Below are 288358 nucleotides of genomic sequence, written 5' to 3'. Positions count from 1 at the left end.
CTCATTGCTTTTGCTTCATCACTTTTTCCTGGAGTTGTTTCCTGCTCTCAGCACAAAAAAAAAACCAAACCAAAAAAACGCGCCTTCTGTTGTCTTGCTGCGGTGTGTATTTGGCAGGATGCAGGGTAAGTCAATGGCACAAATACACGGGACTGTCACCGTCATAGTTTATAACGCGTAAGCAAGCAATCTCCTGTCAGAATGAGCCAAAGCGAATTCAGAGAAGCTATTTAGCTTGATTCCTCATATGAGAATTGCATGACAAATGTCCGCGGTCGAGCACATTGGGTCATTAAATTCAGATTTATAAGATTGATATCAATACTTATCAAAACACTAACGCCCCCTTACGCCATCAAAGGCCCCAGGCACCTATTCTCCACTCATGAGGGGAGAGAGGGAGATGGATAGACTCAGGGAATGGACAAGAGCGCGAGAAACCCAAAGGAAAGAGAGAGAGAGAAATTTCCTCCGTTCTGCAGCAGCAGTGTGGTTCACCATCAGAGCGTCAGCTGACATCTCCTGATAACAATAGTAAGGGATTAATCAGTATTCTGTGCATACCTTAGGGCTGCACTAGTCCTTTATCACAGCAGCAACTGTGGCCTTCCTCTAAAGGTAAGGTTAAAATGGAGATTACGCTTTGTTCCTGCGCACCTTCTCTAATGAACCTTATCTCCCCTCACTCCCCATCTCTTCCTCCTGCCTCACTCACACAGAATAACACACCTCCTGCCCTCTTTTCCGCTCCCTGGAGAAAAACAGAGAGAGCCTCTCTGCTTTCTGTGTCTCTTTTCGAGTGCAATGGGGCACTCACCCTGTTGTCTCCTTCATTTCCGCTTTGAGTCATTCACGCCGCGGTGTTTATACTTCTCGATTGTTTCGAGACAGCCCCCGCTCGCTGTCAAAACACTGAGCGAAAATCCCCGACCGTGAGCACATTTCTCGGGAAGGCTTTTTTAAAAAAATGTATACTTTGAGATTCGACACACATCTGCACGGGTAAAAGGCACCTGAGCTAATTAGTAAACATTACCTGGGCTCCGTTACCCAAGTCGAATTAACTACTTGTTCTTGAAAAGGTGCATGTGATAACGGTATGATAAATGAAGGAAGGACCAATTCATGAAAACAAACAAGACTGTCTGGCTCATAATGCTTCATAAGTGTCAAGCTGAGATCATCAGGAGGATTTGGAAAAGTTTTGTTTTCAGGTTGGTTTTTTTTTTCCAGTTGTGTGGGGATCCAGTGCAAATGTCCCTTTTTGAAGCAGTAACATTTTCATGTGGATGTAGTTTGAGTTTTCCCATCTCAAGGTAACAACTGTAGACCGTCACTGACATATATCAGACTTCCTGTTTGACTCTGAATAAAGTTATCAGATTTAAGGTTCATATGCACCAGGGATTTATCCTGAATCAGTATTTTACTCGTGGCTGTGGCATGCTGGTGACGCTGTCAGGTGGGAAAGCACAATGACTTGTGGGACGCCATTAGAGACGGAGCAAACAGTACTATCCTAGGTGCTTTCTTTCTTTTTTTTTTGAGCAGTGGGAAAGGTACGGACTAGGTGGAACTAGTGGATAGGGTAGTGCGACCCCACAGATGTCAACTGCCGTTGAACCCAAGTGAAGAAGAACAAGGAGGGGAAACCGTCATCAGGGTTGAAAAAGCTGCTGTTAAAAGAGAGGGAAACGATAATCAGGGATGTAGATGAATAGAACCAGCAGATGGCGGTAATGCAACTTTTTCCAAGAAGATGCCATTGGACTTTTCTTTGGGCTAATTGTGGGTTTACCTGAAGTATTTGTGTTTCTGTTATTTGGTCTCAAAATCTCAGCCGTCCATTATTTTGCACGCCTTGCCGGTGCTACAGCACACCGAGCAATCCCATAATGCTCCTGTGCAATTGTGCGTTGTCTCCTGCATCAAACACTTCTGCTTCGCAACTCAGAAATATGGTCTTAAAACAGTATATGAAGTCTTATACGGTGAGTGAACTCCGATCAGACAATTAAGGTAACACCACTTCCTCAGATACAACCATAATTTCCATCAGCAGCGTTTACGTGTCATGATTTGAATCAGACTGTTCAACTGGATTACTTATGGTCTATATAACCGCAGCTAATGACTCCATTTGATCATATTAAGCAATATATAGCATGATAATATATTAAAATACTACTTCTGGGGAAAAAAAAACCCCACTTTATTTGTGACTTGGTGTACTTTACCACCCATCAAAACTTTTATCTATTAAAAAGACACAGAAGTTAAATCTCACCCTCTTATTCTTGATCGCAGCTCCCATCAGGACTCACATAACGTAACGGTCCACAGCTCCAGCATGTGTGAGATATTCATTTATTCATACAATGGTATCAGGAAAAAAGTAAATGCAATGCAAATATTTTAACATGGGAATCCCTCCACATACAAGCAAACTTGATGTAGGAATTATTGATATTTTGGTATCAAGCTGCACATCATTAAGTTTCTGATCTCGTCTAATTCTGAACAAAACAAAACAACAAAATTCAACAAAATAGAAAATATGGGCGTCAAATATCCGATATTTCTTCATCGGAGGTACCATAAAAATGTATTTTCTTAAATTCTTTGTTAAATATCAACTCTAGTTTAATAGTAAGTAATATTGTAAAGTAGTAATCTTGCTTTTTTTTTGCACAGAAACAACAGGAAATACTGCATTAGTCGGCATTTAAAGGTCATTACACTATCTGGTGGTTGTCAGTTTGCTGGTTAGGCCAAGTTCCAGTGAAACTTGGCTCCTCAACCTAATGCTTATTTAAACCTTCACTCCTCACTATGCAGATGTTGACACACAAAAAAACACTTGCGTTCACAGCCACTTGACAGTTTAAAAATCAACCAAAAATGAGTTGGAATTCAGGCCGAAATGCCAGGCATTGCTTGAGTCTTTCAGATATTGTAATCTCCTGCGAGCATTGGTGGTGAGACGACGGCTCTTCGTCGAGGTAAATACTGATAAACATGCTGTTTTCTGCTATAATTTAAATATGACCCTGGGACATTAATTACATTTAATGTTGTCACACAATGTCAGTCAAAGCTTCAAAAAGGACATTCTGTGACACCTCTCTTGTTATCCCACTGTTCTTGTCTTGTTCTCCACTCGATATATGTGCGGAAACCTTAAAGTGACACAATCGAACGACTGAGTTTGTCAAATGGAATTTAACTCGGGCAACTTTTTCAAAAAAATGACACACGAAACTGCCTGATGTCGGACCACACGCTGAGGGTAAAGAAATTATAAGTCGTGACGCCAATGTGCTCACTTCCAGTTCACTATTGAAAAACGCCCTGGAGTTACACCCGCATTCATTCTGCTTGTGTTTGTATCTTCAAACTGGTTATCTTGATGAAGAATCAAACTGGCATCATCACATGAAATAAAGCATCCAACAATATTACAGAACATAGTGATTTCTCCAAATATATATCATTGAGCGCCCCACTACAAACATATTTCCTCACCTTTGTGAAGCCTTGTGCAACCTTCTTATTTCTTCAAATGAGAGTACCAGCGCTGCCACTTACGTTCAGATGTGGTACTTTTGGTCAAATTTGAGCCTTTTCCCCATTTACTCTTAAAAAGCTGTGATTTCCTTTTACGAGAAGAGTTCCACGTGAGTGCACTCATTGTTTCTCTTTTCAGGAATCCTCTTTATCAGTCTCTTAAAGCGTATGTTCTTACCCGGCGCAGGCCGGTCGGATTTTAGGGAACAACTGCAGAGCCATGCATCATGGGCGACAATATCAGGTGTGATGTGAATAATAAGAGAAAAGGGCAGTGGAAGAAAAGAGAAACGGCAGCCCCCCACCCCCCATCTTTTTTTTTTCAATTCACGGAACAACTTCTGCACCGATACTCTTGCAGCTATTTAGAATTGTACAGAAAAGAACAAAAAGCACTAAAACATTTAAAGAAACATAGTGGTCATGTGCCAACATTCAGAAATACTGTAGTCCTCCAACCGTGTCTTTGTGTCCATGTGTGTTTTCAGCCATTTCATTTTGTTCTACTCCTCGTCTTGAATAAACGCTTTCAATTTGATGTTGGTCAAAGCTCCCTGAAATCTACTCTAATCTATTATATCAATGAAAGTAATTATTAGTAAGGTGCAGGTCACCGATTGAGAGTAGAATATATTGTAATGTTGGACTGAGTTACATTTTGGACATTGTAGTTCACAGAATTGTAACCACAATGAAGGCAACTAAAAAAAAACCAACACTTTTTGATATAATTCAAACTAAATCACAAGTCCTTATGTGTCCCTGATAAATAAATATATATAGACAATTTTTTCGACGCCATATTTCTCCCCACCAAAATAACGTCCACTATCGTCTTTTGTGTGTTTTTGGCCTCCAACTCCTGACGTGAATATTTCTCTTTCTCACTGCGATACGTTCATCTGTGTTGAGCGGCATATAGTGGGGGCTTTCTGAATGTTATCACAGGAAGCAGCTCTCCTCTCTGGGTGTAAATCATGTCGACTGAGCCAAAACACAAAGATCGCTCGTCATAAAAGAGAAAACAGGAAGGTGAAAGATGTTAAATCAGGCCGCATCAACTGTGGCTGGAAAATTGAGCCAATATGGAAGTACTCTAAAGTGCAGCACCACCGAGAGTCGGTAAGTGCAAGCTTCATAAAATCTCCCGCACAAACACTCTTTGTTCAAGCAGCACCAACCTCTCCCAGGAAAAAGCCAATACATGGTCTGATCTCGTAATCATTACATTGGCCCGACGTGCTGGCGAGTTTGAGTTCCTCAAGTTACAACCAAAAACCGAGGGTGAGGTGATGGAGCATTTTCAAAAACTTCCACCTTCTGAGCCACTTTCAAAAGCTTGCATTTTAAGTGGCTCCGAGCATCATTGTCGTGTAAAAAGACATCCGAAACACAACAAAATGTTCCATTTTATGGATACAAACATGAGCCCCAGCAGTGTCGCAAAGATCAGATCCTCACAGATTATCAGCAAAATCGCAAAAAGAGCAAGAAGTGACGTTTTTTTGTGAACAGCTTCTGTGCTGGTATTTGTAGTTGTCCAAAGTGGTGCCCAGAGACCATTTCCTGGTGCTTCTCATGGAAAATGACATTTTCAGCCATGATTTCAAATCATTCGCGCCACATGGAGTGAAACCGTTTCCTGTTATTTGAGGACTCACTCATACTTTTTTGATACAGAAAGACCACAGTTACTGTTTTATCTGGGGACTGATTTATGTCATTTTTAGCATTTTACGCAGATTGTTTTGCTCCACATTAGCAGCTGGTGGTGTTTTGTCAATTTGGTCATTAAAAAAATAAGAAAAGTGGAACTCTGTAGTGGCGGTGAAAGATTTTTTTCCTAAAAGTTCCTCTGATCTGTTGTCATAGTCGCCTCTTATCCACGCCACACTCGTCTCCCATAAAAAAAAAAAAAGGCTGAAATGTGGATACCAGCATTCAATTTCCATTAAAAAAAATGGTGAAAAGAAATGTTACTTCGGGTTCAGGGAACATATCTGTCGTACATTCACTATTGTTCACATCAAATCTGTGCAAAAACGCTCGAGTCATTTCTCCGCATGAACGCCCTTTTTAAACCAACAGGCTTTTTATGAATTTTAAAGCACTCCATGTGCTCCGCTCTTCACTTTCCCTCTCCAACCACTCAGATACAGAGCTGGCATGATGAATCTGTATGCACATCTGCCAAACCATCCCTGCCTCCTCTTCACCTCTCTCGCCGCGTCCCCATTCTGACTGAACCTCCCCCTGCCTCCCCGCCCTCGCCCCATCTCCCAGTCCCAGACTCATTTGATTTGGGGCGTAATCGCGGGTGCAGATCTGTGGAAGGGTGTGGAGAGGAGCAATTGCCGTGCTCCACTGAGTACTGAGGATGAGATCGAAGAGAAGAGAGCCCAGGAGAGACGCCACGCTGCTATAGATGGTTACCTAGACTCGTACCTGGCTCCGAGCGCACCGCAGAGCCAGAGGGAAGCTGAAGTTTGCTTTGTCAGGTTAAGTCGCTCTGTTTTTGCTTTCTTTGCTCCTGATCTCTGTCTCTTGTCACGCTTGATTTTCTCTCCGTGGTAGCTTCTTATCCCCCCCCACCCCCCATATTTGACAACCGCCAGTAAATATGCTACACACTGTTATATCTTTCCACAACTGCTTCCTGTATGATTTCCCCACAAAATGACACATTTTGAATAATAATCATTTAAAAGGCTGAACATAATGTGAAACTACCAATGGACAACATCGGATTTTTCTCAGTGTCTTTGGCTTCCACACACACACAAGCCACAGGCGCGCATTTTCAATTTTGGGTGGACTTTGTTCCCCCAGATTTATCCTTGCCGGAGCCCGAGTTACCAATTACCCCGCCAGGTGCCTTCACATTTTCAATTTCACATTCACTTGGCCAGAAAATCAAGCCCAAATATTTGTGAATGCAGACACCAGACAAACGCCCGGATCGTTCTTTTTTCCCCCAAGTATTGCCGTGTCGAGCCTCCGCGTTCCGCACGGGAAGCCGGTCGATCCTGCGAGAACGTGCAGAAGTTCACAGGTTCACTCGACGACGCTTCGCTGGTTTTGGAGCGGCCAGCGGTGTGGCTTGTTCACGCTACGCAAGCTGGATTATTTACAATCAACGGCTTGTGTGCAGTGTGTGAAATTATATTTGTTTTTACTGCAATCGCCACTGTGAAAGCCAGTAATCAAGCCCCTTAAGCTGCACAATTACACCAATGGCCAACTGTTAAAACCCATTAGTCTCCTGTGGTTCCGTGCCAACATATTAGCCACAGGTATGGCCGGTAATTAGGAGACACACGGAGTATAAAGTACCAGTGGACACAGGAAAACACATCCTAACATGCTACAGCAAATAGCAATCGGACAGAAGGGTTTTGACATGCAAAGCTTCCCTTAAATTGGCTCCCTTAAGAAATTAAGAAGAGCCCCGTGTGATAAATATTCTGAGCGAGTCTATTTTTGGTCAGGTGAATACACAGACTCAGCTCCCTGGTCTCTGTTGTGGCCTTGAGATCGACGGCGGAGAGATTCAAGAGGGAGAAGATTTGGAGTGTGGGAGCAGTTGCTCCGCAGGACACTCTAGGCCTTCAACAGGAAATGATTTATTCAGGAAGTAAGTGTAGCAGCGGACCACGGGGGCCTCCCCTGCCATCATTTAGGTGCATGGGCCTGCTTCATTTATCCTCCCCTTTTTATTGATTAATTCATGGCCCTGATTAAAGTTTCACCAGCTGCCAATTGTCCTTCACAACGTCTGACTCCCCTGTCGATCCGGAGCCAGTGGGGACGGCTGCCCTCCTGGTAATGGGAGACAGAGACGCCACCGCTTTGGAACGTTTACTCCCTCATCACAGATGGAGCTGGTCCAAGAGATCCCTTCTCTGAATATTTTACAAATTGCAGACCATTATAATCTTTCTTTTTTTGGTTACCCAGTGAGAGATTACTTAAATATTGATGATATGGTAATTCATCAATAATTGCGGGCTGCTGGGATAACGGCCCACATATGGGCAGAGGAGAGTATCAATTAAGCAGTCAATCATTTCTCACTTAGAGTGTGCAGCGGCTCTGCATTACTCAAAGGGATTTCGTCATAAGCTGGGCATCGAAACAAAGTGCTCGATAGCAAAAAAAAAGACAGAAAAAGTCCTTCTCTCCATACTACCGAGACTCATTTCATTATTCATAAGGCCTTGAAGAAACCCAGGCATGAAATATAATCTAAAGGTAGATGCAAATGACAGGATTTCTTCAGCTAATTGTGCTGCTGGCAGCTGGATTGTACTGCAGCAATCTTACAGTGCAGAAACCCCTGATTTAAGATGTAAATTATAGCTGCATGGCAGTGTGGGTTGCTATTAACGGCCACGTTCAGGACAGAAATATCAAATGTTGGATGTAAATGTGTCGCGAAGGAAAACTCGGCATTGTAAGATAAAAGCATTTCCCCCACAGTCACAAGTCAATCACAAGATTTAGCTGCGAAAACAAGAACATCTATGAGCAATCGGCGAACATTCTTTGTACTAATAGATCGAAAACATGAAGAATGAGAGCTGTTCGCATGATACGGTGCTCGAACCAAGACGTTCGCGTGTCAGTTTTGTTGACACTAGTGTGTTTGTGTGCACTGAATCACAAAAACAGTGAAGCATCAACAGGAATTACAGGATCTCATAGCTCATCGATCTCAGAGCTCATCCCGAGTTACTTATTGTCCTGATGCGAAGCAGTTTCCGCTCTGACAACCGAGACCACAGACCAGCACAGGGCTCCCGCGTCCGCCGGACAGAAGTCAAGAGACGTCCAAGTGGACCGTCAGCAGGCTGCCACAACGGATTTGTTAAAGTGATAGCAGCGATTTGAAATGGCACCATCTCTTAATGCCAAAAAAAAGAAGCACTGCTGACTGTATACTGTGGCTCTTCTGGAGGAAAACATCGAGTTTATTCTACTAAACTTTACAAGGGGGTTATGTAGGAACTTCTACCACAAACAGCATCATTGACGGAGAATTGGTGGCTCACTATGGAAAGCAAGGTAATTGATTTTACCGAGTGGACTACTGTAGGTCTGAGCTATAACGAGTACTCATTTGTGCCTGTAACAACCAATATTGTAATAATGGCCAATGATGTAATACCGTTGCCCATTTTAAATGTCCTAAAACCAGTAAAGTAATAACTTGCTAATAGTTTAATAGGATATTTCAGCCATTATTGCAGCACTACCATTTTTCAAATAATCTAATAAGTCGTCATATGAATGAGTAGCAGTTAAAGTCTAATTGGAATATTACATACATAGGAATGTATTTCATGGAAATAGAAGCTTTTTGGCAGGTTTTCTGCAGTTTGCTCATAAAATATATGCATAGTGGTTGGAATCATCATCATCATATTCCTTTATTGAGGAAACATCCTCTGCAACACCGTCTATCCATCATCATTGTAAAAAATATTTAGCTATTTTATTAGATCATTGGCAAGTTATTACACTGTTGGCATAATTGGATTAAAAATGGAAAAAATTATTACATTACAGGTAGTTATGTCATTTTCCATTATTGAATTAATGCTGCAGTGCTTAATATGATGAAAATGATAAGGTACTGTTTCTTTCAGTGTTTTCGCTGATAGCTTTCAAGGCAGCAAATACAAATACTGTCACAGACACAACCATAAACTACCCACACTATAAAACTGAGGCGATAACCGACATAAAGGAAAGCTGTTGTACTGCATGCATCATGTACCCTCATTTTCATTCAATTCGTAATTTCTCATTGTCCTCATGACAGCCAAGGGATGTGGCAGGTGAGCCGTATACCCAGGTCTAATTTAAAGATTATTGATTAGGAGGCTCTTGTAAAAAACAAAACAAAAGAAACTAAAAGAAAGAAAGAAAACCACCTTTCATTACGTGAATAAATGGGCAAAACAAGAGGACAAATTAGCTCATAAATGAATTGAGGAAACCTTTTAGCGATATCGCAATTGAAGGAATGTTATACAATGAGAAAAGGACCAAATGTGTTCCAAAATAAAAATAACAGAGAAATCTCTCTTCTAAAAAGGTTTAGATCATTTTGTATTCAACTCTATGAGTCTACTCTCTCCAGAGTGGAAAGATGGGTTACTTTAAGGCCATCAATCTTGAATACTACTTTCAATTCTCTTATAGCTATATTTAATCCTTTGTAACAAAATTCAGTAAAGACCCCCCCCCCCCCCCCCCCCCCACAAATTCTATACCACTTTATCTCATACAGGATTTCCGTGCGCTGGAGCTGAACTCAGATGTCAATGACCAAAGGCCGGATACATGACGGACCAACAGAGAGAGACAGACAGTCTCACACATATTATCAACAACATGGACGATTTTAAAGACAGCAATGACTCACAAATGCATGTTTTTAGAATATATAACACTCTTGCAGAAATGACACCAAGTCCGGAATCAAACTATAACTTTTTCATCGCGAGGCCACAGTACCAACCACTACACCGACCTACAGCGGATTGTATTAAAGTTCTTTTTCTCGCTCCTGCAGAAGAATAAATCATAAACTTGCAGCATCCATATCAAAGGATTTTTTGTCACAAACTGTCTCAAGTATGTTAAACAGCTTTTCTCCCGTTCAAACGAGGTGCAGCGTTCAAGCTGTCGGATAGATATTTAATATCTGAAGTGTTATCCAAACCGCAACCCTAAAATTAGTCACTACGTTCAGTTGCCATGGAGAGTATCAGACAGGGCTTTGTCTGTATGTCAGGGAGAAGCATAAATCCCACAGCACAGCGATAAAAGCTGCGAGATTAGCGACACGGGAATGTGGAGGATGCATCTCTTCTGTCTCCATCTCTTCTTTATTCTCTGCTCACTTTGTTGTTATGTCCTTTCTCCCTCCTCTCATTCCAATTTCCTTCTCCTTACTACCTGCCTGAAGGGAAAATGGACTCTTCTCTGCTTTCCCCCGTGTCATGGTGTCCTCCACAATGAACACTATGTCCATGCACTTGTCTTCTTCTCTCTCCATCTCTCATTTTCTCCATTACATTGGCACTTTGTCCCCCCCCCACCTCTCCTCGCTGCTTTTTCTCCGCCCCACCTCCAGTCGCTCTCAGACTAAAAAGGTTGAACGACTCTGCCCCTCGTGAAGGCGCCATCCCACTGTAAACGAATGAGTCTGTCACACCGCAAACAATCTGCATTCATCATGTCTTATCTGCCCGGGCCTCCGTGGCTGCAGGCATGATACCGGGGCAGAGCCGGTGAGTTTGGGCCCGTGGCACGCAGGGTCAAGGTCTGCGGCTCAGGGAAATAGCGCACGGGCTCAAGGCTTATTTGGCGAGCTGGTGTTGGATTTAAGCATCAGCCTGTGGAGGGAGGGAACAGGCGGCTTGACTTATCCTTGATCCAGGATAACATTCTTCCTCCGTCTTCTTTCCTTATTTGTCTGTGGATGGTTTGCTGACCGTGCATGCTCCTTTCCAGCCAACGACAGGCTTCAGATGGATACTGCTGCAGCACACATTAACATCTGACAAGACAAGATAATAGGATAACCAGAGTCTTAAACCTAAACATAAACAGGTTTAAGTGCCTGTTTGAGGGCTTATCATAATTAATTGTTGAAACGAGCAAGGAGAGAGAGCGAGAGAGGGAGCATCCGCTTAATCACTTTACCCACCTTGAATTTTTCCATTGAGGATTTCCTCTAAAGCCTTTCCTTTTCTCTTCTTTCTTGGCCGTTAATGCCGGCGATAGACAGGTCGGAGTTTGTGCCACAGGTATGGACTCATCTTCGTAAACAATATGTGAAATAAACTTACAGTTCCAATAGATATGTAAGCTATTTTATTTAAACTAAGAGCAGCTTGTATTGATGGGTTCCTCCCTGAATTTACATTGAGAGTGTTAGAATCAGTGGGATAGCTGATTGATTTAGATAGCCGAGTTTGTAAGATCTTGCAAAGCACGGGAGCTGAATGTGAGTTTTATAGGTAATGCATTTTTATAATGGTGCCCAGTGGCCCAGAAGACATCAAGAGACTTGGAAAAACACTGAATAACAAACAAGACTTGGGGCTTTTCAGTCCTTCATTTAGTTTTATTACAATCTCATTCTGGGATGTCAAACATAAAGCAAATGGTCCATATCAGAGGTCCTGATCTGGCTCCTATATAAAAATTAAAAATATGATATTGACAATTTCAAGTAAAATTACCCTGTTCAATAGAGAATGCTTAGTAAGCAGCGCAAAACTGAGAGGAAAGACTAGCAGATTGGCAGGATTGGCTGGGTGTAAGAGATCAGTGATGTCAGCGTGGGCAAGCTTATTGCTGGCGTAGAAGCATTAGCATCAAAGCCATGCTTTGAGCGTGAATTTGTAAAAACATGCATGCTAAAGGCAGCCTGAGAAAAGATGAGCTTCTTCAGACTTATTGAAAAGAAAAACTGCTGTTTTTCCCTGCAGATTTCAGATTTTATTTTGTAGAAGGAATGGTAATAAATGACAATGTTATGATTGCACTTTTATTTTAACCACACAATTACTGGTTTGTGAAAATATTGTTGATTGAATGTTTTCAAGAACATAATCAAACTTCTTTTCACTTAAAGAAGGGGAACATTTATTCCCCGTTTCCACGACGTTTCAGGTGAAAACGCATCACTTTTTTTGATTTTATTTCAGAAAGGTTGTGTGCAAAAAAAGAAAATGCCTGTTTCTACAGAAACAGAAATGCTGAAAACTATGTCGTTTCTATGTTGGGCCACTAGTGGGTGCTGTTGTTTAATTGTGTAAGTACACGGACATTCGTATGGACAGACGACAGAGTTGGACTGCTATTCCGGATTCGCGACTCGCAACTATAAATCTACAAAGTCCCAGGAGAATATGAACCGGGGGTCATGACACTCATTGTTGTTAATGTCCATCTACTGAGCAAGTGCAGAAAAACTGTTGACTATGGGTGTGGTGCACGTGTGCAGTAGCCGTGCATCTGCCATCTACATGGCGATGGAGCCCAAGCATTTTAAAATAGTTGTGCTTTCCCGCCGTTTACATGAAAACAAGAGATGAAAGGGGCGTTTTCAAAAAGTTCCACCTCGGGAGGCGTTTAAAAAAAGTGGCACTTTCAGTACCTCCCACCGCCGTTGTGTCAACAGTCACCTAAAACGCATTGAAAGATTTGAAAAGGTTGTGGTGTAAACGGACCCTTAGTGTTGTTGCTGTCATTCAGTCACAAGTTCGACACCCCTGATCTCACTGGTTCGGAAACCGTTGTAATAAAAACGTGTTTTAAAAAAACGTGTTTTAAAAAAACAAACAAAAAAACCCCATCTGGAAACAGGGTTGAAGAAAACCAGTTGTTTGAAGGTCGGAGATGCAGCGCTGACCGAGCACCGGCTCCACCTGCTGACCGACGGACCTGTGGGCCACCAATCATTCAGCACAACCGGCGGACGGCTGCACCCGCGGTAACTGGACTACACCTCCCAGCTAGCCACTCCATTACCGCGGACAGCGCTCGTGGGAGCGTGGGCAGAGGGCATGTTGGAGGTCGTAGTCAAGTGCACGGCCCAAATGTTCCATCTGGGGAGTGGTGTTAGGGGAGCAGAGGAGTCAGAGGTCATGTGGACATTTTTTTGAATGAGTGACTGCATGCGAGACTCTACAGAGAGAAAACTAAGATGTGGGCCTTGCAGAGACGCTGCGAGACAAACAGGCTGCTTTCTGAGGATAAATGTAATTAGAGATTATTTGATGGATGTCAGCAGCTGACCATGGAAAACACACAGCATTCAACACATATGTTTATGTTTGTGTAATTAATACTATTAAACTAAGCAGGCGGCAGTTGTGCATGCAAGCTGTCCAATTAAAAAACCATCTCACTGTTCCTATTTCACATCAACACTCACTGAAACAAAAAAAAAAGACAGATGTGTGTTGGGGAACAGAAGATGAAAAAAAAGAAAGAAAACCCTCTCACTATATAGCACATTCCACAAATCAATTTTTCATTTTCCCCTCTTCTGCCTCTGAGTGAATTATATATAATATCCTTGAAATACCCAAGCAGGAGTTAATATAAGTGCACTGGCTTTGCTGTGATTATTTCTTTTGTTGTGTGTTTGCTTCCCTTTCATTATTCAAATTGCTGAAAGGAAGTTTGCCGCTGCTTTTGGGTCATGCGGCACCACACCAGCAGAGTCCCAGCTTGCGAGGACGGGCACAAGCCGATGAGCACCTTGAACAATGTTCCTCTGAACCCATCGAGTTAACCTTCATTTTAATTCAATTTGGCCTCCGAGTTTATTTTAGCGGTAGGCTTTTATCTGGCTGCATGGATCTCGCCAAACACCTCCTTTTATTTTGTTGGATCACTTCGCTCCTTGTTGCGATGTGAACAAATCCACTGATGGATGTAAAATGAATAACAATTAGCGATAGTAATGGCCACCGGCGCTGTTTGCTGCACAGACAGTGGCATTTGAATGTTTTGTATCTGCTCATTGCATTTGCATGTGTAATGAGGGAAAGTACTGTACCGTGGTGCGCAATATCTAAAAGCGGCGGCCTTTAAAATGCTTTTCATCTCGCTCAGAGCGCACACCGTGCTAAAGCTCATGTGGACCGGCTGTGGCTGTTGACAGTGAAATATATTTCTCTTGACTGATAGGGGCACTCCTCCTCTAATGCACATTTAATTGTGTGAGCCATTGCGATGCTGGAATATTTCAATTACAGGCGTTACACTTTCCTTAGAGGAACAGCTCTGTGTTTAATTTGATTCTGTATAATTAGTATAAAATGAATTTTAATTGTTATAGCCAATCTTAAAATAAATTGGCACATATTTCAGGCTCCCCGCTGCGAGGTAACTTTTATTGGGATTTGAAACATTGCACTCATACTATATTTGGCAAAAATGAGGGAGAATGGAGTCCATCTAGATAACTTTGTCATGAAGTCAGAGCGTGCGCTATTAACCCACTTTGCAGAAGCACGATCCATCCTGGTGGAAATCTCATCATGGCGGAGGGGAGAAGTCACGCTCTGTCGTGAGTAAAGTGGGATTCATAACTTTTTGTTTCACCAACATCAGATGGCGGTTTCAGACAAATCCTAATTGGCGAAGTTGTTACTCCATCAAGACCCCGTCGAAAGTATTATGTGTGTCAGAGTAACCTGAACATCTGCCATGTCCCTTCCAGTCTGCTGCCTACTTTTGTTATAAAACGACACTGGCACCTGGGTCTTTGTGGCACAGTGGGAAATTTTCCCTGTTAGAAGATGAAATATGCATCGCTCTCGCCGTCTCTCTTTCTCCATCAATGGCTTCTGTTGTCCGAGTGGATCCAGCAGGTTCCGCTGGGTAGAGATGAGCTTCCCCTATTCGAAAATCAGGAGACACAGCCGCCTCATAATTAGATTTGCTTTCTGTGTGGCGCCAGTCCCTTCAATCTAATCTATTTATGCATTCCCTCTTTCAGGCCTCATTGAGATTCTATCGCCTTGTATTTGTACCCTGCCTGTCAAAACGGCCTTCTTTTCTTCACAATTTTGGGCTCATTTCACTGGCGGAGATGGGCGATGATTGCCCGCTGGTCTCATCGCAAATGCAATGTGCTGGAACTTAAGAGGCTTCTCTGCTCTCCTTTTAAAAGCTGGCAATGTGTATGTGAGTGAGAGAGCGTCTGTGTGCGTGTGCGTGTGTGTGTGCGTGCGAGTGAGACTGTGTGCGAGCGCCTGTTTGTTTAGTGGGGCGAGACATATGCTTGGCTGAGGGATGTGTTTGTGTTTTTGTGTATGTGAGCCCATGTCCTCCTGTCTCAGCGGTATTGATGTGGACGTAAATAAATAGTCTTCGCGCGTGCGTGTGTGTGTGTGTGTGTGTGTGTGTGGATGGCAGGGGTTTAGGGCTGGGGTTCCAACAATGAAAAGAAAGGTGTGTGTGTGTGTGTGAGAGGTGGGGGGGTGGGGGTGAAGTGTTAAAGTAAGATTAAGTTATTGATTCCCTAAGAGAGTGAATTGGTTATTTCAGGTGCAAACGGCCTGTGGATGGATATGCAATACATCTAACATGAAGAAGCTCCAGCTGTCACTGTATTAAAACAGATCTATTCTTGGCTTTAATAAGTCCTCAAATTCAAAGACCCCGGCAGGTCTAAGAACTTCAGTCTCAGACTAAAACATGGTCTCAAGCATGTACAGTGTGGATCAATGTTTATACTATAGCAGTGGCTGATATGAAGTGAGATGTTGACCTGGTCAGACAGGTGCAGGAGAAATACAGAGCAATACACTGTGATGAACACACATTTTTAGCGCTCATTTTGAATCACGTACGACCACATGTAGCTGTGCCTCTTCTATATCCACAGGTAGAATTGCTGTGTACTTTTAATTTATTAACTGTGCACAGTGGCAGTTATTTACTAAATTACAAGCACAAGTGATTGTTAGATATTGTTGTGTGCTGTGCTGTCAGTGTGCGACTTGTGTGTGTTTGACGAGCAATGTACATGTTATTTGTGTGAAGAGGCGCCAGCCTCGGGGTAAATGGGATCCAGGTGACTCGCGGCGGTCGCGGCTGTCTCGAGTGTTTCACTTTGTGTCCGTCAGCAATGAGACCTGTCGCAGTCTGTTGCCAATCCCATCAGCGTGAATGGCAACGTCCCCAGAAGGGCATGGCAAAGCTTCCGTACATCCAGACAATAAATTACGCAGATAACAACAATGAATGCTATTCCTGACAGGTTGCTTGCCATTTTATCATTGTCCAGCTGACACCATCTCCGGGGCCGAGCTGACATCGGTCCACACTCGTACCAAATCAAGCCGTCTGTGTTCAGAGGACCGAAGAAAAGGGGAAAACAACAACAACTAAAAAAAAACCAAAAAAAAAAACAACAACCACAAAGAAATGGTGACTGAAGGTTGAGGAACAACTGGAGGCATCCACATAACAATGTGCATGAATGGAAGCCAATGATTGATTATTCAGAAAACACAAACACCACAACAATAACCGACTAATTGGAAAAATACATAAATTGTTAAATTTACAGAAAACTTCAGAGAGTCTATGTGTTGTGTTCAAAATTGCCCAACTTTGATGTCCTCAGTGGGTTCCTCCATAATAATATTCTAGCAGATGGTGAGGCATTGATCTGAGCTCGAGACAAGGAATTAAACACGCTGAAAGCAACACAAGACTGCACCAATTACCAGAATACTCCGAAGGACGCCGTGATGTTAAAACATTTAACACGCTGTGTCTATAAGCTGCACCGTTTGGCTGAGAACGGACTTGTGAGTTAATGTAGCTGGGATTTATCTGTATTTCCTGTAAATTTGTCACATGACAGTTAAAATCAGATACGTTTTACAAGCCTTCGCAAAAGTCCTCCCGTTGCATAAGGTTGGTAGAGAAAAATCCTCAGAATAAAGCAAACATGAGAGCAGTCTGCAGCTGCTGAAGGATGGAGATGTGGATATTACTCCAGATTCACTGAATGGAAGAACAGAGACGTGAAATTCAAACTGTGTCAAGCCACTAAGCTTTAATGTTTCTCTGCTCGGTGCTTGGCTGGGCCGTTATTCAGCGGCTTTAGCGTTCGTATTGTGGCGTTACTTTATAGAAGAACACCGAAGAAAGGTCTGTGTGCCTTAATAGCGGCGTTATTCACGTATATATGTACAAAAGGTTAAAGGTTACGTTGATATTACAATCGTTCATCATTGCCAATGCGACAAGTAGTATGAAATACATTTTCACTAATGTAGAGTGACACATGACTTTCTTTGAATATAAAATCTTGCATTTTTAAGTCAAGTGTATATTTGTTAACCATTTGCGACCCGGGCCTGGATTTTTGTGTTGAAATAGATTTTACCGTGAATAAATCACCCCCCCCCCCCCCCCCCCAAAAAAAAACCCCCAACTAATAATCAATTACATCTTAGTTGTATGGAGCTGAAGCGATTGGGAGGTGGATTTCTGAATTCTGAACAGAGCAGAGATTCATTTCCCTCTCCTCACAACCAGGCTAAGCTAATTGCCTCCTGGCTTTAGCTCAGTACTTAATGCAATGACACCACAGTGGCGATAATCGGCTCATCTCGCTCTTGAAAGTCAATGAGCAGATTTCAGAATTGTTGAAAATATTCCCCCAAGGCAGGCTATATTTGTCAGGAAAGATTTCCAAAGTTTCATTTTACAGCCGTTTACTTACAGCTGACTTTTTGAAAAGCTGGCTGACAACATGTGGAAAAGAAGAAGAAGCTTTGTGTCAGTTCGTAAAATAACAGAACAAGACTGTAATTAAATCGGAAAACATCCTGAGTGTAAGAAGACCGATAAAGTCAGGTTGAATTGTAAATTCTCCTTCAGTCTTTCCCGAATTAAAATGAAATGGTGACACAGTCGAAGCATCCTACGGCAGCCATGTTAATCGTTTGCCCCGAGTAAAAGTTAGTCGGTGTGACAGGCTGCTTGTGCGCGCACACCCACCCACACACACACACACACACATTCAGATCTCTTGGGCATGTAATGCAGCTATGCTTCCTGAGAGCTTCCAACCAGCAGCGGCGGCAGCAGCAGCAGCACTATTCAGCTGGTGACACCATTACAGTGAGTGATGGTCTGTCTGACAGGGGCGTCTGTCACCACATGCAGGAGGAGTCAACGAACTGAACAGTCTCTCAGCAACTGAGGAGCTCTGCCTGTTGCCAGAGGGATAAATACTGTCACTGGTTGGTTTTAATTTTGCTCTGTCTAGCTGAGTATTTGTCAGCTGAACCAATTGATTGTAGTCTCTAAAACATTCTGCAACGCTATGTGACTTGCTGTTTTCTAGCTGTGAGGACCTTTGTGGTGAATCTCGGCTTTTGCCAAATACAGTCTGGTTTCCGTTTCGCAAGCACGCCTCATCCGACTGCTCAATTGTGCTCGGTTCTCGATACGTGTTCCTGTACGTGTGGATTGTGAGTTTGCATGTATTACCACTGTGACAAACCTGAAGCTCGAGGGAGCGCCTTGAACTTACACCTCACAATACTTTGCAAATAAGATTAGAGCAATTTAATTAGCCAGAGAGCCGCAGTAATAAAGCCATTAAATTAGTCACTGGTGCAGGGCATCAGTGGCAAGGAATCCCACTAATTAACCTGTGTCTCTTTGACTGTTACAGCTCAGCTTGTCATAACGACAGAGACTTAGATGCGGCCGCGACCCGAATGTCTCGACCTCGTCCAAAGCCCTTAAATTCTCATCGAGCAGCAAAACTGGCAGAGTTCATTATTCTAAACACACCAAGTGTGCAACACCCGCTTGTTTTCTTTCCCCTCACTAGGCATTGGATGGAGGTAAGATGTAAACAGGTGGCGACTTGCTTGTTCATACATTTAATGCCCTCCTCTGGAGTCACTGCAGGCCAGCACTAACGGGAGTTGTGGGTGATAGCGTGCAGCGCATACAGTAAGGACATGAGAAATAACAGGGTGGGCTCCATGCCTTGCCTAGAAATGACCTTTGTGCATGTCAAAGAAAACCATAATGCAACACTTTCTACAACAAATCTCAGACTTGCAATTTTTGACTTCGCCAAAGTTTTGATAGATCAGAGATCACAGAAGAGATCTGGAGCCTTTCTTAGACTCAACTGGTGGAGCTCCAAGGAAAAATGATTTAAGTGTAGTATATCTACATTAAAACACAGATGGAAACACCCCCAATTCACACTATGGACGGATTGTGATCAGCCAAAACCCTTTGAGTAGTCTGTTATATCATTAAAGTTACATTTACTTTCTTGCATTTACCTGAGTAGCTTTGTGGATAAATTATATTTGTGAGATTAGTTTAAATGCAAAATGTTTGACTATTCAAAAGAGAAAAAAAGATGCAGCTTTTACTCCATTACAGTGGGCTTAATGCTGCTCATTACCTTAACTTTTGACTGGAATATATTAAAATAATCTAATTATCTGAAGAGGAGACTTCCGCCTGAGGCTCTGTACAAAAATTCTCAGCAGCAGCAGCAGACTCTCCTCTGTTGATGTGAGTAGGAAAAGCATTTTAATATCCAGAACAACAACAATTACTGAGTGTTTCTTTTCAGAACTGAACAGGATAAACATACAGCTGCATCCACTCACATTCATTTTTTTTTAATGCAGACGACTGATTTACATTTAGCTTTACAAATATTGTGGCGTCGGTTGAAAAGGAGGACCCTTGGTCGGGCTTCAAGATGCCTTAAAAGTAATATCCGTCCCTCAAACGGGGAGAAAACAGATTCAGATAGGCTTCTGCAACATGCTTTACATTCATTAGTAATAATTGTTTAAAAGTAATCACATTTAGTGGTAATGCATTAAAGCTCAAAATAGTTTGACTCCAGCATGCTGTCGAGCAAAAACACAAAGGCCGCACACACTGAGCCAATTCTGAGTAATTAGCCTATTTGACCTAGCGGGCCTGTCTTTGGATCGTGGCAGGAAGTCAGAAGTAATGAAGGCACGGTAACATCCACAGAGAAAAAACACACAATGAACAAATGGCAGAAGAGCTGCAGAGAAGGCTGCTCACACTCTTTGTGTTCAGTGTTTTACCCAAAGACATTTCCACACAGAGAAGCAGGCAGGGATGGGGATTAAACCAACAGTCGTGGGATTGGAAGACAATCGGCTTCACCAGTACTAATGTCATCAGGTGTTCAGATACAATATTGATATGACTTGCATTTAAATGTCAGGTGCGTACTGAGTCCATCTATTTTGCTTTAACGTCATAATTCTACTTTGCGCAGGAACAAACAATAATGGCCTGAAAACTGATGATTATTCCACAAATGTCTACTTTTCCTGCCGCAGGCAAAACCTTAAAATAACCCTTTACAGGGATAAGAATATTTTGCTCTGTGTAGTTGCATAGAAGCATAATTTCTTCTTTTATTCAGTGCAATTAAGCTGCTTGTGGATCAAGCAGCACCTGTTATGAATCATGTTTCTCGACCTCGACCCACAATCCGCACCCAGAGTCATAAACATGACAGAATAAAAATAGCTTTAAATGGAAGTTTGCTTGATTGCAGGAATAACATCACCTATTGGGACCTCATCAGTTTCTCCTTAAAAAAAAAAAAAGAAAAAAAAAAAAAGAGAAAAAAGTAGAATGGGACTTCTTAATCACTGGTGGTATTTCTTCCTCCAACATAAGAGCATAAAAGATTAGATCACTTAACCTGCTCACATCTTCCTCACGCCACAGCTAGAGGGCAAGCTAGTATAGAAAACCGCCCTGTATATCTCTCAGAGAGATGAAGGTTAAAAACTTGACAATTTCCCTCGGCAGTGAGAGTCTGCTTGCTTACATTCAAACTTTTTATGACATTAGGTTGTGAAGCATCACTGTACTTGCTCCTGTGTACTGCTCCAATGCAATAAAAAGCTGAGGATTAGGTTTCTCCCTCTAAATGATGAGAGGTGCATCCTTCAGCTTATTTGAGCGCGCCGTCTCATCTTAGAGGCTTAGATTTCCAGAAAGGCACTCACACATGAAGCCCCTGCGAGAATCAGTGAGACACGAAACATGACATCTTAAAGATTTAACATGAAGGTCTGAGCAGCACTCGTGTCCCTGTTGGTCTTTGAAGCCGTGTGTTTTAGGTGGGTAGTGCTTCTGGCGTGTGCCGGCTGACTGCGGCACCCATGGGACTGTGCCTCGCCCCTGGCATTGTCATTCTTCATTGATCAGAGGGGAGAGGCTAACAAGGTCTCCAGGCTACATGCTGCTCTTTGCCTGCTGTTCAAAACTGACTCCTAATGCTCAATCTCAGCTTTAATTTCTTTTTTTCCTCCCCCAATGTTGTCTTTGTCAAGAGGCTGCTAAACATACAAACTTATTCAGGACTTAGAAAAGTGGTAATTACAGCTTATGGCAACTTGGTTCTAATTTTTATACTTGGAGGCAATTTATGGGAGGGGTGTGTGAGAGTGTCGTTCGTTTTGTCAGTTAAATGGCCCGAAGAACAACCCTTGGGTTAACCTGCCACCTCCCCTCAATATCCCCAGGCAGGACAGGAAATGCAAAGAAGTGGTTTATTTGAATATATTAGTCGAGTCTGTTGGCCACATTGATTCTTTTTCTGACTGAAGTTTCTGCAAGTTGGAAGCCGGTGCCCCAACTATGACTCTAAACTATCAGACCAATCATATTTTTATTGATAAATACCATTGGAGTACCAACCCGTCTTGGAAAACACATAAATAAAACCAGTCATGATAATGCACTGATGAAGATAATGGCTGAGATTAGAAGACTGAAACTTCTTTAAAAGGACATTAGTAGAGATTGAGGTCTGTATTCGTAATAAGGTTGATTACAAAGACGGAGATGAATCAAACTAATGGTACGCATTACAGCTGACATGCATTTCCTTTAAAGCATAACTAACTGAATGTTGTGGTCAGACAGTCGGCAGAGAAGTTGCATGAACTGACTGGGCTGAATGTGATTTTCCTCGACGAGAGACTGAAGACAACATGCAGTTATGAAAGCTGAAGAGCTGCAGTCTCTTTCTTTCTTGCTTTGTGATGCAGACATTATTGAAACGACTCCACAGTCCTATAGAAGCCATTTAATAAATGTTTTGCGGCCTTTACAAAAGCTGTATGCATATTTTCAGCTAATCACACCTGTTTTGTTGCTGTGTTATTCTGCTGTGTTCTTACACTGATTTTCAGGACCCATTTCCAGAGCAAACCGAGTCACTGCAACCCCCTCGCTCTGTCACAGTGAATTAAACAATATGAATAAATGTGCTCGCAGCATGTGGAGATGCTAAACCACTGTCTGAGGTCTTCAGGGGGATTCCCATGGATGAATTTCAGCCTAGTGAAGAGGTTTGCAAAGATCTCTCAATAATTTCTAGAAAAACGTTTTCACGGTGAGGAAAATGATGTCCTGGTGGTGGTGATTTCTAATACTGATTTGTCGAGGAATAACTGCCGCAGTAAGGATTAATACATTCAGAAGTCTACAGCGTTTTATCACAGGGTCTGAGCTATATGTCTTAGGAGTGCATGTGTTCATTATGAGGAAGTGAGGTCCGTTCATAGAGACGCAAGAACATTTTTTCTACAATAACCTTGAGCCCTTAAAACCATATCCTAACCCTTAAAAATACACACACTTCACTGTGTTATAATGGTGCAGTAAATGAATGAAATGTGAGCCATACAAAAACCCCAAAACAAAACATTAAGAGTAAAAGCCACTAAAATCCACCTTACTTTCTGCTTAACCCCCCTTTTGCTCCTCTTTGGTATTCATGCAAGTAAGGTGAAGCCTTCAAAGATAAAATGACCATTAGCAAAGGTACGATGCCGTCATGGGTTTAAGTAACGTTACAGACCGTCATTACATTTTCTCCACATTGTTGAATCCAGTGCGGTGATCCTGGCACTCTAACCTGAAACCCGCATAGCAATAAGCCCTCCCCCTGACCTCCTCTGCCGACCCGTCGCTTGCCCTCTCTCTGCCTACTTCCTCATTAGTAGCTCGCTCTCAATGAGGAAAATCCATTAGTAATCCTACCACATGAATCTGGATTTTTTTTTTTAATGCATTCACTCAACCAGTCTCTGAAATCTGCAGGCACATATGCATTCAAAGCACACTTTTCATGCTGACATTTTTGTTTAATTTAAGCAGCTACTTTTCTCAATCCTGGCATTCTGTCTCTCTATGTGGTTCTATATGCGTTTTCATTCCCTCTCTTCCTCCACATATCTGTGAAATACCCGGAGAGCACACATACACGCTCCCTCCCACGCAGTCCACCTCTGGCACACGGTGCATCTTAGCTGGGTGAAATTATGGTCAGAGGATGTCTCTGCCGCTTGGATCTAAATTGGCCAATCCAGAACTTCTGAGCTTCAGAGGACGGGCTGTGGTAACCCGAGGGGAGAGGTGAAGATCCAGCAATGCAAAATGCCAATCACTCATTAAATCAGTGGCAGAACTTTGCCGCTCACAGGATGAAGAGGAGGACTGTGCAATCAGACGGGTCTTGAATATTCAGCCGTACATATGTCTCACGTGAATATTTATGTCATCTGTCTATGAAAGGAGTGGAGCTATTGTATCAGAGAACACAGATGGCTGCGAGACATGAACTGGGAAAGCCCAATAATGAATTAGAACATTTTTGTTTGAGCAAAACAGACACTTACAATAAAAACCACCCAAAGTAAAGCGAGTGGGAGAAGTTCCTGCCTGAAGACACTGCCTACATTCAGTATCGGCTTAGGAAACGTGTAAGAGAGAAATGCTTTGAGCACAGATGAATGGAACCTGATGGGGTAATCACACAATTAATCTATTTGTTACCTGTATCACCCCAAAGCTACGTGATACAAACTAGACTAAATTACATCAATTAGGTTGCTGTGATAGAGCTACATCCTCTTCATCTTTGTCCCCTAATTAGTTATTTTTGTGCTGCCATTTTTCCAGATGAAAAATGTCAGGAAAATGTGTTTCGCACAAACAAAGCATAGCTAATTGTGCTTGAACAATGTCAGTCGTGAGAAATGAATTAGTTTGATATGGACACGAGTGTGTGAGAGTGTGGAATGTACATTTATGTGATTTTTCTCTCTCAAATAGTGAGGAATTATTTGGTGAACTGGCACTACGATTTGATGTTATTGCACGTTACATCTAACCTACCAACACGTGGTGTCAAACTCATTTTAGTTCGGGGGCCACATACAGCCCAATGTCATCCGAGTGGGCCAGACAGGTGAAATAGTGGGATAATAACGTTTAAATTTATAGTCAAGTTTTTCCATGTTGTGTCACAGAGTATACATTTTGATATTTTTCCAAATCTGACAAATCCAATTTTAATGATGCAAAATACAGTGAAATGTGCAAACAACAATTATAACTGTTGGATTTTGCAACTTTTTGCTTGCAACTTTTGTTTCAAACAAACAACAGTGAGGCCTTGAAGCTGATGCTACGGTGGCCCAGAAGGGCCAACAGCAACACAACTGCAAAAGCCACAACTGGCCCGTGGGCCTTTTGTTTGACACCCGTGGTTTAGTGTTTTAGAACAGCTTTGCATGGAAACCGAAAAAAAAACTGTCTAAAAAGCCTTGGCGTGCTTCCATCCATCAGCAAAGATCTGGGTGAGGGTGATTTCAACCTTCATGTTGAGGATAAATTAGTCATTTGACTTCTTCAAAAGAATCAGCATTAGAGTTCAAAACTCATCAAGACCAAACAGGGTTAGTCAGTCAAACACAGTACCAAGAGCTTTCTCTTCTTTGGCTTCAAACCTTTGAGGTGTTATTGCATCTCCAGAGCCAAACTGAGTGTGTTAGTATTCACTTCTGGAAACATCCCACACTGTGGCGCTATCGTAGCTGGATGCTAAAGCACAAAAACACAGCCAACAATGGACACACTGACATGACTGTTGCTCTGTATACTTGCTAAATTGGATTTCCAATTACTCTGTCTTCTTCCAGACTAGATTCAAAGTGAAGGGCTGCTTGTCTTTACACAACAAAGGAGAACGAGCGTAAAGTTAATGCTTCAAATGGGAGGAAGGCCAAATATAGAAGCCTTTTTTTTTTTAACACTTTTTAGGCGGCATCATATTCTAATCGTATATAAACACATGAATCAGAACTTAGAAGAATAAATAAATCATCTCCTAGTGAAAGTGCTTAAAGTAACATTTTGGATTGTAATTTCAAGCATATAAACACTGTACATTTGTTCAATAAATGAAAGAAATTCCATGAAAAGCAATACAAGGTTGTTAAAATCCCTATAAAAATTCTTTGTCTTGTGTTTTGGCACTGTGATGAACCGGTGACAGGTCATGTCAGCTGGGATTGCCTCCAGCTCCTCGCAGCGCTCAAATAAAGCAGGTATAGAAGCGGGATCGCGAGATGGATGGATGAAATTAACTGAGACGAAAAGGCGTGAAACCTACTAGTTCTTCCACTATTAACACGGAGGATTCAGCCGTCACTTCAGTTGTGCGGACACATCGACTACTTGGTGACACAACCTTGTCTTTCCTCTCAATGTGCCCACCACAGTCGTCCCTTTCTTCCATTTTACACTCTCAGGGGTTAAACACACGTGACCTTTATTCAATCTAGCCCTTGATCAAGCAGATAATGACATCAGGGAGCTAGTTAGGCCGAGGGATTTCAGGGGGCTCCGCAGGCATGACAGCCAGCAGACGGGATAAAGAGACCACTCGCCCTGTCAGGATCACAAGCTGAAGGCGTTCATATTCTGCTGGCAGCGTCTTACGATTTACTGGCACCCTGCCCCAATTTAAAGGAAAGATGAGCAGAAAAACGCTGCGAGGTTGCATGTGTGTGCAGATTTAAAATCAGCCGTGTGCCTCTAACATACACACAGAGGCTGCAGAGAGACTCGAGATTTTTTTTTGCTGAACTATTGTGAAGCGCACGCTTACACAACCGCGGGCAAGGTCACCCTGCCATTTGTGTCATAAAAAAACACAAACTAAACATACTGTAAAGTACAGCGGTACAGAGGTTCTTCCTCGAATCAGCAAACTACGTGTGTACAGTAGATTAAATGCATGAATAATAAAGGAGGTCACCTCCTATAAAGTCACACGGAGGCAGAACTGTTCTGACACACTCCTGTATTAACTCTAAAATGTCAGAGCAAATTTACTCTTCCTCTGTCTCCCTATATTTCATGCCCTCTTTCTTCCCTGTGCTCGCTTTCTTGCTTGCACAGGAAATTCAGCGGGACGCTCATCCTCCAGGGACGGCACAATTTCCTCCCTCTTGCACTCGAGTCCCCCAGTAAACATGTCTCAGTCTAAATTATAGCTGGCTAATGTCAGACCTCGCGCTCATTACCAGGTGTAATCATCGTGTGAGAGAGGTGGCCAACGCCGGCATGACGGAGAAGGCGGCTGTCATGTGGGATGCAGGCGCACGCAATTTGAGAACGCAGTTTTCACTCGGGCTGTTTGATACCACCCTCCCCTCGTTACGCCAAACCTGGAATTAACAGGCGACTCACTTGAAAGGATCTTGTTTCTGTTTATCCTGTTTATGCAGATACGTACGAGGCGAAGGCACTCAACATCAAAACCTTGTTCTTCCACGTACACACTCGGCTTAACCTTTATGCTCTCAGGTTTAAAAGGCTACGCAGATGGCATTGTCTGCTTTATTCGTAGTCAACAAACCCCAGATAAAGACCAAAGCTTACAATTAGTTGAGTCTGACAAATGCCATCTTTTTTTCCCCAGTTAAACTTCATAGAGCTTCTTCCACTTCACAAAACACATTAATGTCCTTTCATTACGAAGAACAGAGGCATGGTACTTCACTTTGAACCAATTCCATATTCACTTTGTTGCTGTGAATACAGACTGAATTACAAAATGCATAGTCCTCTGTGGGTTAAAAAAAAAAAAAGTTTATTAATTCATTGGATCTTGTTTGAGTGAAGATTTTGACAAACCACTCATCTATTAATCCATCTTCTAACTCACTGGAGTGCTGGAACTGATCCCAGCTGTACGGTTAATATAGTTTGTGAGCGGCTGTTATTGTCACGGGTAATGTCATACCAAACATGGTTTCAAACGCAGAAATGAAGATTTTGTGGCAAATTGTTTATTATTTTTGTGCCGCTTTCAAATTAGCACAATAATGCCTGGGGGGGCTCTCAATATGGTTTCAGTCTTAATCACACTATGTTTGCTCGGTGAACGGGTGCCTCTGTCGACGAGGAAACACTTTCTGTTCGGGAGAAGTCATGTGACATCGCACCTCTCATGATGGAGCTGAAGCTCCTGCAGGAGTAGCCGAAACTCCACTTCTCATTTCAATGTTAAATTAAACAAAAAAAAACCAAAACATTAATATTTCACACCTCTGGGACATATGTGTAGCACTTGTGTCACTTACCATAGGCAACACAGCTACTGGACCAGTTCTAGGTTCGAATGGAGTGGGGAACAGAAAACACACTGGAGATCGCTTGTGAAATAACAAAACCGTCAGTTTAATTCAGAACACAAATATATACAACACAGAATAGCAATCACAATTAAATAACCCTTTCATGTCCAAGATTTTGAATGAAAATGTACAAATTAAGTTTCTCTAATTTCTAAATTAGGTTTGGTTGGAATCTATGTATATTTTAACTTCTAAATTTGGAAATAAATGCTAATTTTAACTTTGTTTTGATAGGACCGGTCCTTTAGATTAACAATTAAAGGATTTGTAGTAGTTAAAGTTTTGTCACGTTAATTCTATTCCTTAATTTTGTATTGTAAGTGAAAATGAAGATAAATACTTTTGAAGACACATATTAGACTTCTCTGCTCAAGTTTTACCTCCTGATCAAGTATGCAGATCACAATTAATACAATTCACAACAAACAAACATTAACTTCTTTCCAGAAGAAACTTGTAGTTTTGGGGATATCCTTTTTGGTTCAGTTCAGTTCTATGTCTTACTTCATTTCACTCAGCTCAGTGAGTGAAGGAAGTTCCAGTCCTACCATGAGAGGGATGTTGCAGTAACAACCTCAGCTGAGGGATCCAGCAGTGGTGTCGTCCTTGATGGAAAATCCAGGTCCTCGGGAATCCTCGGGTCAGGCTCGAGCTGTAGCGCATGCAGACGTCTGCAGCCACCACAAGGTCCAGACGTTCTCCCGGGCGGGAAAAAAAACCTGGCCCGCAGATAGGCCGCACAAAAAAATAAAATAAAAATAAAAATACAATAAAGTCTCTTTAAACAAAAATAATAATAAAAAAAAAGATTTCAACTGAATCAACACAAAAGCGAACTATCATTAACGTAATGACAGGCTAACATAAAATGGCGCCGTAGCGTCTTTCCCGCAAGACACACACACACTCGTTGAGCTAATTAATGAAAACAACAACAACATGCGACTCACCAAAACCGTGTCGCTGAGACTGTCACCCCCAGGAAGAGTGAAGAGAAGACCCACAACTTGGAAGTCGAGTTTCACGTCTTTTTTTCTCTGGTTTCACACGTTTTCCGCTGTGCTTCTCTACTGCTGTTGCTCCGGTCACTCGCTCGCGGGCACGGAAGGAGTTTCTCTTAAAGCGGAAGTAGAATGATAACTTTTTAAAAGAATATTATTAAATTGTTTTTATTGCTACTCACTGTAAAATAATAATTAAATGACAACTGTTGGGACTTGAGTAATTTGTAAGAATTAATTACTTATCCAAATTATTCAATGAGATGGTTCCACTTTTTAACCTGGATTACATATGGCTCAAAAGTTTACCTACTTTCTGAGAAATGAGCTATTGCAAGTATATTTGACTCCTTCATGGAAAGCTGTGCGGTGAAAGGCCTCACCATGAATATTGTACATTTGGACGTTTTTGTCGTCATGTCTTCAATGTGAAAGGACCTTTATAATCACGCCGGAATGTAAAGGGTCAGAAGATGAGGTGAAGCATTATCTTGACTGCTTGTGAGCACCCAGGGGACCTACTTGTGTTGTTAGTCCAAGACTCAGAATGTGGTCATGCGTGGATGACATAGATCTGTCCCATCCCATATGGGCCCAAGTGCACGGCGACTTGTTCCGAGGGAAAAGTCCTAGTTAGGCGTGCAGATGGCCACAGCTGTGGCACATTGGCATACGCCGTGTTCTTGCTCTGAGTGACCCTCCCCTGTGCCGGCCCCGGTAAACGCTGCAGCTGTGGTGAACCTCTGCCACGCTTCCTCACTGCATGCGTCCCTCTTCCCTCACCGACACACAAGCGAAAGAGCTCTCGGTCTCTGGGGATGGATATCTTCATCTGCGAGTTCAGAGAAAAACAAACTGCCATCAGAGCGGTAACATATGGCCCGCTTCTAATAGAACACATCTCCTGGGTTTGAACTGAGACAATAACAGAAAGGACCGTTCGACTTGAGTGTTTTGCACCGCTGTTTGAGCTTTGGATAGAATTAGATCCCAAATGTAAGACGCGAGAGTTTGTTGTGCAATTTTGAGTTTTTCTCTGCCGTTATTCCTACGGAGGATGATTTGGGTCTTCCCTGTGCCAGCTTTGAATCCCAAGGACAATTGGAAGATGAATTCAGTAGTGTAGAGACTTGAAAACCTCCTTTGTTTATGCATGTAGGTCGGTAAAGAACAAATTCTTATTTACGAGCCTAACCTTGAACGAGAGACTTTTTTTCTCTCTCCTGAGTGCGAAGGAGAGGGAGATAAAGAATGATGTTCAGAAAAACAAAAGCACTCCACTCTGAGGAACGGTATTAGACAGTGATAAACAAATACATAAATATACAAATAAGTGCAGAGTGGCAGTACAACATAGTGGCAAAATAAAATGTAAGCAAAAGGAACAATGAAAAAGGATTAGGCAATAAATAATAGGAAGTGAGGAGAAGTGACATGCAAAAAAAAAAAACAATAACGGCAGGATGATGACGACAAAAGAAAGCAATCTAGTAAAACCACAACCAGAATTTGGGTTTTGTATAGTTATACTCTTAATAAAACGTGCAAATGAAAACAGCTTGCCATTTAAACCATCTTTAACATGAAGAAAGTAGGAAAAAAAACACCCAAAACAAATATTGTGGTTTCAGAATAGCACCAGTGGAGGTGGACTAAAAGATTTAGATGTTCTTAGTGGTCTCACCTTTTTTTCCCGTCTGACCTGCACATTTCCAAAGAGGTTAATCCAATTTGAGAATTTACAAGCAAGAGAAGATTGTGTCATGGTTTGGGGTCTGGAGGGCTGCGATGTGCTGATGGCTGTCTGAGAGAGTATAAGCTGCAAAGTATATTTATATAGCTGTTGCTGCATGAAGGAACGCGTTTGGATTGAACAAAAAGGTAGTGGCAAAATTCAAAACGAGACATTCCGTCTGAAGTTTACTGTACAAATAATCAATACGCGGCCGACATAAACATACAACATATGTTATTCCTGACCTTTGGCTGTGATGATTTTCCAGTTCTCATCTCATCAGTTTGGAAGCTCGTTCGCCATTATGGGCATTGTGGTGGAGGCACAGAGGAAGATCAGACACGAAAACGAGAACCTGAAGGTGATGGTGGAATAATGGTTAGCGCCTCATCTAACATCTCATCGCAGTGTCGTTCCAGGCTTTGGAGACTTCCTGCGTTGTCTCTCTGGTTTCTCATTCAGATTTTGGATTCGTTGACGACTCTGGAAAACCCTTTTTTTTGGTTGGTGTGAATGTAAAACTTAATTCATTTCACAAAGAGACGTGAAGAGATGGTTCTGGGTAGGTACAGGGTTCGGTTATGACAGCGACGAAGTTTGTCTTACTTTGATTGATGGACGTGCTGTAACTGTTGTATAAACTTATAACTGCTGATATTTGGGTGTATTAATGTATTGAAAAAGATTTTTTGAATAAAAAAATGAAGTTAATGACGAAGATGCATAGGGGTAGGATTCAATAACATTCCACTTCTTGCTCCCTTTCAAACAAGTAAAGCCAGATTGGCACAAACTGAAGATGGATGTTTTTCATTTTTTATTTGTCTGTTTCTTTACATGTTTACAAGTAAAGATAAAAAATATATATATCTCAATGTGAGCGTTAGCAGTGTGATGGCTTGGCCAGATCGTTCCACAGTAGGCTGAGATCTGCTCACGGGTAAAGACCTAGTGAAATGTTAGGTTGCTGTTATACTACTTTATTTGTTTTGTCTTGCACAATTTGCTGTTGGACCTTTGTTTTATGCCAGGTATAGGGAGCAACTCGTGCATAACATTACCCCGGTCCGAAGTCAAAGATTATTACTTTTTAAACAACTAAAGCACAGAGTGCTGGAAACAACTCATCAATCAAAAACCAAAACTTTTTTTTCCTCTCAGCTAAATGAAAAACAAATTAAAGAAAAGGTCTGGTCATTGAGACAAAGCAAAGAAAAAAAACTGAGGATTACAAAATGTCGTCCATTTACAATAATCGAATGAACAAAGTCTCTCTCAAAAGGTTTTGAGCAGGGAAAAGAGGGAACTCGCTGGTTCAAAAATAGGTATAGCAGACAGTATCATACTCATTCATTGAGGATACATATTCTCTGACACTCTCTCAATTAGGGTGTTGACAATCATTGATCAGAACTATTTTATTACAGTATCATTGTGAGGTTGTATGCTTTATTGTGTCCAGGATGGCCATAATTATTACAATATTGGCCGTTATTACATTATTGGTTGTTACTGGGTAGTTTGCATGTTGCGTGCATTATTTTCATGTTTTAACAGCCCAAGGTTATGTGATCTATCTGAATTGCCTGTTGGTGGGATTTTGAGAGTGATACATACAGAGTGCTCTTTGGTGTGGAACTTTCCTTTGGGCAGGAACTTCTTTTATGAGTTAAAAAAAAAAGAAATCTTATTTAGGTTAAACACTTTACTTGTGTAACTGCATACGTATTGTACAGGAAGACCTTCGGGAAGTTTTCTTTTCACACTGTCTCATCTCCTCATTTGCGTCACCTGCAGCAACTATAACTTGCAATCAATGAAACCTCCTGACATACAGTACATGTCGACGCAGTTCGCACAGTCTGGAGTACTATTATAGAAGTGATGATGACTGATGATTGCCCTTGTGCTTAATAATGGTACTGTAAGGACTTGCAAAACAGACAAAGTCTTGCAGAGCAGTTTTTCAAAAATGAAACAAGAGTAGTTTTTACCTCTTTCTTTTTTTTCTTCTTTTTTTTACCATGGAAACAAGCTAATGTTCCATCTCATTTTTCAAGCATAAAACTAGCATTACTCTTTTCAAAGTCGTGCTGGTTCAATACTGTGGTATGTAGCCTACATACTGCGTTTCATCTGGCATGAAAAATTTAGAACATGTGTTATATCACCACCCGACCCACAGAGGACATGAATATCAAAGCACGTTCTCTTGGTTTTGTTTCATAACATCCATACAATTCTCTTTCTACTTCTCCCTCACTGCAGCCAATCACTGATGCAACATATGAGTGTGTACTCTGTACATGATCACTGCACGTCCACACAAAAACAGAATGATCAATGTTGAAACAACTACGTCAGACGAAACTAGTACGCACTCCTCCCTCTTTCACGTCACCTCCTCCCAGCTCACAAATGAACACAGATGCCTCCTAATAGATGCCGCTAACTCAAAGACCATCGCTGTTGCAGCCAAGACAACACAGCGAATGATATATTCCCCCAGATATTAAAAACAAGGGGGATGAGCCGAGGGATTGTCTGGGTCCTCTTATCTGACTTCTGAGATTCTTCATCCTCCTCCCACCATGCCTCCCCCCTGCGCTCTCCCTTGCCTCTCTTCTTCCTCTTGCTCGTCCTGATCGTCACAGTGATAACACACAGTGATGAAGAGGGAGGTATGCATTCTGGAGGGATAACAATGTATTTTGAAGTCACCCAACCCATCAAACCATATTCGCCAAATCCCCCAAGTGCTGTTCTTAGATCAACCTATTTGTTATACAGAGATTTTTTTTTTTTACCCTCCCCTCACACGAAAAAGGCTCCAAGACACACTTCTTATTTGAGTACAAGCAGAAATGCCTTGTCTCGATTCTCCTCTGACAGTATATACAGTACAGAAATGCGTGTCTGCTTTTGTATGACTTGTGGCCGTCTACTGCAGTGTGCATGTGATTTCCTGGCAGGTGTGTGTCTAACAGGATTTGTTGTGAGTTGCCTCCGGTTGCATCGAGATTGACTCGAACGATGATCACTCACAACGTTTGGGAGGCAAACAAGTGGCCTGCTCACCAGAACCAGCCCGTAAAGTCTCAAATATGCTCGTCACTAAATAAGCAGCAGAATCCAGACGGAGCCTTCTGTGCGTCTTTTGCGTTAATTATGCGCATTTACAGGAAGCTTGCGGATGTTTAGCGAAGAGTATTACCACTGATGACCTGTAGGGGCAGTGTTGTGAAGTGTTGCTCAGGAGAAGTAACAGAAATTAGAAATTTTCAGATGAAAGTTTGTGTCTTTGAAATCGCTGTAGAAGTGTGAAAGAATAATGTTCACTCAAATCCCGTCCACTTTGAATGGGACATTTTTTTCACATTTTTTTGCAATTTTTTTCAGAAATGGTTAGTTGAATCGCTAACATTACCTCTCCCGGACAAAGAGGACTTCACTAGCAAAGTTTAAAACATAGGATAACCAATTAATCCCTCAGACCAAAATTTAAATACTCTGAGGGACACAGATTCTTATTTGTGTACGTAAAAGAAACCTATTTAGGCCCGAAGGTGGTTTAATCTGGCCCAGGGCTGTGATCAGCTGCAGCCCTCCATAATACAGAGTTGGAAAACATATCATAAGGGATGGCTGGATAATACATTAACTGCAATTTTTGTAAAACAGTAATGGCCATGGGTCACCCTATTTTCAGTCGCAGAGGACATAATGCAACACTGAGTCCTGGAACTCAATAGCAGAGATGCTCAGAGTGGAGCAATCAGTGATGCAGCAGTGGGAGCGGGCCACCTTGTTGCTCGTGAAGTCGCATTAGCGTCAAAACCCATACTATGTGGCTGACGGGAAAATCGGCATGCTTGAGGCCGCAGCAATCTTGTGTGCTGGGAGGAGACAGACTTTTCTTTGCATTTGTCTGAGGAGAAACACTGCGGCAGGTTCAACATCGGATTGCACTATTAGTCCTTAAGAAACTTCTGGTTGTACATAGTCGACTTTGTAACAACAAAAAAAGGAAAACACTTAAGAAAACTTGTGCTCCTAATGTTGCACTGAAATGGATTGTGATTCAGTTGTAGAGTAGATCATTTGGAGGTTTGACTGAACATCCTGATCTGGCCATATATTGGAGTTATCTTAGGAAAGACACTGTCTGTGTAAATGAGTAAAAATGAGACGGCTCATGTAACACTATTTACACAACTCAAGCAATAAGGTGTGCTTTAAGAAAACAAAGATAATTCTTATTTATTTATAAGTTAATATTATATTATTCAAACATTCTGGCCAAACCTAGATTGGACTGCATGTGGCCCCTGAACTAAAATAAGTGACAATCCTGCAATCCTGTCACAATAACACATACAATGTTGTATTACTTGTCCAATATATTTCTAACCAACTCCAGGTAAGTCCTGCTACTTTTTAAAAAATATGTATCACCTCATTCAATCTATATTTTAATCACATTTTTCTTCAAGGGGTTTTTATAAAAGTAGGACACACGTTTGGTTGTTTAAAAAAAAAAAAAAAAGATAATACTGAAACTCTAGACTCTTAACATTTGTGTAGTTTTAGAACCCCTGAAAACATTTTTAAAAAAAAGCCTTTCTTTAATCTATGACTCATACATCAGCATAAAAGTGTTTTATATCTCCAGCATGCACTGCTGAAAGTCATTCATCTGATTCTCAAAAACAATATTTAGATGTCTGCTTATGCACAAATGTAGGTGATTGTTGTACATGCAAGTTACCGTCAAAAACGTAAACTCCTGAGTTTTAAGAATCGTCTCAATTAGGTCCTAATACAATGTTTGGCAATCCTGAGCCGTCTCCTTGCTGGAAGAAATTCAAATGAACAGCACATTTTCTGGCAACTGCAGACCTTCATGAGGACCCATTCAAGTACATCATGAATTGTACCGCAGGGACATCATTAACGTGCTGCGAAGGGATACTCGAGAATCAGGACACCTTCCCCAGGATGACTGGTGAGCTGGTCTGTTCACTCGCACTGTGGCCACATTAGATTTTGTGGTTGTGATTCTCATGGGGAACGTAGTTTTATCAGAATCACAGCAAGCACACACAAACAGATACAATAAATAAAGCACACACATTTCTTCTGGGCTTCTAATGTACTGAAATAAACTCGGAAAGTCCACTGGAGGCGTCTGTGAATTGGTAATATTTCCAGTCCCAAGGTTGGCAGTTCAATTCCCCCTTCGCTCTGTCAAATTGTCCTTGAGAAAGACATTGAAATCCAAGTTGTTCCCAATGGAGGTCAAACACGTTGCATGGCAGTGGTAGTCCGTGATTGTGTGTGTGAATAAGCGAATGTAACTTACAATGAAATGTGCTTCGCGAAATGGAAGCGGCGAAAATGTTCCATTTAGGTGACCTCCAGTTACTCTGACCAAAGGATAATCACTTTAACCGGACTTTCATGCATTCACCACATGAAAAACCCGAAACAGATTTATTGTCAAATAATACACAAAAAAACCCCAAACCAAAACAAAACAAAAAAAGCCAAATCTGCTAAAATGACATTTATATTGTTATCTGTCACTCACAGACAAATGAAGAGTAATAGAGTTGTGTTGTTTGGCCACCGAAGTGCAACCAGAAACAAATCTTTCGCACATTTTCTCCATCACTCATGTCAGACCATTTTACTACAACAATACGAATACTGTTCAACTTGAAACATGGCAGATAATCATTATCAAAGCCGAATGTGACAGATTTGTACTCACAAGAAGCGAAACACGAATAAACGTGTCAATTAGTAACTTTTGAATAATGGATTTATTGAAAGAGAATAATAATATTGGTCCCTTTTTCTTTTTTTTTTGAAGTCTGAAGTTTATCGAGCATGTTTACGAATTGTGTTGTTTGACAGTGGTGGATGAAATCGCTCTGCTGATGGGTCACCATCGTACACTTAACCCTTAACTGCTCAGGTTGGGTGAGGAAGGGCGTCACATCAGGGAAAAGAAGGTCAGAATCATCCCGGGGACTGAGCTAAGCAGAGAGTGCTGGCGTCGGTCCATATAAATGACAATATGATGGAACCCTTTTACTTAGGCAAGGACTATATGTCGGGGACGATCCTATTGGACCGTATTTGTTGTTGCTGTGTAGTGGTTTAGGCGGGGACCACCCAGAGATGGATCACATTTGGTCCATATCGTTGATATTAACAGCACAAGTTTAAAAGCCTCCCTGTGAGCCGCTTATTGCCTGCTGTTGCTGTGCAACATGTTAAAAAAATTAAGATTGCCCATCCATCATCTGTACCATTTTATCCTGTGCAGGGTCACAGGGCGCTGGAGTCAATACCAGCTAACTATGGGTGAAGGCAGGATATACCCTGGAAAGGGCGCAAGTTCGGGCACAGGCAATTCTATCAGGGCATGCGAAAATAAAAAAGAAAAACCGACACTAAAAACAGACAGTGGTAATGAAAGCGAGTCTTCAATTTAAATAGTAGTTCTGTTACTTTCTCAACCATAAGGTAAGTTTAATGTTCAATGGACAACAGCAAGAGTTAACTTCAGTTAAATGTTCAGAGACGACATTTTGTCAACGAGTGTGCCATGATTACCAGCAGACCAAGGCCCCGTTTACGTGACAACATGGCAAGTGAAAACGAATCGTTTTTGTATCTTCATTTCAGAAACATTTTTACAGCAAAGTTTTGAAAACAATGTCAGTTGACACGGAAACAGCAGAAATGCTGAAAATGATGGAATTAGCATGAAGGGCCACTGGTGTGCGCTGTTGGTTGATTTTGCGATGAAACCACACACACGAGCGCAGAGAACAACACGCTACAAACATCAACAATGGTGAGTACACTTGCATGGACAGGCAACGAAACTGGATTGGTGACTGTCAACTATCAAACTAGAATATGGACTGGGAGTCATGACACTCTGGAGGAAATGTCATTGTCCATCTACTCGTGCAGAAGAATTACCATATTTACTATGGCTGTGATGCAAATATGCTGTAGTAACGTTTCAAAGAAGTTATGTTTTCCCTCCATTTACACGGAGACAGTCGGAGTGTTTTCAAAAAGTTGCATTTTCAGCGGCTCCAAGCACCAGACACTCAAAACACAACAAAAGTTTTCTGTTTTCACTTGAAAACTAAATCAAACTATGACGTGGGTGAGTATGACGCGGAATACAACCTTTCCAACACACCTAGAGCACACTTATCTCTATATTTTCAGGGTATTTTTTGTGTTATACGTGACATAGGTTTACAAAGTAAGCACGCCTTTAGTCATCCATTTGAAGTATATTGCCGAAATATGCATAAAATATTCAAACAGTCAGATGATTAGACTATGACCAAGTTCAGGCTGAGGCTACCACTATGATGTTTCCATAATTTCCTTTTTTAATCAGTGTACATGAATACATTTTAAAGCTGTGCATTAATTCACATTTTAGTAACTTCTTTAAATCATACTGAACTGGGGGGAAATATCAGAAAGGAAGGCGGGGGAGGGGGGTTTCAAGCAGTCCTGCATCTGACCTAAAACTTATGCAAAGTCAAACATAGGTTTCACATGATCCGCTGTGGCGAGCAGCTGAAAAACAATCTGTCTCACCCCATATTAAAAAAATGCTGAAAAGGGACGCTCAAATCACCGTTTTTTTTTTTAAATACAAGATTGAATGATAGGTCTTGCTCTCAGGTGGAAAACTTCAAACAAATAGATCTGTCTTAAACTAATCACACATGAAAAATCTGAAATCAGAATGGATCCTCTGATATGACTTCTTTGACAACATTCTCCATATCCCATGAGGTCTTTTCACTTTAATTTAATTATAAACCATTAGAGCAACTCCTTGTCTACAAACAAGATACACATTCATACAAACAGAAACGACGACAGACCAGGAAGAGCCTCCGCTACTCACTACAATGCATGCAAACCTACCCTCTCACTCAGACACACACACTCCCATCCCAGCAGCAAGTCGTTCCCTGTTTTGCATAAACCAATAATGTAATGGAGAGAAAGCAATTCCCTGATGAACACAGTTATGAATAATTTAAAATAATCCAGCTGAAAACCATCTCAAACTTCTAAGCTTGCTCCAATCACGCATTCAAAAAGTCCATAAAGAAATGTAATGGCAGTCAATAGATGTAATGTTGCAGAATCATTGTACAAATAAGATGGGTTGCTTGCATTTACATCCAATTGAACTCAATAAGAGCGGAGTCTGAGCTGGTTTGATTTTCTTTTTGCCGTGATGGATTGTAGCTTCGCCTGCTAACCCGCTCAACGATTCGCTGCTCTGCCGCATGTCACGAGTACAAACAGTGTGGTAGCTTCAGTTTGGAGAGCAACCTCTTTTTATGCCTCTGGGATCAACAAACAGGAAGCAGTAACAGGGTTATCTTGGTACAGTGGACATGTATGTGCGGCTAGAGGAAGATGTGGGTGAATAGTGTGGCCTGGTGCTGCCAGCCGGAGCTAAAAACAGCTCAGGTTGGCACAATGGATGCCTCGGGGAGCCCACAGTCAGCACTATCAAGTCATTCGAGGGACCGTTCTGATTACGCCGCCCGATAAAGTCCCAGATAAACTGTAAACAAATCAGGATGCAAAGATAATTTGCTGACTTTCAAAACAAATGGATAACTTTTGTTATTGTCTCTATTTTCATCAACTTGTGTTGGAGGCATCTTCTGTAGTTCAGTGTTGATGTATGCAAACATAATTACATGGTAGACTTTCTATTGTCTGGAGATGTTTCCATGGTTATCAATTACACCTGTGCTTTGTTAAGCTTTGACAAACAAACAAACAAAAAGTCTGCTATAGAGAACATCTGCTTTATAAGATGAGGGCAACACAGATTATATGAAAAAAAAAAAACTTTTCTGCAGATTTTCTTTACATATTCTCATTTGAATCAGACTAGTCAACCTCAGAAAAACACGATTTAATGAAGATCTACTATTGGTTGCTACTGGGTGTGACTGAGATATTTATGCTGTTTTTCTTCCCGGGCTGAACTCGGGGTCCCCCCCCCCCCCCTGTGGGACATTCCTGGTACATTGTATCTTTTGATGGGAGGCAATCAGGACGGATCCTAATGAAATGAAGCACCTCAACTGGCTCTTCCCAATGTGGAGGAGAAGCAACTCGACTTCGAATCTCCCTGGATGATACAGCTCCTCTCTCTAAAGTGTGAAGAGTGAGTCACCATCTCTCGCTTGTATCTGGAATGTCATTCATTGGGTCTTTCAAATATAAAGATTGGCTTCACAGCAGTGCAGCGATTGCATTACTGCGACTGCAGCTAATCGCGCGATCGCTTCTACTATGATTCAGGAATAAAACCTCACCGGATAATGAATTCAATCACCTTGCATGGCATCGTTTTCTGTGAGAAAACAAAGGACTCAGACTGGAAGGTGCTGATCTGCAAACTACTTCAGTGTATGACGTCAGTCTTCATTCGATGGAGACAAAGTTCCTCGGTAGCACCGTGACACCCTCTTTATAGGAACCTGTAGGTTCGTTAAAATCATTGGTGAGCAAATTTATAATCACAAACCTGGGGTAATATTTACCAGTTTGTTGTCCTTGAGGTCAGCTTGTCTCCAGCTTGCTTCTGGCTTCCTCCTTTCACCTCTTTACCCGCTGCACCTGCTGCTTGTTGGTTGACTGATTGCTGCTTGGGTTTGGTCAGTGTGTCTGTTGCTTTCAGGGACAACGGCAATAAAAACACTGCATGCAAAAAAAAAAAAGAAAAACACTAAACAATAAAAGCACTTCCATACAATTGAAAACACAGCAACTTAAAACACAAGAAATAGGTTAAAAAATACAAATAATTAAAGCATGCATTAAAAAACCTCCATCATTTAGGTGATTATATAAATGTTTGACAATTATTCTATCAATTTCAGCTTAAATCCTCATCTTCCAAAATGTTATCAGGCTGTTGCTAATGTTCAGATGCAAAACCTGTTTAGTAAAACATGCGGGTCCTTCTTCCCAATTTATGTGTGTCTCTGATAACGGCCTGCAATGAGTTAACTTCGACTTATCCCACATAAAACAGGAGGCTTTTGTTAAAGAGTCTGAGGCTGAGGTGTAAATACCACCATTAACAATGACTTAGTTCTCAGTGTTTTTTTCTTTTTTGCGGTTTTGTTCCAGGCCCCTGGTAGTCTGCACACTGGCTCACTGAACACTGAAAAGAGCAGTGCCAAAGTAAATGTCAGTCAAAATGTCCTTTAACGACTTTAAAGTTGCGAGTTCCCCCCCCCCCCCCTAGCGGGCACAACACAGCTAACAGTGAGTAAGATGCTACTCAATCACGGTCTGTACACGCCCACTCAATCCAGTTAAGAGGTCTCATCAGGCACAGTGCGGGTGTGTGAAGGGTGTGCACCAAAAAAAAAAAAAAAAACAACTTTGAGAAATGAGTCTTTTAGTATTCGTGCCTGCGTCTGACTTGTGGCGGGTCTGAACTCCACAGTTCTTATAAGTCCTATAAAGTGGAAATGAATTACAAATGTGCAAACATGGCTTCTACACGTCTGCTTAGTTGATGCACACAGCATTTTGGCTTTTTTCATTGATGATAAACAAGCAACAATACTGAAAATAGACAGGGTTTGTTTATGATCGCGTCTGTTAGTGGGTAACAGCAAGTAAACATCTCGTCACCAAAGTTGCATTGTCAGGTGAGTATTTATAATGCGGAGACTGATTAAAATCACACACTTTGTTGTTTGCAGTTTAGGTCTTAAATCCTGTGTGCTTGTAGCTTTATGTTCCCATTATGTTTATGTGCCTTTGCACCTTTACTCCTTGGGGGCAACGTACTCACATTCTTTATTTATGAACAAGTATAAATACTCAAGTGAAAATGGAAAACTTTTGTCGCATGTGCCCAGGAGCTACTGAAAATGGCTCCCAAGGTGGAATGTCTCTGTGGAAATGGAGGAAAATGTAACTTTTGGAAAATACTACCACCGGACATGCGCACCACTACCACAGTAAACAGTTCTTCTACACATGTGTGAGTAGTTAACAATGCCAACGATAGTGGCGGATCAGATTCATTGTGATGTTTCTCAATCCAGTAATGCAGTACAAATGTTTTATTACTGGACACCTCTTCCTAGATGGGGGAATCATTGTGTTTTACCACTGTAACACCTCAGTGAGGATCACACAACCGAGGCAATAATAATAATGTGTGTGAACAGACATTATTGCGATAATTGGACATTATTATGATTACATTCACATGCTAATGCAAGGTGTGTTTCTGTCTCATCTCCACTGAATGTTAAGTTTCATACTCAGGCCAGCTTTCGCTTGAGGGGAAACTCGTCACAGTCATTCGTTGTGATGCAAAATCTCTGTGTGAACGTGACTGATGTTGGCACACAGGACATCATGTGAATCAAATTCAGCTGCCAGACAAATAATAAATTGTGAATTTTAGGCAGTTGATAATACACTGACACGCGCACGTGTTATCGTCCTGGTAAGTTGGGTTTCATCCGGATATTTGATGCTATTATTAGGACTGGAGACTGTGATTGAAAGCTGCTCCGAGCCAAGACGTGTCTCATGTTTGCATCATGTGGGAGCGCTGGCAGGACATCGATTCTGTGCCTCCAACAGAGAGATAATGACTGTACAAATTTTAGTCCCAAATAACATCACCCCTGAACATATCTGGTTTTAGTTCTGCCTTCTTCGTATGCAAGGAGGAAATAGATATAATGATCCGGCCATCCGGCTGTGTGAGTGCATGTTTTTTTTTCTTCTTTTTTATGTTTTGTGTAATTAAGGCTCCCTCCTGACAAATGTTGATATTCAAATTTCATTTCTTTTAATAGACCCATAGAACACTGTGATCCATCCTCTTAAGCAAATAAGGACAAACATGTCCACTTCAAAGTACTGTTATATTAAAAGTACAGATGAATATTTTTAATGCTTTGTAGTTTTTCATTCTTTGGACTAACTCCAGTCCTTTTACAAACTATCAAACATTGAATAATTATCATAATATTGACCCTTTTAAAGCCAGTTTGATGACATGATGCTCATATAGTCTTTAGTTTTTAACATAGAATATGAATTTGAATGTTGATTTTTTGTCATAAAATCATCAAATTATGTGCAATTAATATTCAAGTATATATCCGATGCCCATTTAAAAGCGCATATAGTATTACTGCAGTCGTTTTATCTATACAAACATTTAATGCATAACCCTATAATGAGGAAATTTGTGTTTTTAGTGAACAACTCGGACTAATATTAAAAGGCTAAACAAAATCCTGACATTATATTTTGTTTTGAAAATGAGATGCAAAAATATGGTTTTATTGGGACTTAATGGGGCATGTATGTCCTCATATGACTCAGGAGGGTCTTGATGATTAAATTTAATGGTTCACAAAAAAATAACTGAATCAAAGTCAATATTTTGCTTTTCACATACCCAAGACCCATATGGACAAATGGAGGCTCAAACCTACAATCTTCTTATTGAGAAAGGATTTGCTCCACCAACTGAGCCATAGTATCTTAGCAATGATTGACCTTATAGGAACTATTCTGAATGCGATTAGAAATGCTTTTGTATCTTTAAAAAAAAAATGTGTTAATGAATAAAGAACCTTTTTATCAAATCGTTTGCAACTGTTCCGGATCTTGTTTCTTCCCACAGGAGGGGAAAAAAAAAAGAAATACATTCTTTTGACTTATATATGGGTTCATGTGAAACCTCAACATCATTACACTTCACACGTTTCTCCGTCAGAGTGGAGAGCTCATATTTGATTCATTAGTCAAACTGTGGATCGATGTAGTTGCCGAAGTGCACGAAACCAAAAAGTTTCTGCTGCTACGGTCTGCCCCACAACAAACCCATCCATCCACCTCCTTCAGAAACGTCGTCCAGCTTCACTCTGACCGGATACCCTGCCGCACAGTGGGCTGCTCCACTGGGACACAATAGAGGTCGTATCTGGAAGGGGACAGTACATCAGCTGGACGCTAATCGGCTGACTCACCTTCACAATGCTCCCCTCTGGGATGGGCCAGAGGACTGTCGAAGGGGAAAGGCGGAGGGAAATCAGACTGTGAGCGATTAGGTTAATGAAAGAGGGAAATCAGAGTGAAAGGACAGGGGAAGGTGGCCCTAAGGCAAATAAGTTTAGAGGAGAGATGAACCAATGGCTCTGACAGCTTAAGAGCAAAGTGTGGGGACACTGATTGGCAAAAAAGAAATAAGCGCCACAGACACACTGTCAGTGAGTGAAAGAAACACTTTAAATGTCCTATTTTAGAACTTAGCCTTTATACCAACTGCTGGGAGGTTAATAAAAGCAGTGCTGTCACACAAAAGTTTTACTTCTGCCTGATTTTACTGACTAACTGCACATTAACAGAACCTCTCCACGAAAGTCGTTTTTTTCTTTTAAAGCTCCACTTGACTGATCTTTGTGTACAAACTGCCTCATTCACAGCCATGCAACAAACCCCAGGATGCACCTTCGCAATCTGACGGTTGCTGCAGCCACCGAGTGGAAATGTTACATATGCACAGATGTACAAGAAATATCCAGCTCATTTGCATCCCAATTCTTAATTAAGAAAAAAGTATTATCAGCAAAATGTACTTCAAATGGCTCTACTGATAGTTTCGTGACCTTAATGCTACTTCATTTCAATTAACTTGAAACAATGGACTTGGAACAAGAAATAATAAGGTATGTCGCTATCCTAGAATTATAAAAAAAAAAGAAAGAAAGAAAAGTGCCAAAGTTTTAAGAAATACCAAAGTTATTACTGCAGTGGCAGATTTATTCACTTATGAAAGAAAATTGGACTTTATAGTTACTTAATTCTACAATGAAATGGTTTAAAGTTGGAGCATCAAGCAATAAAAAGTCAAGTAATTTCATTGAACTATATAAAGATGTAAAGGGCCAGTCGATATGTAATAGTATTAAATAGCAGTGTCTATGTATGTAACACTGTAAAGTAAAGCAGCTAGTGACGATATAGGCAGAGCAAGGAATGAATAGAGCAGTGAGAGCTTAACCACTTAATGAAGTAAGACCCCATCCTCCTTATTTCTGTACAATATTATTGGGGTTTTTGGTGGTGCTTCATATTAAGTCTTGGCCTTGACTGTGAGGGACCCGGGTTTGAATCCCACTTGTAACCAGTAATGTAATAATGGTGAATAATATACGTATTAATGGTCAATAATGCAAGAATTTCTGCCATTCTGAATGTCATAAAACCAATAAAGCGATGACCTCCCAATAATGAAACACAATATCTCACCTACTGCATCTATTTTTAATAAGCAAACTCTACAAAGCCTTCACAACAATGTGTTTATTTCCAATAAATGCAGTCCTATTTATGTATTATTACAGTGTTGGCTGCAGTTATTACATTTTGGATGGATGTGTTTTAATGGTGCTCCAATCATGCAGTAACTTATATTATTGGCAATGTGGTATTATGATAATTGATCAAACATTTTATTACACAATTGTCACTTTATTACTTAATTGGATTTATTTCATTGAAAAAGGCCAACATTATTACATTATTGGTTGTTCGGATAAGGACAGATGCGTAAGTCTCTGGTGCAAGTTGCAATAACTGTTGTGTCCCTGCAATAGGGAGCAGCTATTAATGTTGTTTTTTTGAGCTTCACTATCATCGTACCCAAACTGTAAAATTCTTCAGTCTAGTCTTGCCTGAGCTCACTATTCATCATTTCCCGGTACATTTAGGAAAATCATGTACAAGCAGGCGGCTGGTTAAACTTAACAACAGATAATTTGGATGCAATACATTTCAGTGACGGACTAATATAGACAAATCTTGCTCGTATCAGTTCGGAAAATCCACCTGAGGAAGAACATGCAAACTCCAAGCCTGGACCCAAACCACTGATATTGTTGCTGTGAGTGGAGAGTGTAATGATGTGTAACTAAATAAGCACCTACATTTGCCTTCAGCAGTTCTTAAATCGAACTTTTGAACTAATGGGGAGTGACAGAGATGATTACAGAAATTTACACCTTTGCATGAATATGTGAGTTTGGCCCGAGGACGTGCTGGTGGTCAAGGCTGTCCCGGTACTTTACAAATGTGCAATACATGGTAACAAGTCTATTTCTAGAAAATGCTTCTCGCAGGCTGTTGAGACAATTGTGTGACTGGAATTGGAGATACTGAATGCGTCTGTGAGACACTGAAGCAATAACAGAATAAAAATAATAATGAAAAAAAAAAAAAACTAAAAAACTGTGCTGAATTTGAAGTGTTCCTGAAACAAATCCTTGTTTTGATCTGGTACACAAGAAAACAACAAAGTGGGGAAGGATTCCGAAAACATTGATTGTGCAAACTTAAGCAGAATCCCAGCAGGTTTTCTTTATACTGAAAACTCCAAAGCGACTCTGAGTCATTAACCATCATTTTCATAGTGCTTAGTTTGTCTTGATTATGCTGCCACATGACACATCACTGCAAACTGACAGAGAGCAGATTTACCATTCCTTTGTGGAACAGTTGGTCGCAGTGGCTTTTTATGTGATCAGCAGTTTAATTCTAAAATATGCCCTGTTAAAGCTATGAGGCAAAACTCAGCTTTTATTGGACCAGTTGGTGTCAATTAAATTAATATTAGGAGATTGAGGCGACGTGAGATTTATCTTTTTCTTGATATTTGTCTCTTCGACACCGAATATGTCTATTCTCCATTAACATCCCATTCAAAATAGTTATCTAGTTTCAGGAGTTATAAATATAAACAAATAAAGGTACATATTACTGTGCTCAAACACAGGAAAATCTTTTTTTTTTTTTTACAATTAACTTTACCATTTACTTCATATTTTTTTCCCATTTTTTTATTTGAACCAGACACACCATTAGCCTGATCTACTAAAGATTTGCATGTATAGAAACAAAAAAGGAGTTCAGGCAGAGAGAGAGGTATGTTCCCAGGTATGAGGATGGATATCAGTGTTGGAAAACGGTTGGAAAGTGAATTCTGCATAATAAGACCCCTTAAAGACTGAATGAAGTTCTCATAATACCTTCAGCATAGTAGGAATTCCACGTCTTTTTTTAGAGAATAAAAGATTGCCACAGGATGTATTAAACAGAACAATCTTGCTTGAAGTCTGTGGGGGTGTTTGGGTGTTCTAGACTGCCGGTTCTGTCACTTTCACTGGAGCCGTAGAGCATTGTTGGCATTGAGCTTGTCACCGTCTCCACCGTGTTGGAGAAGCATCTATTTCAGTGATATATTTCCAGCGTTGCACCGCATATGTCAATTCTTCCTCAAGGAATGGCCCCTTCACATTATCGGGCTCCTCAGGACATCCCAGAATTCGGCTGTGAGAACAAACAAAACAAAACTGTTCCTCCACTTTCCTCTCGGTGTTAATGTGTTCTGCAGCGCAGTAAACAAACAGTAAAAATAAATAAATAAATAAAAAAAATCTCAGGAACAAGTTGAGCTATATTTTTGTAGATGTGTGTATTGATTTTAAGAAAAGCTCTTTCTCTAAAAATGTGGAGCATGTTTAAGAACCTACAGAAACAAAACCTCTGAAATCCTCTCCCCACCCACCAGCGTCTTCCTTCCCAGGAAGACAAACAACAACAACAAAAAAAAGTGGGGCTAAACAAGCACCACTGAAATAAAACCCAAAGGATGGCTAACCATCTGGAATGGAAAATGTGCACAAGCTGTAAACAAATAGCCTCAGTGAACTCAGAAGCTACCCTCGCACTGCAGAGCTGACCTCGGGATCCCAAACCCCCGCCAAGTCTCTTCCCCCGCCGTCCGGCAGACCACAGAGTGTCTCAGTTATAGCTTTTATGAAGCTCAGGTGGAGGTCAAAGGTGATGGCGGATGGAGGGATGCTTATGGTTCAACATCGGAGATCATCTTTTCTGGGAGAAAAATTAGGCAACAAGAAATTGAAATAAAATGTCCAGTTGTCTTCTCCTGCTTCACATTCTTGGGATTCTTCGCTGCTCATTTCTCTCCCGCGCTCCGCTGAGGGGCAGTAAAGCGAGCTAGTGCCACTCCACTCGCGGCAGCCTCTCACTGCACCTTCACAAGAGTGTGAAATATAATTGGACACCTGCACCCAAGGAGCACCAAAAATAGCGGCTCGTGTTTACACCAGAGCTGGGAGGAGGCAGAGCAGCGCAGGCGGGGTATCACTGGTACCCTTTGTCGGAGTGTGCGGCTGTTTAGTTACTCTCGTCTCATTGCTCAGCTGCTCTGAAACACAAATCCAACTCAAGTTCCTGAAAGCAAAAAAAAATTTCAAGTGCTTTCCCGTGTCTTCTAAATTCTCAAGCACACGCTGACGTCGACACAAATCTCTCACACACTTGAATTGACTTCTTGCTTCATTCCGGAGGAATTTGTAGCACAATACGAGGATTAATTCCTTTAGAGGAGGAATAGGTTGTTCTTAAAAGAGAGAGCATGTTATGCTGCTGCTGCCCACTCGTGTTTTCACCCCTTGTCCTTCCTGATTAGAAAGGATCCCAAGTTTCCCCTTTAGTGAACCATGCTACTTTTCAATAATCAAACTTTCACCCAAGCACTGTCAGAGGAAGGAGCAAGAGAGAAGGACTTCATCTCCAGAGAATTGAGGCAGAAGTGGCAAAAAGCAGCCGAACAAAAAAGAAAAAGAAAAGGGGGGTCTCTGTGTGTGACCACACGCTGCACTATTTACTGTTCTCTCCTGATCGATAGATGCTCCAGGCAGTGAAAACTTCACTGAACCAGATCTGCATCTCCACCTCTTTCCCCGGGGGACCTGGCGATAGCTTTCGGCACACAATTAAAATTTCACACTTCACTGCATTTACAGACTGTCAATATTAGGAAAATGAGGAACAGCAAAGTTAAAAGGGAACATAAAGTTAAAGGATATTAATAAAGTAAACTGATAGATACAAGAACAGAGAACAGAGGTGAGTAACACACTACAGATGGAGTTGAAGATAACCTCTAGACTTTTACTGTATATTTATAGCTTAAATCCAGCTCTCAGTGGTGCATTGCAGCATTTTTTTTTTGGTGCCTGAAAGTCTCGCTGAAACAACAAGCATGAATGTGCATTGTGTCCTACTTAAAAAGGGAAAAAAAGGGAAATTCTCAATGGAAACCATTACTCCAATTTGATGTAATTCATACTGAGCAGTTTAGCATTTTAATGGTTTATGTACCTAAAGTGATTTAAGTATAAGGGCCAATAGGTCATATACTGAGCTGGCCATGAAAACAGTGCATGAAGCTGACTGAGTAGTTGTTTTGGAAAAACCAACAAGTTTTACCGCTTAATCTGAGCATCTGCACAATTAATTGCTTCACAACCTCAAACTCATATAAACTCCAAACATTTATATGAATGGAGCTGGATAATGAGGCTCAAATAAAGTTTTTAAATGAGCAAAATTATTGCTATTCATCCTCCCAGGAACGAGGTTTTATATTGAGACACTATAATGATTTTGAAAGAATAATATCTGGGAGCCATTGATGTAATAAATTACTATCAACTATGGAAGCAGATATATGATGAGCTACTGCACAGAAAAAGTAAAAAAAAAAAGTTCAATGTCAGCCTTAGAAATCATTCTGTGTCACGTTTTCATGTTCTCCCTGAGCATCTGCCGGTTCGACCACGATCCAAACAAACAGTATTAGGTTGGTAAAGATCTTTGAATTGTGTGAGAGTATGCATGAAGGAAAGCTCAGGGAAAGCCATTCAGTACTTATTGAGAGATTTTAAAAATGTGAATGCTTAATATTTAAAATGTCTGACTATGTGGAAGTTTGATATCAGAAAACAGGGTTGTTGGTTAAACACAGCGTGTTAACTGAAACCTTGAAACCTGCAGAAGTTGGCAAATACCTGTCAACGATATATTTCTCAAATGATTTCAAGCTGACACCAGCTCAGCCACACTGTGAAATATGTGTGTGGGGGGAAGGAATCTTGTCTAGCTCTATCTGCCCTCTCTGCAGAGCATCTACAAGCGCAGAGTCCACAGGAGAGCTGCTGCCATCATCAAGGACCCCACTCACCCCCCAACACGGACTGTTCACACTTCTACCCTCAGGCCTGAGGTACAGACGTGTGAAATGCAAGACCACCAGACTCAAGAACTCTTTCTTTCCCTCTGCTATCAGACTCCTAAACAGCTGACAGGAGTCCAATGGACTATTCATGCCCCCCCATACCTCTCATTTACACTGAATTTGCACAACGTCTGTACTGTATATGCACTTTAGACGCGCACGCGCACAGTTCACATCTCATCCACCTACTGCTGACTACCTCGCACGTTTATGTACAGACTGTCGCGTTTTTTACTTCCACCTAAAACTGTATATTATACATATCGCTTGTATTTTGCACAGTCTTAATGTATAGATTTATATTTCTATTGCTTAAGTTTATTATAGTTTTTAAATGATGTGGCCTTTAGTGTGGGCAGCAAAGTAAGAATTTCATTGTGCAGGGAAACACGTTTCTTTACTGTACACATGGCAATAAACACTTTGAATCTTGAATCTTGGATCATTCATCCTCATAGGCGGCGTTCGAAAACTAACATGTCTGATAAATCTTTTTTTAAGGACAATATGTAAGTATCTATCTATCTATCTATCTATCTATCTATCTATCTATCTATCTATCTATCTATCTCTCATCCCTCCAAAAGTCACACGTGTGATATCAAAAACTACTGAGTGCAAATGAATGCAGAGAGGATAACAAGTTTTTTGGTACAAGTCTGATATCAACACGTCTTTTTATGGCTCTCATTTCATCATTTCAGCAGCTCCATGTGACCTACAAGAAAATCATGTTGAAAACAAGCCCTCAGTGGATTTATTTCTCCTGGGATATCCACAGGGTGTTTAATTGAGGAAATATTTTTATTATTGTTGGTATGAAGAGTCCGCAAAATACAGTTTTTTTTTTTTCATTTTAAGATATTCCTGTTTTTCAAGCTGGTCTTGATATTACAGTTTATCAAATAACCATTTTTAATGAATAAACCTGCAGAGAATTATCAGCTAATCTTGCAATTCTTCTCAAGAAATAATGGACACATTACAGACTAAAAAATAAACCACCACATATAGCTTTGTCCTGGTATTAAACTTGTCACAGAAGAGGAGTGACATCTGCCAAACAAATATATCATGATGCGCTCATTAGGATGAATGAGCCGCCTGGGAGATAGCCGTCGATGTTGGAAATGCTGATTCAATAAGTGTAAATTGGTGATAATTTTGAGGCTCAGTTTCATGTGTGACCTATTTTTATTCAAAGGGCGTGTGACTTCATCACACTGTACAATGAGTCATTCCTCAGCGCCTTCACAGCTCACGCTCAAGCGCTGTCAAAACACACAGCGCAAAGAGATAAGACAAAGAAAAGCTCAGTGTTTTACCAGATCAAATTTGTGAACAGTTCTCAAAGTAGGACATTTGAAGTTGTAATTCTTGGGCTCATTTTTAATGGCGTGACTGCTCATAAGTGCGGTGAGATAAGGGAGCAGTGGGGGTGGATCCTTGTGGCATGGTGTAATCGGGACGTGTTAATGAGAAAAGGTCATTTGAGCTAATGCAACATTTTTTATTCCAGGAGAAAGACTTCAGCACTGATAGATGATCCAAAGGTCACCCGAGTCATCACGCCCCTTCTGTCCTGTAGCGTGATGCAAAACCGATCGGATGGCTGCCCCCGACGCGGCGCAGTCCATCAGGGACGGGGCGCGAAAGGCAACTCATCTGGTGGGCGGATAAAGATCTGGGTGGGGTTCGCTCAGTCCCATGATGAACAACCTTGCCTGCAACCTTCCTCACAATGCAACTCGCTGACTGAGACGGCAGACTTAAAGCGTGGCGGCGTTTGGGGAACGCGCCGGGGTTCGGTCTTGTTCTCGCTGACACGGAACGGGAGCAGATTTATGCTCTCTTGATCTGTATCAGCACATTTAACAGTAATGAAAAGCCCGTGTCCTCACACCCAAGACGCTGCTTGGATAAACACACAATTCATATTGAACAAATGAATCCCCTACTTGATATGCACAGGAGCACCAATCATTATCTCGCTAGCTCCAAAGCATTATGCTCATAGCCTACCAGTAAACAAAGCTTATGAAATCTCTTTTTTGTCAATTAGCTCTTTGAGAAATGATCCATAAAAAATATTGTGAACATGACGGACGTGATGTGGGAGAACGAGGGGAGGCATTGTCTCGAAGCTGATGCCTTACTATGCCTGAATTAATTTGGTAAAATCACTTAGCGGGGGAACTATACATTGATAGCCCCGGAAACAAAAGAGGGCTCTGCAAACAAATGCTGAAGCGAATATTTACTCTGAGAGGCGGAATTAGACATCTCATTTGAAATTTCTCACAAGAATCAACCACACAGAAGTGAAAACGAGTTTCAGAAAAGTCATCATCAATCTGCACAGCACCTGAAAGACTCACACGGAAGATATTAAAGTCCATCTTTTAACATTAGACCCTTTAATAAAGGGCATATTTGAATGAGTTCTGCTACAAGGCGACACCTTGAATAATCTTAAATTCATGATGCCTTCTACTGTTTAATCACCTGAAAGAATGAAAAGTGTGCTTTTGCAGAAGTGAAACAAAAGCGCAGGTGACCACTATGCAGTCCCTAAGCTAGTCCCCCTGTTGTACTCCTAACTAGTAGTCAGATTTCAAAATAAGATCTGATGTCTTCCTCCCGTGACGTGTGCTCTTATCACACAACACAGATGTCTGAGTGGATGCCAGCGGGCTCGGGTCTGTGATGAGAACTCCTAGTTATGCGAGGTGGCACCCGGTGCGAGCGCCGGCTTCCGAGGGGCAGACGGATAAATTATTCAGCCTGAAGTTTTGCATCAGCACGGCTCAGATGGCAGCACATGAGAGGGATTAATTTATGCAACATCCATGAGAGGACAAGGAGATGTCTCAGAGCCACGAGTTGAGTGAGAGGTGTTCACATGTATGTGGAGCGGCAAATCACTGTTCCTGGTGGAGGAAATGCTAATTGTGAGCTTTCTGGAGACGGGTGGTGTTCATATTGTGAGGCAGGCCTCCTCTGGGGGGCGCCGGAGAGCTTCAGGTGAGGTTGCAGCAGCAGGACAAATCTGGGGGGGGGGTCAGATGAATGCTTTGTCCCTTTTGTATAGAATTATAATCAGTTATTTTGAGTATGATGAAGACAAACCAACAGTTGCAGAGTAAATATAGAGTCACAACATATTAAATGGACACGAGAAGAGTCATGCTTTTTGTTGTAGCTTTTGATCCAAAAAAATCTTAGAATTAACAGGAAGAGGCCCCCCCCCACCTTTGTGAGAAGATGCCAGTATCGTTGCACACTTTGAAAATCCCTGCTCGAGACTGTGATGCCTCGGTACTTAACACGCCGGTGATGGCGATGCCAGCAGAGCAATACCTCATGGAGCATTTGCTCTGTTTTAAGGCAAAGTGTTGCCTGGCAAAGATGCGCTGAGGCAACAAAGGTATGTACCAGCTAATGAATGAAATGAAATCCCAGTGGTGTGGGACTCTTTCAGATCCTCTATGCCTGATGTGCTTTTTTAATCAACTTCAATCATCTTTGATGAACATAAATTAGTCCAAACACAACACATGTTGATGGGGCATAAATGAGGCGTGTTTTTTAATATTGGTAATATGTCAACGCCGCACTGTCTGCAGCCGTGGTCATCCCATGTTTGCCTGAATGACTTTGACGCCGCTGGCATGGCTGAATAGATATTGTTTGACTGACATGGGGAGGCCTGTCAGAGGAGAATTAGCAGACCATTAGCATTCCATGACATTTTCCCGTCCGTCCAGAAAGCGGTGGTGGCCCTGTAAACAGAGTGCTTTTGTGGCGCATGGCGAGGAGAAAAGGGAATAGAATGTAATGTAAAATGGCATTGTTCTGTGGCCGAGATACCAGGTGCGCATTCTAATGCGGATCTGCAGGGCAACCTCTGGCTCGCTGAAACAGAAGAGGGAGACGATAAGGGAGTGGACGAATGGGACATGCAGCAGGGTAATTGAAAGTGCTCTGGATTTTAAAGGCCAAATGCTACGAGGGGTTATCAGCAGCAGAAACAATCTGAATTTTTTATGGGAGTAACTTATTATCTGGACAAAAAAGGAGGTTTGTCACGCTTCACAGAGGGTACGCAGGATGGAAACAAGATTATAAAGGCCACAAGCAAACTTTAGAGTGCCTTTAAAAGACTGTAAAATTACCTTTAGTGGCTTGTTTGCCGGAACAATGTTAGGGTTGTGTACCCAACAACCTTTTTGAATAAAGAAGCTCCACTTACCAGCAGCAGTTCCTTCCACCGTAATTGTCAGTGTAATGGAAGAAACTCCCCCCCCCCAGCATGAATCTGTATTTACACAGAGATCAGCTCTTGGATATCAGTAAAGCCAGCCTTCGTCATTGGCAATGCTGAAATACAGGACAAAACAAAGCCGGGAGTAAAGGTGAGGGCTAAGAATTCAGCATCATGTGTTAGTGATTGTCCATCATAGAGCTACAAATTCCTGCAAAAGCACCACGGGGGAAAGGCACAAATATTGTTGCAACAACTCAGTGTTTTGTCACCAGAGGACTCGCACATATGTGTGCCCACATGCCCTCCACAAACACGCACAGCCACAGCATCCTCTAAATCGGTGGGCAGCCTTAGGAAAGCCCCGAGGCTAAAGGGAGACTGATGACAAAATCAGCATCTCATAAAACAATAAAGCACTTGCCCGCTGTTCCCCCGGGGTATGGGGCTGACAAACAACACTACTGGCAGATTCCTCCATTTCTAGAAAAACAACAGCGTGCCTTTCAAGTGTATGGACAGTGCTTGGCCCTGGGGGAAAGGAGGGCAGTATAGAGGAGAAACATAGGAAGTGCAGGCAGATCATTTCTGGCAAGCTTTGCTGTATTTGTCAGCAGTGCATGGACAGGAAGTTGCACCATGGCCTTCTCGTAACCACTTAAAATGAATATAAAGAATATATAGTGCGGTAATACACTTATGCTTGTTTGCTTTCCTGTAAGGTCTGGAGTTATCGCATAAAAAGAAATAAAAGGAAAGACGAGAGAAAAAAAAATCTGCCAGTCATTTCTTTTAACGTCACAAAACAAACAAAAATCACAAATGTTGACGTTTTTCCAGAAAGCATGCAGGTCTCTGTGATGATAACATGTGAAGACGTTATTCTACAAACTGCAGAGCTTGAAGTAGCTGGTAGCCATATTTATGAATGCTGGAAAGAATCCTGCCGGCAGCTACGCTGCCATCTTCAGCACGCTCGTGTTTTTTTTTTTTTTTTTTTCCTTTAACATGAAAGTAACGTAAAGCAACTGCTATATAGGAAGCTTCAGAATATTATTTTTCGAACATGTTTTTTTGACATTGAGTGCTACTCACCAAGCTTAAGTTTCGCCTGAAGGTCTAACTGGCGTCTCCTTTTCTTATGAACCTTCCACTGATTTTGCTTGAAACTTTGCGAACTTGATGTTTTCCTCTTGCCACTTGTTATTGGATGAACATCCGCAGCAACGTGAATATTGTGGTTGGAGACAAGTTGCAGAGTCTTTGCACTTTGTTACGGTACTTAAACAGTCCTCAGGTATCTGTACTTCACTTGGGTAGTTAATTTTGCCACAAGGTTTTCATTTTGACTCTCTAGATTTGAACACAAAAACCCTTTATCTTTCTCGCATTCTTCAAACAGGTGAGTTCAACTTTAAGGATGATAATTCAGATTTAACCGAAATGCAGGCTGAAGGAGGATTAAGTAACATCAGTAATGATTTAATGCTTCCAAAACAGCATAGTTCAAAGTAATTCAAATAGTTTTATATGAAGTATTTTGATCTTTTAGTTTTTCCCCCACAAATAATGAGAATGTGTTTGTGTCCCTTAAAACTTTACTTTACTAAAACTGTACTTTACAGAGCCTGTTCTTTTTATTAGCTATTACTTAAACACGTCAAATAAGTACTTTTACCAAACTCTTTCTTCACACAAGTATCTGTGAGTACTTTTGCCACCTCCGGGTGGCAGTTTGGGATCGTCAGTATTCCTGTCTTCCTTGGTAAAACTGGAAGCTTTTCTGCTCCTTCTTTTATTGTAAATACGACCAAATAATTGCAATTAATATGATATGCACCGAAAGCGCTTATTATAGATGCAAATCAATGCATTTTCAGTTTTCGAGAGCGTGCCCTCGTCTGAATGCGCAAGAGTTTTGTGCACAAGGTACAAATGACTGGAAGAATCTCTGGAAGGAGGTCGGTGCCACTGACCTTTTAGTAAGTAGCTACTTTACCAAGACATTTGAAGGGAAGGACGAGCGTATAGAATAAAAATATATCCATGATTATCCATTCGCTCTCTTATTTGCTGTCTACGTCGTGACCTCTGTGTTTCAATCACTGTTAAAGTAATCAGATCTTTAGTCTTTATTTAGTTTTAATCAAATTACGCTAGCTTTTAAAGATGAAAACTGAAGTCATTTATATCAAGTAAATATAACATTCTTACTCGTACCAAATATTGCTCTTAATAAAAACACAAAAATTTGAATATAATGATACAACAAAAGTTATTTAATCGTCAATTATTCAGGACATATGTCTTCAATATGACCCTTTCATTATCCTCATAACTTTTAATGCAGCAGTATTTGGACACGATCTTTGATGTTTCTTGAATTGCATTAGTAAACCTGTGAGCGACAATTGAAATCCCCCTTCGGCTCCAGAGTGTTGATAGTGGATGAAAACCCCACAGGACACTTTAAGATTTCCTATGCAATTGTCTGTATTACCCCACAAGATGCATTAATCTTCTGGCTACCTATGAAAAATAAACGGTTTGTTGATTTTTTTGCAGCTTTGAACTGGTCAGGAAAAAACAATCGTGCAACCAGTTGGCGTCCCGTCGATCCCGCTCGGGTTCTCTCAGAGCCCTCCTCGCCGTCGAGTACCCCGCTGAATAACCTTTGGATGACTTTCAAGTCCATTGTTATTCCTCAGTTTTGTTTTTTTTCCCCCCTCAGATGTTGCTTTTCTTGCCACAATCGGGTTGCACACTCTCCACTCTGAGAGGAAAACAAGCAAACTCCTCAGAAGAAGCGGGGACTGGGAAGTACAGTCAAAGGAACAATTTGCACAACACAAAAGCTTTTGTTTCTGGCCCTTTGAGTAGAAGACAGGTGGCCACTCAGGGAATAGCTTTGCCTTCTCTTTGCAAAAAAACAAAAAAAAAACCAACAAAAAAACTGGCATCAGAGGTGTCAAGCACAGGTAAGCCACAGAAACAAAAGGATGTGTTTTGAGGCAGTAAGGACATAAAACAGGCTTGCATATTATAATTCATCCTATTGTGTTCTGCTCCATTAGGTTTTAATCTCATTCTGTTTGGTGTGAAATGTATTCGACACGGCACATAAAATACTTCTTTTCTTTATTTTTGTCATTAGTTGCAGGTATGGCACAAAAAAAAAAAAAAAAAAAGGGTGATAAATCCAAAGTAATACAGTGAAAAAGAAGCCTGATCATATATAAATATAGAGCACAAAACAGAGAAGAGTGACAGGTCATCATTACAGGGTGTTGGCACAGAACGAGATCAATAACATCACTGAAACAATGCTTTCGCTACGTCCTCCATATCGCAGCATCAAATTTAAGATTTTTTTTTCCCCGGGAGGAGTCTTTTCATGTATGTGTGTGTGTGGAGGGGGTTTGAATATCTATTTAGTCAATCTGCACCAAAGCAGTGAGATTTGATACCAAAAGGTGGCGGTTTTCCCTCTGGTGGAGTCGTCACGCTGAGCAGCAGCCGCGCCATCGAATCGAGGACACTTCTTCTTCCCTGACAGAGTAAAATGAGACCTTTAGAAATGTGTCTACCTTTTTCCAGTTATTTAGTGAGGCTGCAGTCGGCCTTCTGTCGAGGACTCACTCTCCGTCTGGAGGTGAAAGAAACTCACCGCATCAAAGGCGGCAATTTTATTTGAGAGAAACCCACCCCCACACGAGTAATGCTTCAAGTTTAATGTGACAGACATTTTGTTCTTGCTTGAATCTTTCGAATGATATTTTTTTTTCTGTCCGGCTGCCAAATTCAATGCTACTGCAAATTTTATTTTATTTTATTTTTTTTTAACCCCCGTTACCACAATGGTCCCCTCCTTGGCACCAATTCTCTCCGCCGAATCAATACCAACAAAGCAGGTTGTGCGTACGGTGATAATTAGGGCGACCAGCTGCAATTGTATCACGCTCGTGAGACTGAATGGGAGTTTTGGTTTTTTTTGGAGGGGGGGTGTTGCTGAAATAGCGTAATGAAATGGCACAATGTGACAAAGCCCTTCTTAGGTTGAACAGAAAATGAGAACATTTCCACTCAGAAAGAAATGTTGGGACTGTTCCTTTTAGAGACCCTTGGAGCAAGATGGTTTTCACAGTCGAAGGTAATCATTGATAAAAGCTCAGTAAGCAAAACGCAAAGTTTCTTGGTTGGATATCATTTCTAACTGAATTACAGTCGGAGAAAGCAAAACTATACCAGCAGCGGTTTCTCTCCAATCCTTTTCACATGTGGTTAATCGTATTGACGGTGTGCCTCCCTGTTGCCAGGAATGGGGCAATACTTTGTTATGAATTACATTTAGTCAGGGAGCAACTAGTCATGGTTCTACTCACATGGATAAGTTTAATCAAATTTGCCAAAGAAGTGAGAAATGGTTTCAACATGTTGCGTGTTGCAGCGACTTTGTTCAATCTGACGGTCCACGTCCTGAAATGCTACAGTACCTCCGTTTTTAATGGTGTTAATGTAAGCACTGGGTACATTCATGCACAACTGCATTATTCATTCATGTATTCATTAATGCACAAATGAGACAACTGATTTTTGTTTTTTTCCTAAAGGGAATTTCAAATGAAACAGCATTGAAAACAAGACCTTGCTTGCTTCCTTGGTTCTCCAGGCTTCTACCAGATTTGACAACTCCCTTTCCAGCTCAATTAAGAGCATTATGTAACATTTAGGTTACAAAGGTGGTGAATCGATTGAACCATATCAGGCAGTATCAAAGGAAAGCATCTCTGCTGACAGCTCCGCTCCCCGCCCCCCACTAACCACATGTTCATTGCTTACGGTGCAATAAAGACTGACACGTGATGCCTGTTCTCTGCAGTTAAAGGCAATTATTTCGTTGCACATGGCGAGTAAAATGCGTTTTATTCAAATACAACGATCTCAAATGACTGATGAGTGAGGAGCAGTGTTTGTCGTGACCTGTGGAATATTTCCAGGCTATACTTTGTAGATGATGATCCTATTGAACAAAAGCACAAAAACTATCCAATACAAACTGCAGCTTCAAGCAGCACCAGAGTTCAATAATAAGGAACTAATGTCAATCATTTTAGAGCGCTCACTGCACCCCATCAGAAAACAGCAGAACTTGTACCTGAGAACTTAAGCTACAAGATATTTAGTAAGCTGCAGGCTTACAGGAGGCTTAAATGCCTTCATTTGGAGAGTTTGCATGTTCTCCTTATGCATTTGTGGGTTTTCCCTCACGGTACATAAAAGAGCGTTTTGGATTAACGGTTCACTCTAAATTGCTTAACGATGTGAATGTGTGTGATTATTTGTTTTTCTGTGTTTGCTGGGTAAAGCATAGATGGATGGATAGATATTCAGACTATTTGGAGAGCGTTGAGGTAATGGACTAAGTGCTGCAGCACAGTACATAACTGCAGAATGAGAGATAAGTGTCCGAACACATAAATAGACATCTTGAAACAAAAATCAGCTGATGTAAGCGTGGCCTCTTTGCTCGAGCCTCCATGTGGGGGATTGCGGTAACTCTGGGCTTTATTATTGAACTGTTGTGTTCAATTATGGCGGACACGAAATGTTGCTGGTTAAAACCTAAAATCAATGATAATTGAAATTTTTTTTAAAATGACCAAGAGTGCGATGTTACTGAACGTGTTGATCTTGCACAAATGTGCAAAATGGAAGAGGAAAAAAAAAAAGTTTGATTTTATTTCTATAAGGTAGAATAATGAATCATTAATGTGAATCGTTGGAAAGAAACAACACACCGCAAATGTGTCAGGACGCAAAAACCAAACACTTGGCACATGCGGTCAAATTACGCTCAAGCACCCAGACTCGCACAGAAAACCCCCCCCCACATTTTGCCTCTTTAAGTTTATGGACACTTTACACATTCCTGCCTCCCGCTGTTAAAATCAGTCAGCAAACTGTTAAAAAAACATGATTCATAACCAGCGCTTGTGTACATATTCCACAACTGCTAATCCTACCCAGTTGTACTTTGAAGTAGATTAAAGGACTTTTATCAAGAAATAGAGCAGAACTGAGTGTGTAAGCTACTCGCCAGCCCCACATCACATCCCTCATGTACACAAATGGCAGAGGCTGACATTGAGTGCAGCAATGGAAAACAAGGACACGGTGAGAGCTGCAACACCACGGAAATAAACAGTAATCCTCACTTTGCTGTGCAATTTAAAAAGCAATTTGGGGAAAATTAGATAGGATTTTCTTAACCCAAAAGACATTTTCAGCTCGCATGAATGTACCCAGTTTTAAATCATACACATCACAGACAGAGGGTAGAAATGAGGTCTGACTAATATTGATATAAATTCAGCAAACACAAACCACAAAAGAGTTTCGCTTTGAGTGTGACTTGGGCTGCTTTTTTAAAAAGAGCAATAGTTTGATGTTTGAGGGAAATAAAATCCTTGATTTTCTTTATTGTTCAAAGATAGATCAAATAAAAATGGATTAAAAAAAAAAAGTCACTGAGCTGTTTAAATGCATTTTTTTTGTGAGTAATCACATAATTGCGATGATTGGATCTGATGGGATTTCATGCTCCTAACAAATGGGATAATCCAAAAAAACCCTGGTTTAAATGTTTCAGCTGTATTTCTTTCGCGGTACAAACGTCTTGCTGTGATTTTCAAACTTCCTGCCATTTTCAAAACAACTTTTCGTGTTGAATGTGACGGTCAACATGAAAATGGTCTTTTCTTCCTTCCACCAGTGACTCCTCATTGATCTTTTATGTTTTCTGCTCATATTGTGACTATGCCACTTTTAGACAAATTGTTTTTAAAAACATACACAGATGTAAAAGAACTGAATCGATAATGTAAAAAAAAAAAAAACGGGTTAAAAGGTGGTCCGATTCTGTCGCCGTGGAAACAGGGGAAAATGCAACTTTTTGAAAATGCGCACAACGGGTAAATAGTCCTGTAAATGCGTCAGTGGATAGACAATAACAACAATGGCGGACTCCGGGGTTTCATGACTCCCAGTCTATATAGTGAATGAAAACTAATTTGCAGCATTTCACATGGTTTTCAAAACGTTGTTGTGTAAACGCAAAACTTTTTCTGAACCAAAAACACAAAATTTATGAGTTTTCACTTCAAATGTTTCCATGAAAGCGGGGCCCGAGTATATCAAAAGGGTCTGATTCAGAAGGAGGAAGTTTTCTGTTCAGGTAACCTAAAAAAAAAAAAAAAACTTTTAAGCTTTGACATGACACAGGTTTTCTTTTTAAATTAACTTCAAGTGCAAGGTTTCATTTGCCTAAATGCGAATGTTTTGTTGGTACCGTGATTTGACCAAATACTCAGGGTTATAAAAGGAACAGTTACCAAAATACCATAACAAATTCATATCCATACTTACTGACGACTGTATGGGGCACTTTGGCACTTTTCATCACCTGTTGTACCCCAGGAAGATAGAACAGCTAACTAATGGAGAGTTTATCTGAGCGTGTATTTTATGGGGGGGGGGGGGGGATTGTGTCAAAGTCTGCGTCAAAGTCAGATGTTCTTGATGTGTCCAAAAAAACCGATAGAAGTCTTAAAGTTCTCATCATCAAAAGCACACAAAACATATGCTTCGGTAAAACATTACATCTAGTAAGACTATAAGAGCAAATAACTCCCAGGAACTCCATTTACATTCAGTGTGATCCTATATTTTAAATGAAAATGTCTAAAATCATATTGAAAAAAATTAAAATAAAATACAGCAATGGATAGCATATAATATTTCTCATGAGTATGTCTCTGTAATAACATTATACAGACCATAATGATATAGTAAGGATGCCCTGAAAAAGCTCATCATTCTGCTCTGTTTTGCTCAGCATATTTATCTTCTTTACATGTATCACACCTATTGTACACAGCTTTATGCGCACACATGTACACAACCCACTCGGACTAACCCAGGCTTCCACTGGAGAGGCTACATATGCTGAACCACAACACCAAAACCCAACGTGCACTCAGCCGGCATTCGGGGAGGGTTCGGCTGCCTTTTCGCCTTTCGTGTTGTGGTTGCACTATAAATATGAATACAACCCATGGATTTCTGTTAAATATAAAGTATTTGCAGAGTGTTGGTAAGCCTGAATTTGTGTGGGGGGGGAGGTCATGTATGTGCAAGAGAAATATAAAATGGACTTTATATGTTGAGACCTTAAAACTGTATGTTGTGCTTCCTGTACTCCAACATAAAACATTTATCATAAACCTTTGAATAGAGCTTCTTTTACATTTACAAGTTATACATTTACCAAATTGGTTTACTTCGTATGCTTCCATCAGCTTTGATATTTCAGCAATGCAAAGGGAGACAACGAGAAGAAAAAGGAAGTTAAGTCATCTTCAACAAAAAAAAAAAAAGAAAAAGAAAAAAAAAAGAAACAAGACACAAGTCCTCAAAACATTTGTCATAACCAACAATGAACGGAATTTTTCGTTTTCTTGTTTTCTCTTTTTTACAATACTTTTTTTTTTTTAAAAACCCCGCTGGTTAAGGTTATGGTCTCAGGTAGATCATCCACAGTCAATCTTCACAGTTTGTGTAAAAGCAGAGAAACATTCTCGCTAGAGTAATAAAATATCATGACTATTATTACGGTCATTATTATCTTTTTATTCTCATATTGTTCCATATAAATGGTGGAGGACAGGGCCGAGGCGTCTCACCCTAATGAAGAGCCTGCAGTCCCAAAGTTCCTACTCTCCTCCCTGTACAACGCAATGTTTTATTCAGCAGTTGTTTTTTTTTCTTCTTTTTGTTAAAAAAATGCTCACCCGCAGGGAAGGAGAATTATGGGAAGAGAGAGAGAGAGAGAGGGGTATTCATTCGGCGAAGAGTCTTTATCCTCAAACTGTCTTTCTGCAAAAACAGGAAAAAACTGAAAAAAAAAAAAAAAAAAGAAGATCCAGAGCCTCACTTTCACTGCTGCTGCTGATGTGTGTTATTTATTTATTTTTTAAAATCCAAATTGTTTCCAAATCTGTGCTCGGGGGTCTGCCAGCGCTGCCCTGTCATCAAACCATGCGCGGGCATCGGCTCACTGTAGGTGCAATGCATGCGCACAAACACGCACACGGGCGAGACGACTGTCCCGTCAGGAGCAGCATCCAGGCGTGGCGCGACTCCGCACTCCCGGCGAACGCGCCGGGGCCCTCCCACCAGCACTTGTGGGGCAAAAGAAACATGTAAAAAAATAGCCCATCAGAGGAAACATGAACAGAGATTTGTTGGACGTTGTTTAACACCCAGGCTCACGATTCGGTTTGTAATCTGAAGGCACTTTGTTTCATGGCAGAAAGTAAAGTGGCTTCTGTTCCACAGGCAGACCGCTGACTGAATATTCAAGTCAAGCCTCTCTAATCTTACCTTTCTCCGCTCTCTGCTCTGTACCTCCCCTTCCCTCCGTTAACCCACCTCCCCTCTGCTCCCTCTCCACCCGTCCCACCTCACCTCCCGAGCTCAGACCTCGTTCTGCTCTCTGCTCCAGCTGTCCTCACCTCTGCTCATTCTTATTGTTCTGCCACCAGACCGCCAGTCGGCCACTTGGACTCGTGAGCACAGTGTTAAAAGATACATAGGCAGCTACAGGGAGACAAAGCAGACAGAACTAAAAGTTGCCAGGAGTCCTTGTTGTTGTTGTTTTTTTGTTTGTTTGTTTTTTTTTTTCTAGTTACAGCACCAAGCAGATAAAGAAATGCCAGGGAGTGACGTGAGGCCGGGCCGGAGTGAAAAACAAATGTGGATGATTGGCATCTGATGCGAGAAAATGAAGATAAAGATACACAGAGAAAGGTCTGATTCCATGTACTCATAAGCAGGGGAAATGTTACTTCATATTGAAAAAGTCAGCAGTGTCTGTATTCCGCCGCCTTCCACGGATATTTCCGTAACTTCATAAAATTGTACTTGTGCTTTACAAACTATCCTCTCTCGACGCTTGTGAACTCTTCCGCCAAAGTCCAGGCTCGTTCCTCGCCAACCTGCCTTTGTGCTCGTAAAGACGTCCCGAGTCCTGCGCCGAGGAGTGTTTCATGTAAAAGAGGTCTCTTTAAAAAAATTAGCGCATCTTTCTTTAGAACTTGTTTTTTTTTTCTTTTTTTTCTTTTTTTTTTTAAACTCTCTTCCATTAACTTCGGCCCCTCTGTGGTCCGTCGGTGGAGGGAGGGGACCCTGCTGCTTTTCAGGATGCATGAATCTTTGGTGATTGGATGCCGAGGGTGTAGCTCACAGACGGTGGGTCTGAATATTCGCCTCTGAGAAGAAAAAAGGGTCACCTCTGACCTTCCAGGAGGGCCACCACCAAGGTGACACATAGCAGCCATATATGGGAAGATGTGGACAGAGCCCTGGCACTGAGATCTACATGGGAAATAGAAGATAAACCATTGTTTAAAAACAAAAAACTAAAAAAAAAACACTGATTTATTTAATATGACACAAATTCAGAATATCTTAGTTGAGTCATTTGATTCACAATAAAAAAAATAAAAACTAGTTTGTATGACTAGCTCAGCAACCAATTATGATCATGATTTTCCCTGAGTGCTTCTCTGGTCCTCAATATGCTTTTAAGTAATAAGTAAAAGGCCGTTACCATTGTTCGGCCCTGCAACAAAAAGCTGAGGACTTGCTCCGCAGCCACGTTGACTGAGCGGGTTTGGTTTGTGTACAGACATACAAGACAAAGTGATCATCTAATCTGAGTCTCGGCGCGGAAAGCAAATATTGTACCCCTGAAAACATCAAACTCTTCCCTCCATCTTAAACTTCCCCTCTCTGAACTGTACCTCTTGAGTAACATCATCAGTCAGAAGTCACCTCTGATCAGCACTCATGAGATATTTCTCAATTTTCCCTCTTACATCACATAAAGTCATGTAAGATTCATCATGTGAGATTGAATTGCATAATTCATGGCACTACTCTGTCCTCGGCCTGGGTGACCACTCCTTTAACTGTGAATGAATTAATGTTGTCGCTTTGAATCATAAGAGATCCCAATGACAAATAACTTCTATCATAATTCTGGAATAATGACACAAATACATCTTGCAGACTATGATGGCCGCCTTTCATTTTCCTTTACAGACGCCTGGTTATTTTCTGTCAACTGACATGAAAAATGAAAACACATTGGCTCGATTCATCTATGGTATGTTAAAGAGATGTCTGAGCTTGAGAAGCTTTCAGAAATAATGTTCCTCCGAGCATAAATAACAGGAATTAAATCAAAAGGAACAGCGTTTGTCTGCCAACCAATATCACCTTGTCAATTGCTGGCTATTTTTCTGTGCCCCGTTTTCTATTTTTTACCTCCCGTTTGTTCCTGCGGTGCAATTACAGTGCTCCACTCAGCCAACATGGCTATCATTCATGTGATTACAACCCTGCTGCTATGGCAACCATGTTTTCCCCATGAGATGGTAGTTCAATGCTGCCAACTGTCTCAGATTAAATCCCCTCCCGTAAATCTCAACCTTGTCCGGAGAGGAAGACAGTAAAGCCGAAGCTTAGCTCAGAGGGATGGGAGGTGTTGGAGTATAGGTGGATGTGTGGCGCTACTTACTGGGCGGTAAGTCTCGACACTCTCCTTCCTCCAGCGTGACATCATCTATGGCGATGTCTCCCTCTATGCCTGGTCCTCGCACACCTTCCAGCACCACCTATAGTGGGGGGGGGGGTAAAAAAAATTCAAAATTCAAAATGCTCTGATTGATTCTAAAATCAAAGACAATGTGCTTAATATTGTGAAAGTTCCCACTGCCATTCCACCATTCCTCTGCACAATTTCCATGACGGAGTAAAGCGACACTGTCTGCCACAAAGCAGAGTAACATCCACATATATGAGATGAGTTTTGAAAGCCTTCATGACTTCTTTTCCAGTGTGTTTCTCTCTTGTCTTTTATGTCCTGTCATGTTGCTTCAACTTGTCGTCATGGTTCATGTATATATTTCTTAGATTCCCTGCCATGTCCATGTCATTCTCTTGTTGTATGTATTCCTGTTTCATGCCGTGGCTGATGTCTTTTTGTTCCATCTGATGTCTGTGGTGTGTTGTCATGTGGACTGTCTCTCATCTCATGTATCAGTTCTCCTTTTCACTGTTTTTCCTTCTGTGGACCAGTCTTGATGCATATTAATGACTGTAGACCAGGAACATCCCATTTCAGTTTCATGTTCAGACCCAGTCTTCTCGCTGTCAAACAACTTACACCTACACACTCCGTCTTACACCTTCATTTCAATCTCACTTGCTCCATTAACAAGATATAATCAATGTTATTCACTTCATATGTCATATGAATGGTCATAATGTTATGGCTCAATATAAATATCTGTAATAAGCGGTGCCGTATAATTATGGAAATTTTGCTGCAACATTAAAAAAAAAAAGTCACATCACAGTGTAATTTAGTTAAATTGCTCATATAAGATACAGCAGGTGGCAAGAGTTTGTTTCAACATTAATGTCACAAAATTTGTAACTAAGAATGTTCATGGCATTTGAACAGCGAGACATCCGAGAGGAAATAAGCACAGCCGAAACTATAATTACTTTCCACAACCCAAACCATAAAAATGATGGAGAACGCCACAGTTCTATATCTGCTGCCTGCAATGTTTAAGCTTCCTGATGGCAAAGTGTGAATGATATTGCTTTCTCAATACCAAACAATGTCCATGGATTCCGTCCACCTCTTGGCTAAATATCAATAAAGTGCTCTATCCAGAACAGACCCCCCCCCCCCCCCCCCCCCCATATGAGCAAATACCACACACACACACAGAGGAATGAAAACAGACAGCGTAACAGTGGGTGAGCTGCTGCATTGTGGATTGATTCTGTATTTTATTCTCACCTGGAAGGACGCTGTCGGATGGATGCTTACTTTGACCTGCTTCCAACGATCACCTTGATTACCACTCAGCGACCACACAGGACCCTCCGAGGTGGTTTGGCCCTTCTGCTTTAGGAAGGCGTTAAGTGTTCCTGTGGGGGAGAAACAAATACGTAAAAAAAAAAAAGAAGAAAAAACTCCATGGAGCCTGGTAATTCTCAACCCCAGGGTTGTCGACTAGAACTGAGAACGCAAATGTTTAATAAAGGCTTGGGGCTTAGTGGATGAGCCTCTATAGCTCAGAATAATGGCTTAATAATGATAATATACTGTAATTTTATAGGCAAACTATTTCTGTGGACAATTTTGTAGCAATTATATTGAACTCAGTCACTGTGTCTTGCATTTCTCATCCTTCCTCTGTGTTGCACCCCTAACGACAAAATGCTTCTATTTAATTTAAGTAGGTCATCGGTACTCAAGGTAACCATCGTAACCACCTTCCTGCATTCAGCAGTGCATTAAAATCAGCGTGAGGATGCCGTTTCCTTCTCGGTGGAAATGTAGGAGCTTTACACAATGACAAAAAAAGGCAACTGCACAATCGCACAAATGAACATGGTTTTTGTCAAGACTACATTCACTTCATTTCAAACTGGATCAAATATTTTGAAACACATAAAACATTTAGCCAAGTCAGACAACACAAAGAGATGACTTTCTTTAACAAAAACGGTTGGGAAATGTGGCGGAATAAAGAATCCACCTTTAGTAAATTGGACAGAATCCACTTCAGACAGGAAATTCATGTTAAAAATAAATAGTCCTGTAGGTCATGTTGCTTGTCAGGACAAATAACTGAGCCATACATTCCTAGAGATGCAGTGTGATTAAATTGTGATGAGGTACAGATATGTGCTTGGGTGGGGGGTGGGGGGGTGATTCTGCTTTGACAGCTCCTGGTAGCACTTCGGCTTTAATAATAGAGTTGGGTCATTGGTGGTCATAGGGTGTGGGTTTATTGAGAACAATCCATAATGTATAAACAATCTATAAAACCTCACCAAGAAAATGGTTCTAAAGTACAATGAACTTCCAAAAGCATTCAAAATCTGAAGCGTGAAAATGATTTGTGAGCTTTCAACCCCCATCACCTTGTCAGTGCATTAAACATCAGGTTGTGTTCTTCATAAAATATGTCCAAAACTTAGTCTGAGATCTTTTTGTGCGGCCTTAGAAAAGTCAGTGCGGTTTTCAACCAGGACTGAGATCTTTATTGAGTTTTCTGTTGTCTTTTGTTTTTGTCCAGACCAACAGGAACTGTATTATTCAGTAGGAATGGAGAACAGTAGCTCGTAGCCGGAAAAGAAACTACTCTTTATTAAAAGAGGCACGTTGCAGCCTCCTTGAACTTTGTAAAGTGATGTAGCACAACACAATAAAAACAAACCCAATCCCTGGCCTTGAGTAGCGCTAAAGGCAGTGGTTTTCTGAAAAAAGAAATCAGTGAAGGAATAATAACAATAATACATTTCATAATTATCTGACAAGCTCTTGTTACAGAATTCCTCACGACTATTGTATATAACCTTTTTTTTTTAGTTGTTTGGCTAGTCATGCAACTTGTATTAGATCGAGATTTATATACCAATATACACCAGTACATACCATTTGGAAGCATTAGATGTGATTGTATGACCAAGGAGTGCTGCTATAGGACAATCAGAGATCCTCCATTACTACCATAGTTGACAGACAGTGGCAGCAAAATGCGGCCCAAAAAACACCCAAACCCTCTACTAAACAAAAAGTAGTAATCTAAGCAGCAGAAATATTTTGTCTGATATAATCTGGGAAACTTCATAGATGGGATTTCGAACAGCGGCTGTTGGCCAAGATGAATCAAAGGTGCAGCGACATCTGGAGAACTAAATGTATCTTATGCATGATTGCAACTCATATTTATGTTTCCTCTTCATGGCTCATTTATTGACAGATGTGATTTATATTCAGGTGTATAGTTTAGAAAATATAGGATATATAATTAAAATCACATGCAACAATGTAAGAAAAATTGTGTTTGTTAGATTATATCTTTGTTGTATCAAGGAATCTTGGTATGTATGGATTATGGATTATGTCCCTTTTTAATTGTACCTTTGGTTCATAAAGACTGACTAGCAGCCAACCAGCAGGAGAAACTGATTATGTTCGTCTTTTGCTCCAAAAAGACATTAACACACATGTGGAAAAAAACTTAAATTGTCCAGATTAAGTTGCAATATGGTTTACTATGTGTGTCCTGCCACTCTCCTGACTTTAAGCGGTGGTAACATCATAGTTAGAGGGATTCTCAGTGGCAGGAGTAACCGAATACAAAAATCCTTTTGAATTAGGAAGAATCTCACCAAAGATGAAGCTGTCTTTTGCTAAAAACAACTCTACTCCCTTAGATAAGTTACCACAAAGGGCAGCACCGAGAATGATACTTCTCTTGCAAGTGATAATGCATTTTTAATAGCCAACTTCTTCTCAAAAGTACATTTTTCTCTGCATGTGAATCAGAGCCAAGCAGAGGCAAAGGTTAAAAACTGGGTCGTTGAGGTTCTGTAAGTAATGGTAAATTATTCTCCAGCTCGTGATAATCCAAATTAATTATTACTAATGGGCTATATGTGATAAGAATTTTTTTTGGGGGTGAATGTAAATACTTTACTGTAGAAGACAGCCAATTTATGGTCAGTTGGAAATCTTTTCACCCAGCTGGATTCCCACCGAGGCCACACATGAAGAATCACTAAAATGTGTATACGGAGGCCAACTCTGCATTTGAAAATGCAATTTGACATGTGCACTTCAGCTGAATTCAAATATCCCCTTTGCGATAACAGAAAAATGGGCTCTTATTGAGACAGAACAGACTATATACAAGGTCTGAATGGAAGACTCCCCTCAGTGAGACCTCTTGTCTGGCCCTGGGCTTTGATATAAAACTGTCAGATGATGACATTGAGTGCAACCACTTCACCCTCCTCACCAAACATACTCAATGTGTTCCTTTTATGAAATTTTTTTTATTATTATTATTTGTCCTGCAGTAAGAATATGTGAACTAGTGAGAGGGGAGTAGTATATTCCTGCGGCGGAGCAGGAGGAGCAGCATCCGAGGATCCAAATCAAGTTAGTATTGGCAGCGCAGCAAAGCTCAGTGGGACCACTGCTCTGAAGGTAAGTGAATTTCACATGTATGGAAAGTGGCGTCTCTGCGTTCACACGACTGTTAGGCCAAACGGCAGTGCCTCGGACTGGGGGCCTGCGTTTGATACATCTCCACCTCAGCAAGGGGCCTCATTATTTCTCACCCCCTTTAAAAAAAAAAAAAAAGCACCTCTGTGAGGAAATGAGGAAGGCTTTACTGTACGTCCCTGTTCATATTCACTCATCAGTGCAGTATACCCCCCCCCCCCCCCCCCCCCCCCCCCCACGACAGCACAATCTCCAGTGAGATATGAGCTCTTGAACAGAACATGACCTGCGGTTTCATCCCCCGTTGAAGTGTTTAGGATGTAGGAGGATTCTTGCTGAGCTGGCTGGCTTACATTTTCTTTGAACTCGATGCGATGTAGGTGGTTGTGTCAGTGTCATCACATCCTGAGCAAAGGCAAATGCAGTATATTCTTTGGAGTACCTTCTTCTTTTTTGGGGGGGGCAAAGAATACCTTTGGCCGACACTTGTGAAATTTAAAGCGATCTGAGAGGAGAAAGATGCGAGTCTTGTGAAAAGTGAGAAACCGCTCCAGGAAATTTTTCAATTATGTAGTGAGTACGAGGGCGAGGGGGATCGGGGAGCAGTACCACCCTCCTTGCTAATGAAAAGATGGCTCTATTGCTTCTCAGAAGGTCGGGCTTAAAACAGACTTTCTTGGTGTGCTTTGCAGGAGACTTAATCCCATAAACAAATGCGACACGGGCTCCAAAGGCAAACTTTGATGTGTGCTTCAGTAATTAAGTGTGACCTTGTCCCAGGTATCCCCCCGCTGGCTAACTATGGAGGAGTTTCTTTGAGCCTGTGCCACTGTTCTCATCAGTGTGTAGGCGAGACTCCTTATCGACTGATTCTGGCCCTCAGCGCTGCCGTGCCACAGCTTGACTGTGACTCACCTCAACAGCACAGTCCCAAAGAGCATCGAATTCCCAGACTTTCAAGAGGAAGCTGGGCCACGTCTGACGGCTCTCTGAGTCACAAAAGCCTTCGACTATTTACAACGCCACAATTCTTTGAGATAAGATGAAATGTACAATATGAGCGCTCGCACGCCATTTACATAATTGAGTCTATGTATTCATTTCTCTGGGTAGAAAATATAACAAACCAACATTCCCGAGCTCAGCAGAGAATTTCTCTCACGGCCAGAGAGGCAGAATACTAAATGGAGCGTAGCCATGGAGGATCTGAGCTGGGTTTCAAGTCCTTGACATTTAGCCCATTCATCATAACACGCCACAGTCTGGGCACGGGTTTCACCACAGACGGGGAGGGCAGGGAAGAGAGGGTCTGGCTGGCGATCAATTTGAGCAAATTGGAAATGTCACGGCCTACTCAACCTCGGTAGGGAGCCGGAGGAGCTCTCATCTCCCTGCTGAGTCGCCCTCCAACACCTCTATCCTTACATTCTCTCCACCTCCCGCTCCCCCACCTCTCCAGATGTTTGGTCAGACCCCCCATTACCGTCATTACTTATGGATACTTGCTGTCAACTCAGTGTCAGGCATAACAGGTGAGATCTTTCAACATGTGAACATCAGATTTTGATTTAGTTTCTATATATAACTTTTTATATCTTACATTTTTAATTTCAAAGACAAAAAAGCCACCTTTCAGATTTTGCCTGTAAGGTAAGTTGTAACAAACGCACCTTCTGTCTAACGTCTTTTTCATTTTTCAAACAAACAAACGCCTAAATGCACCGTTTGCATTACACAAGTGAAGGGTAACTATCATCATTGTAAAGGCAATAAGAAATTGGCACTTCTACACTACTACCGGAAATATTTCTGAAAGTTATCGGAGCTAATTTCATCCACATGTAATCAACATGCATGTACATGCACAGAATTGGAAGTAATTTGTAGTTATATCTGGTTAAAAATGGCTCAAAATGTCTCGCACGCTACTATAGAAACCAATCATTTATTGTTTTTGGAAAATTGTAAACAGCAATGTGAGGGGACAGAGTCATGTGTGGCTTGAATAACTTTGTCGTTTATACAGTGGGCATGTTATCATACAGTATTTGTAACCTTTATCTATTCATAAGTTGAAAATATGTAAAACTAATTGTTTTCCAAAATTGTTTATGAACGTCCAGATATAAATCCCTTCTCAGTTAACCTTAACTAGATAAACTAGGAGTGGAGGTCTGCTGCCGAGGGCAGCCCGGGGAGCCGATGGGGTCAAGGATCTTGCTCAGGGCGAACTGTCCAGTGTGGGACTGGAACCCGCAAACATCTGATCTTAAGTCTGCTAGTTTAAGCTCTCGGCCATCGCCCCTCCGTCCCTCACAACTTCCTCCAACTCTTCTGGGGGGGCCCCCCCCGAGCCTCTCCCAGACCAAACATGAGATATAAGCTTTCCAGTGGGTTCTTGGCTGATTTGAGCAACTCCTCCTTGAGGGACGAGCCTGGTGATCATCCTCATCAAATATCTGAAGCACATCAACTGGCTCAACTGTAAGTCTCTCATGAGCTCTGATGAGCTCCATGAGATGGTGAAATTGAATTCATTTTATACTAAGTCCACCTATTGCTGACTCAAAATTGTGATACAACAGAATACAGTCATAAAATAACAATAGTTTAAATGTGTGTAAGCATGCTTTCAGCTTTACTTCTACCAGAGTTTTTATTTAATACACCTAAATACTATAGTTTACTAAAAGAAAGTTATCAAGAAAATATTCAAGGAACCAGTTTACCTGCAACGGAGGTAAAATGGTCCATTACTCAGTAAAACAATCTGCACGACTATTTATATGATGGATGTCCGTAATAGTCATGAACCAAACTTTAAGAGAAATAAAGAAGTTTGCGTGTGGCATAAAATCCACAGAAGCTTACCGACATTATGGGAGTGTGCGTTCAAATTGGAAGAGGAAGAAGAGAAAGGGAGCGAGCCGAGTGGTCTGGAGCAGCAGGTCGAGCAGCAGCTGAGAGGAGTGGAGCAGGTGGAGGGTGGAGAAGACAATGATGCCACCACCGTCTCTCCAGTATACTCAAGTAAATGCGGCCAACTGCTACATGCCTTATTAAAACCAAGAGGAGTTCAGCTGCCACACAGATTGTTCAACGCTCCAGTTTTAGGAGCAGCAAACTGCAGCTTCCAGTCTCCCCTTTGTGTTTCCTCACTGTCCTGTCATTTTATTTTTTTTTTTGTGAATGCATTTATGTGTCTTTTATTTTATTGTTATTGTATGTTTTCTATTTGCTGTCACTATAAGTTCACTTTAAATTTATGAGAGACAAAACATTGGGGTTAAAAAATGAGCAGAAATTATTTGGTTTTGCTACAGTTTTTGGTTGATCAAATGGGAAACTTTGGTTTGTTGTCTTATAGTCTGAGCTTCATTAATTGATAAAAAACAAAAAATAAATTATGCGGTGTTTTACATGGTTAAACAGGAATTAAAATATTTCCGGGCTGCAATTTGTGACTCTAAAAGGATCATTAAGGCTGAACAGTCTCATGCTTTTTTATTTAGGTTCCAAATATAAAACTTGGTGGTCTATAAAAGGAGGCATCCATGTATGCAATGAAAGATAATCACGGAAAATAAAAATAGGAGATATTTCGTGTGAAAAAAAAATCTAAAAAATACTTCTACAAACTCAGGCTCATTGATGTTGGACTTTCTACGTCCGAGTATAACAGTGGACACATTAATTCTCACTTCAGATGACGTGTGATGGTTGCAGTGGCCTGTAAGACATTTCAACTGAATGCCCCCAAAAATCTGTAGGTGAGTTGTAAATTTCAAAAGACAGATTGTGACAACAAATAATGTAATCATATAATAGTAATAATGTAATAACTATCCATTTCAAATGGAACAAAGCCAATAATGTAATAACTTGCCAATACTTAGAAATAGAAACATTTAGCAAATAATCTAATAACTTATTGCATTAAGGAGTAGCAATTCAAAAATCCTTTAAAAATAAGTGCATCCAATAATTAAATATCAATGCATTTATCAAAAGTTTTTATTTGCACGTTTTGTGCACTTAAAATAGTCGATGGCATAATTACCGTATTCATTCATTGATGAATCTCTTTCTCTATTACGATTGTGAAAATTTTGCTACTTTATTACACTAATTACACAGTTATTACATAATTGGTGGCTACAGGGATCAATAAATGTTTTTAACTGGCTTAACTCAGCGTAACTTGTAATGGTAATTTTATCACTGTGCAACCTGGATATAATTTAGTTGGAGATGTCAATAAGCTTGATTGCACAATGTCACCCTCAACCCAATCATTGGTGACAACCGCTGTGTTGTACTTCAGTGCACATGAGGAACAATGTGCCAAGAAATAAGTCGCTGCGCTTGTCTATGAAAAGGGAAAACGCTTGGTATCGACGTAGACAGAGAATGTAGACACGTTGAAGTGCTCTACCTCTTCTAAAATCTGCAAATTATTGATTTGGAGCAGCCATGGTGTCACTTATGTTCTGTTGCATATACTGTTAATTGTGAGCAGCTGCAGCTCAAAGCAGCAGTGTCACACACTTTCAGGCTGGTTTGTGCGCAACCATGACAACCATGTCTGTGAATCCCTCCCACTGTACAACATAACACCATTGCATGTTGTAAGGCAGGCCATGTTGTTGTGGATGATTGCTAGAAAAATAAACCTTGAGATTCCATTCTTTTCTTATTTTGAATGTGACCACAACGCTTTGATTGCACAGCAACATCTTGTCATGCCTGAATAACATCCAGCCGCCACGACACCAAGACGACCCTGCAGCGCCGCTCACGACGCCCGTTTTCTCGCCTTGTGAACTTGCGCGGTAGCTAATGACAGGCGGAGTGAAGCTGAGAGAGAAAAATTCACCACTCGTACACTCAACAATGTATAAGCAACGGTTTTGTGCGCCATGGGCTCAGTCGTGCTCACCAGTCCCAAATGCAAACACCACAAACAGCATGCACTCGAAGCAGGAGTGCTTGTGGTCGACTGATTGGGTCCCTGGTGAGGAGAGTCAGATGTGAGTCACAGAGTGCTCCTTCACTCACTCTGCCATCTTCAAATGGGCCATCCAAGGTTGTTATCTACATTCAGAGATGAATGGAAGGGCTAATGCCCAGGATCTGTGTACACACCTTTGAAGGGGTTTGTTGCAAAAACGAGATATCTTTTTGCTGGAAACATCTGACAACTGCACTTACAAACATTTTTATTTTTTTTTTACCTTGAAAGCACAAAACTCCCCATTGCACCCACAGCGGGGACAAACTCTGTGGAAATGACTAAAATTCTGCTGCCGCCACTCTTTTCAGTATTTTCTTTTTCCAGCTGAATACTGTGATTCTAAAAAAAAAAAAAATAAGAGGAAGAAAACGAAAAGCCAAAGACCTCACTGTGAAACATGTAGGTGGTGGACAGCGTGTGCAGGAACTGCATCTCATGTTTATGTTTCCCAAGCCTGTATGATGTCTCACGCATGCTGGATATCTTGTAAACGAAATTGTGTTTGCAAGGCAGAAATATATGCAACACGTTCGTTTAAAGCATTTTGAGCTGCATTTGAAGTTGCTTTTACTGGTTAGGCAACCGAAAGTATAGAGGATCACTGGCCTTATCTTTTTCTTCATACATTTTCATGAACATTGACCCTTTCCAAGCAATTTCCTGTTGCGTATTAACAGTTCAATCAGTTCTTTCAAGTGTTTACGATGTGAAGGAGCTTATGGGAAATGAGTCTTACCTATGTGTTTTCCATACATATGGTAGAAGAAGCCGAAACAGTACGCAGGAGGGTTGGTGATGCCGTAGGGGTTTTTAGGTGCTACGTTGAAAAACGGACTTATGAGCCGTGCCTGTTCGCCTTCTTTGCGGGGTCTGGACGTCTCAATGTACATATAGAAACCTTGAAAAAGACACAGAAATACACATTTAGACATGGTAAGACATTATGTGCCACTTCTGCTCCAAGCAAAATATATATAGTATATTAATAGATAAAACCCAAAGAATAAGCAATAACAACAATGGTTTCAAATTTATGGATATATAAAGATCCATCCATCCATCCATCCATCCATCCATCCATCCATCCATCCATCCATCCATCCATGTGCGAGGGCAGGATACGACCTGGACATGTCGCCAGTCCATCACAGAGCAAACACAGAGAGGCAGACAAGCACACACAGTCACAATGAGCAATTTAGGATCACCAATTAACCTCCTATGCATGATTTTGTAGTGTGGAAGGAAAACGGAGAAGCTGGAGGAAACCCACGGACAAGGATAATATACCATGTCAACAAAGAAAGATCCAGAAATGTATTTGAACCCACGACCGTCTCGCTATGAGGTCAGACCGGTAAATTCAAAAGTGGGGATTTTGCTAAATGCAGTATTTAAATTCAGTAGAATAAGACACACACACTACCTGAAACCGTTACCTCCTCGGGCTATTTCAGTTTTACTGAACTTAAAGTTACACTTGTACTCATTCAATGGCAAATATGTTCAACAGACGACTGGTTTATTGTAAACTTTTGTAATTGGAGCCCGCGCCAATCTCACGCGACTAAGGGTGAAGGTCGGATACATTCTGTACAGTCTGTCACAGAGGACAAACACAGAAACAATTAATATTAATATAAAATAGCTCTAAATTCTGCTGACAATACAAATTCACTTAACGTACTCTGTGTCAGGATTCAGGATAAAGTTGCTGTGCCCGACAGAGACGCTTCACAAACCCGAGGAATAATGTTCTACCTTTATTACAGCGAGTATTTGTCACCGTGAACACCATGGAAAGGAAACCTTCCATATCAGAAATAGAGACGAAAGCTTTCTATGAAGTTCCTCTTTCACTAATCGCAACAGCCCGCGGCGAATCCAGATAATGGCAATAAGGTTACATGTGTGCCCTGTGGGCCCGGCCGTCGTGGACAGCAGCGGCGATGCCAGTGAATCAGCGAGTCCTCTGATTGTGTCTGAGCCAAATAATCCGGAGCCAATCTCTGCACAGTGACGGTAGCTGGTGAGCAGCCCCACGCCCCTTCCAGCCAAATTCAAATGGAATATCTCCCCCAGTCGAATCTCATATCAGATAATTATACTCAAAGAGGAATGGGGCTGGTAATGAAATGCTGGACATTTTGAAACCATTAGATGATTAAAGCCAATGTATTATTTACTGCTTCAGCTGCTGCTGCTGCTGGTGCCACAGCATTATAATAGGCACTTATATTCCACAACAGATAACTTCCATCACAGGATTCACATAAAAGCCTGTAATGGATTACTATATTTCCATTTAAAAAAAATTGTACCATGATTCAATGTGGAACAAGTGCACATGCAGTCAACATACATCATTGTCATTTATCTGGCGATATCATATTACATGTGTGGTTTATGTACTATAGAAATAGTAACAGAGACTCATTTAAATGATTGTCTTGAAAACCAGTGATCAAGGCTGCTCGATTGTGCAGCATCAAGAAATTGGTGACACAATGAGCACAGCTGAAATCATCTATTATGCAACACTTGAATTTCCTCAACTTCCTTCAGCATTTCCAAATGTGCGGCACTTTCAGAGTCATGTTTGCAAATAAGGGCGCAACATACTGAAGATGCCCATTTTATATAATGCCACATCACTTACCAATAATGTGATAATTGCCTCCGTTATCCTGCGTACTGTGGGAATTTATGCATGGATTACAAAAGGAATAGCAGAGTGGTGTCCATTTGAATGTGTGCACTCACTTACTTCCAATCCAATAAGCAGGTACAGTGTTTGCTGAGCTTCATTTACAGCTGGCAGAAGCAATCGCTAAGATCTATGCCAGCTGTGTTTTTTTTTTTTTTTTTTTAGTTTTTTCTTCTTCCTATTGGTGCATGCTCGATGATAATTCAGCCATACGGGTAAATACCGAGCTGAGAATGTAATTAAGTTACTTGCTCACTGAATGGTGAAAGTTGAGCATGTTGGTGATTTGTGCCCGACTTCTGTTTTGGAAAAACATACAGATATGAGTGTATTTACCTCACGTCCTAAAAAGGAAAATATTGTGGCAAATACTATCAACTCAGACTCATTTCATTGTGACTGAAGTGCTGCAAAGATTCTTTGTTTCTGTCAATCAACACAGCAAGCTACTCATCCAGGGAATCCATTAAATGACCCGACCAAGCTTTCACGAGCTGCACACATTTGCAATTTACCTTTCAAAAGTCTTATCAGATTTTGAAACAATGAATTATTGATCCCTGGCAGAATATAAACACAAGCTGGTTTCTTATTTCAAGTCTATTCGGCGAGCCGAGATGAAAACTGTTGCCGTCACATTTGATCAAAAACATTTAAAAGCAGACCAAATACAGCAAAATGGATTTTTCCAGTCCTGAATGTAATTATTTTTTCTAGTAACTCAATTAATTGAAATAAAGTAATGGACGTTTGAAATAATTGTCTCGGTTTCTCCAAGGTGAAGTGGAATATCTAGTTGAATGTTAACCTTTTATATGAGAACAGGTGTTACACCTGGTTTGTAGTACTTAAATCACAAACAACTTTGTTGGGATTGAAGCTGACTGGACGCCCAGGGATTTTCGGGTTTCCGGAGTGACCCACCTTGCTTGGAGCCAGCGCGATCGCCACTGGGTCCGGTGTTGGGTGTGTACTTAGTGTCTCGTGTGGCGGCGCTGTGCCGCGTCCAGTCGAAATCATCGTTTTTGTCCTGGGTGAACATGCAGATGGGCTCTTCTTCAAAGCTGCAGTGGAATTCTCCTGATGACCGAGCAGATGAGAAGTGGCCTCACACATTCACATCTTCACAAAGGAGTGAGAAGCAATGCGTTCTGCCTGGGAGCTGCAATACTGTATGCAAGCCGTGTGACACCTCCTGTATATTTATGAGATTCCCCACAGTGTGTGTATCTCATGGGGATAGACAACAGCCTAAGTCCTAATTACACCATGCAATCTGCTGAACAGAATTTCTAAATTAAGACGTGACCTCTTGCTGACTGCTGTGTGAGCGTCACTGAACGTGTACAACAATATGTAGTTTGGCTCATTTCAGGCAGTTGACGCAAGCAAAATGAGTGTGTCTGGGCCTGAGACTGAAAATATGATGAATGTCATTCAGCGAATGACACTGAACTTTGTGTGGAAGCATTATTTTGAGGCCCAAATAGTTTTCTATGTGTATTTTTTTAAAACTGCAATCGAAATCATTCCTGATTTGGAACTCTCCTGCTTTTCATAGGACTGGAAGTAAAAATTAGGAGATTGTCCTTGGGTGTTTGTAACCTCTCGCAAGTCAGACTTTTTGTAATCAGTTTTTAGACTTGACGCTCGGTCGCTCCTTTTGCCATTCACTATCCCCGACCATTACTCTCCGCCACTTTGACAGCAATTTTTTAAAATCGTGGACTGCGCAGAGAGAAACAAAAACAGAGTTGTTCCAACATGAGGTCATGATGGGCGATATGTATGAAAATGTCGAGCAGTGCAAAGAGAGAGCACATGGAGGGAACTAATGCACTCACTTTAATGAAGGGGAAGCGCCGGGATCAACAGTGTCAAAACACCTAAACAAGGGGACACACTAATATTGCGCAGTGTCTTTAAAGAGACAGTAAAAAGAAGCATTTAGATTCAGGATGTAGGCATGTGCGCTGATAAATATTCATTGATTTATTAAAACGTAGCTGGGAGCAGTTTGGAGTGGTGACCTTGAGAGGAGCGGGAACAGCAGCTTTTACTCAGGTAATGGAGGTAACATAGACGGTGGTGGAGTGTGGGTGAATGCACCATGGGATGGAAGAGGGCAGTGATGCTGTGAGGCAGAGAGAAAGAGAAAGAGAGGGAGAAGGTGGTAGAGAGTGGGAGCGGGAGAAAGAGGTGGTGGAGTCGGAGAAGAGGAGGACAGGGGCCAGGATGGCAGGCACTCTTGACTCCTCTGCTTACAGACATGCAGATTTAAATGGAGGTCTCGCTCCAAGCATTAGACATCAACGCCCCCATCCACTGTTAGCTAAACTAAATGTTTTCGCCTTCCGCGCCCGGGAGAGATACGAGGATTTGGAGAATAGGCAGCGAGGAAGGAGGGAGGAAGAAGAGGCAGGTAAGATAGTTTCCTTCGGGGATTTGGATAATGATGTTGGTGATTAGGATGTTTGTTATTATGTTGGCAATGTTTGTGCGAACACCCACCGAAAATATTTCTCCACATATAAATAAATAAACCGGCATACACAACAGAGCAGTGCAGCAAAGCAAACAATGATTAAATGCGGATTCTCAAGGCGTGAATAATGTGAATTTGTTAAGTTTCAACAAGGAAATGTCTCATAAATGAAACTAAACACTGACGAATACAAACGCATGCAGAACGGACGCATGCATTATGCCTACAATGCACAGACGGTGCAAATTCACTCGTGCACGCACAAACACACACAGCGGGTAAAACGTGCGACGTCCTGCAGGGATTAGAAGTTCCCACCATGTCAAACAGTCTGCAACACGTGCACTCGGAAGGTTTTGCTCATCAAAGTTAATTTAGTTTCACTTATTGAAAGATGCACCAGCGCAGTATGACATGATGAGATCTCTATGAACTGTCCGGCCACTTTAAATCCCTCCACTGGTTTTATGGGCTATTACGAAAAAAAAAAGAAAAAAAAAGAAAAAGGACTTTGCTCTCTTTCACGACCGTTAAGTGAGGTGCACGTTACTTACTCAGGTGAGGGTTGATGGGTGCTGTGAAAGAGAAAGGCCAGAGACAGTTGTTAGTACAAAATACCTCGGATGTCTGTCATTGCATGCAACGCGTATTCAGGGGGAAACATGCACAGTAGCACTTAACCACTTTCGGTACATACACATGGTAGCCGAGGCTGTTAACCTTTTGTCCCGTTGTCATCGTCTATATTCTATTTGAGCCAATAAATGTCTACATGCATTAAACCTTGCGCACCACCATGTGGTTATGGGATCCTTCTGCATTTACTTTGTCCAAAGATGAACACTCAGCTGGACAGGTAACAATCAGCTGGCACACAAAAAAAAAATAAAAATCCTTAACAAGCTGGCGCACGGAGAGATGTCTGAGATTTGAATTGGAAAAGGTGACAACAGTCAGTCTTAGTCTGTTATCTAATGTAAAAGACGGAGGGATTAGAAAGACCAGCCTGACCACATTAATAAGCTTATAGCGCAACTGCTTATCATTACTGCCATTTACCGGCTCTGCTGATGTGCTCGTCCAAGGTGACTTCCATTTAAAACACTAAGCCTATTTCATACTTCCATTTAGAGGCCGATAAATCACAGAAATGAGTAATATTCACAAGTGTGTCCACTAATCACCTCCCTGCAACATACCTTTTGTGTTTTCAAACCTGTCACGAGGAAAACTTTTCCATTGAACAGGTCACTAAAACACATGCAAGACTTGTTTTGCATTCAGCCCACCTAGCCGCGGTTCAATGCCTCCCTCATTGATAATTTAAGAGGCTACTGCTGCAGCAAACACATAAAGGTCAAGGGTATCACACAGAGTTGCAACGAGCCAGTTAGTCGGCACTTCACTTTTTGCAGAGTAAATACCATTTAACCTGTCAAGAAGATTCATGGGCATTTTCATGATCGATTGCTGACCGGCTGAATAGATGCGATACATCAGCTTTACTACAAAACTATGTTGCTGTGTGATTTATGAAACCTTGCTGTTCATGGAGGGAATTGATTTTAATCCAACCAATTAAAGTGAGTAATAACAAATCATTCCTACAAAGGAATACATGTACTGAGGAGCTGGAAAGCACTGCTGCGCTGATGGAATTGGGCTTTTTTAAAAGCAGAAAGTGATTTCTGTTATTTGTTGTGCGGCAAATGTATGCCCCCTTGTTTGCTCATGGTGAAACGACTAATAAAGAAAGACGCACACAGAGAGAAGGAACGAGCCATCGTGAGCAAACCTTGCAGCCAAAATTGCATTTCCGATGTACACCACTCTATAAAAGACTTAATGATTCTTTATGTTAGCAACATAGTGAAAACACCTGCATCCCCACACGCTCGCTGTTTCCCAATGAATCTGTGCCGGACTGAGCGGAGCAGTGCAGATAGCAGAGGGGGAAAGAATCCTCTGATTTGCTGCAGAGGAAATGCTTTTAAATGAGGACTTACTGCCCTGGGCCTGTGAAACGGCTGCCGAGTGAACAGACGAAACTGTGCTCTTTCATGCTCACATTCCCGTACAAGTCTCAAACCTTCCTAAATTCTTCCTACCCCCCCCCCCCGTTTTTCAAGACTGTGTTTATAAAACCATGTTTCCTTGTCAGTGTATTTTTTTTACCTGCAGCTTTCCCAGACTGACTCAGTCCAGATGAATGTGTCTGCTGGGGCGATGTCTCTGCACCCACTGAGGAAATCAAGTCGAGCAAAGAAGTAGCCCGGAGGCTACTTTCCAACATTCACAGACTCCCTCTATAACCCCCAGACTAGCAGATAATATAACTTCCGATATGGATGGTGGTATTGGATATGCAAAAACAGAAAAAATAAATAAATTCAAACTGAGATATATGGTTGAATCAACTGTCTCAAACAAAGCACACTTCATAAGAAATGTTCCAGCTTTGTCTGTTTTCGGCTCCTGAAAACGTAAGCGGACCATAGCTGCCCTCCACAAAATGCAAGATTTTGTTAACGTATAGGTATGAAGAGCCCTCAAGCGAGCTCAAAAGGCTTTAGAAAATATCACAGATTTCTTTCTTAATGCAACAGCACACTGCGTTCCCCTCTAGCTAAATCCACCTCAATAATGATCAAGGATGAAATGTAATTTTGATAGTTGTCAAGATAAACACTCCCAGAGATCACAGAGCAGAGAGAAGTGGTTTATTTTTTTTCTTTCTTTCAAACTTGAGTTAAAAAACCACAAAATGAGGCACACATCTGTCTGACACTTGGTTTCTACTTTTTCCGTGGAAAAGGACGAAGCAAACAGTTGTTTGATGCATGACTACTCCCCATATAAACTTCCTAATTTTGATTGAAACACAAAGTGAGCTCATTGACCGCCAAAGGACATCGGTCTGTGGAGTCTGTTCTAGATACGGGCGCTGACTTCATCCTGGCAGGACTTCCTGCCCACTTACAGCCTGCAGCTGTATTACAAAGCAGCAGACGAATCCACGGCTGCAGCCAAGTGTCCTCGCAGACAATAGCAGACTGGGTTCTTCTTAACTGACCTCATATAATCCACACTCTCAGAGATTCCCATCCATCATTTTTAGGGGGTCTGGGTGGGTGCCACGGTGTTCTGAGAAAGCCCCGCTGACCGTTTCACAGCTCCGACCATCAGTTGGAATAACAGCAGAGTGGGTAAATGTAATTCAACAATCTTTCCCCTCATGTCTCCGTGACAAAAATACCAAGAGCGACATCACACCGTGGTGCCCTTCAACCGAACTCCTGTACAGAGGATGTTCGGCTTTGCATCGTCCCTGCAGTGAGGCGTACTCCTGGACCCAGTCGCAGCCAACTCATGTACAACACATTAATGTCAGCAGAAATGTATGAACTTTGATTTTAAGGTGATGCGGAGAAGAGAAAGTGAAAAAAGTCTCCACAGGTCAGAATCACTATATCATGTATCATATTGGACTGATTGCATCATTATATAGAAACATAGAGAGTCACATCCTATTATGTCAAATTGTATTACTGGTATATTGTATCACATTGTATGTGAAGGAGAATCATTCTTGTTTTATAGTAGATCGACTCCTGTTAAATTTTTTTGTATTATGTCATAATATATCCTATAATGAATCACACTGTAAATCATACTGTGTCATGTTTTAATCATGCGATCTACATGACTTCATATTACATCACTGTTATCACATTATGCTGTGTCACATCATGGGTCAGTAATTAAATTAAAGTCATGTATCAAATCAAACTATGCTGTATCCTATCGCACCTGATTGAATTGCATTGCCCGTCCATCCATCTTCTATACCTGCTTTTTCCAACAGGACGGGTTTCCAGCACCTCGCATATCTCACTGCACATTACTGCAACTGAACCGGGAAAACTGTTGTGAGGTGAGTGTAACAACCAATACACCACCGTAACAGACTACATCATTTACTGTTGTGTTCGATTGAAATATGCCATTTTACATATTACATCATGCCATGGTATATCATGTCAAGTCTCTACACATGCCAGCTGCATAATGTGTTGTATTGTCTTGTCCGACCACGATATACTGTATATAAAAAAAATAATCCACCCACCCACCCACACACACCCACACACACACACCCACACCCACACCCACACACACACACACCTTTAAGCAAAGTAAATACCATGTTCCATCTCAATTCACTAAAGCAGAAAACAGAATTACCTTTGGGTTTGTTTATATAAAAGAAAAGCAGAGGCTCCATAGAGTCCAATGTTTTTGTTCTAATCCAAGCTAACAAGGCACTGGCTTAGCACTGATACTATTTAATGGACATATATAAAGGAAGTATTGATCCTCTGAGCTCATCTAGTCCTCTCCTTGAATATGAATATATGTGTTCCATTAAACGAAAGCCTTTTATGAAGCCTGTACTCTAAATCATTTATAAGATAGCAGCACCACACACTACACTATCTTCCAAGGAAGACGGTGCCTTAACAAGCATTTTATAGTATTTAATCATATTGTCATGAAAACCCCCCCAAAAAAACTACCCTGCAGTAACAGAACATTTTGAGTCTACCACCCTGGAGGTCCCTGCACTGGGTCCACACTCAATCTGATTCTGAGATGCAACTGCTGCTACTTTTTAAAGGTTGCCAAGCATGGCATATAGTCTGCAGAGGCTGTCTAATACTAGTCTAAGTAAAATAGATGGAGTGTTTGTCGTGCTTCATTTCTGCCACACCACACCTGGTAAAGCTGCAGTTGAACATTTTTTGAGGAAAGATTCAGGCCACGTTTACTCGTAGCCAGGTTTTTACAAAAAGTGGTATTTCCCCCTCGACGTTCACAAAACAATCTTCATTGACACTGACCCGCATATACACCTGGTTCAGAGCTACTATGAGCATGCCAAACCTGTAGGGGGCAGTGCAACGAGAAGCGTAAATATCGAAGAATGGAAATCTCTGCCTACCGCCCTTTAGACGCAAACAGACAGAGTTTTTCTAAATCTCCACTGTGGCTGGAATCAGGAATCATCACTTGTGTTATCTTCTGTATGGAGTTCAAGGTTGTTAATTCTGGCCTTAACCTTTTTTTTCTTTCTATTTTTTCCTGTAAACTAAACTATTATTTAAAGGGTTAAAAGAAATACTGCCAGCTTTTAGAAACTCCATATTGAAAGCTTTAGGCTATTAAAATAAATAAATAGATATAAATAGATAAACAAAACTGTGGGATCTTCTGAAATTAAGTGTTCCCCTCCAGCCCACCTACGTTAGCGGTTTGTAACTCTTTTGTACAAAAAAAGAAAATCTCAAGCGAAGAGACAAGGACCACGCGCCAAATAGTACGACCTCAGCTATCTCAAGAAACTGATTTAAATGCATGATTTAGTTGGTTTTGCCTTGAAGAGAGGCGTCTGACTGTATGTGTCACTGTAAGCTGCATAAAAATGCAATATTAGGGGACAGCAGCAGTGTTTTACTGTGCCACTGTGAAGGTTGACAGGAGGCTTAAACATTAAATCCTGCATCTTGGAGAAAACCAGAGAGAGGGGGGGGGGGGAGTGTTACGAGGAACGCCAAACAGATGCTGAGTTTGTCACTGCAGCAAAATTTAAAGGAGTGTCTTCAGAGCTTGGTGACACAACCATTTTTCATTGTACAGCTGGAGACATTATAACCGCTTTTGTGTTTTCCTCCCAAGCGTCAGAAAAGCTGCTACCATCGGCTTAATGTACATCAGAATGATTGGTCGGCCTGTTGGGCGACAATGAGAAAACTCTCCCATCTTCAGATTTTCGGGGTCTTTGGTTTGCATTTCACAGCAACACTACTACGTCAGAAGTAATACGAGTCAAACAGACTGCTTTCCTTTTATTCTGGAGAGCGCTCTGCACACTTTGGCAAAAGGGTGGCTTCAACGTGTTTGCTGTCGCGTAGTGAACACACATACAGACGCGGACAAATAGTCAAATCCAACCTAAAGGTTTTTGGAAACTCGTAACAAGAGCGTCTTTCTGATTGGCGGTGAAGTCCAAAGCAAAAACAGGGAATATGTAGAGACAACACTGGAAAAGCTGCGGCTCGAGGTGAAATAAACAACGATTGTGCATCCGTCTTCTCTGTTGGTCTGGGGTTGCCAGTATCACAATTTCATAGACATGATAGGAAAACACATTTAAATGCAAATAAACAAAACAATGTCTGAAAGGCACCCAAATATGTGCATTTTCAGCCGCTTAGCCTCTGAATACCATATTGGTCTGAATATAACAAGGGTTATTATGGGAAACATGTCTGAAAAAGTGAGGTGGTCTCATGTTCGGGGTCTAAGGATAATGAGATATCTGCTCTTCTTTGTTATGTCTTTTAAATGTCAATTTATATAATCTGATACAGTTTGCATTGAGAAGTAAAATAATCTAACATCCACATACTGGTAACCTGTGTTCATAAAAATGAAGCATTACAGAGGTTACCTCAAGAAAAAAAATTCAAAAGCAGGTCGAATCACAAAGTGGTTAACAGACATATATAGTAGAGGGAACCGTGAAGACGGAATGAACATAACCAGAGCTGTGATTCAGCTGAAAGCGCGGAAAGTCTCCATAGAGCTTAACATCTCTGATACTGAGAGTCTGGGCTGGTGGAGAAGATTCATGTAGTGTACTGGGCTGTCTTTAGGGTGGAATGTGGGCCAGCCTGATCTCAGAATACACTGAGAAGCTGCTGTCTTTACAACCGTATCATCTGTCTTGACCCCCTGAATCACAGGAAAATACACCCCGCTGTCCACTATTGCCAAACCTGAATGGCCCTGGGAATTAAATCCATTGTAGAGATTTTTCACTGGTTGCAAAACACATCGTACACATTATATATATATTTTTTTATGTTGTGGATATTCTTCAACACTGAGAGATTGCAAGAGATCCAAATAAAAAAACAAGTTGCATTCATTCCAGCTTACCATAAATCCCTTAACCAGTGTTTTAGTTTTATTTTTTATATAGTATATGGCAGGGCTCCCCTGAGGGTAAAAGAGAACTTCAGAGGGGTGCAGAAGGAGGACAAATAAAGGGGGACGTATTTTCCTGCTTTGATTCTTTTCCTTTTAAGGCGGTGAGATCTTTGATCCTGTCTTAAAGAGTGGGGTCTTTCGTTGTCGCCGACCTCTACCACATTACATCACGTTTAACAAACAATAGAAATGCAGCAGAAAGTGACGTGACAATCAAAAGAGCACCAACAATACGAGACAACAGTGTGCAGTAACAGTCTGCACGGTGTCCTTCCGGTTTGGTTCAATGTCAGCTTTTTATCCGTTTTTTTTAAAGACACCGTTGGCGTACAAATATGGTTTACATGATAACGTGGTTAATCTCCCATGCTGAAGTTCATCCCAGCAGTTGTCAAGTCTCATTCAGTGACAGTGACATCGTCGAGTCAAACTGACAGTCTTATACAAGAAAAACAGCTAAAAACTCATATTTTACAGAAACGTCGAGAGCAGGGGTGGCAAACACATTTCAGTTCAGGGGCCACATACAGCACAATTTAATCATGAGTGGGCCAGACTGGCAAATACAATTAGTAATAAACTTCATAAAATCATATATGTAACCATTACAATAATTCAAAATATCAAAAAGAGAATGAGTTACTCTTTTTATTACCTTTGTACTGATAATAAGTGATAAGAAGTGTGGCGTTCCACCAGACATTATGGGAATTATTATGGGGAGGTGGTGGTCATCGTCTCTTGGTTTGAACCCATAAAGATAAAACTTTGTGCTACAACTTGGACTCAGATGTCCCGCAGGTCCCTGAACCCCCAGTGATACGATGCTGGGACTGTATATTTCACATGTCAGTCAGAGCTTCTCGTGGGACCGTCTCTCAGAGCAGAGTGGATTCAACTCAGACCCACATTAGCCTGCTGCAGTGACGCTATGATGTGCGTGGAGAACAGAGGAGCCCTAGAGTGATAATTAGTCCAGTCTCTGGTTGGGCAGACGATTTGCACATCAGCATTGGCTCTCTTCTAGCCTTTTTTTTTTTTTTTTTTTTCTCACTTTGTTCCTCTGTCTTTCCCTTTTCTCCCCGGTCTCAACTCGGCTGGCTCCATCTCCCCTTCTGCCTTAATTATCCCTGACTTCTCTTTCCTTCTCTTTGACTGGGTTTGATTTAATTCAATTCAACTGAATTCGATTCAAGGTGTAGCAGAGGCCGTGCTGTATCACAAACTACTACAAAAGTAACAGCAGAGAAAGTTTATGCGCCTCACTCTCTTCCCCTCTTTCCCAATTCTCTTTTCAGCAGCCATGATGAGCTGCAGTGAAACTGAATTATTCACAACTGCAGCAGCAGCACCACTCAGGAAGAGCTCAGCAGCCAGTGATAGACTGAACGCAGCCAGGTCAGCGAGTTTCTGAACATGCACATTTAAAGTACCTGTGCATCTGTTCCCGGGTACCGCAACTGTGGGCACGACTGTAACCTTTGTATTTTTGCCAGTGTGCTGTCCACCCGGCTGAAGAACCTAAAGAGTCCATTTGCAACCTGCCATTTTATTCTGTAGTGAAACACGGTGAGTTTTCATGTATTGTCACAGGGCTGGCTTGTCTACAGTACACACAAAACACACACACTTCATGATGTCCTTCTGGCTGCTATTTATGGTAGCTTCTGGCTATACTTTTATCAGTGAACATATCCCGACTTTATATGAGTTTAACCTTGCTTGTTAATATTTCTGTAAAATGCCAGCTTTAATTATGTCATTGAGTCTTCCTGGAGCTTGAGCTTTTATCTCTCTCTCTCTCTCTCTCTCTCTCTCTCTCTCTCTCTCTCTCTCTCTCTCTCTCTCTCTCTCTCTCTCTCTCTCTCTCTCTCTCTCTCTCTCTCTCTCTCTCTCTCTCTCTCTCCCTCTCTCTCTCTCTCTCTCTCTCTCTCTCTCTCTCTCTCTCTCTCTCTCTCTCTCTCTCTCTCTCTCTCTCTCTCTCTCTCTCTCTCTCTCTCTCTCTCTCTCTCTCCAACCTGCCCAGGGTTCGTTGCCTTCTTTTCTCATCTTTTTCTCCCCTCCTATCTCCTCTCACCGCAACCTGTTGAGGCAGATGGCCACCGACCTCCGAGACACACCTGTCTGGAGTCTCTACGTGTAAAAAGGGATGTTTGCTTCGCCAGTGCTCACTCAGTGTGGGCTGGTTTTCTCTCCTGAATACGAACATAATTATAATGCACTTGGTAGGTTGCTTTGAGGAACTCCAAAAGGTCTTGTCATTACTTAGATTCTACATTGATGACTTGAAATGACGTCAACAAAAACTATTCTTTCTGAAAACTGATTTTGATCTCTCAGAAAAGCCACACGAGGTTCGTCGAGGATGAGGACATTTCGAAGTATTTACATTTATGACGTCTTCAGGCAAACAAGAGGGATGAGGAAGAATCACAAACAAAAAAGTACAATGTACTGGGGTGAAGCAGATGAAGAGGAGCCGTGACTCACCGCAGACCAGCTCGGTTTGTCGACGGATCTAAATACATGTTTGAGTCATCCGATGCTTTGATGTCATGATGATCTCTCAAACACAGAAACAACAAGTCAGCCTTTGCCGCGGTTCAGGACAGGCCTGACTCAAGCAATAAAGGTCAGCAGGAAGGGATTAGTCAGTTCATCAGCCTGCATTTGGCTCAAAGTGCGAAGCAGCAAAGCGCGCTGATTTGAAGCTGTCTTCTGATGACTGAATGTGTTAGATGCAATTCAAATTACTATGAGTTCATTTTTTTTTCAAACCAGTCCTTCCTCATACGTATCATACATAATACATCATCTCTGTGATCATCGTAATGGCTCCTGATACCACAGTGAGTTTTGAATCTCCATCAGTGTTGAGTACATGTGTCATGAAGCATCAGCGCAATCTGAAGCTGGAGTTGATGTAAGAGTATTTCTGAGTGAACTGAGGGATAACATCTCCAGCTGAAGCAACAATTCTACCACCACCTGTGCCTGTACCACCACCTGTCTAAACCGAGTACTGAAGTGAATCCAGCTCTGTTGTTGCTTCATTACCTTTGCTTTTGTTTCCACCTTCTGATGTTGAAAATGCTGAAACACTGCAGGAGATATACCCCCCCCCCCCCCCCCCCCCCCACCCCCCCCGCAAAATCCCCAATATAATAAACATAAACAACAAATTCTTATGTTGGAAGTTTCAATTTCCTATTAGAGCAAAAGTTTGTTTGGCTTGTTGTAGAATAAACTGCAGTAAAAACTGCTTTGTGGTCAGAAGAATCACCGTTTCAGATAATTCTTGGAACCTGGATGCTGGCAGACAAGTTAAACCCTGAAGCCCCATGGTGCCAGGTCGAAGTAGTGCAAATGGCACAAGCGGTTAACACATAGGAGAGTACACACAAACACACACACACACGCACGCACACACTCACTCCCAGATGTGTTTTTTTTCCAGGAAACCCTTGCATATTTCATCAAGACAACATTAGATCACATACTTCATTCCATCTCAATGCCATGGCTCTAAAGCTGAGGAGTCAGTTCACCAATGGAAAACCAGATCCATCCATCCTTCCATCCATCCATCCATCCATCCATCCAATTAATAATTAACCTTAAATGCATGTGTAACCAGCTGGACCCCCCCCCCAGAACATGCAAACTCCACTCGAACCAGTAACGTTCTCACCACGAGGCGACAGAGTTACACCACCTGCAGCACCAAATGGTTTACCCACTTAGAAGATTGATGCTGCCGGATGGTAAACACGACCCTGCTCCATTCTTTGGGATCGGTGAAGCAGTGAAAATCCACTTCGGATTTATGCCTTACTTTAATGCGTTGTCTTTTACATTTCACACATCATCTCAACCTTCATGAAGCCCAAGTTTTCGATCAGTCGCTGCTTAAGCACTCACCACTGTAGGTAACGATGCGGATGGTGGAGTCTCCCTCTCCGAAGCGGGTGATGGGGGTGAGGCGCACCTCGTAGGACTCGGGCTTTATCAGCTCTGTCAAGTTGTGGGTCATAAGCTCCCCTTTGTTGATGGCTCCATCCACTGGGATCTCCTGCTCCCACCAGCGCTGCAGCCCCATCTGCACAGGAAGACGAACCATCAGAGGTTTGGATTATTAAAAATTACAACACACGCTAAGTTCTGCATAAACACACAGATACTCAATCCATAATTAATCAGCAGTAAAAAAACATCAGAGGCTGCTACAATCTGCTCCTTAAGAAGCTACCAGTACTGGAGTTGGATAAATCAGCAGTGAAATGAATTGATTCATCATAACCGCTATGAGAGCACCTCCAACAACTGGCAGCAGCGGAGTGCTTTTCTTCTTCAAACCGCAACTGATGACAATGAGGCCACGCAATAACATGTGACAGCTTGACTAAGAAGTAACCTGAGATAATTATCTGTCTCTTTGATATCTGGATCAGATCGAAGCTAAGAAAGCTTGATCATAATTGTCCTCGGTGCTCAGGCTGTTTTTGACTCTCATTTGTTGGTGAGACATGACAGAGCTTTAGTTGTTTTTGGCTGCTGAGGCAAATCCAACTGATGAAGTCTGAAATAGTTGGCTACTGCCTTTCGGAAACATTCCGCCCTCATCGGAGGTCCCTCGGTGCAGGTGAGGCAAGGTTGTGATGGGATTACACTCAAAGGCACGGTTTGGCAAACAGGAGCTCCAGCAGGCTGCATGGCCACACTTGAAAGCCAACAACCCAGCGAGGTACACAACAATCTTAACAGCAGAGGCCCTCGATTATCTCGAAAACCACCTTCATGGAGAGATGGAAGTCATGCCCAGTAGTGGAGAATGTGCTTCCTCTGTCTCGACACCAATAAAAAGGCAACTTTTATTTTAGATGTCTATCGCTAATAAACCTTTTGATGATGATAGCTGAAATCTGTTTTCTACTGAAATGTTTTATTGAATAAAATGACAATGGTGCCTTTTCAAGAAGTGATATATATATATATTTTCAGATGTCATCTTTTTTGTTATTTGTGGGATGGAACAAGTAGTTCTGAAAAGTTAAGAGAAAACATGTATTTGTTTGCATAATTTGCAATTGATGTAATTAAAGTAAAGACACATGTAAGACAAAAATGCAAGAATCACATCATGAGTGTGTTGTATTTGATATTGTGAATTTACTAATGGGGTTAACTCCTTGAATCCTGAAATTCGAAGAAAAGCATAAAAACGAGTCGAGTAATTGGTGAAAGTTGCGAAGGCTTTCGGTGGATGTTTTGACAGGATTATTAATTGATTGCATTAATACGCAGTATCACAAATCAAAACAATCTTGAAATAAACTAAATTTTCAAGATCAATTTGATCTTTTGACGATTACAGATATTTGGGCTCATTTAGGCTCCTTTTTTATTGCCAGGAATGTTTATTCATCGTGTTTGGTCTTTGGTCTTTGTTCATTTCATCTGCCAGCTATTGATGTCTGAAGGGATTCATATGATTCACCAACATTTAATGCAATACAACAAACCCAAATTTCCCTTTTTAGGTGGCTGACAGCTGGATGCTCATTAGCCACATTTGTTTTGAAAGCAAAGCTCCCAGCATCTAATTCATCTATGAGGAAGCAGGAGTAAAAAAAACAAAACAAATAAAGTTTCACTCTCCCCATTAAACATATACCTGTCTGGCTTACAGGAGTGCTCTGTGAGTACAGTTGCACTCTTCCTCATCCCTTTAATGATTCGCTGTAATGATGTTCCACATTGTTTCATTGTTCTTTCATACAGGGACCTTGAATCGGCAAGGAATTCATATTGGGCCGACGCACAATGCACAGCACATGAGCGAACCCGCTTTTAGTCGACTCAGCCCAGGTATCACAAAAATTAAAAGATCCTCATGCCGTCGCGGTACAACACGTCTCCTTTGGAAATCCAAAGAAACCAAAAAGATTGAAGGTTTGTTGTTGCATTTTCTGGGGGGCAAAAAAAAAAAAAAGAGAAAGAGAAGAACTAGGGTACATTTTATCCTTTAATCAGTTTAAGGGAAGTGCCACAAAGAGAAGTTACAACTTCTGCATCACAATTAGTGACTATACATGCCCTCCTCGGCCTGCCGAGATGAAGAAGAAGTGCGATACGGGCAGAGAGCGACAGAGATTGAGTGAATGCAGGTGTGATAGCAGGGAAGCCGCATCAGTGTGGATGTGTGAGAACAATACCAATTAAGTAATTACTTAGAGCCTGGATGATCTGCAATTATGGGGTGCAAGTTTTCATCACTATTAGTTTGCAGGTAAATAGAGTGTTTTGTCTGTCACTAGTAATTGCAGATGGGGCACTTGTCCCCAGCTATCCCTTGCAAATTGCATCTTTCCTCCCAAGTACAAAAGGCATGGTGGTTAATTGCCATAAATTACAAAGTGTTGGCCTGTAAATGTTCGTGTTGTGTGTTGTGTGTGTGTGTGTGTGTGTGTGTGTGTGTGTGTGTGTGTGTGTGTGTGTGTGAAAGAGAGCATTACAGAATTGTTGCTATCTCTCATTTCAAATAGCCTTTTCTTTCTATACAAATGGTTCAGACAAAGAACTTTTTTTCCCCTTGACCACATCCTGACATTTGTTTTGTTGATTCAATATTTAGTGGTGTGATTACGTCTGGAGGGTAAGGTTAGCTTTCTGTGTCTGTAATAACATTCAGAGTTAATCAACTCATTCAGGACTTGAAGTGACGCTCATGCTCTTCTCTTAAGACCCGATCGCAACGTGAGCGAGTTTTAAATGATGCTGCAGGAATACCTCATGAATCACCAAAAAATAGCACGGAAAACCAAAGGGAGAAGTGCACAAATAGTGAATTCAGTTTTAACTATGCAAAGTGGCACTCATTAAAAGATTTAGAAATTGAAAACGTCATCTCGTGAGAGTTGTTGAAGATTATTTGAAAACTTGTTTTGTTTTTTTTTGTTCCAGCTACTCAGTTATTTTCTACTTTTTTCCATCTTCTATACTTTATCCAACTTTAGGGAGGCAAAATGCTGGAGATTATTTCATCTGACTATAAAAGCAATTTTAGAAGCATCAATTAGCCTCAAATGCATGTTTTGGATCGCGAGAGAAAACTGGAACACCTGATGCAACTTGATAAAACTGTATGTTTCCTAAACTATTTCTGGTTTTAAATGTGTCTAATTGGGGAAACATTCCTTGACTTCCATAAAAGATTATACAATTGTGTTGCCACATCATATGCCCACAATCTGTATTGACAAGCTGTTTTCTGTGTAAAATAATGCCGTTTCACATTAAAAGTACCAACGAAGGAAAAAAAGGGCCGGAGTTGGATTCCACCTCTCCAACTCTCTTTTCGGGTCTGTGACTTCTTTCAATTTTTATTTTCAGTGGTCTTTACATGGACCTCAGCACAGAAATATTCAGAAAATCTGGAATATTCAGACAATCTTTCTTAGGAGAAGCTGAAAAAAAGAACGATCTATTTGTGCATTCCAAGTTGTTTCTAGTGGAAGAAATATAACTTTCTTGGACAAGTGGACAGACGAGTCAAGGTTGTCCTCCTTCATAATACTTTCAAACCCACCTATGTGCATTTTTTATGTGTTTTGGTTTTGTTTTGCTGTGTGATTGATTGATTTTTTTTTTTTTTCTTTTTCTCTTTGACCTTTGAATCAAAGAACAGACCAGAGAACAGAGTTCCCTGAAAAGTCATTTCCGATTAACTCAGAACAGGTCCACGAGGGGCACAAACAAGGAACCACTCATCCATCACTAATTGCCTAACTGTTAGTTACTCATTACATTTTGTTATGGTTAGTTTTGATATGACTAACAGTGAATTACAAATATATCGATTATTCACTTTTGAAATGACTCCAGCTTACATTGTCACAAAAACAAACTTAAACAAGATGGTTTTGTTTTATAAAACCCTTTTGGCTGACATTCAATGTTAATACAGGGGAGATCTTCTCAATAAAAATGAAAGTCTGTTTCTGTTCCATGCAAGCGTGGTTGAATTGAGAAGTTGAGATGACTTGGGTTCTCTTTCATAACTGTGGTGCAATACGTCCACCTGCATCCACTGACCCTGCCATACTTCACACATTGTGTAACCACAAGGCCACACTTCATTCACTAGATTCCTCCTTTCTTTCGTGGTTTCAATAAACTGAGGATCGTTAACAAACAAGGCATTTTTTAAATGATTTGCACGCGTGTGTGTATGACCCCTTTGTCATGAGATTTCTGCATTCCTGCCCCCTGGCTAATTCATTGCTGTAATATGCAACGTAAAGGTTTATGTTTGCATTTTATTTCAACACCCCCCCCACACATGACGGCTCCTATTCATTTAATCCTTCATGCAATATTCAGAGCGTTTTCTCCTTGTGCCTCCAGACTCAAAAGGCCGTGATTTTATTTATTTTTTCTTTCTTGTCTGCAGCCATCAGTGCCCTTGATACAAAAAAGACAACTTTTTTTTTCCCCCAACCGTGTGGGCTTTCTTTAGAAAAATAAAGAAAAAAAAAAAGAAAAAAAAAAAAAGAAGAGAAATGCTTTTTGCCTTTTGTTCACTAAACACACTCCAGACATCTATGTACTGGTTTGTAGCAGGGAGAAAAGCTTGTAACACAATTTGAGGGTGTAGTCACCTGTCAAGTCTCTTTACTTGAGCGATGCTGGGAAGACAACTAAAGTGTCAGGCGGGCATTAGCTGTTACAATCATGTTTTACAGGTACTTGTGACCTACAATGTGTCATCGTACACAATACATGCATGGGCACAATACAGCCAGTAAAGCTTTTCACTCTACTTTCAGATTTTTCATTCATCCAGATTTTTGTGTTTCTTTCTATAAAAAAATAGACAAATCTATTTAAATCAAAAATGTTTGACATGAATATCCCACTTTATTTCAGTTGAAACATTCATAATGAATATGTTGCGCATGTTTGAATGCTAATGAAGATCGTATTGTATTGGCAGCATGCTTACAATTGTGTTTTAATCAGCGCACAAAGTCCAGTGGATAGTGCTAAGAAGTACGACTAATGGAGGAGTCATGAGGAACCGGGCGGTGGGAAAGGTCCCCCCCACCCCTCGGCAAAGCCGAAGGCGTCAGATAATCACTCAATATGGTTCTGGTTAAACTTCAGAAATGGACTTGTTTTGCATTCATCTTATACTCAGAAACATAAATTATGCCACTCCTTCTCACCACTTCAGTAAAATAGCCTTTATTTTGTGACTATAAAGTTTTTTATGGGCAATGACTATAAATTATAGCTGTCAAAATGAAGTAATAACTGCACACACCAATGTAGTGTGAAACTAGATGGCACCTCTGCAGTTTTATTTCCTCCCACTCTTGGTCCTTTTATACGATGGCGAGCTTGTTGTCTTTTCAGCCATGTTTGTTATTGTCATGTGTGAGGTTTAGATGGAATATCTCGATCCTGTAGGAGGCAGGTGTGATTGTGAAGAGAGTTCTTTTTTTTGAGAATAATAGATCAACTTATTAGATCACAGTTTTGGAAACAAGGTTTTGGTACCTCGATACCGACACCAGTATTGAGTATTGGGTCTGATACTGGACGGAGTACTCGTACTCGAGAAAAGACCCCTGATACAACTTGGCAAGAACTACATGACGTCATGCGTCTGCAACGTCTCACGCAGGTATGCAAAAGACCCCAAGCGATGTCCATGGCTCGGAAATCCTTAAATGACAGACTGTAAATTATGTCCTGCCAAAATATCAAACGAAAGCTTAAAAGCTCCTACAACACCAGCAACTCAATCACCAGACATTTGAACCAACAGAGTTCGCCCGATGTCACTCATTAGTTTAACTGCTCAGCACGTAACTCCCATGCTACATGCTACATGCTACAGAGCTTCGCGGCTCACACACGACTGATGCTACCTGCTACACATGATTAAAGTATGATTGATACTCTCATTAACCGCAATCTGGAGCCCGTGGCGGCACACAGCAAGCTTGGTCCATTAGTCTACAGTACGTAGTGTCTATCCACGCACTGCCCTGTGCGTCCTGTAAGGCTGTTAGAAGTGCACATAGTGTTGATGCATAGGCTGTGCAGTGGTGGTTTACGGCAATGCATAGCATTTACGTATGAAGTATAAATTAACCATTTGATTAATGGCATTTAATAAGTACTCGGACCGGTACTCATTATGGGCGAGTAGCTATAGGTTAGTACTTATAAAAGTGGTATCAGTGCATCCCTTCTTTTTTGGAAGTGTAAATATGTAAAAAAATTGTCTCAGTAAAAAACAAAAAAAACTGTTGTAAAGTTAAAATAGCATAGCATAACAAAAAGTGACTGTTTTTGCGGTGGTGGAGCGCATGCCTGAAAACAGATGAGAAATATCAACAGAAATCATACTGTAAGTCAGAAAGTGTCAAATTCATTTTAGTTCAGGGGCCGTACACAGAACAATTACATCTTGAGTGAGCCGGACTGGTAAAATAGTGCTATAATAACCTTTAAATTTTAAAACAAGCACAGCACCTGGTTCTCAGTGGTATTTGTACAATTTGGTTCTAATGCAAACATACCAATTAAAACACTTACTTTTGAGATTAGACCAACAAGGGTAAGTACTGTTGTCATTCACACACTCTGCCATAGTGATGATGGGTTTACTGCACAGCAAAATGACAATATGTTGATGTGAAACTGGCATTGTGTGCAGCGTAATTTAAAGCCTTAGATGATGATTAAATATTTGTCAGTGGCTCAGTTAAGCTCTGATGAAACAAGAACCCATAGAAACTTTTCTTCAACCACTTTGTTTGAGTGTTATTAGTTTGTAAAATTAAAAGTGCCAATAACTTGAGGACAACAGTACTTACCACAACAGGAAGTAAAATGAAAATGATATATTTAATTCAGAAATGAATTTAATGGGCAGATTACTGCGGGAGCTCTCTGTCAATTAACTCTGAACATCTTGGGGTTTATATCTCAAGTCATTATTGTTCTCAAACTCCAAACACATCCTTCAGCTTTTCATGCACCTGTGTGTGTGTGTGTGTGTGTGTGTGTGTGTGTGTGTGTGTGTGTGTGTGTGCGTGCGTGCGTGCGTGCGTGCGTGCGTGCGTGTGCGCCTGCATCCAAAAGCAGGCAATGGCATCCTCAAACTCCAAAACGAACAGAAACGGAAGTAAATACCTCAAAGTTTTCTCCCTATGTGAAATCTAGGCAGTGCTTAAATGAGCAAAGTAAATCAAAACCAAATGCTGATTGAAAAAAATTAATTTAACTTTTGGGACATTTCGAATGGTACGTACACTCACTGGCTTATAGATTTTGCACCTTGGTTTTGAGTCCCATTAATGTTCACTGATTCCCTGCGTCTGTGCTCACTTAAGGTTTCTGTTTACATCCCATTACCTCTCACTCTCCACATTTTCCCCACAGAGGCAGAGTGCCATATTGATTTAATTTCACTTGATTGCGGAAGCAGTTCATGGGGCTTTTATGGCAACTGCGAGAAAACAACAGGACGGATCAAAGCAATAGGAAACAGGAGGATCATCAAACTGACAGTGTAATGTTAGATGTGAGCTCATCTCCTGCAGATTGCTTGCATGTAATTAGTATGACTGCTATTGATCCGCCTGAACACTCTTGTCAGATCAATTGAAAAAGCGCCCCCAAAAATGATAAAGGAGGATGAGTAGAAACAGCCTGTGCAAGATGGGAGGATGTGGGCTGAGAGAGAGAGAGAGAGAGAGAGAGAGAGAGAGAGAGAGAGAGAGAGAGAGAGAGAGAGAGAGAGAGAGAGAGAGAGAGAGAGAGAGAGAGGCAATCAGGCTTCTGGACGGAGGAGAATCCTCTGAAGCAACCAGCTACAGTATCAAAACAAGGGCGGATGTCACGCCTTTCCACTGCATCCTTGACAGGTACAGTGATTTGTGTTTTGTGCCTCCAGCCTGTGCATGCCTTTCAGCCAGAGCCTCATTCCCATTTCCCCTTCAGTCAGGCTGTCTTTCACGAGGGCACTGGACGATAACACAAAGCAATCCATTACACAGGCATGAGTCATAAGTATTAATTCAAAAGTAGTGAGAGAAAATGATAATAATTTTCAGGGACTGGCAGGAGAAGAGCTGCTGCTGGATCTATAAATAGATTGAAGTGGTGTGTCGCCCATGTACCGGAGCTTTCGATCCTCTACCACTCTTTCAGTCAATCTGAGGGTATGTTTTTGTTTTTATTGACAAAATAAACCTCTTACGCAAGACATTCTCCTCTCACCTTCTGCCCTTGCTGGCTTGACACTTCTTCCTTTTTCCGGTCCCAACTTTTCTCCATCAAATGACATTTAAAAAAAAATAAAAGTCTCATTATTACTTTGAATCAATACAAAAAGCTGAGATTTAGCCAATTGCAAAGTGTACACTGTACCATGAAATGGTGCAAAAAGTCACAATTTCCCCTTCAGCAAAGAATCCCTTTCATCTAAAACAATGGAAAATTGGCTGCTATGCCTTGGAGGAAGGAAATAATGGTCACACTGTGTACCCTCTTGAGATATCAAGGCATGAAGGTAGAAAGACATTAATTTGCCCAAAACACCAACTCTCTCCTGAAATATGCTGCGTTACAATGTTCGCTCACTCAGTCACTCACTCACTCACTCACTCAGTCACTCACTCACTCACTCACAATCGGCAAATTAATGCAACAAATGTAATTTCGGAGTTACAGTCGATCTGTTGCAGCACAGACGCCGACGTTATCGCGCTAAACATAAATGTGCGCGGGACAAGCTGAAAATAGGACAAAGCTGATGCATTTTCTTGGCCAGTTTTCAGACAAACGCCTGGCGAACGCAAACACGGGCTGTGATAGCACACCGTAATTTATTACCACATGGACCAGCTGAGATAGTTGACAGAAAAAAGAAATAATCATTTCGCTCCGCAAACATAACGGGATTGTATGTGTTTTTCAAGCTTCAATTCCTTGCGGGCATGGAGTGAAACAAACATGACGTTATGTTATTCATTACAAACACAACTGTCAGGCTGATTCTGAGCAGGAGTGGGGGAGTTTCAGCACTGCCGCATGCGGTGACAATTTTCCAATAAATGTCCTTGTTTTTTTTTGTTGTTTTCTTTTATTGTTTGTTGAACAGCGGCTCAGTGCTGCAACGCAAAGCCAACGTCACCCTGTATTTCTGCCGTGTTAATGGAGCTCGTTCAACATTTTAAACTTTATCTGAAGACAGTGCCACACCTGCTGGTGTAAATATGAAGCTGTGGAGACCAAGTGTGCTGCACATTGCCACGGGGAGATAGAGAAAGAGAGCGAGGGCGGCAGAGAGAGGAAGGTGTGCATTGATTGCCAAAAGAGAAAATGTAACCATGCCATCCATCAACGCTGCCTGCCTGTCATCTGCGGAGTTTACTTGAGAAGCAGAGAAAACAGAAGCTGGGCTTGCTATTTCTCGCGGCGGGGTCCCATTCCACTCCTCTGAAGGAGAGCGAAGACGCAAGCAATCCATGAAAAACACAGCCCCCGTTCAGCTGACTACCTGTGACAGGTTCTTAGTGAGAGACCACATCCTCAAAAGGTGCACAATAAGACACAGACGGAGTCAGAATTAGGTTTAGTTCAACAAGCAGGCAGAACAAACCCTGTTACTGCTCTTAACTTGGCAAAGACAAAGGTGTTTTCCAACCCTGCGACACAAAATGACTGATACTCTGAGGAGTTTGGACCAATAGCATCGACCCAATGAATATTGGAGCGGAATGCAACATTTCAAGCTCGAAAACTCACGCTGTGGCGGCGACAAAAGCTTTTTGAATTGGCACTAATGAAAAGTGAAGCAGCCAGCAGGCAAGTAGGGTGAAAAGTAATGCGGCTCCTACCTGTCTGATGCCCAGTCTGTAGGCAACGATGCGGTCCACGGCGTTGGGGTTCATCTGTGTCCACTGCAGTTTGAAGCCATAGACTCGGGGTCGGTTCTGCCACAGAGGGCTGTAGGTATCATAATAGAACTCCGGAGGGTAGGCTTTTCCTGAAGAGAAAACACATGAATACGATCTCATCAGAAATGCTTAACACACCCGCAAATAACGTCTATCTACACATTGTCTGGAGCGGTGCATGAGTGGCCAAATGACTGCAATTGAATCGTGAAGGACCTTCAAATAGATATAATGAAAGCCGCAGAAGCCAAGATGTAGTGCTGCCAAAACCTCACATTGATAAATAGTCTCATTCTTCAGTTTGTCCTTTTTGTATTGTTTGAAAGTCTCCAATGTCAAGCGAATGTGTTTCTTCAGACTTTCCATGAGAGCCACGGACAATTGTACAAGCCAGATGTGTGTTCAGAGTATTACTCAACCTCAAAAAGTTGACTTGAATTCGGCTTTGTGCCCCTTGAGGAACCATTTCAAACTTGTGCTCGAATGTAACAAAGCTAAAAGGAGCCATGGTGGTATGATAGTTAACAATATTGCCTCCCAGTGAGAATAATGCTGTGTGAATCCGGCCTTCCTGTGTGGAGTTTGCATGCTCCTCCTGTGTCTTTCTACATAATGGCTACTTTAGCTCCATGTAGATAAATAAAAACAGGGGCACAATAGAAATGGTGCTCCGAATAGATACAATCTCCCCAAATTGTGTTTTTTTATTTCGAAGTTTTGCTTTTTTAAATTTTTCTCTCTTTGAAATCCTTCTATTTATATTTATTCATGCATTTTTAATGCACATGATAAAGCCGAGCTCTGCCGTATGCTGAAGTGCTTTATCTTCAACTTGCCTGCCTGCTCAAAACACTTGAAAGTAAATTCCAGAATGTGTAAATGTAAACTTGTTAATATTTCATTTTGTAACGTAACAACTTTCTCTCAAGCCACAGAGCGCTGAAATTAGCATGACAAAGACGTGCAGCGTTTCTTATCTCGTGTTTGTTCTATATGTATCTCCCCTATATCGTGGTCCTTTGTTGACGCTGCCGTGACCCAAATTCTCCCTCAAAGATCATGAAAGTTTCATATTATGTTAAGCGACATAAGAGCTCTTTCTTGACTCATGAATCAAAGCACGCACCAGATTCTAATGTTTACAGATCCTACGCGTGCGCCGCACGTCCACTGAAAAACATTTCATGTGGCTGGATTTTGTAGAACAGCAATCCTTGCCAACTTTCTTCCCCAAAGAACATAGTTTACTTTGTTGGAATCTGTGTGGATTTATTTGTCTACACAACTGAGGCATGGACAGAATAAATCTTTCAAGTTTTCAGCTTTCCAGTCACAGGGTACAAGCTGATTTCTGACAGCTGCAAAAAGGAGCTGGCAGAACGCTGCATTTTAATCAAGATTGCGAAACGGGCTTACAGGATGACCTTCCAGGCAAAGAATAGTAATTCACCTCAATGACACACTGTTGTTTTTGTCCCTCTCGCTATTTGTACTTGTTTATTGAAGGATGACAATACCCAAGGCAGATGATTTTTAATAGCCGTGGAAAAGACAGTGGAGCCGCCATTGTTAGCTCAAACAAAAGCGACGCAGGGATTTAATGTGCCCGTGTGGAGATTTAGTGAGTGGTTTGTGTATGTCAGGCAATTGGATAAACCTGTCAAGTTAGTTTATGTCACTGATGAATTATAATAACATTATATTTTAAGCTGTTTTAAAGATCTCCTGGATACTTCCCCGGTGGGCGTTTCGACGTGAGCAGATCCTTGAGCTTTCTGGCTTACTGTCATTACACTGCAGCTGGGACACTGAGCTGCCTCAGAGTGAGAAGATCCCCGGTTCAAGTCCGGTTTGGATACTCCGGTATATTCCTACAATCCAAAAATACACGTTTTAGGAATATTGGTGTCTTTAAATTGGTTGTATGTTCTAATGCGAGCTTTGTGATGAACTGGTGGCAATTAGGCTATTTTGAATGTTTGATTTGCTCAAGAGAGTAAATCATCACTCTTTCACTTTAATAAAGTTAGCGGCCTGCATGCAAATATTGTCCCCACCATTGAAGCGCTGGGGCGCGAGTCTTAAACGTCACTTTAAATCAGACAGCTGCTCAATTTCAAACAGGGAAACTTACTCGTAAAATTTAGATTTCCAAATAAAAATAAGATGCATGGACTCCGAGGAGCAGCAACAGGCGAGTTCAGTAAAGGAAGCTGGTGTCAGGCCTGTGGTCACTTCTGTCTGAAAGCAATGTGTATAAACTGGATTATTAATATTGAGCGCTGTGGTGTATATGGTAATATGATGGCGCTGAGGACTGGATCTCTTGTAGGCAGCCTGGACCATTTTATTTTAACTCTGACCGTCATGCCTGTTTGGTGTCAATTTTTGGTTTGCTGATGATTGTTAAAGTATTTTAGAGATTCTTTTGTGTAACTTACGTTTTTTTTTTTCTTTTCCATTGACATTCATGTAATGTCCAGGAAATACATACAAAAAACTTTCATTTTGTTTCCTTGAGGACATGTAGACGTGGTCTGGACCCGTTTTGGCCCAGTGGGGTAGGCAAGTAGGCCTACAGGCTTGTATAATGGATGTGTTTTGTCTTCGCTCTAGGCACGCGCAAGCACCCAACCCCCCCTCGAAGGCCGTTGTACAGTTCGCACACTGCATACGCTTGACACCCCTGCTCTAAAGATATTGAATTGTTGCGTATGTAAGTTACTGTATCTGTCTTTTTATTGGCCCTGAGGTTGACCTTTCACCTCGTGTCAGCTGGGATTAAAGATTCTTCAGGTCTTTGAAGGCTATCAACATAACCACATACTCGACAGTCCGGGCAAGCTGCCTGGGTGCTTCAATACTGGGGCTGACTTTCTCAAGCACAGTCACAAGGACGCTGCACTCGCTGCTGCTAAATGTGTTCATGTCCATTCATGGTCAAAAAAACTCCCAGCAAAATATTTGCTGCTCTTGCTTTGTAAAGTAAGTAAAGTTAGGAAACAAATTCAGCCAACTTTTGGATGCTTTATCTAACTCTTATTATTGAATCTGTCTGTGATTGACTGATGTGAAATGGATGGATAGCACTTCTGTGATTTTGTCTGTCTGGAGGTAAAATTGGTCAAAAAAATAAGAAAAATAAGAGATTGATGAAACGTTTACGGGCTAAATTTAAATACAGCATTGAGCTATTTTCTGACTGCAATGTGTCCAAATAAGGACATGCATTTCACATATTGCCCAACTTACACAAATCAAAAGCAATGGAGTACTTTGTGAGGGGCGAAAAAAGAACACGATTAGAGGTTTTACTCGGCATCTGACTGAACTGATCAATTCCCATAATTTCACATGATAATGAGTCAGAATCAACACTGCACAAACAGTATATTTTGTTCCACATTTTAAGACTATAAATCAGGTTAATGATGCTTTGGGCAGCCCACTGCAAATCACTTGGCCTTTGAATGGATCAAGCTATTTAAAATACAATATTCTGATCTGGAGGAAAAGTACACTCATTCATCAGCCTGATAAAATCAGAGAGCGAGAGAGAGAAAGAAAGAAAGAGGGAGAGAGATGTAGAATATAAATAGAAAAGTAGAATTGTTCCGAAAATGAGACAGAGGCATTTTAATTTTTAAATATTTCTGCTTATGTTAGGGAACAAATTTGTCTTGAAAGGTCATCAGCAGTCTGTTGCACAGAAAAACCGAGATTTTTTAATGCAGCCTCTCAAGCTACTTTGACGTCTCACTGAGATGCTAATGCGACGAGAAGAGCAGATTTTCGAGAAGAAAAAAAAAAAAAAGGATAATTACTGTCTGCACTTCATTTGGCACTGTTTGGCTGCATAGAGCCAGCTGTGTTTACTGTACATAGTACTGCAAATCTTACATAAGGCCGCCTGGCAGAACATTTCAGATGTGTTTCATGCAGTCTATACTATAGCTGATTTGACCAACCCCCCTCGCAAAAAAAAAAAAAAAAAAAAAAAGAAACAGAAAAAGCTGTAATTTGCAATCGAGAAAAGGCAGGAAAGGTTAATTAAAATGACTCACACCCCCGTATGTTTAAATCCAACTCAGACTTTGGAGCGGGAACGCATCAAAAGGCTGCATTCATATTGTGCAAGTACACATTGTGTGTTTAGAAATCCCATATTCACCTAGCTGAAGGGTTTTTAGCTAATATGTTACATCAACTGATATTATTTTGAGAAATAAAATAAATAAATCTTTCAAATAGAAATTTCTTAGTCCAGCTTCAATGAATGGACAAATCTGATGACAAAGGTGCTGATAAATAAATGTCTTTTATCCAGATACACACCATCACTCCTAATGATACGTTCTGTGTGGTGAAGCACATTACCTAACCCACTTATACTGCTTGAAGCGGATAACCCTGGGTGGGAGACATCAAACATAAAGCACAGAGAGCTTAATTGATTTTTTTTTTTTAAATCCTGTTTTTAACAGCATAACCAATGCAATAATTCATAACAACTCAGTAAAGCCCTTCAGGCAAGAAGTTGACCTTGTTTGCAGACTGCCTTCTAATTTTTTAAGGGTTTATGAACATGTTTTTCATCTGGAGGAAAACACATTGTTCCACCATATGCTAGACGTCTGCTGTACAGTGCCGGCCCGATGTGGGACGCAGGCTTTCGTGGCAGAAATGACACTTACATATGGGTACACAGCTGGCCAAGACAAACCCACAACACCAAAAAGCGAGCATAACTAACTGGCTATAGGGAAAAGACATTAGAAACCACTGTGGTAATTGCCTGCTTGTGTCCTTTTGGGCTAGAGAAGAAACCTTCTGTGTGGCTTTTTGTTCTTATGGGAAAACAGCATTGAACTCGTAATGACTCACTCCTACCTTTTCAGCGCAGCTAATTCCCCAACAATTCCCTCCTTCCACAGTTAACCAGTTTGAATAAAAAAGGGGATTTGAAATTGATGGTTGTACTAACTGGTACTTTGGCCGCTGGTTTTAGCCTTCTTGGGCAGTGCATATTGGAGGTTTCTCTATAGTGACTAATCCTGGGACACTGTACTCATTTAAAAGAATCTGAATCAGGGAAAATAGGTCAAAAACAAAAGAAGGAAGAAAAAAAAGAAAACCAGAATAGACTGTGTTATGTCCTTACAACTTCTGATCACAGTTCACTTTCTGCGTTGACCACATCACAAACGGCTTCATGTTCAATCAATGTCAGTCTCTCTGAGCTGCTCAAAGTGTTCAACATCATTCTTCATGCACTGCAGCAGTGAAGTTCAATCCAGGTGAACTGGGCGCAGACAGACGAGTCACTTCAGACTACCAGAGCCGGGCCACAAATCTTTGCTGGAAACCCAAGCTGATAAGGTTTATAAATCCCTGAGTCAGAGGAGTCTGCAGGTTTCAAGATAAAATCTATTTAGTTTTGATATGAAAAATTCTAAAAAAAAAGACAAAAATATCACAAAAAAACCCATCCTATTGCTCAAGGAAAGGCTCAAGAAGCCTATTTAAAACACACCTCAAGGAGCCAAAAAACAATAAAAAAAAAGAATAAAGCAAGAAGAGAGATATGTTATGAAGAACACTTGATGGACTCAATAACAATTTTAAAAGAGACTAAAATACAGAGACAGAAAAACTCTCCCCCTCATATGCTGAGATCTCACTGCAGTTAAGTTTGCTCACAACTGGACTGCAATTTCTACATCATTAGCGACAATGACGACAATAGAAAAGGGACACTGGGACCGTACAAGCACATCGTTATGAGCAAAATCTGAATTCATTTCATGGGCAAACTCACAACGTGCACACAATGAATCTCTGAACACTGTTCGGGACAATTCACTCCTTCTCCTCTAATTTACAACAAGACTTTAGTGGGAAAAAGACTGACACAGAAGAAAAGGAGATAGATTAGAAACACTGCCATGTTATTCTGTATTCCAACAAAAATTAGAGTGGTACAGTGTGAGCTGTTTATGAGAATGAACAATGAAGACAAAGCACGAGTTAGAAATAAGTGTTATTGCAGTGATTGAACAGACTCAGCGTTTATCCATGTCAAGGAGGAAGTTTATATCACTACACCTATTCCGTCTTTAAACACGGTTGCATAAGGTCTTGAATGCAGGTTCCGGAGTTAAAAATGAACCCAACGGATGTCCTGAATTGGTCCCATCTAGATCATACCTGCAGCAAAAGCAATATGGGGGAAGGGAATTGGCATTTAAGGGAAGAAATATGCTGCGATTCTGGCAATCCCAGAAGGACAAGATAATCTTGATAATCCTAAAGATAAATTTGATCATGGTGTAAAATCTGTGGTTCGTACGTTGTAGAGAGAGAGCAGTTCACAGATGGGCACTGTGATGGACGTGCCATCCCGGGCTTAGAAAACTTTTAAAGATACTGCAGGAAATGAGGCGACAATGAACACGACAGCAGCATGGCACTGAAATAAAACAGATTTCACAGAAGGTAAAATGCTGGACCATATCATCCATCTTCTATGCAAAGCTCGCCTGTACAAAAATGGAACAGAATTCCCTTTCTGGATGTATGCAGAGACAATGCTGGGTTTTATGCGCACACACAGTGCGGTGTACATATATTGAACATATGTTGTACATGTGTCATACATCCATCGTCATACACACGTCATTCATACATTGTGTATACATCATGTATGTAATCTATGTCATATATACATCCAAAACATATGTTGTATATGTTGTACACATGTCCTACATACATTGTTGTAAATGACATACATATGTCGTACCTACACTGTACCCATATCCTACACACGTCGTACACGCCTCGTGCATACGTCATACTTCCATTTTACATACATCTACCTACACTGTACACATGTCATACATGCTGTACGTTCATTGTAATAAGTTGTACGCACATCGTGCATATGTTGGAGTGGCCACATCTGATTTATTTGAGTGCAACAATCTGCAGTTAAAGATGGGGCCTGAGCTGCTCAAACTTGCGCATATACACACATTTGAGGAATGTGATCTTCTGATGGCTGGCACTGAGAGCCGTGTGTAACTTACACACAAAATGACACTATTGATTTAGATCATTTACCGTCATGAATGTATAATGGGCAAGAAGCCATACGCAGAGCTTGATTATATTTTCTGCAATCTAAATATTCTTCTCTTTCCATCTCTTCTCTGAGTCCTTTCAGTTGCTCATATACATGTATGAACACACACGAACTAAGATTGCTAATCTTTTTGCATGAGCATGCAATGTAGCACACTTCATCCAGGATCGTAGTGAATTGGGCCCCAAGTACCCCGAATGTGCCGTCCAAACTTTTGAAATCCAAGTAACGAGCTTGAAGACTGAAATAGGAGTCGATAGCACCCTCAGGTGACAGATGGGGTTCACTGAGGGATACAGTTGCCCTCGTTGTTGTTGATGAACCTCTTTTGTTGTTTGCAAGAATCTCAAACTTCAAAAAGTGTATCAACATACATCAACATTGCCAGAGAGAGGAGGGGGTCGGGGGGTGGGGGTGGGGGGGGGGCATGTTGATTCATGTTGATTTATCTGCCGTTTTCTTGCCCAGTTTCTTCTGAGGAGCATTTTGTTTGAAATTCAGCGCTCCTGTGATGGGGCGCTTGAGCCAAAGCTCAGAGATACACATTACATCCCTCCAAGGGGTCTCTCCCCTGGCACGATAACTTGGCCATTACAGCCAACTCACTGTTTCCACAGATGTCCCAATGGTTTGGCATGTGCACATTCGTGTACATGCACACACACTCTCCCCAGGCGCAATGTACCTTTCGGGGCGACAGCATTTATATAGGCTTAGAAATGGCTTTCTGGTCAAGTTCACTGTTTTTGCACGTGTCTCTCTGCACAGGAACATGTATGTAGCTGGGAAGTTCAGCGGCTTGACTCCAAAACTCCTGTCTGATACGTTCATTCAACATCATTGTGGCCCAGGAGGAAGTCATAGAGAATGTGAAGAGAGAGTTCCCACTGAGGTGTATACCTGCCTCTGTAAAGTGAGTAAAACACAACCCTACTGAACACCACCAGCTATAACAAATATTTTATGAGCTTCATCAAGAAGCAGCTTCTCAGGTCTCGGAGAGGAGCTGATATGCACTTTCTCTACTGCATATTATGTCAGCCACAAAAGAGAGCATTGCTGAACCCATGTCTCATGAGTGTGGGGATGATATTAAAAAAAAAAAAAAAAAAAAAAAAAGTCCAAAAGAACAAGAGCTGGAGTCAGGGGAACCGAGCACAGCAGATTTCATAGACGATGGGAGGAACCAAAGTGGATTTTCTGCACCATGCTCCTTCACTCAGGGGGTTACTAAAAGAGCCTCCATACCTTTGGCAACCACTGAGTCCAGATGGTGGGAATCTGGAGCACCGGGCGGGAGCAGTAGGAGTATGTGTGTGTGTGTGTGTGTGTGTGTGTTTGGGGGTGGTGAAAGGAGGGATGGAGGATGAAAAGAAAGAGAAGCGAGTGGAAACGAGGCAAAAAAAGCCAGGAACTGCAGAGAAAAACAAATGGCTGGAGGGGACTAACTGCTCCTGTCTCGCTGCTCTACCTGTTTCACCAAGGAAGGCCTGATTTATGATACGGTGAGGGGGCAAACAGACGGCCGGATGGACGGGCAGATAAAGGTAAGGAACGTGGTACAGAAAACCAGGCCAGGAAGAGCGATGAAGAAAATAAGAGAAAATAGAGAACGTGGAGGAAAAAAATATCCAGTGCAGAAAAGGTACAGTGAGAAAGCAGAGAAAGATCGAGCGAAATAGACAGTGGAGAGTGGCAAAGGATCAAAGTGACAAATACTCTCGCTGTGACCCTGCAGCTCCTGTCTCTAATGGGAGGTCTGGGAGATTGAAACCTTGGCCAAAGTTCCCGCGGTCACTCAGTGTGGCCAAACTAATTCGGTCCTGTCATAACAACCAACACGGAGATGGACATTTGGCACTCCTGATGAAAAAAAAAAATGAAAGAAAAAGAAAATGAAAAAGGAGGCACTGTCCAAAAAGAAATAATTTCTTGGAAAAGATGAGTATTTTCTGTTCAGAATGACAAGCGATGATCGGTCCTTTTCTTCATTCTGCCGATAAATGATTATCTGTCACGTGAAGGCGAACACTGTTACATGTATGAAGAGGTAATTCCAGGTTTGCTGAAAAGAATAATTTGAGAGCATAATGAGGAACTTCATACTGACGGACAGTAAAGGGGAAAAAAAGGTGAGGGAAATATATCACAGTGCATGTTACAGCACAAATCACACTGATGAATTTTCTTGCAAGGTTTGGAATGTTTCTAGTATGTCGGTTGAAATAATTGACCATTAAGTAAAAAAAAAAGAAAAAAAAAAAAAAAAAAAAAAGAGAAAATCGTTCTGCAACAGATTGAGAAACCCTTCCTTAGCAACGGTAACTAGGCACAGGAGGTTCGTCGGGCTTTGAGTTTGAAACGGTGGGCATGGGGGTTGTAGTTAGAAAGATACTCCGTGCATAAAGGGCTTAGTAATAATCTCTTTCTTTTAGGCTTTTCCAAAGCTATACATGTAGAAAGTAAAGAAATCAATCCAGCAGAGCTCATATTCCTCATCAACAGTAGTGAGGCCCGCTAACTAGTTTACCACCTACATAAGCAGCATAAGCCAGCTTTACTACTAAAGGCTATGCGAGCGTTGCACGATAAATTATTTCATAGGATTACAGATTGCTTTGAGAAAGTCCACTTCACACACATGCCTTCGCATTTATAGTATTTCCTCACTGCGGGGGAGCTGCCTCACAGCAATTTAATATTAGTTGCTACAACTGATTTTACATATTGGATTTAGGGAAGTTTTCACTAAACATCAAATATCATACAAGAGCTGTGTAAATGAGAGTAAGACCCTGCCAAAAATTTACCCAATCCTGTCGCTGCTGACATGCAGAATTTTCATAACAATGACATTTAGGCTGTTGATGATGTCTACATATTCAACATCGTGTCACATGGATCGTCAGAAACACACAGCAAAGTTGAGTAACTGTCATATATTGAAAATTGAAGTTTACCTCTCCAAAAAACTAGAACTGACTGGAGTTGTGAGTTTCGGGGACTTCGCTGACACTGTGCAACATATCAGAAGCAACTCGCATACAATTCCACGTCACCAATCTACCTAACAAGGTTTTTCATTGTGGAAGTATCGAGAGAAAATCTAAGCACAAACAAAAAAGCAATGCAAACATGCAAACTGGACCATCTCATGAATGACAGACTTGCTGAGGATAACTTCTCTTTACCTGTGACTTGGAAGGTGCATTTTCCGGCCCCGGCCTCATTGATGACATTACAGGTGTACTCGCCCCAGCCGTCGCGATTCAGGTTGCGGATGGTGTACTCTGTCTCGTCTCTCTGGGCATCGAACGCCCCGGCGTGCAGCAGCCGGTTCGACAGGAGCCACTCGAAGCGCAGCACCCGGGAGGGGTGGGCTCGCAGCACCCTGCAGGTCATCACGACGGGCCTCCCGAGGCCCTGACGCATCTCCATGTAGACGGGCTCCACTGTGGGGGGGTCTGAGAGGGAGACGGAGAGGCTCAGACAGGTTCAGCCCACATTTGAAAAGGGACAGAAAAAGCGTGTCAAGGATGTCAGTTCAGGTGAGATAAGGAGAAAAGAAATGCTTTGGCTAAATGGGAGAAGAAGAAGAAAAGAGAGTGAGTGGGAGTATGGTGAGCTGACATCAATGGAAGACAGACACTATTCAACTGAGGGCCCTCTCAGTCAACCCTGTGACCTCCAGAAGATTTCTCACGGAGAGAAAATGTAGCTGGAAGACACTATCTCTAATAGTTCCATATAAGATGAAAAAACAAATATGTTTCTGAAGCTGTACAAGGACCTTTTATGAAGAGCATAAATGACCCTGAGATACAGTATGTATTTGAGTTTGAGTGAAGACCTGAGGACACAACAGAAAAGACAACAGTTTTGGAAAAAGTCATCCATGTTCAAATCGTCCACACACAGTGAAAGGAAAATAAATAGTCCAATACTGTAACATAAACAGGAGTTTGATACAAAAAAAAACAAACAAAAGACTGTAAGCTTACGTTAAACAATCAGAAATAGAAAGTCAATACGCTTCAGCAACGGAGGAAAAATGAAAACGATTGCAGGAGACCGGCAATGACGGCAGGGAGATCAATTTTGCAGAATAAAACTAGAATAATTTTCCGGACAAAAATCAGTCACGCTTCACAGAAAATTGGTAACAGGATGATGAAGTGCACCTCGAACTTTCAAAATGGAAAATTAATAACTTATTTGACTGTCTGACGGGCTTCACCTCTCAGCTCGCAGGAAACCTCGCGGTGAAACATTTAGCCCGTCAAAATCATGCAAAAACCTAAAGACCTTTCTCCTGCAGGGTTTTCATTTGTGAGATGTTTTTATTTTGCCGCGTGTCGACTGTTCACCAGCCATTATGTACAGCGGTGTTTGTGTGTGTGTGCAGGATTTTGTGAGGACAAAATGTGTGCGAGTGCTTCTGTACACGAGCGGTTATGAATAATTTCCCCAATTTAAGCATCTTCGCTGCAGACACTCGACAAAAGTCACGACCAAGCATGAAAAACAACAGCAAACGCTGGAGAGAAGAGACAGAGCGACACGGAGCCTCTTAATTGCTTGAAATCTACATAATTCCTGACAGAGTAAAGGAGAGGCAGCAGCAGCAATAGCCAGGGCTGGGGATGCTATTTTTCAAAATGTAATCTGTTACAGATCACCGATTACCTGATTGAAACTGTAATCTGCAAGATAATCTTCTACATTATTCACACCCTGTAATATAATCTAATTATCGAGCCTTCCAAACTTGATAGGTTATGCAATTAAATGAACAGTGTATTTTAATTTACAGCATATAATTTGATAACACTATTAATGTCATTATCTAAAACCTTCATCAAGTTATTTTTTATTATCATAATATAGATGAACATAAGCATAACGCTAGTTTTCTATATCCAAATACACGCAAATTCCAGTAGATTAGTCGAATACAGAAAAGGTTACAAAACAAACAGCATTTCTCTGAAGACTTAAATGAGAGATCAAATGTCAACTGTATTTTCTTTGTTTCTCCCAGAAATGTATTTTATATTTGTTTTTTCCATTGTGCATAATAGAGTTAACCTCATCCCGGGCTTCAGCGGAGGGCAGGTTGGCAAGGCCAGTAAACATTGTGTTGAATGCAAAATAATACACTAACATTTAATGGTCCAAAGTGGGATTTTACACATTTGCCCTCTATGCTAATAATCACTTAACACACAGCATCGTGCAATTCACTCAGCAGTTCCTATGATTAATGACACACCATTAGATCGGATAATGACTGGCTGAAATGTGTAAAATAACAAATCACAACACATGGGGGTGACGGGAAAAGTAAACATGGACCTTGTAAGATGTCTGGACTTGAGAGAGAGAAAGAGAGAGAAAGAGAGAGAGAAAGAGAGAGAGAGAGAGAGAAAAGTTTGCCCACTTCACTTGATGCTGTTCTCAAGGTGGAGAGCAAAGTGGTTTTCATCTCTGCTAAATGAAACAGCAATCAGTTCCTCCTTCAAATGAGCCTTGGCTGGGCTTTTACCCAAACCCAAAGGCTTATCTCTGACTCAAGAAAGAAGGGTCTGAAACTCTACTTATCACATTAAAATTGTAGGTCTGTGCACGGCCCTGAATCACAGCTAGCTCCACAGCCTCCCTGAGTGGCACTAGACCAAATTGCAGTAAGTGCAGTTCCATACACACAGAAAGACAAATGAAGACCGGATTTGGGTCTGCTGAAAATGAAAAAAAAACAACAAAACAAACAAAAACAAAACACACACAATCACATACAAAACCTTATATAACCAAAACATCCTTTAAACAAGGGCACATGCTTCATCTCCTCCTATGCATTTCCTGTGAAACAGCTGCCCAGCAAACGTGAGGAGAATGGAGCAGAAAGGTCCTCTGTGCTACTCCCCGAACACAACAGTGCTCGCCATGGCGAGCGTAGCGGCGGGGGGCTCAGAGTTGGTGTGCGCCGTAAGCTGAGGGGAAAACTCTGAGCACCGGCTGAGATGTAATCCATCATCAGTCACCGGTGGATACCTTGACAGTAATGTGGAGAAAAACAACATTTAAGAGTGTGGAGGACCTCTCCCCCACGGCCCACATGGACTGCCATCTACAGGGAAGAGTCCTGAATAAGACGTGGGGAAAAGGGGGCAGACAATGTGTATGTTTGTATTGTACGCCACGGTGCAGTAGTGTTGTACACATCGAGTTTCTGAACGCTCACTGAACTGGTATACTTCAGAGTCAGTCGAAATGGGCTTCATTTATCTTCCATCTCTTGTGAGTGAGTGCAAAAAGACAAGGACGCAGGGCTCCTGTGGGCCTGAAGAAGTAGATTGGACTGTAAGGGCTGTGCATGAGCACATGTGTGAGTGCCTGCAATCTATTTTTTAGTGCTGGAAGTGCATCAAATGTTTGTATGTTCTTTCTTTTTTCATCTTTTAAGAACTGAAAGTCTTCTCTCTGAAATCATAGGGCGATGGCAAAGGAAGGAACACTCAGATCTGTTACTTAATTACTAATATAACTGTATGAAAATACCGCTGGACTGAAAATCCTACTTAATTAAAACAACACAAGCTATTATCAGCAAAATGTACTCAAAAGAATCCAAAATGAAAGCACTTAGTGTATCACGCTGACATGGCCCCCATAGCCTCTGGCATAATATTATTCAGATTTCCCATTTTAAAGTAGGCACTCGATAAACTCAAAGAGTGTCAAATAATACACAAGCAGTACATTTAAATAAAAGCTCTGGCTGCTGTTATGAGAAAAACAAGTGTTGGATCCCAAATTACATACTTCACTGCAACACACAAGAACTAATATATTGTACATTCAGACAGCAGTAATACTGGACAGTGACTGCTGCTCCAATGGTTTCAGTTCAAATAAATTATCATTGTTGGTCTTCACTATTTACATTTCGGGCTGGTAAGACTCAACCCACATTCTAATCAATAATATAAACATGATCGTTGTGTTTTGGGTGTCCGTTTACACGCCAATGGTGCTCTGAGCCACTGCAAATGCAACTTTTGGAAAAAGGCTTCATTCTGATCGCTGCATATTTTATCTCCTGGATTAATGAATTCATGACACACTTAATAAATGTATTTATTTTATTTCTTTGTAAAGCACTGTGTATTTCCCTGTGTCTGAATGGCACTCATGCACACCATGGCCTTAGTTAACAGTTCTTCTGCACATGCCCAACAATGCTTGCCTCCGGAGTGTTCTGACTCCCAGTCCACATTCTCCTGGGACTTGGTAGTTTTAAAGTTGCGAGTCGCCGTAAAAACAATCCAACTTTGTCATTTGTCCATCTGAATGTCCGTGTACTCGCCACTGTTAATGTTGATTGGGTTGATCATTTTCTACTGGCGTGTGTGTGTGTGTGTGGTTTTATTAGAAAATCAACCAACAGCACCTACTAGTAGCCCAACATGAAAAACGCATCGTTTTCAAAGCATTGCTGTGTAAACCCAAAACTTTACTGACACGAAAACACGAAATGGGGCCAAAGTTTCAGTGTCAAAATGACGAACATTTCCCAAAAAAGTGACAGTGTGAACTAAAATGTGTTTACTGTTTTGTGATGCTGACAGTCTCATAACTCCAATCTATAGTAATAAACTACATTAGGCACTGATTAACTTTAAAAGAAACAAACACCCGGTTCAACCTTGGTTACAGAGCTCCTCCATCATCTCATAATTCATGATTAAGTCTCATCAAGTCTAACAACATGTCTCGTTTCCTCTCTCCCAATAAAACTACAATCATGCTGCTTTGGCCCCTGGAGGCCTTCAAATATCTTCAGGCTACAGCAGGTGCAGTTGGCCCATCCAGCCTTTATTTATGTATTAGTAAAGCCTTTAATGTCAGTAAAATAAAACCCTCTGAGTCATTACATATACGAGTGCTCCTATCTGGTGTGACTCTACCCGCAAGTTTCATCACGTCGATATGTAAAGTAGTTTGTTGGGACGTGCTGGCGCTTTTACTGGGACTGCATTAGCCAGTTAGAAGTATGTGATGATTCGATGCTACACTGCATTTACACCTCTCTGAGATGTAATCAGAATGTAAGCTTGACCAACCCATTAAGAGGCACTCTGCTTGGATTTTCAACAAGCCATCAAAATTTACTGAAATTAGACATCCGCATAGATTTACAAATTCAGGAGGACCTGTTGACTTACATTCATGAGTCAACAGGTTAATCATCTGATGTGTTTCTTGTTTATGTGGATTTGATTTTAAAGGACATGTATATATCACCAGATTTATGCAGAATACAGGTCATGATATAGACATTAGAGCCATTAGGGTAAGAATGAAAGTTAATACAATTATTCCTGATTTTTGTTTATAAATCCTAACAACCATACAAAATGGGTAGTAGTTTGTAGTAAACTGGCGTTCATTGTTGAGGGATCTCAATATTTACACTCTGTTGGATTATTCCATAGTGATAATAAAGCCCTGCTCCATTCAGAAAAATCCAGTAATTCTACAAAAAAAAAAAAAGCTAAGCAAAATCATTCAGTTTGAATGGAAACGGAAGCATTTTTTTTGCAGAGGATAACTTTTGTAGCATAACATGCCTCAAATTGAGATGGAGGGGGAAAAAAGAAAGAAACATTCATTAGGTAGTCAAACAGATATATACAGAATATGAGATGATGGCTCTGATTCATCTGATTTATAATGAGTCCTAGTGTTGAATAATGTACGGAAACACTGCTCCGCATCAGTGCGCCCTCCTTCCTTCGCGCAACAGTCGCTGCAATCAAACAATGAACTTAAGCACCATCTGCATTACCATACTGTTATTAAAATGTTGGGATAATTTATGAACTTAAATCTACAATTAAGGATAATCAATGTAGACGCCTTGGTGCGAGCAGTGGCCTGGTGATGCACTAATAGGTTGACCAAGTTATGAATTATTCTGTGTAAGCTGCATGCAGCCTCGTGTTTACGACCGACATACTCACTGACCTTTTCTAGTGTGGATTTGATGCGGCTGATCAATTCAATATTGTTCCACAAAAAAAAAAAACGGTTATTAAAATTTCATCCCCAAATGTGGTGGTGTGAGCCTTGCTGGATTGCGAAAGATTAATTTGCCGGTGTTGGGTTGGCGTTAAGCTAACGCGAATCGGTCTAATACTATTCACATTAGAGTGGGCCTCAGGGGCCAGGATTGCAGGCCTTTTTGATGCAGAATTAATTAAAAACAATAATCATGCAATTGTGCTGGTTACTTTTGCTCAGACTGAAGCTCTTTATCCAGGCGTGGCTTTTTTTTTTTTTTTTTTTTTTCTTCGATGCGAGTCAGATAGAGAGGCGCTCACTTGCTCGCTTGTGGGGACAGTCGCACAGTTGCATCAGGCAGGTGTCATGGATGATGTGAGGTGGAACAGACGGGAAGACTGGATAATAGATGCCTGTGCATCTGGGCAGGAGTAGAACTTGATAACTCTCACCGTGACAGACAGTGGTATCTAGGACAGAAGGCCAGCCTTTACCACTTCCTCCCCTCTATTTCTCTCTTCGCTCTCTCTTTCTCTCTCAAGCCCCTGGACCATGCCAAGTCAGTTTGACTAAGAACATTAGGGTGTCACAGCTTGGGATTTGGCGTTTGCAATTCTATTAGAGCGATGACTCTAAAGGCAGACGTCTTCCATTCCCTCTACCTCTCCTCCTGGCGTTGCCTCTGCCAGCCAGCAGATGCAGGTTTTTACATATCAAAGCTGTTGACTTGCCAGAGTCGTTCCTTCACGCTTCTAATGCTCTTTGCTTCAGAGGACTGTACCTCGGTCCCTTGATCAAGTTACTAAACGCGGCTTTGCACATGGCTCACCACCAAAGGCGGGTGGCTCATGCTGGGACCTGGAAATGCAGGCGAGAAAAAGCATCTCAGAGGGATTGGCTTGTGCTTACACACCAAGAGACAGGCCAAGAGAAAGAAAGAGGGCGCGCATACCGAGAGGCAAACAGAGCAAACAACAAAAGCGGGGCCAGATTGTATTAATAAAGTAAATTCTCAAGCTGAGAAAGATGCACAAAGGTCTATGTGTTTGGCGAGTGCAGTCAGCAGCGAGTGCCGCTCTGTACACACAGCGGACACATTCCCCCAAAAATGTTCAAAGTGTGTCAAAGCAATCCAACAACTCAAGTGCGGATTGTTTGCGCTTTTTAAACTCCAGCTTTGATGCCAAGTATTAATAAGTAACAGTAGTCTGACAAACAGAACTGGATCTGAAGCAAGAACATGGCAGAATGATTGATTTATCATTACCAAAGCCATAATAAGTCTCGTCATTATATGTTCTGCTTTGAAGATCTCGAACAGATGAAAGTGCTGTATGACATCCGGAAGTGTAGCGCCGGAGAGGTGCTTTATTAAAATACTAGATAATAAAAGATGATTGAATTCTTAGAATAAATTCTATTGAAAGGAAGGGACAGAATTATTTCCAGTGAATTGATGAGATTTACTCTGTGCAGGTCAAACTATGATGCAATGACATGCCAAGGCAAATTCCTGTGAGCAAAACAAAAGAAGATTCAATGGCTTGAGTGTCTTTCAGCTGAGGTCCTGCAGTCTCGGTCGCTCCCTCTTTACCTCTTGAGGCATGTCCTCTCTATCTCACTGTCACTAACAACACTTACTCCCTGTCAGTGACCCCGGTCCACCGTTAGTGATGCAGTGGGGGGAGCAGCAGGAGTGTGTGATATATATAAAAAGAGACCTGACATGGTTGAATGTCAAAGACAAATTTGGCCTCTAAGTGCTGTGAACTCGAGCTCCACTCTTCCACCCTGAGATTGTGTCATATAAAGGTTGTGGACCTTCATAAAAATCCATTACTTTTTAAAAACACTTTTGAGTTTTGTTTCTCCTGCTGTCACTGAAACATTTTCATTTTATCTGGAGCAAGGATGTATGTAATGAATGTAAAGCCCTGGGCTTTGAGGTTTTAGTATTCATTGTATTTTCTACGGTTAAGATCACTTGAATTTATGGTCCGCGAGAGGTCCAGTTCCTCCTTTTTTCTTTTGATGTCTTCTGTCATACTGGACATGGGGGCAGTTTCTCATTCAATATACTGTGCAGTAAAACAGATTTACATTTCTTTTATGTGTCCTACCAAGTTTTATTTGTTTCATCTTACAATCTCTCTCATCTCTAGGACTACTTTTTATTGAATCTGATGTTTTTTCTTCCACACTGAGATGTAAAAAGTTTCACGCCGTCCTTCCAGGGCAGCATGGTGGTGTAGTGGTTACCGATCCCATCTCAATGCGAGAATATCCTCGAGTTAGGTCGGAGGTGTTTCTGAGTGAAGTTTGCATGTTTCCTCCATGAGTTCCTCCATGAGCAACGGTTTCCTCACAGTCCAAAAACATGCGTTTGAGGCCACCTTGTCCTTGTGCTAGTGCGTTGCGGAAACTCTCCAAGGTGTATGAAAGAAATTTCAAAGTGAATAAAAGACACAACACAACTAATCATTTTACTAACCTTTTCGAATATGTAATGAAGTCCTTTTTTTTAATCCAAACCTTTAAATCATGACGAAATTGAACCTACAGCTTGCATTGACGCACGAAATGGAGATAACTATCATGCTTTTTTCCTTTTATTAAGGCTGTATGATTGCAGCAAATGACCAAAAAGCTCAATTGTTGTTGTTTTTTTGAGCAGTAATTGTGCTGCACTGAGACACACCTAAGACAGAATACAGCTTGTGCTCCTGCTGCTCTCTAAATGGAAGCAGGGTTAGTGTGACCTATTGCTGCCTGTGGCATTAAACTGTGAGAGGAGGCAGAACGAAACATCATATCTTCCATTTTTTAGCTGTCTGTATATTTGGATGATAAAACGGTACCTGGGTTTGATTCTCGATCGCAACAGGAAGAACGTTCAAAGTAAAAAAAACTAGTCGGGTTTACAGTGGAAGTTGGATTGACTTGCTGTGGTAACCCCTGAAATGAAGTAGGAGCTGAATAGAAGCTTCTCATCTATCTGGATATCTTGTCATGGTTGAAATTAGATTAATGGAATTTGTGTTTCAAGTCAAAAAATTAAAACAATCCACATAAAAAGCCAACAAAAATACCAGTGTTTTCAATTAAATAACAAAATCTGAGGCACAAGACCTCATGCTGCTAATTAATAAAAAAAGGCATCTTAATGTTTAAATCCTTTGTTTACTTTTTTGGTGTCAGCATTGGTGCACAGCTAAGCCTACCAACCTTTGATATGGGCTATCATCCCTGCATAATCATAATCAATTCAGGCAAAATTTTTTACACAGTCTTCTTCAAAGCACATCAAAACTTCATTAATTCCCTTAACATAGTGAAGTGGGTGAGTACTCATACGTGAATGCCATAGCAAAGTGTACACTGAAACTCACAGAAACATAAAGGGCAGGAAGACAGGCCAGTACTTGTTGGCAAAAAATCATCCCTTTCTTTAACTTTAATCAAAATACTGGTGGTAAATGTGTCAAGTTTATCTCCAAAAGCACTAGTTGAGCAATGCTGTACCTTAGTTTCATTGTTGTTGCTGTTGGATTTTCTTTCTGCGATGTTGTGTTTGAAAACTTACAAATTGCTGAATGTTTCACTCTGTTGTGATGCAGCACAGGTTCTTGAATTGAATGAATGTATGGATTAACTAAGTGGGCCATGAAGGAAACAATGGAAGCCACAAGACTCAGTTTTTCGTATTTCCTATAATCACATGCCAGAAAATGGTAAGCACCCTACATGGATCCCTTTCATTTCCTTCCTATCCATCTTCCGCTCCTTTTATTTTTTTTGCAGCAGCAGAGAAAAAAAGAAAAATTCTTCCGTGAGTGACACTGCTTTGAATCCCTGGTGTTCATTGCAACATTCCATTCAAATGTCCATAAATGAACGCAAAATGAATACCAATGGGAATAAATTAGCTGCTCACTAATTAGCAGTTAAGCCATCTTTGAATGTCACATCTTAAAAGAGGGGAAAGGGTTTCTCAATAAGCGACGGTGTTGGGGGGGGGGGGGGGGGGTCTAAGGCCTGAGGATATGGAATGCAGTATTTGGGGATTTTCTGACATGGGAACGATTGTACTTGCACACACAGACACACAAGTCATAGGCAAAGACCCTAACAAGTGTGGACATCAGTATCTAGAGCTTTGCGCCTCTGTTAATATTAGTTCTGCTCAGTTCACACTTGGCAGATGAAGACTTCCCTTCAGTGTAAGACGTGGAGTCAGAGCTGTTTCCACTCAGACCTGACTGAGGCTACCATGGGGACTGGACTAATTTTCCAGCCTTCAGAAAGGAAATTGGATGGGCGTGAATGGAAAGAAAATGGGTGAATGTTCAATTTTGGTCACACTGGACAAGAACTCAAGATTAATTACACCACATACAATGAAAATACAGCACAGAAACAATTGGCACTCCACTGGTAGAAACACATTATGTCAATGCCAAAAGTGCATTGACACACATATTCAGGCCCACATACGGATGATACCCGCGGTGTGTCTACTCACATTGTACGATCAGCTCCACCACGGCCTCCCGGGGCTTCACGTTGAAGCCATTATACTGGCTGGTCTGGCAGCGGTACGAGCCCGTCATCTCCCTGGACACATTAACAATACGCAGCACACCGTCGTAGCTCTCCATCTGCATGCTGCCGTCTGGCATGGGCGCCTCCTTATCCGCTCGCGACCACAGGATGATGGGCTTGGGCTTCCCTGAAACAAGGCACTCCAGCTCCACTGTGTCACCCTCGCGGGCCACCAGGGGGGACTTGCCCCGTGGGACTGTCAGGTTGGGGGGAACTAAGAAAGAGAAAAACAAAGGAGGGACTGATATGGGGCTCTAGAAAGTCAGCAGACGGGGTAAGAGGAAATGGTCGACTCGTGTGGGGGAGAAGTGGCGATTAAGGTATGGGGGGAAGCGAATGAGCATCCAAGTTGCAATGGCAATGAAACTGAGTCGCAGAAACAGCTTGTATGGAAGGACCATGCGAATAATTGCATCAGTAATGACCAACACCTCGGACAGTTTGAGCATGTATTCTAGGTTAAACCATAATGGAGGACAGCAGTGTGCAAGTTAAATGCTCTCAAGCAATGGCAAAACAATGGACAATGCAATGGAGAACTGACAAGCAAGTGCAAATTATCAATAGAAGCCTTTTTCCAACCAACAAAGGAAATTTACTCATGCTTTGAACTAAAAACTGATTGTTTTCTCTCTGGATCCTTGTATGCATGCCAAGAATATGTGAAGAACAACAAAGATTATTAAGGAATTATTGGCTTAACAACCAGTTATAATGAAACTTAATATTTCGCCTCTTTGTACTTACACGACAATTGCATTAAAAAACCCTTATTGCGTGAACGTAGTTGCAATTATCATGTGAAAACAATCAGCTGTGTAGAGCTTGAATATCAGCATCTTAAAATCACAAAAAAAGTTATTTCTTTTGAACAGGAACTCTACTTCTACATCAAGTACAGAGGGTGGGGGGCTTCCATTTCCTTGATGTTCAGATCTTAGTTGACCTCACCTGGACTTCAAACATCTTCCATCAGGGGAAGAAGGCCCAGCAGAGACTATACTTTCTCAGGAAGCTGAAACATGCTCGCTTCCTTCATCCCATGCTGGTTAATTTCTACAGAGCTGTCTGATCTACTGCTACAACGTGTGGTTCTCCAGTGCGGATCAGGACGGCTCTGCAGTAGGTAGTGACGGTGGTAGAGCACATCAAAAACAGACCACTAGCACCCCCACAGTCATTTACTGTCACCGACTACAAATGAAGCATTATAAATGACCACGTTCACTTTAGACATCATCTGTTCTCTTACTCAGAGACAGTCACACCTTCTTTTCAAGATTTGATGCAAAATAGCCCCCCATCGCTGAATTATTTCTCATTTTTATTATATTTATGGTCATTCTTCAGCTCATATTCTGCTATTGCTCTTTTACAATGATAATAATTTATCTAGTTATTATGATCTTCTAAGATCAGCAAAACCCTTCAGATACATCACCAGTGCCATCATCATCATCAGCAGCAGCAGCAGCAGCAACAGCATTCCTATTACAATCAGGATCATACCACACTTCCATCACTCTCATTACAACACCATTATTCAAGATGTTTTCCATCAGTAGCATCCTATCAACATTCACACTTGCATCATTATCATTTCTCTCCACAGATTTCCACTCGCCTGCCCTCCCCCTGCTACAGCCGCTCAGAATCATTCAATAGGATTCAATTCACAGCATTTACAACGGTACCCCTCCCAAAGGTGACTCAGCACTATCGCTGGCCATGTGACAAAATACAACCCAATAAATATTTAGCATTTCTCAAATGGACATTTTATAGCCTGGCTGAGTGTGAACAATTAATAATACAAAGAGGATGAGAAAGCAGAGTGTGAGCGAAGCGCCATATCCGCAAGTTTTTTTTTTCCGAGTGAGTCTGTTTGTGTGCATTTTTCCATTCTAAGTCTGGAAAGCAGGAAAATCTAGCAGGTTGGAAGAGGCAGTCTGGTTCCTCATCAAGTATGCTGGCCAAGTAAATTTGTTTAATTAGTAAACCTGGCAAATTGCACCGGCTCCTAGAGTGCTGAGACTGTGCATTTGTGTGTGTTCGTGTGGTTTTTTTGTGTGCGTCCCAACCATCAACAGACTCCAAGACTGTTTTGTAGAGCGGCTCCCAAAAATAGTTTACAGCCAGCAAATCGAGGAGTGAAAATCTCCTCAGCGATGATGAAACCGTGTCATGCTTCCCTGATGATTTTTGAATCTCTGTCATTCTGCCCAAACAATGATGCAGCTGGAATAGAGTCAAACCACATTGAAGTTTCTCAGTGATGAAATCGCGAGCAATCTCAAGGAAACGGAACAGAGTCCAGCTTTATTTCTTTTGACCACATTTCTCCCCGGGCGAGAGGCAAGATTCCTGCTGCCATTTCAATGCTCCAATAACCGATTATTCCTTTTGTCCTGTTTCCCCTGAAATATATAGATTCATGCAGAAACACGGAGAGCTCCTCAAGTGAACTTTCTTATCAGTCAAAGGTTGGACTTGATCACCAAGTAAGAGAAAAAGCAAATACAAAGAAAAAGGTTTTGCAGACCAAGACAAACGTTTTTGAAAACATATACTTAAGCAGCTTTTAGCCCCATATTTAAAGATTGTTTACTTGACACAGACTCGCACTGGAGCATGCACACAGTGCAACTTTGCTGAACTTTTCAAATGTTCCGTAGTTACATACAGTCTCCGGTGCCCTGAGCCTATTTCTCTCACAGATCTCCTGCCTCACTGGTTTTCCCTTCAGCATACGTCACTTTCATGCTCTGGTTCCACCTACTCCTCCCATTGGGCATGTTCCTCAATGCCATCCAAAGTATTTCAGATGCAACATTTTGAAGTCCGCTAGGCAGAACCCAGCATGACACAATATAACGCCCAAAAAGCTAAGACGACGCCACATTTTCAGACCCGCAATGTAACTACCAAACCCACATGTAAACCAATGTGTCTGCTGGCAAGTAATCCTGAACACATTACTGTCATTTGGCACACAGATACAGGTAGAGCAGTGACTAAAGTAGAGCATCAGAAGAAAAGCAAAAAAAAAAAAAAAAAGATTTCGAAAAGGACAATGACAGTGGACACTCATTTCATACATTGGCTGATTTTTATTCACACGGTGTCTCTTTTCAAGATGGTGTCAAGCACTGACATATTTCTTTCCATTGCATATTTCCCCCACTTTTCTGCACATTTCCTTGAGTTCAAATAGAGAAGTGCTGAACTGACAGCAACAGGACAGGGGGGGAGCTGCAAGCATCCATTAGTGTGCAGAGGAGAGGTGTATCCACCGAGTTGCCATCATTACACCTGGCCTCTCCACTGCCAAGATTAGGCAGGCAATTACAGTTGTCTGCCTATTGGGTTTGGCAGCACAAATACTGGCTATCAGCTGCCATTGTGTCTCGCTGCAACATTGAGGAAACAGGAACAGTCATACTGTGTTGAGGCCGCACGGTGGCGCAGTGCCCCCCCCCCCCCCCCCCCCCAGGTCCCCTTGAGTATGAATTTCCCTTCGGGGATTAATACAGTGCTAAAAATGAAAGAAATACATGCACGCACACACTCATCTCGACCTCATCCCTCATTACTCTGTAGTATTTAATTCTTCCTCCTTCTCTGTCTATCTAAGTAAACACTTTGTATTAGTGTGTGAGACGGACCACTGAGATGCTCAGTGTGGCAGAGAGCCTTCCACTGGTCTTCACTGGGCTCTCATTGTACCACAGCCAAATGCCAGTGATGCCTGCACACTTGTGCAATGTGCGCCGATATGGTTTCGTGTCTCTGCGCGCGTATAGCCGAGTGTTTGCTGTCTTATATGCGTGCCTCAATGCTGCCGCACATCTCTAGAGCTTCAGCTGGAATGATCCTTCAAGCATATAGGCTGATAGCTGGAGCCTTCCAGCAGGATCTGTCGGGACTGCAACAGACACGCCGCAATGTGAGCTAAAATGGAAAACGTGGCAATATCTTGCATTTTGCATTTTCATACGAAGATGGGATGCAGAGTGGTGTGCGGAAATGTCTTGGAAAAGAAATAAAAAATTCCCACTGCCCCCTTTTTGGGTAAGTGCTATGACATCACTCCACATCACCATGGCAACATCGCGCTCTCTACAACAGCAAGTCCTGCAGAGTGTGTGTGTGCCTGTATGTGTGAGACAGTGTGTTCAGACAGCTTGAGGCCAATGAGTTGGTCACAATGTGACAGGACTCTCTGTTCCTCTGAGTCCTGAACCTCTGGGGACAGAGAGAGGAGTCCCGTGGGGGCACTGTGGACACGCTTGTGAAGCTGTGTACTTGTGTGTGTGTGTGTTTGTGTGTGTGTGTGTGTGTGTGAGAGAGAAAGGGGGTTGTCAGTTGGATGTGGGATGCATCTACACCCCGAGTTGGTGAGGTGTGATAAATATCCACAGATGTGTTAAAATCGCATCAGCACACTGATGGACTGCAGCGACATAACACGGACCACACAGACTGTGTGCGTGCGGGTTTGTTTTTTTGAGCTCGGTGCCATTCTCCTGAGAGTTACCTCACAATCAATCGCACAAATACCTCTTGATTTCATGTGGCCGAGGCACTCAGTGCCAATGCTCTCATGGGCTGCACTTTGATTTGGAGACACACTGCTTTCCTAAATGTTGCCCTCCTTTTTTTTTTATCTGCTCAACCAGCAGAGTAAAAGAAGTTATCAGTTTAAGAACACATGCGTACCCCCCTCCAACGCCACAACTTTTTTTTTTTTCTTTGCCTCTAAGAAGTGAGCAACTCTCTGGAAAGGACCAGAGTTTATGCACATTGCTCAAGGGGCCTTGACGGCAGTTAATGAGGGAGGGAAAAGGTTTCTTATTCATGTTTCCCTCCCTGATTTTCCCAGCTGGACAAGGAAGTGATTTCCCAGATGGCCACCTCCATAAAGTAACACTGCAGGTGGTTCAGTTCAGGCTATAGGCACATACACCCAACAGGAGTTATCCCATCTTATTAACATATTTTATGGACTTTGCACAAAGTGAAAAGTGGTCCCAATACACCTACAAGCTCAGCTTGGACTGCACTTCTGCCCGTTCCCCTCTGGTTTCCGCCTACCTGCACAATAATGCACTTGTGTTTACAGACTCTTCCTTTAATACTGGCAGCATCTCCCGTCCAACTCGGACACACCGCAGGTGTTGTGCCGACATATGCTGCCAGCCAGTGGTAAGCATCATTCTAGAAATGGCGGGACCGTGGCATTGACCGTTGTCAGATGGTCAATTTCTCAGGACAGCAACCCAGCTGTGGGACAGCTGTTATGTCCTTTATCCCAGTACACAGCTTGCTGGGCAAGTTTCCACTATTGGATGTCGATCTAATACCTAAAGAGCTGGGTTTCGCTCGCTGTGTGTTGTTCACAATATGCTTATTAAAACTAGGGGAGCAATTACTTATTGAAAGACCATGCCACATGTTTATTTTCACTGTTTATGTGTACATACAAGCACACAGAAGCAGTATGTTTCTATTATTCTGCATTTTAGTTCACATAACAGAAGAACAAACAAGTCAAATTATCTATCCAATATGTCTGTTTTCTGCAAACCTTCGCTCATATACTTTAATACATTAGTGTAGGGCTTCAAACAAAAGCCCAACGATTTGCAAATACAGTTTGGAGCAGTTTCTCCACTGCTTATAAGCTACTCCAGGATCATTTTGGATTTTAGTGCAAAGTTTGCAGCTTTGTAGCTTTTTATTAAATTTAAAGAAGTTTACAATCCCAACACCTACAGCTAAAGTGGTCACTTGAGAACAGTGTGCATGAACAACAATACATCTTCTATATGGCCTATCAGCATGTGGGGATGCCGACTGAGGTCGGGGATATTTGCAGCTTTAATGTCTTTCAGAAAGATACCGTACAAGTAAAACATATTATTTCTAATAACTGGTGTAGGCATTTATTATCAACTGAGGCAGCTTGAGCCATGAAAAGCTGCTCATGGTGTGCATGATGATGACTCTAGTGTAAATAGGACTAATTCACCTTCTTAGTTACATGTGCAGACATTTGAAGTAAAACTACCGATTCAGCCTATTTACCTAAACTGATTTTGGCACGTGCACACACTGAACTAGAATTTGTAAATCTGTATTTATCGGGGTAGATACACCAGCTTGATAATTAGCAATGACAACCTAAAGTTTTGTGTCAGAAATTGAATAATCTTTTTCAAAGAAGAAATGCATTTTTTCCAGAGAACATTGAGTCTTTCCTATGGTGGATAAATGACATTATTATGTTTAATCTTTTCAAAATGGCCTACTGGCAGATGGAGACATAAAATAGTCACATTTTCTGGCTACAATAAAAAAAAAAAAACCTTCAGCTCAGGAACTTATGAAGAACATGCCATATATTTGTTGTGCAATATATATATATAAACAAAACAATAAGACTCATCCTAATTAAATATGCGTGCGTGATTTTTCCCCAAATCATAACAAACCAAAAGATTTTAGATATTTTATTCAGTCAAGTATCTTGCTTTGAGTGTATCTAATGGGTCAGACATATTAACAAAAATATTCAGTTATTTGGCTGATCCCCTGGCCACGGATAATTAACATGCAAGAAACATCGACTAGACACAACCACTGAAAGCCTTTAATCTCTGTATGTCCCGACATGACTGGAGAAACTCACCAGGACCAAAGAACAGTTAAAAACCTTTGCACCCTGTAGGCGAGTCAGGATGCCCACCAAGTTCCTCTTTTTCAGGGTCAGTGAATTTGCTGCTGAAACAAGCACACCACAGCGGTCAACAGCCAGCGGTCATGCCCTTCCTATTAGAGTCACATGTGGCGTGATCACTCAGATGATGGCAGCTCATGACGAATCAGAGTCAAACAGACAACAGGACGGCTGAGAGAAGGCCAGACAGAGACGAGCAGGCCTCCCCACAAGCTTCTTCTAAAACTTAAGAAAAAAAAAGAAAACAGGTTTGCACATTCTGTTTATTAAACCAGCTCATTTTTTAATCAACTGCGCACTTAATTGATTTGCTTAATTCATTAACTGCAGCGATTCTTAAGATTGACAGAAACTCTGGGTGGTGCCAGAAATTCAGGTGTGAGCGGGGTGCTAATTGAGGGACTCATCAAGGAAGGATTTATCCTCCACACAAGGGAGGTGACTTTCAGTCTTGATACTTACTTTGTGATCATCAATCAGAGTGAGAATGAACTAGCATCGTTGGCTGAATATAAAATGTATCAACGGAAACTGCTTTTGTCACTGTTAAAAGGGCCGCAATATAGCCGAGATGTCACTGTTACAGCGGGTATCACCTCATCAGCTACTGGTAAAGTGGGTATTAGTGTTGAAAGCTGGCTTTAAATGCCAAGAATTCATCCGTTATAACTCTGCATGGCAGTAAAGTTTTATCTCGGAATTGCCTCGATGAAGGCTCCGATCTGAATCCACATAATACCTGAGAGTCAGAGCCGTAGAATGGCAATAATCACCTGGTCTAATAATATTCCACTGAACACACATTTAACACACAGCCTAATGAAAAGATTAATTGGCTAGCTCCTGTTAGAGGTTTATGGGACGTTTTACACCAATGCTTGTAACTCTTTTCAGCTGTTCCTGTGTCTTAAGGATCTTAATCTTGACATTATTCAGAGGCGATGTCTGTGTGCTCGTTTCCGCACTACATTCATCGAAGTTGCTCATTATTTCAGGAGTGTGTTACGACACCAACTTTAAGTTTTGCACACTCCGCTTTTTTAGCGAAAGGGAAAAATCCTGAAAGTTTTGAGACTGGAAGATGATGATAATGATTCTCCTTTAAAGGCGTGGTGTGGGCCGAGCAGAAGCTTAGCCTTGGTTCAGAATTTGGCACTGCCACCGATGCTGGAACCGCCAGCGCGCGCCACTGTGTTCAGACTCGAGACACTTTAGGCTCAAACGCTTTCCAACCACTTCCCCAGCACGAAACCCTGGCAGACCTGCAGCGTAATCTCCTCTAAACACTTTTATTAAGACTTCTAATTGCAGCTCGGGCTTTCTCCCTTCAGGAGAACAGGCAGAGGAACAAAAACTGGGCTTATTCACCCCATAACAGGCTGCAGGCGCATGGCAAGCTGAGGCACGAGGTGCTTTAGTACATAGCAGCTATACCGTTCCAGGCAGCCAAGACGCTTCTCTGATTCACAGCATCAATCCGGCGGAAAGAAACGCTGCACATAAGAGGCATTCTGCAGGAAACAGCCCAGTCAGATCCAGGTAAAACAGCAGGAAGTGTAACTGGCGGAGTCAAAATTCGGTATATTATTTCCTATGACAGGAACAGCTCTGTGACAACGCAACTCTTTCATGCTATTTCATACCCACCCATCCAAGTGGAACAATGAAAGCTTAAGAAGCAATCAAATCTAAGCCTAAAGGAAACCTTTCATTTCATACGATCACAATGGAGTCAGTCATTTCCTCGGTTATTTCCTCAGTCAGACAGCAGAATTTTTTTTTCACTTCTTCCTTGCACATTAAAGGATCTGTGTTAATGCATTGGCATCGCCCATGCACTCCAAAAGAAGAGACTGCACTACTTAAAAGATAATGAGGAAACAATCTTGGCAGATGCGATTGATCCCACTGTTTTATAGCGCAGGGATTATCAAAGGATTATCTAACAATAATTATGCACCCAAGGTTGACACACTGCTTTCATGTTCTCACTCTGACTGGCAGCCAGGTGTGTGTGAGACAGAAAAACAATGCAGCAGAAATAGGCGAGGGTGTGTGTGTGTGAGCGTGGAAATGTGTGTGCGTGATGGGAAGAAGGTGCTTGCTGGAAACCCGTTCGACTTTCAAAACATCCCACAACTCAAAGTTCACTCATCAGCACCAAACACAGAGCAGACAATTCATATAAGAAACAGATTTCTTCCAGCGTCACCAACCGACAGGGATCCCCTCCAGATGGAAATCTGGGATCAGCAAAGGGGGAAGCAGGAACATCCCAGTCTTGGACTCTGTGGGGGTGTTGATCTGATCGGCTCACATCCCTCGCTGGGTCCAGTGGATGAATAAGTAATGTGCAGTGACAATAGGGCAATGCAAACACCTTTGTTGCGCATCGATTGACCTCACCTTAAAGATTACAGATAAAACCGACCACTCCTTTCCTATTACACGTGCAATTACTTTGCCTCCTTGACCAACAGATTTCACCATTGCAGAGGAGCTTGGAGGCATCGAATAAGCACTGAACGTATTATTAACTTTACTGACTGTGAGTCATTTTCTAAAAAATCTGGTTATCTTTTGATGCCTCCAAAGCAGTTTCAGCATTTTTTTTTTCTTTTCATCCGACATGGAGGGTGTTGATTGATGTTAAAATCCAAAATAATAGATAGAAAAATAGATTTTTCAGCAGTAAATTTTCTCTCTGTATTACAGCCTTGAAGATTGAACGGTGCTTCTGTTATCTGAGTATCTAGGCATCGCCAGCTTTTGAAACAACCAGTGTACAATAGAGAGGCCAAGTATCTGCACAGGAGCACCTTTTCTCTTTCTGCAGGATTATCTATAGCTCAGCATGCCACAACTGAAACTCCGAGGATGCAGCTGGGTAGACACAGTGGACTGGTATGTAGTGTTAATCACATGCTCAGTACATGTATACAAACGTTAGTCAGAACAGTGGTGGAGGCAGCAATTAGATGGAGAGACAATGGATGTTAATTGTCTGATTAGTCGGACTGATGATGCCACTTTTAGTTTACAGGAGTCCAACTGAACAAACATTGCAAGACAGTGTTGCTGGTACTGTAACAAAGGTATGTGTGTAGTAGTGTAAGCAGAGAACATCTGGCAGAACATATTGAAGATATTCTAGACTCCTAGTTAGTTACCCTAAAAGAGTCAATTCACCAAAATCTGTCATTTTGATAAATTTTATCATTCACAGGTTTCAGATCTTTGAGATTTTTGGTACTGCACAAAAGCAGTATAACTGAATGTATGTAGTCTGCATTACAATAGAGCACAAACAACATGATCTGGATCATTTATTAAACTCATAAACAATTGGCATGTCAGAAACAAAAACTGGAATAGAAAATACAAGCCGTAAATCTCTTTGCCAGTAGATAAGACCAAAACTAACTAATGGAGATATCCAAGCCGTTAAAGGTACAATGTGTTTGTACAGCATGATGGAGGAGTGAGTCACTCTAACGTCTAATCTGTTCTCTGGCCAACAGCAAAGTCCAAACCGTTGTTTGGACAGGTAACTATGACAATAGCTGAAGCTTTGTAACTATTGACTCACTGCAGAAACACTCAGAGCTCAACTGAGAGCAGACTGGATGTTATTAATGTGACTCACCACTACCCACTGAACCGAACTGGCATGACTTTGACGTTGCATAATGTACCTTTAAGTTAACGTGGAGCTGCAAGTGCAGCAGATGTATGGCAAATTAACCCTTAATATTAAAAACTAGGTCTCTTTGAAAGAGTACAACCGTTCCAATCTAATATTGCTTGCTTGGCCTATTACAGATTTTAACTGTCGATTAAGAAAGAGCAAACCAACTTCAAATGTATCTCGTAAAGTAAATCGAATTGGACAAAGAATTAGATTGTGCACCTGCCATTTATAAGCACTTTTGTAGAGAATAAAATTGTATCTTCAGCAGGTAATCATATCAGGTTTAACAGTGAGATGGACAAATCATTTTCACAAACATCAAACATACATCACCCTGGTTTTTACTTCCAGATAAATAGTTTAGCTCATCTGCCTGGACATAATCACAGGTGGTTGTTCTGATGGCCAGCTGAAGGTTAAACTTGTGTTTCGGACTAACGCACAATTGTGTTCGTGTTCGTGGCAGATGTGATGGGGAGGTATGTATGTGTGCCACTGGCACAAAGGGGTGTGGGGCTCACCTGTTGTGGAAGAAATGTTGACGTCGATGCTGATCTCTGGAATGCCTCCTCCTTTCAGCGCAGCCACGCAGGTGTACGTGCCGAAGTCGGTGAATTTCAGGTCTATGATGTCCAGGTTGGTGGTTCCAGGTGAGATGTCGGGGTCAGTCTGGGTGATGACCATGCGCTCCGAGCTCCGCAGGGCACGGCCGTTCTTTAACCAGCTGAATGTCAGCTCTTCTGGAGGCGTGGCCTCCACCTAGGACATAATCATCACTTGTACTTCCAGGAGAAGTGGCTTAGTTTAACATTCTAATACACTTGAACATGCTCTGTTCAACACCCTTTACTGTACCTGACACGATATCTTGACTTCACGTCCGATCTGGATGTTGTCGTCATTGTGGTAGGGGTCCGGAGTGATCCAGAATCGTCCCTTCTTCAAAGCTGTGAAGTGAAAATAGATTTTATAAGGATAAGAAATACGTTTGTATGCTATGCGTGAGCTCTGGAAGTCTGCGGCACACTGCTGAAACAAATCCTGAGACAACTTCTGTAGGTTATGGCTCTGCTAGTCATATTGATGTGGTTTTTGAGGAGTAATCCCAAAGACAGGGTTTTATGGATTTTTTAAATAGATTTCTTTTTTTGTACATTTTTTTTTTCTTTTCTAAATGTCCACACTTAATCTGTAAATCACTGCTATGCATTTCCTCTGGATGTAGAGTGTGTCACATATATATCTGCTCCACCAGTGCTTCATTGCACACCACTGCACAGCTGCCTGCATTCCTTTGATTTGAGCAGATATGCACATTTGTTCCTACAACTGAGCTGTGGAATCATAAACATGGCTTGCAGTATGCAGGAGACCTTCAGGGGGGGGCTGTAGGGGGGCAGCCTCTGGCCTGGACTCTTGTAGGGTGGACTCCGGCAGGCCTTTGCTCTGCTATTAACCTCTCAGCTGATATACTGTATAATATATGTGTATGGCGAACCGAGAGCTGATGACGTTTACACACTATCTGTTGTGATACAATTTTGTGACGTACAAAACATCAAATAGAAGTTTTCCCCATCTTCACTGTTAAACAAGCACATGCACAGAGGAATCTCCACTCTTGTCTCCAAGTAGATTCTGGGTGAAATGCGATCCTTATCACGGAGGACGAGCCACCAGCTTTCACTTGTTCTTCTAGTGCAGCAAGTGTGGACAATGAAATAATGACTAAAACGATGAAACTCTGGCTTTAAATGGAGGGGTAGTGTCAAAGAGAACGTAGCAGAGAAAGCAGAATCCTGTGTTTTAACGACTTCGGCTCTGAACCTGCACTGATACGAAATGCTGATTGAAGAATCTGACGGCACAGAAGCAGGTACACACACGCACACATGCACGCACTGTGAAATTGAAGAGATACCTAACAAAATATCCACCATTTCTAATTCAATTTGGTTTGCAAACTCCATTTTCAAAGCGCAGCTTCTCTGAAGAGAAAAAAAGAAGATGATTTCATTATAATGCATGCTGTATTGGTTCCAAACCCTGCGTCTACTGTTCAATTCATCTTCTCAGCACAAAAAAAAAAAAAAGAAAAAAAGAAAAGCTGACGGCACCATGGAAATCTTTTCATCTAGCAATTCCCAAGTGACATTATCATATTCAGTTTGGTAAAGGGAAAACGAAAACAAAACCTGCATGTCAGATTTAAACACAGGAAATTGAATGTGCAAAACATTGTGATGCCTGCCAAGCAGCACACTGAAGAGGAGACGAGTGACACACGCCTTCTTGACACGATCTTCCTCCTCACGTTTGAAATCAGTGTCGGCAGGCAGAGAATCCCATTTCTAAAGCGTGTCAGATACAAATATTACAATCATGTCAACCCTCTCCAAACACTGCCTTGAATGCGCACCTTAAATATTCTTATTTTCCAAAGCACCTCCTATCATTCACGTTGTGTATAATTTAATAGTGCCGGGAAGGAAACTGTGACAATTTGTATAATATGGTGTGCAGCATACATCTGTGACCTTTATGGATACAAAATACAGGGTGTTACCGGCAACCCACAATTATTTCCTGTTCGGGCTCAGCTCAGCATCACAGTATACATCATCCACCACGCAAATGTCAAAATTCAATTCTCCTAAAGCCAACATACACAGGAAAAGGTTAATGAGAGAATACATGCCCCGTGGTAGAAGTCGTGAAGCGAGTCTCTCTGTGACATCGAGACACATTTCTAGTTTTAGATTGACAGTTTAGAAAAGCTTTTTCTCTGGATGCATTCGTTAGTACCAGGGCAGCAGGGTGGCAGCCCATAACATTTTGGATTAAAAAAACTTTTTACATTCTTTTTAGGTCAAAATTATACTATGACTGAAGAAACTGCAGCAGATTTTTTATCAAAGAACAGTTGCACTGCAAGGCCAGGCTGAGTCTCCCTCAGATAAATCACTGTCAGATTGACAAACACATTTTATTCTCTACAGCTGCTTCTTATTTCTTTCTGAGGTTCTGTATATGTTGTGGATAGCCACGCAGATCCCAAACATGCAAATAATTGTCTGTGCAGGAGAATATGTTGGTAATCTAATATAGAAAAGATGGCAAAAGCATCTGAACTTTACCTTTTAGTTGTTATTATAGATCGTTCTATACATGGAGGTCTTTAGAAACAGTCGCAACTGAAATTACAGCAGTTGTATTGATATTTCAACTTGTATTTATCTGTGTTCTTTTCTGTGTAAAGCTATAACAAAAATTTCCTCCTGGCGTTATTAAAGTATTTCTATTCTATTCTATTCTATTCTATTCATTATAACTGCATTGGTTTATTTTATTGTATCATACGTGACACCAATAACAGCTTACACAGGCAATGTGTGTCATCCATTTGTGACTCTTTCCATTCATCCATGTCCCAAAAAGTAGACAATCCCAAACCGTATTCAATTTAAAATTGCTTTGCAAACTTCGTATTTGTAATAAGGAAATCATAAATAACTTAGATGTGAGGAAAGCCTCACTTCCCACTGGGGGAAAAAAAAAGAAAAATAAACATCTGAACGTGGGAGATTCTCACATGCAGCCTGAGACGGGACTGGATCTGACATCACCTGACAGGACAGTGGTTTTTGTCCAAATTATTAAATATTGTCTTTATGAGCACAATTGCAGAATCTTCATTTTACTTCTGCTCAAACACATAAATCATGACACCTTCCCGCCACTCAAGCAATACAGACTTGTAACTATAACACGTTGTAACAAACACAACGATTGCCTGATATATTACAAGCAGAAAACAAAGTACCTGCTGTATAGGATATTTGCATAAATGTAGAGTGGAAATAAATTGTACTTCCAGAACTTCATTTCATCTCCCTCCAGGTTGATGTATGTGATGATGAGCTAATTTGACTCTTTTCTGAACTCAAACAGCAGCAATAAAGCAGCGCTGCTGGAGGCGCCCATGTTATTTGTTATTGTCATGTGCATGCTGTAAACCTTCCAAACTGATGAATATTCCAGTTCCCAGCTACATAGCATCAGCTTTTATTTTTAGAGGAGACTGAAAATGTCCTATAAAGTTTCTTTGACCATTTCTCTTTCCTCCTTTTCCAGATTTTTTTTTCTCCCCTTGTGGTGACTCATTCCCACACAGAGCTGCAATGCACATCAAAATAGCCGGTGCTGCATATGTGCACTCATGCATATTTCAGAATTGGTTCTCTCCCTGTCTCCTCCACATTAAAAAGTCCTTTCCTGCCATTTTATCTGACCATAAATATTGAATAGCAAGTAGGCATTCCTGTAAATCGACTACATTTGTGTACAAGAGAGATAAGTGGGCATTACTTCCTGCGGTCCTGCTGAAATTGTGCTGGACAGCAGCGGTGACTAAAACGGTGCCTTTTTCCCTTATGCATGGAGAAGAATCGAAAGCTCTGTGGGCTTTAAAAGGGGCTGTGATGAGTGTGTGAGGTGAGAAGTGCAGCGTTGGGAGACTTTATCGGGTGATGCTATGTTGTCACTCTTCTCTTCCCATTCCCGTTAACCAGTTCGTGGCAAAAGTAACATGAATCTTTAATGAGGGCGCCGCTTGGAAACAGAACTTTCCCATTTGCTCTGAAGGTGAACTGTGTCTCGAAATAATGTTGTACAATTTTTCCCAACAACATTAATGTTTTAAAAGAGTTGTTTTGTGTGCATTTACAATATGAGATTGCACTTAGATGTATGCATGCATGATGTGTTTGGGTGAAAATCACCCAAACAAATGCAGCATCCCATGCTCGATCTCTCCATTAACATATACAGTATATCGGTGTGTGTGTGTGTGTGTGTGTGTGTGTGTTCTCACCATACTTATCATGTATCTTAAGGAGATAAATGCATGGATGAACTGGAACTTTCTACTAAATAGCTCAAAAACCGAAGCCATATTAGTTTACACTCTCCCATCATATCAGGCTATCTCCCATAACCACTGTACATTTTTGGTGTGATGCCCTGCCCTTGGAAAGGATTTAGTTTGTAGAGTAAAAACATATTTAACATATATTTGATGTCTGTTCTCTTTCTTTGATTGTGTTCTAACAATAAACCAATTTATAGAAAGCTGCAGGAACAGAAGCAGTCGAACTGGATGGATTGTCAATTGGATTTCAATTTAAGAAATTGTGGGATGGAAGCTCGGATACGTGTTTGCCAACCATGTAAAAATGGATTTGCATATCACTGAAGCAAATCTGCATTTGGAGTCTTCGCTATCGTTCAAAGCTCAACATGTAGTAACAAACACAGACGCCAGAGTTAAGGTCATTCCAAGTATTAAATTCAAACAAGTCTATTTACTAAAATACAAATGATTATTGGCAATAATTCTTAAAAAGCCTCTCACTATTCAATTTTTTTTTTTTCTTAACTGGTCCCACCATTAGTTCCAACATCTGTCTATGTTTATATTTGTTTATGTCGATGATTAGTTCTCATATTTTTTAATGAAATATTAGATTTTCATTATGGGCCTGTACTTTGGTAGAAACTTCCACTAAGGCGTATCATAAGATGCCATATAATATGGTATTGTATAATTTTCGATAATGTCATAATATATCATATAGTACAAGTTCAATATGAAAACTGCATAATATGTATACATACACATAATGAAAAGTCAAATCAAAAAGGTTGATCTTGAGTCTGTTTATAGATATAGATATAATATGAAGGTGCTCCTTCAGCTCGTCTGGCAGGCTGCTAAATAAACATGGACCATGATGCTAAAAAGCTGCCTTACTACAGATTTTTGTCTTAACTTCAGAATAACTAGAAGGCAGACGACAGAGGACCTCAGGGTCTGCACGGGTTTGGAAGATAAAAGCAAGTCTGCGAGGCGCAAGACCATCTAGACATCTAAAAATGATTAAAAGGACTGTATAATCACTAAGCATGGCATATCTGCCACATGATGGGATTGAAATCTCTGGTAAAGGTACTGGATTGACCGAGCCTTAAGTCAGAATGCTGCTGTCATGAAGTTGTAGCCAACAAGTACACAACTTACGCCTTTAATAGGTTTATTGGTGTACGGACAGCTCTTACAAATACTATGGTCTCTCTCAGAGTCAAGAAAACTATATTACAAGCATGATAAGATCATGTTTACTCTTGTTAGATATTAAAAGCTCACAGGAAGATTAGTTGTTGCATACCACGGTGTGTTGGGTTGTGTGGTATCTGCTTTGCTAAGTGCTAAATGGATCGAGTGATGACTGAGATTTAAGTGCAAAATATCAAGTACCAGCAGCAGCAAGGCGTTATTTTTTAAAAGTGATGCCAGTATCACAGTTTCTCAAGCGAAAAACACAACTCAACATATGCACAAACAAATTCTGCATGCATTATTGATGACTTTTGGAAAGCTGGTTCACTTTTATCAGCCTCAGTGTTTCCTGTCATTGAACCTTGACTGTGGCAACACAGCGAGGAGTAAAATACACTTTTAGGAGCTTATTCCTTTCCGTGGTAATTTCAAGAGACAAAATGAGGGCTCTCTTCATTCCAACAGCTGCGCTGCATATCTCCTGCTTCCTGCCGGGGCTTCATGCAGTTCAACGGTGATAATATGGATATTCAAGCTATGGAACATTACTGTACACAGAACAGTGTTCCTGCGTCTATTCCAATGCAAAATGAGGTCCCTTGGTCTGACGTGAGCCTTTTTTGATTCTCTATAGCTTTAATGCCAGTGGGAATAATGGATGGCCTGTACATGAAAAGGACAGACAATCACACAGAGAAAAGCCCTGGATGAGTTCTTCTTCTTCAACAGGGAGCTTGTGTCACGCGGTGGGATTACAATACCACCTGGGGTTGGGTTATGATCAGCACATATGTGTGCACATAATGAAAATGACACAATGGCATCGCATATACAAATACAGAGTAACAATAGATAAAAAAAAGAAACGGTGCTTGAACATGTTTTTTTCCCCCTTCGCTTTCTCCTCTGCATAGCCACTGCCTTTGTCTGGCAGAGAAGAAGGATGCGCCTCCCGACACTCTCACTTCGAATCATTATCCTCCCGTCTGCCTATCAGTCGTCTCATTTTTCAGTCAGTCCTGTCTGTCCATCTCTCAGCAGGCATCACACTGCGCTCTTCATTCACTCTTATGAAGAATATCAGCATGAGAAGCCGAACTCATCTCCCGGAGCCAGATGGATGTCTCTAGAAACTGCCACTCTCATCTGCTAAGCTCAAGGTTAAACTAAAAAAAAAGAAGGACAACGGCTGGAAGTGGCTGGGAAAAAAAAAAAAGAAAAAGAATAAAAACATTACACGGCATTCACCCATGCTCTCAGACACATATTCATCCAAACACCAATGGTTTTCCTCTTATCTCTCCACGTGTCTTCACATTAGCACTGACACATTCCCCATGCGTCAGCAGCTTTTACAATATCATCGTCACTCACATGTCTGTTCTTTGCCAAAGGAGGGGGGGGGGGGGGGGGGGGGGGGGGGGGGGGGCTGTCCTAAATACCGCTCTCAACCTTCAAGCTGACCCCTGGCTTTAATTTATGATAAAAAGGAATCACAGTCAAACACAGACACTAAACGCACCCACAAAACCAGCAGTGGCACACTCGTTCACACACTCACACACTGGAGCACCGAGCAATTTTTTTTAGGGCTGCTGCACAAGAGAGGGGCTTGGCTGTGCCAGTTCTGACCATCTACCCATTGAATCAGCATTCATGAATGGAAATATATTCAGCTTCTCCGCTAGCATCTATTCCAAAGCAAATTTGATAAGGGTCATTCACGTGTTGACTCACATGTTGACAGACACGTTTTTACATGGTACAGCATGATTGTTTTCTACCTGCCAAACAGTCTAAATCTAAACAGTGGAGAGCTCTTTATGAATAGAAATGAGCTTCATTGTATCCCTTTGATTTGTTATATGCTTATATGTAAATATGTTTGTTTTTATTGTGTGTGTGTGTGTGTGTGTGTGTGTGTGTGTGTGTGTGTGTGTGGGCAATTAGTTGTGTCTACGTTAACAGGTAAAAATGATGGATGTATGGGGTGTAAAAGCCTTGTACCCGAATTTGGCAGGAATCCCTGGAGGAATTGTCGGTGAAATCAGATGACAGCATTGCACCGTTTGATTTTCAATCTTTGATAGCGATAGCAAGGCTCATTTCTCTACATCACACAGGGAGGAAAAAAAAAAAAACTCACTGCTTTGCAAACGGATGGGACACACATGCCGGGCTGTGCTGTTGCGCTTTCAGGGAGGCACTAAAACAAGATGCCAGTACAGTTGCCCATTTCTGCACCATCTACAGACAGTCTGTCTCAACCCACCAAATCTGGACCTGAGACCTGCCTGCTCACATTTGGTATGCGGCACAAAAAGTGACAGTTCAGACTATCTTAGCATTGTCACAGTGGACACATACTGCAAACTGTTGTCTTTGCTGGGACAGAATGGAAGTGAAGTGGCTGTAAAAAGGCTGGGTATTGACCTGCATTTGAAGACGTGTTGCAGACCCTTAATCCATAAAAAGGATCTTGTCAGCAGGGTGATGGGATGCCAGTCGCCTGCTGGGCTGGCTACGTGGACGGCCAAGCCCTGGAAGGCAGTCTGGCTGGTGGGACAGTATGGCCAGAGAAACGACCATCTGCCGGGGAGAGATGTGTGTTTTCACACAAGCGGCCCCCTTTGGCAACAGCAGTTTGTTCGGTCTTCTCAAGGACTGGAGAGCAGGGTAAACAAGCTGAGATAGGCAAGGATGAGGCCACAGAGTGACCCTGCAAAACATGCAGAATGAACTCAGTGAAGCAGAACCAACTGATTTGGTTTATTCACGTGCAAGTGATTCTCAATGTGCACACACACACACACACACACAGACAGATGACCAGCATGTTCTTATCCAGTGCTCACAATGTCAAACATTTCAGCCACACACAAAACCGAACACAAATCAGAGAATCAGTGCTGGAAATGCACGGATATGGGGCAATCTCTCTTTCTATGTCTCTCTTTTGAAAATGCACACACACACACACACACACACACACACACACACACACACACACACACACACACACACACACACACACACACACACACACACACACACACACACACACACACACACACACACACACACACACACACACACACACACACACACACACACACACACACACACACACACACACACACACACGCACACAAAATAAGCCACTAAAAGTCTGTTAGTGCACCAGCCTCATGCCTGGTTTCTCCTCTTTCAATTTTCCTTTTTTTCCCCTCATGTCAAAATATAACGCCCCCCCCCCAAAAAAAGGAGAAACAATGCTTCAAGCGTTTATGTAACATAATGAAAATACACCATTTTCATGTGTGAATTTAGTAACTGGCTGTCAAAATTAGTGAGAAGTATTCCAAACAATGAAACATGATAAATGACAAGAAAACAAGGTAAACTAATCATGACCTGGGTAGACGATACCATAGTTGCAATGTAATGTGAGTATATTATATGATGACTAACCTAATGACTAACCTAATGAACCTGATGACTAATCAGGTGAAGCCTCACTGATATTTGAATGGAATCACGTGTGAATCATTTACACATCAAGCGAGAGTGTGCGAATGTTTCAGACAGATTGTGAGCAGTGAAACCTTGCTCTCTTCATTCAATCTCCATTTGTGTTTGCATTTCAAGCTTTTGTCACTTTATTGTGCATCTCAGACAATTTAATGGGAAGTGGAGATAGGAAAGAAAGAGGCATGCTCTTACCACAAGCGAGCACTTGTGTTGACTCACGAGAGTCCAAAAGTGTCGGCTGACGGAAGGTTTGTATGGATGTAGACGCCGGCTGAAAACTAGCACTGGCATTTTAACAAAAGAAGCCAAAGGTGCAGTCCAAGCTCAGAGTTGAGGCGATGCACAAAATCATTTTGTCGTCATGTTAATTTGGAGTCAAAAAGGATTGAAATCAGAGCCTTGTGTTGATGAAGTGGCTTGCACTCTCACCCCAAAATGAGAATATATCGATATGTTAATGAGGTGAGCCGATGGTAGCTGAACTGAGAGTGACTATGTTTCCCTGTTTGATGGACTCTATGGAGAGCTGTTATTAAGGCTGAGGTGGAGCTTTCTGTCAAGCGGAGGAGTAGAAATATGAGCAGGAGGAAAAACCACAAAAACACAATGAACTATGACCCCTCTAAAAATATATTTTTTCTGAGAAACTATGTTGCCTTGTGAGCCATATGTCTTTGAATAGTAACTTTTATACGAGAAATATTGCCATATCTTAAGTATAAAAACAATCTTGAATATTGCAAGTGCCACAAAAGTTTCATAGTCCTCTACCAGAGGACCAAATTATAACTGGGCACATCTGCACCAAGGATTTATAGGAATTATGGCAGCTATTGATGGAAAATAAATAACTAATTGCGAATCCCTAAATTTAATCAACAGGCATGAATTTGATCATTTTATACCGTGAAATAAACTCAGTAATACAGTCATTTGAAGTCATTTAAATGGTATGTGGTTGGAAAGAGCTTAAACCGACCAAAATACTTCCATTACCAATGCTAATGAGGTCATGATGTCTAATTTTTGTTGTATAATTGATCTGCAGTCCACCCACCAGACCCATGTCTCGTCTCGTATCAACCACTCAGACAAAAACATACATATATTCAAGTGAGGATCTCGTAAAATCTGTCGTAGCTGTAGAGAAATACTGTAATCACTTGTGTAATCATTTGCCTTCTGTATGATGTCAGGGTTGCCGTGCAGGGTTCAGCCTAAATTTACAAAACATAGGATGATGATAAAATAAAACAGAGTAAAAATTGTTTTTTGGGTTTTTTCCTGAATTCAAATACGAAACTGTACCCATGGTGATTGAAGTTTCCTACTGAAGTCAGAGATTTAGCACATCTGAATCCAAGCCCACATACCAGCCTCTTTATTATGGAAAGATGCTGTGAGCTTGTTTTCATGCAGCGTGACACTCAAGTACAGCAAAAAAAGTCATTTTGGGAAAGGGGTGACAGACGTGCAGAAAAAGCACAAACAAACAATAAAGAAAGATTCCTGAAAGAGAGACAGCCTCAAATATAGTTAAGCTTTAAAGTCATTTTCAAAGCAAAATGCAATAATCTGCGGACCATTTGTGGTGATACTTGAAAAGCATTTATATAATGACGAAGCATCAGTATGCTGATGTTTTACAGTCAAATTTGTGGTTTACAGGTTGATTTATAGTAGTGCTATTGCACAGACATGACGGCACCGATCATCTAGTGCACGATCATCCAAAAATTGCATTTGCATCAGTGACAGCTCGTCAGACTCAGGAGAGTGATCCGGAGAAGTGTGATAACATGCTGAACCCACCTCCTGTTAATTAGTGATTAAATAGACCACCCCACCTCCCACCCTCTGTCATTTCAAGTCATATTTTATTAGCCTGTCACATAAATAAAATGAAAACAGGCCTGCTGTGAGCTTTTATAGCTTTTATGTGATCTTTACAGCTGGGTCCAAATTCGCTTTGACATCTGTGACGTTTTCTTGGACTTGGGAGTGTCTCCCATCAAATGCTGATAGCATCTAAGTTTGTCTTCCTTTCAAATTGACTTTGCTTTGATAATATCTCCCAGTGTCCGCGCTAAACTGAGAAGTCATTCAAGTATGTTGATCCAAGACTTGCACTTGGTGACAGTTTGTCACTTAAGTGGAGTTTTTGTGCAGATTAGATGTCATTTATGAACCCTTCCTTCCTTCCTAGGTGACTGTCAGTAATCTGTGATCCCACAGCTGCACTGACAAGAGCGACGATTCATCAGCCTGACACAAATGTTTCCCATCTAATTTCTGTTGCATATTGATGCTTAATTGTCTTTGTCACTTATGGACTGATTGTGTCATTTCAGCGTCTGACTCCTCTACTTCCCCTCTGTGATGTGTGATAATTCATTGATTTGATACACTGAAGACCCTTTTTTAAGTTGTTTGATAGTGTTCTACTCTCCTCACCTGATTGCCTTCAGTTTGAAAAATCACAGACGTGTCAAGATGGGAAACCAAGATTAGCGTCACCAAGATTATAGTCGTAATCCTCATTTCTATGCCTCTGATAATTCTGTGTGTGGGTAATGTCAGCTGTTGTGCTTATGATCCCAATTTCTTTTGTTCCGTCGGTTCCTTGTTTATTTGTCACCTCCAGCTTTAAGTCCAACTCTCTTCAGTTTCTCCAGTAATTGGGATCCTAATCAGCTTCCTGTGAGTATTCAACTGTGGCCACACTTTCACCACAGTTGCACAAGTGTTTTTGTAAACCCTAGTGTCAGCATTGCTTTCTAGCAATTTTTCGTCATGACAGTTTTTTTTTTTTTTTCTTCCGGATTTTAAGTCTCTTTGGATTTCCTGCCTGTTTTGGACTGATAGTTGTGCACAATCAAGGACGGGAAATAAAGTGTGTCACTTCACTCTGAGTTATGGGCGACCTTTGAGGATTAAAATGCATCCATTTTATAACTGTACCGTATTAGACATTTGAAGTTTTGTCATAACTGAAATGTGACTTCACATTTCTTTGTTGTCCCATAGCAGATTGTCTGCCTCCATTTCACCCCGTCCCCTATATATATATATATATATATATATATATATATATATACTGTATATATACATGGATTCCATTTACCATTTTCACATTCACACTTAATAATTCAGGGTCACCATGTAACATTTAGACAACGACAAAACCGATGTGCAATCTGTATCCTGCTAGATATTTGGTCAAGCATCACAAGGTATATAAAGTGTATGTGGTACTTGTTAAAAAAAACATAAACATGAAGCACGCTGTACTCAATACACCGGGCAAAGAGGTGGCTACTGTTTATGTGTGACTATAGAAGACTATGAAATAAACAACAGCTACGCCTTTGCTCAGACATTGAGCATAGAGTGAAAATTGTTATGTAATATTACTGGCATTGTGCCAATGCCCTTTAAAAACCTATTTTTGCTGCAAACCACACACTGAGTGCAGAGAAACAGCTCCACGCTGAACTTCTAAATGAGGCGCTGCTGAGACGCTGTGAGGCTGCACCTCAGACCAGGCTGCTCTGGATGCAAACAGTAAAGGAAGGACGCGCATGCTATTCGGGCTGCCGTGTGTCCCAAACCGTTCAATGAATCGCTTGTGAGGCTATATTCAAAAACCCCAGAATTTATTATTTAAAAAAGCTGAAAACTTTGGTGATATATGACCAGGATCCCCTGTGGGAACCATTGTCAGCTCCGGCAATGTGACACATCATTGAGGTTGTGATATTTATTGCAGTGATTGCCTCCAGTGAGTGTGCTCTGACTTATTTGCTCCCATGGGACACCTGACATCTTCCCTTTGATGTAAGCCTTTTAGTTTTTAAGTCCTCAACAATATGGGCACTTTCACAACACATAGAAAGGCTTTTTCTGTCAGGGGACCATCAGAAATGATTTGTGGATGATTTGATTTTCCTCCCACAGAGTATATGGCTGCATAAATAAACGCTTCCAAACAGGCTGAGCACAGAGGTGACCTGATGATGGAGCTGTGGCATAATCTCAGAGATGAAAGAAGAAGTCTGTGAGATACATTTATGAGCTCGTCTGCGACACTCAGATTCAAATTTGATTAACTTGTGTGTGGTTGGATGTGTATTTGTTGCCATTGTTGGGACCTAAATCTGTTCACACACTCAGATTATGGAAATTTATGTTTGTATGGTGGCAAACAGCAAATCCCTTCAACAAAACTCAGTGAGGACATGCCTGGAGGTTCAAGTCAGGATATTGTTTGGGGCAGTAGCGCAAAGTTTACATTAGGATTAAAGGAAATTAATTTAGGGAAATGCAGTGTTTCTTGGCGTGAGTGCATGGGTTTGACAGGTAGGAGTGAACATGTTGCATTGACTTTCTTTTTCAACAGTGCATTTTTACCGTGTTTAATTTCTCTCCACATGTTAAACAGACAAGCGAGCTTGCATTGATTGCAGTGGAGTGTGTGTGTGTGTGTGTGTGTGTGTGTGTGTGTGTGTGTGTGTGTGTGTGTGTGTGTGTGTGTGTGTGTGTGTGTGTGTGTAACACAGAAAGTCAAAATGTTCCAAAGGACACACTTTTTGCTTTTGGATGCTGCTTTGATTGTAAAGCTTCCACTAATTATTGCCTCTTTTTAATCACCTGCAATTTCACATTCAACATTATGTCACAGATGAAAGCCCATAGTCACACACCACCCTTAATCCCCCAGCTTAGTCATAGCAATCGATTTAAAAGTATGAAAGTCAATTTCCTCATGTATTATGCTGCATCTGTGCCAGTCTTATAGTCGAACGGCTTTTCTTTGCAGATGGTAATATTGCCCGTCTTAAATATTACCCTACAGATACGGTTATAGTATTTTACTGTAAGAATCGCATGCCAGGTTTAAACCTAGAAGTACTCATTATCCTGGAGGCTTTTTCTTTAATAGGGAACTGTTGATATGAAAATGCATAAATTGGTACTCAGAAAACGATTATTTCTGTAATGAGCTGCAGCCAGATCAGATACTCGTGGCTCTGCCACTCAGGTGAGGAGCAGCTGGAAAGAAAATAATAAAATTAAATAAAATTTAAAAAAAATCCTCACTATGACCAAACGACCTGCAGTGGCCCTCATCCTGCTGCTTTTGTTAGATTCCTGTTAACTACTCCTCGAATCAGTGTATTTTAATTAATGGCTTCACACTCTTTTGCCTCCAGCATCGTCCTTGACTGGCTTTAAGTAACCACGGCTGCATTAAGTAGTTGACTGAGTGTAGTTGTACCCAGTGAGTGCATGCTTTATAACTTAAGGGCATTCAGAAAAATAAATACGTTCAATATGAATTAAAATGTAATTATAAAATAAATTATAAACTTTGTAAAGTTTGCACTCAAATGAAATATGTGAAAATACTTTCACTGCCAGGATAGAAGGACAGAATGGGAAGCCTCTGGGATGAAATACATATTCAGTTTCAGTTTTTATAGATTTATTAAAAGGGTGGGATTTGCTAAAGTTCATGATGGGATGTATCCCCACATTTAACACTATACGCGTTTTCACCGCTGCTAAATCTTTCCCTTCGTGGTGATTTGACATTCTTCTTGAATCGATTGGACCCAAAACAAAAGTACAATAAAAGTGTTATTTTTCTGATTGCTGTTGGGATCTGTTGAGGATAGCCTGCTAGACGGTGTTACTGTGAAAAGTTGTATAGAGCCTATTATATGCATGAGAGCATATTGTATAATGCTTAATATCAGGTTTTATCATTATATATTGTAATATTGACCAATTATGATCAAGTGTTTAGTCAGCTGTGTCATGTTTGCTTTTAAGACGGATGGCTCACAAAGAATGGATATGGTGTGAGTTAGAAATGGACTGACGCTGCATCGGTAGGAGTCTGAATGTAAACAGACATGAGAGAAGAGCCACTGGGTGGAGAATACATGCATCTCCAGTTTGTACACGGAGGGTACTTCATTATTTACTTGAGTAGGAGGACATTATAGGTCAGGAGCTAATAGTATCCAACATTATGACTTTTTTATACTTGACTAGATGCGCTGCCACAGCCACTTCACATCAGTTGACCTATATCCTGAGCTCACTTTTTTACTCAGCCTATCTGCTCTCATAATAGCCACATGTTAAAGGTAATCAAGGAGGACTCCCTCGTAAATAGATTCAATGTTATTTGAGGAATACGTAAGCCAATACTTTATTATTCAGTGTTTTCCACAGGGCCAGATGCAGAAGCTCCCTGTAATTCTGAACCTGTGCTTCAGACTGTTACCAAACCTCATTCTAATAAGCCTCATATTGACCAAAGATGCGGAATTGACTGAAATGTGACAGAGAAACGTGCAAGCATGCCTTCTCACCTCGCACCACGATGGTGGTGGACTTCTTGGCCGGGTTTCCGACGTTGTTGCTGGCCACGCAGCTGTAGACCCCCGCCTCGTCTGAGCTGATAGCCGGCAGTGTGAGCGTGCCCCCCTTCACCACGCTCCTCTGTGGCAGGCTGTCGTTACTGCTCACCCAGGTGAGGATCGGGGGCGGCTCCCCTCCAGTGGTGATGCACACCAAGGACACCGTGTGCCCGGGATTCACCACTATAGGATCCTCGACAAGCAGCTTGATGGACGGGGAGGCTGTGGAGAAATGAAGACAGGGAAAAGGCAGAGTGTCTTAGGAAGACCAAGATGTCAAACTCATTTCAGTTCAGGGGTCACATACAGCACAATTCTATCTCGAGTGGGTCAGACCAGCAAAATGGTGGCATAATAACGCTGAAATTTAAACTTCCCCTCGTTTTATTGCATCAAAGTGTGATATATTTATATTTAGAAAACATAAGCAAGTTGAAAATTTGAGAAAAACATACAGTAAGCGCAAATCTCCACATTAAGCATTTAGTTGATGCCAGTTGGTGCGAAATACAATAAAATGTCCTGAAATCATCTCCTTGGTATGTGGTATTTTGCAGCATTTGGCATATTTGTTTAGGAAGTTGGATGCAAAATCAATTTTGTCACCAGTAAGGTATCTTTCTGTACCACTGATGTCTACGGCTCATGTTGTGACCGCTACACTAACTACAACAGTGCAATCGGAAAGTGAATAAAGCAGAAACGGCAGTTACTTTTAATTAAATTGAAATAAAATGTTTTCTTTTCAACATTTACACTTTTCAATGACCCTTTGCAGGTCCCCTTATAGCCCCATGGGCCATTTGTTTGACGCCCCTGACTGAGTCAGTTAGAAAAATTACAGTATGAGACCTAAGCTAAGAAAATGCACGACAATTAATCTGCTTCCATCTGGGTTTTTTTTTTCCTTCATTAATGAGACGTCTTTTGTAGATTCAGTTTCCAAATTGAAATAGAAAAGTGTGATTCAGGTTGTGGACCTACCTGTCTTATTGGTGAGTCTGAAGATCACACTGCGATCAGGGATCCCACACACATTTCTGACGGAGGCGATGCAGCTGTAATTGGCGTAGTCTTGGGGACGCAGGTTCTTCAGCTTCAAAATCTTTGTTTCCCCCTGCAGCTCAGACCAAACCAACACTGGTATGCAAATGTGTGCAAAAATATCAACATAATAGAGTAAAAGAAATGCAAAAAAAAATAATTTAATAAATAGGTACAGGGAAAGAGATAAAGGCTAACCAGCTCCAAAGAAAGGTCAAAGAGATGCATATGGATGTCATTTTTACAAAGAGAAATGTGGAATAAAAAAAACCAGCAGAGTCCCACAATAGTACTTATAAAAAAAAAAAAAAAAAGACACTTCTCTTCAAGAAAAAAAATATTAATTCAACTCGCTTCATACTGATGTTACCCCTCTAGAGAAAGATCCTGCAGTGTTTTTCACCACCGAGCAGCAGAAAAAAGGACGGGCTCTGTGGGTGATCTCTCCACAGAAACTGCTATTAAACTAAGAATGAGTGTTTGATTCCGGCTGTGTCAGTTGACCACGAGCGCTGCCTGAAGATTATGATCAGGATGTAAACCTTTTGATTTGGCTCCCTCCAACGTGTGGGTGTGGGAACGAGGACCGTGGGGACGCAGAAGAAAAGACGAGTCAGCCGCATGCTCCTGGTACAAGTGATTACGGCTCTCACCTACATCACTTAGACATTTCAGTTGGAGGAGACCAACTATGAGGCCTTATTTATGGTTCCTTTTTTTTTTTTTTCTTTTAATTTTTTCTCACAGCAGAAACCAGTGGATGAGATTGGTGGTATTCAAAGTGTACACTTTCCTCACAGCGGGTGGGAGGGAGCAGGGAGGCAAACCAATTTAGAGAATGCAAGGAGCAGAGAAAGGAATGGTAAGGACAAACACATTAAACCAAATTGCACTGGGAGAATTGATGGCCATATTGAAGGAAAGATTGAATGCTAAAGTACACACGGGCTTAAAGAATGGGTCCTAATAGCTCTCGGTAAAGGGCATAGAAATAATGGGGACGGCGTCTTTGTCAGGTGAAAATATTGTCTGTCCTGATTTGTTTTCATGGAATGTGCTTAACGATTTATGAAAGCTTGAAAGATTAGCCGTGCTATGACCTGACCCTGGGCCAGCAGAAAACGAACAAATAAATAAATAGATAAATAAATAAAAATGCATCTCAAATTGAATTTGAATGGGGTGTAGTCTGAGTGCTGCTAAAAATATTTACTCATCGTTTCTAAATGAGCTAATAAAAACAACATTTAAGTTGCTCCTCTAAAGGAAATCTGAGAAATAGTTTAATATGTCTGAATGCCGACCTAAAAATCGTACAAATGATTTATTAACCATTAGCTAATCATGCAACTTAAACTCATAGCCCTCCGAGGCGTCCAGTCAGAAAGTTGGACAGAACAACGTTGTAATTAATCGTAACAAGCCTTTACTTACTTACTCTTCTTTAAGATCTTGCCACAAGAACAAACCAAATCCATCATAAACATCTGAAATTATCCAACACTTGAAAAGTTGCGCTTGACACATGACGAGGACAGGCTGATTTACACTTTTGATAATTATGCCACGTCTGTCACTTTGTCGAGAAGGGAGAAACAGACAGTAGAAAGAAAGCTTTCCAAAATAACACTGCAGCTCTGGGCCACACTTAATGAAGAAACAGTTCTCTGTGCAGAGTTTGAAAAGCCACCTCTGCATTTCTCCGGTATCAAAGGGAATATAAAGCATTAGTGAGGCTGAAAAAGGTGCTGAAGTGAAGCTTGAATGAAGAATAATGGCGAGAGACAAAGGTTGAAGGTAACTACAAAACTAGGTGGAGGACCGAAGTGGCTCTTTTTGACCCTGTAGCTTTAATATAGGTCAGACGGGATTGAGTCTCTCAGTTGTCTGTGGCTGTTTGGGGCAAGTTCATAAGTACAGTTAAAGAATGATGATATTCTCCAGTGATTTCAGTAAATTACAGGGAGTTTAGGGAGGATTTGTTTGGAATCGCACATTGCTAATCTCTAGTTTTTGGGTTGCCCTTAAATTCTCAGAGCCAATTAAAGCTTTGATAGAGGGCAGTAAGAAGGAGGGAGTGAAGGAGGAGAGAGGTGTGAAGAGGAGGATGGAGGAAGGAGTGTCTTTTGAGGCTCGGCTGTGCTTCTTCTTCAGACTCCTTCACCCACTCCATTAGTTCCCAGCCATCTTTCTCCATTTGGCCAAACATCAATTTCACTTCCTTTTTCTTTCTCTCTTTATTTCTTAAGCCTCTTTTCCCTCCTTGAATGCCTTTTTTCTCCCCCCTTTCTCATAGATTTGCATTCATTCTGATGCCCAGTTCCGCATTACAAGTCACATTCAACTCAATCAATTCAAGAAACTACAATTCCCCTCACAAGTGACTGAGCAATCTCAATCAGTTCTTTGTTGACTGCACCAAATCCCTTTTTTTGGAACAAAGCTTCTCAATTTTCAGATTGTGGAGAGGAACCCCTCGCTCATCCGAAAGAAATGATTTGTGAAGAAAAACCCAGTCTTTCTTCATCTGCGAAGCCCTAATATCGGGTGACTGGGTTAGTGAAACTGATATTGCTATTCGCAGGGTTAATAAGTTTCACAGTCCCACCGTACGGCATGGGGTAGTGAGGTTTGCCTTGGGGTCTTGAAACAAATGACACTCATTGTCAGTGCTGATAAAATAGCAGCACTATAATCGGGGAAAATCACATTGCAGTTTTTCACCTTTGTAATAAGATGTTGTCTTGATTCAGTAATTTGAAACTTTGGCTCACACTCATCTGCTATGTAAATGTGGAAAGTGCTTGCATGTGTGTGTGTGTGTGTGTGTGTGTGTGTGTGTGTGTGTGTGTGTGTGTGTGTGTGTGTGTGTGTGTGTGTGTGTGTGTGTGTGTGTGTGTGTTGTGACAGCTTGTTATTGTGCTTTGTACATTATGTCACAAGAGGCTGATGAAGGTCATCATTTAAATATTCATATTGTCAGTATATGTAAAACGTGATCATCAATAGACTATCACAGTGCACAATAATTGTAATAACCATAAATTAAAAAAGTCAATTGTCACTAACATTGTTTACTTTATGTGAAGAGCTCATCACTCAGTTTTTTCTTTTGTTGTTGATGTTTTTCTTTTTTTTTGTTGATATAGTTATTATTCTAGTAATCGGAACCACTACATAATTCATAATCTTTTCATCTGAGGCAGAGATGTTTTGCTCAATCTATCAATTGTGACTGGAGGAAACACTCACTGAAAAAAGTATTTTCTACATACCTGAATTAAGAATCGACGCAACAAAAAAAACAGACCCTCTTGTGGTATGATTGTGCTGTGTCATAAAAGTTTGCTAAAAATTTTTGTTTTAAATAAATAAATGACACTGCTGTAGTTGTAATAACATAAGTGGATTTCTTCCCTCTCTCTTCTTCCATTGACACACAGTTGGGTGCCACAGTAGCAAGTTAGTTCTGGTTATGAGAGTAACTCTTAATATGAGAGCGTGCCGAGTCAAACTTGATGAACAGATCTTAAGCCAGTCCTTCAAAAAGTTTCTTCTTTTTATTTCTTCAGCATCCACTTATTCGGTCTGTCACATGAATTCATGTCCAGGACCACAAAACAAGATAAAAAGTTAAACCAAACAATAACGGCCTGATGCACTCAAGGTTTCAAAACTCATACAAACTTGATAATGTGTTCATGAATTTGTGGAAACTTCACTAATAATGAGAATCACAGAGAGACAAATGTGCAAAATAGACACACAATTTAGTGCATTTGCCTCTGTGAGTATGGATATTTCCGGACGTATCCCACAGTGCACTAAATACCGAGAGGATTTTATGCTTGTAGATTAATATGCAACATGCAAAGTGATTTACAATCTCTGCAAACGGTTGTGTTGTTTATGTTATGCTTTTAATGTTTTTGTAAAGTAGATGCAAATCACCTCGGCTTTTACCAGAAATGTGTCTGCTATTACAGTGAGAGGCATAACCTCAGGTCGCTCGGTTTTTCAAACTGAAAGTGTAATCTATTCGCATCATACGGGATCTTAGTAAATCAGGCCTTATGTCTTAATACGCAGGTGCTAGTCTTTCTGGCTTGAAATGTTCATTCATATCATGTTGACTCTGTCTTACCTGTGTGAAAAAAGGCTCATAGATCTCCACCCCCTTGTCTGAGCCTTGTGTCAGGACCTCTCTCCCGCGGTGCCAGCTGTAGCGGACTGGAGGGTTCGAATTGGCTACGCATCGGAGGAATACGGTCCTCTCGTAGTAGAACTGTTCCTTGGCCTCTCCTATACTCTGATGGACCGTCACCACTGGGTCATCAAGGTCTGTGAGAGGATCACACACACACACACACAAAGACGAGAAAACCCACAATAAATGCCAGTTGGTCACAAACAAGTCAATGATTTCTTGGACTGATCAATCACTCTGACCACATTTGACCGTTGAATATGTATTTGCTCAGCTGTGGCAGCAGTCATGAACCCAAACTGTAGGAAACCTTGTTTTTATTAGCAAATATCGTCTTTCGTGATGTGCACTTTTTGATTGTGGTTAAAGGTCTGTCCTAAAGGGTCAGGAATTTCATTGCACTGGAAGAACCGAGATATTGGCATGCACACGTTGGTCGATGCGAGGTGGGAAGCCCACTCCTTGAACTACTTAAGTCAATAGGATGCAGCCCAAGGGCACATCGACTTCACAGTCATGTCAAGCAGCAGTGTGCTCCAAGTCACACTCCATTGTGGGCCTCAGACATGAGAGAGGACGACAAATACTCCGCACAAACCCCATAAAATGATGTTTGATGTCCATCACTTCAAAGAATACTGTTTGGCGAGCCTCCACTGTGATTCAGCCACTTTGTGATTTGACACATCAGTTACTCTACACCAATTTCTCTGCACATCTGAGGAGAGTTTTACCCCAACACGGAACAGTTGGTTATTCGAGAAAGTGCTTGTGGTTGATTAAATGGATTCAAAGTTAATCATCTTTTCCAGCTATCATATTAAGCCTCGGCAAATGGCGTTCATCATAGCTGTGGTGTCTTTTAGCATGCTAATACTCGCCTTTTAGATTATTTCCATTTGCACGCACAAAGAACGTAGAGAGCTGGCTGTTTCCCTTTCATCTCTGTCCGAGATGCAATCAGTTTTTAACATGAGCAAAATGGCAATTTAAGGCAGGGGATGAGAGGAGCAATCGCAAGTTATCCCTCATGCTAAAATTCTAACTGATAAAACCTGACCTTTTCCATACAAATTCGGGGGGGGTTGAGTGTATTAATGACTGAGTTAGTGCACCAGCAAGTGAGCGGCAAGGTGAGTGATTGAGGTGAATATGTGAGTGAGGGAGTGCAAACGGCCTACAGTAAATGAATACCCAAATCTTTAACGATTATAAGCCTCCAGAGAAAAACTATAGACGCCTTAGGTATTATTAATGGATGAATTCATCGCTTTTAATTCAGTGACTGTGGCCCACCCCTGGATTTGCTGAGGATCAGGTCCTAATCAAGGTGCCTGTGGGCCACGATGCACAGCATCCACAGCCTCCACACACCAGCCGGAGAATGCTGATTCCTCAGTTTCATTAAAGACGTGTTCTGCCCTACAGCCCCTTAATCAAAATCTAGCGGCGGTCAATACTTCATCCAGGATCCATTACAGTGTCTCAGGTAAGAGCAATTACCTTTGGGGGCTGGGCAGTAGTAAAACAGAGGAGGGGGAATGACAACGCTCCAGAGAAGACATCGCAATTGAGAGGCCATTTTGAAGGAGCACATTGCTCTAAGTAAATACACTGATTCATTATCGAGGCAAGGCGGTGAGTATGAATCCTACATCTTATCTGTGACTCTACCCAGAGCCTCTCTCGTCTGTTACCTTTCAACTGTGGCAGAAATAGAGTGATTTATTAGCAGCCCTATCTATCTTGGGATGCGTGTGTCTTTATATCCTGGACCTGATAGGACACTGTCTCCCTTTTTCATACGTGGTGACATGTTTCTGAGCCTGTGTGACTGGATAAGTGTGTATTAGGTAATGTGTGGTAAGAGCTATTAATAGGGCCAAAAATGATATGCAGAGAGGAAGTGGATGCTAAGAGCGCAAAGAGATAAATATGGAAATATGGAAATGTATGCACTGGATTAAAATTTGATGAATTTCAAACCAAATTCTACCTCTGCCATCAGTCTTCCTCCCATAAGGATGTCGTGTGTATGTGCGTGTGTACCGCTCTTGTGCAATTAGCTTCTAAAGTCACGCTTGACTGATTGTGAGGCTTAAATCCCCGAGCCTGCTGGAAAACTGTGGCGTACAGGCTGCTTGCGCCAGAGTTGTTAGGGTTTGTAATTGCAGGTTTATGCGTTCACAGGCCGGTAAATCTGTCCATGTACAGTGAAACGCTTCAGCACACCGACCGTAGCAACGCTCCCGCTCACTTCCACCGACCATGACAAGTCTCGAACCGCAGAGGGTTGGAGGGTGGGGGGTGGGGCGGCTGACACACCAATGTGTAAATTGTAGAGACGAGTCAGAGGAGTTGTCACAAGATGAGTGTGAGGGAGTGTAACGTTCTTCTCTCAAGTGAGAAGACCTAAAACAGAACCTGCTCGTGTTGATCTTTCCCCTTTTGGGTCAAAGGATGCAGACGAGCACTTTGACGGCCTTACAACACATTTGTTGGACAAATAGGTGCAAGTGAGTGGTTTTGATAAAAGAGAAGATGGAGACTAAAGGAGGCACTTCATTATCACATCAAAACCTTAGCTCCTTCCTTTCATGTCCCCCTACCCTCCTCTAAAAAAAGCAGACACCTGCAAGAAAGCTCACACATTATCTCACTCCACCTACTCGTACCCTTCCACCCACACAGACGCACACGAAGACACCTTTCCCTTTTTTTTGGGAATGGGGGGGGGGCACTGTCTCTGGGGTGTTAATCTAATGCGAGTTCGTCTATTTTCTTCTCGGCTTTGATGTCGTTCAGTTTCCACTTGATTTTGTTGAAGTCACCTGGGAAGAGAGCACGTCTCCGGCTCCCAGGCTGTCAGCCATGAGCGACAGAGGCCCGCGATTAATTTCATCTAATCACTGTCCCAGCATGATTACCAGCGGGAGCTGCTGACCTGAATGACATTTGTGTAATGTCTTTCATGGGTAAAAAACAGCCTTATTATGTCACTGACAAGCAATTTGCTTTTATTTTGTGCCAATGGATAGCAAGCGATATGAAGAGAAGACAGTTGGGGGTGGGGGGTGGGGGTCATGGTTAGAGGAAAAAAAGAAAAAAAAGAAAGACAAAATGAAGGCAGAGAGCATGTAACAACCTCCACAATGCTGCGATACAGATGTGAGGCTAATGAGGTGATGATACTGTACAGCAGCTGTTTCCTGTGCCGAAAATGAGGGTGACTTGCTCCCTTTGTCGATGATTTTTTTTTTTTTTTACTCCGGTAGAAATATGGGCATGTGGGATAAGTGATTAGAGAAGTTATTACTTGGCAGCTTGCCCTGTGAAGAACCTCACCTTCGAGCTGCTTTTTTGAAGATGGAGTCTGAAAGTAAATCCTGAACTGGAATCATATAGCCTTGCAGTTGAATGTCTCCGTGAACAGGTGATGCAGCAGCTGAAGTAAATTTCTGACCAGACTTCATGTAATATATGTAGAAGGGACTGCTGAGGAATGTAAATACTGATGTTAACTGTTGGAAATGATCAATTTATGACTGCGATCATTTGGTAATTCTGTTGACAAAAAAACCAATGCCACATCCGACGACTATTGGCAAATTCTGTACAATTGTGACATGAAAAGATCCATAATATTTATCACTCCAATACAGCGATGGCCACATTTTTATAATTACTCGGTTATAATTATCGGCGATCAATATTCAAAACAACTGGATGGAAATATCATTGCTCTCGGTGTCTGTCAATTATTGCAAATGCTGCTGATATTTGTAACAGTACACAGTACTCACATCAGTAGCAGCATTGCTGTTGTACGGTCTGCCTGCTTGCCCAAAGCTATGTTTAAGTTTTTAGTGAAAACGCATAGTTTTTCCATTTTCGCTTCAGAAAGGCTTTGCGTTTACACAAAAATGTGTAAAACAATGTAATTTGCCTGCAAGTTGGTGCTATTTGTATTTGTAATTTGAGAAGAGGGAACACATGTTCAAGTTTTAACAATAGCAAGCAAATTAATTATGTGTCATCACAATATAAGCTGCGTCACCAAAGCCATCGCTTCTCGGCAGCTCCCTGTGAATTGCCTGTGTATTTGCCACACACATTTGTCCTTTGATTGACTGGAATGGAACAAATATGAGGTGATAGAGACTTTAACCTTTGCCTTTTGTCGGGGGGGAAATCTAATCACTTTATTGGGAGTGACAGTATGAACTGGATTTGTAGAAATGTCCTCAAGGTGTTTCCGAGATATGGCATTGATAAAAGAAATAATAAAAAACAGACAGATGGAGGCTATAATCTAACTTTATAGTCCATAAAGTTATTGCTAAAATGCGTTTTTGACCAGTAACGTCTTTTTTGGTGTAAACAGTAAAGTATGATCCCCCCCCAAAATAAAAAGCATAAATGACATAAATCTGATAAAAGATTCAATATAAGATTTAATGTCTGAAAACATTCCAGGATTAATGTGGTGTGAAGAACCTATATACTATCACTGTATGTGTAAAGACATCACATTCAATAAGGAAGCACAAATAAAACATGAAATACATGGTGTGTAATTTCAGCTTGCTGAATAGTGCATTCTAATGCATTTTATCTGGGTGGGTCCAAAGGTTAATAAGCCATATTGTTGATATATAACATCCATTTCATGCAGACACCTCTGATGGAATATGTGAATCCAACATGTAATTTACTGTCAGAACATCCCCCCCCCCCCCACCCCACCCCCCCCATCTCTCAACCCCTTGGCAACAGTGACCTCTATCTCACGGCTACACTCCACAATAACTACCTCCTGCTCGCTGTATCTATGTGGTGTCAGCTGTTGCCGCACACTAAAGTGTGATTGTGGTGGCGGATGGATGTGTTTGGAGGGTGGGCGAGGGCATGATGCATCTATTTCTGCAATGAGTCCACTCTGACGATGGCGCCTGTGTAGCAGAGATATCTCAGTAAACTGAATATCGTTCTCCGGGACATGAGAGATGAGCGTGAGCGGCTTCCTGCGCCGCACCGGGCTCAGGGAGGGATGAAAAGAGGAAGAGGAGGGGAAACTGGGGAGGAGCTCATTCAGTCATTGTGTGACATGGAAATGTGGTGGTGTGATACACATTGCAATATTGAGATGTCAACAGTGGTGCAGTAAAAAATGGGTTACTAAGAGTTGTAACAGACACTTGGTTTGGGGAAACTTTTTTTTTTTTCTGCCACCAATAACCGCAGCTCACCTACAGAAAAGCTAAAGGCTTCTTCTCCTTCTTCCATTCATTCTATCCGTCACATAGACCTGAGGAAATAGAAACCACCTCCAGCTCTTGATCTCCTTTCATCCTTATATTAAGTATATATATTCAGTTGAGAGGACTTATAGCAACACATATACAGCTGGAGTGACTAGAATGATGTGGGCTATCCGATCAGTTCCAGAAACTACGGATAAGGATGACATGGTTCATCCTTGATACATGATACATCCTTTATTGGCTATAATTCTATACGCCACACGTAATGGGGCTGTACGTCTTTTCAGTTTTAACTTTTCAGTTCAACAAATATTTATATTAATAGTCCTCGTAATTTACTGGAGGCTGAACAAACACAGTGACACAATGTAGCTCACTGGGATAAATGACTCTGATGGTCAGACTCTATTTTAATAAAGTGAAAGTCAGGAAATCATACTTGCTTGATTAGTCTGATGTAGGGCTGCACAGTGTTTAGTGCTCTCGCCTCACAGTGAGAAAATATCCAGTTGCCTTCTGCATTTGTGTGGTTTTTTTTTCGCATTCTCTTTTCTCACACAGTCCAAAAACATGTTCATTGATTAATCTAAAATTTATCTGAGGTGTGAATGCGAGTGTGTGTCTGTACTTGCCCCGTATTAGACTGGCAAACTGTCAATGGTGAACGAGGTGAGAGCGGCTCAAGCTGGTACACAATGGACAGCACAGATAAAGCAGTGAAGAACATGGAGAAGATAACGCCTAAACCAGGGTGAGGTGATCGAAAAAGCCAAGGCGACACCATTACCATCACTCACAAAAACATGGCATGACATTGTCACTTGATAAACTGTATTGTCGCTTAATTGCAATGCTACGGGTTCGATCTCCCATCTTCCCCTGTCCATATGTTTAAGTGTCCTTGAGCAAGATATTGTACCCCAAATTGCTCCCAATGGAAGGACTGAGCAGCTGTCAGCGTCGGTGTTTGAGTAATAATCTTACTAACTCTGTAAACATTGGAGACTGCTAAAGGCAGTGGAAGAAGGTTCTGTGCAAGTGAAATGCTATTTTACCACAATATCAAAGTTTAGGTCAATGAAACACAAGATACTATTGCTTATGTTCAAATAACGGAGCTTCTTGTTTAAAATTTGGTATAATTCCATCAGGGTCCTTTCAAATAATAAATACACAGCACTGCATATGCTCATATTCCCATCGGCAATACCCATTTTATATTACACTTCTCCTCCCTCCCTGATTGCCTCCAACACTATCACTGCCGACGCACAGATAATTTGCTGAATAAAGTGTGAATGAATCTGCTGGTGAGATGAGTGAATCATCGCAGGGTGACTATTGTTTCCCAGCGAACACGTCATTTCACCTGACTTGTTCTTGCAGTTTGTAAACACATGAGATTTAGTGTGTTATTCCACTAGAATGCACTTGTATTGCTTTTTTTCACCAGAACCAAGCAACCAGGCTGGGCTTTAAGACTTTCTGGGTGGTTTCAGATAGCGTAGTACTCAAGACTGGTCTTGAATCTGTCTTGGCTCCTTAAAGCTTCGGTATTCACTTAACTATTCCACTATGTCACTTACTGCTGAGATGTAGTATTTTGTGAGAAATCAACAGGTCTAACAAATAATGCTTGCCTTTCACCTGTGCAATCTTGATTTGTACTCTTTGGGGTTTAAGCGTGCTGGATTTTGGCGACCATGTGTTCAAAGTGGGATTAGGTTTCAATCATTTGATGTTGTTTCTTCCTGTCAAAGTGAAACAGAGTTTCATTGTTCACCCTATCAGGGCAGCTCGAATTAGACTGCCATGAAACTGGTTATTTTTGCTGTTTTTACAACAGCACTCCTGAAACAGTTGCTCCCTTCTGAATTTCTTTTTTGGGTGAGGCTGACAGTTATGTTTGTTCCACACTGTAGTTTTGATGATTCCAGACAGTTTTGGATCATCAATTCAAGTTACACCAAGGTCACTCAATGAAGTCTCGAATTGATGAATAATTTTATTTTTTTTCCCCTCCTGACACACATTCTCTGAATGTTATAAATTTGAGTAGATTCATTTTCAACACTGTTTTGATTGTGTATGGTCTGGGAATAATCGATATGTGTTCACCTGTAAAGTAAGTCTTTCTTTCTACTCTATCCAAACAGTCTGGCTATCACTATTCGGGACTGAATATGATGTAATCTTTTTTTTTTTGTTTTTATAAAATCTTTCTGTAAATCTGATTTAAAAAGCTTTTGTGCTCAGAGTATCAAAGCCAAAGCAATGAAAGGCAGATAACAATGTGCAAGCCCACTTTTGAAAACTTACCTAATTAGGTATTTCTGCCTGGCACTGGATGTCATTGACAGTTACCATTTCTAAAGAAACAACAAACACCACAAATAAAAGGCTAGTTTTGTTCAGGCTACTACAATGCAGTGCAGCAGTAATGGATGTTCACGTCCCAATATATTTTCAAATAAAACCTTGAAGGTTTAATAGGCTTTGGATAGCTTCATATGTGCTGCTTCTTCACGGAGGTCACCTATTCACGCTTCACTATCTGAAATACAGGTCAGCAACCAGAGAGTCTAACAGCTGCTTTAATAAACTGTAAGGAGGCAGACCTTTAAGTTTGGGGGGGGGTTTATGAAGGTTACTCTTCTGTCTCTGCCAAGAACATTAACCCAAGTGGACAAGTTGGGTTAAAGCTTGTAAAGGGCAACACGCCACCCCTGCCGCGGCGGCTGTTTGGCATGCCTCTGTGGTGCTGCGTAGCAAGTGGGGAATTATTCATGAGGTTTTTCCACGTTCTTGCATTTACTTGAGGCTGAATTTTCCTGTTAGGAGGGCCTGTAGGAAAAAAAAGCTACTTTCCCTATCAAATATCCTTTACTTGACTACCCCCCCTGCTTTCTTTCTCTCTTGCCGTCTCTTGAGCCATCACGGGATATGCATTAAGAATTAAGGTAATGGTAACTAACTCCCTCTCTGAGGCCACAGTCATCAGAGCTGGTTAAGTGTAATTACTGCCAATTGAAGTGGCAATGCAAAATGGAGTCAATGGAGTTATAGTGAACAATAAAACATGTCAGGAGCAGAGAGACCTAAGTGGGTGAAGAGGACAATGGTCTTGTTGGAAATGTAATAAAAGGCTCTAATGTAGAGTAGATTAGGCCCTTCCCCAAAAGGCACTGACTGCTAATCTGAATAGATAAAACTAAATGATTTCAATAATATGAGTACAGATTTATGAAAAGATACAAATTTGCCATAAGTATTCTCGAAAACTTTTGATGGGTCCTTTTTCCTCCCAAGTCACAAGTACACACACAGAAAAGAAAAGACTATGTTTAAACTCAGAGTCGCATGATGTTTCCCTTTCGCAAAATGGAGTCATCCAACACATCCTGCTAGTTAAACTGTTGCTTTAAGAGCTGGAGGAACCTCAGCACGGCTGCACCTCCATCTTTTTCAGTGACAGTGCTTTTCCAATTATGCTGTCTTCGGTGGAACATCACATGTCTGGAGGTGCGTCTAAAAGACGTCTATGCGCGCCCGTGCGTGTGTGTGTGTGTGTGTGTTTGTGTGTGTGTAAACATGGACATTGTGTTTGATAAATGGAGGGGCAGACGTCAGCGCCCGCACAGATGAGGCTGCAGCCCTTTACTTCCTCCCACTGATGGAAATGGGAAAATAATGAGGCCCAGTTCTGTGTTGTGTGTGTTAGTTTGTGTTTGTCTCCGTGTGTGTTGGGGGCCAAGAAGTAATGAATCTCCTCTTCATCCTCTCCCTTAGATAGTGGCGTCTGCCTCAGCCCATCTCCTCTCTAATTCATCTCCCCGGAAAACAAGCAGGCCACAGACCTCTGATCCAAACAACACCACATAGAAACCCACCATTAAAGTTGGGGGTGCTCTTCTCTGGTTTGAGCTTAATGGCCTTTGTTTGGGACAGAAGATCCAGGGACCATGGATACATGATTTTCTTTCTCCAAATAATAATAAAAAGAAGCTGATCATAATGTCATATGCTCTTTTTAATATCCAGTATCAACACTTAAAAACTACTACCCCCCAAAAAATAAACAGCTCACTCATGCATTATGAATAAAGTAACAAGTGTTCTGTGCCTTAGTGGGTCAAGACGAATGTACTGGAAGAGGCATGGACTGCATGTGTTGGCCGGGGCAGAGAAATTACCAAATGAGCAAAACAACACTGAATCAACACAATCCATCTGTCACAACAGTGCATCTAGGTATAAATGACAACTATTTAACAAATCCAACAAACAGTCAATCTTGATATCAAGGTTTTTTTTTGAAAGGTGAAATTCGACATATCTCACGGCTTAACAGAACTCAATAGTGCTACGAGACAAAAACAAAAAACAAGATACATTTCTTTATTATAAGAACATGACGTGGCGTCTCACAAAACGGATTCATTTTAAAATGCAACCTCTTACGCATATGAAGTCTGTGAATGGGAAATCCAGACAGTAAAGGACTGTTTATTGTGTCTGTAAAACAACATGGCTCCAAGGTTTTATAATAAATTGCATAGCAACATGACAGTTATTTGTTGATTCTCTTTTTCTTCTCCAATATCTCCATAAAAAAACTTCACTAAAGTAAAAGGTCCGATTTTTCATCATGCAGTTCCATTTTCAAAAAATATTGTTACTCGACTGATAAATATTGTGATTAGGATTTGTACTGTATTAAGGTCATGCCGCCCACCCAACTTCCTCCCACTGACTGTCGTGGGTGTCGACCGTCTACCAATTGTGCGAGAGAAAAAGACACCTGCAGTAATAAATAAAAGAGACAGAGCGATGTGAGAGAACGCTCCTGCCTGAATAGATGTGGTATGTTTTAGTGAAAGTTATTTTCCTAATTTATTCAGTCTTTTGAAAAAGTACAGGTAAAAAAAAAACTTTTGAAATACCATAGTTTTAAAATTCATTCCAATACTTATACGATCACAAAATGCAATTGCGAGCATCTGGAAGTTTAAAGGATGCACGGAAGTTGTTCCAATGGGTTATTCATATGTTTCTGGGGTCCACAGTCCCGTGAAGGCTTTTTTTATTCCAGCTTTTTTGATTTATTTTTCTTTAGTACAAGAAAGTACATTGCGGCAGCTAAATGGTAAACGGATTTCCCTTATGTAACACTTCACTGCTTTATGTTGTTAGTCACGTTCATTCTTTCACAAACACACAGCGAAGGTGATAGCTGACACCCATTAGGATGGGGTTTGGTGTATTGCTCAAGGAGACTTAAATCTATGGGGAGGAGGAGTTTGGGGATCGAACCCGTAACCTTGGGAGTGAGAGAAAGCCCTCGCCAACTGAGTCACAGCTGTCCAAAAAAAAAAAAAAAGAGAAAAATACAAACATTACATCTGAGATCTATAGCAGGTTAATCTGCTTCAATCAGTTGAATGTCAGCAGCTATTAGGCTTTACATTTGAATTAATGTGAGCTTTTCCATTCTAAGAGTCAATAGTAATATAACTAGCTTCAATATGATTATATTATATTGATTTTGATTATGAGACTTTGTCTTTAAGTTTAGTGCAGTGTTGGTTCTGGATTTCTGTTCCCGGCCAGGACGCCCACTGAAAATGCAACTTTTAATAATAATAATAAAAATAAAAAAAAAACTGCCAGTGAACACGTGATGCTGTTAGTTACCAAGAAAACCAACAGAAATATTTTTACCTAATTTTATTTTGGAAAGTTCTATCTCTTCTTCGTCTCTTGGTGGACAAACTCCTGCCTTTTCAAACAAAACCACGCAAAACCCAAACAGAAAACTAACTCAAACACAAAGAGAAAGCCTGAGCAATGGATTAAAACAGGAATTTACTTTCTGAGGCAACAATGCAAACCATACTGATACACTTGTTTCATATATTCCGCCCCAAAAATCAATAAACCATCTCTATAACTTCATTTTCCCTCAACGTTTGTTTGGTCTTCTGTGGTAACAACACATCAGCCAATTCTCTGCATGACATTAGTTGAAATAGCATTCATCTTCAGCTTATTGTTACTTTCATATCTCTGTCCTTGTGAGATTTATTCAAACACATAATCACTCATGGCCAATTATTTAATGTGGTAATATTAGAATTAAGAAGAATCCAAGATGATCTACATGTATATTGCCTCATACTCTGAATTCTTCTCACTCAATTCAATAAATACTGTGTAAGTAATAGCTAATAATAATTCCATGCCTTCACTTCAGAAAAAGGACATTTTAAGACTGAAAAGTATATCAGAATGGCATTTTCCAAAGCTAATCACATTAGCATACACCACGTAAACACACTGCAATGTGTTTTAAGCTCCTGATGGGGAGAAAAACAAAGGCAAGAGATGAGGTTGACTCCACTCCTGATTGAGGGTCCCTCCCCGGAGTGAGTCCTTGAAAGAGTAATGGGCAGTCGTGAACTGGCTTTACCTCCATTAACCAAACCAGCAAACATTTACATAATGTACACATAATGTGCTGATTCATTCCGTTCTGATTCAAACAAGGCTCAGATAACTCACTGTGGCTGTACCGCACCATTCATCACAGCAGGTCATTTACATCCAAAAGCACTTAACAGGCATTGCACATATATATTTGTCTACATACCTTACGGGACCTTTTCTGAAAATTGCATAATACATCATATTGTATCATAGTTTTGCAGATTTCATCACATAGAGACACTCCAATAGGAGTTAGTCGGCTCGTTTCTGGAGCATAACTCTGTTTATAGTTGATAATAATTACAGTGAGAGGGTTATTCCTGATGTGTAGCATATGGAAACCAGAGCGACAGCCGTATATAATACTGTATGGCTTGTAGGCGCATGGATCATATGCCTGATTGAAGTGCAAAGCAGCCGGCCAAGTTACAATGCAGTTTTATTGAAAGTGTTACAGAAAATAATGAGTACATTTGTTGTGTCACACAATTACAGGGTGTGACAGATCTACTGGTTTCTATGGCAACTTTTGACCTTCCTCCAACAACCTCGATGGCTGCTGCTCATTTCGGCAGATATTAAAACGAGATAAGAAACAAACATTGTAGTCCTCGCACATGGCGTCCTGTTGATAACAGCTCATGGTTTGTGGAGTCTGTTTAAGGCAACCAGCCATGTAAAGAAATCACTGTTACGAAGTAATCGAGAGTAATTTACTTTTTGTATATTGAGACGAAACAAACATGTCCAACTTGCATCCATGGCCTTATTCAAGCTCACAAAAGTGGAAATAACCTTGAGCAGAAAAAGTCTTCCATTAGAACATTTATGCGAAGTGAAGCTCGTTCTGGCACCATGAAGTGCATTGTAATAAAAACAGAATTTATTTTTCCACCCAAACCTAAACATTTTATCACTTCAGCAGTCTCAACACGCTCTACTGGATCACTCACATTCACCAACTTACCAGGCCAAGTTGGGTATTGAACCACCAACCATGGGATTAGAAGATCAACTACCTACCAAGCCACAGTTGCTCAGTGCAGCTCCATTTGTTGTTCACATTGTATTCATGTGGTGTGAGTATGTGCTATACTACTCCAGGTTGTGGTCAGTTTCATTAAGACAGTACTCATCATTTTCCTCTGAGCTTCTGTTTACTCTCTTCTTTATGACTTGGCTCCTCTGACTGGTAAGATAGAGCCCATTAAAGACGATTTGAGTATGGCTTTGGTAAAATATAAATTCCCCAGAACAGACAAAGACACTGCAGGACATCGAGTAAAATCACTAAATTAACAATGTTCTACTGCCAGCTGTCAGGAGACTGTCATGCGCTTGTGTGGCCGGAGTTTCACAAATATTTCTACAAAGAGACGCTCAATAAAAAAGCTTCATTAAAATGTGAGCATTGCTAATGGAAATCCATTTATGTAAAATCCTGCAAGAACCTTGAGAAACAACACAAACCACCTGTGTGAATAGAAACACGATGAGCTATTGAACAAATAGTCATTTAATTAGTAATTTGGGTGAAGTGACCCTTCAAATAGAGTGGGAGGAGAGAGGGCACCATTTATTTGAGGGGGCGAAGGTCCAATAGTACAATAATATCTCATATAATTAACATACATCACCTCAAATATGTTGTTTGTGTTTTTAACTAAATCTGTTTATTAGATGAATTTATCATTTTCTAAACACTGAAAAACCTGTCAGTGTTAATGATTATTTATGCATCTACACCAACTGGGGGAAAAAAAAAAAAAAGGCATTCTACGACCTGCTGACAATATTTATTTTATTATGGAAGAGGTTATGTCCGGTTTATGTCCCATACTATTGAACACACATATCCAAATATGAAAACATTGATGAAATTAGCAGGTAAGACTAAAAAAAACAAGAAAACCTTCTCTTAAGTTATGTAATAAAGAAACAAATGAAGTCAACAACTTATCAGATTTTGAAACACAACTGGAATCAGATGAAAGCTCAATAATCCAACATGATACATACTTAAATCTATTAACAGCTGAATATTTATGAGCATTTATATTTGTAAAGCCCACAGTATTATGTTGGAGAACCAAGTAAATATGGGTTGTACATGTCTGTATTACAGACATATAAACTGGGCTGTTGTGTGCAAAGGCCTGCCGCATGAGTTTGGGTGAAAAATGTAGGAAAGGTACAAAGATGAGCCAAAGTGTGTACAATACCTACAGTTACTGTGCCCCAAAGGTTATCTTAAAATCCTAGGGATGAAAACTTGTCAACATCAAAACCAAACTTTTTCCTCATGCCTGCTAAGAGGATTATGAGGAGATGGAGACTGAGAACTTGCCAGGGACAAGCAGCCAGACAGTTGGAAATATTAAAGTGTGTGCTCGACATGCTTTTCATTTCATTTAAATCTTTGTCTGAAACCAAGGACTCGCACTTTCAAAAAATTTATTCTTTCACTAAATCGGCTCCCATTATCGTTGTAAATTGCACATGTGCTTTGACAGAATGGAAAGCTTTACAGAAGTAGTGACGTTAAATAAGGAGGGTGAGCATTAGAGAGCCATTAGGGACTCTAAATTACCCAACTTGTGAGTATCATCCCGGGTGTCACCATTGTAGAGGATAAAACAGATAGATCTATTTATCCAGAAAACAGCAAAAATAAAAGCTTTATATGATCAGGATGAGGTCCACACAGTTGTATCTTCCTTCAGTCTGAGTCATAACTCAACCTATTGAACCTGCCTCCAGCTCCAGCTACATCCAACTGATCCCACTAATCAATGAGATCCCCAGAGATCCCCATCCCACACACTCACTTCACTCTGCACGTACCCAAATATATTACCAGGTCACTTTATAAGAGGCTCTCCAGAGCCTCGAAAGGCAAGCACAGGGTGCAAACAGCAGTAATGAATGGATGTGGAAGTTCACAGGAAAGGCTCAGGCCCAAAGTCGGCTGTACACTGCGCTATTTTGGCCTTTTCCCGACAAAAGAGGAGCAACTGCGGCTATATGACCATGACTTAGAATCTGTGATTGTATGTATGTGGTTCACAACTGGTGCTTGTTAAAGTTGTGCAACCACAGACAGATAATATTCCGACTGTCAATTGCACTATACCTGACAGTGTGACTGTAGCTACAAGAAAGGAAGAAGAAAGCATAATTTCCTGATCCCCTTGGGGAAATTACTGATCTGCATTTAACCCATTCTCTTCATAGTTAACATTAACTACACATGCTCGGAGTCCAAGTCCACTTCTCTAACCTCAAGGCCACGAGTGTCCCTAAAACTTCCCCACCCAACATGGAGCTCGACCTTATGACCCTGAAATTCAAGCCTCGCTTACACAACAACATTTTGAAGTGAAAACTTCCATTGCACTTCCATGGAAACGGGGTAAAACACAAACACGGTCTATCTTACTTTTGTCATTCTCAATAACAGAATCTCCACACCGCTGACATCGCTCGTCACGTGGAACTCACTGGGTTGTATCGAGGTATGATTACTCTGTGTCGTATACTGGTATTGGTTCATCCTTACTTTCTTGACATACCATCACTCTTCTGCTTGTTCCAAGCAGTCATCCATTTCATTCGGACAAGCTTGCGCCAGCAAGCGGACACACGATTAGATTAGAAGGGCCAGTTTTACTGACCACCAACTGGATAAAGCAAAGCCAGCACGTTCACAAAACAAACACCATCAGCTGCTGTTTGGTCTCTGAGCTCCTTCATGAACTCCATCGAGGGAAGGCAAACATAAAGCAGACACACTTCCCCAAGTCGGCCTCACCCTGCATGCCGCCGCACAGCTGAGGAGGCGTATGCCAAGACAAGTTAAGCCTTTGACATGTTTGTGTGAGTCAGGACCTCACTGGTTGAGAGTGTGTTCATGCATAAGCATGTGCTTGAACCCAATGGGCAGCCTCTATTTTTGCTTCCTCTCGCACGCATGAGCACACAAAGAAATGGACACACACATTCACACGTCCCAAATCTAGACGAACACTGCTGGTGCCAAAAAAAAGAAGAAAAAAAAAAAGAAAAGAAAAAGGTCTTAGACTGCGGCCCATGTGCTGACAAATGTGCACAAATCCACACACAAAGACAAACACACGGTCGTCTCATTAAAATTCTCTGGCTTCTGCACCAGCAGCGTGGAGTAAAGGGCTGCGTAAGTCCTTTCACAGATAAGACAGAGGAAACAGGCTATTGTCTTATTCTAATCCTTTTGAAGGAATGCAGTGAGAAATATCAGGGAGAGGGGAAGTGTGTGTGGATGCTTCAGTGAAATGATACACACAGTCTGCTGGGTTGATTTTTTGGGGGGGATTTTTTTATCCACAGCATATGCAGCATCTGAATCAAACTATTTCACAGCCACGGACACACGGGCAGCAGCTGAGCAGGCAAACAGCATCAGTATCATCTACCTAATATTAGCATATGGACAAAGAGTACAAGGTGCTTCTTCTCTGATAACAGCATAAGCAAAATACACAACCTTGATTCAATGTGTTTTCTTTCTCTGTCTCTGTATTTAACGTTTATTCAGACTTTAAAGGCCGTCTTTCATCAAATCCTGCATAACAAATGCTGACCTGTCCTGGACTGAGCAGGTTTAAAGCCGACCTTTTGTTTTTCTTGTCTGACTATCAGCTCAATTTGTTCGGTTTACTCTCCGAGTGAATTTGACTTTTTTTGAGAACCACTAAAACCAAAAGGAATTTTTCTGTTTATCACCGAGCGCTAGATTGCAACTAATGATGATGCGCAGCACTGATTAACACAGTGATTATTTTTTAGGATGAAATAATTTGAATAAATGAAATGTTTGGTGGACAAAAAGCCAGAAAACAGCGATACATTTGTCAAATCACTTGATTTGTCCAACCAAGAGTCTAAATCTTCCCATTTGTGAGGACTTATTTAACTTATTTGATTATGAAAATGGCTGCTGATTAATTTTTATTTGTCGAGACAGTTCATTGGCTCCTAATTTCAGTGCTTAATAACGTCTTTACAGCATGTTTGGAAAAATGCACAATTATTGTCACAAGTCACTGGATAAAGATTGCATTTATTCATCAGCCATCCACTGTGAAAGAGGAATGAGTCAGGCACCAAACCTTCTTCCAAAGTGTTTTTGTGGTCACTCACTTCAGTGGACATTTTCCTCATCTCACCTTCCGGCCGAACCTCTTTCAGATATATTGTGCTGGTGATGGTCAATGAACTCTCTGAGCCTGCAATAAGCTTCCCCTGCAGAACTCTTGAGCCCCCCTCGATCAGTCACTCAATGAAACATTAGATGCTGCAGCAAAATTAATGCAGCCGAAATTAAATGAGAACACCGAGATGACTCCCCTGTAGGAAAAGAGAAGTGAGCGTCTTAAGCTTAAAATCGATCAGTGTAGGAGTTGGGCAAGGTTCTTTATTAACTTTGCAGAGGACCTTCCCCGTAGACCAAAGCGTAGACAAACACAACTGAGGTGTCAGCAGGTATAAAATGTGCTTAGACGGACTTCTGAGCTTTGTAAATACGTTAGCTTTGGGCTGGCTATGGAGCTAATATCAGCTCCTGAGGGCTGCAGAGGTCAGTTATTACCATTAATTATCCGTTCTTGATTTTGTCAGCTGTTCACAGCCGACTCAGAACAAAACTTTTACTCTCTGTTGGCCTGCTTGTCTGCTAGGCTTCCTAAACGTTGTGTTTCATTTGCCTCATCTTCATTTAATGAGTGTGTGCATATATTTACTGAAAGCAGGATTATGCTTTGAGTGTGGTTCGTTTGTTTTTCAGCACGTAAAATGTTACTGAAACCTTGTATGGCAAAAGCACCATACAATAAAATTCCCAAAATATATATTGTGCGTGGAGTTTGCATGCAGTTGGCGAGTGAAGACAACTCTTACTGACTTCACTCCCAAATACAAAATACACGTGTATTCAAATGAGATAATTATGTGAATTTATTCGGTATTGATTTGGTGAAAATGGTATCGTGTGTTTGAGTTCATTTGTTTGCAAACAGTGATTGGATGGATTTGCAGAGGGCTGCAGTGGATCCCAAGTATATATACATGAAGGCAGGGTTCACTCTGTGCAGGTGCAATTTAGAGTCACCATGTAACCAAGGAAAACATGCAAAACTCCAACAGAAAAATCCCCCACAACGATTCACATTTCCTGCCATGATCACATTTGTAACTGTGCCGATGCTTTCTTGGACCAGCACATCAAAACCAACACAGTCGAAAATTGCTCAATGGGGTTTCGGAGAAGATCTGTTTTTTTCTGTTTCTGTCACAGTTCTCGGACGTAATAATTGAAATCGGTGTCTTTCTTATGCGAAAGCGACAAAGATATGTAGAAATATGTACAAGGACTGAAGACAAAACAGAACAGGATCCATGAGCAATACTAGACAAGACAGGCAGGCATAATAAAACACTATGATGGCACAAAGGGGAGACTTTCAGTTTTATAGTTACTGCCAATAAAGGGAGAGGGACAAGGTGGAAAATAACTACATTTTGTGGCTCGGAAGTGAAGATTACCTGTCCTCCTTCCATTGAAATCAACTTGTGTTGTATCCATGCTATCGTCGCCATGCTCTGACAGACATTGGTATAATCTCCCTCTCTTTTGGTTAAACAACTACAGCTAGGCAACATCAAAATGTGTGTACACATGGGTAATGTCTGCATCAAGCTGTTTCCTTTATGATAAAGGTCTGAGGAACTCATTGTTCAAAGTTGAAACACTGACATTTTATTTGCTACTAAAGAAGCCTAAAGATTAGGTTATTAAGTCAAGACAGATGAACACAATATATAATACAATACACATGAACAGATTTGTTACCAAGACTTCAACTTGACAGTGTATTCCTATATTGTTCTTAAATTCTGGGAAATATATCGAGCCATAGTGTATACAGTGTTCGTAGCTACCAATTTGCTTATTGTGAAAGAGCAGACTATGAGCCTTGCCTGAGGTCTGTGCTCTCCAAGTACCCTTCTAGTTTCCTCTAATTTATCTGAAGCAGCATCAAACTGGCCAAGGCTGACAGAGAGCAGCTCAAGAAATGCACTCGCTGATCAAATAATCAAAAATAACCCCCGAATGAGACTTCTTGTAGTTGTTTTGAAAATTGGAATCAAAGCCCTTGACTGGAATAGGCAGGAGCAAATAAAAGAAAATGTTAAAAGGAAGCAGCTATAGAAATACCATTCAGGTTTAGGGCCTCTTAATTCAAAACAAGCTGGAGCTGTGTGTGGAGACGACCTTCCCTTCTGGTCCTGTTTTTTTCTTCTTCTTTTTTTCTATTGCAATCACACCCGTATGAACTTCTACATGCAGGATACATTTGAAAGCCACAACATCAAGCCTGAACACTTAAGGTGTTGCTGATGGGAGGTCCAGCACCAAAACACCAATTTCAATACTAATTAAAAAATCTAGCCGCAAACCACTAAAAATAGCATGCACTGCCAAGGCCCATCAATTTAATTCAGCCACGGGGGACAGCTATAACATTGCTCTGTAGGCATGATTTGTGCAAAAGAACACAACGTGAAGTATACACACACTACAGTACAAGGCCAAATGCAAATGCAAAAAGGAAAAAAAAAAAAAAAAAAAACATCATAAGGAAAGCTGTTTGAAATGTTTGTTTAAAATAAAAAGATCCATATACTGCACGATTGTTTTAGGATAAGCAGAAATCTGTTTTGTTTATATTGTGTTTATTGCAAATCTGCATCTATAGTTATGATGTCATAGTGCAGATTATGTTGTACTTCACACTATTATGGAAGATGTGTGCTGAGTTGGGGGTGGGGTGGGGGGGGGGGTTGATTTAACTGTGATCTATTACATTATTATTACCTTATTACTTAGGTGCATAATATGAAGATGTGAAGATGAATACAGAAAAACTGATATTTCAAAACCAAATACGTTCTTGGGTTTTTGCTTCTCCTTCCATATATGCATCATCCAACCAGTTTAGGGACTTTTACATCAATGTACTTCAAACTAACAGGCTTTTCAGTTCATTTTTTCTTACTACTGTTGTTAAAGGTGTTATTATTGTACTGGTAGTCATCTGCAGTTACACACATAACATGACAAAAGCCACAGCTTCATGTTTCCAATTAAAATATTCAAATGGAAGCAAAATGGAACAAATTCCGACCTTGTGGCGTTAGAATGTCATAACACAGTTTAAAACAACACAAATCAGACTGTATGTTTAGTTATCCACTACATATCTGAAAATAATGAGTCTATTGAGGATTATTTGGCTTGAAGTGCACCAACAACTCATTCTTTTCTTAAAAATGCAATCAGTAGCTCGCCTCAACAACACGGGAACTCGAAGCTCAGAGTGCTGTCTGGTGAAGCCCGCCGAGGAGACACGCTTTCGGATTACGCTCGTGTTCTGTCTCCTGTGTGCTATCTGGCTTCATTTCCACGTCTGCTGCTCCTCCAGCTCTTTAGTGCAGCCAAGGTGAAATGGTGCACAGAGAGAACAAGGTTCTGACTGTCAGCTGCTGAGACGCATTCAGCCCCGACCTCCTGCACCACTAAAGCCTACCAAAGGCTTTCTAAACAAGTTTCAATTCCACAGCCTCTGCCAGTGTCAGTCCAAATAAACAGGCACGAGAATGAGGCTCGCGCATGGAGCGAGCAAGACAGAGACATAAAAGAAGAAAGAAAAGAAAAACTGTGGAGGAAAGAAAAAGAAAGCCTGTTAACAATGTCTTCTGTAATTGTGAGACAGACATGAGAAAGAGGACTGAGAAAGGGGGGTTCATGGGCGTATAAAAAGGAAATTGTACACTGGATTACAAGATCGTGCCACATTCATTCAAATATAAGTTGTTCAGCCATGCATATGTGGACAGAAATTTGCTTCTTCCATTAAAGTGCTGCACTCATTGCAGTTTTGGGCCTCCAGAGGAGACACACCGGCATCAGCCCGAGTCAGCTCAGTGGAGAGTACTGCTGAGACTATTTAGGTAATGTGGAGATCATCACTACAGTAAGGAACTTGCATGCATTAAAACCAATTTTATTTTATCTTCTGTGTGTGGCTTTATGTGGGTCACAATCAGTCCACTAAAAGAGAACTACGTGGTGTTTAACCAGTGGCGGTGAACAGCAAGTGATCCCACCTTTGTATGTTTTGGTCTATTAAGGCCCCGTTTACACGACAACAAATACGAGTGTATCCGCAAAACTTTCTTCACTTTTGGGGGGGGGGGGGGGGGGGGTTCGTTTGCACAACACCACTGTATCCGCGAGGGTCCGACATTAAAACCAGGATGATAACATATAATAAAAGAGTCACAATAATAAATAGAGCAAAGTGGTTATCTTTTAAATAATTTGTTCCCGTTTTCTTTATTATAGTTTTCATATTCATCTTGTTGTTTTGCTGCACTGGAAGAATTGAGAATGTCAATGATTACTCTAGCTTAGTAAATACTTTTTAGAAGCAGATATTGAAGAGATCAATATAACTAACAGAACATTACCAGACTCAAACTATTGTTAACAGTTTGAAAAAAAAACAAACCAAAAAAACAGAAGTCTGTGGCAGCATTCATTTTTTCATCTTTTATGCTGCTTAAGTTTAACCCTTGGTACCGTGTCCTTAAGAAGCAAAAGAGATACACAAAGCTGAGATCTGTGCACGACTGCCATTGGAAAATAATATCACACTATACATTTTGGTTTTGAGGAACATATACTGATTGGATACTGGTCTATTAGGCAGATGCTTTTGTGGTTAATTGCTCCACCTATGCATCCAGCGTGCATCTGCTCCTCTGAGTTTCTGGTACTGACTCCCACTCAGTGAGACACACACCTGAACAGAGATACTCTGGGCCAATTATAAGGCAACAAAACACAAAGGTTTCCTGTCAACACAAACATTTACAGAATTTACCATTTGTACTAAAAACACTGCGGCTCAAAACACCGGTCTCAATCTCCAGAGGAGAGCGTGGGAGTATAAATCTTAACTACCCAATAACATACAGACACTGGTGTTTGATCGCTCAGAAATCCATCAAATGAATCTACGAGAAACTGGGAAGGGATCAAGTGCATCGTATTTACTGCAAAAATATTTTCTTCCGTATCTCTCACTTTTCTCTGTGACTAAAAATTGTGTTTGGCAACGAATTAAGGGCAGAGAGGGGGTCAGAATTTCAAAGATAGATATGTTTGGTTTTTTTTCCCTGGTAGCTTGGCATTAAAAAAGCGAGCAGAGATTGAGCACTGCTGAGAAAGAAGCTGTTGTGAAAAAAATAAGCAGGCAGCTTAGAGCTCTTTCAAAGGCACTAAGCATGTGATTTCAAATGCATCTCCACAGAATTTCTTGAAGCTGCAGAAGACCAAAGAGCTGCACTTACAACACTCCTACACGCTATTTTCTTATTGGCTAGAAACGCTGAGTTTGCTCGTGCAAAACACAACCGTACGGGACGGAGGTTGTTTGAGGCAAAACAACAAACTCTTGAGTATCTTCGACGACTCACGAGGTGAAATAGAACAATCAATGGATGATCAATAAAAGCAATAGGAGTAAATTGCCATTTTCTTTGACGAATGCTAATGAACATTCCCTGTTTGTCGAACAGATACTTAAAAAAATAGAGAGGCTGCTCTTACAGTCGATGGCTGTGCCAGGATAACAAAAGTGTTTTAGTGTAATTACCATCCTCAGGAATGCTAAAGGGGTCTCGGTGCAAGCACCGCCTGCAAATAAGTACTTTTCATGTGAAGCAGAAACAAGGGTCACAACTATTTTCGGCTGAAAGGTTTTATAAAATCCCATCTGTATTCCACATGTTCTTGGTTTGAGCTTTTGTTTCCTTAAATTGATTTAGGGTAAATGTGAATATACATATTCCATTAGTTTTGAATGATGTTCTTGCAGGAAGTTTAAAATATTGAAACGTTATGATACGTGTATATAAGTCAAACAAAGCTAACTGTGCTGGCAAGTTCACTGCAGTGCATTTTATCTCACAGCTAAACAGCTGGCTCTGTTGCATAATCAAAACAGTACATAGAAACCTTTTCACGGTCACGGCTGTCTGGATTCTGGCCTCGAAGAGTATGAGATCGGCGAAAAAGTGACACCATGGCCACTCCTTCGCAGCGTAACACAGGCACAGAGTGAGATAGTCTCCACATCTCTAAGCCACCACACTTGGATGTCTCTTTAATAAACATCTAAAAATCTTAGTGAAAAACTCTGGGCAGATATGTATGATATACTTTCCATACGGCCATTTTCTATACTGCTTTTATCCAACTTGCAGTCGCGGGGCACTTTATGGGTGAAGACAGGCACAGGCACACACGTTCACATCTCCAGGCATTTTAGCAGGTCACTTCAAATGGATGTTTTTGGATTGTAAAGGGAAACAAGCAGAGCGTGCAGACAGGAAAGCCCCCCACCGGTATCACACCGGGAATATTCTTGCCGCATTGACCACTACACCATCATGCGACCCAACATTAAACCAATCCATTCACGCCAGTGAGATCGGCTGCAGTAAATCGGGAGTAAAGTGATTACCATGAAGATTTTTTTCCAAAACTCAAAAAAAGTACCATCAATTATGAGTAACATACATATACATTTAGAGCTTTTATGCTGACGTTCTCTGTCTCTGCAGTCACCTCTAATGCATGTATGTGGGCGATGAACAGAATTCAGTCCTCTACGAAACACATTGTGGTGTCGTTGTTGGCAATGTCACCTCACAGCAAGAATTTGTGCAAATATAAATCTTTGCAGTTTATGATTTATTAGTGAGGTCACCCAATGTGGGACTTACAGTAGACGTCCACCCTGATGGACTTGATGGCCGGAGAGCCCAGGCCGTTCTCAGCCTTGCAGTAGTATCGACCTCCCTGGGTCCTCAGGATCTTTGAGATGTGCAACGTCTCGTTGAACACGCTGGAGTCCTGGAAGCGGTCCGACACGCTGCCGGCTGTCTTTGTCCATCGGATCTGTGAGGGGGGAGAAAAAAAAAAAGATTTCTTCTCAAGAGATGAACTTCTGCTCCAGTGTGCAGAGAAACAACGCCTCAGGAAGGAAATCAAGAACTTTGACAAGAAAAAGTTGAGTAAATGTCTAAACTTAATACGCTGCAGGGACGGTCTACATGAACAACAAAAAAACATTAAAAAAATTCAACAAATAGAGTCTGATTAACATAATTGGATTCATTTCCCACTTTTCATCCCATTTTTCTTGTTAGTTTTTTCATTAATTACTATGAAGTGACTGTCCCTTGTATTTTTAATTTGATTAATTGGAAGAGCTGATTACTGGATAAAAAGAGAAGATGGCTTTTGAACTACAAGGAGGCTTTGAATGGAAACAACTGGCTGATACAGTATTTCTGTAAAAGCTACAAACAATTTTATTAAGTGAGATAAAAAAAAAAAAACAACAACTATTACCTTCACTATAAATCCCACTAACTTTGCTCACCAGAGGACTAGATGGAGTCTAGCTGTCATGTAAGGCTGCCAGAATAACAGATAGGAGAGGTATGAGTAAGTTTAAGTTCAATGTCTTAAAGTCATACAAAATGGAATCATCTCAGATATTTTGATTTGTTAAGAGTCAAGGTTACCAATATATATAAGGTTAAACAGATTTCCTTGTTAAACAGCCCTTCAATGTTCAAGATTCAGGAGCTCGTTAAAATTCATTGTGTGTGGAAACCTCCACACTGGACGACCAAGGCCGACCTTCACAAAGTGATGGCCGCCAAGCAGGAAAAAGAGGCAGCAGGGAAAGACGCTCTCATCCAAAGGTACGAGAGGACAGTTGACCATCTCGAGTAGGAAATCACCCCCCTGAGGAAGTCTGTGGAGGACACCATCAAGGAGTCGGAGGATGGTCGGGCTGGTCGAGAGAAGAAGGTGGCTGCAGATATCTCAGCTCTGCATGAGGAGTACCAGGAAAAGCTAAGGCTCCTCAGAAAGGTGAGAGAGATGGAGCCGCCCCTGGCTCCATGTCTGAAGAAGCAGCCTGGACAGTCAGAACAACAACTACAGAGTAATACGATGCCAGAGGAGTCGTCCGCTCAACAGAAAGAGGAGATGCTGAAACGATTTAGTCTAAAGAGGCAGAAGAGACCTGGATCGCCAAGGAGGACTGGCTGAAGAGCAAGAAAACAATGAAACAGGACATCCAGGTTCTCATAGACCAGATAATCAAGCTGCACGACCTCGCCCCCATGAGCGACGAGGAGAAGGCCAAGATGGAAAAGGCCAAAGAAAAAGTGCGGAAAGAGACCGGCAAGAAGCGCAAAAAAAGAGAGAAGAGAGAGCGAAAGAAAGAAATGAAGTCTGAACATCCACAGTAGTCTCATCGGAGACTATAAACTGTCCATTTGTCTTCATTTGTTTAATTGATTCATTTAACCCCCCCTCCCCAAAAAAGAGAATTAAATAAAACGTATCAGAACTGTATGTTTGTGTGACCTTTGAACTTGTTTAAGTTAATAAATCATGGATGTGTCACTGTAACACACATTAAAACATTATTAGATTTTTGAATAGTTGAAAAAAAACCAACTGTGTGACTAAAATGCTAAAATAGTCATTTAAACTACGTAAAAGGTATTGTAATATTGTAGATGATAATAGCTAGTTGTGTAACATTTAGAACGTGGTCCCCAAACCTTTAGGTAATCTGAGCAGGAAGCGTTGGGCTAGACTTGTCATTTGAGGCTATTTCTGTATATTTAGAATCCTATAAGATAATTGACAATACAGATTGATATAAGAGAATACGTTTTCATAGCTAGATGAGTGCCTGGCTTATAAACTCTCATAAATGCATTTTTGCACTCAGATTTGTACACATATTAAGCAGATGGTGATATATTGAGTCAGGTAGTGACCTTTTCAGGCACGATCACCAATAAAACAACAACTAGAAGGCAGAGATCTAATCTAAGCCTCTTCATCAATATACAGTATTCGTGCTAAACTAATCTTTAACGGTCTTAGATTAGAAGCTCATGCAAGAAGGTAAAGTATTGATTGTTCCATTTAACTCTGAGCAAAAAATAAATAGATAATAAGCACGTCTCTTAACTCATTAGACATCCCAATAAGCGGTGGCTAATGAGAAAGCAGAGGTCCTTCAAATTATGATTATTTCTATAAAACATGGGGGAAAAAAACAAAGGCCTGTCTGATATATGACTAATAATGGGAGGATTTTATGAGCAGATGAGTCAAAATATATCCCCAGGCACATTGTGACTCTGCGGCAGATTAATACAGAGTTAAATTGTGAGCACGGCTTCACAACACTAACGACTCTTAAACAGTCTTTACGTTTGGTTAAATGTGAAATCTCTAACCCGTCAAAATGAAGGCCGATGAGGTATTCTTATCTATAGATGTAAACGCTGTATTAAAGTACAAAAGGTTCCAGTTCAGTGAAAAAACACGGCACAAAGTCTTCGTGAAAACTTCCCTCTTCACTGGGTTCCACACAAGTCTGACCTCAGTCTGGCCTTCTCAGCATGAGCACCTTTCACTAACTGATGAGACCCAGTTAGCCCGTGGCATCGGGCTGTAATGAAAGGTGAAACAGTGTTACTCTCTAACATGGGGTTGTAATTGACTCTCCATCATCTCCTCCTCCTGTCCTCATTAAACCATACAGCATGAACAGGTACTGTGACAACTCTGGCCCGGGGGCCACACAGCCAGACCCACCGAGCATAAGACTCCATTCAATCCCTCATCCTAAGTAAGCCACCGAGCCTCACATATCTCTGTCGAGGCAGTAGGGAAGCCATGAATTAGGATCCAATATATCCACACCGCATGGCGATAGCATCATCTTGGATACAGATAACATCCCATTTTGCAGAGATAGCATCAGATGGAACAGGGATATCGTTGCATGCGGGGATAGGGATTGGGTGCCATCACAGAGATTGCAGCTGTGCAGCTGTCGCTGCGGGGTTTTAACCACGGCCATTACAGCTCGAGGTTATGACAGCTTGGAGTTTGATCATTTTCTCAATAGACCTGGGAAAGAAACTAAAAGTGCAGATAGCCCAAATTGGGACTATAGAACACTGTGACTGAGGCGTGTTTACAGCTCAGGGGTAGAAAATGACACAGAGAAGAATTCATGCGCCGCAGATGATGAAGTTCATCGGGGGAGTTTTAATTTTTGTACCTGGCTCGGGGTGCTACTGTTAAGAATCATAGAAACAAATTAATGACCATGAAATCTAAAGTCAGTGTGTGTGTGTGCGTGTGTGCGTGTGTGCATGTGTGTGTGTGTGTGTGTGTGGATTCACTCTATACTGAAAAATAAGTGCCTCTAAATTGAAACACTGCGTAGAAGGGGTTTCACTTGGTCTGTTAAAAACCAACGAGAAACCCCGAGAGCGAGAGCGAGAAAGAGAGGGAGAACTCCATGAAAAAGCCCAAAGTCAGCAACTGATTGACGGTGAAGCCCCGCTGTTCAAAAATCTGGGGCCCCATTATAACAACTCGGGGCATCATGAGTTCAGCAAAACAAGCCATAAAGTTAAATAAGTTTGAAGCATAAATTAAATGGAGCAAAGTTTTTGAATTGTGTGTCACCCTCCTACAGTGCTCTGGATTCCCTCATGCAAATACAAAGCGAGCTGGCTTATGGTGACCTCAGCAAAATTCAATATTCTCCCAGCTTATACCCCACCTCACTCATTTAGTTTGCCTTTTGTGTGAAGAGCTTTGAGTTTTAGGAAAACGCACTATCAATAAGTGCATTGTTAGAGTGACGCTAAGAAGTGGGTATTCAAATAGCTCTTGATATTTTCAAAAGCAGAGTGGCCCTGTTGTTGTTAACGCGGGCAGCGCACTTACATTATTGGCGAGCTTTCAGCTCTCCCTGTGCCCCAAGGCTACTTTCACTCCACCACTTCTGTGACTTTTCTTTTTTTACATCTGAGCACCTCTGCCCACAGGGGGGAGTCCTGAAGTGAGCCTGGTGAGAACAGTTTGACCCTCTTCACTCCCCTCGGTCCAATGCAAATACTCTCCATCTGAGAGGGGCTGGCGGATTGGAGTGATTTGATGTTTTCTCCTCCCAGCCCCACTGACTGCCAAGCCAAGGGAATGACTATTTTAGACGCTTCCTTCATTCACGCCGTAACTCACAAGGCACCTGCATGCATACACGGAGAAATCAGTCGAACTGCCTATGATGTGCCACCCAGCAGCTATTTTATGGCAGGAATACATTATTCCTCTCGGTGCCTTATGATGTGTGCATATGTTACTACCATGAAATATAAATGTATTCCGCTTGTCATCTGTCACAAGGCAATGTTTATTTTTTTATTTAAATTTTTTTTAAAAGGGTAGCACTTCTACATTTTCCATATTCTTCTTTTTTTTTTTTTAACAGCATGATGACATTCAGCTCCACAGGGAAAAGCAAAGTGAACACACAGAAAAGAGCCATTCCTTCTAAAATCAGGCCTCCCCAAAAAAAAAGATCAACATTTGCTCACATGGATACAGGAGCGTGACGAGATTAGTATCCCAGTGAAAATCCCAGCAGTGTTTGAGACCACACATGCTGCGATGTCACGGCGAGAGCTAATTAAAATGCGCCCAGTGTCTGTTGTTATGCAGAGATCATATGCTGGAGCACGCGTCTTCGGTGAATCTCCAGTTATGCCTGCTGTGACGTTTCCCTCTCACCCACTAACAGAGTGGTTTCTAATTGCTCGCCTCTTTTTTTTTTTAGGCACTGGTGGCGTTCTGTGCTGCGCCATGGCGCAGACAAGTATGGCTGAGCATGACAATCAAGCCATCAGAAGAAGCAACAGGGGGTCCCAATCACAAATTGAGAGAGCACATGGTCTTGCGGGGCCTTTATTAGAAAACACTGACCCTCATAAAAAGTGGATGATCATGTAAAGCATGAATGTGGATGCTTTGATGTCTGAATGACTGAAAAAGTGGAAACGGACACTGGCATATGAAGAAGATTAAAAACTTTCACCATTTATTGCCTTGATGCTGCTGTTAAATAATTAACATGCGCCCCATTATGTTTAGATGGCAAAGAATAATAAAATGAAAAGAAAAAAAGGTTAAATCAGGTTGAAAAACAAAATAAGCACCATCTGTTAAAGACACCAGCACTGTAGGCAAACTGTCATGGGAGCATCCAGAACAGATCACGAACTCCAATCGGTCGGGATGAAGGCGAACGTCACAGAGCTCGAGGTCAGGGTGTTTGTACCCGCTGACCCACGGCGCTGTGAGCCGAATCTGGCAGGCCAATAATTGAAACAAACAAACAAACCAAAAAAAAAAAACATTAAAAAAGGTGTTTGCAATGTGGTGTTGCGGATTACTGGAGCCTGGTACTCAAACAAAGTAGTGTGGACTTAATGGATGGAGGCCAGGGCAGAGGAGACGGGGGCAGATGGCTTCATCATCGGGGGTCTTTGATGTCTGTTCACAGCATCAAAGACGATGAGCGACGGTGGAGAACAGTGACCATGAAAATATCAACAGATGAAGCTGCATGTATGAGGGTTCAGCGAGAGTAGTAGCGTATAACTGTGTGAAGACAAATGGAAAGGGCTTATGGATCGTTGTTTGTTGGGGGACTAATATCTATTGGTTTGATATTGATTCACAAATCTTATATGTGCAGTCAAATAATTAAATTCATAACTCAATCTATAACATGTTGAGGAAAATTGCGATTGAAAACATTTAATAAACCTCTGGAGAGACGATCAAACTAGTCTCGTATGCTGCGAGTCTTCATCTGCGAGTTATTTTCATAGTTATCAGTCTGTTTATTTCTCACTTCACTACATGTTTGAAATGGGAAAATACTAATCATATATCCAAAGAACCTAAGGCTGTTTGTATATATACATTACCCATGGGTGAAGAGAAACTACCTGAGATGGAAGCCTTTATGTTATTTTGGTAGGTTAAAATGCAAATACCCTTAAATAGTATCTATTATACAGTGTGTGGAACATTAACAGTGATGTGTTTTCATATTTAATGTGGCTAACAGTGTGTTGTTGGACACGGTGTGTTTTCCTGCCAGAGGTTGCCTCTGAACTACAGGGGGTACTATTGTTCCAAGAGGGGGAAGCTGTGTACCAACAAAAATGTATTATCCTTGGGTCAAGTGTTAATTGGTGGTTTTTCTTGGATTCATACCAACTGCTTGTGAAAAAAGCCCGTGTTCAATGCTAAATACTAAATGAAAGATGAGGTGAACTGACTGGGGGAATACTCTTTGCCTTTAAGCATTTAAGTCAAAGCACTGTTGGGCCCAAATTCAGCCATAAAGGAGCAGAGGAGGATTAATCGTGTTTCAGGCATGAAACAAACAGCTTGGTGATTACCACTATTGTTGTTGATGGAATCTGAGTTGGTGAACTGGTTCTCACAAAACAAAGAGGCAAACAAGAGTCGGAAAATAAAGTAGATGCATTGTATAAAGAGACATCGTATCCCAACCCCCCCCCCCTTTTTTAAAGAATCTTTTAACAAATTTCTGAAGAGTAACAGACATGATACACCACTGAGATGCAAGTTAAGATATCGGCATAACAGCCAGCTATCTTGTTGCTCAAAGCAATGCTGTCAGGGTGAGTGTGTAAAAACATGCACAATGCAACAGCTATAGAAGTTTTGGGGACATTTCACTGTATTTTGCACCACAAGGTTTCATCTATATTCTGTGCCACAACAAATAAATGTTTTAATTTAAAGCTTATAATGACAGACCGTTAGGCGGTATGTGGCCTCTGAACTAAAAGGTGATTGATGCCTCTGCTGATGAGTGTCGTGATAATGATATGACACGCAAATTGTAACATTTAGTTAACGTTAATGTCTTTCAGTTTGTTCTTTCATTTATGATCCTTCGTGAACCTTGTGCGTCTAATTTCTGCCGTATGCACACTAAATGCAAAATAATTAGCGCTGGAAATCAATTAAATGTCTCAAGTCAGACAATTTGTGTATATTAGTTGCAATTCTTCTTCTTTCATATTTGAACATTCAATAATTTGATCAGCATAAATGAATGGCGCATGAAAATATGATTTATCCCAGTTCACTTGTTTTTTTTAAATGTATATGGCTGCGTGTTATCAGTTCTAGAATGAATAAGTCCTCTCAGTGATTGCCAAGCTCTGCATGATGCATCTATGACAATTTCACCTAATTGGCCTCTAATCCTGCCAGATGTGAGCAGTGTTCTTCTCCCTACACCTTGAAATGCCAAACCCAGGAGGCAGCGGGGAAAAAGCACATATTACACGTTGTGCGAGTGACTGACAGCCACATATATTTATTTGACAATTAAATAGGAAGGCAGACCAACGTTACTGCTGGTGTGTGTGTGTGTGTGTGTGTGTGTGTGTGTGTGTGTGTGTGTGTGTGTGTGTGTGTGTGTGTGTGTGTGTGTGTGTGTGTGTGTGTGTATTATTAGAACGCTTGTGTTTTTCCTCTGAGGTGGGTGGGCGGATGGCAAGGGGCTGACAGAGAGGCCCACTGTGTGGAGGCTGCTGCCTGGTTGGACACAATCCAAAGACTCCCATCAGTGGGAAGGCCTGAGGGGACGTCTGTGTAATTTAAGAAGTGTGCATATTGATGGACATGCAAAGAATTAAACCGGAGCGAAATTGCCAGCCGTGGCCCCATTTACTCGGTGGTTGGTCCTTTGTGGCGCCACACTTGGCACGACACCCCTTCGATCTATGTATTATCCCAGGAGCAAGCAGGGCTCAAAGTCGAAGAGAGACACTGAAATCTGGACACCGATGATGAAAAAAGCAATTTTGTGATTTGCTAATGCAGAACTAATTGAAGCCGTTTACAGTGATCAAGTAGTATGACTTGGCCCCCTGTGATACTGTGGACCAGATGGTGAGAATGGTTTAAGTTATTTTATGAAAGCTTTTCTAACAAAGAAAAAAAGGCGGGGGGGGGGGACACACAGGATAAACTATTTTCCCATGAATTGATTTGGGTACAGCCATTGAGGACATGTCCGACCTATCAATGTCAACGTACTACTCACTTGTCCTTACTGATAGGTTTGGCTGGAACTCAACAGGAAGGTCTGTCCCTGAGAGACGAGAGTTACACCATCGGTCGACCAACCGCTGTATGTTTGAATAATGAAGCGACACCATTTTACAATGGAGTGCCGAAACTTCACAAAATCCCTTTCCAATCAAAGTCTCTCCTTCTAAATAAGGTTCATTCAGGCGTGTTGTATACTCAGCCACGTCCTACAAGGAGGTACAGTCACAAAGTTTCATGACTCGTCCTGTCAAATACCCTCATGTTTTAGATTACATCACACTGACGTGTGTTTGTTATCTGAACATGTAGAATCATGTTGACGTCTGTAAAACTCTTTGTAAGTTCCAAACCGGACAGCAGGGACCTCCGAGTTCAGTTCTTGTGTGCTTTAACTTGCCCATGAGGTGTGAACGCGAGTGTGTGGGTCTCTTTGTGTTTGCCTTGTGATGGACTGGCAAACTATCTAGGATTTAAACGGCATTTGTCCATACTCAGCTGGGATTGGCTGCAGCTCCCCGGTGACCCTGAATTGGATAAAACGGAATAAAAGATGGATGGAGCCGAGATCGATACAGATACGGGAATAAACTCTGTTGCCGGGTCTGTGTGTTTGTTTATGTGAAGGGAGAAAGTGCAACCCGACCTGATAATCACACACCCTCGGAGATTTACAAACAGCCCTGCCAGTAATGGCTGTGACTGAGCAACATGAAGCTTTAAAGTGGTTAATACTTATGGCTCGATGAGATTCTCATCACAGGTTAAAGATGAAGGACTAACGTTATCAGTGAACTTGAATCGACTAATTAAGATAAACATACTCCATTAGTGAGGGTCAAACTGCCATAGCAAAAACACGGGGAGTATGTTCGTCTCAGACGAACCAAAATAACACCTAAAGTATTTTTGGTAAAGTTATAGATGAAACATATTTATAATCATTCTTAATGAAACATTTGTCTGAAATATGTTCATTCTACAGTGTTCTAACCACAGTGTTTTCACATGCAGATGAGGAGTTAATGTTTGAGTCAGGACGTGTGCACGACTGTGTCATGAAAACACATGCAATTTAACCCTGTGTTCCCTGGTGAGCTTGGGCGTAATGGCAAAGCTATTTCTATACCGTGTGGTGATGATGTTTGTGCCAGTATATAATTGCAGACATTTGTCTGAAACATTTAAGACATGTTGGGGTTTGGGGTGTCACTATTTTCTGGTGAGGGTGTCCTCAAGTATACTTACTTTCTCATTTAAATGTTTACTTTTTGAACAAAACGATAAGAAAATACTAAAGTAAAAAAATCCTTAAAGAAATAGTTGTGATGGTTGAGAGCTACAGTATATTTGCTGACTCAGTTATTTCAAAGTAAACACTTCTATTTACTGAAGAATGGAATGTAAAGGTTTTAGTAGCTTTTAATTTTGAGCAATTCTGAAGAAGAACAGGTGCAATTTCATGGAAGCTAATCTGGTGTTTTATTATTGTCTTTATTTTGTTTAGATTTTTTTTATTGCACCTCCATTTCAACTTCTACGTTTGTGTGGGGAGGGGGGTCATAAAACCACCTATGCCATAGATTATATCTTATGACAGATTCATACTGAAAACCATGATCAACGCCAAAACAAAACAAGATAAACTGTCTCATCTGTAAGATACAAATCCTGTTTTGGTGGTTACACTGAAAATGTGAATAACAAATAACAAGCTATGATCTGGAATTGAAAAATGAAGGCGTTTGATTAATTGTGGTTATTCTGCAATAAAGAAACTAAACTTAATAATCAAGGCGTGACAAATTGAAAACACATTACAACCTTAGCAAACACTGATTACCCCCCCCCACATTAGCGCTTAAAAGATGAAGAAAACTCAACACAAATAAAATCTGGGACTTTTCAGCAAAGAAAAAAACAAAACTCTGAACACGTTGTGAGGATTAAGATTTAATTCCAATGAAAAGACGAGCTGTTATTGCTGCATTAACTCGCCAGTCTGTTTCAAATAAGGTCACATGACCTTCTTATTTTTTTGTTTTACCTCCAGTAACATCCCCAAATCATTCCCCACCCCCCCCCCCCCGTGTCCACTGTCACCCCAAATAACCTGAGCGTGAGCATGTACTGCCCGCCGGTTTCACGCCACGACCGGAGGGGGACAAATCTGACACATACCAAAGTCCGGGGAGACAAAGCCGAGCCGGGCTGTGCCGGCGGATCTGCGTGAGTCTCGTAATGACTCTGTTTCAAAGGAGATCCTGCCACAGTCATGCTGAGCTTTTGATCCCCCCCGCACTCTTCTCCCTCCTCCCCTCCCCTCCTCGCACTCCGCTCTGTTTTTCAAAAAAATCCTAATTAAGAGGTAAGACGGAGAGGATGATTGCAAAGTTGTTCCCCCCGACGACGGGAGGAGATGAACGGTGTGTCAGAAACACGCTAATTTAAGGGGCCTCACCTTTTCAATTGAAATATAAAAATCAATGTGCTCTTTTGCCACGGCATGCAGAGGCCAAGTGTACAAACTAACGTGCCTGTCTATTGATCAAAGGGGGCATTGTATTAATTAATGGATGTGAGCTCAGTTCTTTCCAGCTAATGGTGCTGGATTCCATGTCATTTGTGCTATCAAGGAAATAGAAAACAACATGCAGGAAAGGTTAAAAAGGTTAGTGTGTGCAAATCCTGGCAGGTCATTACAAGACCAAGAATGGCATATCTGACATGCCTGCATAGATAAGTGTGCGTTTTCACTAAGCAAGAAAACAAGGCTTGGCATTGCAACATCTTATCACATTTACTTGAATATTGTAAAACTGGAAGATCAACAGATTTAAGAAAAACATTTTAATCTTTCGCTTCTCAACAAAAAGTGATTTTTCTAATTATTTTTTAATCAGATCATAACAGCAAATACGAGTGAGAAAATACCTTCTTTTTTCTTCACTTCCCGGATGCCGACACTCTCATGTGCATTCAAATGACCCAGAGTCTCTCGCTGAGGCCTGTTTTGCTCTCATTACTTTTTGTTTTGGCAGATGTTTCCACTGTTTTGTTTCCGCATTCTCATTAGACCTGGCAGCTTTCATTATCAACATGCAGGTGCACTGTGCAACCTAAACCATCAATAATTAAAGGATTAAACTTTTAAGCTGGTTTAGTGCAGAGGAACGTGGTGTGCCACTTGGAAGCCAATGCAGGCTGAAACATTGGCGCCTCTCTCCTGGTTTTCTGTGCTGAGGACAGAAGGAGAGGCACTTAAATTCTCACCTGTGGTCGAGGATGGCCGGTCACCAGACAGGTGAGCTCCAGGGTCTCCCCCTCTCGGATGGTGTAGACCCTCTCCGTGTGCCTTTCCTCCTCAACATTGCATGCATGCCCTGAGTGTATAATGCGGACAGACGGAGGTGCTGTGGAGGAAAAGAAGAAGAGTGTGTTAGCGTTCCGATCATTTCTGTAAGAAATGGGGAGTTTAGCAATGTAGATGGTGTATTGATTACAAGGTTGTTTCACTTAAACCAAGGCTATTCCAAAGCTGTGCGCTCACATTTGCTCTACATCAAGTATAACTGAAGGTAGAGGTACTGTAGAGGTATGCAACTGCAAAGGGAACTGACAAACAATTTGACTTTTATAGCTTTACCTTCAGCTTTGTTCTTTTAAAGACCTACACTGTGTCAAACACAACTAATTGAATGAGGAAACCTAAAACCTTTTACTGCTTTGTATCATTTCAATTTATATTACAGGAAACTTGTGTAAGTAGCACTTATACAGTCAAAAATGGCCCAAACTTTGAACTCAAACTAGAGATATTCTCCCTCCGATATGATCCGAAACAAAATAGTTTTCATTTTGAGTAAATAGATTTTACTTATGTGACATGTTTTTACCATTTAGCCTCAACATGCTTTGTATGACCTGTCACATTCACCCATCCACTTATACCACTGCCATTCGAAATGTTGTGTTGGAGGAGAAATCAAACCGCCATGTTCAACCAGCAGAGCCGCAGCCGCCATTACGTAAGGTAATAAGTATCAAAACAGCTTTATCACTCAAGTAATGAGGCACATGATTCATCCCTCAAAATGAATTCCTCAATCATCTTTCCTTTTGTAAATGCATTCTCTCGCAGGTAAATGCGTTGTCCGGGAAGTTCTACGAATGATCAGTCATTTGAAATGCTGATTTTCCTTCCTTGTAAAGTACATGGATGTAATGTTGGGTTTTAATGAAATGGATACGATCAATAACAAAGCAGAGCGGGGCTATTATTCACTTGAAGTTACTCTGGTGTATTGCGACATTGAGACTGAAAGCACAAGGCAATGTATTGTTTCCTTTCCTTCTTCATTTGTTTTTTTTGTTTTTCCTTTACTTCAAGTCAATATTTCACCCGACGACCCGTCACGGTAGTTGCAGTAGATTAGATTAGATTTACAACAGCAGGGATTTTCATTTCGATGTGACACCAAATGTAACCAGAGCTGATCTCGCCAAAATAAATTTCACTTCCATCAGGAACACATAGTTTGTTGAAGCACTTAAAAAGCAGATTATTTCAAAATGATATATATGATTCCTGAATGCCATAGTTCTTGTTTTAAGAGCAGAAGAAGCTCATAATGGCAATGTTTTTACAGTCTGCTATTATTAACACGCATCTCAGCTACAGACTTGAGCTTAGTGCACGTGTGTGGAGCGTTAATAGTTCAGGTTCATGTGACAATGACAAGTGGAGGTGGTTAAATCAGCCCACAGGAAAAAAAAAGTTCTAGAAATTACTTAGTAACATTGATCAGTGTCAAAAAGAAGACATGTTTATTTCAAGACTATAATTAAAATGTAGTCACTGATCATTAACTACAAGAATCCATCCTAAAACAGACATGTTCAATGTTTGTGTTTGTTATGGATCACTAATGTGCGAGACTAAATGGGAACTACTAAAAGCCAGAAAACACACAATCTTAGACACTCTCCTCCTCTTCCTCTCATCCCTGTTGACAAACAGGGTCAATTTCACAATTTACCGTAATTACATGCCAGAAGGGTTTAATAATAAAAAAAAACATCTTATAAACAAGTTCATTTCAAATCGAAATGAAGAAGAAGGAATGACGCACCACAGCAGAAGATACATTCTTTTATGGGTAAATGTCTTCTGGCGTTTTTCGACATGATTTCAGAAAATCGTAATATTAACTTAAATGTTATTAGACCTTATCAAAGTGTTTATTTAAATTAATAATTAAACTGCTGTGTGTCTCATTTTGCATAAGAAAAATCCACTTCAGCTCACAGCTTGAACAAATCAGTCAAGTGAAAATAAAATCAACATGTTGCATCACACCACAAAGATAACTCGAAGGCCCCATTTACATTCAACATTTTCAAGTGAAAATGAAAAACTTTTGTTGCATTTTTGGTGTCCTTTCAGTTTTCTGTGTGTGTGCGTGCTTGGTGTCATAACAAAAACAACAAGCAGCCCCCACTAGTGGTCCGACATGAAACTACATTGTTTGACATGTAAAGAGGTTAATGTGTTTATTTTGTATGTTTGTGAAAATGAGTGTGCCCTCCATTACTTAGCTTCTCTGTAATGCTTTGAGAAATAAGGGACTGTGGGTTCAGGGTTTGCAGCTTCTCTTTGAGGAGAAAGGTTTGGGAACTCCTGCTCTCAGCCTTTCACATCTGCCTGCTCCAGCTGTGGTCACTGCACTGGTGTGTCTTTCTACCACTTAGTTCACCCTTGTGAGACACTGAGGGCATTTTAATCCATCCACACACTAATGGACAGCGGGGCAAGTGGGGCTGGTGGGGTCAAACTGAACAGGTTAAGCTGCTAAAAAAAAAAAAAAGTTCACTTTCACTCAGCTGTGAAAATACAGTTGCCTCCAGCCGACCCCTGACAATACCAACATCTGTTAAGCAGGTTTTTCCTCTCCAACCTACATGATTAGTGAAGAGGTTTGGGATGAGATGATTTAGAGAGCGGATGCAGAATATGATTAGGAGGAGGAGGAGTACAAAATGGTGAAGAAGAAGAAGAAGAAGAAGAAGAAGCAGAAAAAAAATAAATCAAGCAGAAATCGTGGGGAGTTACAGGCTGGAGCTGGGCTTTCATGTTGGAGGAGCGGCTTCCTGTGTGGGCCTCTCAGCAGAGCCGGCCCCGGCAGCAGTTCTGCTTCTATCCAGTCTGCGATGCTAATGAGCGCAGCGACACTCCTCCCTGCTGCTGCACTGGGAGTCTCAGCCACAGTGTATCCTTTGCCACGCGCTAACCACTTGTCCCTCCTTGATAGCAGCCATGCTGTTTGTCTCACTCTGCTTGTTAGTCTAATGCTCGCCCTGCCTGTCGAAATGTGGCACAGACCGATGAACACTTATACAGATGCTAACTGGCTACTCATAAAGCTTTGGTGGACTGCTCTTGCGCTCTTCGCTTTCATTGTCTTCCTCAATCCATTTGGAGATGAATACACTGGTGGTGTATTCCATAGGGGGGGATAAGGGCCTGAGAAATGGGCTCAGTGTAAGGGAGCTTCACGCAAGGCTGCCACTTAAAACAAAAAAGGCTTAGAAACAAGACCCCAGGGCACTACCCGAACAAAGTGCTAATGCCATTTACTCCAATGAGCCAGGATCTGTGCAGCATACTATCATTCCTGGAGGAAAGTAGGGAAACACCCGTAATTAATGATCTTCAACCGCTATCCCAGTTACCGCACCGGCCACATGCACACGCTCACATAAACACACAATCTTTCTTAATGCCGGCAACACAAAGCTTAAAGCCACAAAAGCAAATAACCCCCCTCTTGAGTATGCATAACGAGCGCAGTAATGTTCAAATAGTCATACATATCTTTGCATAGCCAGAACCCGCTGTTTGAAATCATTTGGCCCAAAGCAGGAACTGAAATCACTGTCATTACTGCGTAATCTTTCAGTGTATTTAGCCTGTAAGGAACCACCCTGTTCTCTACAGAGAGGAACTACTCATAAGATATTCCAAGAACATATCTAAGAATGGACACTGATGCATTAATGCGATGGGATTTAAGGCCGGTGCTTCATAAATTGAGATGTGGATGGGCTGACAGGTCAGAGATAAAAGATGTCCTGGTTGAGGGAATCTGGGTGATAGACAACGCTCACATCTTAGCTATATCCAGTACAAGTTCATTACATAGACAAGGATGATGTGTTCTACAATGAAGACATTGCAGTTTAATTGAGGTGTCTGTTAACCTTTACAACCTCTCAATCCCACCCGACTACTGGCATATTACATATGGCGAAAGAACTAACTCGCTTTTTACATTCAAACTTGGGATTTGGAGTTTCACAATTATAATGCAAGAGGCTGAAAAAAATCCTTTACAGATCAATGGATCCTGTCAAGGCCAGTGTGCAGCATGTTGAACATGTATAATATCTAACAGCAGGTTTAATCTGGAATCACTCCACAAAATAAATCATCTTCACTCTGAGTCGGTCGCCAGCACATCACAGGGCAGACACACAGAAACACACACTCATCGTCATGCCGAGAAACAATTTCAAAGTCACCAATTAACCATATACACATGTCTTTGGACTGTGGGAGGAAATCCACTAGTGCAAAGAGGGAACATGCAAACTCCACACAGAAAATCCTTAACGACTGGAATGATAATGCTATTACACCACGTACCACCACCAACATTTAAATTGCATGAAGGTCTAAAGCCCAGTTAACGTTTCAAGTGTAAACACGTCACGTTAAACAGGCAGAGAAGAATAGGTTCTAAACATTAGCACTGGCGAGTACACGGACATTCGTATGGACAGAAGAGGAAGTTGGATTGCTATTACTGGTGACTCTGAAGTATAAAACTACCAAGTCCCAGGAGACTATGGACGAGGGAGTCATGCCACTGTGGACGCTGCCATTGCTGTTACTGTCACTCTACTTGCACATGTGCAGAAGAACTCTTCACTACAGCTGTGGTGTGCCTGTGCAGTAGCAGCGATTCAGAAAAGCTGCGTTTAGACGAAGACGGAGCGTTTGAGAAGTTGCATTCATTTTCCCCCTCGTTTCCATGGTGACGGACTTAGAGCATTTTCGAAAAGTTCTACCTTGGGACCCATTTTCAAAAAGCTGAGTTTTCACCGTCTCTGAGCATGAACCCCCGAAACACAACAAAAAGTTTTCCATTTTCAGCATTCATTGAAATGTATATAAATATATAAAATTACATAAATAACAAACATTTCCAATACACATAATACAATCCATTTTGGTTTCCCAGAATATCGCAATGTAAATTATTCGTCCTGGAATGATTTGTAGTAAAAGTACCAGCTGATAATACTCTTCTTTGTATAATTATTGTTGCCACACTATTGGAACAATTTTTTTCCCCTTTCTTTTTCTTAATACCAGGAGTATCCTCGCAAATGGATCCTGCAATTATGCCTCCTATTTTCTCCTCATACTGTGATTTCTGCCGTTTATGAAAACACCAGGGACAAGGTGAGGCTTTCAGGTCTTAAAAAATGGAATTAACTATTTTTCTCAAGAGTGTGATCATCTCTGTTGGCCACTTTCAGATAGAAATGTTAGAATTATGAAATTAAAGTCATATTCAACCCTTTTTTTGTTTGTTTGTTTTAGTGGCCCTACTCTTCTTCTGCGTTAAATATAAATTATACTGGTGTCTGAGTGCCAGAATTTCCATTTGGATTTTGATAGTTCATAATGAAAAAGTTGATTGTAATTTCAAAAGAATAATCAAAAGTCCAGTGATACGTTTACATGTTTGAAACGCCGAGGCACCTTTATGTGATTCACCACAAGGTTACATCTCCCCAGAGCAAAATAAGAAGCTGTTAAATGAGAGAGTAATCATGTGTGTTGAGCTGGAGCGTTGAGGTCATTTGGAAGTAATGAGCTGAAGAAACTGATCTGCTGGTGGCAGATTTTAACTGTCATTAAATGTTTTTGTTTCTGATCTTGGTTTCCTTTTTCTTAATTTGCCATTTGGGGGGGGGTCTGGCATTGGCATCAGAAGCACATCTGCCACTCATGCTGATGTGAATGCAAAACAGCAGAGGGGAAAAATGATCAATGCTTAAATATTGAATGGGTCTTTACAGTCAAACTAATGCCGAGTTGTTTCTGGAAAAAAAATAAAAAATTTTTGCTCAACATGCATATGTGATTAAATGGCGTTGTAGTGAACGCTGAACAAATGTCGCGCTGAACCTGTGGGATATGACGTGCACTCCTGCCAGTGGTGTCACTCCCATATGTGAAATGCAGGCACACGCACCCAAACTCCCTGTTTACACCCACACACACACACACAGCTTGCTGATAGCTATGAGTTTAAAAAAAAAAAAATTGAGCAGAACACCTTCAGGCTGAAAAGTCTCAGATGTACATCTCTCTTTTATTTTTAAAATTCCATTATCTAATTTCCATCACAGCGACAACACTTTTCTGACTGCAAAGATGCAGAAGGTATGTAGGGAGGTGAAGAAGAAGACATAATTCTGCCTCTTAGACTGTTGGTTTAGCACTCTCTTTATCTTGGTCTGTACATTTGTGAGCGTGAGTGCATCTATTATGTCCTTGTGTGGTGAACGAGCAGCTCCCACTAGAGCGCCTCGCCTTCCTTGGCCTCACTTGGGGAAGATGGAGACAGCTTTATCCACTACCGCCAATGGATATTAAATTGGATTTGGCTAAAAGCAGCCTTGTCACCACAGTCCTGGAGTGCCTGAGTGGCAGAGGGGCTTCTTGGCAATGGAAGTGACTCTGAATTTGACAAACAAATGAATAAGAAAAAATAAAAAGAGGGAAAGGGAAAAAAAAAAAAAAAAAAAAAAAAGCCCCAACAGCTGGGCCTCATCGTCGCTGTGGGTTTAATGTCCTCAGACCAAACCCCCGAGGACCACTAACCATATCCCGCTGGTTTTCTGGCTGCGTAAACACCTTCTCAGAATGGGAGAGGCTAATAGTGGAAAAAGGACAGAGTGAGTAACAGGAGGAAAAAAATACATTTTAAAAAAGCATGCGCTGCTCCTCCAGTAAAAAAGTGTTTGTGCTATGACTTCGAACGCATTATGAAATTTGGTTTAGGACTGGCAAAAATCAATAAAAAAAAAACTGCTGGGGGTAAAAGGAGTGATAAAGTGTCAAAAGAAGCAAGCAAGCAATAAATAAATAAATAAATAAATAAATAAATAAATAAGGCATTATGTCATTGGCTATAAGCTACAGCATTAGCATTCAATGGGCGTTTCACTTCTGGCCACACTGCAAATGTTTAATCCAATATTCACTCTTACCGGCTTTTAGCAGCTAAATGCTCTGCTTTACACAACAGGCAGTTGTGCGCTTTGTCTGCCGGGTGTCTGGTGCTCGGTAAGCAATGTGCGATGGATTCGTCAGAGCTTTTCTGCTGAAAATGACTTTGTGCAGTGTTTGGAAAGCAGGTTGATGAGAACGGTTAACGTGAACCAAAACAAAAGCAGACTGTCTTAAAGCTGAGGGAGGTTTCAATGCAAGCGTGATAATTATGGGTTCGGTTTGTCATGACAAGAAATTACCTTCATATTAAACGCGGTAACCTGATTTACTGTTAATAAAATATTGATCAGTGTAGCTTTATTGCAGATGACCAGATTATTTACGACTAAGCGAACGCTCCAATAATTAGTCAACAGCACAGTATAATAAAATTATACCTCGATAAATATAAAACCCTGCTTCTGAATCATACTGCAGATCCAAATGAAATTTGAATGTGAGTCACACTTAAATCATCTCGGTTGATCGTGATATTGCTGTGAATTCAATGGATTTTACTTGTGGGAATGAGTAAACACGGTCCACTGCCGAAGGCATCACACATTGAAATCTATTATTTTCTGTGCTTCTCCCCGTCCCTTCACAAAGAGCAGGCTTACACTCCACCCAGCCCTTCCTACTGTATAATTGAGAAGCAACTCATCCAAGGGAGCATCCATGTGTGTAAGGCCTTGAAACGGTTTGCCAGCAGCACATGCATATTATTACATCAGGGCTTGTCAGAGCGTATTGATTACACACTGTAATGCACTTGCATGCACTCCTCAGCCCACACCGTTATTGTAAATGAGAGTCCGTATAGATCTGGCTTCGCACTATCAGCACAGATCATCTATCACAGAGTGTGTACCGTTGGCTGAAAAACACAGATGTTCACACGGCACCGAGAAAGGAGCCTCGCAGAAAGCATGAGGCGTCTGTTCCACTTGCCAGGAACAGAAGAACACCATTATGAAAATCAAGTTCAACCTTTTCACTTGTGAAAGCTCCCCCGCATGGCAGGGGGGGTCAAATCTTAACAAATATGGATCACAGAGAAACAAACATGCAGACAGCAGAAACTCTATTTATAGTATTTATAGTCAGGAATCATTTAAGCCTTGCATCACCGTACACACATACTGTATGTACACCTTGCTACTCTGAAATTAGGCCAGTGTGAACTTGACGAAGCCCTGCTGAGAGAGAGAGAGAGAGAGAGAGAGAGAGAGAGAGAGAGATGAGAATTGAGAGAAAGGCTATGGAGGGTGAAGATAGAAAAAAGAAAAAATTAGAGGGCAGATTCATCTTTGCTCCTGTACGATGACGCTCCGTAGCGGGGGTTATGAGGCTTGACTGCATACAGCTGCAGCCATTATGCTCATGAGAGCTTTATGTCATGCTCGTCGTCTCAGAGGAAGTGGCACAAACAGGGCTGGTATCATCTTATGTATGACTTTTAGAGGATTAGAAAACGATTTTTAAATTTTTTTTACTTCAAACAGAACATTTGCATTTCACACTGTTAGCTGTGAGATGCTGTATATGTGCGCGTGGTGTTGGGCTTGATGCAGCTGTCTCTGTCCGTGGTGCTGAAACACACAGCAATGGGTAGTTCAGTTAAATGAGGGGTGAGCCTGCTGCATGCAGTTCTACTGTGCATGCTGCCAGGACACAGCGAGGAGACGCTACCTAATCGAGCATAATGTTTAATATAGTGATGCTCTTGACATGCATATCATGCAACTCCACACACACACACACACACACACTGCTTCAGAGTTTTGGCTGAATGGCACACTGGCACACAGTGTGTATGATTTATGTCGCTGCAATTCTCAGTTTGAAGTCAACAAGAAATGAATCAGCTACAGCTTAGATGAGGTATTTGCTCATTTTGAAATATATACCAAACGTAAACTAGGTTATGGTGAATTGTGTGAAATGAAAACAGGCGATTTGAAAGCGAGCATCAACTAGAAATGTGTAGTAAGACAGTTTTCAGCGTTTTTCAGATTTAATAATTAACTGATTACTAATGAACGGATGTTTTTTTTTTTTTTTAATTGTTAGTTTTATATTGCATTTAAGCCAAGGTTGAAACCTATAAATACACGGGCATTAATCGCATATTCACTTTCAGTACCAGATTTCTTTGTTCTGGCTTTTATTTCAGTTCCAGAGCTTAAATCTTCACTCTCCCTGCCCAAACATTTTCTTTATTGGCTTTAGTCTATATCATCGATTGCATATTCATTATTGGGTATCACTGCCTTGCTGCACTGAATAGAACTCAGATCGTCTATGTATTGCTCTGTTTAAGTACAGGTTTTAGTGTTTCTGTTTTGCATATTTTTAAGACAAATGTATCCATCATGTGCACTAATCAGGAAGTATCAAAGCAAGGAGGTCAGATATTATTGTGTTTCGTGCATTATAAGTAATTTTAACAACCAATAACATATTAGGGGCCAGTAATACTCTATGCAATAAAACCAATAAGAATTAACTTGCCAATATTTTCATGAAATAAAGAAAAAAAAGATTAACACCATGATTGAGAAAGTTGCAGAGGTCGTCTCCGCAATGAATGAATACGACAACGATGCCACCCACTAGAACTGCACAAAACCTGCAAAAACTGTTTTCTTCCAAAGAAAAACAGCCATATTTATGTATTATTACATTATTGGTTGCAGTTATTAGATTATGAAAATATTGCTTTAATGCTACTTCAATCATGTAATAATGCATTACACTATGAGAAGGTCATTAAGCTCTGGGCCTCGTTACACTGAAAAGGTCAAAAAGCATTACATTGTTGGTTATTATATTATTGTCATTGTTATTATTATTATATTATTGGTTTTCACAGTAATTTTCCAATAAATAACTTTCTGTAATTAGGACAAGTATTCTATTTTCCTATATCCGATTTCCCCCCTTGAATTTTCCATTGTTGGTTTAGAAGAAAACGACATAGAAGCACAAGTTCTTACTCACCCGATAAGGGTTAACCTAACCCCAAATAGAGCCTAAAACACAATTTTCCACATCTAGACCTCTGTTCTGTGAAGGTGACACATGTCTTTGTGACTTAGTGTGCAACAAAGACAGAATCTCGCAAACACACAGACACACAAAAGGAATCTCAGGAAATGTTATTTCTGGTACATTGGCTAGTTTGTCATGTTGATGCAGGATGTCCTGTGTCAGGCAGCGGTGAAACGCTATCGCACTGATGATTTTTTTTTTTACTGACTATGCTGTTTAAGTACTGGCTCAAGTTCATGAGGAACTTGGACCAAAAAAAGTATCAGGAGTTATCTACAAGTTATCTACATGCAAAAAAAAAAAAAAAAAGCCAAAACAGATGAGAAGAGCCGACACAAGCTGAGAGGCACCTTGAAGTGTAAAAGCGGAGCAGCGTTCATATGCAGTATGCATCAGCCTTGTAAAGATGACTGAAAGTTTGCAGACATGCATACGACTTTGGAGCACAGCAGGAGAGCGCAAAGGCTTGGAAGACGCCTGCTCTAAGCCTACAAAGGAATAATCATTGTTTAATATAATATTGTTTCACTCAAGCGTCAGTTTTGTCGTAGGAAGAAGAGATGTCTTTGACTTCTTCTCACACTGAGACAACAGACACAGCATTTTTCCACAGCTGACACTGACATGACACTGAAAGGAGAGCACATGTGACCGATATCATGACGGTCCCAAGGGCCACAAGAAGTGAGCATGAACAATCCCAGTGCTATAGAAGGAGCTGCCCAGAATTTCACGGAGTTGTTCTGATTGTTAATCACATATGTGAAGCCGGGACAAACTGTAATGCAAGAGTTTGGAGATTCCCACAGAAATATAGAGCTGCAAAAACCGTTCTATTTAACGGAACACCCCAAAGCTTATTTTTTAATTACTATGTTTGATTACATAAAATATGACATAACAAAATGATGACGCACTGTACAAAGACATTTCTTCATTTTTATTCATAAAATATCTTTTTTCAAAGGGATTAATAAAAGAGGGCACACAACAGGGTCTAGTGGTTTGCATGTTCTCTCTGCCCATGTGTGGGCTTCCTCAGGGAACAACTGTCTCCTCCCACAGCCGAGACAGACACACATTTGAGGTTAAATTGGGGACAGGTGACAGTCTGTGTCTCTGTGTTTTTCAAGTTATAGATGGAAAAAGACAATAGATAGATGCAAATGGACAAAGAGAAACTGATCTAATGTGATGCTCGAAGTTGTGGGCAAAAAAAATCAATCTATAATCTCCATAAGTCAGAGGAGGACATGCATTGCACCTTTCAAGGCACCGAGTTTGAGCTCCACTAAAACTTCTGTACCATCACCTGATGTAATGCCGCCATCAACTTAGGATGCAGCCATGTGTTATAAGACCATTAAAACGGACACGACCCGAGTTCATTGAACACGTCCTTGGCAGGTCTGAGGCAGAACACATTTATGAGGTATAAACCTACAGTCCTTGACAAGAACATGGTTGGGGTCTAATTAAACAAAGACCTGGAGAGGTAAGAGGTGCATGTTAGCTCATGGTGATATCGAGAAATGCCATCAAACTAAAACTTAAACGACAGTACTACTCTATTAAACATGTATGGAAACCTCATTTTATATGGCAACCAGAGGATCACTGTGCTAGGGTCTTTTTAGGTTTTTCCTCACCAATTTTTCTGTTCTCTGCATCTGTGGTGTCATATTGGCAAAGTGGGCCTGCTGTGGCAGTTTGATTTCCCCAAACAACACTAATCGGACATCTGTAGAGGAGGATAAAGTCCAGATTGGCTGTAACCTTGCAGCAGTTGATAGGCCCAACTCCGGCCAACACTCACACGATTGGCTGATGAAGGGCAGCGGCTTTCTTTATGGTTGGCTAGTAGGGAGCCAGCAACAGCTCACTGAGGATAAAGTATCTGGCAACCCCCTGAAGATTGGGCGCAGCCCGCCAACAAACTGTCCAACGATTGGCTGTGGCGACACCGGAGTGAACTGATTGTCCTATCGGTGCCCACAGCGCGGGCTGTTCCGACAGTGCTGCCTGCTGGCTGGCTTTGCAACATGCAGCTATCAATAACACCTCCAGGGGGCATATGTCTGCGTGTGTGCGTGCCTGTGTGTGCAGAGAGAGAGAGAGTGAGAGAGAATGTATACCATCCATAACTTTTTCATTGGAGAGGTGTGCAGCTAAGCCCTGCCAGCAGGCTCTAACACCTCATTATTCTAAGCCAGGCAGGAAATGGGTTTCAGAGATCTCTCACTGAGCCACGCTCTAAGAAATGTGGACTACAGGTCTTCCAATATCAGCAGCACAGACCTGGGAATCGCCTCTTTGGCTCACTGCAGCACTTCAGCAAAAAAATTCACCAGCCGAACCCTGGGCGCATGGTTCGCTATCACAAAACATAAACTCTTACGGTCGTTTGCAAATTAATTTGGTTCTGAGAGTCTTTGTGTTTAATGAATTACATTTTTTTTTTCCACTGAGTCTTGTTAACTGAAGGGTGCTTATCCCATGTGATGGCAAATGCAGCACAGCGAAATGATGAGAAATAGCAGTGCCTAAAGCCTCATTAGAGGATTTTCTACATCTGGGTGAAAGACTCGAGTAAGTTAGCCTCTATGCAGAAAAGAGGGAGGAGGAGAAGAAGAAAATCAAGGGACAGAAAGAGGGGGGGAAATAAAGCTTAGACCAGGGGTTTGAAACAAAAAGGTTCACTGCAGCCATGACTTTGCAAGGTCTGGAAAAAGCAAGTAGATGAAAATAATATTTTAGATTGCACAATTCTTTCAAGAAATACCCTAGAAATTTTGAGAATGTAATAAATGTGTTAATTTCCCGACTATACTTTCACTATGAAGTGTTTTGAGTTGTCATGACAGATTTTCCTACACTAAAAGTTTAGGACTAGTTGACTCGTCCAAAACGGGAAAAAAGTCAGAGACCTTCAATAAAGTGGAAATAAATCTTGTAATATCGCCTCCTCCTGACTGGGGGTATTCACAGTGTCTCCAGGAAAATTATCGCATGTGTCATCAGGCGCAGGTTAATATGGAAAAACTACTTAAATACTCTAATTAAAATATGCCAGATTTCTTTGACACGACGCTTCCTTGTTTTCATTTTCTATCGAAAAGCACTGACAAACTTTCCCGGCTGAGGAGACGTGTCTTCAACTTCTCACCATGAGGCTATTGTGGCATCTTATTGTTGCTCCAACTCCATTTCGATGGGATGAGTGCAGCAGTGTTTGAAACAACGCCCGAGCTCAACGCGTTCACTCTTGAAAGATGTGCTGAAGTAGAGAAAATGCAAACTGATTTAATCCAAATCCACAGGCAATTTGAAGCAACAATGGCTTATAAGTGAAAATACTTACTTCATTAAATCAGTGTATTTTTGGTGGAAGAGAGTACAAGAGCACATCTGCATGTTTTATGCAAAAAAGACTGCGCCTATGTGTATCCACCCACAGTAAGCTGCTCACCACCACCACCTTATGAACTAAAAATACAAACGCAACCGTAATAAATTCTTATGTACCTAACAAATCTGCCTCCCAAGATTGTTTTAGAGATAAAACTCCAGTACGGTGGAAACTGAAACGTCAACCATGACCTCCTTTTAATACCAAATGCAACATGAGTAGATTTTTAAAAATGTCATTGATTCAATGATCAAATGCAACATAATTTTCTCAAATACTTTTTTCGGAAAAGGCAAATCTATTCAGCATCAAAGGGAGAAACATGGAAATGCTGCACCCAGTCTTCAATGTGGTGCAGGCAAACGTTGCCTGAGGTGTTCGTGGGTGTGACTGAAGTAAACCGTGACCAGTGAAACACACTTCATCTGCATGAAGCTGCTCAACGCAGGGCGTCCATACAGTTTGTATGTCCCGTACCGTAAAACCACAGTGCGGACTTCTGTAACCTCATGAAGAATTTGTGACATGCGACCACATGACAACAACTTCCAAACCACATTAGGATGCAGATTTAAAACTCTTTTTCAGAGTACTCTATAGTGATCCATCAAAACAACGGGTTCCATTTTCATGCTGGCATCTATCGGACATAATTTTTTGGTAGTGGCAGTAATCTCTGTCTTCATTGAGGTATCGGTAGTAATTATAGCTGAGGTAGTGGCTATGCTGACTACATCTCATCGGGGTAGCCTTAGTAGTAATTCTTAAGACAAACATCACACTCTAAACAAATGTCATGTAGCCTATATATCACAGGAATAGATGTTCTCGATATCAATTGTTTCAACTATGATGTCCACATTTTTCTTCTATTGAGAGCTGAGCTTTCAATTTCAGACTATTATCTAAATGTTCAAGAAGTTTGAACAGATTGTATTATCCGCACCAAAGTGCGAACAAAAATGGTTTCTATCAGTGGCTGTAGCCTAAAGGAAGGGAAATGGGCTTGCAACTACTTTTCTCACATCATCAGTTCTAGATGGGCGAGCTGGGACAACGTGGGTGGGCATAGTGAGTGAGTCACACTCTTCCCTCGCTCATAATCAGTTTTGATGTGCCCCTGAGCAAGGCACATACTGTACTGAGGAATTCAGTTGTTTTTTGGTTTTTTTTTTTTTTATTTCAAGATAAAAGTTCATAATCCCAGAGAGCAAAGGACACAAAAAACAAACTGCAACGGATCAAATTTGCTCGACCACCTTTTTAATCACACGGGGAAATAGAATATAGCTTTCTGATTCACACCATTACATTTTACCCCCTGTGCTAATTCTCTCAGCATAAAGACATTTTAGAGTATAAATTTCAAACGTCCCATAAAATACTTGACACCTCATCCATCAAATGCAATTATTCCCCCGAAAAGACTGTGCAACCGGACTGCCCCTGAATCAACTGCCTCACTATAGTATAACAGCTTTTAGAATCCACCATGTGTGATAGTCTGACGAGTCAGAAAGCTACTTTTAGATAGTGTTTTAATGTTTTTTTTTCCTTATGCCAATAAATCCATTACTGTGTGATGGAAGGTGCAAAATCATCACGCGCTAAATGAATGAGCCAGTTAAAAAAAAAAAAAAAAAACTCAATATATGCTGAAACTGAATAATTTCATGTAATATCGCATACAGCGTTCGAACGCAGGGAATGAAATAGTAACCCAAGGCACAAAACATCCCTCCGTTCATCTTTACACCTGCTTGATCTAATGCACCATCACAATTCCAGCGAACAATGGGGAGAAGGAGGGTATACCCTAACCAGACGGCTTACAAACGTATAGAAAATATAGCACCTGGTCTACTAACGGTTTCAAATGTTGAAGCTAATCTGCTTACTGGCAAAATAATCGCTTTAGTGTAATTGTCCTCATGAACATGCAGTACCAGGAAAGAAAAAACAAGGATTAGTATATTCTATTACAACACAAAGTGTGATTTATGTCTGAAAGTGTTAATGATTAGGTCAGTTTTCAATGTATCGGCGAGAGAGGTGTGAATTGGTTCATCCTTCAGCAGTAATTATGATGAGGCATTTCCTCAATGGTTCCGCACCACTGTTATTTGGAGATTTTATGAGATCATTTTGTCTCTTTTGTTCCTGTTCACTTTTTAAATGCTTATTGTGACTCGTTTGTTACACTGATTTTACCCACAGCTTTGTCTTTGTAAGCTCATGTTGCATATTGTGAATTTTTTTGTTTATTTGCCGCAACGCTCCGACATGTTTGTTAATTTCCTCCATCCTCCACACTTCATTTCATGTTTATAGGGGGTTCAGTGCTCCATCTAATCAGCCTATTGCAAACTCAAAGCAAATGAGGATAGAAACAATACAGTTTCCAGCACCAGCTCATGTATGAAGTCCCAAATGCAACCAAAACTGTTTTCGCTTGATGTCACTCATGTTTTTTTAATTGATCACCTATAAGATGAACGCAAAGTGAAAATGCAACCAATTTCTATATGCATGTCGCATGGAGGATCTTAGTAAATTCATTCTTTGGGACTATGGGAGGAACGACTTGCAGAAAATGAACATGGGTAAACATGAAATCTCTGCAACACCCAGCGACCTGTGCACAAAACAGTTTGAGGATTTTTTTGCATGCAGTGGTAACAAAAGGGCAAAATGAAGGGAGTGCCTGTGAGCGGGGTCAGACTACCAGGTGTGGGGGAAGAAGGAGAAAGGACTGCGTAAGAGCTAGAAGAGTCAGATAATGTGTTTCATCTCACAGGGCAACTATCATGGCAGCAGACGTCTCTGGCACCCACTCCCACTGACCACCAGCGTGGCAATTCTAAATGTTAAGCACATTGTTTAATAGTCCATTACGTAAATTGATATTGCTCATTGACTGTTGTCCTTGGCTGCCCACATAGTGTGAGGGAAAAAAGACAGAGATGTACTACAGCACTGTCCAGGGCTAATAGGGGGAGGCCATCGCCATCGTTCAGTGTTTCAGCAATAATGTGCCAAAAGTTCCCATCTGCTCCACTTCTTTCCAAGTCCACCTGACAGAAAAGTCCCGGTTGAATCAAAACAGATATTCAACCTCTGATGTCGGGCTGAACTCTATTTTTTGTCGGTATTTTGAGTTCATCCATCAGTCTTCTATACTGCTTTATCCAACTCAGGGTCTCGGGGTACTGGAGTTGATCCCAGCTGACTGTGGACACCTCACGACAGAAAACCACACAAAAACACACGCCTGACAGTGAATAAATAACTAAATATTCTCAAACACATTATTGCACTTTGGGAGAAAACCAGAGAACATGTAAACTCCACATACACACACACATACACACACACCTATTTACTATGTATATTCACCCATTAACCTTACAGCATGTGTTCAGACTTTGGGAGGAAACTAAAGAACCTTCAAACCAAATATTTAAACTTAATAAAAAAGACCCCCAGACCCAGAATTAAACCAGACACTTATTTCTGTGAGGCGAGTGTGCGACCCACCGCTCCCCCACCACCATCAGACACTATATCATTCTTATACATTGTAAACGGCTTGACCTATTCAGCCTAAAAAGCCTTTTACAGTATATTTCAATGATCAGTAGGTAAGAGCATATAGGCCTGCCAAATGCTACTCTGAATGTAACGTATGGCACTGGAGCGGAGCATTACATTTTTAGCCATCCACCCATGAAAAACCCTTTTATTCAGTCAGCAGGGCTGAAGCCTGGTGGCAAGACTTTATTTTTTATTTTTTTGTTCTTCTCACAAAATTTAGAAACTGGCTGTTAAACTCTGGGATGATCCATTTACTGCAGTATATATGTATAAAAAAAAGAGAAGAGTTATTTCTCCCAACCCTTGTGTATTACGTGCACGGTGTTACCGAACACGTAACGAAATCTGAAGGTGGGTTCCTACTGATGCGTGAAAATGCGGTAGAAATGAGATCACAGCTGAGGTTTAGGTCCACTGGACTCATATTTTACGGGGGAAAAAAAAGTCTGAAATAAAACCTAATGTTATAAAGCCATTTTTATTTCTATAGTTTTACTCTGTCGGATGATAGTTTCCTGGGATTTTTTTTTATTTTTCATAGTAGATCACTTAAATCTTATGTTCTGCTCTGCAAAAAGTAGCACAATTAATTTATTAGTTATTTGAACAAGAAACTACTAAATTACTATGTCTTGTATGTGTGTATATGCTTGGATTGTGTTGTGTTAACGGGACAAGAGATTTAACTATAAATTAAGAATTTAATAAAAATAATGTATTTGATTAACACATGACATACATGACAACAAAAGACAATAAATGCAGAATAAACAAGTTTTTACCAAGATGCGCTGCAGATCTAATTAGTTATCTACTGATGTCAAACATAAGCTGTGTACAAGGCTTTCTACTAACAGGCCAGTATTTAGATACTATGAGAGGAAGTCATATAAACTAAACAACTGAGATAAACCATTAACACACAGGCAGTAGCAGAGAGTGTGATAAGTGTAAAGCTAATGTTTATCTAGAGTTGCAAATACGCTTTAGAGGCGGGCTAAAACTACTGACAGTGCTTCAGAATAGCAGAGCTGAGACAGACAGCAGCTGTTCAACACCAGCAACTGTGTTATAAGTGTCATTATGGTAACGGTGTGAGCATGTTTTATAAAAAAAAAAAAAAAGTCTTTATGGTATTTTATAATACAATATTCCGAACACTTTTTTGTTTTTCCTGAAGCTTCTGTACTGTAAGTGTGGAGAGAAAAACATGTCATACTCTTGTGGGCCACACTAGACTGACACCCAATTGAGTAAGATCTACTCCTCTTTGCAGTGAAAAGGCGTTAGGAATAAAGCTCAAACAAATGGATGGGTCATACATCATTGAGCATTACTTGTGCCAGCCTGTGACTGGAACACAAATAGGATTACCTGTGCACCCGCGCGGATCTCCTCAATTGAATGGGCACAGAGACAGAGGCAACACAAACACACACACTAGCACAGGGATACACACTCGTGCCAGTTTGTAAATCACATATGGTAAAATTTTACAAATGTATAGGGTCCCATTGAAGTTGCAATAAAGCAAATTTAGATGCTAAGCATCTGCAGTTGATCTTGGTCCAACTCTCTCACACACACACACACACACACACACACACACACACACACACACACACACACACACACACACACACACACACACACACACACACACACACACACACACACACACACACACACACACACACACACACACACACACACACACACACACACACACGCGTACGCACATACACCGACATACACATGAGATGCAATTTTTGTTCCTCCATAATAAACGCCACATTACTGTGATGTACAGTGAAAAACTGCATTCTTTAAGGTTGGACTGATGGAATCTCTCGTGGAGTTGCCGGCCTTGACACGCGAAATCGGATGCTTAAGTCTTTTATGGTGCTGTGAATCCAGACAGCAGGCCCATTTTCCAGTAAACAGTCCACTGGAGCCAGATGATTTATTAGTGGAACATTCAATAAATCTGAATACTCATCAGTCTAAAAAAAACACTTTTTATTTTTTAGGATTTGGGGATTTGGAGGCTGATTTCAGTCCCTCACAGCCTGCTAGCTGAGGCCCTGGTGTTTGAAGCTCAAATGGTGAATAATTAATACAGGAATTTACCAGCAGTGACTAATTGAGCCATTATTGACACATGTTAACACAACAAAAGGTCACACCCATTATAAACCAAAAGGCTGGTTTGTGGGGAATTAAAGACTACATCTGTACTAGTAAAATTAAGTTTGTTGGCTGGAAGAAAAACATCAATGTGGGAAGTTATGCCACAAAACCTATTTATTTTTAGATTTTTCGAGGAAAAAAAGGGGGGGGATGGAGGGCAAAAATAAGATCTTGCGTCGAACTTTTTGCTATTGATGTGATTCTGTTTGTGAATCAATAAATGCAGCTGCAATTATCTATACAAGTTAAATATTATTATCTAATCAGTCTCGACTCTTCACAAACCTGGATTGTCTTATTCTGAAAATAAAATCTGAAGGCGAAAAAATATGTGTATTCAGTCCTATGTGGCAAAAGAGAAGTAAACAGCCACATTTATAAGCTGAAACCACTAAAAAACTGAAGAGGGTAACTAATGCAGATAAACTTGCTGTTTCATTGACTGTGTTGCTTTAATTTTAAGCTCCTCTTTAAAATTAAGCGAGCTTGGCAGTTTGTGCTGCTCCAACTTGAAGTCGCTGCCAGCAATCACGTAACAGGAGCCCAGCATTGTTGGGTTCAAATGCTGTATTTGTTATTTCTTGGATAAGACTTTGGGACAGGCCCAGGTCTCGTGGACAGACCCCCTGCTAGTTAAAGATGCCATGAGAAATCTGATGCGAGCGGAGACGACAGCGGCCTTTGGCCATTGTAATCCAACCCACAGAGAGATTATCCCCATGTGCAAACAGTGGGCCAGGGTGGGCAGGGTACTCCCATCATCTGTGTGTCTAAGACACCTCTGCCATTCATCTCTGCACACAGACACACCTCAAGTGCTGGTATATATGGCTCCCCCTGTGACTGAGATGTGCATCAGACCACTGAGAGAAAGGTGGAGTCTCTGGAGCAACTTTGGAAGAATCAGACTGTGAAAGGACCGGACAATGAGACTTTTTCTGGAGCTGCTGCTGTTGCTGCTGCTTCTTGGCCTCTGCAACGCTGATCATGGCAACAGAAGAAGTTTTTCCGATTTGGTCTCACCGGATCTTGGTTCTGGAGAAGGTGAGTCACTGTGGAGCTCCGTCCAGCGAGTTGAATATCTCAGGTGTTACACAGCTGTATGACTTCTGCATTTCTGGCATACCTCAGAGGTCTCAGATGATACAGAGGACATGACCACCACCATCCTCAGAATGAACAACGGTGAGTATAGAACTATAAATAACTACATCATCACCATTTTCTTTTCTTTTTTTTTTTAACAGCTCCTACATTGACAATTGAACGAAAAGCCTAACCTTCTATTCTTTTTCTAGGATCTAGTGATTTTCTCCTTGAAGGAGACTTGGTAATTCCAAAAACAAGATCTGCAAAGAAGTGTCTGACAAGACCAGAGAAATGTTTGTGGCCTCGACAGGGTATAAATGTGGCGATCCCTTATGTACTGAGTGACAGATATGGTGAGATTTCTATCCAATACAAACGTTAAACTATATAACTGCATGACAACATGTTTTTCTCTCCATTTGAGACGACCATATTGCTAATGTTTCTGCACTATTGTAGATTACAGTGAGAAGTCTGAGATCGTACGCGCCATGAAAGACTTGGAATCAGAAACGTGCCTTCGCTTTGTTCCACGCAGAAGCCAAAGAGCATACCTAAGCATTGAACCAAAACATGGGTGAGTGAGAATGTAAAGCACTTACAAGATATAAATATATTAAGTGGACTGTCCTAAAATGTATTTTTAACATTAATTTAAGTTTAAATTAGATGTAAATCTCAGTACATATCTTTGGGTAGATTGTATGTCTTTGACAGACTGGTGACTTGTATAAGGTCTCGCAAGTCTGTCAAATAAATCGTTTCCAGCTGACCGTGGCACATGACACGGCGGAAAACATCAAAGTCATCAAACATTGAAGCAAATGTCAAGTGGCTCTTTCACTGCTTTTATCCTCAGCTGTTCGTCAATAGTTGGTTACGTGGGAGGCAAGCAGACTGTGTCACTGCAGAAGCCCGGCTGTGTGACTTTTGGCATTATCCAGCATGAGCTGATGCATGCGCTGGGCTTCTACCACGAACACAATCGGAGCGACCGCGACCGGTACATTAGGATCAACTGGGACAACATCAAAGGATGTGAGAAAGTCGCCACAAATTCTGTAATCTATTATGACTGCTCCATTTTTCTTAATCTGTTATTTGTTCTGTGATTCATCACCAGATTATAGAAATAACTTCGAAAGACAGGACACAAACAATCTCGGCACTTCGTACGACTACTCGTCTGTGATGCACTATGGAAAGTAAGTCACACAAATCCTTAATCTGCATCAGCAAATATTGTATGCTATGGTTAGTGACTTAATATAATTATATACATCTACAGGACAGCCTTTGGAAAGGCTGGATCGGAATCAATGACTCCAATCCCAAACCCCAATGTTCCAATTGGCCAGAGGATGAGGGCCTCCACTCTGGACTTTCTCAGGATCAACAAGCTCTACTGCAGAGGTTACAGAGGATGAAAGTTCAACACTGTACGAGTGTGATTTTAGGGGTTGTACATGGATGTGACAACATACTAATAAAGTTATTAAAAAGATAAGTTATTGTGTGAGGTCCATTGCATGGCCTTGGTGAGAAAAGACTAAATGTCACACTAATGAATGCATCTGTAACAAATGTAAAAATACCAAGTCTAAACAGAGGCACTGTTCAGAAGAAAGGTTCAGAACAGAAAGTCTGAATATTTTTCCTCCAGGTCAATTGTGCTTTTAGCCCATGCTTAGCCTTCTTTTATTCTTCACTACAACAGTTTCCCAGACACTACGAACTATTTCTGCAGCGACGTTTCAATTTTCCACGGTACGAATACGGTAGTATTCTATTCTATTCCAATGGGAGTTTTTCTATGGTACGGTGCAGATATCCAATATGCCTGTATTTCTTAAACAAAAATCTGCCGATATAATTCAACTGCTCCTGATACAGTATTGAAAACTGACAACATTAAATCAGTATTAAATAATGATTCTTGAAATTGGTATAAGGCTATCGACATTTCGTGTCTATGTTTATTTTTTTTGTGTTTATCGGCAGACGCCAATGTGCTGAAATCACAGCGCATCCCAAGTCTATAGCGCGTGTGCTATCGAAGTAAAAACAACCAACAGAACCCACTAGCTGCCATGTAAGTGGACACTGTTTTCTAAACATTGGCGTGAAAAACGCAAAATCTTTATGCAACAAAAGTGCAAAAACAATGCATTTTCACTTGAAACGTTGTTGTGTAACCAGGGCCAAAGTCTTTTATCGGGTGGCCTCTGTGGTAAGAGGATGCAACTGCAGCTGTGCTTTACGTCTTCACTTCCTGTAGATCCAAACAAACCTGTCTGTATGGCATCTTTAAGCTCATTGGAGCACAAGTTGAAGCCTTTGTGGTGGAATCATGAGCAGTCTTTGGGCAGGAGACTCTCCTGACGGTTGTATCCTCAAATTGAGTTAAATTACAGATTGAGTGTACACATATATTGACGAAATAAATACTCTAACAACTCTGTATGGGTTCGCAAAATTTCTGCTGAGAATCCAACTTTTTTCAGTTGGAAAGAAAATAACTGATTTAATTAGATACATAAATGACTGAAGCAGGAATAAGTGGCAATATCTTCATAATTGAGTTCATTTCAATTTGGGTCCATAGTAATTAAGTTTGGGATTTGTACACCCCCCCCCCCCCCCCCCAAAAAAGGAGTAAAGTGTTTTATCAGAGTGAATCAGTACTGCGGAATACTGAGCCATCACAACTTTCCAGGGCTGAATCTCTGCGGGAAGTCATAGATGTGGTTGGACAAAAGAGAAACCTCTCCCTCCACTCTCTCGCCCTGCAGAGATGTTTTTTCCTTTCCCACTTGGCCACATCCCATGCTCTTGTATATGTGTTTTTCACCCTTTTGAAATCCTACACAGAGCTATTCTTCAGTGAAAGAGAGCATTGTTGGGTGAGAAAGGCAACATAAAGGCAGTGTGAGGCTGAGAGAGAGAGAGAGAGAGAGAACAGATTCCCATTAAACACATTTCCCTCCTTTATTGATGCACAAACAATTAAGAGAGTTACATGCATTTCTCTTGTGCTCTGGCTTAAATGCAACTGAAGAGGCCGGGGCACGAGCAGAACTGATAGAAATCCAGAGAATTTGAATAGTTCAGATGGACACGGGGCCTTTAATGTTTGATAAAGTAGTTTGAGTGCGATTCAAAATCGACTTGTTTATTGAAATATTTAACGGCCTGGCTCTGTTCATGCTCCAAGAAGCTCAGAGAGATTTTTCAGGCTGGCTATAAATTGGGAGTATCCCTGCAAAGCCTGATTAAAGTCGGAATCCAGATGAGCCTGAGATCCCATGACAGACGTACAAACAGGCCACCGCAGCAACACCCTGCCTCAAAACCAGTGGTTGTTCCATAAAACTGATTTCTTGCGGAGTGATCTCTCTGCACTGTGAAGCTGACGTGAAGCAAATCACACCGAGTGGCTTGTATTTTCTTTGAGCTACTCACATGTTTCCCTCTGGGATTCATTTTGTCATTGAAGCCTTATAAAACACAGACATATGAAACAGATTCACATCACATTGCACTGTTAATTGATAGCAGCTCTAAAGGACTGTCTGCAAGGCTCTTGCAGATGCTCTTTGACCACATTTTAAAGGGCAGTTTGTATATGACCAGCAGGGTCTCCTGTAGGACGTCTGTTCTAATGAGAGCAGACCGAGCAGAGCTAAATGTAGTCTGATCTGTGATGTCATTGGTAATACGCTGGCAGGCCAGAACCGCTGGCCGGCAGAACGGCTCTTACCGCTGCGTTATTAACACAGATCAGTGTACCTGCCTCTCTTCAAACACGATAAGCCTCAGCACACAGCTCTCCTCAGTTCACCGCATGAGCTGCCTCATGCACACCAATAGGAAATTAAAATGTTCATCGCTCCGATTGTTGCTGCCGTTGCAGCCGGTGCAACCTTGGAGGCTGCTTCAGAAAGACTTCTGACCTTCTGAAAATTGAGTACACTGGAAGTTGCTCACTTCAAAGGGACAAGGGCTCAAACTTGAATACGCCTACCTAAAAGCTATATACTAAGTATGAGACAAAAAAAAGAAAAAAGAAAAGCCCACACTTCCTCAACTGTCCTAGATCGCACCTTTTCTGAAAAGTACTCGTATTTCCAGTGTCCGATAGCACCTTGAGCACACCTTCACTTCCACCACAAATGTACACGTGAGGCTTTTACTCAGATCATGAATCTGAGTAAAAAAGTGATATTTATAAATTACTGGGCAGCCAAATTGCTTACCGAGAGCTGCATGTAACATTATAGATGTAATCTAAACATTAAAACCAATTGGTTCAAATCGAAGGTGATAGAGAAAGTTAGTGAGTTAGTGTGTGTGTGTGTGTCCTAATAAATAAACACAAATAAAGACAGTTGTTTTCCATAAGTCTATTTGATTCCCCAATCTGTGATGTGCAGGTACCGTTAAAGTCTGACCTGGGGCAGCTGTTAAGAGGCCCTTTATAGAGAGATGAAGGCCACACTCACAAAAACAAGTAAATTTAGTTAAGGATGCAATCAAAAGAAATAACAGATTGGCAGAATTCTTTCTGCAAATCTTTGTTGTTGCCCTGCAGGACCCGGTGGAAATGATTAGCAGGCTGAGACATTGAAGTAAACTCTTAACATGTGCTGTTGTCGAAGCTTTCGTGAAGTTTCACTTAGCTTCTGTTCTGCAGATCTGAGTAGGCCGACGAGCCGTACACAAACTTCTGATGTGTCTGAACCCAGAATAGCACGCTGACGTGCTACTGTCTGCTGTCGCTGTTCTCAAATCTCAGATTTAATGTGTTGTGCTCTTCGACACCGAGATTGTGGCTGACATTTCTTTAAATAATAAAGGGCATCACAGAAGGCAGTGAAATAAGGTGATGAAAAGAGATTTTTAAAGTGTAAATGCATGCGAGCAAACACCGCAAATGTATATTGTCTTTTCGGGGGCACGCAGCAAAAGCTTGTGTCAAAGAGAAATGATGTTTTAAAAAGGCCTTTGTGAATGTGTAAATCAGACTGGAGCATTAGTACACAATCCCTTTGAGCTGCCTTCGCCGAGCTGCACCACATCTCTGTTTGTCAACGCTGAGGAATTGCAGCTGTCGAAAATGATGCGGTCCCATTAGTGACGGGATCCAAGCTGAGACGGAGCCAGACAGAAAGCCGTTGTGGGGACAAGATGATAACAAGGTTCTCATTGGAGATGTGAGGGATGGTGTTTGTGCACCACGCTCGCTGTCTGTCTGATGAGACCGAAGCAGAGGAGGAGATGGAGGGGCTACGATAAAGAGGGAGCACCAAGGATGAGGAAGAGAAGAGAGGAGAGGCAGGCGAAAAGGGATGGGGCGAGATAAGAAGAGACAAATAGAGAAAGGGAACAATGGGACTGGGGAGCAGGAGGGAGTGACTGGAACGGCAATCAGGAGAAGGAACCGGCGAAACGCACAAATCGAGGTGGGTGATCGAAGCGAGCGGATTGACCAGAGACGAGGAGAAAGATGCCCAGAAGCTTGTGCCCGGGAAAGACTGGCAGGTTTATTCACGGGGAGTTACTGATCTCTCATCCTGCTGATCGTTCAACCTCCGAGCTAAACTGTGTGCATGGCGGGATGAAGACACAGACCTGCTGGAGTAGAGAAGCCTGCTTTATTCAGTGAGACACTTGCAGATGTAGCTCTCAACAGTATTAAGCCACAATAAATAAGCAGCCCGACTGATTCCTTTATTCAAAGGCAGCTTGATGCTTGAAATTAAGCAAACTATCTTCACAATCAACAGAACTGTGGCAGAGTGCAGGAAGCACAATGACAGCGAGTTAGCTTTCAGGCTCCTACCACAGGAAATGAAAAGAACTGAAGTGCAAAGTGTTGATATTAGAATATGAATTAAGAGCAGAGTCATATCCATACAATCTGCTGAACAACTTCCCTCCCATGTTGGTCAACGAGCTTCAATTTCTTTATTTCGTTAAATTAAATCGCTTTACTGCTATCATTCACGCCAAATAACAGGACAGGTTAATGGGTGTACTTGCTTGTACAAACATCAAAAATCCAAGTATGCACGCTGCTTGACAACAACACGGTACCATGTAAATGTGCACTGTGTATTTTCCTATAAACAAACAAGCAAAGGCTGTTTACATTCAGTGGTATTCCCCAAAATCCACCGAGTGCCTCCGTGGATTCCAACAAATGAGCTGAAAGCGTATTCTTCCTCACAAAACATTTAGCAAAGAGGATTTTAAAAATCACTTCAAAATCCAGCATTTGTTTACTTCCACGTTTACTGGTGAGCACTCTTCTTTATCCCCATGTTTTCTGGTGTGTTGCTGCATATTTAAGCCAACTGATCTGCTGAATAGTTTGAAATTGCACGCCCCAACCCTAACCCTAACACTCACACACACACAGTCAATCAAAAGCTTCCTAGGAGGACAACACGAGCTCTGCCAGTGATGTTTTGAGGAACAATCCAAAAATACACAAGTTTATGGTTCAGATAAAGATACAACATACATTTTTTGTAATCTATCCAACAACTGGTTTTAAGGTAAATGTATAGGACACCGACACATAGAAAACTCTTTGCGTCTGTACATACAAGACAAAACAGAGAAAACACTACTTGACGCATCTTAGCTCACAGTGAGAAGATCCCTGGTTTGAGTGTGGCTGATGGGCCTTTCTGTACAGTTTGCATGTTCTCCCTTCGCCAGGTAATCACTAAACTTTTCTGAAATGAAAACATTGCTCGATTTACTCAAAATATTGTTGTGTTTTTGCCCATTGAACCAATGTTCCCCTACAGCTGGGTTCACCTCCCGTGACCCTAACTACAATACACCCATATACAAGGTGTGTGGGTGCATTCCACATCTGTCACGAGGAGAACTCGTTACAGCATAGCTGAAGGTTACCGGCAATATACTGACAAAAAAGCAGATTGGGAGCAGCAACGCATTCCCCATCCATGGCCTTTTTTAAAGAGAAATGTTTGAAGCCGAATGCTCACAGAACAGAAACAGCCAGTAGAAATGCCCTTCAAAAAAAGTACTTTTCACTTCGATACAAAAGAAAATGGTGTTTTCTCATATTGCATATATATATATATATATATATATATATATATATACTTCCACATATGAAGAATCTGTGTATGCTTGTAACTTCAGAGGCACAAGAAGCCCCTTTACTACAACCTCAAAGCCAGTGAGCGAGGTCGGAGGCACAAACCAAAGCCCTCTTGTCATTTTTTTTCTGTCATTCACAAGGTTGTTTCACCGGTTTACAGCAGTAGATATACTCCAAGGCATGCTGTACACGCCACTAGGGATGTCTGCAGACGTGAACTTTTACAGATCATTTCAACATGGAAAGAGAGCCTGAAGCACAAGGCGTTTTTTGATTGTAACTCCTGGAAACCACACTCAAGGTTGTCATGATCAACATTTGGCTCATCAAGCTTTAATCAAATCAATATGAGCACACTGTTGTTTCACTATTGAGACACAAGCGTCCTAAACTCGGCAGTGCATACATCAAACACCAAGTTTCATTCCCTCGCTGGCACAAAAAGACGCACCTGAGATGTCGCGCGTGAGCAGCGTTCTGTACGCTGCACATTCAAACGTGCATGCTAAAGGTGGGATGGTGTAATTACTGCAGTAGAATTATAATTACAACCTTGAAATGTGGCAATTATACGTGGCAATTATGCGGGTTGTATAAGTCTGACTTCACGAGCAGTCGAGGAGATGACAGCCAGGATCGCCATGATGGGCCGCTGACTGCATGTTATATTCATAGAAGCTCTCCTGCATGCATGGCAGGATGACTCATATGCTTTCCGTTAATTATCATGCTGTTGGACTATATACTCCGCTGTCTTTGTCCTTGGTAGACTTGCCAGTTAACCCAGGTGGATTGTGATGCCTGACAGCTGTTCTTGATTTCCAGCTGATTATGCAGCTTGGATTTTTCTCTCTTTGTTTTGTTGGTTTCTTTTAGGTGGGGAGGATTGTGGCTAATTAAGATTTTGGTAAGGATTTGATATTCTCCAAGTCCATTTTAAACTAATCAATTGGATCGTAATTTGAAATTAATGTGAGATGTAATCAAAGCACAGTTGTACAGTGCAGATGAATCAAGCAACAAATAAAATGAGCAGATGACGAGATGACAAACTGATGAAGTAATTCCCAACACCATGAAGGGTGATTCCCAAAACGAGGGGCTTGTATTTGTTATGATGAACCATTTCAGGATGTTAGTGCTCCCAGACACAGCCAATGAGGGAGAAATATCTTCCCTTTTTTTTTTCTCCTAATGTTTCTGTTTTCTTTGTTTACAACATAATGTTCCTAGGAGAACATATTGTCCCTGCAGAGGTTTGTTGCACGTTTAAGATATTTTCAACTGAGCATACTTGCATATCTTAGTATACTCTCCCAATTAAAGTTGTAATTAGTCCAGCACTGCCAGGAGAATGTGAACAAATAAGACAAATAGGTCACGCTCCTCAAAATTGCAGCTAAAGATTTAGAAACAAAGGTCAAAAGTCTCAGATTGTGCTCTAAAAATGGTATTTCTATGAAATTCACTTTGATGGCATGTTTGTGGGCCCTTCTCGCCGCTGATTATGATGCTCCACACACCCATTTGCCCCCGGTGCGCTTCCATCATCTTGCCGCAGACAATTGGAAAATGTAATTTCTTCTTGTTGAATGAATGGGTTGGAGAGCACATGAACGTCCACTCAGGCGATGGATGTCTCTGTCTTGGAGCAGAGCGGGCTGTCCACAAGGACGTGCTAAATCAGCAGAAAGGTCAAACAGTGTAGTACAAAGGGAAGCCTTTAAAGGAACATCTTGTCAGCTTCTTTGTCCAGTCGGTGCTTTTGGGAACGATACGGAATAGAAGCAATAACATTTTACAGACAGGGTAAAATAGCTTCTTTTTTTTTTACCCTTTCATGTGAATATTATCTGGCCTGTTTTAGATTGGATTGAATGCAGACTCCAGCCATTCAAGGCCGATGTGAATTCTGCTTCCACTTGAAAATATGAGTTTCCTTTCAGGAGAATTTCCAAGTATGCCTGACCTCTCTGGCTGCCCTCATATTGCTTCATATGCCAAACATCCTTATTGGTTTGTAAAGTAAAATACAACTATTAAGGTCGGTTGAAAACACACCAACCAGTGGAAAACCTTCAAGTGGTCGGTCGGAGTGTGCACTGGTTGTTCACAAAGCACCAACAGCAACAATGTGAGAAACAAGAAAAACCTTCTGTCATATTACTTCCAACACAAACTGGAGCAGAGAATAACATGAACCACTTCAAGGAGTAACCCCCCCCAACAAGAAGAGTTAAGGACTTGCTATAGTGGTCCGCTCAGGTTGCAGCTGCATAAAACGCAGGCAAGCATGTTGAGTTCATTTCCATATAATGTGAGGATAGCTGATCATTTTTCAAAGCAGCAAGCATAAACAAAACAAAAAAAAAAAAAGTGAAGATGGCGCTGGTGCATTACTGCAGTGCATATGCTCATTAGCCTTTTCTTCAGTTCACCAGTTATGATTATGAATCCTTTCATCGTTTTTCTCTGTGAGGTTTTTCACAGGCAGCGTGGAGAGTTTGCATATGCGTGCACACATGACATAGTGAAATGAGGCTCCTCACTAATTGTCAAAGAAAACATATTTTCTGAAACAACGCAGACACTGCAGTTCGTCTTATTTGTGACACTGGACTGAAACATTTTTGAATGTCACGTTGTGATGCAGAAAATTAACTGCGGAAACTTTTAAATGTGAAAGACCACAGTGATGCACTGCAACGAAATGTGCTTAGTGCCATGACATCTGAAAACTCCTCAACATATCACGTTGCCCTTTTGTTTCTATCTCAGTTCATTGCACAAAAAAAAGCATAATTTTCCAAGTTTTCCTTGCTGCAGTCACCACAAGTAACTAATTGACATGAATGTTGTTCCTCTTTCCCAAAACGAAGTTGACAAGTCGTGTGCTACAGTGATACCTTATGTGACAAAAGGCGTTGAACGTTTCCTCGATTTTCAAGAAAGAAATCTTACAAATGATGGAAAGGTGAGCTGGAGAGAGAAGGACAGAAATGGAAACAATTTGCACTTCATTCTCTATATTACGTAGTTAAGCCCTTAACATGTGACTGTTAACTAAAACATGAAGAGAACAGTTCTTCAAGCTATAAGAACTCTATGAACTCCTTGAAACCTTCAACAAAGTTAAGCGGCAGCACATCTTGTCAGGTCTTATCTCCTCAGCCTGGAAACACAGAATCGCTGGCTAAACGATATCGAATTGGCCTGCGTGAGCTGTAGCCTTAATTCTGTAGAGGATAATATCTGAATGCTTGCTTTGAATGTTCCGTTGGAGTTCTTACATGTATTTTTACATCTACTACACCATCTACAGCGAACATATCACACTGGTTGTACCATAGTCGGGGACTGTTGAACAGTCCTGTTGCCCAAACTGTAAGACAGTTCAGCAACTTTGTAAATGAATAAAAACATAAATTGTTCCGACTAATATTTTGTTATTACTAGCCCAGTGGTTTCCAAACTTTCTCTACCCAGCCCACCTTTTACAAAAAAAAATTATATATCCAAACTCTGCAGCACATTCCTTTTAGCAAATGTTTGACAAAACCTGGAAGTATAACTATCAAACGTATCAAAGTGATGTTTTTCTTTTCTTTTCTTTTTTTTTTTTTTTAAATTGACTTACATTTTTGAAAGTGCAGACCATTTCAATATTTTTGCATTGTAAAACTTCCATTTTCAAGATTCAGTGGTTTCGTGATTTGTTCTGAAAATTACTTCTCTGTGCCAAAATTGCTTTTTAAAACACAAGTTGTGCTCTGAGAGGCAGAGGGAAACAAAAACAAACAAACAAACCTGTTCCTTTGCTTTGAAAATGAAACAGCTGTGTGGTCAGAGACCATCTCCTCACACAGCTTTGCCCGGACATTTACAGTAATGAAGTTTGCAGTTGGCTCCGAGTCCCTTCACTTTGGTAACCACTGATTTAAGAGATATACGAGTCCTTAGCTAATACCATATGGAGCTGCTTATTCCCACGTATATTTTGTAGGGGTTTTTCTTTTCCTTGTCAAACTGCACCCCCCACAAAATGGAGTATACCATTAAGTTGGATGTATACAGAGCGTATGATAATACCTCCTACCCAAGAAGATGCAATACCACTGAAAAATATACATGTGTTGTCATTGCAAGGTCTATTTCATTCCATATAAGAAAGAGAATTCTTAAGTGTGGCCCTCTTCGTGGTGATGGAGAGGAGGGTGTCTTGGAGTGCCAGTTTTACAGCTGGCAGTTGGGAACAACAAAGGCATTGATCAGTCTGTCATTTCCTGAAGCTTTCCTCTGAGTTTGCCTGTAAATGTAGGTCGGCGCTGGAGCCACACTGTGAGGCGGTCACTCCAAATCTCTGACGCCATCAAAAATTCATCCCAGACTTTCTTCAGTCACGTGACCACGATACCAGCCATCGCTGAACATCCACAGTGCAAAGCAATATCGCATGGAGATATCGTGACGATGACATGGGGCAAATTATGAAATACACTCTTGTCTCTGAAACAGGCTGCATTACAAGATATGTATTTTATTTTATTTTTTTAACGTACAAAACTGTCAGTCAGTAAATTCACATTACTGGTTATCATAGAACATCTAATCTGCTTTTGAAAGAAACTGAAATAGATTTTCCATGCATCATGATCATTACCGACACTGACTGACGTAAAAAGTCCTATTGTAACATTTTCCATCATATCTCTCAGTTGTAGTGAAAGATGAGTTCAGTTTAGGGCTGTAATCATGTTTTATCCCCATCTGTCATTTGTGCCAGGACACGAGTCAAAACCACACAGAGCATAAGCCGGCTAATAAGGTTACACACAGCCACTTTCAGAGGCAGTGTACGACTATCAGTCATTGGTAAGTGTAGCCTATTGAATCAAACAACAGCTAAAGCATTTATATCCTTCATTTCACAAAAGATGATAACAGCTCCGTGTAAAATACTGACAGGAGCATATTCAAAAGGAACATGTTGGGCATACTGCTGCAGATGCAGTGAGATGGATCATTTGAATTTTAGCATCTTCTCAAGCAGACTCACAAATCATAGATGTCCTTGAACATAAAAGCACAGAGGGTTTTTTTTTTTTTTTTCAGAAAAGTCTCTTCCCACAGTATCATGTGACAACATATGGTACTAAAAAGAAAAGAAGGCCTAGAAAGAGACGTATTTACACCAAGTCATCAAAGAAGTGCATGCTAAAAAGGGTGCGATGCCAGTGTGGTGGTTCGCTGTAATGTTAAGTAGGTGACCTGCTGTGGTGATTGTCCTGTGACATGGTCCTTGAGTCACACTCATCAGCAGGCTTCAAAGAGAAAAGCATTGTCGCTACACCCACTGCAGCTAAACACATCCAGAAGCATAGCAACAGTATCCAAGGACGGAACGAGCCCGTAGACAAACAGTGAGAGGTTTTTCTTTTTTTTTTTAATTCAACATGCAGTAAAATGTTCAGGACACCAACTTGCTGCCGCGAGTGGGTTGGGGGTGGGGCATAAGGTGCACTTCCAGCTCTAACATACAGCAAAATAAAAACTGTAACAGTTTGGGTGAGGTTGTGCAAGTAGTGTAGCAAGATAAAAAAAAAAAAAGGAGAGTGGTGATGTTCCATGGAGTGTAAAATGGGAGGGTTTGGCAGTGTACAGAAAGGGAGGACAGCGGGCGAGAAGTGAGGGAAGGCAGGTCGCTGGGGTAATTTAGCTCTGATCGCAGTGAACTGTCGTGAAGCCTGGCGAGGGGAAGCCCATGCATCACGCTGTTCCTGTTGTCTGGACTGCACTCTTATGATTGATCACCTAACACACTGCTTTAATTCAAAGTCGATGGCATCTATAGATACCTGTCAGGGCAGAGCAACCTGTGATGTCTTCTCACTGACCAGGACCCTCAAATGAGGAGCCGCAAAAAAACCAACAAATGAAGCTTTATCGGTGTGAGTACAAAAGAGGAACATTTACAGTAATCATTTATTCAGCTGTTTTCTTATATTATGTTGTGGGCTATTTACTGGTGATCCATGTCTAAATGGGATTACGTGATGTCAAATTTTTTATGCTGACTGAGTGGACAATGCAAACACAATTGGATCAACGATCTATTGGTGCATCATGCAATTTTCAATTCATACATTAATTTTATATGAGTTCTCTCCAACTCTACAGCACTTATATTTTTCTTTAAATGCATTTCCTTCATTGACTGGTGCATTTTTTTTACTGCTCTCAGCAAGTTTTGATCCACACTCTGGTTTAAGTTCTTTACATTTCACATCAATCTAGAGTCAAGGGAGAAAAGCCCAAAGACACATGGAGGCTTAATGGATGAAAAATGAGACACGGGTGTGAAACAGAAATCCTGCACTACAAACATGCAAGTCTGCAACTTCTTGTATTATAAATGACAACAGGCCTCAAAGGGACACAAGATCACAGCCCAGAAATGATTCATACCTTTCAGGAATTACACTTTACTTTTTGGCCAAGACCTCATGGACACATCTGTATCATTCGAGTAAGAACAAAGAGGTTACTTGGAATTACTTAAGTGCCGAATTACATCTTTTGATTTATGAGTAGAAACACTAATCTTTTATTTTCTGCATTTCATTTTCGTAGAGGAGGTATAATTATGCTTCTGATGTGAAAGTAAAATTTTTAGCTCTTAAATGGCATAGTATATGAGCTTCTGATAGTTCATCCTAAGCCTGTATCATACAGCTTGCGTTTTTAAATACTATAATATTGATCAGAATTTTCAAAAAATCGGTTTCATTTATTTACATATATATATATATATATATATATATATATATATATATATATATATATATATATATATTTAAAAATACACAATTCTTCCTGTGACCTCTGCACTTTTACAAGTGGCTCCCCACTGCTATATACAAGACCTGATTTTGTCTCGTGGTCTCCAACGATGACTGATTTATCATTAAAGCACACCCACAGGGGCCCCGCAGGCTGAACTGTATTCCGACTCGTTGTCTGTGACCTCTACACCAGAAATTATAATGCAGGACCTTGCACCCGAGGGCATGGCAAGAACCTACAGGGCTTCGGGAAGCAAGCCGCAGGAACGACATGAATATTTCACATCTCCATGGGTTAAATGTCATGTAACACAGGCAGTCCATACAGACACACACATGCGTGGGGAACTGTGAGTCTGAAGTTGGATTTTACAATGAATGTATGAATAAGTGTACAAACACAATGCATTGGTTATGTTATCGGACTATTATAAGTCCACCCATCTTCTATTAGTGAAGACTCCCTGAGGTCACCAGTCCACAATACGTCACATCCACAGTGACCAGTATTTATACTATTTCATTGTGTATCCACAACCTTGTTATAACGCTCCCTTTCCAGCTTCTGTGCACTCCACTTCTTCCAATGTTCCTTGAGATGCTTCCATCGAAATCCCAGAGCATAGAAATGTTATTCCATTTCAGCAGTCATGCTTGATAGTGTATGCGAGTGGAAAGGAAGCAACGAAAAAAAATTCCAGCAACATCTTGAAACATATATTGTGTTTCTAGAGTCAAAATGTAGACTTGCACATGAAAATAAATAAATAAATGGTAAGATGGATGACCAAGAGCTTAATTGTCTTCATGAATGAGATCCGTTATATCTTTGAGGAGACGAGTGAGCCATTAGAGAAGGGTTCGACACTTTTAACAATAACCACATCTAAGGCATTTCAACACTGTTTGCCGAAAGGCATCTGAATGGTTGACAAACCATGAGAAAAAAATCCTCTGATCTCATCAAACAAAAGAAAGTATTTTGCTACAACGTCTCACTCGATGTCCAAATTGAATCCAGCACTGAGCTTTAGATACTGGTACTTTACCAACAAATACAGCCGATGGTTAAACTGAACTGTGGCTGGGATTTTCAGTCAGATGCTGGTCACCTCGACGGGCTATAAGAAAGGAAAGGAATGCAGAAAAATATGAAGCAATACAGGATGAGAACCTTCGCCATACTCAGAGTCCTAGGCTTGGAAAAAGGTTTACGTTTCATCAAGAGGAATCTCTGAATCATACCACAAAGCAGTAAAACTCTCAGAAAGTGTTGCAGTGTCTAACATGAAAACTAAGACTCTTTTGAGAGGTCCAAAGATAGATAGCCCAACCAGGCTTTACCTTGAACAATTCAACCAGAAAGACTCTTTAAAAACAGGTGGCCCACCCTTGTAGATGATTCCCCAAAAGTCTTGGCATAGCAATCCACTTGATATACCATTCCAATAGAAACACAATCTGTTTTTTGCTGGACAGAAAATGCAAAAGCGAAAAACAACAACAACAAAAAAAAAACCCTATACCTACTGCCAGGGAGGAGTGTGTGTCTGTTTTGTTCATTTCACGCACCGTAAACTGTGCCTGATTGTGTGCCATGCCACCATGTTGCTCTGAGTCTGTGTCGGCACGCAGAGCATGACACGCACCGGACACATTATGTGTAGATATGAGACTATCCCCCATACAAAATCACATTTTTGAATACATTCCAGTTCATTCTGTAAGTGAGAAAGATGGAGTTTTTTTCCCCCCCTGATCATTCATCCAGAAAAGGAGTAACTCAATGTCCAGTCATAAGCTAAAGGTCCAAAGGCAAAATGTCCAGTTATGCAGTATAATATCAGGGGGTGTAATGTTCAAACAAGGCAGAGCATCTAATGGCTACCAGCCACATTAGATAGCACTGAACCTCTTTAATCGTATGCTTTTTGCCAATAACACTTCACAAAGGCTTCCTGTTTTAGATGGATGGAGAATGTTTGACAGCGGCAATGTATAATATTAACAAGGGTTTCACTCCATATTTGCATGAATTATTCAATATCCAGTCAAGTGGCTGGATATCACCCAACCATATCTGAATCATCAGGATGGGAGGATGTATTATCTTCCACTATCTATCAAGCCAACCATCCGAATTGGTCTACATGGAGAGAATGCCCAATTTGATTATTATTCAATAATTTTTTTGTTTTTTTATGGCCAGCTTGACATAGTTTTGGAATCTGATTCTCTTGTGTGAAAAGCAGCCTTGTAATCATGACTAAGACTAACCCATCACTCTCAAACCATTAATAGTTTGATATCGTACCCAATGACCAGATCCACATGGCAGAAAATCATTGTTTACTCTTTATAACGCTTGACTCACTACCAGACAACACACCAGCCAATCCTTAAAGAAAACCCTCACTACTCCCACAAGGGGAAAAAAAAATCATGCCTAATCAATTACAGTTGGCAAAAGCACATTTTGTTTTTCCACAAAAATGAAAGCACGTAACAACCAGCTGAGTAACCAGCAGACTGACTCATAATGGCTGTTCTGAATGCAGCTTAAGTCACTGCGAAACAGAGGTGAAGTGTAATGAGACACTGAAGCAGAGAAATTACAGCTTTGCTTCATCATGAGAGGCTTCTTATTAAGTTGTCAGAAAATTACACAGTGTTTCTTACACTGCAGTGAGCAATCACATGCAGTAACATGCTGTGACATACAAAGACGTTAAGCGCAGCCATACAAAGATATCTCCAACGCGGAGCTGACACTGTGCGCCATCCGAAGCCGCCGCGTTGAGACGAACATTTCCAGCACGAGAATCTGAAAGTCCGCCTCGTCTTCAGATCATAAAAGCTTTTATTGCCTCGTACTGCACAGTTCTCCACCATGCCCAGGAATAAATGTGCGCCTATTTGCATGTACATTATACGAGAAGCCAAGCCAAACTATTTCCTGCTCTGTACTTAACGGCCCACTCCATGCCACAGGCATGACAGAGCTTCTCTAATAGTTAGTGCTTAGTGAAAGTAGGCATCCCTGAAATGTGAAAATCAATCATGGATGACAGCTCATTTGAGCTGTCTACCAGGCAAAGGCGGAATAAGGGAATAAAAAGGGTAGAAATTCCAATTACACAGTCAATGCCCATTTGCTCTATGGATATGTGTAACCTCTGGCTGATGTTGTTGATGCCTCCAACCATTTTTTTAATGAGTGTGCTGTGGGCATAACTTATTTGGTGGATTTAAGAATCAGAGGCAAATAAGTGAGAGACTAGAGATCTGTTCAGGGTGGATCCTGCATTTTGCCTACTGTCAAAGGACTGAGACTACAGCCACCTCATCCTGCTTGTGTCAAGGTGGGGGGGGTGCATAGAAAGATGCCGTGGGAAAGAAGTTTCACAGTCTTACAATGCAACCATGAGGGGAACAGATGATATCCTTTGTTTAGTATGACAAAATGTTGAAGGGAAATACATATTTGCAGGAATTCCTTTTTATAGTTTCTGACCACTATCTACCGTTTAAGTCTTGGTTCAAATCATACAAAATAGAAAACATAATAAAATCAGTATAATAGTAGCCAATGCAGCAATCATGACCATTTTTATCGAACATCATGACCACTGTTTGGTGAAGTAAAGTGAGCATGTCCAGCCTCAACTAATTGGTAAAATCTAGGGATGCACAATATTGGAGAGATGTTGATATTTTAAAAACAATATTTTGCAGACTGCAGATGCCAATGTAATCCACCTATGCTTCTGATGCAGTACTTAATACTGATAACATTAAATCACCATTAAATCATGTTGATTTTGTTAGCTGCTGTAGCTCCCATAGCAAAATAAGAAAACTATTGCAACTTTAATGTAAATCACATTTAAGTATGAGCATACTAGGCTTATCATGCTCTTATTGCCTTATAAACTGAAGCTCCACAGAGCCCAGAAATGAAGTTCGTATGGGGACAATAAAAATGTATCTTACCGATGTTTAATTTGTTAGTGTATGTCGGCAGATACCAATATTGTGCTGATGTCATTGTACATCCATAGTCGTAACTGTCCATAGCTGACCCTCGAGTCAGTTGCCTCAGCAAAAACGTAAGTATATCAAAGTGAAACACACAATTCCACCTTCATCAGGGTCCCTGTTGGTGGGTGGCATATATTAAGCAGCAAGAGAACATTTTGTCCTCAAAGTTTGTGTTCAAAGAAGTGCTGTCAAACAATTCAATCAGATTAATCACAGGGATGTTGTGGATTAATTTCGATTAATCACAAATACATTTTCTTCATTTTTAATCTCTAGTTTTTATTTTGCATGAGCAAACCGGCTCAAGAAAAGGAATATATATGCACTCAACTTGTTTATTAAACACCTTTGACAGTTCATGTTAACAAAAAAACTTGTTTCTTTTTCAAAACGAACGTTTATCCATATTAATGTGACCCTGTTACTTCTTTTTTCAGCCAGCTACTAAGACAAACTAACTTGTTGACATTGTTTGAGAGCAGAGCTGACCACTTCTTATTCACAATGTTGCTGCAACTGAGAACACTCAGCAGAATCCCCAACTAATGTATGCCTTGCGTTAATGTGGTACTTTAAACTCGAATTGCTTCCGTGAAATGAGAACAGTCAAAAGACATTTTTTTATACACACATTGCAGGACAATGTGTGTATAAAAAAATGTCTTTTGACTGTTCCCTCTTGGGATTTTTGGCCTCAAAATTCCCATCGAGAGGGTCAACGTGGCGATTAAGCTTAATTATATTAATCTGCATTAACGCGTTAATTCTGACAACACTAGTTCAAAGCAAAAAAAAACAAACTTTCAGTTTGACAAGGGCCAAATTGCGATAGTAAGATGATTAGCTGAGAGCATCTACAGAAACTGGAGCTTCTGTCGGATGTTCCCAGACTTCTGTGGTCATGATCTCCGAAAACATATAAAAGGTCGCCTGTAAAAGTAGGAACTTGACCCATGTTTTGGGATATCGGTGCAAATCTGTGCATTTTATAAAAAAATTTTAAACACAGCCGATTTCAATGCAAATTTCTTGAGACAAAAGTTCAATTTCAAATGCCAACGACACATCATGTGATGAGATCACCATGACCCAGACGGATGGCAGCATACATGACCCATTTAACCTTCTTGCAAGTCATGCAAAACCCACAATCTGTTCACTGGCCTTCCTGTCACCCGTGGATGGAACGCCATGGCGGCCTGCCATAGAGTCAAACTGCTCAAAACTAATATGATTTTGTCTGGGCAATCTAATAAAACACAAGAGCCATTCTCCTTCTTTTCTGCCCTCCTTCCATATATCCTGGCAGAACCGCTATGATTCATACGAGATGTGGTGGCGACTCTCAGTATGCAATGAGCGAAAGGCACCTTGGGGAATTTTATGATCCATGACGAAGCGTCCGGGATCATTTTGGATGTATGCATGTGTCACTGCATATTAATAATGGCCTCTGTCTCATGAAAGCGCCAGCACACCTTCAAAGGAGATAATTTAATCTCCTCCCTGCTGAGCCTTCTCTCCTTTCCACGGTTGCTAATACTTTCCTTCAGAATGGCAGTCAAAGGACCCATCACATACATTGTGCACCTTGGCTTAAGGATAATAAAAGAAAAAAAAAAAAAACAGGATATGACAGAGGAGGTAAAGGTAACCAGAAGGGGGAAATAAGCCTGTGATTCAGAACACAGCTCAAGAAGATAAACACAGAGATAATGGAAAAAAGTATCTTTCTGTTCTTTACATATATAAATTGAGTGGTCACACATCGTGACTGAGGGAATTTTCTACCTCTTTGGTTGATCCACTGCTAAGAATCTTTTCTGGACACTAAAACCCGCAGTCTTATTTTTTCCCCCTTTTCTTCCCTCAACATCCATGAACTGAACGCCTGCAAACAAGCAAAAGAACAAGCCTGGACACTCTCAACTGAGCTCCATGTGCACTTTATCTCCCAGAAAGATTTTATTCCCTTTAAAGAGTTTGCACCCTGCAGTGAAGCCAACAAATGAGAGGAGCACTGTTGGATCCTGGACTTGTTTATATAGGACAGCACAGAGAGCAAAAGTCACCACGTAAAAGCACAGTTATTGCACAGAATACCAAAACCACCAAAGTTCAACTCCGACACAGCGCTTTACTATTGATAAATAACCCCATGTGGTCCAATATCTGCCTTTAAAATCAACGCTTTGTAATAACCTTAAATGTCCACACTTTTTATTGTCATGTCAGAGGCAGGGAACCAGTTATTCTCGGTCCAAGGGGAGTCGTCTCCAATGAAACCACCCATAAAAGATCATCCATTATGTAAATAGATTCACAAACATATTCCCTGTACAGCTATAAAACATCCACAGCACGCAGCACCCGCGTACCACTGGCATGCATGATGACATATTGCCGCTAACAATACGGTAATGTCAGCTGATGATGTAAGTGCATTAAGACATTACATTAAGACTCGTAAACCACAGAAAGGAAGCATTAATAGTCCATCCAGGGAGGATTCAGCCAGAGAAAAAGTCAAAATCAACGTCAAGTGAATGCAAATCTGGGCTAAATCTATTCAAATGCTACGAAAAAGACTTGGCATATTATCATCAGACTTTTGATCTCCTGATCTTTATGGGTGTTGGCCTGACTTAAGTTAAAAAAAGCTTTGCAGTGGAACATGTGTAACCATTGCCATTTATCTACTGAATACCAGTGATTACTGTGTCTTGCTGTTTCAAGGTGAGAATATCTTCCATATTTAATTTTTTATTATTATTATTTTGCCTTGTTGGAGGGTTGAGAAGCACTTAAGGCAAATGCAAGAGACGAACCAGACTGTATGATTATACATCATCATTTTGAGTCGAGTGATTGTCTCTCTGTGTTAGACCTGTAATGAACTGGCAAACTGTCCAAGATGTACCATACTTTTACAGCCACCCATGGCCCTAGTTCTGAATTAAATAAAAAAAAATAAAAATAAAAAAAAGTTATATCCATCCATCCTGTTTATTGCTGCTCAGGGTCACATAGGCAGGATCCCTAGACACAGGCCACCAGTCCAACACAATATTGATGCATCAATTATTATAAAATTGTTATCAAAGGCAATGCATGGAGGCAGGCTGGATTCATCTTCAAGGAAAGCTGAGAAAACAATACAGAAGGCTTTGCAAACATTAGACCCAGACTTACAGCCTCCTGCAAAACGGTGCTATTATCATAAACAGAGGCAGTAATCTGCATACATTTAATAAGGATTGGAAAAAAAGTAGTAAATCTGATTTGTCTTAACCCTCTGTGAGAGGGGAAAAAAGCCTAATGGAGTGTGAGCTGTAGTGTTCATGACCTTTATCAGCCAGGAGTGTCACTAATGAGCAGCAGAGAGTCGCATGCACCATTTTTTCCTTGACAGATTTTATTTTATTTTTTTAGATGCATAAACGATTTATATTTCCTTTTTTTTTTGCATTGCTGCCAAGAAGTCTGGTTTAGATTCTTGAGTATTGGGGTATTGAGCATGGAATATGTATTGTCCTTACAATGGTACACAGGAAAGTTTCCAGCCTTCCATGACATCAAAATATAATCATCAAACTCAAATGTGGGTATTAACTCAATTTGCCCACAAATTGACTGGACTTTGATACTTAAGTAACCATGTAAGGCACATCCATGTCTGACTTTGCTTTCTCAGTGTGTACAAGCCCACCTTTCGAAGCTGCGAACCATATGATCACAAAACAAGCCACATGGTTGAAAGGGTCTAATCCTGTGAGTCGATGAAACGTGCATTTTCAGCATAACACCAATTTCTTTTTTCCCACTCCATTTAAAATCCAGTTGGAAATTGCCTTGACAAATGATGATGATAATGTCTCCTTTATGTTGTGCTGCATGTTTTCATGCTGACAGCACATATTCTAGACACTTAAGTATAGCTGCAAATACAATTACATTTTTGAGTTAGTGAGACAGGACAGCTGCCACACAGAAGAGTAGGGATTACCACTACTGGTTTGAGTTCCGACTTTCTGTGTAGCGTTTGAATGTTCTCCCTTTGTTTGTGAGGGTTTCCTCCCAAAAGTCCAAAAACATGTAGGCTATCTGGGATTAATTGGTGAAGATGAAAGAGCAAAGAGAGGATGGAAAAATAATGACTGTTATTTTAAAATACCTACACAGTATTTGCAGTTTAATTGGTGTGTTTTTTTAAGTAGTAGTGTTGTATCATTTCCAAATGTGCTCTCGAAAATACATGACCCAAAGCAAGCTATAGTGGGCTGTAAGCACAGCTTGCACTCTGTATATGGGGTGAACAATAAAAAATGTCTTATTGCAGAATAATGCGGTCTAATAAAACAGTGTCTTGGTCAAGATTGCAATTACAACATGTGTTTTACTGAGGGATTTAAACTACTGGCACAGTCAGCGGGAAGAGCTTTAGGGCCTGTTATGAACAAACTGAAGTTGTGTTTGTTCTTCCTACTTTGGCCGAACTTTTTGAATCAGTGATTGGCCCAGGATATATTTATTCTGCAGGGAAGTGGTGTCTTAGGAAAGCTTCTAAAAGTGAGATAGACGAGGTGTTTGTACGGCTGCAAGAGGTTGCTTCTATACAGGAAGCAGGCAACATTCAAGCTTTGTGTTGTAAAAGAAGGAGTCAGTCTCTGTTGGTGGAATTTCCTTGTTCAGCGACTCAAAGATAAATAACAATATCCGGCCCATTGTCCTTATCTGGAACCTGAAGCAAATTCTGACTGGTCAATCAATTCAGCGAGGAAGAACGAGGCTTGTTTGGGAGCTGCGAACTGCTTAAATCCCTCCATTTACATTTCACACCTGTTGCTCTAAATGACACACTACCTTGTTTCAAAATACAGATTTTAGATCCATCCAACTTCTACACTGCTTTATCCAGTTCAGGTTGATAGGGGGCAGTGGACCTTGGACACTGCTCAAGAGATAAAACCCCCAAAGCACAGGGAGAATATGCAAAATCAACAGCTCCTAACCAGACTGAGTCAGGTGGTTGCCCTCATCAACACCAACTTAAAGTGGACAGAGGCACACATACATTATCTACCACTGTTTGAATGTGGTTGATACATTATGACATTTTTCTGATTAGGAATTGTGTGTATGGGGAAAACTGAGGAATGTTTTAGAAGCTGGTACCGCACAGATGTGCTTCACAGATAAGGTAAAATATGTGTTTTCAGTCATACTGTGGAAAATTCTAGTGAAACGGATATGGGATGTTTGGCTAGCTAAGGCAAAGTTTACTCAAATCTCTTATACTGGAGGATTCATGTCATGTAATGTTGATATAATTTTTTTGGAAACCTTTTTCTTTTCGATTTCAGGGAATTGTTTATTTGTTGTTGGGTTTGTGGAGGTGCTGTACAATCGATTTAGAGAATCAATTTGTCAACGGATGAAACAACTGCACTCTAAATGGTGTTGACAGCAACTACCTAGTGACTCTGAAATATCCAGAACAAAGTAATATAAGATGCGTGGATGTTATTTCAAAAATATTGATTATTTTGCAGTGGTTATATCCTTTTGGCCTTTCTGTGAATGTGCCACACACAAAACTAGAGCAGTGATGACTGTTATATATATATATATATATATATACTGTTATATAATAGTGTACTTCTTGCTTCATGATTTCATTATTAATTTGATATGCTACAACATTCCAGGAGATTTATTTCTAATTTATGCTTCACTGTATGAGTGTCATTGGATTGGACAAAAAAAAAAAGATAAACAATCCTATTCTTTTCCATTAAACATTTCATAGAATTTTTGCAATTTAGTTTTAATTATGTTCTAAATTAATTAGTTAACCTGTATAGACAGTATTTTATCTATACTGGCCGTTCCAAATTGCTTTGTTTCATTTAACAATCGAAACATATTGCGGCTTCCTCTCTGCAGTGCTCACTGCTGCAACACGGCTATGTGTGACCGTGCAATTTTATGCCATAAGTTTTAGCATATTATGTCATCAGACAAAGCAGTGAGCAATTCCCACAGCTGTTCCCCTCTTGGCATTTTAATGATGTTATCATCATGGCTTTACTCCCACTTCAGCTGCAGCAAATAACCTTGTAACATGGACAACAAACCATCTTAATGGTGAAATAAATGAGCCGTTTTTTTACCCCCCTGCACGAGAGACAAGTGGGCAGGGGACACGATCCGGGGGAGTGAAACATACAGGAGCAGAACGCAAACCCATGCAAGTGTGATTCTTTCCGCCTATGTATGAATGAACCGCACGCCTCAGAGAGCGCGCCGTTATTCACTCTCCGTAAACCATGTTTGTGGCGATGACGAAATCCCCCGCCGTCTTTAAGGTTTGTTTCTGTCGCCGCACTCTCGAGCGTGGAGGAGGTGAGAGGGAGAAAGCCTGGGCTGTCATCACAGTTTAGATCAGTGTCCTGCCTGCAGCCGATGCTGCCTGCACACCCCCTTTGCCCCCCGCCCAAACCTCCAGCAGCGTATTATGCAACTTCAAAAACAAGGTCACAGAAATATCCAGAGATGAATCAAAAAAAAAAAAAAAAAAGAAAGATAAACAGGACAGGAAGGAATCCTTTTCCTCCTCCCTCTGCAGTGAGTGATTCAGCAAGAGGTCAGACCGCTGGAATGAGGGAGCCTGCAGCACCCAAAGCATACAAATGCCAGCATGCTCAGACACATGCAAACACCACAACACGCGCATGTTGGCCACTTGCAGCTGGAAAGACCATGATAGCTTCAACAAGACATGGTCCATTATGTCTTGGTTCTGCGTGCGTGCACGTGTTCATGCTGCATGCAGTGAGGTGTATCACTGCAAGGGCTAATATTCACTCACCGTTAATATCAAATTTTTTTCACATGGCATCCTCTTGAGTAAGAAACCTTATTCTGACCCTGCTTTGTCATGCATTATTAATAAAGCTTCTAGTTAAAAAAAAAAATTGCCCTGGTGTGCTGAGGAAGCGTCACATAGTCTGCATTACACAAGGGATTAAGATTAACTGGTGCACAGAAGAAGGCAGTGTCACTTATAGAGGCAGTTATCTAAAGAATAGTGTGAAGTCTTCATAGTCTTGTAAATAAAGTCCAAATTTGTCAATAAAGTTGTTTAAAAAATAAATCAAAAGTCTTGTGTTGCTCCTTAAATCTCCATGAAAGCTGAAAGTACAGATGTGTTTCTAAATGATCAGTCTTAAATGCATCTGGTTGAATAATACACACCTGGTCCAATAAATCCGGCTCCTTCACAGGTGACTAAATGGCTTGTTTTACTCACTTGATATAAACTTCTTCCGTGCTAAAACTAATTGTGCAAATATTCAAATATTGTTCGGCTAATAAGTAAGTGCTGTTCTGAGTAATTATGAGTCAAGGCTCTGAACAGAATAGCTCTTAAATTGTCAGTGGACGAAAACAAGCAGTTTACAATAACATGAACACACACGCACGCATGCAAACTCACAATTTCAGTGAGTGCATCTATTTACTTATATAAAATCATTCTTACTCTTTGTAGAGTGTGTACATTTAATTTCTTCATTTGCATCTATTATGTAATGTCCTCTGTACATTGTCAAAAGAATATGTTGCATTAATTGTTTTAAGAGCCAACATCTGCTCAGTAATCAGAAACATATTCACAAAATATCATCTACAGATATAGACAAAAAAAAGAAAAAAGTTGTTATGGTTCTGAAGACTTGTTGGTAAAATTCTGGTCTAGTCTATAGATTATTGGTTTTTGTTATTGGGACAATTGCAGCATTGTCGCTTAACACAAAGAAAAACCTTTACTTGACAAGAAAACAACAAACAGACATATCCTGCCTTAAAAGAGTCTTTATAGAGAAGGGACAAGGCTGAAACTAAAGGGCCCTTACAACGCTGCAATAAACAATGAGGAAAAACAACACACCTGAATTGTGAAGCCCAGCTAAACCCATAAACAAAACAACGTGGGAAATATCAAATGACTTCTGTGGATCTTTCGAGCGCCATGGTTTATTCACTGTACAAGATAAGTCTGGGATAGATTATCTGATCAGGACATAATTGGATTGTTAAGCACACAACGTGAAACATATCTCCATAAAAATTGTGTTTTCTACGACTTTCTGACATTTTAATCACAGACTCAACAATGCAAAGACGTTGCAGCTTCCTAAATAATGAGCAAAAACTGTACCCCTATAATCAAAAGCACAGCAGCTCATCGCAACATGAGTGTTTAGTATGGTAATGTAACATTACACAAATCACTTAATTGTTCAGTCTCCAGGCTGTTTACGCTGATATCAATGTGTCAGCTTGCAAACTTTTTCCTTTTTTTTTTTTCCAACATCAGGAAAGTCTGCAAAGGCGAAAGTCGCTCAACTGCAATTAAATGCCGACATTCTGCCAAGGCTCAGGTACGTCTCCACCCATCAGAGATAACCTAAAACTCCTGCCTTAGAGCTCTGTGTCTGCACTTTGAGTGAACAATCAGTTCCCCAATCTTCCCAAAATAATTGTCACTGAAAAATCAACAGTTATTAGCAGGGAAGATTGCAGTGTGCAGGTTGTGCATGCTCATCTGAACGCGCCCCCCCTCCCGCCCCCCCGCCTCCTCACGACCGCCACACATGTATTGGGTCATGTCATTACATGTTAATGGGCTTTTCTCTTGATGCTACAGCGGAGCAGAGAGACGGAGGCTGTGATGGAGAGAACAGGGAACCATTTGATGTTTGCCAGTTGAAAGAATAAGCCTTCCTTTGGGTTGTGCTTTCCACAGAGGCATGCTGGGATTGAAAGAGCGCTTGCCCAGGGCTGAAGGGGGATTTTTGGTGGGCGTCACACATCCAATTACCTCGGTAGCATCACAAAAAAAAAAAAAAAAAAATGCATGGGGGAATGCACACACTAACAGGCAGATGCACACATCCATGCGTGTGTGCATATGCGTGCGTGCGCCCACACACACACATCGGCATGTCAGACACCCACTGAAGGAGGCTCTCGACACAGAGGGGGCGCAGCCAAATTTCACTATTCTGCCTCTGCTGGATCACTTGCTACAGAATTCATGAATATGATAAGCATGTGTTGATATGTGGCTTATGATATAAATATGGATAGCAATATGGAAACACCACCTAGGTTCCACCTCTTTGGAGAGCATTACTAATGCATTCATTGAAGCCATTACTGGATTTGGATGGGCTCTTCTGATGAGCCAAGAGGACCAGCGGATCCACTAATATGCGGAGGTTTATTGGTGCATTTCAAAGCTGTTTTGAAGTCCTCTGTTCTCATGGAAAAACCTGAGATTTCCACCCCTTTAATATCCCCACCAACAAACTTTAATAACTACACGATCCCACATCAGCACCCCAACCACATAGCCCTGCAAAAATGAACTCATTTACAACACAACGTCCCAGATTTAATGCAGTTTTTTTTTTTCTCCAGCCCTATCGTACAAAGGCGTATAACTTTAATATTTCCTCTTTCTTAAAAACAACCTCCCTTCCTGATGGCCAGTGGGAAATCATGCCTCACCAGATATTACTGTGAAATCAATTTTGTGGTACATTTTTAATTATACAAGACTTGTCTTTTCTTTTAATAACATGATGAAGTGTCCTACAGTGGCGCTCCTCTTTTTATTGAACCCGATAAATCTCTGATATCTGTTAATTCATCTGGGACAACACAGACGCACATTTTTCGACGGAGTAAATACTACGATAATATTCAAATATTAGACATAACATTTGGCCACATGAGTAATAGGGTCACAGGTAAAGCCAGAAAGTATGATTAAAGTAGCCTGAAAATCTATGCATCATTAGCGTGCCTTTATTGTACTTGTCTAAGTCAAGAATAAATCACCAAAATGCTGAAGGAACATATGCACTCAGAGTAAATACTGTGTTCTTTCTGAGAATCTAGGGACTGATGCACTAGTCCCTAAACAATCAACATTAAATCGACGATTGACGTGCAATTTCACCCAATCAACCCTCCCCCCAGCTGAGCTTGGGAGGATAAAATCTCATGAGCCTGGCGGTTTTCTGGAGAAAAAGTTGCTGCTGTGGGGAGCTTTTCAGCTTAGCGCAGAGACCTTTGATTACAGCCCAAGAGCAATTGGATGTAAACTTTGTTCCAACATATAGTTTAGCGACCCTCTGAAGGTAATCACACAGATGAAGGGTCACTTGAGAGGTCTTGCCAGCCTGTTCCTTATGATTACGATGTCCTTGCTGCTCAGGAGAGATGCCGCTCTATGAGGTGTTTTGTAAGCACTCACAACCAAAATAGTAATGATATTGTGTGCTGGATGAAAAAGCCTTGTGAGGGCACGGGAAAGTGAAATGGAAGGAATGGGAAGAAGCAGGCAGAATACAAGCAGGGCTGGAGGTCATCTCGAGCTGTGAACGTGGCATTTGTGGAGGCTTCCTCCAGGTGTCGGTTATCTCCATATGAAAAGCATCTAACTGACATGAGAGAGACAAGTAAACTGCCAACTGTGGGTCTGTCGGTGTGCACATGCATGGGCATGTGAGAGTTGCCCTCCAAGGCTGGGACCAACCCGCTGGGCACTGATTTCCATTCATCTTGGGTGTGCAGCAGATCCAAGTTCAGGTCGGAGAGGCTGGAGACGATCCAAGCTGACACCAGAAGAAGAGCAACTTGGACAGGTCGCCAGTTCTTCTCAGGGCTAACGCGGAGCGACAGACGATCACGCCCACACACATTCACACCTACAGGTAATTTAGAGTCCCCACTTAACCTAACAAGCATGTGTTTGGACTGTGGGGGGAAACACAACATAGGCGCAAGTAAAACACAAACTCAACCACACTTAATTTATCTTGTTTATCCATTTTGTTCAAGTTTGACCCCTGGGGAGTTGATCCCAGCTGACTAATGGCAGGTTACACCCTGGACATGTGTTGGTCCATCACAGTGCCAGCAGATATGAACAAATTATTCTAAAAGTCTTTGGAATCCCATGTTGGCCCAAGGAAAACATGTAGACTACACAGTGAAAGACTCCGGAAAGGAAGCAAAGCAGGGATCCCTTGTTGTGAGGCAAGTGGGTCATAATCACACCTCACTAAATGATACATAACATGTGTATTATTCTGTCTGTCACAAGATATGAGCGTGAAAATTCATTAAGGAAAAGCATTGTGTTCCTGACGAGAACAAATGCTGCAATACAGTGCAATTTTACCACAGATTAATCAGTAATTCGACTTGTGTTCATATGCGAAGCGTTCATTTAGTAAGGCTTGTGTTACTGTACGCTGTTGTAATAATTTGATTTGCCTATCTAATAAAAACATCTGGTTACAAAAAAATGAAAGTGACTGGCTCAGAGAAGAAGCAGTCTGTGCCATGAATTCACGATGTGCATCTGTGTGGAGGCCAGAAGAATCAAATCAAGTGAGAATTTCACTGAAGGCAAAAATGTGTGGGCTGACTCTCCCGCTGTTTGTGCCGAGGGAGAAGCTCTCCAAAAGGAAGTCTACCTCATGCTGAGCTGACACATATAGACTGGGTCAGAAAAAAACAAATTGGGCCACTAATAACCGGGAGGGCAAAACCGTAGCACACTCTGAGGAAGCTGAGTCAACGCAGCAAGAGTTAAATTGTTTTCTGGCCTTATTTGACTATCATTAGCAACCTTCTGCTGCTAACACTTTACTCTTACACCTACAGTGTCCAAATATATCCAAATGCAGCATGGCTGTGAACGTGCAACGACTTTGCTGCAGCAGCCTGAATAGAGACGAGAGAAGATGGCAGACGATCAGAACTGGTGAGATCTGCATTAAGTCTCGCACTGAGATTTCTCTCTCTACTGAATGAAATCCCAAGAAGAGAAGAGCTTTGCCTACTCCACATAGCTCTGCTTGCTTTACCATAGGAAGCCATTAACTGACAGTACACGGCTTGAGGTTATCCCCATGGGTGCAACAGCCTCTGGGATATACTGTGTCTGGTGCAGAGATGAAGAGAGCATGACGCTAAAGAGATTAGTTAATACATTGTGAATTTCTGTTGGAAGAATAAGGTTTTTAGAGACTATTAAGGGATACACAGGAAGCTAAACAATACAAAGAAGGGCTTAGCAGGATGTTGGATATCCCTTTACGCAGGGTAGGAGGTGTAGTAAGTGTAAAAGTGAGCGCAAAAGCACACGTAATGACTGCATCACAGTTTGCAGGCGCTTTTGGGGACATACACCATCCGCGCTGAGCCTTCACTCAGATGGGCTGAAGTGTGAACGTGGTCATAAATCACGCTGCTAAATTAATATCTCAGCAAAGAGTTGCCCTAGATAGATGAAAAAGCAGACATGCACGCACAGAAAGTGAGTACACATCCTCCCACACTTGTACAAACTGCATGTTCATCTGTGTTAAATTTTCACGGAGCCGCGGCACAACTCCACAGTGTCAGTCTCCTTTTGCCAGGAGGGTAAAACGACTGCGTTCAACAACTGCATTCAGAAGAGGAGAAGAAAAAAGAAAAAAAAAGACTGCTTAGACATGTGCACGTTATATATTGTGAAGTTGTTGGGCCGAGTGCAGAGGTATCAGTTTGATCATAGATTTATTCAGGATATGTATTTAAGTGTGACCCCCCCCCCGCTGTGTGTCTATCTGTTTGGCATTCGTTTCGAAGCTGGAGACTTCTGAGGGCGTCATTGTCAACACATTTACTTCACCGCTGCTCCTGGTTGTCAGAGAAGCTTAAGCATTATTTGCTGCAAAGATAAGTAGGCCCTTTCCTGCAGTTGCCTCACAGCAATGAAATGGTGGTGATTTTTGAAGAGACACATCCCCCCCCCCCCAGATTCTACTTTCTCCCTGAACCTTCTTCACGCCCCCCCCCCCCCAGCAATCTCATCTGCTCTCGTGCACAATTGTAAGGCTGCTGCGAGGAGCTTTCGCTTCTGCAATCACTTCACATTTGTTTCAGCGATTGATTTGCTGGCATGTGAGGGGAAGGAGAGAATGAGCGAGTGGGTAGGCAGCGGGCGAGGGGAGGGAGGGAGGCAATGGGGAAGTCAGAGGACGTGCAATGCCAGGCTCACATACTGTCACCATGACAACAGACATCACTTCACAGGAGCAGCACTTAGGATGCCTGTGTGGGCTGAAGTGACATAGTTGAAGGTTGGCATTAGCCTCTTGTGGGTGCCACAGCGTACCAATCCTCTTCTGGCTTTCTTTTTTATTTTGGGGGGGGGGGGGGGGGTTCTTTTATTTCCTCCACAACGTGGCTAAAAGGCGCCCTGTTGCTCCTGTCAGCTACCTATTGGGATTACTGAGAGATTTGTACTTCATGTGTTTAAATGCGGGTCCTGCCAGTTTGGCTTAACAACGACAGTTCAATTGACTGAAATGCATACGGGAAGACAGGAAGGAGACATTCATATTCAATGAGCCCCTTTCATCGTCTGCGTCACTTTGAAGTTTACGAGCATGTATAATTCTCTGTGATTTGAAGTGATGCCAATCATGGAAATGATAACTGGAGATACAGGAACACATCATACACAGTAAAACAAATCTGTCTCAGCAGTCGAGTCTGCTGTTCAATGACACAATCCTGTAACTCTCAGTCAGGCCATTTTTAAACTACTCGTCGACAGTAAGACAGAATATACACTCCAGAACTGAAATATTTAATACTAACCAGATACAAAGACTTGATCAAGTTTAACGACAGGTGTTAAAAGTACCGTTTTGATCTTGTCTCTATGAGCTCATCCATTTATTCTCTTGGTCCATACCAAACGACTGTCACAAAAGTTACATTTTCAAGATCAAATTCCCTTCATTTCACTTCCTGCAGCACAGTATCTAATGTCTGATAAGTCATTCTGCATTCCAGGCATTTCCTAATTCTTTAGCCAATAGAAAAGAATGTGCGGATTTTCATGGTGTCCTCTCTGCACCAACAGCAGCGCCATTTTCATCATTTAGATCGAGCTATTGGGTGTGTGTGTGTGTGATGCAAAATCCAACCCGATTGGCTACAGAAAACATTTGCATGCATTTTTGCAATTTAACACAGATACCCATTTATCAATCAACAACTATAATTGACTGTCGATCACATTGTCTCATCATTCAGGGTGAACCAGAGAGAAGTTGTCTCCATCCGTGGCGGCTGTGGCTCGGTTGATTGGTCGTCTTCAAATCCCATGATTGGCGGTTCGATCTCCCATATCACTCTGACCAGGTGTTGAAGTGTCCTTGGGCAAAAAAATTAACTCCAAATTGTTCCCAATGGTGTGCGAGCACCTTGCACAGCAGCTGTCACCATTAGTGTGTGTGTGTGTGTGTGTGTGTGTGTAAGGGAAGATGTGAATGATCTTGTGAAGTTAGTTGACAATGTGCTATTTAAAGGGGTCAAAAACATGCAAAATTCAATTTCTAATGGTTTTCCAACAGTAAATATGCACCCCCATACCTGGGAATGACGCCCCAGAAGTGAAGAAAATCTGTCATCTCTCTCCCTGGCTTGTTTCAATTTTTTAAAAGATGTGTGTTCCAACAAGCAAATCAGAAATCAAACCCTATATCGGGTCATCGGGGGTTTAGCCAATCCTAATCAAGTTCGGCCCTCCCTTTGACCCTCCCATATTTAGGCAGCTCTGCTTTGGCACATGGCACCATGAGAGGAAGTACTTCCCCGTCTTCCTAATATGGGCATGTGTGGGCGGATCCAGTCCAGCTCACACTGACACAGCAGATTTTGAATGCAGCTCAATATGATGGAATATTCAAATGGATGAAAATCAAGAAAAATCTGGATTTGGGGCAGTAAACTTTGAATAGAATGTTTTTGGACCAACAAGACCCATGTGAAGGTGTTGACAAGTTGAATAAGTTTTCATCCCTTTAAGTCTATTTCCCATAACTTTAGCAAGGCTCCAACTTTCACTTACATCTCTGTATTCAAATTCATACTGGACATGGCCATTTTCTGAGGTTCTCCACTATTGAAATCTGTTTTTGCATTTTCTGACTTCCGTATGATTGAATACATTTTTTTTATTGATGTTTTGTCCCCGATGCACTACATCTGGACTCCCTGCTGCGGAAACCACACACACACACACACACACACACACACACACACACACACACACACACACACACACACACACACACACACACACACACACACACACACACACACACACACACACACACACACACACACACACACACACACACACACACACACACACACACACACACACACACACACACACACACACACACACACACACACACACACACACACACACACACACACACACACACACACACACAGTGATTGAATGTTTTTAACAAACTACAAACCTTGCTAAAGAGAATGTATTCTACTCTAATCAGTCTGCAGCTGTACTTCTCACTTCTCTCTGAGAATGCATTGTGTAGAAAAGACAGTAACATCAAACTCACCTTGCTTTGTGTATGGAGGTCATAACTTTTTGTCATCTATCTTTCATATCGTCTGATTCAGTAGCTAAACCATGACCATGACAAAGGCTAGTCACAGCCTCAAGAGGCCATCAGTTCATTGCAGGGCAAATAGACGGACAGGCTACCATGCACATTCACACATGGAGAACATGCAAGATCTCAAACCCACAACTTTCCAACTCTGAGGCGAGTGTGGGAACCACTGTAAACCTGTGCGGCCCAATTTTTTGTTTTGTGACTTTTATTTTTGAATTAGTAGATATTTAAAGATTTTAACTGCTTGATGGAGTTACTAGTAACTGTCACCTTCCAGATGCATGTGTGGATTGGCTGAAGAAGCATGATGGATACAACAGCAAGCTGCAGGAAGTTGAGAGGTGACTGAGCCTCAAAACTGTCCAAACAGAGACAATAGTACCACGTATCACTGTGTATTTAATGCTCCTACTGCAACAATACCAGCTACTCTGATTACTTGCAGCACTCATTCCCCAGTCAGAAGAAGTCCAACTTTCTTAGTGATAAGAGCTTTTGCTAATGCTAATGGTCAGGTCGGACAGAAGAAGACTCCTTCCAACTGTTTCCACAAAAAAACAAGTGACAAGCCATTTGAAACTTCGCCAAATTTAACCAAGTTACACTCTAACCCAACAGCAGAAATAATAGGGTTTCAATGTACCCATACTTCAAAATTAGCTCTGATCAGACATGAATGGGAGATGAACTGTTCAGTTGAAGTTAAAAGAAACAGCAGCAGTCATATCTGAAAAATATTTACAGATTTGAAGTCACTTGACACGTGACTTTCTTTATAATTCGTACTTCTTACATACTGCATGTACTGAGTTTAATGTGATCTCACTGTAAAACTTCAAATCAAATCAATTCAATGTCTGTACAATGTATTAGTTGGTTTTAGTGGCATGCTTTGACATATAGAAAGAAAAGCTCAAACTGACACTGGGTCCGATTTTAAATTAAATTCCTTGCCGGAGTGACTGACTCGCACGTTCAAGTACCTCAATGGCAAATAGAAAGAACACTCTAAATAAAAGCAGTAACCTCCAGCTTTCATTATTTCTATGGTAGGCGACAAGGCTACTCAAACGAGAAACTCGCTCTCTTGTATCTGTCGCTCACTGATGCTCTGCATCACATTATGCTGTGTGTCAGAGCGCCATCAACTGAATGTAGCAAAATGGATCTGATCATTCTTCTGGCCATTCTTTATGTTATCCATATTTTAGATGTCTTAAGGTTTTGTTTTAAAGTATTAAATTCGTGTCTCATATATGGATGGATTGAATCCAGCTGGAGTTAATCTTTGAATGAAATGCTGCTACAGTGCCAGGAGTTTGCATTTACTTGCCCATATTAGAGCTCTTGTCAGATCTTAATGTGATAACATGACGAATTGCCCTATTCAGCAGAAACAAAACAAGAAAAGCATAACAGAGTCAGCCCATTACTGTTTTTCTGTCTCTTCAGGTTCTCTGAGAAAATAGATCTGTGAGCAGATTTTACTTATGAAAAAAAACACTGCAAGCCCTTATCTCTTAAGAACCAACATATAAGGTCAGTATCAAAATTGAAAATAGAACTTCCGTCGGGTTGCCATGAGCCCCGAGTATGAATATGTTCATAGTGGGTATAAATCTGTACTTGCTATATCTATAGATTGATCCCTGTGCTATATACATATACAGTATACATAACAGCGGACCTACATATATTCCTTGTCAGAAAACAGTTTTGTTTCTGAATTGCTGCTGAAGTCACAACATGAATCATGCTAAAGATTAGAGAAACAAGCTTGTGACTGAAAATAAAACCCACCGGTTTGAAATCCAGGAATAGATCTCGATAGGAAATGTGCAAACCATTGCTTGTTCCAACCCTCATCATCACCAATATGAAGCCTTGAGCTTTGCAGCTTAGTAGTTTGGGGCTCGATTACCTCGGGCCCTGGGGTGTCGCTCCAGGCCTCCCAGCAACAGTTCCAACCACACCCAGTGGGACACCCACCCACCCACCCACCCACCCACCCACACCCACACTTCCACATCAACAGGATGTGCTGCTGATGTCTGTTTTCTGCCATCATTCATTCAACTATCAAAATCATGTACTTCTGTATTTGTTGTTGCTACTTTGTTAATTTATGTACCGGCTTGAAAATCATGTTACTATCTAGATTGCCCTGCTCGGGCTCATTTAATCTTCTAACAGTTGGAAAATGTTTGTATCAGTGTGATAAGTGTAAATATTATATGGAGCATTAACAAGGGTATTGTCTGTTGTCAAGTCTCTTCCTCTTTGCAAGAGCAAAAACTGTTCTGACACAGGAGGGCTCTCAATCACATAATGTTTGCCCAAGCTGCCGAACAGGACAAGGGGAAAAAAAAAATATAAGAAAATGGCAGACGTCTGTTCTCAATTATTGATAACTTGCAACCATTTAAATAAAAGAGCCTGTGAAAAAAGCAACAGGGACTCCAGAGGTGATCTCACAGGAAGGCACACTGCCGACTTATCCCAGGGATCTACAGCTGTCATGTCTCACACTACAACTGCAGCAGCAGCACTTTTGACCAGTCGCGCTTCTGAAATCAAGATATTGCAGTTTTAATTTATAGAGGTTTAACCATGTGTCTGTCACCATCAGGAAATTAACACTATGACAAGAAATGAAATCAGTGCAGATAAAAGCCCAGCTGCTGTACAAGGTAATATTAGCGGGACCAAGGTTGACATTTAAGATTTAAATCTTGTTTTTAATGATCCAAATGATAAACGGGCACTTAATTGGAATCTCTGGAGGCAAAGAGAAAAATACCAGTTCTGGGTTGGTGCAGGCTTTCTCTGCAGGTTAGAGGCCAAACAAGACTTCATTAAAAGTACAGAATGACTAAATAAATGCAGACACAAGGCGAGTCTAGCCATGCACCAGAACAGGAGTTAATGAATGAATGACTACAAGATCATTAGCAGCAGCTTTCTGTCCTCGGCACTGTGTAGGGGAGGACAAGTAGCTCAGGGTTTGGGGATGTGGGCTTAACAGTCCAAGCAGCCAGCCAGGTTACAATAAGCTTCTTTGGTCCACAGTAGGGATTTGCCCTTGAATGATCCAGAGGTAAATTGTGTTCCTGAACTCATCCAAATCCTCACAGTAGAAGGAGGAAAGTATTACAGCTGTTCATGATGTGTGCAAAGTACCCCAAAGCTACATAATACTCCCCCCCCCCCCCAGTTTTGATCACAAATCATGACGAGAAAAATTACATTCTGACTGAAAGTATATTCCATTCTTCATGGCTGTGCACAACTCTGTTTGCTTTCAACTACGCAGGAGAAAAGAGGAGATGGAATAGCTTATTTTCCACGCAGAGGACATTGTGATAGCCAACAATGCTGCTAAAATCCACACTACTGTACAACCCCAAAGCTTAGAGTTCCATCATTTTCTATTTTGCCTACAGCCAAACTATACACAGCTGCATCTTTCAAAATAGCTGAAGGGGTCACAGAAAGGCCAAATCTGAGAGTGGTATCCTTTAATACCACACAGGCACACATGCTCCACAACTACGGGTCGACAACCCACAAGTGCAACCTCATAGTTTCACATCAACACTGCAAGTTAGAGAGATAAAATTATTCACTGATGTATATGAAAGTGATAGCTGCCGGGTAAAAGGGTTGCTCTGTAGCTCTGAAGAAGCTTACTGAAGTCTAAGGAAATTGATTTTCATACCGATATTATCTTGCTATCTCAGACTTCAGTTGAAAACTACAAAAAAACCTTTGTAAAAGCAATATAAAGGCTGAAAAACAAGAGCAATTACAGAGTGTTCCCATCCTGGGAAACGTAGGATCGAGTGTTGGTGGAGTTTGAATCAAATTGAAAAGGTTGGATCATCTCAGCCTCTGTTGCTCTGCAGACATAGTCTCCAGCTTCATTTGCATGCAATCCAAACTCGATGCAATATCCTACAAGTTGTTGAGATAATGAAGTTTGGTTTCCAAAAACATTTGTTTCACCTTAAATCGCTTTCGGCTGGAGCACTTAAACTGTTGAAAATTATCCATCGAGTACACAGCACAGCGGGAAACGCTTCAGTTCAAAAACATTGTCTCTGTATACTCAGTGCCAGTCTCAGAGGACAGGGTCCAAAGAGAACTGACATTCGGTATGATTAAGTTAGTGCGATCTGAAACCCCACCCAGGGGTATGTAGTAATCCCCAATGTGCACAGCAAAGTGTTCCACTGCAACAAATTGCTTGTTCGGTGCCATAGTCAGCTGTATATCCTCAATTGCCTCTGATTGAAGCATATACTGTAGACGTCCGTCCGCTGTTTCCCCAAGGGAGTGCAGGGAGAGACAGGAAAGAGAGAGAGAGAAAGACAAGCAGGGAATGGGGACTGGGAGTGGGAGGGAGAGAAGAGATAGAGTTATCCGTGGTCTCATTACGGTGGGAAATGTGAGGGTCCCGATCCAAGGGAATGATGAAGGACTCTGTGGAGGAGGCCTCTGAGAACCAACAAAGACGGCTTTAGTTTCACTGGCAGAATGCATTTGCATAGCTTAGAAGCCAAAGCGTCTGAACTGGGGCTCATGAAAAGAAACCCCAGCAATTGCTTGGACTTCAATGCAAACGAGAGAGAGAGAGAGAAAGAGAGGGAAGGAGGGAGAAGTGGAATGGGAGAAATAGCAGTAGGAAGTTTTTCCTCTTCAGTAGCAAAAACATAAACGAGATCAGGAACATCTGCACATCCCATGGAGGTTGTCGCTGACTGACTTTGATGCAAAGAGAAACATACTGAAGGCGGTACATCTTAAGATAAAGTAACAAGCACCAAAAAAAAAAAACATTTCCAAGCTATCATAGGAGTCGTGTTCCACTGTAGCCTTTTGATTGTATTATTTAAGAAGAGTTTAGTCGTCAGCAACATTATACATAAATGTCAATTGAGAATATTTAGCAGGTTTGTAGATAAATCCTGGAACAGCTCCACTCGCTTCAGTGTACATACGAGCCATGATTGGCAGTGAAATCGACATGATGGTGTGATCTCCTGAAGAGAGGTTTGTGTGTATAGAAAGAGAAGGTGAAAGAAAAAGGAACGATGGAAAAATAAAAAGAAGAAAAGACAGAGAGAGGAGAAGATGGTGTACTCGAGTGGCATCTCTTTTTTCCCCTCTGTGGCCTGGAGTCGTGGAGGGATGACTAGCCTTCATCAATCGTATTTAATGACTCTAGCAGCACCACTTAGCACACTAGTATGTGATTTCTTCATTACTACATCATGATTTCACCATTTAGTTGGCGGTGATGACGTATAGCGGCGCTGCAGGATAAAAAATAATCAGTAAGAGTCTCATTTTCTTGAAATGCCCCATTCATGCGTCAATTCTTGGGTCTATTTGGAAATCAGGGAAGGTTCTGATGACGGAATCTGGCGGCCTGTATATTGAAATGAAGTCCACTGTGAAGAAACATTCAGCGCTGTGTGACTGCAGAGATATCATGAGTGAACAGCCTTGAAGTAAGCAGGTAGCTTTTATCTGTCGTTCTGTACGTCCTCACATATTATTCAGCCCCACACCTGCTGTCCTTCACCTGTTGTGCGAAATTCCCACACTGTCCATACCTTGACTGAATATAAAGTGTGGCAACACAACATGCATGCAAATACATGGACTGTATCCATAATACATGTTAACTTTTGAACTTGGGCAGTAATTTTTTATTCTGGCTGTCTGCTGAGAGATATGCAGTATGCTTTAAACATGAGTTGTATATAGATTGTTGCCTATGGCTTTAAAACATTTGAAATGAAGAGATTCACAACTTTGGGTACATAAGTGTCTTTCTATCTAAAATACGGCAGAGAAGATGAAGCAGGACAGACTGAATGTAAATCTTTCTTGATGCACAGTTGCTGCAGAACAGGTTAAGCATTGTACTGTTGGGGGGAAAAAAAAAAGAAAAAAAGAAAACAGGAGTGATTACACTCGAGGGTATTTTCAGGCTACATGCAAACACAGACAGTGAAATGCCCAAACACTTCCATCTGCTCCACTCCCCTGTCCCTTCTGCTGCCGCTGCTCGAAGCCCGGCAGTCGATACATAGCACTCAGGCAAACGCCACATCAAGCATTATGAGATATGATTCCTTCTAATGAGCTTGCATCTTTAACCACGCTAACGCCACGGCACGGGCTGGCTTGCTCACACTGCAGCTTTGATCTAACATTCATGTGATCACCTCTGATAGTCAACGTCATGCCTGTCTGCCTTGGATCCATGTACATCTTGGAGAAAGCCTTTTAGTGGATATCGAATCAAGTAAAGGCAATTTCTTGAGACATCAATGTTTGAAGAGAAGCTTTGCCCTCAGGCTTAATGCGTATCACCAGAGGAATCCACAAACTCCAAACAACGCCACCTATATAGACCTTTTACGTTGCCTAATGCAGCAGAAAGTTTTTAAGATGAGATGAAAATATGTTCCCCCTATGCATTTCAAGACACATTTGACTGTTGCCACGGTCTTCACAAAAGGTGTTAAAAGTGGGACAAATGTGGTTAGCTGGATTAACAGCACCCATATATAAGCAATTACACCTCAAGCTGCACTGGTCGGTGCTGTGATTTATTATCTTATTCACTTCCACCCTCAAGAGGAAAAGGATGGATCAAACCCAAGTGCCCTGACTCGTCGTATGCAGCACCATGACTGTTCCTGTCACGCTACTCACGCTAACCTTTCCTGCTCCATCATTTCTGCTCATTCAACACCATGGCAACAAAAAGGCCTTCAGTTGCTTGACAATGGCCTCTGAACCATCTCAATCCCACATTGCTACTTAACCTCACAAGCTCCCCTGCCCAGTCTTTGCTTTGGCCATAGCTATTGTCACCTGATGGCTCAGAGCCACACACCTCAAGGCCTTCTTCCTCTTCCATTGAGTGTACACCAGTCTTTATGTCCTAATAAAGCCTTCACCACCAACACCACTACCACTACCACCCCTGCTGCTCTATGCCTGACCATTCATATTTGATATGATCTGTGCCACTGGTTGCACAAGCAGAAATGGGAATGTGTTGCTACTGGATAAGCAAGTGTGAGGAAGAGAGGGACATACAGACAGGATGTGGTGGGCAGATCCAACACACATGAGCATCATCCATGACTCTGCATGTCCATGCCACTGCTCAACTGGTCCTCATCATGACATTCAAAATAGATTTGTCCTAATGTTAGATAATCACTACATCACCCTCTTAAATGATGAGTAAGGTCTTATATGTTGGCGTGTGACAAGTCTGTGAGTCTAAAGCCATCAAGACAAATCTACCAGGTTCCCATGTAATAATCCATGAACGTACCCTAACTAAATTTAGCTTGCTCACCGACCATCGTGAGTGATGGATTGGATGAGAAAGGGGGTTGTGCATGATTGGCTACACACGCGATTTGCTGTATAACCTCCGGGTTGCAAGGAACATTTGGAGGCTCTCACTCAAACATGACATTCAGACCCGGTTCGTCAACCTTGCACGATTGCTGCGTAATTCATTTATTTATTCCATTAAGGGGTCTTCTGATTCTTGGGGGGGGGGGGGGGGGTTAAGTGGCCGTGCATGGGGGAAAACCCTCCCTCCCCACCTCACAAGGTCATGATCACATTAGATTCCAAGAGTAAACAGCATGCACTCACCATACACTCCTTGGCATCGGACGTCTTCTACGATGAGCGCCAGCAGCCCCAAAACACAGATAATTAGATCCATCCTCTCACGTTAATGTCTGCATATCCAGCTCTCAACAGCAAGAAGTCAGCGGTGTGTCTGAGGTGCATAGACACGGCACAGCTCCGATCCGCACGTCGATTAATGCTCTGTTTTCTCTGTGAAGGTATGTACGTGCGCAGGGAGGCAAACGCGCTCAGGTTATGATGGTTGGGATGTAAACTGTCATCCAGTCAAAATGCGGGGCGCTTTTCGGCACAGAGACGCCGTGGAGGATGAAGGGTGGGGGGAGCGCAGGCAGGAGCGGGGAGTCGTCTGCAGAAAGCCCGGCCTCAACGTCAAGAAAAATATATATATTAATAATAATGCACCCTCGCCGACTCCACGTAGGTGCGCTCCACTGATAAACCGTGCGGACTTCAGCAAAGACACCCGAGGAGGCGCATGGAGGGGGCGCACAGGACACAACACATCGCTCCCTGCTTTCCAGCGGTGGTCACGGCTCGCTCCGCGGACGCTGCTGCCGCCGCATGCTGTCACACCGAACCATCAGCCCCCCTCCGCTTCCACTGCCGGTCAAGCTTGAATCTTAGTTTTCACCTTTCTGGGCGTTGAAGTCGTCAGAACTGCTGCCGTCTGAACCACAGCGGAGGCTCATGCGCACACACAGTCACATCACGACCGCAGCCCGACGCGCCGCGCGAGACTCATCTCTCCTGGTGGCAATGACAAGGGCAGGGTCCGGTGCGCCGTGCCGCCGCCGCCGCCGGATGGCTCCTCCGTGGCTGCCGTCGGTCGTCTCGACGTTGCGAGACTACTTCTTAACGGATCCGTCGGACGCCGCGAGCCGGATGTGCACGCCGTGGTGCCAGTTGAGCATCAGTCACGTTGCGCAATACGTGCTACGGAGCGCGCGGACGGCACCGCAACCAGTCCGTGGCTACGTCAAGAGGTGCGTGGCTTTCAGCGCTCATCTGTATGGGAGGCTTCGCTCGGCGTTAGGAAAAGGCATGAGAGGCGCAGCTGCTGGATGCTGAGAGAGAGAGAGCGAGAGAGAGAGAGAGCGAGAGAGAGAGAGAGCGAGAGAGAGAGCGAGAGAGACGCAGCCATTGGAATTCAGGAGATCGAGCTTTGACAGACCTTTGCAATCACCCCAAAACACACAGTTCACACACTCCTGTCTGCTTATGTTTCACCACGGCTCCTTTATCAGACAGGGAGGATGAGATGCTGTCTGTCATGTAGCATTCATCTGCTACATCAGGTTCCTTCAGCCTGAAATGGTGAGATGTCTGTGTTAGTCCAAGCAGCACACACCACTACGACTACTGCGATGACTACTACAGTACTACTTTTTGTTTTCAAAAAGTTTTGAAAAGGTGCAGCTAAGTGGTTGGGTCATTGAAGGCCCTCGGGGGTCCTGCAGGCTGCTCTGAGGGGGGCACCTGCAAAATGAGAATATCCTTTTCATTATACTACATTTTAGTGTAACTTGAAAATATTCCAACTGAAAAGTTCTCTCCCGATGATGGAATTCATGCAGCAGTCAAATAGACATTTTCAAACTTGAAGAATCATGTGTGTCTAATATAAAGCTGAGTAAGTAATGATCTTATAAGAGGCAACACAATATAAAGTTGAAACCTTGTGTTTTTCTTAGTCACGAAAGCACCATTTAACCTCCCAATGAGAAAATCCCCTGATCAAGGCTGTGCAGGGTTTGCATGTCCTCCCTTTGACTGCCTGGGTTTTCTAAGAGCATCTTATGTTTCCACTCACAAAACAACAAACAAACAAAAAAATATTGGAAATAGTCTACAGGTGAGAATGTGTACATGTGCACATCCTGTGTCCATCCATAAACAGGTGCCCACCAAACATACGTCCCTAATGGGCAAACCGAGAGTTCCCCATTTAGGTTCACTTGTGTGGGCTTGCTTAATGGGTCCTACTTAGGTTAACAATGGGAAATGTTTGCAGACTGAGTAACCTATATTAGTACCACATGGGTTGACAAACTAAATACTGTTTTGAGCCCACATAGACATTTGGCATGGGGCCATTATGGCCAATATTTCAGCCTACGAACTACTTGCAAAGGCCCAATGCACAATTGTTGGCTGGGTGGGATGGACTCCTGACGCCCGAAACCTTAAATTTATTAACGCAATATGGAGGACGGAAATGGCTCAGATTCAATAACATGAATACTTCCATAACAATCATCAGTTAAGACTGTGGATTCACCTCATATACATAAAGAGTGACAGACGCACTCATATAAAGACACACAAGCAAAAGTTATCACTAACCCGTCGCATGATAACAATACTGAAGACAGTATAATATGACATTGGTTCCATAGCGTTAATACAACGCTAATTACTTTTTGACAGTTTTGTCAGTCAAGCTGAAGAAATGGAATCCAGCATTTGATCACCCTGTCTGCCAAGCTATACATTTGTCCTGACAAGTAATTCATCTGGTGCAAGAGTAAAAGCTTCCCTTGAAGCAAATTATAATAATGTAACATTTTTCCTTGTTGTGACAGAAAAGCAGTTCAATTTGAAACACAAAGCCTGTCCTCAGAGGGCCTCTTCTTCATAGACAGCTGTGGAAGTGGCTGCTGGTCTGGCGCCCTCTTCAGGATTCAATTAAACAAATGTAACACTGCACAGTCTTTAGGGGTTACATCCAGTCTGTGACCAGGCTGTGATCTTTATTGCCTGGTTGTCAGAGTTTGAAACGGATATTAAAACGACGTCATGATGTTTGCTTTGCCTCATAAGCCTCCTGTCACCAAGAAGCTGGGAGGTTGGTACCTGATCCTTAGATAAAGACCTCACCAAAAACGTGGGACAAAAGAAATTTGAATTTGCTTTATGTAAAATTAATTCTAAAATCTAAATGTGAATGTGTGTTTTGTAATGAGAAGTAGCTGAGTCTTTATTCCTCATAAAAGCCGGCTTTCTTTATTTCATGGTGTGTGTTACGATTACCTTTATTTTTAATCACTTGCTGCCCTCTTCATATGTAAAAGCACACAGGCATCCGAGTCTGGCAAGTAGAATAAAAGTATTCCTTTTATAGCCAGATAAATAAAATTTAAAACAAGTCACATAAGTCACTCAACATCGAGAGTCCACTTCAGCTTGAATTATGTGAAACAGCTCACAGGTCGAAGGAGGTGGAGTGGCATAATTTATTTCAACCGTCACTTTTGGGGAAAGTTCTTGAAATGATTGGACACTGGACCTGCAGTACCTCATCTCCTAGACAGATATGTTGACTTTTTTTTTTTCTAAAGGGGAACATTTTCCTCGCTAAGAAAATATGAGGTTGTCAGAGTGGTTCGTCGACAGTTAAGCAGTTTGGACATGAATATAACTCAGCTGAATGTCCTGACAAGAATGAGAGTGGGTGTTTTAGTCATGCGCTGGTGTGTGTGTGTGTGTGTGTGTGTGTGTGTGTGTGTGTGTGTGTGTGTGTGTGTGTGTGTGTGTGTGTGTGTGTGTGTGTGTGTGTGTGTGTGTGTGTGTGTGTGTGTGTGTGTGTGTGTGTGTGTGTGTGTGTGTGTGTGTGTGTGTGTGTGTGTGTGTGTGTGTGCGTGTGTGTGTGTGTGTGTGTGTGTGTGTGTGTGTGTGTGTTTTGTCACTTATCCTCCATCTGCTTGCTGCTAATCATTCTGTTTATTGCAGTACCTTTGCATCACTCACCCAATATGGACCCGAGTGGGCGATCGCTGGGGAAGCTTAGACTTTAACACCCCATCTGCTATGACTTGTAAAAAAAAAAAAAAAAAAAAAAATGGGGGGGGGGGTTGAATCCCACAGCTGACGTGGCACCACTGTTGGTCCCTTGACCCGCATCAGCTTCCTGGAGCGTCTTAATGTGGCTGCACCTCAGCGTCCTACATTGGTCAATGTGGGGGAAACAAGCAATTTGCACAAGGGGATTGATTAGTTTAGTTAGTTTAGTCTATTGTGGGTAAGTCCGCTCTCAACCCCCATTTCTCTCTCTTTTCACATCCCTACAGGAATACAATACAACCTTTAAATATCTGAAATGTCTGACACGACGACAATGCACTGACATTAATGCAGACATGAAGCCCATTACGTGGCATTGTGAAGGGCCTTATTTCCATATCGTGCACTCACTACGTTTGTAGCTGCAGCTGCATGACATTTGACTAAATTTAGCCAGTCATACAGTGCATGAGGTGTTGGATATGGTATGAAAAAAAGACAGTTTGACATTTTGAGAAATCCTCTCCCGGCTGCGCATTGCTTTTCAAACACAGTTAATATCCAAAATGACGTCACAGTGAAACAAAAGGCCGCCCAGTGGGATGGAGAGAAGTGTGTGTGCGTATCTGCTCGTGTGATCGCGAATGCGTGAAAAAAGAATATCAGACGGTTATGGCTTTGGTACTCTGACAATATTCTGCTCTGATTGGCATCACACATGAGCAAATCTCAAATGGAACAACATGTATTTTTCCATCCCACTGCCCTAAAAGTCTTATAGCAGCCAGCCACCTGTGGAAACAGTCCCACTGACTACTGTAACCGAGGGCTTTGCTTGTTGTGTCTCCATGCTTGCTGCTGCTTCGTTTTATTTGCCAGCACGACGGCTATAATGTGACACCTGAAGTGGCTCATTACTTTAAAATGTTATCTGTAGATCTCATTTGGCTAACAGAAATAAAACAGGCCCGTACATTTTGAATCCAACCACATTTAGTGCCCCAATCGCCTATAATTACCTTTTCGTCCGCACAACCCAAAGAGTCATTAAGCAGGCTGTGGAAATCTGCAATATCCAAAGCACAAGCACCCATGGGGGTATGAGATATCAATTTTTTGGCTTTCATTCAAAAGCCGCACATATCCGAGTTCCTGCCAAGGCTGCATGCATAATAACTACAAAACCTCATTCCAGAGAACCAAGCGTCCCACTGCGAGTCACTGTGATGAAGTTTACACTTAGGAAATGGTTCCCTCTCCAGCCCCAATGTGGATCATCCAAATGCAGCTGGAAGCAAATAAAAGTGCATCCAACATGAGTATTTCCACACTGTAGTTTTAGGAAATGCAAAAGCTGAGCGCAATATCTTTTTACTGGAAAAAAAACATGTGTTTCTCTGGTGTAGCGTCCTCTTATAAAGTGTGTCAGTGTACATGTTGGGTCGGCCTGATGGCCTGCAATCCAGTTTGATCACACCATGTAAAAACAACACAATAGCCAGCACAAAATACCGAGACTGGATTAAGAACATTAAATTAATATGCGGCTGTGCTGCAGCAAATGAGATGTTAACTCATGTTTGCCAGTTGTCATAGTAACGCAACATGCTTTCTGGCTCGGGCGTCTTTAAGGAGCTTAGCTGGCAGAATGATGGTGACGGTCAGAGCAGTCGATGGAAAGATGTGACACAGTAAACAGAGCTCAAAGACACAATTTGAATCCGAGTTCACTGACAAAGCTATAATCAGGCTGAGCAGCACTTGGCTAAAGGCTTAATGGCCAGCTTTTGGCTGCTTGCGAAAGATAGATATTCATCTCTGTCTGGGGCATTGCACATTCCCAACATATTGGATTGAAAGAACAGCCGGGTCTTGCTCTTTCATTACTAGTGTACCTTAAAACCGGCCCAGAGACCACCTGACAGTGGACTCAGACCTGTGAGGTCTGCTTTCTGTCACCACATCAGAGGAAGCACAAACCGGGTTTTGGTTGTCCTTGTACAAATAGAGATAATTAAACATGTATTTAACTGTACCCATTGTTTTATTAAATACCCATTGAAGTCAAAAATGCATTTGCCATTTAAATTTATTATTTTTTTTTTTAATATAAGGTCATTTGGTAATGAGTCATGTTCCAGTTGAAATGTAAGTGGCTCAAACCCCCATCTGGCCCTGTTCACACGTAGAAGTGCAATTTGCTTGAGCACCTTGCATGGCAGCCGTCGCCATCGACATGCGCATGAATGGATGAATGTAACTCACAGTGTGAAGCACTTTAAAAGCTGCTGGAGCAGGAAAAAAATGTGCTATATAATTGAAGGGGGGGAAAAAAACTATTTATGGACGTCTATCTCATTCATTGAAGTAATACACATCTCAACGAGACTTGGTCATGCGTCTTGGAAGTTATGCCCTTTATTCAAGTGGCTCCAAATGGTTGGACTAATTTAACATTAAATTCATACTTTTTTTTATGTAAAAGAATGTCAAATGTCTGAGGACTTATCAAGAGTATTTACAAAATCTGAATCTATTAAATCTACATTTGCAGGTGTAGAGAAGGCGTGTAATGCACATTAAGCAAAAACTTTAACTGGAAATCTCAAATCTTGAACACAACCCCTAAAATTCAAAGCATTATTATTATTGTGTAAGTTATCATGTTTGTTTTTATCTCGTGCTTATGCATTTTTTTGTATTGGCTCTGTCAATTCTCTGTATACATTGTCATATATGTGGTGTAATGCTGTGGTTCTCTACCTTTATCTGGAGGGACCCACATTTTTAAAACTTTTAATGAGTTTAATGTAAACTTAACTTAACCTTAGGAGTTTTGTGACACAAATCAACCAAATGCTGAAAATGTATTTTAATACAAAGAAATGTAAACCCTTTAAAATCAAGAGGCCTTCACGACCCCCTACGTATCTTTCCAGATGGAGCTCCCTGAATCACTGGTGAAGATAACAGTTTTGAGTTTGTGTGTTCTCTCTGTGCATCCGAGGTTGATTGATGACTTACAATTGCCTGTGGATACGAATTTCTGTGTGTGTTCTGTGTTTCACAGATGAAGGGCTGGCAACCTGTTAGGGATGTTTCTCACCTTCCATTAATGCAAAACCGAAGTTGTGTAGAGCAGCATTAAAGATTGATGTAAAAATGTTTTGTTTTAATGCATTAAAATCTGTTTTGTTCTTACTGTTCTTGGCCATTTATCTAATCTAGGCCTTGAGGTAGCTTGTATGTATATTAAGATATCTGTTGGTGTGTGTGAATTCAATATGTTGAGACTACATTTAAATTTCTAAATGTATTCATGTTATATCAGGGTTTTCTGAGCTTTTGGTAACATAATATAAAAATCTCCTCTTACAAACACCACTAAAAACTTCTCTTACGCTAATTCACTGTGCGTTTCCTCTCAGTGCTTCTGTATGACACTCCAATTGAAAGGAGTCGGCTCCACTTGAGATTTGCTTTCCCTTAAGAGAACCATCATCTTAAGCGCAGCCTTTTAACATGGACCGGCACAGGATCTCCTGCTGTGAGGTAGGCCTGAGTCTGACTGTTAAATAAAAGGCACTTCAGACGAGCATGACACGTGTTTCTATTGTACCAATGTTCGCCGAGACACCTCCGGTTTCCCTGGGTAGTGGCATTCTGACACACTCGGTATTCGCGGCAGCGGGAGGCCTGTCGGCTGTATTTACACACGTAACTGGGGTGAAAAGAGGTAGGTTTTACAATGAGTTGCAGCACTTCAGAGCAGGTGGTATCAAGATGCCATAAAAACCCATAGACCGCAGGCCTTTGTGGTGGTCCCTGGGTAGGTATCAGGGGTGGTCTCCACAGAGGCTGAAGAGTGGATGAACTCATCTAAGTGCTGTAAGTGTGCCTGCACATCTGAAGCCTTGCAAAACATGCCGATACTGCATAAAATGTGTTGAACTCGTAGCTTTCACTCACGGCTTTGCTCGCAAAACTGCGATTGCATTTTTCTATTGTGAACATGGAATGCCTTTATGTCTCCCTTAATTTACCTACGCTGCAGCTATCCATTTTAACACAGAAGAACTTCCAATTGGCCTATTGATCAGCTTTGCTCCCCAGTGCTTGGTTCCAACTCAACGGATTGATTCTGTCATGGCTGTTTTGGTGAGACAGCAGACAGTTAACATGGCACTCTAATTAAGCTGTATGATCTCACTTCACTCATTAAATGGGCCGATACCTGATACCGTGCGACGACAAGGAGGATTTCTCGGATCGTAGAAATCTATAAAGGCAGTTAATGTTATAAAAAGCTTGATAATTGTGTTGTAAAAGACCAACACAGCCATGCATGCACCCACACATGCCGGCATAAACAGAAATAAATGCATTTGAGGTTAACTGGTGTCTAAATTGCCTTTAGATATAAAAGTGATTGTGTGTGATGGACTATGACCTGTTCAGGTAGTACACTGCTTTTAACCTGTATTGGCTGGGATTGGCTTTAATGCGCCTCGACCATGACTCAAATAAAGCAGTACAAAAGATGAATGGAAGGAGTTGTTACTGTATTTTCACATTTAAAAAAAAATTAAATTTAATAGTGACTGACTTTCTACAGTATCAGAGTCTGCTATGAAATCCTAAAGCAATACAAATAAGGTTCCTTTTTTTTTTTTTTTTTAAACTGTTCCTCCATTTGTCCTGGAACACTGGAGCCAATCGCAGTGTACACACTAGTCCATCAAAACAGAGTCCCACACTCACATTCACTCACTGAGCACACAACATTTTGAAAACAGCTCCCAAGGTGAAACTTTTCAAAAAAGGGGCTACCTTCGTCTCGCGAGTAGTGAGTAAATGGACAAGAATAAAAAGAGTATCATGACCCCCAGTCCATATTCTCCTGGGACTATGTCGTCTGTCCGTACCAATGTCCGCGTTCTCGCCATTCTTAATGTTTCTAGTGAATTGTTTTACAGTGATGTTGTCCACAATATAAAGAAAAGTTTAAAAACCCTACTTTCGTTTTTACAGTAATGTGGATACTGTATGATGTATTCCTCCCAGTAGTCTGGTAATGGCTATACACCCTACATCTAAAGAATTCACCACAATATTTCAGCAGTATAAATTAGTACTGGGCAACAAACAAGGTGATTTTAAACAGCAGTGTTTCCTACCACAGTAGCAGTCAACAAATGTTTTAGAAAAGTGGAAAGCTACAATATTTGTCAGCTTTCAGTGTTTCTCCCTGCATTGTTAGTGTGGGCGGATTTGTTCGCAACAACCAGGGTGTGAGTAGTTGCAGAATGACGGGAAACTCCACAAACATAGCTGTAGTCATACCTCATAACGAGGGATGAAACCGTTATCATTTTTTTTTTTAAAGGTACAAGTACAAGTACTAACCTTTAGCTATTTGCTGATACCGAGTAGTGATATGAGTACTTATTAAATGCCGATAAGCCAAATTTACTCCATCAGCAAATTATATGCAAAGTGTTGACTTGAACCACCATCTCACAGCCTCTGCATACCGGTGACGGATGTCCTGTAGTACTCATCGGGTTCTATAGGGGAGCCTTCAGGTAGTGCGAGTACTCTGTGCAGAAGCACTACATTATTACTCATAACTGCACTTGCAGTAACTGTAAACATTCGTTTTAAAATACATGCTGGCAAAATCTGTTTTATTTTTTCTGTTCTGCTCTGCAGTTTTGTATACTTTAACTCTGAGTTTTAATTAAATTGTTTTATCGTTAGTGTTAGACTGCAACCATGATGTAAAGTGCATTTTATTCATCAAGTCCATTGTCCTTTTTTCTTATACACAGTTAATGTTTTTGCTCTTGGTACAAGGCCAGACTCTTCACCCAGATGAGGTACATCGTATGATATCGTGCTTCCTATAATGGGTTAATTTGTGTGAGCTTACTCATTTATTCTTCAAATGTAAATGTAATTCTTCTGTAAACTTCGTGACATATTTCACTAGACTGAACGTTCATAGAAAAGCTGTATTTGATGGACGTATCAATTTAGAAAATGTAGCGAAGCGAATTGGCATCTTCATACTTGCAGCTCCTTCATGATAATGACAAAATAAAACATTTATCACCCCGCGCTAACATTACAACAAACCTTCAAACAACATATACAACGATGGAAATATAAACCTTTATTTTCCTGTTGTCAAGGTTCTAAACACGACCATTATAAACCAGAAATAGATAAATCCATCTTGCAACAACATAACACAGATGAAGTATTTTAATGTTGGTAACATTAAAAATATGTATATTGTATTACATGATACTGAGTAGAATTTGTTCGTGTCGGGAGTATTTCCACCTCCAGTATTTCCAACAGCGATCCAGATAAACCCATTATCTGAAGTTACTTTTCTTTCTCAGACAAGGAAGACCTTGGAACAAAAATAAAACCTGTTCTTTATTACCTTGAGAAATCTGCAGTTTGTTTTTTCCCCGTGGTAATAGGAACACACTCGGCTTTCCAGTGCGGCGCTAATCGCAAATACCATGACCTAAGCAAGAACTATCGGGTTCCAAATATATCTCCCCTCAACTGCATAGTAAATGTGTTCTCAGTTAAGTATGCGGCACTACTTGGTTCAATGTCTGAGAATGTAATTATCTCCCTGTAAAGAAGCCCATGTTAGCCTGCGTGTCCTTGGTTATACTGTTCCGGGAACATAAATCTTCACAACCCATCTCATTCTCCGAGTGCATCCATTAGACCACACATCACACCCGACAGACAGTAAATTACACTCCTAACACAAACCTAAAATTGCAGGTAACGAGTGACAGTGAGGAAATCCTCATTCCAAATGTAACTTCTGTGATTGGATTGTATTTCACATCGCCAGTGAAGCTCTGCAGTCTAAAAGGCCGTTATTAATCCATATTTGTCCCTGCGTGTGTGTGTGTACAAACAGATGAAGATAATTGAGAGCTTTGTAGTTTATTTTATTTTTAAGATACCATTACAGTGTAATTATTTTCTTTATCTACAGCAGATCCTCTGCTTGATTCTGTATTAAAGCCTCAGTGTGGATCTGAGCTCTCTCTGAATCCACAGCAGGGCCAGGGGCAACAGTGGAAAGTAATGAAGTATGGGTAAAGTGGTGTGTGTGAATGAAATACAAATGCCACTCCATTCAGCAGGACAGAGCCTGCCATAGATATACACCCAAATGAAAAAGGGCCACAATCACTTTAGGCAGAGTTGTGAGCAAACAAATTAATTATTTATGAACAATGAATATTGCATATTGCTCTCAAAATTGTTGTTGCCTCTCCTTCATAAGCCAGCAGATTTGATTTACACGGCTGGATATTCACTTCCATGGAAGCTGAATTCTAATCACTTTTCCGACGTCAGGACATGGAGCAGAAATAGTAACCAACATGCAGCTGAATTTGTGGCAGAGGAAGATAAAAAAAAAATGTATAATGCATGCATTTTTTTTTGTTTTTTCTAAAGAATTCATTTTTTGTTACATACAACAAACGCAGCACCTTCCATGATGGAAAAAGCCCTTTTTTTTCCTTTTTTTTTTTTTTTTTTTAAACCTTCAGCTTGATTTTGTTTCTATCATCCGTGGCCAACAATAAACAATATTTCTACAGCGGCAGAAATAACATTGTGTCCCTTGTTTTCACCCAACATTGCCTTCTGATGTGCCCACTTTGAAAAGCAATCGAGTGGCCAAACAAAGCCTGGAAGAGCCTCTGTGTAACCATTGGCTTTTCCATTTTGCACTATGGTTCAAATGTAGGGTAATAATGGCTCGGCCATCTGCTCACCCGCTTGTCCTTTGAATTGTCTTCTCTTGCCACTGGCTTAAAACAAAAGCCTGAATTCAGAGCGTGCAATGCTTCTTATGCATAGCACACATAACGAACAGCCACCACGGGAGGGCATTGTTATAAATATGAGCAAACACTTGAGTTTTAAAAGGCGATTTCACCTGCTTTTTAAACTGCATTGACACACAGTTTCAGATCACACAAATAATCTTGCTTTTTCCTTACACCGTGTTTCACTCCCTACATGCTACTGCCAAAGGGAGACTTATCTTCCAACTCTTGCAACTGTTCAGGCTTGTTGTGTGTGTGCGGGTGTGTGCGTGCGTGTGTGCGTGTGTGTGTGTGTGTGGGGGGGGGTAGGTTTCAGCAGTCTATAACAGCGTGCAATTGACAAAAGGCAGTGTCCAGCCTGAGCAGGTCACCAGTCGATCACAGTGCTAACACATACAGACAGACAACCACATTCACATCTACAGGCAATTTAGAGTTTCCACTTCACCTAACCTGAATGTGTCTGGACTGTGGGAGGAAAATTCTGTTCAAATACACTCGTCAGCCCACACAGTCACAGGGGAGAACATGTGTACTCCATACAAAATGGGTCCAGCTGGCCAGGGCAGGTACAGCCCTGTGATTATCCATCATTTTATCCTTATTCAAGACTCTTTCTGTATTGGAGACAGAAAGAGTCTCAAAGCCACAAGTCGTAGAGAAGCCAAATGCTCAAAGTTCCAGCATTTCCATTCAAATCCAGGTCAGTGCTGCTCCAAAGCACAGACTAAATCAGGTTTGTTTCATCTGAAGGTGTCAGAAGCACTGCAGAAGAGCATGTTTTGAATGTGCACAGCTCCGGCGGTCCTCTTGAGAGAGAATCGTCAGAACATATAGGTCATATCGTATAGGGAGAGGTGCTCTCCTTTTCATTGTATGCATGTTCCCTCGTGACTCTTGGTATTTTACAGTCGTCCTAAGCTTGATCCTCAGAAATGAGACTGACCTCTTGACCTGCAGCTGCTGCGCGGTTCATCTGTGTCAGCCTCTCGGAAACAGGCAACTGTGTGTTTGTGTGTTGGAGTACGTGAGTGAGGACAAAGGAAGTGGATCTTTTGCCGATTATATCGTTTTCCTGCCTGTGTCTGCTGTTAATATTAATAAATGAAAAAAATAAAAATAAAACATGGTTCACAAGTAAGGCAACTCACACATCGTCTTTGACTTAATTTATATTCTGAGATAATTTCCGCATCACTTTTGAGCAACTTTCATTATTATCAGGAGAAAAGAAGAAACCGACAATAGACGAACTGAGAAAATTAGGCAGTGAGCTGTTCCCTCATCTCACTACTTCCTGACATACTAATTGCACAAAAGTAGGAGGAACGTGAAGAGCAGCCCTGAAACTTCTGACAAATGCTCCTCAAACAATCTCCTGCGGCGTTTAAATGGAAATTACTCCAAGTATTTCAGACAGATGCACCTGAGATACTTGGAGTCATTTCCTTTTCTTTAAGATCAAAGTCAGCCAAGACTTAAAAAGTGATGAAGAAAATGTAGAAACCATGGTTTCAAGTTGTTAGAAAATGAAAAAATATATGAAATTGGATCAGATAAAACTGTTCCTTTTCTTGAATTTGCGCACTATCCCGAACACATAAATAATAAATATCAAAATGTTAACTGGGTTAGACTATTATCTTCATAAAGCACGATATTTAAGTTTCATGTTGTGCACTGATCCATCGATTTGGCATCTAAACTCCACGTTTCCCATCAGGTTAAATTGTACCTCTAAAATTTGTCTTCAGGATCAGTCTTTACAGAGGGGCTTTATTCATTCGTTCAGTCACTCAAGCTAAACAAACAAAACTGTGAACAAGAACTATCAATTAAGTTAGTGTGATGTGTTGAACATGGCAGCCGATCAGCTTTATTCAAGAGCAAGGTTGGTGCGACCAACAGCTTCCCGCAGATAAAAAAGTATGCTGGTAAATCAAAATTGAAGGGCAAGTTTAAATTGTTATAGAATAGATTAGAATAGAATAGCTTTACTGTCATCATACATGGGAGCGCGATGAAAAAATTAAAAGCTGCCACTGGACAGTGCATTAATTAGCTAGATTAAAAAACAATAAATAATAAAAGCCAATGTAGCGTACATACAGAGCAAGACTCAATTGAAAATTATAAACATATGCAGAAAGGAGGAAGATATACAGTACAGTGTGGGATGCAATAGAATCAAATACAAACAAATAGAATAGAACAGAGATTGAGATTGCCCGTAAGGAGCATTAAAATGATACTGTGAGTTCCTACTTTGAGTTCAGTAGTTTGTCCTGCACTTTAATGATACGAGTCTCCTCCCAGCTGATCTGAGAATATTCACAAAACCAGCTGTAACATGTGCAGCTAAACTCTTTTTCTCGTGATGTGACCTCTTCTGCGACCTCATTCTGCAATCTACGAGGAGGATTGATGTGACAACAGAAGTTCAAATTTATCCAGCGCTTGGAGGAAATGGTCCCTTTTGCTAAATGTCATAACATCTTTCCTTGTTAGCAGGTGGTAGAATATGTACGTGTGACTGTATATTACTAGAATCTCTTGCCACATGAAAGGCTGTGTAATGTCAGCGCTCAGAGGAAACCTTTGTTCATTGCACACGCTGTCATCATGAATGTTGTAGCACTGAGGCAGCTTGGCCATACTGCCGGTCAAAACCTAATCACTTCCATTTCAATCAGACCAACTTCCAGCAGAAGACTTGTAATAATACAAAACGCCACCAGTAAGCGCCACCGGTTAAATGCATTAATTAATAATAAATACCTCGAGTACATGGATATTATTACATTCATGCTTTTTTCATGCGCTTCCCGAGTGTCTGGCAGAGGATGTTGGTCGTTTCAGGAACTCTAAACTCTAAATCTAATGTTCATCCAAGTGTGCATTCGGGGAAAAGGTGCGAGCCGACTTTGACACGCAGCGTTTCAAATATTCATGGCGACGTTAGCTCCAAGGTAACAAAACAAAGGTTGTTGAGCCCCCGTCACACGATTTTCTCCCAAAGCAACACCTGGGATGTGATTGGCTCTTGGCACCCAGCTTACAACAGAAGAAAGTCGTATTTAATCAAGAAGCAAACACGACTCCTTTCTGCTTGTATTCCCTGCACTTGAAGACTGCTGTGTCCAAACCTCACTGCATCAGCTCCTGGATGAACGCATGTGCCTCAGGTGGATTCTCACTTCCCTGTATACCATTGAAGATCTTTCCACAGAGCTCATTATGAAATTAGATTTCATCTTCACCGAGACGCTAATGCAAATTGCTTCTGAGATGAAGCTTGCGTTGTTCCTCAGAATGCTTTATTGAGACGCATGTTGTTTACATGTATGCAAATGTGCAACACAACACCAAGGTGGTAAGTACTTTAAGTCGAATTGCATGAGGATCGAGTCGGTGGAATGTTTCTCTAAAGGTTTAAGTCATTTCATATCATCCCTCATCACATTTTCCGGCTGTCTTTTAATTGCTAGGCAGGCATCCAACACTGTCGACTTACACATCGCTAATAGATGTGGAATGAGAGGAGACACCGAGGGCTGCAGAGAGGAGGGATAAATCCAAAAGATGCTGAAATGCAAGATTTGGCTATTTGACAGAATGAAATATATAATCAAGAGGAAAGCATAAAAGAAAAAAAGCTGATTCGTTCAACTTAGATTTTTCTTTAAAGCAAGATGGGAAGTCATGACAATACATGTAATTTATAGATCTATAGTGTGGGCTTGTGCTTGTTTCAGAGGGTGTGAAAGCATTGCTTTCACTGGCATGTCTGTGTCAGTGGGGTCAGCAGGTTGGGTGTCTGGGGGATGTGTGAGGACATGATGGGTAAGTCTCTGGAGAGCACAGCCAAGCAGAACTGCAATATGTGTGTGTGTGTGTGTGTGTGTGGGGGGGGGGGGGGGGGGGGGGGGGGGGGGGGGGGGGGTAATTATGGTGTGACGTGGGTTCAATATGCCGCCCTCAGTACTGCTGACCGAACACTTCTAATGGGACATGCAGGCGCCAAAGTACATGTGGAAACGCGAGGAGGACCGCCTAATAAATAGATAATCACATCAGTTTCCCCCTCCCATTCCATCCGGCTGCTTGAAGCATGCTCAGGCTGGCCTTCATTAATGAGCAGAAGCTGCATTACTCTCACTGTGGGGAGCTGACCGCGTGGACATCTGAATGCGTTTCACTCCTACAAGGGTTCACCGATTGTTCCGTTGTTATCATAAATGGCTTTCAAAACAGTGTGGTGCAGGAGATGCCGGTGAATGCCAGCGCGGCCCCCAGATGAGCGAATGGGTAAAGGAGGCAGCCTGCAATGAACTCCACTTACCGTCTGCATACAAATCTCTGAGCCTCCGTGGAGAGACAAGAGAGGCCGACAACAGATTTAACATCTCAGTGAGCAGGTGAGGATGGCGCAGACTGGCAGGACCCGTCTTCACTCTCTCTCCCCCTTTGACGTCTCGCGCTCACTCGGTTGGCCTCCCCGGTGATGGTGGTGGTGGCTGTGGTGGAGCAACGGCGGCGGCAGCGGCGGTGGCAGCAGCGGGCCAGCTGGCGTCCCGTTGGAAAGGCAGATTGGGAGGGCAGCCAGCACAAACTGTGAGAGGCCTGCCAGAGCCACTGAGAAGCCGGGCGCTCTCCCTTCTGCTCAGCATGAAGCAGTAACAGGGAACACATGCACGTTTGCACACACAGGTTTGTGCATGAGTCATATTATATCCCTCATTCAATGATGTTCGGATGTAGAATCTCAACGACATGGACGATTTCAATGCTGAGGTCGAACAGGTTGTTTAAAAAGAAAAATGCTGATATGTATAAAATCAATTAATGAGTAGCTGCTTTAGAAAAAGAAAAAAGAAATTACTTGTCAAATTTGAACTATGGACGATGGAATGTGTAAATCAGTGGTGTCAAAAACTATTTAGTTCAGGGTCCACATACAGTCCAGTTTAATCTTGAGCGGGCCGGACCAGTATAATAGTGCTGCAATAACCTTCAAATTTAAACTCTAAAGTTTTTCTTTGTGGCGGTGCAGATAAGTGATGAAAACAATTACTTCCGACAATGACGGCAATCTTAACAAAAAGCCAATTTTAATGATACTGTTTGGTGCAAATACAGGGAAATGTCCAAAGAATGGTTGCATTATGCCGGTTTTTTCAATTTAATTTTACGAATTACAAATTAAATGAAAATTTTTTATCAAATGTGGGACATACGTGCATCCACTCCTATTTAGCTTACTTGGGAATCCAAACTACACTGAGTTATCATCAATTCCTCCCCAGAAAGATCAACAAAGACAAAAAGGCAGGAGAGAACACTGATTGTTGACGTCACATAAGCTGGCCCTCTCAATCCAACGGCTTTGCAAACAGAACTTTTGTCTTGACTTTTCCATTTTCTATTACAATGAATCCTGTCCTGATTCTGCCTTTAAACCTATCTTATAATCTAAATTTAAAAACCAGATACGTGAACACATTTCATGAGGAATTCATTCTACCGCTAATGAGATATTTCCGTCTGGGAGAAAGTAAATGCTGCATTTGAAAACATCAATATTAGAACATAATGTGTGTCTCATCTTTTTCTTACATCTGCCAGAAACAGATGAACACAAAAACACATTTATAATCATTTTTTTCCCCAAAGTATTTTTGTTCCATGGTCTTGTCGCACAGGTTACAAATCATTCTACCATCAAAGTTGACTTTTGTTTTTTTGCATGCCTGACCCACAAAAGGGCTTCAATATTTGGTTCTGATTGTTTTTCAATTTAACGTTATCTTTTTGTCAAATTCCAGCTAACCGTTCCAGAATCCAAAAGCATTTTTCAAACTTCATTCTCCATTTTTTTTTTTTTTCTGTCTGCCATACTTCCACTCATACATATTTGCAGTCTTCTCTCCCCTGTCTGGCCGATCTGCCTGTCAGCGTGTCAATCTGCGCCTGTCTGTCTACAGCCGTGTCTTTCAGCCCATCATTTCACTCATTAACACGGTTTTGTGTGGCGACGCTCAGCAGACATTACATGCACCATCTATTTGCCAGATGTTATTGCTTACACGGTGGCGATTTCATAAGGTGCTGTGACAATTTCATTAACTTGGGGGAAATCAGGCTCCCGTTCCTAGAAGAAAGAAGAAAATGGAGAAGCGGAGCGGGTTTTGGGATCTGAAACGCCGTTACATTAGCAAAGATGGGGGAGGAATACACCACAGAGGAATTACTGAGCACAATAGACACGGCAGAACCATTCTCCTCTATTTTAATGAGATGTGCTCAACTCAAGCGAGCTGCGGTCCTGTGCTGTAGGTAAATGTAAATGCATGCCGGATTGTTACTGACAAGAGTCTTGGAGTGTCAGCAACGCGACTCATTCTCCCGTCTCACCCGGTGTAGATTTAAATTTTCAAATAGAGAAACGTGGGATAATATCAGACATATCCCATTTCAGGGACACATTGTGCTCCGGGAGTAAGCTTCACTGTAAGGCTTAGGGAGGAGAAGAAAATGCAGGCTACTGCCGGAGCCCCACAATCACATTGTTAATGGGCTTCATTGAAAGCAAGAAGATGAGGGGTGATAGCCCTCCCTGATCACATTAGTCACGTATCGATCTTGCACCTCTGTCTGCTTGGTAAAGGTGAGCATGCAAGACATAATCCTGTTAGCAGCTCTCTCCGCAACCACTCGCCTCGATGGAAAGGTATCTGTGATAACGGCTTCTATCTGCTTACATCTAAGATTTCCCCAGCGGAGCTGTTTACAAGCTGCCATTGCTCTTCCTGGATCTAAATATACAATATGCAGGTTTGTTTTTTTAGTTTTTTTTATTATTATTATTATTATTATTGTTGCTGTGTGGATCAAAAATGCAAAAGTAAGTTGTTTCCTCTCTGTCTGTATAACTTCTGGAAGCGATATCTTATCTATCCACACCTACACAGGCAGAAGTACACACGGCTGAGTTAATACACACCAGACATGCACATACGCGCAAAGAAAGGTACATAAATACGCCGTTCCCGACAGCACGGTGAGATTGTTGAAACAGATGAAGAGATAAAGAGGATTCATCAAAAAGCACGACGCTTAAACTCAGTAGCCAGTGATACATAATTCATTGCTGATCAAATTTGACAACTTCTTATCTGCCCAAGTTTGTCTTGAAACAATGCTGCATCTTTCATGGCTGCATTGTCTTCGGCTGCTGCGAGGAGTGCAAGGAGTCTAATTTCCATTTTTGCAGTCGGGCCACATTAGCATACTTTTTTTTTTTTTTTATGCGGCCGTGGGTGGAGGGGAGACAACTGGGGTCCTAATCAGATAGGATTAAAGAAGAGCGTCTACTGGAGCAGAACAGGCTTAGGCAGAGACGGAGAGAGAGAGAGAGAGAGAGAGAGAGAGTCGGAGAGAAGAAGTGTACAAAAGAGGAGAAATAGTCAAACCGTGAAACATGCGTCTTCGACCGAGTGCAAGATCCCTCTCAAGCACATCTGTACCCCTTATTAGATGGTACTTGAGTCTCTTAGTAAAAGTCGTGTCTGTTCAGCTCAGATTTTTCTTTATTGTTACAATCAGCACCTCAGAAAAGGGGTTCTCTCACACAGCGTCACCCTTTCCCAGGCCTCGAAGCCGAAAGTGCACCAGAGGTGGTTCCACTCGCGTAATTTAACTTCATACTTGTTCTTAGCACAATGTCGTTTTGCCCTTGTAAGGTACATTAGTGAAATTGATGGTATTTCTCCTGCAACCCAAAAAGTGAATAGATCATTTAAGTTGCACTCATACAGCGGGAATGTATCGTCAGCAGAGATATTTCAGAGCGTTCAACGGCAATGTGCTGTACAGCAGCAGAAAATAGAGGAGTTTAGACAGTCATGACTCAGACCCTATCACGTGGGCTCAAGATCAATACCTCCAAAACTGAAGAATTATTGAGTTTATTTGGTTTTATTATCTCCCCAGTCTTACCATTATTCCACTGAATTCAATGAGGAAATTATTCAACATCTAAAACTCATATCTGATTATTATATTAGAGCTTTCAGTCGGGGTGATCTGTGATGTCGGGGTGGAATCCACAGAAAAACACACTCATGTACCGACTTATGTTACCACCTTTTGCCTCAACAACAATAAGACGTGTTCAGAAGAAGCCTCACAATGAGCAGGGCTAATCACAGATATGACAGAAAATAAGAGTTAAAGCTGTTTGAAAACCTCTTGTGTTTCATGGTGTTGGCACCAGAAAGTGGGATGGAGAACTGATTTTCAATTTTTTTCCATCGTCGGCGTCTCAGTAAATTTGTGTCCATTGTAATACTTGTATTTGTACTCATTCTTTAAAAAAGTGGTATCGGTGCATCCCTCATATTTACTTTATATTTTGTTACAATTAGATGAATAAGAATTGCCAAGAGAAATGCATGATTTGATGACAATGTTCATATTGAAAGAACTTTTATTTTGTCTGCTTCTATACAGTGTGCTCGACTAGCACTTCTCAGTGGACTTATCTTATATTTAACATTATAACACAGTTGAGTCTTTTGAAGGAACTGAAAATTTTGGTTTTAATTGAAATGCAGCTAATTGAATGTAAAAAAAAAAAAAAGAAATAAAAAAGTAATATTTCACATTTGTTTTTAAAGTTTAGGTTTAATGAGATATTCTATTATACTAAATTAGATTCACACGGCTCCACATTTTCACTCAACAGATTTGAAAAGATTCTCTTGATGTGTGTGAATTTTGGTCACATTTACAAATCAAAGAAGTCATTACAGATTGTAATTGATGTAAATGTGGGTTTTCATGAGATGTTTAGACGATTTAAGGATATGCAGATGAATACATAGAGAGTGGATGCTGAATGCAAGTAAACAAATCTACTTTAAAAAAAAAACAAAAAAAAACAAAACAAAACCCAGAAGCATGTCGATGTATGTTTAGCAACATGTAAGAAAGACCAGATAACAGTCCACATGATTGAAGGCAGTGGTAGGATACACTGCATTGTAAACAAGAGGGAAGGACAAGTAAAAAACAGTCACTGAATAAATATAGTAGCAAGAACTAATAGAGACGATCATTTCCTGTTCTGACTTTGAAGCGTGGAGAGGAGTTGAGGGCATCAGCCAGCACTTTTTTTTATTAGCTTTTTGTAGTTACATACATTTGTATTCATAGTCAGATACCTTTCTTATGCAGCGTAGCATACATCAGACCCTTGAATTATTAATTGCTGTTCATAAACCATCTTCAATACCCATTCCTCACCGACTTGTTCCAATACACCACAATAAATATGATTGTGCCCGTCTCATTCACCACGAGCTTTACCTGCTCGTTATGATGAAATTACATAAATCCAACAAACTTTTGACTTTTTTTCCAAGGAAATCCGGCGTTCGTTCAGTTGTGGATTTATTCTGACAGTGTGTTGCAAATGTGTGCGGTGGTTCCCAATGTATCTACAGCCACAATCTGCCTACGTTTAGCTTTTCATCCACAAGGGCAGCAGATCATTTTGCATTCCGGCTCCTGAATGGAGTCTGACCTCCGGACACAAGCTGCAAGTGAAGGAGAGCTCATGGACGAAGTTCAGACATGCGATGGCTTTGAGCTTGCCAAGAGGCTCGGGAGGAGAAAAATACAGTCACATAAAAGATGGCACAGAATATTAAAAAAATATGAGACTCTAGATTTATGCTGTACGTGGAAAAGAAGAAGCTTAATTGTCATTGTACAGAATACAATGAAATATTGTTTAGCAGCCTTTCTTTGACGCCGCTATTGTATCTTATATGTCAGAAAAAGAATATGCATGTATAACACCAGCAAAGTTTGAGCGTAGCACAATCAGAACCGACAATCAAGTGCAGAATGCATTGTGCATTAAAGAAAAGGCACAGCTTCTGGGTACTGTGTCGCCGTGTGTCTGTCTGTGGATGGATTCAGATAGATTCGGTTTGGATGTGAGTAATTGCTCACTCTCGTTAAGTGTTGGGTTGCTGCATCTGCACACGGCGCCACGCTGGAACGGCAATGACGACTATGAAAAGATAGAAATGGAGGAGTGATCATACAAGATGTTGCGATTGTCGTCATGAAATTGGAAAAAGCTGAGAGGCAGGTGGAGGAATGTGATGCAGGAACACAATCAGTTCAGTTAAACTCATTCCATCTGGCTATAGGACGAGAGAAGCAGCATTCTGTTAACTTCAATGCCAAACGAGCAACAAACAACGCAGCGGCAGTGAGGCGAAGCAGAGAACTCAAACCGAGTGATGGATATCTCAGTTATGTCTCTTAGTTTCCCAGCAGTGGCCCCATGCTGTATTCATGAGGTCAGATATTGCAAGACGTGGCCTTGTGCGGTGTCATGTGGCTGTGCATGACGCTGCATCCTCATCCTGCTCTGTTCAGCACACACACCTCATGTCTCCAGTCCAACCTGTTCAAATCTTCACAATCACTGCTCTCTCTCTCTCTTTCTCTCTCTCTCTCTTTCTTTCTCAGAGCTCTCAGGCTCCCAGCCATGATTAATTCACAATCTCATTCCTTCTTCTTCAACAGGATAAGCTGAACACATCAGTTATGGACATACGCGTGCAGGAGAGCGTGTGCAATGCTTTGTTTGACATACCTGAAGAAGACAAGGCTTCAGTGAGCAATTCTCATCTTAAAGCACGTGTCTCTGTCTGTGTGTGTTCGAATAGAAGATTGTGAATATTTCCTGAAGAAAAGTCTTAGAGAAATGTTGTTTTGTCTCATAAAGAATGATGTGTAATTTGCAGTCTGTGTTCAAGGATGACCTGTGTCAGCACTGTTGGAACATCTGTGCTACTTTTGTTGTCATTCAATGGAGACTCAAAACAATTACGACTTTAAAAAGGTGACGTCTGACTTCAGAGTTAGACAAAGTCCTGGATAATCATGCAAAGGTTGCGCTGTGACATTGTCTCTTCTTGCAAGAAAAATGTAATAAAATTGTCTTGAACTTTTTCAAATCGCTGTCAGTGTGATTCCTGTGTATTCTGTCTCCCTAAGGTTCCTTTTACTAGGAAATTCTCCTGACAAAAAGTTTTTTAAATTCCCTTAACTGTGTTGTATTTCTTTCTATTAAGGAAATAAAACATGGAATGAAAAAAAAAAAATTGGGGGGATTTTTCTATAAGTCCAACGCTTTACAAGAAGTATAGAAAAGTGCTGCAATAGTAATAAAAACAAAACAGGCCACAACACACTTGACGTCCACGTTTAATCTGATAGGGAACGTATCAGCAACATGACTGTGAGTCAAGGTCCTGAAGGAGGCCGAGTGTTTTTGGATACAGATGTGAAGGAGTTCATTAGTCTCAGAAAATCATGAGTGGAAAATTGCAGTTCATAATGATTTTTCTCAGTGCAAATTCTGCTCAAAATATGAAGAGAATCACCATCATTATGCAAAGGGCAGAGAACACCTGGGACATATCCCCATTTTATTACAGGGCTAATACAGGGAAACATAGGACTATTACTAACACAGGATCTAGCCAACAGCCAATTCAGAGTCACCAATTAACCTAACAAGTAAGTCTTCGAATTGTGGGAAGAAGACGAAGTACCCATAAAAAAAATCCCACATAGGAACCGTGAGGATAGATATTTCTAACAAGTAACTTTTCAGCCATTGGGCAAAAATGTGAAAATGTTATTTAAAAATAAAAAAATTAATGCTTTCCATATTTTCAATGGAATGTATTGTTTAAATGATGTGTAACACCACTAGATTGAAAGCAGTGAGATAAATCTGACGCTATTTGTTCAGCAATGTCTGGATGGATGGATGGATGGATGGATGGAGATATGAGGTGAAAACCAATACAGAATAAGCACACTTGCATCACCCGATGGTAACTCGTAGCTAAAAGTCATAAGTGGAACCATAAGGGGGCACACAGTGTTGAACATGGTGGTCAGCACTCTCGGCTCACAATGAGAAAACCCCTTATTTGAGCCTGGGCCTTGGGAGACTTTTTCTGGAAATGTTTGCATGTTCTCACTGAACATGCTTCGGATTCTTGAGGTACTTCTGCTTTTACTCAATTAAAAAAAAACATGTATTTGAAGTTAACTGGCCTCTAAATTCTCTGTAGACACCATGAATGTGTGTGGTTGGACAGACCTGTCCAGGTTGTACCCTACCTTTGCCCTCAAGAGCTGATGTTTAAGAGTTTGTACAAAAGCGATCAAACCTGATATTGATTAAACACAAGTTTAAGCCGACCTACAAACTGGCAGACACACTGAGTAATGTCTCTGAACTTCCTTCACCAACACGACCAATCATACTACCAAGTTACATTAGGCCTTAGTGACATTGGAGTAACTCGAGCTGACTGTGACCCCAAGTTGTTTTAAGCAATATAAGTGTTGGATGAGGCAGTTTTAAAGCACTCTGCTCAGGTTTTGTTGACTTCTTTGAGGCAGTTTAACTTTTCAGTCCACTTCATAGACCTGCTGTGTTGCTGGCATTGCAGCAAAGTCAAGCACAACAAAAACTGAACACACAAGAAACAATCAAAGTTGACCAAATGGTTAGTTTGCCCATAAATTAGAATGCAGAGATTTATCTTAGCAGCATGACTCCACATCATACATTGACTTGTTTTACATCTTGCGTTTCTCTGAAGGCCAAACCAGAGTCTTTGATCGTGTAAAAACATTCTCACATTGTCGTAGCTCAATTAGTGGTAAAAAGTCAAACATTTGGAATGTAAATGTTATCAGTCTTAGCTTCTAATCGAACTTCTTCCACAGAGAAAAACAACAAACAAATACTTTGGCTTCAAACACGCTTGTCCTTTTATATAAAGCCTCATTCAGTTAACTATGAGTGTTTACTGCAATGTGGAAGCCATTAATGAAACACGCTTATTACAAACGAAATTAAATAAAAGATCCCAAATTGCTCAGTTGTTTTGATCAACAACTGAAGTCTCAACTGTCTTTTTTGGGGGTTTTCGGGAATACACAGGTTCAGATTTTCTGTTCAACCACCGAAATCGGCTGACCGTCTTCACAAGACTTCAGTCCGTTTAAAGTTATTAAAGAGAGTCTAATTATGTCAGATTATTATTCAAATCACCAAAAACCAGAAAAGGCAACCGTCGCTGCACAATGTGCCGGTTGTGATCAGGTTTTAAAAGTGGCGGTAGATAGTTGGAAAGAGACGGTGTCCTTGTTTAACTTGATAGGATCTTGATTTCACTCATTTATTCAAGAATACTTGTACAGAAAAAGAAGTAAGCACAACTGGAGTAGGCATAATACACCTACTGCAGCTATAACAGTGTCAGACCCACAAGCAAAGACTTGCCCTGTGGCCAAGGACTCCATCTTTGCTGGCTGAGATAATCCCATGGAGGGTATTCATCAGGCTGAAAGAGACAAGACTTCAGTCCGCTTTCCATCTCCGTATCTCTGACCGGGAGCTTCAGCTCTATCCTCAGCTGTGGGCTACAAAGTCTTTTCTACTTTCAAAGAAACCTTGCTCTTGGGATCAAAGGGATCTAAATTAACATTGCTTTGCAAGGTGAAAGGCATGTGGATTTAAACGGGGATTAATGATGAGCACAGCACGTGGTGACATCATGGTGACAGATGTGTTATACAGGACAGTTTGCATTTAACAGGTGAAAACTCTTCGTGTGGCAGGAGCCCCAGAGAGATGCCCATCACATTGAGCCCGACAATAAGAAAGGTTTCGTCTTGGTATGGAGTTTAGGTTTAGTGACCGGTACTTTTAATGCAGTGACAGCAGCAATATAATGAATCCTGAAGACTGCTGATTCCTCTTTATGCGCCCCTCATAGGAAATCACCAAAACTCTAGCTGCTCATTATCCACAAAGCCGGTTATAAAATTCTCAATGTCGATAAGGAGTTTTAGGTGCGCTCGAAATCTGCACTGAAACGCATAGGCACGCACGCACACAAACATCTCAACTCCCCTACCCACTCATTTCCATCTTATATATTTCCAGCATGACTGAGCTTACCGCATTCCCCTACAGAGCCCTTCTCCAAACTTGCAGAGTGCTTGAGCAAACACTGTGTACTGGGCCAATTAAAACTCCTGTGGTGTGGGCGAGAGGGGATGGCAGCATGGGATGGATAGATGGGGCATAACGACCCATTTAGGTAATGACCATCTTTTTTCCCTCTGCCTCCAATCTTCCATCCTTATATATATATATATATATATATATATATATTTATACACACCTCATCTTCAGCTCCGCCTCTCTATTGTATGTCTCCCCCCGTTGTCCTCTCTCAATGTTGATTGTCTGTCAATCCTTCAGCAGTCCTGGGAGCAGCTAATTGCACCTCTTGTGCTCCCCTGTGTCGCCCCTGCTTGATAGGATGCCGATCGTGGCAGATACTCACTTTAAGCGATCAATGGCTCGAGTTGCTAAACAGCTCCGCGTGGAGCCGACTGCTGGGATAGCGGCGGCGGTTGACGCGAGGCGCTTTTGTGGCCTGTTGTTTATGCATTTCAAAGGCCTTTCTGCACAGCCGTCACACTCCGTGCATCGTCTTTAAACTGAGCTGTGCGCAATCACAAAAACGTCCCTGGTGGTAATGAAGATATCTAAACTGAAATAAACTGATGAAACCATGAATTAAAGTCACATCGACCCAAGGGGGTGGGGGGGGGGTGACTTTTTTTCCCTCCTGTGCGCAAGACATTTAAGTTGAAAGTTTAAACCTTTTCACTTGTATAAAGGGAATGTTGTCTCCTCTCATGTGTGGCTGTCAGGTGTCGTTACGATTCCCGTTGACGGTGCTGCTGTGCGCTTCAGAATGCACCGTGAGTCGGCATAAAGGAGTAATGACAGAATGTGACAAATTATCACTCACAACTTGTCAATCATCCGCACCCAGGGGTTGTTTGTTGTGACACAAATAGCAGCAGTAAACTTAGTCACAGGGAAGATGACATTTTGCAAAGGTTCGGGTTATGTCCTCAGTATGCAGGGAGCTGTTTTTATTCAACATCCCGCTTCAGCACTGCACCTTTGTGTGTTTAAATAAAAAAATTAATAATAATAATCGTCAGGAATACTTCCTCACAGGAACGGAGCCAGGTTTCACACAAACGGAAACAGATTGGTAATAATGATGTCTCGTTACCAGTTATTCACCGTTCTCTGTGCAGACATGTTACCCCTGCATACAAACAAACGCCGACGATGATTACATTCAATAATACAAAAGTGTATTCGGTCTGTAGTCTCTGAGTCTTTATTTTTGGCAAAATGACTGCTTAAAGACTCCTCCTGGCACAATGCAGAGACATAAAATACCTTTTGGAGTTGAACATGTGAAAGAGCGGTTACAAATGATCTGCTAATGTGATTACAGAGCAGTACTCCTTTTTACACTGGGATGATGTTAGCAAAAAGGCTTTGACGAAGAAGTAAAGAAAAAGGAAAAACAATTGAAAGCAGGGTGAGAACAAACGTCTTTCAGTACTAAGCGATCTGCTAACATCACCACTTACTTTAGAACCATGGCAAATTGAAAATGATCATAGGAAAGACATGCTCATCTTATTCTCTCCTTCTGTTCTCTCTTACCGTGTCATCTTGGCTGACATTATCAATGCCTAATTATGCTTTAAGTTTCTCATCAATTTCAAATCTAATCAAGTAGAAAATTAATATTTCAAAATCACATTTTCTGAGCAATATTCTACTCTATTCATGTCTGCTAATGAGAGAGGCGTTGATACACGAGACAGGCTGACGCACCCTTTGATTATTCCCTTCTTGCCTTATCTTCATATCACACTCACCACTTTCTTCTGACCACAGCATGAACTTCAACATATCTGTGTTCTTTTTATGTGATTATGTATAAACTTGCATTCTTTATCACAAGCGCCAGATACTAACACTGGCAATAAATTAAAAAATATCATTTAGATATAGAAACTATGTTCTGTTGGGTTAAAATAAATAAAATAAAAAGTTGAATAAATACTCTAATTCTGTCATCAAGTGCTTACAACTTTAAAATTGGCAAAGACTGTGCAACAAAGTGACCTGAGGCATCACAAGATTATAAGTGTATTTTAATGTTCTGGTGTCATGTGGACTTACTTATCTCCACTCTCAGCAAACTGAAAAGTCAAATGTTTGAGATCAAGTAAAACGCTCATGCAGCTATATTAAGATCCTGATCATCTTTTTTAATGACAGCAAACCCCGAGGCCGGGTGCACGAGGTTCAAAGAAACAGTGATGTAGAATATATATATAGGAGAGCAGCAGGATGTCATAAAGAGCAGAGGAAGGAACATTAAACCAAATATCCTGGTTCAAGCACCTGAGTTTGCAAACTTCCACTCAGCTGTAGTGTCAAGTAGTATTTCTGTTGGAGTTAAAGGATTCCTTTCATTTGTTTTGTTTCAGAGTTCTGGCGATCAAATTGAACTTCTAACACTTTACGCAAATTATTGGCCATACATAATTCACTTAATTATGACACCCAACCATCATCCAACTGAAGGCTCATTGATGTTATATACATACAAGGATACAAAGCTTTTTTTCTGGACTCAGGAGCAGCAAAAACAAAAGTTTGCCCCTTTCACTTGAAAACATTGTGTAAATTGGGCCTCCATATCAACATTAGTCATCCCTCATGTCATCGCCATTGTATTTGACTTCTTTCTTCGCTCAAAAAAAAACCCCTCGACTCCACTTCTTGGTATTTCCCAGTATGTTGATGTACAACGGCACCGTCTCACAGATTAAATGCGAAATGCTTATTCCAATGCCTAAACTAAACTCTGTGGGTTCAATCAGATGCAGGGTAGCTGAGAATGAGTGGAGCAGGTCTGATGTACAACCTGTTTCTGTCCTTTTCTTCTTTTTCTATCTTCTAACCTCAAGTGATGCAAACATGACGCTCAACCTATAAGGCTGAACATGCTGGAGCCTCTCTCTGGCAAATGGGAGTTTTTAATCTAGAACTGTTGCTAATATGAGATTGTTGTGTTTTTAATCTGCATCTCGTTGGATTTATATATACGCCACAAAATGGCAATGTTGTGGTTGGTGCAACAGCTGCATGTGTCCAGCCACAGGGAGGCAGTGCACAAGAAGGGTCAAATCAGACTGTACTTCCTGAGAAGGTTCAAATTCGTCAACATCTGCAGAACTCTTCTTCTACCAGACTGCGGTGGCCAGAGTATTGTTGATTTTGGTGACGCGTTTACGGGAGTGGGCTCTCTTCAGACACAGAAACAGACAAACTCAGAGAGAGCAAGCTCCACTACCGGGACTGAGTTGGTCTGAGTTCAGCATGTAGTCAGCGGGAGGATGCTCAAGAAAACTGAAGAATGATTCTCACTGCACCACCTGGAGATGTTCAAGGAAATAACCTTCAGACACAGACCGATTCCACCAAAGTACAGGACAGATTTGCATGTGTGATTGCCTATAAACCAGTATATCATTTTCATATAATACGTTTTAACATAAATGTGATTTTCAATAAACTGGATTTGGATTCATCCTGTGTTTTGCTCTGCATGTCACATTTATCAAGAACACTTCGTTCATCCTCTCAGGGATAAAGTCCTCAGGTTGATCCATGTTGTTCTTACCCAGTGGCTTTAATTTCACCTTATTTTCATATAATTAACTTTACTCAAGGTAACAGGATTGGAGAGTTCATTTCATCTCCTTCGACCTTCAGAACTGTGTAATTTTGTAGCACAACCTCTCAAAAGGTCCTCTTCTACTAATGAGTAGTACAACAAAATGTGGCAGCTCTCCGTGCCCTTTCAACAGTACAAATAAGCTAAATGGGCAAATTCTGGGTGGTCACCTTGTGCCGGTTTGCTGACATAGACGTTTGTGTCCTATTTAATAGGCACAAGACTTCAACATACGTTGGTTCTCACAGACGGTGACACTCGGAAGTGTCCGCAGTTACCTTGCCAGCAAAACCCTATTGACAGTTTGTGAATACGTAATATATGCCTGGGTGATCTGAAGACCTTTGGTCAAATACAGAAACTAATCAGTTACAACATGATTTGATTAGATCTACAACAGTTTTGAGAAGCCACTAAACAGGACCTTTCCCAAAAATCCAATCAGTTCAGATGTCAGAGACATATGCGCCCAACATTGTCTACATGTCAGTACAGCTGGAGTTTGAAGGCCGTTGATGCAGGCCAGATGTAATTCCAAGCCACTCAGTCCTCTCCCGTTAATTAGATAATGCTTCACTTCTGCTGGCATCACACACTTGATGAACGCAGTCCTGGGAGATTACTTCTCCAGAGCAGCTGACAGGCTGGATTACCTAGACAAATTAATGGCTCTATAATTTGATTTTCCTGGGATTGCAATGTCTAAGCGACTCCAGCAGAGAGGAACAGTCTGAATCAGCCCTGTTGCGCTGTGACATTAGCTAATCACATCTGCATGCTAAAGAGGCTGCCAGGCCACAGGGAAACAAAAGGCTCCAGCGAGGTAGGAAACGATTTTCCCGAGGAACTGACCGGAGGGGAGAAGCAGCAGGACTCAACCTATACCTTCAGCCCAACACGGGCTGCGCTGACAGGTGTGAGAGGACATCGGGAAGAGGCACATCTGTTACAAATGGAGAAGAGCACAGTGTACTTTGGGCAGCTGCTTGTTATCGTCAGAGTGCCTGGGATCAGTTTCCAAACAGTCGTCAGGCGATTCTGTTCAATGTCATTGTCTCTGGGCACACAATGCAACAGACCAACCAGCAAGCAAATCCTCGGCAGTAGTTACTCCTACGCTCTGCACTGTGACACTGGATTGAATATGTTCATCTTGTGTCGCAGGGACATAATTTTCCAGCATGAAAACGTTTCTATTTAAAAAAAATAAATAATGGAAAAACTGCGTCAACATAATACTTTATATGTACCTGATGCGACCAAGGCTGCCATCCTCATAATTGCACCCACAATAAAAACATGAAATGGTAAATAACTCATGTAACATTTTCCTGGTTCACAGTACTAATAAAAGTTGTAATGGCAGCTCAACCACTTGCACAAGTCCCAATGGCACGTAATTAAACCGTCTCACCAGGGAACCCTCGGCCTAATGAGCCTCTCACATTTCAACAAGTAAACTGCTGCTGCGGAACAGTTGTGAGCGCGGGCAACCATTCGCAGTACGTTCTCGGGGGTAATTCTCTCTGAATGAAAGTCTTGCTATTTACTTGCAAATGATTTGTTTTCTCAAAGCCCAATCCATTACTTTGTGTGTGTTCTGTATGAGTGATGGTCAGGTTCCGTGCGACTGACACTGAGTGACAGCCAATCAGGGAGGCACCTCTGGCCTGTCCAGGAAGTCCATCCACACGCTGACAGTGCAGATTGGATCAGCTCCAGAAGGTGGGCCTGCACACTGCTTACCCTGCATGCTGCTTAGGTACTGATGCTTTCACAGGGAATGGCATATCAACTAGGGGGGTTTCAGATGACTACTTTCTGTGTTGACCAAATGAAAACCAAGCACTGGTCTTGCATTTCTCTTAATTGTGTGTATTAAGAGCCATCTGTAGGTTCTGCAACCTTTCCCATCAAAAGGGGAGGTTTTTTTTTTTTTTTTCACTTCCCACCAAATGAAATTCTTCTGGAGCCACAGAACATGTTTAATCATAAAAGATCACACAGTTAAAAAAAAGTCATTCATTTAGTTTTTCTAAATGTATATTCATGACTGTACTTAGAATTAATTTGTCTGTTTCAGCTTTTATAGCCATTTTCAACAGTTTTAACCATTTTGGCCAACTTTAACTCATAGTTTGGATGTTTTACCCATTTTAAACATTTCTATCTAGTCATGTTAGCTATTATAACCGTTTAACCAAGTTCTAACATTTTGGCTGCTTTTGGTATTTTCTTTTTTTTTGCCACTCCACCTTTTAACACTTTTTTTTTTAATAGCAATTTTAGCAGTTTGAGCTTTTATTTATTTTTTTAACCATTTTATCCAGGAGAGTCTTTTTGAAATAAGCCAGGTATGCAAATAAAATGAAAAAAGATAACAGGATGAAAATTGTTCTACGTATGATTTTCAAGAGCCAATAAAAGAGGAATTAAAGAGCCACAGATTCCAGACCTCTGACCTACGCCATTCAGCATGTAAAGTGAAAGCATATTTTCCAGGATAATGTAATTAGCAGCATTTTATTCTCAAATGAGAGCTCAAATAATGTCAAAATAACCTGAGAGTAACTAACTAGTGCGGTTGCAAAATATATTGCAAATTTACATCACGCACACCATCCCTTATTAGAGTGGGAGGGTCACTCCATTATCTATTCTCTTTTGGGAATATGCATAAACAAACTTGAGAGTCTATCCCTGTGTAAACAGGACAAAACGCAACTTTTCAAAAATGCTACGACTCCACCTCTGTGCAGACGGTGGAAACACTGCTACTGCACATGCGCACCACAGCCATTGTAAATAGTTATTTTACACATGTGCGAGTAGATGGACAATAACAACAATGGCGTCCTCCAGAGTGTCACGACTCCCAGACTATATTCTCCTGGGACTTTTTAGTTTTATAGTTTACAGTCGTCGCAATAACAATCCAACTTGGTCATCTGTCTGTGTACGCGCCATTGATAATGTTCATAGCGTATTATTCTCTACGTGCATGTGTGTGGTTTCATTACAAAAACAACCACTAGTGGCCCAACGTGATGACTACATCGTTTTCAGCATTTTTCGGTTGCCGGGTAAGTAGACATCGATGTGCCGATGTTGCTGTGTGAATACGAAACCTTTCTGAAACAAAAACAACGCGTTTTCTCATGAAACGTTGTTTAAACAGGGTCTTAATAACATGGCTACCAGCAGCCACCGTTGTTCAGTATAGGTTAATAGACAAGTCCATGTGTTGAATGTGTCTATGTCAGTTATGTGTTTTTCTTTTTTTTTTTTTTTTAAACTTTGTTTTCCACTGCAGTAGTTTCAAACTGTCGGTTACGCAGTAATACTGTCGGACTATCAGACAGCACTGATTAGTGGTGAGCCGGTGCATTACAAGTGCACAAATTAAAAACTTATTAATAAAAGTGGTGTGGATGTTCAACTTTTTTTTTTATCAGACTAGTCGTACCTTTCCTGAATATCAACACCACCCTTCTGTAAATGCTAATGGGTTTTTGGAACAATAGTGTCTTGTATGAGTGTTTAGTGCAATCATTCTCATTCAGTGGTATGAAAAGCTTTAAATTCCCATGGCACCACGGAGCATTTAGAAGTGAGAGGCTATATTCATCTCTGTGAGCATGGTGCTCTAAGTGTTATGATGTGAGTATAAAATGTTCACAGCTTCACACACGCACCAACCCATCGGGGGCCCGGATTCCAAAATTCACGTCGCTCTTTCTTTTGTTCTTTTTCGTCTCATGTGTATTCATGACTAATTAAATGCAAATAACTTCTTTTAGCACTCTCCTTCATGCATGCACACTACACATTGAAAGATGACTCATCATGCATTATCTTTGTTTTTTTTCCCTCTAAATTATTAATGTTGTGTGGCTCTGTGATAGCTCTTATGTATATTGGGTTAAAACTTTATGCGAGACTAATGCAAATCTAAAGCACTTTTAACTCAAATTCCCAAGATTACCAGACATTACTTCAAAGAATATCACGAAGGTAATTCAAGGTCTTGTATTACACGCTGATTTCATATTGAAATAACTCTTTGGCCCACACTCAAACTTGTTGGGGAGATCACAAAAGCTCATTCCCAGTCTTATCTGTCAGCAGGATGGACAATACCAATGAAAAAGGCGCAGGTGTTATCCTTGAGACCTCTTATCAGTCAGCGATCAGCCACTATTTTCATCCTGGCCCACAGCGTGCTCTGAGGAGACCTCTGGTGACATTTTCCCTCTTCTGAGGTTCACAACATCGAATTGTGGCCGTTTGATCTCTGCGTGCAGTCCGAGGTACAAAAAGGCTCTGGCATTTGCAGACAAGGCAAAAAGGGGAGAGCTGTGCTGCACAGTTGTAAGAAGGGTCAGGATGTCAGGACAGAGCAGGTGAAGCCACGGGAACACACCCCGCCCTCAAAAAAAAAGAGAAAAAAAATTGTCCATTCAACAGAGAGGTGGGCAAGCAAAGTGAAGAGGAGAAAGAAGAAAAGCAAGCGCCGATGAAGCCGTCTCCTGAGCTTCAACTGACATGAAAGGAAAGAGGGTCATTCAGGGGCTTTGGTTGGAAAATGTTCATATGAAAACAGCCTGAATTTGCATCAGAGGCTGGCAGGCTTGAGATGGCGTGTGGCTGCTTCTCTGATCTAGATAGATAGTTATAAATTCACGTGGAGGATTTTAGGCTCAGATTATGCAAAAACCTTGTTGCTGCTATTCGGCGACACGAGCCACCAACATGACCTCAACCGTAACGTCTTTTTGCACAACTTATTGATAAACATGTTTGAATGACGAATAAATGTTATATAAATTAGTTTACTCTGTCTCTCCTTTATCCAACAGCTTACCACTCTTTTGTTCCGATACCAATCATTTTCTTATTTGTCGCTGGTCAAAGTCATTTGCAGACAATAAAAATGCTTCAGGTTGTATTTGCTGGAGCAGTTAATAGTCTGCTTTGGTTCATTAGTGTTCTGTGCCATTCTTTTCCTAGTTTTCCTTTCATTGAAGCTTTTACTTGAGCCAGTTGTTCTCTTCATCTAAGTGACTTTTCTTGTGCGACACCTCCAGGAACTAACCATCAATCCAGCCATTGATGGATTTATCCATCCTTTCGTGCATCCATCAAATGCGACTCGTTTGTCTCACTACATTATGCGGGTTAGAAAGAGAAGTCGCATAAAATGACTTTGATCCATGTAGTACTGAAGTCTTAAATTATACTCTTTCTCCATCCATCATCTATAAGACTTCATCCAACTTACAGTCACACGGTGTTTGAGCCGATTTTATCAGCCACACTTTTCTCTGGAGTGACCATGTGTACGCCCTGCAGCAGCACAGACTTGATTGCATTTATGGAAGATTCACACAACATGGCTGAAGACAATCAGTAGGTCTTTTTTTAATCATTTGATGTCATTTTAAATACTTATTGTGAGAGAAATTATTTGCCTCCAACATTCTAACAGTTGCAGTTTATTGCTGCTCCCGTTGGAGTGAGAGCCATTGATGTGGAGTCATTGCTTCTGAAACCATACTGACTACTGTTTAAAATATATCTTTCTATGAATTTGTCTATCCTGGCGACAAAAAGATTTTTGAAAATTGTGGCTGCAAGGATACTGGTCTATAGTTGGAGAATAAATGTTTAAACGCTTTGGGGCTGCTCAGCTCTAAGGCGCTATATATTGTAAGTGAAGTTCATTTACCATTTTACCATTTAAAGTAATGTTTTATTGTCTAAAACTGTGATTCGTTTAACACCAGAAGTACACAAGCTCCCTCTAGTGGTTTGTTGGGGCAATTCATAAATACGTATATATATAAAAAAAAAAAAAGCATTAAACCGACAATGAAAAAAATTAAAACATATGAAATTCATACTTAAGATAAACATATTATATGTCCACAGCTAATAGGGTAACCTCCATTTCTGTATGTGCAGGTCAGCGATATTGGTGGTACACACCGGCAAACAGTTTGAGAACAACAAGTCTACAACAGCAGAAAACACAGGTAAGTTTGGACAAACAAAATCTGAGCTGAAGGCAGAGACGAGCAGAAATCAACAAAATTACATAGACATCCTCAGATGACCAGACGTCACGGAATGTGACAGAATGCCAACACAACACAACTATCACACCAATGAATATTTACATCAGTCTGCAGCAAGAGTGTTTTTTAAATGAGTTTACCTAAATGTAACTAGCCAACATTTTTAAGTCCATGGGTTTTTTTTTGTTCCGGTTTTGGCCCACGGGCCTTATGTTTGACACCCCTGGTTTAAAGGATCTTTAATATTTACATTGTGCTATTCTTTACATGCATGATTGTATTATTTAAAAAACAAACAAAAAAAACCAACCCAACATTCTCATTGGGGTTTTAACATTTCCAGCATATCTTTGTGCATGCTGATCATTTTTGAAAGTTGCAAACCAAAATGCAAAAATAATTACTTTTTCAGTCGATTTTTGTCAGGTAAAGAAAGACCAAAATATTTCCCGGTCCTCTTTAATGTCTGTCCAGACTCATAAAGTATACATAATCAAATATATAATATCAGCTGGGCAATGAACGTCAAAATGAAGTGGATGTTTTGCTGTGAGGGACATTTTTCCCTTGATTGATGCTTTTTGTGAATAATTTTCCAGAGGGAAATAATGTTTTCCTTTCGAAACTACAGTTACATGAGAGTACAAAGCACAGATGGAGAGCCTCATAAAAGGAATGACAATCAAAGCCATCTTGGATCTCCATATTTGCGAGACAGCGTGTCAGAATTCATGCATTGATGTAAGTGAAAGTGTGTTATTGCTATAGCTTTCCTTGGAAAACTAAGAATTGTATTTCAAGTTGTGAATCCCTAAATGCATATTTAAGATTTAATCCGCCTATTCTACTTATAGCCACTTCGTCCAGCTGCCTCCTGTAAAGTCACATCGTGCTCCTTTAATCATGTCTCACTTCACAGACTTAACTCATCAGAGGAAAAAGGTTAGGAGGCCACCTGGTTAACACCATTTTTATCTGATGAGCTTCCTGCAGCTTTTCCAACACTAGTTTTCACTGATGCCCACAGGGGAGACAATTACCAGTCAGCTAGTTCCTAATAACTCCGGTAAGCTGAACTTGTAGCGTACTGCTTCCAGATCTGACGCAAACTTACGACAACAGCTTTCCCCACTAACACCAGCAGCTCAGACATACTGTGTGGTGATGCCTGGTGGGTTATGCTTGCTGATGAATGACCCCATTTCCATTATGAGCTTTTCGGGGGAAAAAAAAAAGAAAAAAGGGTGAGTCTCTTATCAAATGTTTTGCATTCATAAACCAGACGATCCTGATTGCAGTCAAAGATGACCTTCAGAAATACAGCTTAACGCTTGCTGTAAGATCACAACAAACCACTGCAGTGTTCATTGAAAGGAATCTGGTTTATAAGCTCTCAAAAGGAAGAGGAACGCGTCGAACAAGAGCAGAAATCTTGGCAGGTCTCCGAAGCAATGAAATGCTTCTTAAGACATATCCTCAGAAAAGGTACAGACTCGCAATTTCAAATAAACAGACAGAAAAACGGATCAGCCTTCCAGTGTGTATGAAGCTCTGACAGACAAACTATCCCGGGGTGGAACCCAGAAACTCCGGAAGCATTTTCACAATTAAAACAAGTTAGTCACACCTCAATCAGTCCGTAACTAATAACCTCAACGCGCACGCACACAGATCTATATACACAAAGTCAAAGGAACATATTATTCTTGCTAAGCTTCCAGGGAAATTGGTCTGTCCAAAATGCATTACTGTGTCATCTTACTGAAAGCACCATGATGAATATCTTTCCAATATGTGAGGGAAAAGAGAATTTCTATGAGCAAGACGTTCAGATAGCATAGTTAAAAAAAAAATTAAAAAAAAAAAAAAGAGGAAAAAAAAAAATCATCCATCTGGCTGAGTAGGGCTCCAGTCCCGTCTCTCCTCTGAGGTGCACTGTTCAATCAGCCTCCATTAGTAAATTAGATGTTATCTTCTCTGGCTGGATCAATAAATTATCACATAACAAGATGTTAGACCTTGATTTGCATTTCTGGTCCTGACAGCATGCAACAAACTAATTATTTCTGAAGGACCCCTCGCTCTTTGTGTGACAATTTGGGAAATGCAGTGGAGT

At 41.2% G+C, this 288358-nt stretch overlaps 2 protein-coding genes across 3 annotated transcripts; one reads left to right on the top strand and one right to left on the bottom strand.

Moving 5' to 3' along the window:
• Nucleotides 1-63640: 63640 nt before the first annotated feature.
• LOC308126182 (MAM domain-containing glycosylphosphatidylinositol anchor protein 2) lies at nt 63641-251769 on the bottom strand. 2 transcript variants are annotated; one of them, XM_080490365.1, is made up of 18 exons: nt 250759-251769; nt 189060-189199; nt 177509-177683; nt 153807-154003; nt 149603-149741; nt 148571-148840; nt 133394-133485; nt 133060-133297; nt 122029-122322; nt 111632-111904; nt 101240-101388; nt 91242-91419; nt 80822-80842; nt 78707-78862; nt 75812-75973; nt 66837-66967; nt 65541-65637; nt 63641-64333 (listed from the first exon to the last, which is right to left on the bottom strand). In XM_080490365.1, the coding sequence occupies exons 1-18, from the start codon at nt 250829-250831 to the stop codon at nt 64245-64247; spliced, it is 2874 nt and encodes a 957-aa protein (XP_080346491.1). In that variant the 5' UTR covers nt 250832-251769; the 3' UTR covers nt 63641-64244. The 2 variants fall into 2 exon arrangements, with proteins under 2 accessions (XP_080346491.1, XP_080346490.1); XM_080490364.1 differs by having other exon boundaries at nt 122029-122349; nt 250759-251767.
• On the top strand, nt 209308-210897 carry LOC308126547 (low choriolytic enzyme-like; the record flags this gene model as incomplete). Its single annotated transcript, XM_080491048.1, has 7 exons — nt 209308-209425; nt 209513-209566; nt 209680-209823; nt 209930-210047; nt 210330-210508; nt 210594-210675; nt 210759-210897. The coding sequence occupies 7 exons, from the start codon at nt 209308-209310 to the stop codon at nt 210895-210897; spliced, it is 834 nt and encodes a 277-aa protein (XP_080347174.1).
• Nucleotides 251770-288358: the final 36589 nt, after the last annotated feature.

Source organism: Lipophrys pholis (genome assembly GCF_963383615.2).
Source record: "Lipophrys pholis genome assembly, chromosome: 21".
Classification (NCBI taxonomy): Eukaryota; Metazoa; Chordata; class Actinopteri; order Blenniiformes; family Blenniidae; genus Lipophrys; species Lipophrys pholis.
Note: the sequence above shows the minus strand (reverse complement) of the source record. Positions and strands in the feature narration are given on the sequence as shown.

Coding starts and splice junctions, on each gene's coding strand:
- LOC308126182 (XM_080490364.1), bottom strand. CDS start 250,831: ATGGATCTAATTATCTGTGTTTTGGGGCTGCTGGCGCTCATCGTAGAA. Junction 177,684..189,059: donor CCGGCCATCCTCGACCACAG/GTGAGAATTTAA, acceptor CCCCCCTCACAG/ATCCGATGGACAAAGACAGC. Junction 133,486..148,570: donor CACCACCATCGTGGTGCGAG/GTGAGAAGGCAT, acceptor TTCACTTCACAG/CTTTGAAGAAGGGACGATTC.